Source organism: Homo sapiens, chromosome 7, assembly GCF_000001405.40.
Source record: "Homo sapiens chromosome 7, GRCh38.p14 Primary Assembly".
NCBI lineage: Eukaryota > Metazoa > Chordata > Mammalia > Primates > Hominidae > Homo > Homo sapiens.
Genome location: NC_000007.14, coordinates 137,873,109 through 138,149,137, shown reverse-complemented (window position 1 = coordinate 138,149,137; position 276,029 = coordinate 137,873,109). Strand labels below are relative to the sequence as shown.

Below are 276,029 nucleotides of genomic sequence, written 5' to 3'. Positions count from 1 at the left end.
AGTCCTCTCAAGAGCCTTATGAAGTATTAGACACTGCACCTGGCCTATTCTGTAATTTTTGTAAAAATATGAGACAAATATAAATTAAAATGATGTTTAGTGACCAGTGTTTTATATCTTTATCTTAAAAATTTTCCAGGGGCCGGGGGCAGTGGCTCGTGCCTGTAATCCCAGCACTTTGGGAGGCCAAGGGGGATGGATCGCTTGAGGCCAAGAGTTCAAGACCAGCCTGGCCAACATGGCAAAAACCCATTTCTACTAAAATACAAAAATTAGCTGGGTGTGGTGGTGCGGGTCTATAGTCCTGGCTACTCGGGAGGCTGAGGCAGGAGAATCGCTTGAACCCAGGAGGCAGAGGTTGCAGTGAGCTGAGATCATGCCACTGCACTCCAGTCTGGGCAACAGCGAGACTCTGTATGAAAAAAAAAATTCAGGTATATGAAGATACTTCACAGTTAATTTAATATCAGCTTAAGGTCTAAAAACTAAGGACTTGGAAATTACAATCTATGCTGACACATTAAATCTGTATGATTTAAAGCCTTGTAATAATCCCTTTGATAAAGAATTATGTATTATAATTTAGTTTGACACATAATTTTAATATTTTATAATCTCATCTGAATTAGCTTATTTGACGAGTAAAATCAGTAGAGGAAATTCATAAAACTCAAATTAATTAGGCTTTATATTAGAAAATAAACCCAAGACTTGTTAAAATAAGAAATTATGGTAAATAATTTTATACTGGTAAAATCTGAGAAAAGACAGCTATTTCTAAGCTAAAAGTATTAAGCCAGTTTAATTGAATAACGAATCCTCGATTAGGATTATTATATAAAACTTTTCCCATTATAACTATATATTAGTTATGATAATTTTTAAGTTGTTTAGACAATTTGGCTCATGCCTGTAGTCCCAGCATTTTGGGAGGCTGAGGCAGGAGAATTTCTTGAGGCCAGGAGTTTGAGGCCAGCCTGGGCAACATAGTGACATCTCTATTAAAAAAATTGTTGCTGTTATCGCATTTCCTAGTAATCAAGGCCATTGGTTAAACTTACAGGTAACTTCTTAAAAACATTTTTTTCTGTTACCACCTTAGCAAGATTTTTTTTTTCTGAGATACCTTTAAAGTACAAAAAGAAAGAAAAAAACTCTAGAAATCTTTGAGTTCCTCTTCATATTTATATTAACATTTGATATATTAACACCATGTCTATTGGATAATTGGAATAATAACTTGCTTCATTAAATTTAAAAAAATCTTACAATCTGGTTTATTAATTTTCATAGAGGTAGATAAGGTATATATGTTTGCTTAAAAAACTATAAAATGGAACATTTTACCAACTCTTGTGCAAGCTGGAATTGCAATGGCTATGAAGCAGAGACTAACGTGGAAGCAGAGGTGTCAGGATCTATGAGGAATATCGATCAGTTAAAGTAGGGGTCCCCAGCCCTGGGGCCACGGACCGGTATTGGTTAGGAACTGGGCTGCACAGGAGTGAAGCGTCATCTGTATTTACAGTTGTTCCCTATGGCTCCCACTACCGCCTGAACTCCGCCTCTTGTCAGATCAGCAGTAGCATTAGATTCTCATAGGAGCACGAACCCTGTTGTGAACTGCACATTCAAGAGATCTCTGTTGCATGCTCCTTATGAGAATCTAATGCCTGAGGATCTGTCACTGCCTCCCATTGTGTCGGGAGTTGGTGGGTTCTTGGTCTCACTGACTTCAAGAATGAAGCCGCGGACCCTCGCGGTGAGTGTTACAGTTCTTAAAGGCAGTGTATCCGGAGTTTGTTCCTTTTGATGTTCGGATGTGTTCGGAGTTTATTCCTTCTGGTGGGTTCGTGGTTTCGCTGGCTCAGGAGTGAAGCTGCCGACCTTCGTGGTGAGTGTTACACCTCTTAAGGCGGCGCATCTGGAGTTGTTTGTTCCTCCCGGTGGGTTTGTGGTCTCGCTGGCTTCAGGAGTGAAGCTGCAGATCTTCGCGGTGAGTGTTACAGCTCATAAAGGCAGTGTGGACCCAAAGAGTGAGCAGCAGCAAGATTTATTGCAAAGAGCGAAAGAACAAAGTTTCCACAGTGTGGAAGGGGACCCGAGCCGGTTGCCACTCCTGGCTCCGGCAGCCTGCTTTTATTCTCTTATCTGGCCCTATCCACACCCTGCTGATTGGTAGAGCCGAGTGGTCTGTTTTGACAGGGCGCTGGTTGGTGTGTTTACAATCCCTGAGCTAGACACAAAGGTTCTCCACGTCCCCACCAGATTAGCTAGATACAGAGTGTTGAATGGTGCATTCACAAACCCTGAGCTAGACACAGGGTGCTGATTGGTGTGTTTACAAACCTTGAGCTAGATACAGAGTGCCAATTGGTGTATTTACAATCCCTGAGCTAGACATAAAGGTTCTCCAAGTCCCCACCAGAGTAGCCAGATACAGAGTGTGGATTGGTGCATTCACAAACCCTGAGCTAGACACAGGGTGCTGATTGGTGTGTTTACAATCCCTTAGCTAGACATGAAGGTTCTCCAAGTTCCCATTATATTCAGGAGCCCAGCTGGCTTCACCCAGTGGATCTCGCACTGGGGCTGCAGGTGGAGCTGCCTGCCAGTCCCGTGCTGTGCGCCCACACTCCTCAGCCCTTGGGTGGTCGATGGCACTGGGCACCGTGGAGCAGGGGGTGGCGCTCGCCGGGGAGGCTCAGGCAGCACAGGAGCCCACAGAGTTGGGGGGAGGCTCAGGCAGGGCGGGCTGCAGGTCCCGAGCCCTGCCCCGCGGGAAGGCAGCTAAGGCCCAGCGAGAAATTGAGCACAGCAGCTGCTGGCCCAGGTGCTAAGCCCCTCACTGCCCGGGGCTGGTGGGGCCAGCTGGCCGCTCCGAGTGAGGGGTCCGCCCAGCCCACGCCCACCCGGAACTCGCGCTGGCCCGCAAGCACCGCGCGCAGCCCCAGTTCCCGCCCGCGCCTCTCCCTCCACACCTCCCAGCAAGCTGAGGGAGCCGGCTCCGGCCTTGGCCAGCCCGGAAAGGGGCTCCCACAGTGCAGCGGCGGGCTGAAGGGCCTCCTCGAGTGCCACCGAAGTGGGAGCCCAGGCAGAGGAGGCGCCTAGAGCGAGCAAGGGCTGTGAGGACTGCCAGCACGCTGTCACCTCTCACCATCACCCCCCCCCGGATGAAACTGTCTAGTTGCAGGAACACAAGCTCAGGGCTCCCACTGATTCTACATTATGGTGAGTTGTGTAATTATTTAATTATATAGTACAATGTAATAATAGAGATAAAGTGCACAATCAATGTAATGTGCTTGAATCATCCCGAAACCATCCTCCACGCCCCCCTCCACCAGCCCCCGCTTCACCCCCGTGCATGGAAACATTGTCTTCTAATAAACCAGTCCCTGGTGCCAAAAAGGTTGCGGACCACTGAATTAAAGAAACAAAGATGGCCGGCGCGGTGGCTCACACCTGTAATGCCAGCACTTCGGAAGACTGACGCGGGCGGATTCACCTGAGTTCAAGACCAGCCTGGCCAACATGGCGAAACCTCGTCTCTACTAAAAATACAAAAATTAGCTGGGCCTGGTGGTGGGCGCCTGTAATTCCAGCTACTCGGGAGGCTGAGGCAGGACAATCGCTTGAACCCGGAAGGCAGAGATTGCAAGGAGCCGAGATCTCGCCACTGCACTCCAGCCTGGGAGACAGACTGAGACTCTATCTCCAAAAAAATAAAAAGAAAAAAAGACATAATTATGAACCACTAGGACCCTTGGGGGAATCATTATTAAAATCTAAGTAATTTTATTATTTCCTTCCAAATATAGCAGCATAATCTCTGTTTCTCTCTGTTTTTCAATTTCCATGTCTCTTATAATAAGACAGTCTCCTGTGTTTACTCCCTTGGGTAGGGCAACACTAAAAGAAAACGGCCCAGATGATTGCAATGTGAATAATGGTATGCTCTGTTGCTGGGGTAGCTACTGCTATGCTACTGCTTAGCTATGTTACAGCTCCGCAGCTGTTACCCCATTAGGTAACAGAAAGACTCAAACCTCATGAGACACTGGAAGGAGATGAGGAATTGCCTCATTACAGCCTCCTTGACAGATAGAAAAGTGAGTGAGAATGGCCCCAAGCATCTCCTCAAAAGCCTCCCATGTGCTCAAGGTTCAGAAGGATGCAGGATGTTTGGCCGAGGCTCAGATTAGCTGCAGTTCAAACTTGGCTCATGTGGTCTATGGATATATGCAAGGTCACCATGAGCCAACAAGGGGCCATTATTTTACATTACGTAAAATCTGTCTTCAGGAGCTTACTCCAAAGGATGTATGTGTGAGGCATTCCAAAGGTGTCTAACACCAGTCTCCAGTTCAAAGAGCATAGAAATAGAGGTGGAAATTGATGGTGCTAATTATCAGGTACAGCTTTGACTGATGACACCTGTGCATAAGGGTCATCCGTTCATGCCACACATCTGTGAAGAATGATCCTAGAATTTTTTGGTTGTGATCAGTGATTTTTTTTTGAAATGGAGTCTTGCTTTGTTGCCCAGGCTGGGGTACAGTGGTGTGTTCTTGGCTCACTGCAACCTCTGCCTCCCAGGTTCAAGTGATTCTCCTGCCTCAGCCTCCCAAGTAGCTAGGATTACGGGCATGCACCACCACACCTGGCTAATTTTTGTATTTTTAGTAGAGACGGGGTTTCACCATGTTGGCCAGGCTGGTCTTGAACTCCTGACCTCAGGTGATCCACACCCCCATCCACCTCCCAGAGTGCTGGGATTACAGGCATGAGCCACTGCGCCTGGCCATGATCAGTGTATTTGGAGCCTTGTTATTTTCTGTTCTGCCTTTTGAACTCTTAGTTGCCCAAGGCCATTTTGGACAAAACTCTGTTGTGATCTTCTTTGCAGTTGGCTGGTGTAATCTATGTGCTGCAATTGTTTCTCAGCTTTCCACAGTTGACTCTGGTGTTTAACATTTCCTTTCAGAGTCTCCTTTCCCAGAAGGCAGGTGGACTTAGCAAGAGGAGATAACTAGTTTTAGGGTTTCCAGGACAATTGTTGGGCTGTTCATGTCATTGGCTTCTTTGCCTTCCTCAGGGAGATGTTAGGAGGTAATATTTATACATAACACAATCATAGTGTATCTGACCTTACATAACCCAAGAGATCCTTTTAATACTGATATGCCTTCCTGTTTCCTCCTTCCATTGTCTCATCTCTCCCCCATCCCCAGCTTCATCCTGGAAGTAAATGCCAGAATCAGCTTCACTCTTTCCTTTTTATCTCCTGCCTTTTGTGTGATTCTTATTTATTTATTTGTTTGTTTGTTTGTTTGTTTTTTTATTTACTGGAGACAGAGTCTGACTCTGTCACCCAGGCTGGAAGTGCAGCAATGATCGTAGCTCCCTGAAGCCTCAAACTCCTCTGCTCAAGAGATCCTCCTGCCTCGGCCTTCCAAAGCGCTGGGATTATAGGTGTGCGCCATTGAGCCTGGCTTGTGTGGTTCTTTGAAGTCACCCCAGGCAGTGTTTTGCTTCTCTCTCTAGTCTCAATACTTGTGTTACCTGCCCTTTTCAGGTACAGTATTCACTTTGATTAGAAAGAAGTGGATTCCAACCAGAAGAACAAATGTGGCTATTAGTAGATCCTTGGAACTCTGTGTGTATAGCAAGGAATAGCGCTGGTGGAGTGCGAGGTCATTGGTGTAACTTTTTGAAGTGCAGGTCTTTAATGAATTATCTGCTGATTCCCTAAAAGCTTCTGCTTTTTAAATTTTTAATTGACTCCAAGGTTGGAACATGTCTAAAATTGCTCTTGTCTTTGCAGAAGCTGTTCACTGCAAGTGCTTTGGATTGCAGTTTACTCTTATTTTGTTGTCAATCCAATCTCTTGTGCTTTCTGTTTTTGAGAGTTTTAAGTTCACCGATAGTATGCTTTCTTTATTCTAAAGGTGATATGAATTTGGTCTTTAAATTGACTTTCTGCATAGTTATTTTTAAAAATTGGGAACAGGAAGGAAAGTAGATAACCAGCTTAATCTGATGTCTTATTGCTTCCATCTTAATAGCAGTCTGTTATTTATCAGAGCAATTTTCTCTTGGCTTATACTGAAGACATAATTTATAATTTGTAATTTCTGTTTCCTGCATGAACTCATTTTCACTGGGACTCATTTGTCCATGTGCTTCAAATGCAAACATTGAAAGCATGAAATCCATTATCAGTTTAATAATCTGAGAACAGATAAAATACATAAAAATAGGTGAATTATAATGGATGGGCTGTTTACTTTAAGTGCTATAGAAATAAACCTAAAAGGATTAGTTTTCAGTTGTATGCAATGAGCTGAAAGCATGGCATTAGGAACCAGTACCCTTTAGCATCTATCAAGAAAGAGTCTTGTGTTAACAGGCTTCCTCAGCCCCAGTTCTATTGACATTTGAGGCCAGATAATTATTTGCTGTGGGAAGTTATCCTGTGCATTGTAGGATGTTTAACAGTATCCCTATCCTCTACCTATTAGATGCTAATGCCACCTCTGTGTCCCCCACCCTAGTTGTGACAACCAAAAATATGTGTAGACATTGCCAAACGTCCCCTGAGGGAGCGTGGGACAAAATTAACCACAGTTAAAAATCTGGCCAGGCGCAGTGGCTCACGCCTGTAATCCCAGCACTTTGGGAGGCCGAGGCGGGCGGATCACCTGAGGTCAGGAGTTTGAGACCAGCCTGGCCAACATAGTGAAACTCCATCTCTACTAGAAATACAAAAATTAGCCAGGCGTGGTGGTGCATGCCAGTAATCCCAGCTACTCGGGAGGCTGAGGCAGGAGAATCTCTTGAACCAGGGAGGTGGAGGTTGCAGTGGGTTAAGATCGTGCCACTGCACTCCAGCCTGGGTGATGGAGCAAGACTCTGTCTCAAAAAATAATAATAATAATAATAAAACAAAAAAAAAATCGCTACGGTAAAGGAATGAAACCACTCACTCAAAACAACTTTTCCAATATTAGATGATAAAAATCTATAACACATGACTGTATGTCCATTACATCTAACCCAGTACTTTAGAATAATCTTGTCACAATCTCATGAAATATTAAAAACATTGATTGATGATATTATCTGAGCTCAGCATGATGAAAAATAAAATATCCAAGATAGAAGATAAAGCTCTACATCAGAAATTAAAATAAATAAGAACTCTCATGAACAACTGTTAATCAAAGAAGAAACCAAAATCAAATTTCAGAATGTCTAGAAAATAACAAAATTGAAAACATTACATTTATAAGATCTTAACCAAAACAGTACGTAGAGAAACATTTATTGTATTCAATGTTTATATTACTAAATGAGAAGAAAAACCAAAAAAAGAATGAAATAGGTATTCAACCTAAGAAGTTAGAAATTTATCGACAAGCTAAGAAAAACCAACAAAAGATATCAGTAAAAGAAGACAGAAAACAAACAAACAAAAAACAGTAGAACAAATCAATACATTTTCTTTTCCTTTGGGAAATTTGCTCTAAGTAAAATCCAGAAAAGAAGCAAAAATAACTCGATACACCACTAATTGATTAGTAGAAAAAGGAATAAAACCATAAATACGTATATCACTCATCTGTCACTTATATCTTCAACACAAAGGTTAAAAGAAATGAACATTAAAAATAACTATAATGCTGAGCATGGTGGCTCACACCTGTGATCCCAGAGCTTTGGGAGGCTGAGGCAGGAGGATCTCTTGAGGCCAGGAGTTCAAGGTTATAGTGAGCTATGATTGAGCCACTGCAGTCCAGCCTGAATGACAGCAAGACCCTGTCTCTAAAAAAAAAAAAAAAAAAAAAAAAAAAAACACAAAACAAAAAAACTGTAACTACAATAATTTGTTAATGGATTCACAATATAAAAAGATGTATCAAGGCTGGGTGCAGGGGCTCACGCCAGTAATCTCAGCACTTTGGGAGGCCAAGGTGGGCAGATTGCTTGAGCTCAGGAGTTTGAGACCAGCCTGGGAAACATGGCGAAACCCCGTCTCTACAAAAAATAACAAAAATTAGCTGGGCGTGGTGGTGGGTGCCAGTAGTCCCAGCTACTCAGGAGACTGAGGTAGGAGGATGGCTTAAGCTCAGTAGGCAAAGGTTGTAGTGAGCCGAGGTTGCACCACTGCACTCCAGACTGGGTGACAGAGCCAGATCCTGTCTCAAAAAAAAAAAAAAAAAAAAAAAAAAGATGTATCAAAACATCATGTCATACACTATAAATATGTATAATTTTTATTTGTCAATTAAAAATAAATTTAAAAAATTACAGACATATGTATTTATTTTTCATTTGTTCAGGCATTCCACAACCAAGTATTACATTTCTACTGTGTTTATGTAAGTGTTGCTGAAAAAAAACACAGAGTCTCCATTTTTACAAGTGAAAAATTGGTGTATTACTTGCCCTTCCTATTGTGTAATGTGATCAAAAGTGCTCTGTAAAACCTGGCCAAACATAATGTGGATTTTTTTAAATGGATAAATAGGTATGTTCTGGGTATAGTGGCTCATCCGTGTAATCTCAGCACTTTGAGAGGCCAAAACAGGAGGATCCCTTGAGACCGGGAGTTTGAGACTACCCTGGTCAATAGAGTGAGACTCTATCTTTACAAAAAATTTAAAAATTAGCCAGATATTGACTGGGCACGGTGGCTTACACCTATAATCCCAGCACTTTGGGAGCCCGAGGCGGGCAGATCGCCTGAGGTCAGGAGTTCGAGACCAGCCTGGCCAACATGGTGAAACCCTGTCTCTACTAAAAAATACAAAAATTAGCTGGACGTGGTAGCAGGCACCTGTAATCCCAGCTATTTGGGAGGCTGAGGCAGGAGAATCGCTTGAACCTGGGAGGCGGAGGTTGCAGTGAGCCGAGATCATGCCATTGCACTCCAGCCTGGGCAACAAGAGTGAGACTTTGTTACCGCCTCCCGCCCTCAAAAAAAAAATTAGCCAGATATTGTGGTGTGTAACTGAAGTCCTGCTATTTGGGATGCTGAGGTAGGAGGACTGCGTAAGCCCAGGAGTTCTGCAGTGAGCTGTAATCGTGCCACTGCACTCCAGCCTGGATGACACTGTGAGACTCCTTCTCTAAAATAAATAACCATAATTTTATATGGATTATTTTAGTTGAGAAGATGAAAAGTGTTGCAAATTGTGTTGTGTATCTGCACCTCTGTGTTCCATATCTTGAATTTATTAGAATGATTAAGGTTGATTATTAGTGTCTTGATATCTAGACACAGATTACATAAATTGAAGAAAACCATCTTCTGTCTCTTATTTTAATACTTCCCTTGTTTATTGTAAATGGCAGATGTTTATGTAATAGAAGAAAGCTCTGTTAGTATGTACTTTTGATGACTTTGCACCAAGAAAAATGCATTTAACATATATATAAACCTGTGCAAAATGTGTTCCTTAGAGTTAGAACTCAAAATGAATTTGAGATGTTGTATTGCCTGTTCTAGTATTACTTCCTCGTCTAAATTGCTTCAGTGATTTTCTATATCCTTCTAGGAAAAACAAGACTAAAGTTCTGTCATGTCCTATTTACCTATCTAGGCTTATCTCAAACCATCACTTATCTGAGTCAGTTCTTAGCATAGATGAATATGCAAATTGTGACATCAAAAATACAGAATGTGGCCAGACGTGGTGGTTCACACCTGTAATCTCGGCACACTGGGAGGCCAATGCAGTCAGATCACTTGAGGCCAGGAGTTCGAGAGCAGCCTGGCCAACATGGTGAAACCCCATCTCTACTAAAAATACAAAAATTACCAGGGCATGGTTGCATGCACCCGTAATCCCAGCTACTCAAGAGGCTGAGGTTGGAGAACTGCTTGAACCCAGGAGGTGGACGTTGTAGTGAGTCAAGATCATGCCATTGCACTCCAGCCTGGGTAACAGAGTAAGACTTTGTGTGTGTGTGTGTGTGTGTGTGTGTGTGTGTGTGTGTGTGGTGTATAAAATATTTATTTTTTTCAAGTTTCTTCAAATGTCATAATTAAAATATATATAGAGAATGTTGGGGAGGGGATCAAATTTAAATTACTATAAGCTTAAAATAGCATGTTATAACTATAAGGTGTTATATGTAAGCCTCATGGTAATCACAAAGAAAAGACCTATCAAAGATACGTAAAAGATAAAGAGAAATGAATGAAAGCGTATCTAGTTATAGTTTAAATATGGTTTGTCTACTTTAAACCTCATGTTGAATTTTTAAAAAACTTTTAAATTTCAGTAGCTTCAGAGGCACTAGTGTTTTTTGGTTACATGGATGAATTGGATAGTGGTGAAGTCTAGGATTTTAGTGCATCTGTCACCTGAGTAGTGTACATTGTACCCAATAGGTAGTTTTTCATCCCTCAGCCCCCTCTCACCCTCTTCCCTTCTGAGTCTCTAATGCCCATTATACCATTCTGTATGCCTTTGTGTGCCCATAGCTTAGCTCCCACTTATAAATGAGAACATGTGGTATTTTGGACTCATGTTGAAATTTGATTTTCTATGTTGGAGGTGGGGCGTAATGTGAGATGTTTGGATTGTGGGGGCAGATCTCTCATGAGTAAGTTAATGCCCTCCATTGGGGGTGACTGTGTTCTCACTCTGTTAGTTCCCATGAGAGGTAATTGTTAAACAGAGCCTTGCACCTCCGCCTCTGGCTTCCTCTCTTGCCATGAGATCTCTGCATATTCCAGCTCCCCTTCACCTCCTACCATAAATGGAAGCCCTCACCAGATGCCCAATCTTGAACTTTTCCAAACATCAGAATTGTAGCCAAAGAAACCTTTTTTCTTTAAAAATTACTCAGCCTCGGATATCCCTTCATAGCAATACAAAACAGAATAAGACAATACCATTACAGAAAATCATCATATCACAAAGAAAGACAGCAAGAGAGGAAGAAAGAAACAAAGGATCTGCCAAACAGCCAGACAACAATGAACAAAATGGAAATAGTCCTTACTTTCAGTAATTATTTTACATTAAATAAATTAAACTCACTGATCAAAAGACATGGAATGGCTGAAAGGATAGAAAAAAGACTCAACTCTATGCTGCTTACAAAACACTCACTTCAGCTTCAAGAATAAACGTGAACTGAAAGTAAAGAGATATAAAAAGACATCCCATACAAAAGGAAACCAGAAGAGAGGAGGAGTAGCCACACTTATGTCAGACAAATACATTTTAAGTCAAAAACTGTGAAAAGAGACATACAGTGCCATTATATCGTGATAAAGAGATCAATTCATCAAGATGATAGAACAATAGGTAATATGGAACAATATATAATACACACACACACACACACACACACACACTATTATGTACCCAACATTGGAGAACATAAATACATAAAGAAAATATTAATAGGTCTGAAGGGAGAAGTAGACAGCAAGACAATAATAGTAGGAGACTTCAACATTGCACTTTCAACAATGGATAGATTTTCCAGACAGAAAATCAATAAGAAAACATTGGACTTGAACTATACTTTAGACTAAATGGACCTAACAGACACATACAGAATATTCCATCCAACAGCAGCAGGATACACATTCTTCTGAAGCACACATAAAACATTCTCTAAGATCATATATTAGGCCACAAAACAAGTCTTAACAAATTTCAAAAATTGAAACAATGTGGTCAGGAGTGGTGGCTCCTGTCTGTAATTCTAGCACTTTGGGAGGCTGAGATGGGAGGATCGCATGAAGCCAGGAATTTGAGACCAGCCTGGTCAACGTATCAAGACTCTATTTATGTATATTTTAATGTATTTATTATAAAAATCTATTATATGTATCTATGTATATTTTTGTATATTTTATAAAAATTAAAAAAAATGAAACTATGTCAACTATCTTTTCCAACAACAGTGGTATGAAATTAGAAATAAATAACAGAAGGAAAACTGGAAACTCAGAAATATATGGAAATTAAACATCATACTCCTGAACAACCAATGGGTCAAAGAAGAAATTGAAGGAGAAATTAAAAAAAATATATTGAGACAAACAAAAATGGAAACCCTACATAACAAAATGTATGGAATGCAGTAAAAACAGTTCCAACAAGGAAGTTTATAGCAATAAATACCTACATTAAAAAAGAAGAAGGATCTCAAATAAGTAATCTAACATTATTCCTTAAGGAACTCAAAAAAGAAGAACAAACTAAGCCCAATGTTAGTAGAAGAAACGAAATAATACAGATCAGAGCAGGAAAAAAAAAAGAGAATAGGAAAAGAATAGAAAAGATCAACAAAACTTTTTTGAAGACATAAACAAAATTGACAAACCTTTAGCTAGCCTAAGAACAAAAGAGAGATGACTCAAATAAAATTAGAAACCAAAGAGGAGCCATTACAGCAGATAACACAGAAATACAAAGGATTGGCTGGGCACAGTGGCCCAGGCCAAGGTGGGTGGATCACTTAAGGTCAGGAGTTCGAGATCAGCCTGGCCAACATGGCAAAACCCCGTCTCTGCTAAAAATACAAAAATTATCTGGGCATAGTCGTGTGCGCCTGTTGTCCCAGCTACTCAGGAGGCTAAGGCACAAGAATAATCTGAACCTAAGAGGCAGAGGGTGCAGTGAGCTGAGATCGCGCCACTGCATTCCAGCCTGGGCAATAGGGTGAGACTCTGTCAAAAAAAAAAAAAAAAAAAAAAAAAAAGAAGGAAATACAAGGATCATAGGAGACTACTATGAATAATTATATAACAACAAATTGGATAACCTAGAATAAACAGATAAATTCCTAGAAATATACAACCTGACAAGACTGAATCATGAAGAAATAGAAAATTCGGACAGATCAGTAAGGAGATTAAATATTAAATCACTAATAAGCCAATGTGGTGGCTTATGCCTGTAATCCCAGCACTTGGGAGGCCGAGGTGGGCCGATTACGAGGTCAGGAGTTTGAGACCAGCCGGACCAACATGGTGAAACCCTGTCTCCACTAAAAACATGAAAATTAGCTGGGTGTGGTGGTGGGCACCTGTAATCCTAGCTACTTGGGATGCTGAGGCAGGAGAATTGCTTGAAACTGGAAGGCGGAGGTTGGAGTGAGCAGAGCTTGCACCACTGCACTCCAGCCTGGGCGAAAGAGCGAAACTCCATCTCAAAAAAAAAAAAAAAAAAAAGAAAAAGAAAAAAGAAAAAAAAGCCTTAGACCTGATGGCTTCACTGCTGAATTCTACCAACATTTAAGGAAGCATGAGTACTAGTACTTCTCAAACTCCTCAAAAAATTAAAGAGGAAGAAACACTTTCCAACTGGATTTGTGAGGCCAATATTATCCTGACATGAAAGCCAGACAAGAACACTCCAAAAAAAAAAAAAAAAAAAATTACAGCCCAATATTCCTGAGGAACGTAGACGCAAAAATCTTCAACAATAGACTTGCAAACCAAATTCAATTGCATATTAAAAGGATCACTCACCATGATCAACTTGGATTTATGCCTGGGATGCAAAGATGGCTCAACATATGCAAATCAGTAAATGTTATACATTGTATTAACAAAGTGAAGGACAAAAATCATGTCAATAGATGCATAAAAAGCATTTGACAAAATTCAGCATCCTTTAATGATTAAAACTCTGAACAAATTAGTTATAAAAGGAATGTTCCTTAGCACAATAAAGTCCATATATTACCAGCCCACAGCTAACATCATACGCAATGGTGAAAAGATGAATATCTTTTATCTAAGATTGGGAACAAGACAAGGATGTCCACTATTAAGAAATGGGAAACACCAAGTGTTTTTCCTAATCCCACATACCCCTCAGCACAACACTTCTAATGCAAAATGTGTAGGGGCTCTTCACCAGACTTCCAAGCCATTCTCCAGCAGACACCAACTGGGTGTCCTACAACTTAACTCAATTCTGATACCATCTACCTAGAGATAGAGTCAGATCCCACAGGTTAAGGACTCAGCTCCTTGAGACTGCCCCCATTTCAGATGTCAATGGTAAGCCTCAGGTTGTGACCTGTGCTTCTGACCGGTCAGCTCTAAATTGGGGTTCTCAAGACCCCCTCCTTGGGTTCTATTAATTTGCTAGAGTGGCTCACAAAACTCAGGGAAATACTTTACTTACATCTACCTATTTATTACAAAGGATATTTTAAAGAATACAAATGAACAGCCAGATGAAGAGATACATAGGGTGGAGTCTGGAAGGGTCCGGAGCATAGGAGCTTTCATCCCTATGGAGTTGGGGTACACTACCCTTCCAGTATGTAAATGTGTTCACCAACCAGAAAGCTCTCCAAAACCTGTCTCTTTAGGTTTTTGTTGTTGTTGTTATTGTTGTTGTTGTTTTTAGACAGAGTTCCTTCTCTGTTGCCCAGGCTGGAGTGCTGCAGTGTGATCTCAGCTCACTGCAACCTCTGCCTCTTGGGTACAAGCAATTCTGCTGCCTCAGCCTCCCAAGTAGCTGGGACTACAGGCACGCACCACAATGCCCAGCTAATTTTTGTATTTTTAGTAGAGATGGGGTTTCACCATGTTGGCCAGGCTGGTCTTAAACTCCTGACCTTAGGTGATCTGCCTGCCTCAGCCTCCCAAAGTGCTGGGATTACAGGCATGAACCACTGCACCCAGCCATCTTTAGGTTTTTAATGGAGACTTCATTAGGTAGGTATGATTGGCCTTTGATGACCAAATCAGCCTTCAACCCCTCTCCCCTCCCTAGAGGTGGGGGGTGTGGCTGAAAGTTTCAACCCTCCAATCACATGGTTGGCACCCCTGGCAACTATCCTGTGGTTATCTAGGAGTACTCAGTGATCAGCCATCTCATTAGCATACAAAAATACATATCGCTTTGCAGATTTCAAGGATTTTAGCAGCTTTGTGCCTGGAACCAGGGACAGAGACCAAGTATATATATATTTTATTATATCACAATATTACACTCACTCTCACCACTTTTTTTTTCAACATAGTACTGAAGTCCTAGCCAAAGGAATTGGGCAACATAAAGAAATAAAAGTCATCCAAATCAGAAAAGAAGTCAAAATGTCTCTGTTTGCTGATTACAAGATTTTATGTATAGAACAACCTAAAGATTCTACCCAAAAGTGTTAGAATTAATAAATGAATTCAGTTAAGTTTTAGGATACAGCATCTACATATAAAAATCACTTGTGTTTCTATACTTTGGCAATAAACTATCTGAACAAGAAATTTTTTAAAAAGTCACATTTATAATAGCATCAACGGGAATAAAATAATTAGAAATAAATTTAACCAAAAAGGTGAAATATCTGTATACTGAAAACTATGAAACATAATGAATTAATGAATAAAATTGAAGAAGACACAAATAAATAGGTATTTCATGTTTATGGATCAGAAGAATCAATATTGGAAACTTGTCTATATTACTGAAAGTGATCTATAGATTTAATGCAATTCCTATGAAAATGCCAATGTCATTTTTCATGGAAATAGAAAAAAAATCATAACATTTATATGGCACCTCAAGAGACCCTGAATAGTTAAAGCAATCTTGATCAAGAAGAACAAAGCTGGAGGCTTTGTGTTCTGATTTCAAATTTCATTACAAAGTGATAGTAACTAAAGCAATATGATACAAGCATAAAAACAAACACACATAAACCAATGGGATGTAACAGGAAACCAATAAATAAACCAATACATATATGATCAAGTAATCTTCAATAAAGATGCCAAGAATATACAATGCAGAGAGAATAGTCTCTTCAGTGAATGATGTTGGGAAAATTGGATATCCACATTCAAAAAGAAACAAAAAAATGAAATTGGATTCTTATCTTACACCATGCACAAAAATCAACTCAAACTTGATTAAAGATTTAAATGCAAGATCTGAAACCATAAAATTCCTAAAAGAAAATATAGGGGAAAAGCTCTATGACAGAGGTCTTGTCAATGACACCAAAAGCACAAGCAACAAAAGCAAAAATAAGCAGGCAGGATTATATCAAAGTAAAAAGTTTCTGCAAAGCAAAGGAAACAATCAGCAAAACGAAAAGTCAGCCCACAGAATGAGAGAGAATATGCACAAACCATAGATCCTATAAGGAGTTTATATCCAAAATATATAAGGAACTCTTACAACTCAGTAGTAGAAAAACAACCTGATTTTAAAATGAGCAAAGAACCTGAACAGATATTTTTCCAAGGAAGACATACAAATACTCAACAGAAAAAGGCAATAAATGGCAATTATCAAAACCATGAAAGATATCAAGTATTGGCAAGAATGTGGAGAAACTGGAACTCTTGTACGCTATTGGTGGGAATGTGAAATGGTGCAGCCACTGTGGGAAACAGTATAAAGGGTGCTCAAAAAATTAAAAATAAAACTACCACATGACGCAGCAATCCCACTTTTGGGTATATCCAAAAGAACCACAATCAGGATCTTGAAAAAGGTGGATATCTGGACTCCCATGTTCATTGCAGCAGCATTTTTCATGATAGCGAAGATACAGAAACAATCTAAATGTCTGTCAGTGGGTGAATGGACAAGGAAATTATACATATATATGTGTAATACACACATACTTCATTAGGTAGGTATGATTGGTCTTTGATGACCAAATCAACCTTTAACCCCTCTCCGCTTCCTAGAGGTGGGGGTGGGGCTGAAAGTTTTAACCCTCCAATCACATAGTTGGCAGCCCTGGCAACTATCCTGTGGTTATTTGGAGTACTCAGTGATCAGCCATCTCATTAGCATACAAAAAGACATATCACTTTGTAGATTCCAAGGATTTTAGCAGCTGTGTGCCAGGAACCAGGGACAGAGACCAAATATATATTTATACTTGATATATATATCAAGTATACATACACACACTTATTATAACAAACTATTATTCAGCCTGAACAAAGAAAGAAATCCTACCTTTTGCAACAACATGGATGAATCTGGAGGAGATTTTGCTAATTAAATGTCAGATATAAGAAGATGAATACTTACATGTGGAATCTAAAATAGCTGAACCCATAGAAACAAAGAATAGAAGGGTAGTAACAGGGTTGAGGTAGGGGAGAAATGAGGAGATGTTGGTCAAAGGATACAACCTTGCAGTTAGAAGATGAATAAGTTCTGGAGACCTAAGGTATGGCATGGTGACTATGGTCAATAATACTATATTGTATACTTGAAATTTGCTAAGATAGAGCTTGAGTATTCTCAACACACACACACACACACACACACACACACACACACAAGAAAAATCAAAGGAAAAGGTAACTGTGAGATAATGGATACGTTAATTAGCTTAATTGTGCAAATCATTTCACAATGTATAGGTATATCAAAATATCACATTATATACCTTGAACATATACAATTTTTATATGTCAGTTATACCTGAAGAAAGCTAAAAATATAGGGGAAAAAGCCACCTATGGATTCTTAGCCACACATGAATAATGTTAGGCAGAGATTTCTGAAACAGAAAATCTCCAGTAAGAACAACTGAAGAAAAAAAAAGAAAATATTTAAAAAATTATTTGAGATATAGCCAAGTTTAGTGATGAAATCAAGGTTAGATTAACCAAAAGATTACATAACTATACCTAGGGGATTGTATGTCCATAGTTTCTAGTCTTAGATTATTATTTATAAACATAGTAATTATGAATTTTGGTCTAAATCTTTAGTAAATAAGTTTTTAGACAAAAGGCAACAAAGAAACAAAACATCCCAACAAAGTCTCAGATTCTTCTTCTTCTTTTGTGTAGGTGAGATCTCACAATGTTGTGCTGGTCTTGAACTCCTGGCCTTAAGTGGTTCTCCTGCCTCGGCCTCCCAAAGTGTTGGGATTACAGGCATGAACATCATGTCTGTCCCTTTTCTTCTGATATATATTATAAAAATAAAACAAAAATACATTACTTGTATAAAAGCATGACTAAGCTCAAATTATTTTTGCATAAAAAAGTCTACAAATAACAGAATCTAGCCCTCATGTCGTTTTCCAATAATCTTCAGGATATACCACTTTGCAATCACTGGGAACTAAACAAAGCTGAAGTTTCTTTGCTAAGAAAGTTAGTAAATGCCACAAATAAGAGAAGTCATAATATCCTGGTTTCTCTGGAAGGAGGACATGAATTGAGAAGCAGGTGAGAACCTCCTGGAGTGCTGGAAATATTTTATCTCTTGATCTGGGTGTCAGTGACATGGGTGTTGGTATGGTTTGGATCTGTGTCCCCCCGCAAATCTCATGTCTAATTGTAATCCCCAATGTTAAAAGGGAGACCTGGTAGGAGGTAATTGGATCATGAAGGGGTGGATCCTTCATGAATGGCTTGGTACCACCCCCGTGGTGCTGTTCTAGTGATAGAGTTCTCATGAAATCTTGCTGTTTAAAAGTATGTAGCACTTCTCTCCTGCCCTCTCTTGTTCCTGCTCTGGCTGTATAAGATGAGCCTGTTTCTCCTTTGTGTTTTGCCGTGATTGTAAGTCTCCTGAAGCCTCCCTAGAAGCTGAGCAGATAGCCTGCATCATGTTTCCTGTACAGCCTCTGGAACCATGAGCCAATTAAACCTCTTTTCTTTATAAATTACCAGTCTCAGGTATTTCTTTATAACAGTGCAGGAATGAACTAATACAAAAATTGGTACTGAAGAGTGGAGCATTGCTATAAAGATACCTGAAAATGTGGAAGTGACTTTGGAACTGGGTAATGGGCAGAGGTTGGAAGAGTGTGGAGGGCTCAGAAGAAGACAGGAAGATGAGGAAAAATTTGGCACTTCCTAGAGACTTGTTAAATTCTTGTGACCAAAAGGCTGACAGTGATATGAACAATGAAGTCCAGGCTGAGGAGGTCTCATATGGAACTGAAGAATGTATTGGGAACTGGGGTAATGGTCACTTTTGCTATGCTTTAGCAAAAAATCTGGCTGCATTGTGCCCCTGCTCTAGGGATCTGTGGAACTTTGAACTTGAGAGTGATGATTTAGGGTATCTGGTGGAAGAAATTTCTAAGCAGCAAAGTATTCAAGATGTGGTTTGGCTGCTTCTCACCACTTATGCTTATATGCATGAGCAAAGAAATGATCTGAAACTGGAACTTATATTTAAAACGCAAGCACAGCATAAAAGTTTGGAAAACCTGCAGACTGGCCATGTGGCAGAAAAGAAAAACCCATTTTTCAGGGGAAGAATTCAAGCAGGCTGCAGAAGTTTGCATAAGTAAAGAGGAGCCAAGTACTAACAGCCAAGACAATGGGCAAGAGGTCTTGAAGGCATTTCAGAGACTTTCGCAGCCACTTCCATCACAGGCCCAGAGGCATAGCAGGACTGAATGGTTTTGTGGGCCAGGCCCTGGGCCCCACTACCCTGTACAACCTTGGGACCCTGCTCCCTCCATCCCAGTCACTCCAGCTCCAGCCGTGGATCAAAGGGGACCAGGAACAGCTTGGGCCTCTGCTTCAGAGGGTGCAATCTGTAAGCCTTGGTGACTTCCATGTGGTGTTAAGCCTTCAGGTGCACAGAATATAAGAGTTGAGTCTTGGGAGCTTTTGCCTAGACTTCAGAAGATGTATAGAAAAGCCTTGATGTCCAGACAGAAGCCCATTGCAGAGGCATAGCCCTCATGGAGAACGTCTACTAGGGCAGTGCAGAGGAGAAATGTGGGGTTGGAGCCCCCACAGAGTCCCCACTGGGGCATTGCCTAGTGGAGCTGTGAGAAGAAGGCCACCATTCTCCAGACCTCTGAATAGTAGAGCTACTGACAGCTCACACCCTGAGCCTGGAAAAGCTTCAGGCACTCAATGCCAGCCCTTGAGAGCAGCTGAAAGGGATGAACTCTGCAAAGCCACAGGGGTGGAGCTGCACAAGGCTTTGGGGGAACCCTTCCACCAGTGTGTCTTGGATGTGACACATGGAGTCAAAGGAGATTATTTTGGGGCTTTAAGATTTAATGACTGCCCTGCTGGGTTTTGGACTTACATGGGGCCTGTGGTCCCTTTATTTTGGCCAATTTCTCCCTTATGGAACAGGAGTATTTACCCAATGCCTATATTAGGAGTGACTAACTTGTTTTTTATTTTACAGGCTCGTAGGTGGAAGGGACTTGCTTTGTCTCGGATGAGACTGTGGACTTTTGAGTTAATGCTGGAATGAGTTAAGACTTTGAAGGACTGTTGGGAGGGCATGATTGTATTTTGAAATGTGAGAAGGACATGAGATTTGGGAGGGGCCAGGGGCAGAATGATACGGTTTGGATCTGTGTTCCACCCAAATCTCATGTCAAATTGTAATCCCCAGTGTTGGAGGTGGGGCGTGGTGGGAGGTGATTGGGGCATGGGGGTGGATCCTTCATGAATGGTTTAACATCATTCCCTTGGTGCTATTCTCTTGATAAGAGTTCTAATGAAATCTGGTTGTTGAGAAGTGTGTGGCACCTCCCCAACCCCCACTGCACTCCCTTGCTCCTGCCTGGGCCATGTGAGATGAGCCTGCTTCTCCTTCACCTCCCGCCATGATTGCAAGTTTCCTGAGGCCTCCCCAGAAGCTGAGCAGATGGCCAGCATCATTCTTCCTGTACAGCCTGTGGAACTGTGAGCCAGTTAAACCTCTTTTCTTTATAAATTACCCCATCTCAGGTATTTCTTTATAGCAATGCAAGAATGGAATAATACAGGTGTGTATATATGTAAAAAATATCACTGAGCTGTACATTTCAGATTAGTGTACTTTATGTACTTTACTGTGAGTGTGTGTATTTATATATACTCATATATATGTATAACAACATAAATTACAAATAGTTTAATATGAAGGCAAAATTCTTTATCAAGGGATGTGAATTCAGTAGTGCTCAGTGTGCACAGTCATCTATTTTCTGTGGGCATCAGGGTGATTCATACAGTTTTCAATATACTTTGTTACCACAAATTTGTAGAGTAGGTAAGGGCCTGTCATGACATTAAAGGTATTATTGTATTCCTGCCACAGCTCATTAAAGTCTCACACTTCGTATTTTCTCTAAGATACATTAAGAAAAATTATCTAAAATTTGAAAGTGGATGAAAAAAAAATGTGTCGACTTTCAGTGTTGTGGGGATTGTCTAGCAGGCTTCCTCAAGGACTGATTCCCCTCAGGGGAAACTTTGTAACTTTTTTTGATTTGCTGTTAATTATTTGTGGTATAGGGTTCCTAAGACCACCCTCGGGTTCAATAATTTGCTGGAAGGAACCACAGAACTCAGAAAAGCTGTTCTACTCATAGTTATGGTTTATTATAGAAAAAGAATTTAGATTTATTATCCAAGGTAAAAGGACAATATGGCAGAGTCCAAGAGAGAGACCAGGCACAAATTTCTACTTGTTCTCTCTCAGTGGAGTTGTATAGATAGTGCTTAACTTTTCCAGCAGTGATGTGTGACAACACGTAAGTAGTATTGTCAACCAGGGAAACTTATCTAAACGTTGAGATCCAGCGTTTTTTGTTTTTTTTTGTTTTTGAGACGGAGTCTCGCTCTGTCACCCAGGCTGGAAGCAGTGGCACGATCTCGGCTCACTGCAAGCTCTGCCTCCCGGGTTCATACCATTCTCCTGCCTCAGCCTCCCGAGTAGCTGGGACCACCAGCACCCGCCACCATGCCCGGCTAAGTTTTTGTATTTTTAGTAGAGACAGCGTTTCACCATGTTAGCCCGGATGGTCTCGATCTCCTGACCTTGTGATTCGCCCGCCTCGGCCTCCCAAAGTGCTGGGATTACAGGTGTGAGCCACCACGCCCGGCCCTAGATCCAGGGTTTTTATTGGGGGTCAGTCATATAGGCTTGGAGTGCCCACATAGCTGACCTTAGTTACTCAGTCTCCAGCCCTTTGGAGTCAAACTGACATCATGTAGCCACCTGCCTCCCCACCCCCCTTCATAAATCACATTGTTAGCATAAACTGTCTAGTGTGGCCCAAAGCCCCAGATAAGCAAAGACATTCTTCTCAGGAATGACATTCCAAGGGCTTAGAGGTTATCTCCCAATAAGTGGTTAATGGCCAGACCTTTCTTTGGAAGGTGCAGGGTTTGGATTTCCCAGGTCAGCTGAGTGAACTGTTTAATAGGGTAATTTACAATTTTGTAAGAGTAGTTATTAACTAATAGAAACCTGGTAGTGATGAAAATGATTCTTGTCCAATAACAATGCAAATGGATCTTTTATTGTAGAGATATAAATTATTAAATCTGGTAGAAAAGATAAACTCAAAAGTTATATAGTTGTATTGCCTTTCAGAAGGCTAAACTGGTTTGGAGCTAAATGAGCAATTTGATCCAAGCATCCTTTCTTTCAGCTGCTGAAACATTTTACTTTCTCCAATTCTCTTGGTATTTCTCTTACCGTTTTTCTGTTTCCATCATTAATGAGATAATTAAATCACTGGTATGTACTCATTTTGTATTTACATAAAAATCATATTTTTGATTTTTTTTTTTTTTGAGATGGAGCTTCGCGCTTGTTGCCCAGGTTAGAGTGCAATGGCGCAATCTCAGCTCACCACAACCTCTGCCTCCAAGGTTCAAGTAATTCTTCTGCCTCAGCCTTCCCGAGTAGCTGGGATTACAGGCATGCGCCTCCACGCCTGGATAATTTTGTATTTTTAGTAGAAACGGGGTTTCTCCATGTTGGTCAGGCTGGTCTCGAACTCCCAACCTCAGGTGATCTGCCTGCCTTGGCCTCCCAAAGTGCTGGGATTACAGGTGTGAGCCACCATGCCCGGCCTGATTTGTAAAAAATTATACTTTGACAGTTTCTTCTCATTTACACCCTCTGATAGGCAGCAACCTTCTTAATTTTCAGTGCTGATGGAGATTTCTACTATATCATTTTTTTGGGAATCTGAAGTGAGGGAAGCAGGAAGCTAAAACCTAGTACTCCAAAACTCCTGTCAACCTAAAATAATCAAAAGGTTCAGAATCTAATTTAAAGAGAGTTTATTCAAGCTCAAACAGTGAGGACGGACCACCCAGAAACACCAACTCCAAAGGAATGGAGTCAGCATTTTGAAGTAGGGAAGTTAAGATTTCATTTATTTAGACAGAGACAGAGATTTTAGTGGGATTACAACACTATTTACACAAGGTTGGTGCATAGTTACAGCAATTTGATTGGTTATAGGCAGTGTTTCCTTTTGGGAAGGGGACATTTAACACTTTTCACAGAGGGTGTAATAGTCATGCGTTTTTTGTCATCTGGTCTAAGCAAAGTGAGGCAGCAAAGGGGAAGTGAATCTATGACCAGGGCCATTAATGAAGAAGGCAGGAGGCATTTATCTGTGGTGTAGTTGAATTCACTCTAGTCATTGTGCAGAACAAGAAAAATAAGAAAGTGAGTTAATCTATCTGAGAACAGAAGTTGTAACCATGTGTGACTCAGATCATAGTCACATCTCACTCAGGGCTTAATGTGTTCTGGGGGGGGTTCCAATAGCTTTTAAATTTTATTTATCTCCACGCCCTGAAAGTCCCTGTTGCAGACATCTCTTATTTTGCCTGCTTCTTGGGGCAACGTATTTCTGGTGATTGAGGCAGGATTGTAGTTCCTTATGATTCCTTTCTCCTTAGTGCTGCTCTTGTTCCACTCGCTCCTACCCTCTTGCCTTTCCATCCCCCTCCCACTGTCTCTCTCATTCCTCTCTTGCTTCTTCTCTGCACAGGGATGAGTTTATGTCTCAGGCCCTTCCATTCAGTCTGCCCCAGGCCATCACCATTGGTTCCAGCATGATGCATGTTGGCCAGTCAGAGTTCTTCCCAGGATTACTTCCTTGACAGAGCTATTACCAAAGACTCTCACTCTCTTCTGGGTTCCTAATCTGAGTGAAGGAGAGTGTTGCTGAGAGCTATCTTGCCTGCTTTCATGCCTGCTGTCTGGAGACAGCTAGTCCAACGGGGTGAAAACAGTCACAAGTTGTAAACACACTGCTTGAGCCCTAGTTCTAGCTGCTTACAGCCACTTTACCCCTGCACTTCTTTGTTTCCAGTTCTGTGACAAAGTGAATTCACTATTTCTGCTTAAACTAGTCTGAATTGCATTTCTATTACTAGGAACTAATAACATCCTGATGGAAAAATCGCTATGTGGAAGTGGGGCATAACAAGTGAATACTCCTGAAAGTTAGAATTGACTGAGTTAATTTGGGTGAAGCATAATGGGAAACACAGTCCTCACTGGGAGTCTGGATATCTTTTCCACTATTTTATAACAATTCATATTTTTTCCAAATATGAGCAAATATTTTAATTAAACATGAAGAGAAAAAAACAGACTTTTAAAAGTATGCAGAAAAGGATAATTAACATTGGATCCCTTGTAAAAATGGAACCTCAGGGAGTCTAACAAAAATGCAACTTTGGCTAACTTTTGCTTTTTAAAATTCCTTGTTTGACTTCACCTCCCACTGCACAGGAAATGACAGCTTCTGGGAGACGGGTGGAGTTGCAGGAGTCCCCAGGAGCATCAAAGGGTTCAGGGGTTGTATTCTAGCAGTTTCTTTCTTTTCTTTTTTCTTTTTTTTGAGTTGGAGTTTCACTCTTGTTGCCCAAACTGGAGTGCAATGGCGTGATCTCGGCTCACTGCAACCTCCACCTCCTGGGTTCAAGCGATTCTCCTGCCTCAGCCTCCCGATTAGCTGGGATTACAGGCATGTGCCACCATGCCCAGCTATTTGTTTGTATTTTTAGTAGAAACGGGGTTTCACCATGTTAGCCAGGCTGGTCTCGAACCCCTGACCTCAGATGATCCGCCTGCCTCGGCCTCCCAAAGTGTTGGGATTACAAGTGAGCCACCGCAACCGGCTCTAGCAGTTTCTTGATCTTCTCTTTCCTGGTCTCACTTTCATCTCGCACTATCACCAAGGAGTGTGAGTAGCCTATGGAGACCTGCTTTGAAAAGATGCCATTCAGAGTCTTCACCTCTTGGGCTGCAGTGGAAGACTTGGGCTCATGGTCCCTGTATCCCAATTACCTAAAGGTTGGTTATGGCCCTCAGCTGATGGTGTTCTCATTGGCGGCCACAATGTTGCTGCTCTTCCCACAAGCCAGGCTCTGGATTCTGCAGCCGCAGAGGTCCTGCACTGCTTTCAGGTACATGGAAGATTCATGGGAGATATTGGGCTCCCCCAGAAAAAGAGACTACCAACTTCACAGACAGCAAAGGACCAGGTGTAACCAACATGGATCTGGGATGCCCCACACCCAAGGAAGTCAGACTCCAACCTCACCAAGCGGGGACCATCTCATCCTTCTGCTCTGAGTGGCCCAGTCAACCATAGCCACCAAAGCCCCAGGAGAAGACTCATTTCTTGGAGTCCAGAATCAATGTGTGGTTAGCATTACAGGTCACGTCTTACACAACCGTTATTGGCTGGTGGGTTCTTGACCCTTAGTAAATAGAAATAGACCAAGAATCTGAGATGGGCTTGAGCAAGGCAGTTTATTGGAGCTCTCAGCTTGAGCAGAAGGGGAGGTAGCAGCAGGAAGAGACCTGCAGCTAGCTCCCTGACTGCAGGTTAGTTTGGGGTTTCATTTGCTTTGGAGCTCCTCCATGTGACATCATTGCATGTTTGGGGTGGTTTGGCAGTTGCACCTATGCAGTCTCTGGACATGCTTCTTCATGTGATGCATGTCTCATTAGCATCTTAAATCTCCACCCAGGGGTGTGCTTTTTACTACTGAAATGAAGCAAAGGCCAGGTTAGGACAGGCTAGGACATTACTGGGCAAGTGCATTGGGGAGCATCTTTTGCAAAGTGCCCACTGTTAGCCAAGATGCTTGTGCTCAGAATACTCTGTCTCAGATTTGATTGGTCTATTTTGTGAAAGGAAACGTTTGTGGTTGTGTGGCTGCAAGGTTGAATGTAGCTTCAGTCAGCACAGCATGTAAGGGAAATGGGGAGGGGTCCCTGCCTTGCTCTGGGGGTCTCACAACCACCTTTGGTACAGGCAGAATCTACCCATCTTTCATTCTCAGTGAAGGTGGGCCACTCATCGTGGCACCAGCACCAGCTCACAGCCTTAACTATTCACTGTGCCTGGGTCCCAGCTGACCACATTGAGGGCACACGAAGGAACAGAGGTCTCCTTTGTCGCCCATTATACGGAATTCATTTCCACTGGCCATTCTAGTAATTGGCTGCCCGTTGTCCATGATCTGTGCGGTGCTGGGGATGCTCCTGCGTGGTTGCTGAGGCTCAGCTGCCCCATCTTGTTCTCCCCAAAGGCAAACGCAGAGCCCGTTTCCGTCAAGGCCAAGGTGAGGTTCCGCCCACAGGCTGCCTACATACTCACTTCCCGGCAGAGACCCGCAATGAGTCTGGGGGCTTCCATTCTCTTGGTGTCACCAGGTCCCAGCTGCGCCTTCTTATTTTGACCCCAGCTCCGCAGCTTCCATCGTGTCGTGATGAGGATACTGTGCGCAGTGCGCAAACCCGAGACCGCTGTCCGCACCAGGACCCCGCCAGGCACCCACATCTATGGGGCCCCCACAAATTCTGACCGAGATTGAGGTAAGCAGCTTGCTGTTTAGGCACTTCTTTTCCACCCATCGAGTCCTAGTTGGTTGACCCCGAAATCAAAAACTGCCCCTTTGCACTTCGACCCTTGAAGTCTGATGCGCTCCTTGGTGTGCTCAGACTCCGCGACGACCGCGGCCCCGCCGCTCACCTTGTTCACATATGCAGCCAGCCACGCTGTGCCCTTGCCTCCGCCAGGGCCCCATGGAGCTGCCACAGCGCTCGGCCTCTTGGGCTTTCTGCCCGCACGCTGGGACCTCCACGCTTCCCGGGCCGCCTGGGGCCCCTGTGGTTACCGAAGCCCGGTTCTTCCCAGGCTACTGCCCAGTCTTCATCCTGGGCTTGTCTCTGCTGGTTGGAGTTATGAGAAACCAGACAGAAAAAGGAAGAGAAGTAACTGTTAAAAAAAGACGGATAGAAGGGCTTCCCCCTACACCCCTGTCCCTTCCTCTCCTCCCCAGCACCCCCCAGCACTCCCCACCAGACCAAGGCTCCAGCCCATTCACCAGATTCACTTAAAGTGTAACTTATATTTTGGAACTTGGACCATGTGTCTGCCAAGGCTCAGGCTTTGGTGCTGGGTTAGAAGATTGTGCTGGATGCTTCCTGTGGCCTTCGGTGAAGTCCTTCATAAAGGAACCAAGTTTTGGTTCAAGCCTGGAGTGCAGAAGGCAACGAGGGAAGAGAATGTGGCCTTATTAAGAAAGTCTGATCTGCTTTGAGCTGAATCAGGCAAGCACGTGCTGTGCAAAAGGAGAATTTTGCCCCAAGCTAGGCAGTTAGTACATCTAGGGAGGGCAGCCGGAGCTCAAGCCGAGATTCTGAAGAATCCAAATAGGAAGCCAGGGGGATATAGCTCCTGCCAGAGGAGATATGACCCAACAGAAAAAGCCTTTTACCAAAATGCCCTTTAGATGAGAGAGTAAGCCTATTAGTTGGGCATCACCCTCTCATCCTGTTTCTCATGAATGGGAGGCAGAGACTAGGGTGGAAGAAGCTAAAGTGAGAATTTGGGGATTTCATGTGTAGAGACAGAAACATTAAGGCTACTATTTGGATTCAGGGAGGATTCTGATTCAAGAAGAAGACATTGAAGTTAGCAGAAGCCTGAAATTTTGAGAGTTCTGAGAAATATCAAGTCTTAGAAATATGAGTTTGTTTATCTTTGTTAATCCCTATGACTGTGGCTTCAGAATGCACACACCTCAAAGTGTTGAAGGCTGAAGACAGGATCATTGCCTATGCCCCTCTAATGGCCTCTCCTGGTGCTGTGTTGTTACTGTGGACGGAATGACAATGCCTGAAGGAGGCCCTCTTGGAGAACTGTCAGGGATAAGAAACATTTTTTTTCGTGTCATGTGGGTAATGTGCTGATGTTATAACAAGGTTTAAGGGTGGCACGCCTCACACATGCACATGAACACTCAGTCATCACGCTCATGAACTACAAAAAGATCAAGAAACATTCCTTTTTTTTTTTGAGTGGAGTTTCACTGTGTTGCCCAGGCTGGAGTGCAGTGGCACAATCTCGGCTCACTGCAACCTCCGCTTCCCAGGTTCAAGTGATTCCCCTGCCTCAGCCTTCCAAGTAGCTGGGATTACAGGGATATGCCACCATGCCCATCTTATTATTTTTTTTTTTTTTTGTACTTAGCAGAGACAGGGTTTCCCCATGTTGGTCAGGCTTGTCTCGAACTCCTGACCTCATATCATCCACCAGCTTCGGCCTCCCAAAGTGCTGGGATTAAAGGCGTGAGCCATTGTACCCAGCAAAGAAACAGTCTTATCAAGAAACACTGCAGGTCCAGAAACATTCTGTGCACTGGGCCAGGATGTCCTTGCCGCTCCAGCCCGGTATGTTTCTGTGGACCAGTGAGCATGGCATGCCGTGGGTCTCCTCTCCTTTTTCAGGCAGGTTGCATCACTATTGACGGATCTTTCTACATAGCTGATCAGAGGCCATTGATAAGAAAAATTGATTTGGGTTAACAAACATCTTTTTGGGGTTGCGTAAGTCCCCAAAAGATCAAGATTATTGGTTGTCAATACTTGGGCTCAGTAAAGCATTGATTTGGCAAGGCCATTTTTACAGCCGATGTTAACTGGAGAGACAGGAAATCCTTACTGAGGGATGGTGTTTTCTTTTGTAAAACTGCTATAACTAAGTACCACAAACTGGGTGGCTTAAAGAACAGAACTGTAGTGTTTCACAGTCCTGAAGGCTAGACGTCTGAGATAGAGGTGTTGGCAATGTTGATTCCCTCTGAGGGCTGAGGTGTAACTGTTCCATGCTTTTTGCCTGGTTTCTTGTAGTTGTTGGCAATCTTTGTCATTTCTTACCTTGTAGAAGCATCACCCTGATCTCTGTTTTCGTCTTCACATGACATTCACCCTGTGTGTTGTCTGTGTCCAAATTTCCCTTTTTTATGAGGACACAGTCTCATTGGTTTAGGGTTCACCTTACTCCACCCTACCCCAGTATGATCTCATCTTAATTAATTACATATGCAGTGACCCTATTTTATTTATGTTTAAGAGATGAGGTCTTGCTTTGTCATCCAAGCTAGAGTGCAGTGGCATGATCATAGCTCACTTCAGCCTCAAACTCCTAGGCTCACACAGTCCTCCTGCCTCAGCCACCCAAATAGCTGGGTGCTATGTGTGTGCACAACCAGCCATGTGTACACAACCATATCCAGCTAATTTTAAAATTTTTGTAGAGATAAGGTATCACTCTGTTGACCAGGGTGGTCTCAAACTCCTGGCCTCAAGTGATCCTTCCACCTTAGCCTCTCAAATAGCTGAGATAACAGGCAAGAGCCACCACACCTGGCCCTATTTTTATATAAGATCACATTCTGAGGTACTGGGGTCTGGGCTTTTTAACATATGAATTTTGAGAGGACACAGTTCAACCCATAACAGATGGGAAGCTTGAGAGGGGTGACAGTGGAGGGAGAAGGAACATGCAGAAGCTTCCATCAGACTGTTGTTCTTTCCTGACCTTCCTACTTTCTGTCTCCAGATCTTTTTCCTCCATCTCTGTTATGACTAAGAGAGGATTTCGCTCCCCCAATTTTTAGAAATACCTTTTCGCTGACAAATGATGGGACTCTTTTCCAATGTCTGTCTTTTAAAAATGCTTCGATAGGTGTTGTTTCCATTCTCACCTCTACACTAATACCCTCAAAGTATTTTTAAGGACTTTCACAACAGGGACCAGGACTCAAGTTTCTGCTCTTTCATAATGGTACCACCTTTTTCTTCTTCCTTCCTCCCTCCGTCACTCCTTCCATACCTCCCTCTCTGCCTGCCTCCCTCCCTCCCTCCCTTCCTTCCTTCCTTCCCTCCTTCCTTCCTTCCTTCCTTCTTTCTTTCCTTCCTTCTTTTTCTCTTTTTTTGAGACGGAATCTTGCTCTGTCGCCCAGGCTGGAGTGTAGTGGCATGATCTCGGCTCACTGCAATCTCCGCCTCCTGAGTTCGCGCCATTCTCCTGCCTCAGCCTCCCGAGTGGCTGGGACTACAGGCGCCCGCTACCATGCCCGGCTAATTTTTTGTATTTTTAGTAGAGACAGGGTTTCAACATGTTAGCCAGGATGGCCTCGATCTCCTGACCTCTTGATCCGCCCGCCTCGGCCTCTCAAAGTGCTGGGATTACAGGCGTGAGCCACCGCGCCCGGCTCCCTCCTTCTTTTTCTTTCCCCTCCCTCCCTCCCTCCCTCCCTTCCTTCCTTCCTTTTTCTTTCCCCTCCCTCCCTTCCTTCCTTTCTTTTTTCCTTCCTTCCTTCCTTTTTCCCCTTCCTTCCTTCAATCTTTCCTTTTTTTTGAGACAGAATCTCACTCTGTCACCCAGGCTCGAGTGCAGTGGCACAATCTTGGCTCACTGCAACCTCTGCCTCCCCAACCCAAGTGATCCTCCCATAGCAGCCTCCTGAGTAGCTGGGACTACAGGTGTGTGCCACCATTCCTGGCTAATTTTTGTATTTTTTTTTTTTTTTTTTTGGTAGAGATGGGGTTTTGCCATGTTGTTCCAGGCTGGTCTTGAACTCCTGGGTTCATGCCATCCACCTGCCTTGGCCTCTCAAATTGCTGGTATTATAGGCATGAGCCACCACATCCCCTTTTCTTTCCTCTCTTCCCAGTGCTAAATGTACAGCAGGATTAAATCAAAGGCCTTTTAACTGGCTTCAGATGATTCTTCCCCTGCCCCAACCTTAGAAACAGAATGGAGATTCATGTGATGCAACAAATCATTATACTTTATTATTTCTTGTGAACAAAATATTTTCCAGAGGTCAGTGTTATAAGTAATAATATTGGAATCAGTGAAAACAATCAGTATAGACCAAATTTTTTAAAATGATAATTTCTCAAAAATATATGTCTTGAGGTCATTGAACATTATCTATAAGCAACTGATCTTGGGAAAACATAATTTTTGAAGAACTCTCTCATCCTATGACAGTATGACAGTGACCTAATGTGAATGAATAAAATATATTTCTTTTCTTTTTTTTTTGTTTTTGAGACGGAGTCTCGCTCTTTCACCCAGGCCGGACTGCAGTGGCGCTATCTCGGCTCACTGCAAGCTCCTCCTCCCGGGTTCATGCCATTCTTCTGCCTCAGCCTCCTGAGTAGCTGGGATTACAGGCCCCCGCCACCGCGCCTGGCTAATTTTTTGTATTTTTAGTAGAGACGGGGTTTCACCTTGTTAGCCAAGATGGTCTCGATCTCCTGACCTCCTGATCTGCCCACCTTGGCCTCCCAAAGTGCTGGGATTATAGGCATGAGCCACCGCACCCGGCCAATAAAATATATTTCTGTAGTTGAATTGAAAATAGATATATCTCTATTGCTGAATTCTAATAATCTTATTCACTCTTTAAATTGTACATACAGGAAAATTACCAGAGTTCTTTTGAACTTGCTTTCTCAAAATTCATATAAAATTCTCAAAATTCATATAAGCTATCCAAGTAACACTATTAAAGTCTTAAGTACAATAATCTTATAAAGCACCTTGTTTCAATATATCTCCCAAGTTAAGAAGAAAAGCCAATATATGGCTTCTCTTTTACTATTTTACAAGGCAGGGTTTTATTTGTATATGTTGGTTGTTTCAAGCCTTTTCACGTAATAGTGGTTCTATAATCAATGTAGGCAAGATTGACAGTAAGATGTGTAAGTATGGATCAGCAGCCATGTTGAGACTCAGGCCCTTTAAGGATGCAAGAGAGATCCAGTTAAGTTTTCATTCCTCAGGTTGGATAAAAACTAAACATACATACATTGGAGGGAAACAAACACCAACATTATGATGGCTTTGTTGACCACTGTGGTGTTTAGCTCTATTTTAAGACTTTTCTACATGTAGCCCTCTCAACTCAAGGTGCAGCAAATCACTTCCTTGTTAATAATGTGTGTGTGGATCTTATCTTGGCTGTGTCTGTTTTGTAACCAATGGTCCAAAGCCTCAAGGCCACTGCCAGCACACTGCCACATGCACTTCGTTGTCCTGTTAACCCTTAAAGAACTCAGATTACCAACGCTACTACCCAGATTCATAAATTACTTGTTGTCATATGTTGCCTTTGATGTCTTTTCTGAAGTGTAATTTTTTTCTGTCTGGAATCTAGAAGATACTGATCTGAAAAAATTAGTTGATAATTTCCTAAGAGTTATTTCAACAGATTTTAATATTTTTACTTCAATGTGACTGAGTCAAAGTCATTTACACTGCACAAACATTAAACATGTTTCCATCATTATTTCTTCTCAGGATGGTAAAACCCTCTCTCTTCATTTTCACATCTAGGGGACTACCCATTGCACCGTCTTGGCACTCGTGGGAGTGAAAAATCTGTTCAGGAACTCCCTGCAGTCAGTATTCATCATGAAATGGGTATTCAGGATGATCGCGCCACCTGCCAAAACAATTCCCCCACAGAAAAAAGTTCACTCAAAAATTGCACAGCTGTATGTTTCAATAGCATCCTTTGAGAATTTCACTGACCACTACCCCTCTCTCCTATTCATTCCTCTGCTGTTTCTTACCTACTTTCCTCTTCTGTTTTCCCTCAAGCCAGCACCTTTTCCTGAAGCTCTGGACAGCCTCCTGAATGTGAGTGTGTTGAGGGAAGGTTGGTGGCCACCTTATCAACATTTTACTCAGAACAGAATCCCCAGTGGTGAATCATGTCTTAGGCATGTCATGTGCACATGCCTCTTCCCTACTCCTTCCCCCTTTCTGTTCCCTTGACGCTGGCTGCCTCCTTCTCCAATCCACTACATGGGCATTTCTCTTCAAAACTCTTATTACCAGTGTCACCCTCTGCTGATTAGCATTTTTTTCTTCTTTTTTTTACAGATGGAATCTCACTCTGTCACTCAGGTTGGAGTGCAGTGGCATGATCATAGCTCACTGCAGCCTCAAACTCCTGGGCTCCCAAGCAAGCCTCCTGCCTCAGCCTCCCAAGTAGCAGGGATTATAGGTATGTGCCACCACGGTTGCCCAAGCTGAACTCCTGGGCTGAAGCAGTCGCCCTGTCTCGGCCTCCCAAAGTGCTGGGACTATAGGTGTGAGCCACCACACCCAGTCTCATTAGCATTTTTACTTGCCCCTCTCACTAGACCTCCTGCGTGTTGAGAGTTTGAGATCTAGAAAGGTGATGAGTAGCAAAATAAGTTTGCTGGATGATTATGACGATGATGATGGCAGTGAATTTAGCTCTTAAATAACAATGATGAAATGGTCTGTAAAATGTCTGGAATGTGTGTGTTCCTGATTTAGTTTTCTGCATGTACTGTAAATTAAAATGGAAAATATTAAGATTTTCAAATGTTAAAAATCAACTTGATAAAAGCTGAAAAAAATCATGGTCCAATATCTCTAAATGATACAGTATTTGTGATTAATGGGGCCTAATTCTTGTTCCACCTTGCTGATTTTTCTAGTTATTTCCTGGTAAGAGTTATTTTTTTTTCCCCGAAGTTGCTAGAATTGCTTTTAAATATGTCAGATGTCAAACTGAATAATGTCACCAACTGTCTGTAAAACAATTAGTACATTGGTGGATTGATTATACTGTTTTTGTTTGTTTGTTTTTTGTTTTGTTTTGAGACAGGGCCTTGCTCTGTCTACCAGGCTGGAGCGTAGCCTTAGCTCACTCAAAGTCTGGGGTCCAAGTGATCCTCCCACCTCAGCGTCCTAAGTAGCTAGTACTACAGGTGCATGCCACCATGATGGCTTATTTTTAAATTTTTTGTAGAGATAGGGTCTTGCTATGTTGTCCAGGCTGGTGTCGAACTCCTAGCATCAAGTGATTCTCCTATCTTAGCCTCCCAGAGTGCTGGAATTACAGATGTGAGACACTGCACCTGGTTTCTCTTCTTAACTTAATGATATATTATTGATTCAATAGAAGTCATTTATCTTCAAGAGCTATTAATTAACCTATAACTGTTAGTTCTAGGAAAGTGTTATTTATGTGTTTATGTTTACTCTTTTGTTCTTGAGGTTGGGTGGTGGTGCCTTTTGATGTCAAACAATTTTCCCCCTGAAAAATTTCCATTAGGAAGTTGTTTTATTAATTCAGAAATTCAATATTAATCCAGTCACTGTACTTTCTGACCCATGAAAAACAGTAGGATCAGTAAAGTAAGTGTCCAAACTATATGAATCATCTTAGCATTTTCTGAATGTTCACTTAAAGATTCAAGATGAAGATGAATATTCAGGTGATTTGAAGAACTGGAAACATTAATAGAGAATGATTAAGAAGAAAAAAATGCATGTGTGTGTATATGAGTATATATATGTATATGTGTGTGTATATCTATACACACATATATAGCAAATATATTCTTTTTTTTTTTTTTTTTTTGAGATGGAGTTTTGCTCTTGTTGCCCAGGCTGGAGTGCAATGGCATGATCTCGGCTCACTGCAACCTCTGCCTCCTGGGTTCAGGCAATTCTCCTGCCTCAGCCTCCTGAGTAGCTGGAATTACAGGCAACTGCCACTACACCCAGCTAATTTTTGTATTTTTAGTAGAGACGGGGTTTCTCCATGTTGGCCAGGCTGATCTCTAACTCCCGACCTAAGGTGATCCGCCCACCTTAGCCTCCCAAAGTATTGGCGTGAGCCACCACGCCTGGCCAAAACTATATTCTTTTTTAAAGGGCCTGTAATATTTAGAGAATAAAGAGCTACTTCAGTTGGTTAGCTGAACTTGACATTTTGAAGGAGTATATGGAATTTTGCTTGTAGGAAGTCAGCTAATAGGTAGAGCTGGAAACTAAAATCTTAAGTATTTGTCTAAAAGTCTAAGTTCTTGGTTTCAATCTAGTGCTCTTTCTACAACATCATCATGCCTCTCCCTTAGAAATTTTTTTTTATAACTTTGCTCTAATTTGTGCATCACTTTCATTTTTAGGAATAAATAAATAAGTTGTTTCAACATTTGTGCTGCTGTTGTTTTAGCATATGTACATGATGAATTAATTCTCCTCAGGTTCCTTAGCCTGCATGCCTTCACCGAAGTCACAAAATGTCACAGATGCCAGGACTCTTCTTTTCAGTGAGAGTGTAGGGTTGTGGAAGGCCCTGTAGTGGATGTATTTCCCTCAGGCATGTTAACATTCAGAATATGCGGCCCACCATGCTTTGCCCTGGTGCTATGGACATAGGTCAGGGTTCTTATGAGCCTTGTTGCTTGACACATGACCATTCAATACCACTGGTCAATACCCATTAATGATCCCCGGAACTTACATGAGCAATTCTACAAAGCGGACATTTTTATTCAAGGCTTCAATGTCCTTCATTTCTTCTTCAGTGAGAGAAAAGTCAAAGATCTGAAATAACGGAAATAATAGAACATTTTTGAAGGTCAAGCTTGGGATCAGAAAGTGGGGCCACCGGTGGGAGCCTTCCAAAGATGTATGAATATCTCTGCAAATGTCTAAGAGGAGTCAGGCTGGTGTTGGGGGGCTACCCACTGAGGTGGAGCTGGATACTCTGTTCTGCCCTTTGTTTTTGAGACGGTCTTTCTGGGGACATCTTACAAGAAATTCCAAATGCTCTGAAACCACAAATGTTAATGAAATCCCCTAAAATTTCAAATGTGAAGAATTCTTATTTCTGTATGAAATGCTGGTCTTTTGATTCTGAACTACTGTCTTACACTTAAAAAATTCTGAGTCTCTAAATATGATTTTTTTTTTTTTTTGAGACAGGGTCTTACTCTGTCACCCAGGCTGGAGTGCTGTGGTATCATCTTGGCTCACTGCAACCTCCACCTCCTGGGTTCAAGCTAGTCTCATGCCTCAGTTTCCCAAGTAGCTGGGACTACAGACATGTTTTGCCATGCCTGGCTAATTTTTCAATTTTTGTAGAGATGGGGTTTCACCATGCTGCCCAGGCTGGTCTCAAACTCCTGAACTCAAGCGATCCTCCCACCTCAGCCTCCCAAAGTGCTGCAATTACAGGCATGAGCCTCACCACGCCTGGCCTAAATTTGCTTTTTAAAAAAACTTTTAATTTGCTTTGTTTTTAACTTTTAATTTGCTATGTTGAAATCCTTTCTCTCATTTTTTATGTCTCTTCTACCTTTTTATTCTAATTACATTTCCATTGTTTTATTTTTCTTAGATTTTATACTTTATTTATATTCTGGTTTTATGATTGTCCCTTATTAACATTTATATATATTTTTTCACTTCCTTTTATTTTTAACATTTGGATTATCTGTATATAACCTATCTTCTCTTTATTATTTTATCTTTCTATCCTTTAACTTTTAATATATTTAATTATTAATAGATTTTAATTATATAAGTAGTACATAAATATACGCTCTTTGCAAAGAAATGAAACACTGTAGAAGTACATAGACCCATATGGAATAAATAATGAAAATCTTGTCACTCATCACCCCATTCTTATTTCCCTTCCCAGATATTCCTCCCAAATACTACACACATTAAGAGGAAAATGCAGTAATTGGACCATATCTTTATGATTCTACAACTTTCCTTTATTCACATAATATCTTAGTGACCCCAGTGATAGTTCTATCACAATATGCAACCTGACTTTATTCATTTAGCCATGGTATTCATTGTGTAGATGGAACACGATTTACTTAATTATCCCTCCATGGATTCTTTCCAAGTACTCTTTTCAGGGAACCATTTTCTTTTATGATTTATTATCCAATTATTGGCATTTATGAGATTACATAAGGAATCAAAAATGTGCACAATATAAAAATGAATGAATCGCCTATAAAATGAATCCTTACTCAGACTTCTTTTTTGCTAAACACTAGTCCTCTCCTTTAAGTCTTGGAGGATCAGCCTCTTATCCAGTAAATATATGGAATAATCTAATGGCAAAGTGAGGTTGCAAACCTTGCAAAGATGCAGGATTTTATGAAATCAAAGAAAATGATCTTGGAGATTTGTTCTAATTATAGGTATGATCTTTTTCAAAGAAGAATCCTGCACAGTTAAAAATCTACTTTGATAGATATGTCAAAAGAGTGTGACTTGAAAAAAAAATTAAAGAATTAAAAATCTCCTTCAGATAAAGCCCTCCAAAATTTTTGTGATAATTATTCTCTTTATGAACATTCTGCAAAACTTTTGTGAAATAGAGGATGTCATGTTGTGGTATGTAATTTTGTCAAGCATATTTAAAAAAAATCAACACTGATTCACTGTTTCTTCTGAGTTAATAAACTTGCAATTGTAACCTACATTTTGTTGAGAATAGAAGTGAACTTACTTTCATAAACTTTGGTTTCGATCTTAATATAAGCTTTCAAATTCACCCTCTCTACATTATTTCTGTGTCATGTTTTTTCTTGTCGTATGTGGATTAATTTTCAGTGGTCTTTTTTTTCTCCCATGGCACAAATTATCCTAAGTGAATGAGGATCTCATATTACAAAACTGAGCTCCTGATAGTTCTTCTCAAACTGCTTCCCCTACAGTTTTCCCTTTCAGTAAATGTTTGAAGAAGGAGATATTGTTAACTGTATCAGATGTGGTTGAAAGACCAAGTGGGACAAGGACTGAGAATTACTGGATCTAGCAATGTGGAGGTCACTGGTAACTTTGACAAGGGCTGTTCCAGTGGGATGGTCAGGGTAAAAGTTTGGTTTGAATGGCTTCAAGAGATAGTGGGGGAAGGGAATGGGAAGCAGCGAGAACAACTTCTCTTTCCAGATGTTTGAAACAGAAGAGAGAAGTGGATAATACTTGGAGAGGAAAGTGAGTCTAGGTTGGATTTTATTTTTTAAGATAGGAGGTTACTACATATGTGAATGTTGGTGGGAGTTACACAGTAGAGAGGAACAATTGCTAGTGTAGGAAAGAGAGGGGGATGTTTGAAATTGAGGCTATGGAGGATTTATTAGGAAGTTGTTATTGCAATTTCCAAGGGCTAGGCATGGGAATTAGTGGCTGAAATATATAGGACAAGATTCTTATGGGAGAGGAAGTCAAAGAGCTGTCGGATAAGGGTGGAGAACGACTGGTGTGGATGTTGAATTCACTAAGAATTATGAGAGGAAGAGTGTTGGAGAAAGTGAAAGTGAGCCCAGAGATAACATCTTCAAAGAATGGAGGCCAGTGGATGATGGCAACAAAGCTGGACCACACCTGGTATAATTTCTTTTTTTTAAAATTTTAACTTTTAAAATATCCTGGCTCCGTATTAGCTTTCTTCATGTTTACCTTTAATTTTATCTAGTTTTTAAACTCATGGTTTTTTGTTTATTTGTTTTGAGACAAAGTTTCACTCTTGTCATCCAGGCTGGAGTGCTATGGTATGATCTCAGCTCACTGCAAACTCCGCATCCCTAGTTCAAGCGATTCTCCTGCCTCAGCCTCCTGAGCAGCTGGGATTACAGGCGCCCATGACCATGCCCGGCTAATTTTTGTATTTTTAGTAGAGATGGGGTTTTGCCATGTTGGCCAAGATGGTCTCAAACTCCAGACCTCAGGTGATCCACCTGCCTCAGCCTCCCAAGGTGCTGGGATTAGAGGAGTGAGCCACCGCACCCAGCCTAAACTGATGATTTAACTTAACTTTTTTTAATTTTAAAGCAATGGGATCTCGCTTTGTTGCCCAGGCTGCTCTCAAACTCCTGGTCTCAAGCAATCTTCCTGCCTCGGCCTCCCAAAGTGCTGGGATTACAGGTGTGAACCACTGTGCCCAGTCTTAACTTTTTACTACATAGTTTTTATTTTCTTTTGCTTTTCTTTTTTCATCAAAATATTTATTTTTCCCTTTATTCTTTATGCTTTATTGATCTTTGCCATTCTTTTAAAATATTTCTAACAGTTTATTTTACCTTCATTCTAAGAGAGCATAATTTATTATTTTGTTGCTCCTTGCTTTCATACCCAGCAAAATTCATGGTTATTGGGTGAGTCTATTCCCTAAAGAGTGAGAATTGGCTGTGATTTTCATTCTCATTTTCCTTCTAAATCTGTATCCGTTTTTTTCTTGGAATATGTGACCTCTGAGTTCCATTCTTTTATTATCAAGGCTATGGAAACATATGGAATATAACATAATTAGTTACAATGAAAATTTCAAGGAGAGTGGCATTTTCTCTGGTACAAAATTGCGATTTGCTAGATGCTATAAAGTCCAAATGCTTTCCATCGCAAAGGTCACTTGTAACACTCCTATAATTTTTGAACAGCAAAATTTTCAGTCCTCAAAAAGTCCATCAAAATGTGTTTTAATCTTCAATGAGCCTACACATTAGTAATGCAGTTGATCTCTTTCTAAGATTGTGGAAAAGAGTGTCAACCACTTTTTAGGATGAGGCATTTTGGCAAATGTTATTGTCAGGAGTTGATGTAACTATTCAGCATCTTTTCGCCTTTTTTCTTTTTACGAACTTTCCTTCCCCCTTCTAGTGGAGCTGTCTGTTAACTTCTTCAGCACAGGAATAGGGATATAGCCCTGGGGTCAGGGTATCCTACTCAGTGGCCACAGTGGGTAATATGAGGGTGACCTTCAGGAGCTAATCAGGGATTGATAGAGACCCTGATAGAAGACTTTGTTTCTGATCATCTTCACTCTTCACTGAGTATGAGTAATTGATTATCCTGGAGCTGTTAGGAATTGTCTGTGCCACCATGTGGGTGGAGAGAAAGGAGGGAGAGAGAGAGAGGACTAAATCTCTTTATAAATCATTTGAGTACCTGTGTCTAGCCATTTCTGATCTACTCATGGACTTTCCAGTTATGCAAGCCAATAAATTATCTTTTATTTTTTGCTAAAGTTTGAGTTGCATTCTATCATGTAGCAAAAAAGCTCTGAAGATGTAATTGTCTAATATTGTGGCTATCTTCCTATGTCAGTACTTGTATTTTTTAAATGGCTATATGATATTTCAGTGTACAAATATGTCATAGCTTGTTTTATAAAATCCTGTTGAAGATTGTTTTGAGTTTTTAAAAAATTACAAAGAATTCTATAATAAACATCTGTCTGTGTGTGTGCACCCATGTATATATGTGCAAATACATCTATAGGGTAAGACTGCTGAGTCAATGGATAAGTGTATTTGAATTTATTTAATTTGACAGATAACATTGTATGTTTTTATCATATACAACATGATGTTTTGACATACATATAAATTGTGGAGTGGTTAAATCTAGCTAATTAACAAATGCATTACCTCATATAGTTATCATTTTTGTGGTAAGAGCACATAAGATGCACTCTCTTTATGTTTTTCAAGAATACACTATATCATCATCAACTATAGACACCTTTTTGTACAATAGATCTCTTGACATTTGTTCCTTCTAACTGTAATCACAACTTTTTTGACCAACATCTCCTCATAGCACCCTCCCTTCAATAATCTCAGCCTCCGGTAACCACTATTCTACTCCTTACTTTTATGTGATTAACTTTTTTAGGTTCCACATATAAATAAATCATGTAACATGTACATTTGAATTTTGATGGACATGAAATAATTTAACCTACTCTTCCATATCTCATACAAATTAATGTTTCTAACAATAGTGTGTCAAAGCGCCTGTTTCCCCAAATATTACCAAGTATTTTGATTATTTTCTGATATGAAGGGACAACTAGTATCTTACTTTTTATTTATCTTTAATTATGAGTAGGGCTAAACAGGCAATTTACTTTTGAAATGTAAATTAGCTAATGGGTAATTAATTAATTTTGTATGGCACTTTTCTATGGTTGTGTTTACCTAGCAGTTTAGTCTTTAGTAGTAGCGGAATAAATGAATTACCCCTTTGTCTAGTTCTTTCTTCACTTGGAAGTTACAACGTAAGTCATAGATTACTTATAGAGGGAAGTAAAGGCAATTAGCATTCATGAAGTCTAAATGGTCCTCTTCAATAATTTTCAAATTTGTCCTCAACTTTTACCAGAGCCATTAAGAAGGTGGAAAGTTGACTATTATGAATTCCAAATTTTATTCACTCAATTTCTGTTGTGCTGGTAGAGAAGTGAGTAGGTAGTGTCAAGGGTCAATAGATAAGGGAAGAGGCTGGGTACAGTGGCTCACGCCTGTAATCCCAGAACTTTGGGAGGTCAAGGTGGAAGGATCGCTTGAAGACAGGAGTTCCAGACTAGCCTGGGCAATATAGCAAGACCCTATCTCTAAACAAACAAAAAAAAAATTTAAAACAAAAAATAAAAAGTAGATAAGGAAAGAGAAAATATAAGAGATCTGGATAGTGTACAAGTAGCAAAGCAATCTCTGAAGTACTAGCAATTGTCTCAAATTGAATGAAAATTAAACCTAGATATGGGCTACATGGGTCAAGGGGCTGGTATAAAATAAAATATGAGAGTGTTACAGGTTTCCTATTAAGCTGAACACATTCTATAAAAGCAAAAATAGCAAACATACCCATCTTTTCACATCTCCAAAAGCAATTCTCTTACCTGAAAATTTTCTTTGATCCTTTCAAGATTAAAGCTTTTAGGAATGACAACCACCCCTCGCTGGATGTTGAAACGCAAAACAATTTGAGCTGCTGTCTTATTGTACCTTTTCCCCAATGAGTTTAGAAGTGCATCCTTTAACAAAGGTGGAGAAGAAACATTCACCCTTAAAAATATCAAAACATGCATCATAATTAGTTTGCATAATGAGAACCAAAGGTTAATAAACCATCCTCCTCCTCTGTCTTCCCATTCACCCAGTCACCTACCAGGACACTGCAGGTCACCTGTAACCAGTTTCTCTGAGTGCAGAGTATGCACTGAATGGAGAGTTACTCGTAGTATGGGAAGATCAAGCAAGGCAAGTTTATGGAGCTGCCTCCTTCAGAGGGTAAATAATATTTTTTGATGAGTCTTATAGAGAGAGCTGGCATACAGGGAAAGGTAGGAAGACTGAAGTGGAAGAAATAGAGACACAACTTTTGGAATCATCTTAAAGTAGAAAAATTTCTACTTAAGTTTATGGAGCACATCATAGTAGAAGTATCACTATTGAATACAGAGATCAAAAGATTGAAAATTTGCAAAACATGGCCATAGAAACTCCTTTGTCAAATAATAATTAAACTAACTTTTACTGAGCATTCCTATATATCAGGCACTGATAGGCAATTTCATACCTATAATGTAATCAATTTTACAACAGCTCAGTCAGGAAAGTATGAAAAGTTCTAATTCATATATACAGATAATGACTTGAAGAGGTTGCACAGGCAAACCAAAAGGCATTCCAATCAAATACAGTAGTTCACATGAGCCTCACACTCTACACCAAAGGAAATGCTTCCTAAAGTTTTACTTACCAGATTGGATTCCTACTGGTCCCCAAAGGGCTATATGCAGTAATGACAATGTCATGTTGTTGGCAAAATTTCAAGAGTTTTGGCTGGGTGAAATACGGATGGCACTCAACCTATGTGGTTGCATTGGAGAGCAGAGCACAAAATCAAGGCCACGTTGTTGAATGCAATTGTACTGTTAAAAAAAATTCTTCAATAAAATCCATTTTATTAATAGAATCTCCTTCATACTATATACATTTCGTGTCCTAGTCTGTCCCTTCATATCTTGTTCATTTTGCTTCCTTAAAATGGATTCAAGAACATCTTTTGTTAAGATTTCACATAATATGAATGTCTTGTAACTTATTTAATCATCCCCTTAATTTTTTGTATTATGTTGTTTCCATTTTTTTCCATTATGAACAATGTTGTAGTAAACACACATCAGTCTATCTAGGCATTCTGATATTTTTTTATTAGCATAGATTGCAGAAATAAAGGACTGTGAACATTTTTTAAGGCCCTTGATACATATTGACAAATTGTTTTTTTAGTAAGGCTGAACCAATTTGCACTCACTAGCATTTAATCACTTGCCTACACGGGGGCATTATATTTAAAAATATTAATAAGACAAAAACTTTGCTAATTTGATGTGCAATAGAAAAATCACACTTCAATTTAAGTTTCTCTAATTAATAGTGAGTTTTTTTTCATGTGTACCAGTCTTGCAATTTGTCTTTCGTGAATTTCTGTTCATTCCTTTTACTCCTTTTTCTGTTGAGCCTTAGTGTTTTTTCTCATTTTTTTTCATTGATTTTCATTAGATTTTTTTTTGTTGTTGTTGTTGTTGTTAGACGAAGTCACACTCTGTCGCCCAGGCTGGAGTGCAGTGGCGCAATCTCGGCTCACTGCAACCTCCACCTCCCGGGTTTAAGCAATTCCCCTGCCTCAGCCCTGAGTAGCTAGGATTACAGGCATGTGCCACCAAGCCCAGCTAATTTTTGTATTTTTAGTACAGACGGGGTTTCACCATGTTGGTCAGGCTGGTCTCAAACTCCCGACCTCGTGATCGCCTGCCTCGGCCTCCCAAAGTGCTGGGATTACAGGCGTGAGCCACCGCACCAGGCCCCAAGTCCGTTTTTTAAAGTGACACCAATAGAAAGAAGTCTAAAGACTTGCACAGGGTCCCATGATGAGATTTAGGTGGAGCAATCATGAGCCTTCCTGACTCCCAGCTGAGGCTTCTTTGTGTCATGTAAATCCTGCCCCCACTCCCCACACCCTAGTGGAAGCTATTAGGCTGTACCTGGTTGCTGACTGGCTTGTGTTTGAGTCCTGGCTTGTTCAGGATGAGCTCCAGCTGCCTGCGGTTAAAATTGGACACTCCCAGGGATTTCACCAAGCCAGCGTCTTTGCAAGCTTCCATCGCCTGTAGAGTAAATGTCCACAGGTCAACAAACAAGCCTCACAAGAAGCAAGAATGAATGTTTATAAGGGTGACTGTGAATTCTTTAAAAAGGAAAGTTCCTGGGTATGTTAATAAGCATCTTGCGAAAAAAAGTAAAAGAAGGATGGTGGGAAAAGGCAGTAATTCTATGATTGAATTTGGAAAACATGTGTATGCCATATCTTCCCCTTGTATTTTCTCAAGGTATTTACCACACTTTAGTGATCCCAGGTAGGGCGCGATGGCTCACACCTGTAATCCCAGCACTTTGGCAGGCCAAGGCAGGAGGATCACTTGAGGTCAGGAGTTCAAGACCAGCCTGGGCAACAGAGTGAGACTTCATCTCTAATAAAAATCAAGAATTAACTAGGCATGGTGGTGCATGCCTGTAGTCCCAGTTACTTAGGAGGCTGAAGTAGGAGGATCCACTTGAGCTGGGGAAATTGAGGCTGCAGTGAGTTATAACTGTGTCACTGCACTCCAGCCTGAGCAACAGAGTGAGACCCTATCTCAATTAAAAACAATTTTTTAAAATGATCCTACTTCTTGAAATTTTTGGGTACTTTTTTTATGGCATAGTACCTGGGCACTTTTTTTTTTTTTTTTCCGAGATGGAGTTTTGCTCTTGTTGCCCAGGCTAGAGTGCGATGGCACGATCTCGGCTCACTGCAAACTCTGTCTCGCAGGTTCAAGCCTCCCAAGTAGCTGGGATTACAGGCATGCACCACCACGCCCGGCTAGTTTTATATTTTTAGTAGAGATGGAGTTTCACCATGTTGGTTAGGCTGGTCTCGAACTCCTGACCTCAGGTGATCCACCTGCCTCAGTGTCCCAAAGTGCTGGTATTATAGGCATGAGCCACTGCGCCTGGCTGGCAATTTTTATAAACATTCTGGTATATGTGAAATAGATACATTCTCCCATTTTTGGATGTAACACTCTGTCTCTCCTCTCTCTCTCATACATATATGTATGTAAATATACATACACACATGTTATATATAAAATTAGGTCTAGCTCTTCTTGGCTTCTCAGTAACTGAAATTAATATGTCAAAATTAACAGAAGGAATATGTCAAAAACTGAAAGGAATATGTCAAAAATCTCTTACTATACTGGTGATTTATTAATGTTCTTCTGTGTTTTTTTTTGAAACAGTATCTTGCTCTGTCACCCAGGCTGGAGTGCTGTGGTGGGATCTTTGCTCACTGCAGCCTTGACTTCTGGGCTCAAGAGATCCTCCCTCTTTAGCCTCTTGAGTAGCTGGACTACAAGCATCTGCAACCACACTGGCTAAATTTTGTTTTTAAAATATTTTTTGGAGATGAGGGGGGTCTCATTATGTTGCCCAGGTTGATTTCAAACTCCTGGCCTCAAGTGATCCTCCTACCTTGGCCTCCCAAAGTGCTGGGATTATAGGCATGAGCCAATGTCCTCCTGTATTCTGTCAATTTTTTGTTTTATATATTTTGAAGATACTTTATTTGATATATATGTGCTTAAAATTAGTATATCTTTTTGGTAAATTCAATCTTTCATCTTCACGCACAACTCTTTTTATCCCTAATAATGCTTTTAATTTTTAAGTCTGTGTTATATGATATTAATATAGTAATACCAACTTTTTCCGGTATTTGGTGAGTGTGTGTTTTTTTTTACCTGTAAAGTTTTAACTTTCACATGTCTTTTTGCTTAGGTGCCTCCTTTTAAATTGTCAATCTCTGTCTAGGTGAGTTTATTTTATCTACATTTATTGCAACCATACATATATTTGAACTGTTTCTACCATCTTGATTTATTTCAATTTATCCCACTTATCCTGTTTCTTCTTAACTCTTTATTACTTTTAAGAAGTTTTCTAATAAAGACAATAACTTAGCATGTTCACACGGTATTTATCTACCCTCAACATCTGTGATGCTAATAGTATATATATAAACTTTAATTGTAGCGTATTATGGGTTCATTTTCCTTTTATTATTTGATCTTAATATTTTTATAGATAATACACACTTTAAGTTTAATTTGATCACTTTTGCTTTATGCATTTTTTTTGGAGCATCTGTTAGATTTTTGTTCCTTTCACTTAGTACATCAATCGGACCTAATGATTTCCAGTGTGAGTCTTTATGTGGCAAAATTTCTGAGCATGTGTAGATGTGCAACTTTTTATCATGCATTATTTTTGCCTTCTAGTTTGGTGAGTTATAACTGATGTACAATAAACTACACATTTTTGAAGTGTACATTTTGAGGAATTTTAATGTGTGCATACACCTGTAAAATCATCATTACAATCAAGATCATGAACACCTCCAGTGGAATACTGATAAATGTTTAACAACCAGCTATCCAGGAAGAAAAAAGCTCCCCAGTTTGTAGTATTTGAGAATGTCTGTGATGTAACTATTCACACCGGGCTATTCAAGCTAACAACCCGACATCACTGAATGTGGAGTTAGGAAGAGGTTTGCACAACGGGTTCTTGCAAGCTGGTATGGGCCAGTTGTAGTACAAGATTACCCTTCCCCATTGAATTGCGTTGGCATTTCTGTTGAAAATCAACTGACCATATATGTGTATGGGTCTATTTTAACATTCTCTATTATGTTTTATTGATCTATATGTTCCTCTTTATGCTAATATGGCACTGTCATGATTCTAATAGTTGTATAATAATTCTTGAAATTAGTATAAGCCCTCCAAACTTATTGCTTTTTATTTTTGAGATGGAGTCTTGCTCTGTCACTGAGGCTGGGTTGCAGTGGTATAGCTCACTGCAGCCTCAACCTACCAGGTCAAGTGATCCTCCTACCTCAGCCTCCTGAGTAGCTGGGACCACAGGCACATGCAACTCCCATGCACGACTAATTGTTTGATGTTTTTGTAGAGACGGGGTCTCAGTGTTCCCCATGCTGGTCTTGAACTCCTAGGCTCAAGTAATTCTCCCCACTCAGCCTCTCAAAGTGCTGGGTTATAGGTATGAGCCACTGTGCTTGGCTATTGCTCTTTTTCAAAAAGTTGTTGTGGCTATTATAGGTTATTTGTACTTCCATATAAATTTTATTTTATTTTTTTGAGACAGAATCTCACTCTGTCACCCAGGCTGGAGTGCAGTGGTGGGATCTCGGCTCACTGCAACCTCCGCCTCTCAGGTTCAAGTGATTCTCATGCTGCAGCCTTTCAAGTAGCTGGGATTATAGATGGGCGCCACTATGCCTGGCTAATTTTTGTGTTTTTAGTAGAGACAGGGTTTTGCCATGTTGCCCAGGCTGGTCTCGAACTCCTGGCCTCATGTGATCCACCTGCCATGGCCTCCCAAAGTGCTGGGATTTATAGGCATAATCCACTGCTCCAGGCCCCATATAAATTTTAGAAGTAGGTTTTCCATTTCTATTGGGATTTTGACTGGGATTACATTGAATCTACAGATGAATTTGGGGAAAATTAACATCTTGATATTCTGATCAAGGAACATGGTATATCTCTCCATTGAATTTTGGATCATCTTTTATTTCTTTCAGTAATAAGTTGTTTTTACTGTATAGCTCTTGCACAGATTCTTTTAGATTTATCTTTAAATATTTAATGTTTAGCATTGTTTTTAAAAATAATTTCCAATTGTGTGTTGCTAATATATAAATTACATCTAGATAAAGATTTTAATTTTTTTAGGTCTTATGGGTTATTTACATGTGTGCCTCCTGTTTGATCAGACAACATACCTTGCATAATTAAAATACTTGAAGAATTATTGAGATTTATGTTATGGCTCGAAAAATGGCCTATGTTGCCGGGCGCGGTGGCTCACATCTGTAATCCCAGCACTTTGAAAGGCCAAGGCATGTTGATCACGAGGTCAGGAGTTCGAGACCAGCCTGACCAACATGGTGAAACCCCATGTCTACTAAAAATACAAAAATTAGCTGGGCATGGTGGCGTGAGCCTCTAATCCCAGCTACTCAGGAGGCTGAGGCAGGAGAATCGATTGAACCCGAGAGGCGGAGGTTGCAGTGAGCTGAGATTGCGCCACTGCACTCCAGCCTGGGCTACAGAGCGAGACTCGTGGAAGGAAGGAAGGAAGGAAGGAAGGAAGGGAGGGAGGGAGGGAGGGAGGGAGGGAGGGAGGGAGGGAGGGAAAGAAAACACTCTTATATTTTGGTGAAGTGTTCTATAAATGTCAGGTTAAGAAGGTTGATAATGTTTAAATCTCCTATATCCTATAGCTCTTTCTGTATACTTATCATTTTAGTATGATATCATTTTAATAGAATCTCTGACTATAGGCCGGGCGCGTTGGCTCATGCCTATAATCTCAGCACTTTGAGAGGCGGAGGAGGGTGGATCACAAGGTCAGGAGATCAAGACCATCCTGGCTAACACAGTGAAACCCCGTCTCTACTAAAAGTACAAAAAATTAGCCAGGCGTGGTGGCGGGCACCTATAGTCCCAGCTACTCGGGAGGCTGAGGCAAGAGAATGGCGTGAACCTGGGAGGTGGAGCTTGCAGTGAGCTGAGATCGCGCCACTGCACTCCAGCCTGGGCGGCAGAGCGAGACTCCGCCTCAAAAAAAAAAAAAAAAAAAAAAAGAATCTCTGACTATAAATGTGGATTTTTCTCTTTCTCTGTTCGGTTCTCTTAGATGATGCTTCATGTATTTTGAAGCTCTGTTATTAGGGGCATAGATGTTTAGGATTGACTCCTTTATCATTATATAATAATCTTCTTTATCCCATGTAATACTCATTGCTCTGAAGTATTTGTTGATATTAAAATAGCGACTGCAGCTTTATTTTTACTAGTGTTAGCCTAATATATCTTTTTCTATCCTTTTGCTTTTTGAAAGACTTTTGCTTTTAACCTGTTGGTGACTTTTTATTTAAGATGGATTTCTTGTGTATAATGTATAGTGGGACTTGGTTTATATCCATTCTGATAATCTATGCCTTTTAATTGGGGTGCTTAGACCATTTATATATACTGCAATTATTGATATTAGTGAGTTTAAATCTCCCATCTTGCCCTTTATTTGCTACTTTTCTCATCTGTTTATTGCCCCTTTTCTTTTTTTTTCTGCTTTGTCTTGGATTGATTATTTTTGTTATTCCATTTTGCCTTCTTTATTGGATTATTTATTATGCTCTGGAAGTTTTAACATTTTCTCTTTATGTTTTTTTTTTTTTTTTTTTTTTTTTTTTTTGAGATGAAATCTCGCTATATTGCCCAGGTTAGAGTTCAGTGGCTGTTCAAAGGCATGACTATAGCACACTGTGGCCTTGAACTCTTGGCCTCAAGTGGTCCTCCCACCTCAGAATTCCAAGTAGCTGGGACTACAGGTCACCTCACCCGTGATATTCCTCATCTTTCCTCTTTTGTGCTCCATGGTCCCTTTAAGATCTTCGTGTTTTTTTTTTTCTTTAACTATTACCCCCCTTTTTTTTTCTTTTTTGTAGAGATGGGTGTCTCACTATGTTTCCCAGGATGGTCTTGAACTCCTGTGCTCAAGTGATCCTCCAGCCTCAGCCTCCCAAAGCATTGGGATTACAGGCATGAGCCACTATGCCCACCTTCTTGTTTCCTTTTATTTTTTCTTCTTTCTTTTTTCTTAGAGTCCAGTTGTGTGGATATTGGAATTTCTAATTTTATTCTTTGAATTTCTTAGCTTTTCTTTCATATTTTAAAAAATTCTTGTCCTTTTCTTCTTCATATTGAGAGATTTCCTCATTCTGATATCTCAATTTGACCATTTTCTTCTATTTATCCCAACCAATTGCATTGTGTTTTTATTTTTTAATTTTTATTTTAGCTTGTTTTTTAAAATGTTGTTTGTTCACGTTTTATATTGCTAATATCTTTTCTTATGTTCTCTAATATATTAATTGGTTAATTTAGAAGTTCCTGGTTCTCTGTTCTGTTTACATTGGATCAGTAATTGAGATGTATTGTCTTCTTGTGAAACAAATGCCTTATTACTTTGGGCTGTGAAATCATTTTTTCCTGGGGATACTGGCTATCCTGTTAGGCAGTCCCTTAGAACAGAATGTTCAAAATGTCCAACTGTCCAAACCTGATTCCCTCCAATGAGGTCGGGAGTGACTGCGTGTTCTTTTGGACAGAGCCCCGGGCACTGGGAAATAAATCATTCCTCCTCGCCCCTCGAAACAACTCCACAGCTCAGACCTTCAGCTGTTGCCTCACAGGCAAGTATATAGAAAGAGGTACTTACCAGAGTGTAATTTCCAAACTTTTGGAGTTTGGAATCACATCGGTGGGAAAAAAAAACTGCCAGAGGTCAGTGGGTAACTTATGTTTTTCCTCAGTTTTTCACAAGTTCAGAATCTCAAGGCTGCTCTACAACTGAGTCCTGAGTTTCCACCTGTGCGGCAACATTTGTTCCCAGGCTATGGCAGGGGTGAAGGAAGTGCAAAAGGACCAACCGATCCTCTCCTGTATTATCTTCTTCCTGCTTGTTGGGTTGACTTCTACTCTAGGTCGGAGCTGCCACACCACCTCTAAGCAAACAAGTTCAAAATATCCCTCCCCACCACGAATCCATAAGGGTTTATTTATTATTTTCCTATAGTTGTCTACTCTTGTGATCTTGGGAAAAGAGCCAGCAGCTTTCCCAGAAATAAAAAACAGAATTGCTTTTCAGGTTTTTGTTGTTGTTCCTGTTTTTGAGACGGCATCTTGCTCTGTCGCCCAGGCTGGAGTGCAGTGGCATGATCTCGGCTCACTGCAACCTCTGCCTCCCAGGTTCAAGCAATTCTCCTGCCTCAGCCTCCTGAGTAGCCGGGATTATAGGCGCCCACCACCACGCCTGGCTAATTTTTTTATTTTTAGTAGAGACAGAGTTTCACCACATTGGCCAGGCTGGTTTCGAACTCCTGACCTCAGATGATCCGCCCACCTTGGCCTTCCAAAGTGCTGGGATTACAAGTGTGAGCCACTGCGACTGGCCTGTTTTTCAGTTTTTTTATGTATCATTTTAAGTTTGTTTCTTGTAGGCATCATATTAACAACTTGATATATATTTTTTGATTTGTGAATTTATCTTATTCATATATTTTAATTACTTTTATATTAGAACATATTTTGTTTACACTGTTTTTCCTTCCACCCCTCTCTCTTTTCTTTGGCATTCCAGCAAAACAAAAGTAAGAATTATTTAGTACCCAGAAGTGGAGATTTCATATACCTGTACTTATGGTTAGGAATGCCTGTTCTGACTGTTACTTTTCATTGAAAGTAAAGGGTGCATCTCTCTCCATAAATATGACAGGAATAATCAGATCACAGTTTTAAAAATATCGTCTTTTAAAATAAGAAGCACATTTGAACTTACCTCCCAAGTGGCACACAGATTTGACTTGTGATATAACCATTTGCCATTCTCATCTCTAGGGTATATTTCATCTCCTGGCTGAAAAAAAAAAAAAAAGAATAAATGTAATTCATTTTATTTATATCTGGGAATTAAATAATAGAATTTAGACTTCCCAGTCTTCATAATTGTGAGCAATCAATGTCTATTGTTTCTAAATCACCCAGTCTAAAGTATTTTGTCATAGCGGCCCAGCTGGATTAAGACACCTGCCCATGCTTCCTGGGATGCCAGTACCTGTCTTGTGTGCACTGTCCTCTCACTCTGTACAGCTGACACCTGCATCTGTTAGAGGACAGACCTCAGGCTACTGGGACTTGTGTATCTACTCAATTAGATGTGCCCAGGAATTTACACCCTGCTCCCCCTGCTGGGACAGCCTTTGAACTAAAGTTACAAGTATCAATATTTGTTTCTTTGCCTTGTGACTGTGTAATTCTGAGATGTGAACAACTTTGTCTCCAGAGCTTTCTGTGACATTTAGCCTAAGTTGCTCTCTGTAGGACTCTGATTTCTACCTCACATCTGCTTAACCTCTTATTTTTCAGCCACATTTCCCCACTCCCTTAACAGTACTTCGAAATAAATCACTCTTGTATGCATTCTCTTCATCTCAGGGTCTGCTTCTGGGGAAATCAACCTAACGGGCTGTATGCAATAGGGGAGAGCTGATGGTGTCTGGGACTGGGGCAACTGCAGTAGAGAGGAAAAGAAGGGAACAGATTAGCACATGAATGAGTAGTAGAGCCAGCATGCCTTAATGTTGGCTTGGAAATGAGGTGGGGTGGTGGGAATGAGGGAGAGGGAGAAATCAAAGATGATCCCAGATGCCTTGGGTGGTTGGTGGTAACCATTTCTTGAGGTTGGGGCTAGGAATCCAGAATATCATTTTGGATATTTTGACTTTGAAATGGTCACTAGACATTCAAGTGGATATTGAGGGAGGCAGTTGAACAGAGAAGTCAAGAGCTCAGAGAGAGGTCATGGCTACAGATAAAATTTGGAGTCATTAGCATGTAAAATGGTATTAAATCCACATGATTGGATTAAGTCACCTATAGAGAGAGTGTAGCTAGTAAGACAAGAATATTGAGGGTAGAGGACTGGGCATAACAACATTTGGAAGCTGGCAGAGAAGAAGCTGCCAAAGACCATGAGAGGGTCATGAGATGTCACGAACACCATGAGAAGAAAATGTTTACAGAAGAAGGTGGTAGTCAACTGTATTGAAAGAGATCAAATAATAGGAAGACAAAATGTCTATTGAATTTGGCAGGATGAAAGTCTTTGTTGACTTTGGTAATAGGGATTTTCTTATTGGGAATTGCTGTGGTTTAAATGTGTCCCCCCTAATTCATGTGTTGGAAACTTAATCCCCAGTGCAACTGTGTTGGGAGGTGGGGCCTAATGGGAGTTGTTCAGTCGTGGATTAATGCCATTGTAAAAAGGGCTCAGACGAGGAGGGGTGCTTTCTTGTGCTCTTTGCCCTTCCTCGTTCCAGCATGTGATGACATAGCAAGAAGGCTCTAGTGAGGTGCTGGTACTTTGGTCTTGAACTCTCCAGCTTCTAGAACTTTGAGCCAATACATTTCTGTTTATTATCTATTACCCAGTGTCAGGCATTCTTTTTTTTTTCTTTTAAAGGAAATGTTTCTGAATGATAGCATTCTTTTTCCGTTGTTGTTGTTTGTTTGTTTTTGAGACAAGGTCTTACTCTGCTGTCCAGGCTGGAGTGCGGTGGCATGATTATGGCTCACTGTAGCCTCGATGTCCCCAGGCTCAGGTGATCCTCCCATCTCAACCTCCTGAGCAGCTGGGACTACAGGTGTGCACCACCACACCTAGCTAATTTTTTTGTATTTTTTTTGTAGAGACCAGGTTTCACCATGCTGTCCAGGCTGGTCTCGAACTCCTAGGCTCAAGTGATCCACCTGCCTTGGCCTCCCAAATTGCTGGGAATACAGGTGTGAGCCACTGCACCAGGCCTCAGGCATGCTTTTATAGCAGCACAAAACAGACTGAGAAGGGAATCAAGCAATTGGACAAAATCCATTATGCTCTTAAATTTGTTCCTAATTTGGCCAGGCGCAGTGGCTCACACCTATAATCCCAGTATTTTGGGAGGCCAAGGTGGGCCGATCAGCTGAGGTCAGGAGTTCGAGACCAGCCTGGCCAACATGGCAAAACCCTGTCTCTACTAAAAATACAAAAATTAGCCGGGCATGATGGCGGGCGCCTGTAATCCCAGCTACTCAGCAGGCTGAGGCAAGAGAATCGCTTGAACCCGGGAGGCGGAGATTGCAGTGAGCCGAGATCATGCCACTGCACTCCAGTCTGGGCAACAAGAGCAAGACTCCATCTCAAAACAAAACAAAACAAAACAAAACAAAAATTTTAATTTTTTCCTCTAGCATTTCACCTTTGTGAAACTCAGTTTTCCTTTATGGAAAACATTTTCCCCATTGTCTGCTTTAGGGAAAGACAATGTCTTTTCAACTTCCTCCCATCTCCCTGAGAGCAGGGAACAGTCCCTTTTCTCCTTGATGCCACATTATTATTCATGTTAATTATCCATTCTGTCTCTGATTTCTAAGCACTTTGAATTTCTCAACACTTATGACCCACATTTCTGCTCCATATTTCTTACCTTGTGTTTCCTAATTTTACTTACCTTCTGAATGGCCTTATGCCTCCATCATGAATTCTGTTACGTGATTTTTACTTTCCCAGATTCTAATCAGGTGGTTATCAAGCCTGAACCCACATTAGATACCTCTAGGTGTTTCCCTTGACCTTCCATTGTGCCTATTTTACTCATCCTTTCATCCCGATAAGCCTCTTTGTCTCTTTCCTTCATTCCTCTTCCTCACAGTCAGGTATTATTGGAAGAATAACCCAACCCTTTAAAAATCTATGCTATTGACTCTCATTCTTGTTCATTTATCTTTTAAACATGTCATAATTTTTAATATTTTGTTGGCTAAAATTCTGTCTGCTTGACACTTAAAAAATAATAAAGTGCTAAAAATATTTTAGCAAAAAAGATTTTTTGTTTAAAAAAACTTAAGATTCAAAAAGCATGTGAAGTCAGGTATGGTGGCTCATGCCTGTAATCCCAGCACTTTGGGAGGCTGAAGTGGGAGAATGGCTTGAGGCCAGGAGTTCCAGACCAGCATGGTCAACATAGCGAGACCCTGTCTCTACAAAAGAAAAATTGAAAAATTAGGTGAGTGTGGTGGCACACACCTGTAGTCTCAGCTACTTGGGAGGCTGAGGCAGGAGGATTGCTTGAGCCTAGGATCTCAAGGCTACAGTGAGCCACACACCACTGCAGTCCAGCCTGGGTGACAGAGCAAGACTGCCCCCCCACTCTTTTTTCTTTTTTTTTCCAAGACAGGGTCTTGCTCTGTCACCCAGGCTGGAGTGCAGTGGCGCAATCTTGGCTCACTGCACCCTCCACCTCCCCAGCTCAAGTGATCCTCCCACCTTAGTCTCCCAAGTAGCTGAGACCACAGGCACATGCCACCAAGCCTGGCTAATTTTTGTATTTTTTGTAGAGATGGGGTTTTGCCATGTTGCCCAGGCTTGTCTCAAACTCCTGGACTCAAGTGATCTGCCAGCCTTAGCCTCCCAAAGTACTGGGACTACAGATGTGAGCCACTGTCCCCGGCTGACCCTACCTTAAGCAAACAAACAAACAAACACCAAAAAACATGTCGTACTTAAGCTTCAAATATTGATTTCCCAATTATAGGTTCAGTTGGAAGGTAATGTCACTATATTGTGTCATTTCTCACTGTTAAAATTTTACCTTTTGTGCCTTTGAACCCATCAAAAATAAGAATAGAAATTATCTATCAAGTCCAAAAAGATGTAAATGTCATTAGTTAGTCACAGAGAAGTAAATTTTATTTTCTCACTTTTAAGTAGAGTCATGTGCTGCATAATGACATTTTGGTCAATGGTGGACTGCATGTATGATGGTGGCCCATAAGATTATAATAGAGTTTAAAATTCCTATCACCTAGTGACATCATGTTTGTGGTGTTGCTGGTGTAAACAAACCAACTGTGCTGCCAGGTATATAAAAGTAGAACACACATAATCATGTATAGTATATAATACTTGATAATGATAGTAAACAATTTCTGTTTTTACTATGGATACAACTTATATATTTGTTCTACTACACTTTATCATAATTTTAGAATGTTCTCCTTCTACTTTTAAAAAATGTTAAGTGTAAAAAAACGCCAGGCAGGTCTTTCAGGAGGGATTCCAGAAGAAGACACTGTTGTCACAGGAGATGGCAGCTCCATGCGTGTTATTGCTCCGGAAGAACCTCCAGTGGGACGAGATGTGGACGTGGAAGACACTGATATTGATGATGCTGACCCTGTGTAGGCCTAGACTAATGTGTGTGCTTGTGTCTTAGTTTTTAACAAAAGAGTTTAAAAAAAAATTTAATAGACAAGAGCTTATACAATAAGAATACAAAGAAAGAATATTTTTATACAGCTGTACAACATGTTTGTGTTTTATTCATGTTATTAAAAAAGTAATTAATCCCAACACTTTGGGAGGCCGAGGTGGGCGGATCATGAGGTCAGGAGATCGAGACCATCCTGGCCAACATGGTGAAACCCTGTCTCTACTAAAAATACAAAACTTAGCCGGGTGTGATGGTGCTTGCCTGTAGTCCCGGCTACTTGGGAGGCTGAGGCAGGAGAATCGCTTGAACCCGGGAGGCGGAAGTTGCAGTGAGCCGAGATGGCACCACTGCACTTCAGCCTGGCAACAGAGCGAGACTCTGTCTCAAAAAAAAAAAAAAAAGTAATTAGTATTAGTGTTACTACTAAGTATTATTACAAAGAATCAAAAAGTTAAAAAATTAAAACATTTATAAGCTGAAAACAGTTACAATAAGCTAATGTTAATTTATTATTGAAGAAAAAATATTATGTGATTCATTGTGTACCCTAAGTGTGCAGTGTTTATAAAGTCTCCAGTCATGTACAGTAATGACCTAGGCCTTCACATTCACTCACCACTTACTCCGTGACTCATCCAATTTTTATCCTGCAAGCTCCATTCATGGTAAGTGCCAGGTATAGGTGTATCTTATCTTTTATGCCATATTTTTACTGTACCTTTTCTATGTTATGTTTATATACACAAATATTTACCATTGTGTTACCATCGTCTACAGTATTCAGAATAGTAACATGCTGTGCAGGTTTATAGCCTAGGAGCAATCGGCTGGGCTATCTAGCCTAAGTCTGTAATAGGCTATACCATTTAGGCACAACGTGTTTGCGTTTTATTCATGTTATTACAAAAGTAATGCAGTCTACCATGGTAAATAAAACCTTACCACCTCGGTTTGTGTAAGTACACTCTATATGATGTTTGCAGAACAACAAAGTCACCTCATGACACATTTCTCAGAATGTATCCCATTGCTAAGCAACACATAATTGTACACTGGGTCTTTCTAAATTTTTAAGACTTAGGTTAGAAATCTGACATTTGAACAAGAGTCAGCATTAACAAAGTGAGGATGAGGGCGGAGATTGTGACTGTGTGAGTGGGAAGAAGGGTGTGTGTCTCAATGGTGGGCTACAGTTAGAGGACTACATGTTGGTTTGATGCAGAGAGCTTAAACTATAGTTGTAAAAACATGGTATAATAGAAATTGCATTGAATTAAAAAATCAAGAAACTTGGAAACCAAGCCTGAGTCTGCTAACATAATCTTCTCGGGTATTTGTCAGACTAGGTCAGTACTCTCTGATCTGTGGTAACAAAACACCACAATATTCTGTGGTGCCAAGTAATACGCTAGCTTCATGCACATAGCTATTGGCTCATGGTGCAGAGCTTCATGCACATAGCTATTGGCTCATGGTGCAGAGCTTCATGCACATAGCTATTGGCTCATGGTGCAGAGCTTCATGCACATAGCTATTGGCTCATGGTTGCCAGGGTGCAGAGACCTGACCTTTGGGCATCTGAACTCACCTTAAAGGCCATGGGTACTTCAATGATGTAAAGATCCACATAATCTAGCTGGAGGACCCTGAGTGTCCTCTCCAGGGTTGGGCGGACCATCTCTGGGACATGATTTGTAGCCCATAGCTGAAAGAATCAAAGAGGGAGAATTAACTAATGTCTACACGCTTTTTACGATAAGGCAGCCCCTTTTTCTTTGTAAAACACTCGTACACATTTTTTTTTTTTGAGATGGGGGGTCTCACTATGTTGCCCAGGCTGGTCTTTAACTCCTGGGCTCAAGCGATCTGCCCACTTCAGCCTCCCAAAGTGCTGGGATTATAAGCATCAGCCACCGTGCCTAGCCGCTTGTACACATTTTATTCACACATTTCATTTCACAAAAATATGTTTATGATGCAGTGTCATCTGAGTATAGGATGAGCTGATAAAACTCTTGACACTCAGAGCCTAGCTTGAGAGCTTGTTTGGAGGTTCTAGTAGGGGAGTGCAGCTACTCACATACACTTGACCTAAAAACCCTCCTCCTTCATCAGGGAAAGCCGTCCTCTTCCACTGAGAGTGCAGCTTCAAGAGGTACAATTGCCTAGACAGCCAGATCAGCTGAATTAGCCCTGGTGACTAATGGGGTGACATATGTTACAGCCAGATCACCCTCACATCTCCAGACATAATTTTATGCAAATCTACCACAAGAGACTTACAGATCCTCCTTGACCACAGAGTACCTAATTTGATGGCAGTCTTCCCCATTTCCGGGTGAATTTCCTGATGCTTAGTGCTTGCATTTTTCCTCATTGTATAACTAGGGTTACACAATGTTCTAGATGTCCTGACCTAGCGTGATACTTTATTGTCATGCCACTCTGATAAAATGAGCAAGGAATATGGTTATGCGTGTGGCTTCACTGGGTCCTTCACATTGTGACAGGTGGTGTGAAAGCCTGGTGAAATTTTAAATTAGTGCATAGATTTAGATTTGCTTTCACTGATCTTTTGTTCTTATTTGGTCCTACTTAGACCCCAGAGCAATTAAATTACTCTTTCGCTAAGGCATTACATAATGAAGGATCAAGGTTTGGTTGATCCTACTGGAGCATGTGTACCCTTAAGTGTCTGAGACATACGGTGCCAAGGTTGCTTATACCCACAGGACAAATTAGTACATCTTTTGGAATATCAGTTTTGCTCACAGATTTTTTTGGGGGGATATAAGTTTAGAATCATACTTTTCTTTTTTCTTTTTTTTTTTTTTTTGAGACGGGGTCTTGCTGTGTTGCTGAGGCTGGAGCGCAGTGGCTTGATCTTGGCTTAGTGCAACCTCTGCCTCCCGGGTTCAAGCGATTCTGCTGCCTCAGCCTCCCAAGTAGCTGGGATTACAGGCACCTGCTACCACGCCTGGCTAATTTTTGTATTTTTAGTAGAGATGGGGTTTCACCATGTTGGCCAGTCTGGTCTCGAACTTCTGACCTCAAGTGATCCTTCCTCCTCTGCCTTCCAAAGTGCTGGGATTACAGGCTTGAGCCACTGCACCCGGCCTGAATCATACTTTTTTTGGTCACAAGAAAGGGTAAGCAAAATTGGTAATATCTGATTTTTTCCTCTGTTGGACAATGATTTTTTTCTTGCCTTAAAAACACAGAGAAAATTTAACATGAAGAGAGTAGTGGAAAAATGTGTTACGTGTGTTTTGATTGCTACTCTGGGTCTCTTTGGTGTTCCTATTGCAATCCCATCTAAGTGGAAATTCTGTTTGATATTTATTTTACTTTCTTTTTCATTCCTGGGCATAGGCTGATGATATTTTAATTTACTTTTATTCAACAAACATACATAGTATTAGCTTTGTGCCAGGTTCGGTGTGAGTGCTTTGTAAATGTGAACTCATAACAACTTTATGAAATAGTTGACATTATTATCCCCATTTTACAGAGAAAAAAAATTGAGGTCCAGAAATGCTAGGCAACTCAGCCAATAGTGACAGATCTGGGCCTCTGACCTGGGCAACCTTGCACCAGTCTAGGCTCTTAATCACCCCCACATTGCCTCTCAGGTGCTGCTGAGCTGCAGTGAAGACAGTCCTGATGAGGCAATAGCAATGGCACATTACATGAACTCAGCTGCACACACTGTTTCTGTTTACGTAAGTAAACACCAATATTTCGCCCAAGTATGCTTTATTACATACAGCCCATATTGACATTGTATACGTATAAATATTGCTTTCTATTCACAACTGTACTTTTTGGACAATTTAAAGGATTAAAGTTAAAGGACAATTTAAAGCATGTTTTGACCACCTTTTCCTTGTATGCTAACTTTAGCCTCTATCATAGTAAGAAATGACTCCTATAATATGAGTCATTAAGCAAAAGGCTTGCATAATGTGCCTGCCCAGGAAGCCTACATAGCTGGCTTTTGGATTGGTGACCTTATGAGCTTGTTTTTTTTTTTTTTTAATTTACGTTTGTTTGCTTTTATTAAACAAAATCTGAATACCATGTCTGAGTTAATTACATTTGCTCAAATGCTTTTTTTTTTTTGAGAGAGGGTCTCGCTGTGTCACTCAGGTTGGAGTGCAGTGATATGAACATGACTCATTGCAGCTTTGACCTCCCTGGCTCAAGCCATCCTCCTGCCTCAGCCTCCCAAGTATCTGGGACTACAGGTGCAAGTTACCATGCCTGGCTAATTTTTGTATTTTTTTTTGTAGAGACAAGGTTTTGCCATGTTACCCAGGTTGGTCTTGAACTCCTGAGCTCAAGCAAAACACCTGCCTCGGCCTCCCGAAGTGCGGATTAGAGGCGTGAGACACCGCACCCAGCCAAATACATTTTTAAAACCCTCTTTCTCTCCCCTAAATGCTACTCTGCTTACTTCTCCCAAACTAATAAATAATTCGTTAATATGATACAAGAATGTTGAAAATCCTATTTTGCATGATTTTGGTCTCATTTGAACACTTATCTTTCAAACAAACAAACAAACAAACAAACCCAAACTGTTATTAAGTACTGCCTACTCATGAGTGCAATTACACACACACACACACGGAAGATGAATAATAAAATGAACAACTGAAACCTTCTCACTGTCCCCAGTGGAGGCTGAAGGCAAGATCTCACCTTTCCACAGTAGAAGATATCTTCCCTCCGCACCTTTCCTTCTGCTATCTTCTCCCTGATGGCCTCCCCAACTTCGTGTTCATTTTGGTAGATGTAGGCCCCATCAATATGTCGGTACCCTGTGTCAATAGCAACCTTCACCGATGTTGCACAGGCTCCCTTAGGGGTCTGAAGTGACAAAGAGGTTGGGTTTGGGGAAAAGAGAAATGGTCTTTCCTTTAATAATCATTAATCAGGACATTTTGCATGTACATTCCTTTACAGCTAAAATGACACATTCCCAATTCCTTGCTGTTGTGATTGGAAGATGGTGTTCAGCAGCAGGAGAAACTGACCTCCCAGGGGCCTCCGCTCCCTCAGTGGGAGACACCATCTGTCCCAGGTCTGCCCTCAGCTTCGTGGCATCAAAAATGTGATTTGATCAATATTTCCTGTGACAAGAGAATTCATGGAAGCCTTTTTACAGGAGGGCACAAGCTGATTGAAGAAGGCTAAATTATAAATCAAAAGGTTGGGTAAACAAATTGAGATGTATCCACAGAATGGAATACTCCTCAGTAATAAAAAGGAATGAAGTGGGCCTGGTGTGGTGGCTCACACCTGTAATCCCAGGACTTTGGGAGGCTGAGGCAGGAGGATTGCTTGAGGCCAGGAGTTTGAGACCAGCCTGGGCAACATAGGGAGACCCCATCTGTACAAAAAGTAAAGTAATTAGCTGGATGTGGTGGCATGCGCCTGTGGTCCCAGTTACTTGGGAGGGTAAGGTAGGGGGATTGCTTGAGCCTGGGAGTTGAAGGCTGCAGTGAGTCATGATCATGCCACTGTACTCCAGACTGGGCAACATAGACAGACCCTGTCTCAAAAAAAAAAAAAAAGAAAAGAAATGTAGCATTGATGACAACACATAGTATGGATGAATCTCAAAATAATTATACTGAGTGAAAGAAGCCGGACCAAAAAGAATAAATACTTTAGTTTTTCTCTTCTAGCATTTTATATAAATGGAATCATAGTCTGTGGTGACAGACATAGATCAGTGATTGCCTGGGGTCAGGAGTTGGGGGAAGTATGGGTGGAAGGAGGGATTACAAAGTGGCATGAGGAAGCTTATAGAGTTGATAGATATGTTCATTATTTTGATTGTGGTGATGGCCTCACAGATGTATATATGTCATACTCTTCAAATTGTATACTTTAAATATGGACAGTTTATTATATGTCAGTTATATCTCAATGAAACTGAGGAAAAAATATTGTTGAGGAACATTTTATGTTTTAGGATATATTTTAATAACATTTGGTAGCTACAGGTTTGTTCATTTTATTAACTCACGTTAAACATAAGAATGAGCATATCCTGTTCCCTGAACACTGATTTTTCATTTGCTATGGTTTGATTATTTTTGTCCCCTCCAAAACTCATGTTGAAACCTAATCTCCAATTTGACAAACAGTGTTGGGAGGTAGGGCCTAATGGGAGGTGTTTAGGATTAATGTCACCATAAAAAGGGCTTGTGAGAGTGGGTGCTCCCTCTTCTGTCATGTGAGTAATAGTGTTTCTCCTCTCCAGAGAATGCAGCAATCAAGGTACACCCTTGGAAGTGAGAGACTGGGCCCTAACCTGCCGGCATCTTGATCTTGGACTTTGCGGCCTCCAGAACTGTAAGAGAATAAACCTCTGTTCTTTATCAGTTATCCAGTCTCAGGCATTCTGTTACAGCAGCACAAAATAGAGTAAGACACCATTTTTCAGATTCCACATAATTCCCTATGCCTCAGTTATGATGGCATTTAAATATACGAATGTGTTTCTTTTAGTTACATTTTTTCTTAATGAGAAACAGCAATGAGATTTCTCTGAAGACAAACATCTAGTCTCATCAAATATAATTTTCAAAGCATCTTTTAGAGCGTGTGTGTGTGAGAGGGTTGATTCTATTTTCTGATTTGTGCTGACTTCATATCAAAGGGTGATTGTTCTGATCTTGCTCAACAAATGTTGGTTAACTACTTGTGCTTTCTTTAGTGTTCTAACCAAATGCTGGACAAATCACATCAGACATGTGAACTCTGGTCCACACCTATTGATTTGTTGTAGGCTGAGCGAGAGAATAAATCTGAAATGTATTTCTAGTGATTTTATAGTCCTGGGCAGGATATAGAAAGCCTTGGGGACATATATTGTATTTTTTCCCCCTGCTACAGTTGGAAGTCATCACTATAGAGAAGATAAGAGGATACGAAAAATGAACAAACTGGCTACATAGATGATATTATAAGATTCATAGTCACAAATATCAAATAGCTGGGAAAAGGAGACACACATTTCAGCAACATTAGAAATATTTGTTTGGTTAATTAAATAACAACATGATTAATAGGACTTGGACAGTAATTGAGTCAAAAGGCCAGAAAAAAGCCTGTAAAATGAGATGTTATGAATGACAAGTGTGACAACCAAAGTACAGTGGGAAGGGGAGGTGAGGCGTGGTGTCCAGAAATTTACAGGGAAGAAAATAAACATCTACTTTCATTCTCAAGTATCTACATTATTATCATTATTATTATTAGAGACAGGGTCTCCGTCACCCAGGCTGGAGTGCAATGGCACGATTATGGCTCACTGCAGCCTCGGCTTCCCAGATTCAAGTGATTCTTCCACCTCAGCCTCCCGAGTAAGTGGGACTACAGGCGTGTGCCACCATGCCTGGCATACATTTTTGTAGAGATGGGGTTTTGCCATGTTGCCCATGCTGGTCTCAAACTCTTGGGCTCAAGTGATCCTCCTGCCTTGGCCTCCCTCTACATATTATTAATATATGAAGCTTAATACTAGATGGTAAATAGAATCTCAGAAACATCACTGAGATTTTATGGGCTGGAACTGATCATTTAAATGAAGAGCTAAAGTACACAATGAAGGGAGCCCCAGACAAATGCGTATTAAAGTAGGTGCTTGTATTTTTGAAGATTAACCCAAAAAATGAAGTACAGAGGAGAGCATTTAGGATAAAGAAAGTACAGCTGGGGATGGTGGCTCACACCTGTAATCCCAGCACTTTCGGAGGCCCAGGCGGGGCAGATCACCTGAGGTCAGGAGTTCAAGACCAGCCTGGCCAACATGGTGAAACCCCATTTCTACTAAAAAATACAAAATGTAGCCAGGCGTGGTGGTAGACACCTGTAATCCCAGCTACTTGGGAGGCTGAGGCAGGGGAATCTCTTGAACCTGGGAGGCAGAGGTTGCAGTGAGCTGAGATCATGCCACTGCACTCCAGCCTGAGTGACAGAGCAAGACTCTGTCTCAAAAAAAAAAAAAAAAGGAAAGAAAAGAAAAAGAAAGAAAGTGGCAAAGGCAAGGGCTAAGGTAGGAGTGTAGTCCACCATGGTGCTGTATATTTGGATGATGACTCATTTAATAAGGATTATGGCACAGAAGCAAGTTATAGTAGTGAAAATCTTCAATTATTCAGCTATCACCAGGGAGTCTCTTCTAAAAGCTGGATATTTACTTACTGGATATCTACTATTTACTTATTTATTTATATGTTTATATTTATATACTTGCTGAAAAATATTGTCCCTCAGAAGGCAGAAGCAGCAGTGAGATGTATTACTATTTTGTACTTAATTCTCATCAGTATGGAGGAACTAGTTGGGACTGTGGACATGAGGACCACACTTTGTAATTCTTTTTTTTTTTTTTTTTTTTTTGAGACGGAGTCTCACTCTGTCACCAGGCTGGAGTGCAGTGGCATGATCTCAGCTCACTGCTACCTCTGCCTCCCGGGTTCAAGCGATTCTCCTACCTCAGCCTTCCGAGCAGCTGGGACTGCAGGTGTGTGCCACCAAGCCCAGCTAATTTTTGTATTTTCAGTAGAGACGGGGTTTCACCATGTTGGCCAGGATGGTCTCGATCTCTTGACCTTGTGATCTGCCCGCCTCAGCCTCCCAAAGTGTTGGGATTACAGGCGTGAGCCACTGCACCCGGCCCACACTTTGTAATTCTTAAATGTGGCACAAAAAAATTCTACATAAATTGTGACACATTTTTTAGGAAAACCAGTTTTGAAAAAAATCGGAAAGATCAAATAGGATACCACATAAATGATATGATAGGAGAATCTAAAATATAAAAATTTGATTCCACAATTAAAGACAATCTCACTGAACAGTAAAACAAAAAATCTGGTTTCCTAAAATGGCTGACAGCATCTCCTTCTACTTAAGAAAATTAAAAATGCTGGATTATGCTGGCGCAGTGGCACACACCTGTAATCCCAGCGCTTTGGGAGGCTGAGGTAGGAGGATCGCTTGAGCCCAGGAGTTTGAGAACAGCCTGGGCAACATGGCAAAACCCCATCTCTATAAAAAATACAGAAATTAGCCGGGTCTGGTGACTCGCTTGAGCCTGGGAGGCAGAATTTGCAGGGAGCCGTAATCATGCCACTGCGCTTCAGCCTGGGTGTTGGAGCAAGACCCTGTCTCAAAAAAAGAAAAAAAAAAAAAAAAGCTAGATTAAAACTTTTGAAAAGATTACCATAAAAGTACTGAAAAGACAGTAGGCATTTATTAATTCAAACTACATTTTATGGGAAAGTCTGAATGCAGAAATGAGAGGTGTAGGAGATGAAAAAGGAAAGTAAAAAAACTCCCTAACAGGCTATGGCCACCTCCAGTCCCTGGGAGAATTCATAACCTATGTAGCCGGAGTCTGCTGACCAGTTTCACATCGTCACTGGGTAGCAATGCCTCCAGGGAACCTGGAGCAAACACACACAAATGTTGTCTGAAAGAAAATACTTGTTTTTCACCCTTGATGCTCGCTCACAAATACTTTTTTAAAAGTAGTATTAACCTGCACACAGCTGAAGAATTCAGGTACCCCAGAAAACAAAGTTCCATAAAGGAAGACTGGTAGAAACAACTGAGAGCCTAAACAGAACCATAGATCCTAATATTGGAACTGTCATCAGAGTGAAATTGGACCTGTATCTTACACCATACACAAAAAGTCAACTCAAAATGGATTAAAGATTTTTAAGACCAGAAACTGTAAAGCTCCTAGAAGGAAACATAAGGGAAAAAGCATCATGACATTGGGATAGGTGATGATTTCTTGGATATGACACCAAAAGCATAAGAAACAAAAGCAAAAATAGGTTGTTGGTACTACATCAAGCTAAAAAGCCTCTGCACAGAAAAGGAAACACTCAACAGAGTTAAAAGGCAACTTATGGAATAGAAGAAAATATTTGCAAACCGTATATCTCACAAGGGGTTAATATCCAAGATATAATTAAAAGGAACTTCTACAACTCAATAGCAAAGAAGCAAAAACAAACAAAACAAAACAAAACAAAAAACCCCAAAGAAAAACCTAACCTGATTAAAAAGTTGACAAAGGACTTGAGTAGACATTTCTCCAAAGAAGACATACAAATGGCCAATAGGTATATAAATATCAATATCACTATTCATCTGGGAAATGCAAATCAAAACTACAATGAAATAACACCTCACACCCATTAGGATGACTATTATCAAAAAACTGAAAGGTAACAATTATTGGTGAGGATGTAGAGAAATTAGAACTCTTGTACACTGTTGGTGAAAATGTAAAATGGTGCAGCTACTGTGGAAAACAGTATGGAGGTTCCTAAAAAAATTAAAGATATATTAGAACATGTTGGTCAAGAAAAACAATTAAAAATAGAACTACCATATGATCCAGCAATCCTACTTCAGGGTATATATCCAAAGGAAATAAAATCACTATCTTGAGGAAATATTTGCACTTCCATGTTCACTGTAGCATTATTCACAATAGCTAAGATATGGAAACAACCTAAATGTTCACTGACAGATGAGCAGGTAAAGAAAATGTGGTACATAGACAATGTAATATTATTCAGCCTCAAAAAAGAAGGAAATTCTGCAGTACACAACATGGATGAACCTGGAGAACATTATACTAAGTGAAATAATTCAGTCACAGAGTAATACCACAATGAAAAATTGGAATTATTAGTCAAAAGTTAAAATAACTATGATTGTTTTGATTAAAGAAATAAGCTTGAGGCTGGGCATGGTGGCTCATGCCTATAATCTCAGCACTTTGGAAGGCTGATGCAGAATTGCTTGATGCTAGGGGTTTGAGACTGGCCTGGGCAATATAGTAAGACCCTGTCTTACAATAAAATAGTAAAATAAAAACAAAAATTAAAAAATTATCCAGGCATGGTGATGTACACCTGTCTGTAGTCCTGGCTACTCGAGAGGCAGAGGCAGGAGGATTGCTTGAGCCCAGGAGGTGAGATCTTCAGTGAGCTACGATTGCACCACTGCAGTCCAGCCTGGGTGACAGAAGAAGACCCCCATCTCTATTAAAATAAAAAAAAAAGAAAATTAAATTTAAAAACAAAGAAATAAACTTGAAAATCTCTGTAGAGGACAGGAAACTATGAAAAGTGCCCTAGAAGATTTAGGAAAGAACCAAACACAGCAATTCTATAAACAAAACAAACAAGCAAACAAAAATCTGATAAGATATCTAAAATTAAATGGACGCATCAGTAGCATATCGGACATAGCAAGAAGGAATTAGGTAGAAGGAAGAAGGTAAATCAGCAGAAATGATCCAGCACTGCTCCTCCAGGTTAATGTCCAGCATTCCCTGTGTCCTTTGAAAATGACGCAGAAGCTGCTGCCTTGGAACACGTGCTCCAGGCAGGATCTACCTGCATATTGCCTCCTAGTCACCAGACCAATAATTAGTTGTTCCAAGAGAAGGCTTCCAGTGAATATCACTTGGTAGGGAGACTAATTTCACAGCCATGGAGTCATGTTAGAATATATCCTTCTAAATATAAAAGGTAGGAGTTCTTGGCTGGGCTTGTTGTCTCATGCCTGTAATCCCAGCACTTTGGGAGGCCGAGGCAGGTGAATCACCTGAGGTCGGCAGTTCGAGACCAGCCTGATCAACAGGGAGAAACCCCGTCTCTACTAAAAATACAGAATTAGCTGGGCATGGCCATCTTGGTGAAACTCTATTTCTACTAAAAATACAAAAATTAGCTGGGTGTTGTGGTGCACACCTGTAGTCCCAGCTACTCAGGAGGCTGAGGCAGGAGAATTGGTGAACCCGGGAGGTGGAGGTTTTGGTGAGCCGAGATCGATCGTGCCATTGCACTCCAGCCGGGGCAACAAGAGCGAAAGTCTGTCTCAAAAAAAAAAAAAAAAAAAAAAAAAAAAAAAAAAAAGGTAGGAGTTCCTTTTATATTTTGGATATTATCCCTTATGAGATCTCCTGGCTGGATAAAGGAAGAAAGAGGGTGATACACTGAGGGAGCTGCACACCAAGACACCATGCAATGGAGGTGGAGAGTGTGTGTGAGAGTGGATCTTGGGGTGCAGCATCAAGAGGAAGGTGGAATTTCAAGTTGGATAAAGGAGAGTTTATTGATATGGAAACACCATCTTCTGATACGTGACTTAACACCTCAGGAAACAGTGCTAACACACTGCCAGCATAACTCTTGAAATCTTGGAAAAAGTGACATCCACATACATGAAGTAGACATTCCAGAAATACCATGGCAGATGGTCAAAAGAGGGCTCAGGAAGCTCAGAGAAGGGAGCCCACTATAGTAGATATACTATGTAAGGCTGGAAATCCACGGATGATCTATGTTTTGCAGCAGGGCCCAGAGAACACTCCTTTTATCAAAGAGACAGCAGTGCTTTAGCAACAAAAACACCAGAGTTGTTGAGCTCAATTACGGCTGTCCTCTGTAGACAAGGCAGACTGTGGGAGATGTTGAAAAACTAGGTTTACTAAAAAATTAGGGGCCAGGTGTGGTGGCTCAGACCTCTAACATCAGCACTTCAGGAGACCAAGACAGGAGGATTGCTTGAGCCTAGGAGTTCAAGACCAGCCTGGGCAACATAGTGAGATCCTGTCCTTATTTTAAAAACTAGGAATGATGGAATTTTAAAATAATAGAGGCTACATGGTAGTACTAACTTCAGAAGTGAAGTGGGCACTGTTATCAAAATGAGTGGTATCCAAAGAGCATAACCCACAGCGATGCTTTGCAGAGATGGTTAATTAGACAGGAAATCCCTAGAGTTTTCAGGCAACATACAGGATGCTCAGTTACATTTGAAATTCAAATGGGCAAGACTTTTTTGTATATGCATATTCCAAATATTAAATGGGATGGAACATACTTATATTTAAAAATTATTCATTGTTCATCTGAAGTTCAAATTTACCTGGACATCTTATATTTTTACTTGCTAAATCTGGCACCCCCACCCTAAAGGCAAGTTACATAGGCAGCCAACAAGTGCATTGCATAATTTAAAGAAACCAAAGCAGTCAGCATGGATCATTGGGCTGGGCATAGTGGCTCATGCCTATAATCCCAGCAATTTTGAAGGCCAAGGTGGGAGAGTTGCTTGAGTTCAGGAGTTTCAGACCATCCTGGGCAACATAGAGATACCTCGTCTCTATTAAGAATTTTAAAAAATGGATTATTGGAAGGCTGATGGAAGTTCTTTCAAGATAAAGTCATAGGTATGGCTGTATACTAGGAAAAGCATTAAGAAGGAAGCACAGTACCCAAAAGGCGCCCTCAGGCTCCAGAGGCAGCATATTCCATACTTGCAGTACTATTCCTACCCATTTACTGTGTGACATGAATACACCAGCTTTCATTAGGCCCAGAATGGGGAGGGGCTCAGCAGAACTCCAGACTTTACCACAAGCATCCCTGCCACTTGGGCCATATGACCCAGCAGGCCCTATTGTTTACATGTGGCATGGAGTTTATGGCAAGCCCCAGTTGGAGAATTACAAGGTAAGCCTGTAGGGTTCTGGAGCAAGTCACGCCATCTACATTGTTGACATTGCTGCTGAGTCCTGTAGAGATAGTACATCTGACCATGGGACATGATGTGACTGTGTGGCCAGAGCTGCCCATTATGAGCTGGGTTATATAAGATCCACTACAACGTAAGTTTGGGTGGGTCAGTGGAAATCCATTGTAAGATGTAATTGGCACATTTGTGATTGGACACAAGTTGGACAAGACAGCATGCCATCCAGATGTCATCCAAAATCTGAATGAGTTGCTGTTGCTTACAAATTAATAATTACTTTACAGCATTCTCCAAAAAGTGTTAGAAGACTGGCCAACAACTGGATTATTATTCATGATGATTGGCTGTACTGGAGGACAAGCTGCCACCCTCTTGTAGTGTGATGTCTATTATATTCTCAATAATAGTCCCCCGAGTGTTAGTTGCTTGTGTTTTTTCTTTTTTCTTGTAGAAATAAAGAGGAAAATAAGGCATTGCTTGCCCTCATGTCTAGTATCAGAATGGGGAAGTAGGACAAAATGGAGAAAAGACTTAACTCTCTGAAACTACTCATTTATGCTTTCTGCCTGGCCCCTGGTCCCCTTAGGTAGAGCTTATGAGACCTTCACCCTGTCCTCAGCTTAAAACCAGATCTGAAAAAATTACTTGGTATAAGAGCAAGGCTTTGTTTTCCCCAGGTGAAACAAAGTTCCCTGGGTGATCAGAAAAGGGGAATTCTATGGGCATTGGAGAGAAAGTAAGGAATGTTTAGGGCCGGGTGTCATGGCTCACGCCTGTAATCCGAGCATTTTGGGAGGCTGGGGCAGGTGGATCACTTGAGCCCAGGAGTTTGAGACCAGCCTGGGCAACATAGCAAAAACCTGCCTCTAATAAAAATAAAATAAATAAAATAAAAGGAATGTTTAAAGGATGGCACATTCCTGAGAAATGGGTTCTGAGCCCTGCACCCCCACCTCCCTTTGCTCAGGGGCAAAATGTAGTGGGTGTTTTAGGCTTCTCCTAGGTACTCACCAAGAGCTTGGACTACACTTCTCCTTTGCCCCATGGCTCATTCAGATTCTGAAAACTTGCTGCAACTACAGCAGTCTCAACCAGAGCCACTCAGGAAGGAATATTCCCCCACCTAACTTTCTAGGCCATGCCTTCTCCATAGCTTGTACCCCATAATTAGACTTCCTCATCATTTCTTTCATCTTTGAACAATAGTTATCTCCTGTAAGGGACTTACATGGGGGAGAGATAACAAACAATAGAGAATATAGCTTTGAGAATCTCTGCATATATGTGGTTGGAGCCAAGATTATGAATGAGATCATAAAGAGACATTGTGCAAAGAAAGAAGAGAAAGGGGCCAAGGATCAAACTCATATAATTGTTCCAAGAGTAATTTTCCATTGCATTACCAAAAACAAGGGAGGTGTGCAATTGAAGTGGAATGTGGGATTGTGATCCAAGTTTTAACTACTCTTGCTATGGGTAGTTTATTTCTCCTCATCTGCCTTCCATTCTCCATGCTACAACCTGAGTTTTATCTTTCAAAAACACAGATCTAGTGATGCTCTTTCTTTGCTTCTAAACTTTAGATGATGTCTCATTACTATAGAACGAAGTTCCAACTCCTGGCTGAGCATAGTGTCTCACGCCTATAATTCCAGCACTTTGGGAGGCTGAGGCGGGCGGATCGCTTGAACCCAGGAGTTCAAGACCAACCTGGGCAATATGATGAAACCCCTTCTCTACAAAAAATACAAAAATTAGCTGGGCATGGTGGCACCTGCCTGTGGTCCCAGCTACTCAGGAGGTTGAGTCAGAATGATTGCTTGAGTCTGGGAGTCAGAGGTTGCAGTGAGCCAAGATTGCATCATTGCACTCCAGCCTGGGTGACAGAGTAAGACCCTGCCTTAAACAAACAAACAGAGTTCCAACTCCTTAGCATGGTGTTCAAGGTCCTTGGTAATCCCTGTCTTAATCTGCATTTTCAGATTCAGCTGCCATCACCATTAACTCCCTGTGCCAGGCACTATGGGCTTGGCATTCACTGGATATATCATATATCCTTCTCTGTCTAACTAAAATGTCTCTATACTTCGTATTGCCAAAATGTCCTGCTTTAGCTGTGCTTCTCTGTCTGGTACATTCATGCTCAGCTTCAAATAGTTCATTCATACATGACCACTCAAATTTCAGTAGCATTTCTACACATGTCACTATTTATTCTCGTAATCAGCATTTAATGTTGAACTGCAACAAGGAACAGATATTCTCATAAGCTGAAACTTTACTATGTTTTAAAGGAAGCCCATTTCAATCTTCATGGTCAAATTTAATTATTTCCATTTCTATGCTGATATGGTTTGGCTGTGTCCCCTCCCAAATCTTATCTTGAATTGTAGTTCCCATTATCCCCACATGTTGTGGGAGGGACCGAGGGAGAGGTAATTGAATCATGGGGAAGGTTACTTCCATGCTGTTCTCAGGATAGTGAGTGAGTTCTCATGACATTTGATGGTTTTATAAGGGGCTTTTCCCCTTTGGCTCAGCACTTCTCCTTGCTGCCATCTTATGAAGAAGGACGTGTTTTCTTTCCCTTCTGCCATGATTGTAAGTTTCTTGAGGCATCACCAGCCATGCTGAACTCTGAGTCAATTAAACCTCTTTCCTTTATAAATTACCCAGTCTCTAGGGTATGTCTTTAATAGCAGCATGAGAATGGACCAATACATATGCTTTCAGAGACTGTTTACAGAGAGTTCTAGAATAGCATTGATCCTTATCTTGGTCATTCTACAATTAGTTGTCAAGAATCTGCCCCCTCTATTTGATTTTTAATCCCTAGATAACAGAGACATTGTTTTCCTCATATATGACACTTCTATCGCCTAGTGCTTAGTGCATGGCAAGTATTCACTAGGTGTTTGTTAGACTGAACTAAAAATTATCTCATATAAAAAAAACACAAGTCATAAACACACGAATTTCATGTGGCTCAGTTCACTCTAGTAATCAGCATTTAGCTAAATTTCAGTAAAGGAAGCAGAAAATTCTCCTTCTCTAATCCAAACTAATTTTTAATCATGAATTGATTTAGTTTAACCTTTGGCTCAATACCTATTCAGTAAATAGTAGTCCTTTCATTATTACAAATTGAGGTTGCTTCCATTACTACAAAAAGTAAGTCAATGAGATCTGCTTAAAATAAATTGCAGATTATGCTATAGGCAAATGTTAAAAGAAACAAACAAGCAAGCAAAGAGAGAAAAAATAAGCTTACCGATTTAGGTTCTGAGTAGGTACCAAGTCCGATGATGGGAATGCTGTTTCCATCACTTAGAGGTATGCGGTGACTTGCAGCACTGAGATCCATTGTGGAGAACCTGACTGTAGGAGTGATTCTGAACACCACAGGGAGTCTTTTTAGAAAGGTGTCCTAGGGCCTATTCCATCAAAGAAAGGAAGGCCAGAGGGAGGAGCAGAGGGAAGGGAGATTAACACACCTATTTCTCAACCTGTTTTTTTTTCCAGGTTGTCCTGGAAATCCTAAGCATGGTTGTCCTTTGAACTTCATCAGAGGCTTGTAAAACGTAACCTATTGAGAGTTTATGCTTACTTCTTCACAACAAAAGATTGAAAAAACAAAAAGAAACAAATCTGTCTGGCCTCTATCAGTTAGGATGCTTTTGTTGGCAAATAAGAGACTGACATAGTTTGGCTGCGTCCTCAACCAAATCTCATCTTGAATTGTAGCTCCCACAATCCCCAATGTCATGGGAGGGACTCAGTGGGAGGTAATTGAATCATGGGGGTGTTTTTTTCCCATGCTGCTCTTGTGATAGTGAATAAGTCTCACAAGATCTGATGGTTTTATGAAGGACAGTTCCCCTGCACATGCTCTCTTGCCTCCTGCCATGTAAGACATGCCTTTGCTCCTCTTTCACCTTCTGCCATGATTGTGAGGCCTCCCCAGCCATGTGGAACTGTGAGCCCATTAAATCTCTTTTTCTTTGTTAATTACCCAGTCTTGGTTGTCTTTATTAGCAGTGTGAGAATGAACTAATACACACATCTATCTTAAATTCTCTTAAACTATAATGGAAATTTATTGGTTCATATTCCTCAAATTCTGGCAGTAGGGCTAGCTTCAGGGGAGACTAGACATTTTCTAGGACTTCCTGGGAGATTTGGATGCAGCAGGACTGGAAAGGGATCTAGGATCTTTATCACAAGTTAAGCTTATCACCAGTTAAACTGGACTAGAGGAACAATAACATGGCCAGGACCAATTTCTCACTTCTCATTCGTCTCTCTGCCTTCCTGTTCTCTCAGGAAACTCTCTCTCTCAGTTCCCTTAACATTGAAAAGTGTTTACTGACTGTCCTTGGAGTGACAAGGTTTCCAGCTCAAACAACGAAAAAGAGATTTTACTTTCTCAGTAGCTCAAACAGTAGTCCTGAAATTGAAACTTGTTAGCCTTGATTGCCTTTCTTGGTTCATGGATCCATCGTGAAATCAATCACAGTGGCCAAAGGAAATAAAAGACATTTCCTTAAAAAAATTAGAAGCCATTTCCAAATTTGGAGCTGGGGGTTGAAGGAGGCAGGAAATTCCACCCCAACATATGGCTCCCTGGTATAATGAAGATTTTGAAGTAAAGACCCTTAGAGATCAACGGGCTCTGGAAGAGACTTTCCCCTGTCTACATAAAGATAGGATGGACCCACCAAGGAGGACAATTGTTCTTTTTCCCCTACCTGTTATCTCATGATCCATTACAAAAAAAGAAGACAAAGAATGTGTTGGGAGTCAGAAACTGATACCCCAAAATATGGCACTTTGACATACTGAACTGGAAAAGCCTCAAGGTCCCTCTGACCTCTACTCCCTACCACCTCTCCCAAAGTGAAGTTCCTTTATCTGCCTAAGATCCAGACCCACCAAAAGGAACAATTCGTTTTTCTTCCTCTCCCTGTAAGACTAAGAATGTAACCTTTCCTGAACAAACCCTTTCACAAGGTAATGTACAAGTTAATCTCTACTCCCTGATCCATTCATTCTCCCTAGTGATCTCCTCAACAGAATTCCTCTTTTCCCCTCTCCCATAACCTGATTTACCAGTAAATAAGCTTCTAAACCCTGTTGTGGGTGGGTAATCACTCTGTGGTTCTCCCTGTGTAAACATATAGTTAAATAAAATTGAATACCTTTTCTCCAATTAATCTGCCTTTTGTGAGTTGATTTTTCAGTGAAACTTCAGAAGGCAAAGAGGAAGTTTCCCTGGCCTGTACACTTCACAGGTCACTGAGTCCACAATGGTTAAAATGTCCTGAAGTTGAAACTGGCCAAATTGTCCCATATTTATGGATTTTTGAATAAACATAGAAATGTGCCCTCTGTCTTAAAACTTGAAACTTATGTCTTAACTGAGTTTTTTCCTCAGGAAACTGACCCTCAGGCAAGGGACTGAAACTCACTAGATCACCACATCCTGATACTGAGATACCAAATACCTGATTCATCAGGATTTCTTCTTTATCCCTCCCTAATTTCTTTTCGCACCTTCCCTGCTATGTAAACAGATCAATTTTGGTCAGTCAGGGAGACAGATTTGAGACTGAACTCCCACTTTCCTTGACTGCAGGACTAGATTAAAGCCTTCTTCTCTGGCAATCCTTGTTGACTTAGTGATTGGCATTCCGTGCAGGGAGCATCACAATCTTGACTGAACTCCAGGTATTTCAGCAATAAAGTTTGTCTATAATTGACTTGCCCTCCCTCCAACAGTCATTCTTGCTTATGTACACATTAACACATAACGTATATATAACATGTTCAGTATTCAGCTAGACACAGTAATTTAAACTAGGCTGTGGCAATGTGGAACATAGCAGTAATGGTCTTTAATATCATTTTTAAATTGATACAACAAATGCTTACTGTGCACCTTTGTGTGCTAAAATGTTGATTAGCATGTGTTTGTTATTTTTATTATTACTGAGTTTTTGCTATTTAGTTCTATGCATTTTAACACATATATAGATTTTTGTAACCACCACTACAATTGGGATACTGAAAAGTGCTATAAGCCAAAGAACTCTATCCTATCACACCCTCCCCTAACCCTTAATCCATAGAAATCACTGTTTTCAACCACCATAGTTTTATTTTTTGAAATTATCATAAAAATTGAATTACACAATATAAACTTTTTTGAGATTGGCTTCTTTCACTCAGCATAATGCCTTTGAAATTCATCCAGATTGTTGCTTATGTCAACAGTTTATTATTTTTTTTAGTGCTGAGTAGTAATCAGTTATATATCTGCACCGTAGTTTGTTTCTCTATTCTCCAACTGAAGGATGTTTAGTTTGTTTTCAGTTTTTGGTGATTTTGAATAGGGCTGCTCTAAACACTTATGTACAGGGTTTTGTATGAACATTAAATGTTCATTTCTCTATAGTAAATACCCAGGAGTGAGATTATCGGGTAATGTGGCAAATGTATGTTTTGCTTTATAAGAAACCACCAAACGGCCATTCCGAATGACTACCATTTTGCCTCCCCAGTAGCAATGCACATGAGTTGCAGTTGTTCTGTATCCTGACAGCACTTAGTATTTTTTATTTTAGCCTTCTAGTACATTTGTTGTGTTATTTCATTGTTATTTTAATTTGCATTTCCCATGTGGCTGATGATGTTGAACACATTTTTCTTTTTTCCTTTTTTTTGGTTTTTAGAGAGAAAGGGTTTCACTCCATCCCCCAGGCTAGGGTACAGTGGCATGATTATAGCTAGCTCACTGTAGCCTCTACCTCCTGGGCTCAAGTGATTCCTCCTGCTTTACCCACTTGAGCAGCTGGGACTATCAGTGTGTGCCACCATGCATGGCTGGTTTTTAAAAATTTTTTTGTAGAGACAGGGGTCTTACTATGTTGCTCAGGCTGGTCTTGAATTCCTGGGCTCAAATGATCCTCTTCCCATCTCAGCTTCCCAAATTGCTGGGATTACAAACATGAGTCACCACGCCTGGCCCACCTTTTCTTATGCTTATTTGCCGTCTGTATATCCTCTTGGTGAAGTGCCTATTTAAATCTCCTGCTCATTTTTAAAATTGAATTGTCTTCTTAGTGTTGAATTTTTAGATTTCTTGGTAAATTCCTGATGTGTGTTTTTTACTGGATATGTAGTTTGCAAATATTTTTTCTCAGTCTGTAGCTTGTCTTTTCATTCTCTTAACTGTATCTTTCATAGAACAAAATATTTTAATTTTGGTAATGTTTATTTGTCATTTTCTTTGTATTGTGCTTTAAGTATCTAACCCCAGGTCACAAAAATTTAATTCTGTGTTTTTTTTCTGAAAGTTATATAGTTTAATATTTTCTGTTTAGACCTATGGCTCATCGTGAATAAATTTTTGTATAATTGAAGAGATTTAGTTGTTTTGTTTTGAATAAGGATGGCTTATTGTTTCAATTACATCTGTTGAAAAATCTGTGCTTTCTTCACTGAATTTCTTTTGCACCATTGTTAAAAATAAAAGGCAAGCGAGCAGCCATATACTCTAGTAAATCATAAGACCAGCCCTGATTTTATTGATAATTGTCCAAGTTTCTAAAAACTATAATATGATAAATATTTCAACATTAAAACCATATATTTAAAAAAATAAAATAAATAAATAAAAGGCCATATATTGGTGGGTCTATGACTTTCTACTTTGTTTCATTGATTTTTTTTTTGCTTTATTTCTGTGAACTCCACATAGAAATAGGCTTCACTGATCTATTTGTCTCTTCTTTCATTGATACCACACTGTCTTGATTTTTGTAGCTTTATCATAAACCTTAAAACCATATAGTATAATTTTCAGACTTTATTTTTCTTGCCCAAAAGTATTTTAGCTATTCTTTCTCTTTTACTTTCGATATATGTTTTAGAATCAGTTTGTGTGTTTAAAATTCCTGCAGGATTATTTTGTATATTTAAATTGTTTTCTGGGTGTCTTATTTTGGGCTGCCATAATAAAATATGATAGACCGGGTGGTTTAAACAACAGCCATTTATTTTGCACAGTTCTGGAAGCTGTGAAGTCCAAGATCAAGGTGCCAGCCAATTCAGTTTCTGTTAAGAGCCAGGAAGAGAGCTTCCTGGCTTGTTGATGGCTGTCTTGCTGTGTTCTCACAGTGTGTTGGGGACTGGGGAGGTGGGGAAGAGGAGAAACAGAGAGTAAGCAAGCTCTGTGGTCTCTTTTTAAAAGGACACCAAGCCCGTCATGAGGAACCCACCCTCATGACCTGATATAAACCTAGTTACCTCTCAAAGGCCCCATCTCAAGATACCATCACACTGGGAATTCAAGTTTCAGCCTGTGAAATCTAGGGGGACACTATTCAGTCCATAGCGCTGGAGTTACCCTGGGGATTACGATTAGCATCTTAACTTTGTAACAATCAAGTTTGAATTAATACTAACCCAGTTTTAATAGTATTCAAACATTTTGATCCTTTAAAAACTCCATCAGCCTACTCCTTTATGATATTATTGTTACATAGATTTTGTCTTCAGGTTTTGACAATTTGACAGTAATGTGTCTTTCTGTGGATCTCTGGCTGTGTCCTTCTTGGAGTTCACTGAGCTTCTTGGATGTGTAGTGTCATGATTTGCACCTAATTTGGAAAGTTTCTTGGCCATTATTTCTTCAAAAAATAGTGTTTTATTTTTTTCTCTCCTCTCTTTCTTGTACTGCTATTATGTATACGTTTGTATGGCTGATGGTGTCCTACAGGTCTCTTAGGCTTAGTCATCTTTCCACTCCAGTGAGTTTTAAATGTCAGATATATTTTTCATTTCTGAAATTTCCATTTAGTTATTTTAAGTATGCTTTATTTCTTTCCTTAGACTCTCTACTTTTGCACTGGCTTCATGAGTGTTCTTGATTGTTTCCTGGGAAACTTTTGTAATCGCTGCCTTAAAGTTTTCACCATATAAGTATGTACAACATCTATGACATCTTGGCTTTGCTGTCTTTTGGTTATTGAGAACTTTTTGAATGTTAGGTTATGAGATCCTGGGTCCTGGTTTTGTTTGTTTGTTTGTTGTTATTGTTTGTTTGCTTTTGAGACAGGGTCTTGCTCTGTTTTCCAGGATGGAGTGCAGTAGTGCAGTCACAGCTCACTGCAGCCTCAATCTCCTTGGGTCCTGTTTAAATGGCATAGAATGTTAATGTTCTCATTGTAGAAGGCAGGCTTTAGAGTTGTATTCAGTGGGGGACTCCATCTTATTTGGAACTAGAACCCTCACATGTTTCTTAATTTTTAATGTATTATATACATCCTTACTAAATTGATGGAATCTAAATATTACATTGCTTTTCTCATCAGAAATGTTTCAAGTTACTCTTTATATATTAATATTTTCAAAATAAATTGACCTAAAACAGCTCCTATTTTCATTCAACAAAAAAATTGCTTGTGAATTATACTTTCTTTGTGGCCATAAATCCATAAAAATTATATTGACAGAAATAATAAGATTAAGTTTGGTATTTACTATGTACTTTACATGGCTTCTTTAATTTTCACAACAATCTTATGTGGTGAATATACTGGATCATTTAGTGTCCCCCCAAAGTCAGGTCTATCTGAAACCTCAGAATGTGACCTTATATTTAGAAATAGGATCTTTGCAGATATAATTAGATAAGTTACTATTGGATTTCAGTAAGCCCAAATCCAATGACTGGTGTTCTTATAAGATGAGAAAACAGAGACATAGAGGCTTAGGGAAGAATGACATGTGATGACAGAGACAGAAATTGAAGTAATGCATCTACAAGCCGAAGAATGCCAATGATCGCTGGCAACCACTAGAAGAAAGGAAGAGGCAAAGAAGCATTCTTCCTTAGAAACTTCAGAGGGAGCATGGCCTTGCTGATGTCTTCATTTCAAACTTCTAGCATCGAGAAATGTGCTAGAATAATTTTTGTTTGTTTGTTTTAAGCCACCTAGTTTGTGGTAATTTGTTATGGCAGCCCTTAGAAAGGAATGCAGTGGGTAATATTATTATTCCTGTTTTATAGGAAGAGTCTTGAGGTCCAAAACAGTTTTTGTCAAAAATTGCTTAGTAACTGGAAGAACTGCCAGGCTGTCTGACTCCAGAGCCTATGCTTTTAGTCACTACACTCTACTCCCTCCAATAAAGTGATAACAGGGTAGATACATTGATCAATGACAACATATTTAAAGGGACTACAAAAATGACTAATCCAAACTAGTCATAATTAAATGAAAATAAATTGAAACCTTCGTATATAATATGCTCACAGTATTAGATACTCTTCTCTCTGTAGATCTGATGGTAGAAAAATGTTTGCTTGTTACTGTATCAGAGATGAAAATTGATTTGACCTGTTTACTGGAGAGCTATTATCAATAATAAATTTTACTAAATTATTAGTATTATTTATTATTACTATTAGCATAATTAATTATTACCATTAATAAAAAGGTTAATAAAAATGTCTAGAGTATATCTTAAGTCAGATACTTTAGATGACATTTTAGCGCCATTTAGTCAATCACTTGTTGAATACATCAGTCCAGGACCATTAGAAAAATACATGTAACCAATGAAGTTAGTTTTATAAACTCCCTGCAGCAAGGAAGACTGCACTCTACATAGAAGCATGGAGTCTTAGTAAGAGGGAGATGGGAAGAGCTCATTGTAGAAACTGGGCTTATCTTAGGTGATTTGGGGAAAGATTCCAGGACACAGCTATATTTTGTGGGTGTATGTGTGCCCTCTTAACACTGGGCCAATACAGTGATTGGATATCTTAATAATTTATTTCTAGAAGGTTGAATAAATAGAGCATAGCTAGCATTGCCATTGGAGAAAAAGTAGCAGTCACCCATGTTGGCTGAAGATGGGATATTTGGTTATTCTTGTGGTTGCATAGTACCTCTGCTCAGGTATAATTACAGAATGGACTTATTTTTTTCTTATTCCATCATGGTCATGAAGAGTCCTCATGTAATATTGATATTCTATGAAATTATTTATGTTTAGCAGGGAAGAAACATCATAGCCTAGTGGTAGAAACTAGGCCACTGTCTGCTGATAGATATCAGGAAAGACAAAGTCAGACTGTGGGACAATAATCTTTGATGTTCAAGACCTTTGCATTGTCAGGATCCTGCTGATTAGATTATCTAGGAAAGGTTGCCTCTAGACTGGACAAGTGTCAGTTCCTTCTGAGCCTTCTAAGGTTGGTGCAAAAGCAACTGTGGTTTTTGCCATTACTTTTATATGGGAAAAACCACAACTACTTTTGCAGCAACCAAATATTATAGAATGAGTGTTTGCATCATGTAATGTAAAAGTGGTTACACAGTAGCACTTAAGAATCTAGACAGGATGCATTGAACAACTGTGATACAGGCACTTGCCAGAAAAAGAAATTATTATGACTTTTGTAGAAGACTGTTCATCCACTGGACTAGATAACCAAACCCAGATCTCAAAAATGCGCTAAAAAATCCAGCAGAGTCTATTCTTGTACATATGTATTTGCACCAAGGTATGCAAATACATATGTAGATATGTATGTTTGTTCTGGCATAAACTCCCTCTTGGTTAGTGAAGAGGAAATCAAGATGAAATATGTTGTTATCCATTCAGACCCTGCGTAATGAATTTAAACTGTTTGATGCGTTTCCAGTGGTAGTGTACACATAAGGAATAGTATTTTGGTAGGGCATGGACTCAAAGGACAGTATAAACATTATGTATCTTCAAAACAGAGAACTAATCATTGGACCCTAATGCTGGACATATTTTCTGAGTGAAGTTAAATAATTCCTGCAGGATACAGTGACTCTGAAGAGAGCAACTGACCATTGCAGAGAGCGGAGCGGAGTTCCTGGGTTTAGTTAATGATCTAATAAGATGTATTTTGTAATGTGGAGGTAAAGTCCAATTTTTACAAGGTTGAAGGTTGGGACTCATAATGTGAGAGACATTTCAGTACTAGAAGAAATTTGTATAAGAACATCTATCTTGACAATATTTAAAGAAACATCTATGACATATGTTTCCCCCAGCGGGGTCAAATGGATATTGATCCACCAATCAGATTTACAGCAGTAACTAAGGTCTGAGAAAAATGTATAAGAATGTTTTCTTTCTCTTGAAATGCCACAAGAAAAGACCACAGAGGCTTAGAAGTTTAAAAAAAAATGTATAGGAGAACAGACTGAGAACTCTTGACCCAGTCACTGGAGAGCTTCAACATATGCTATTAGGCAAGATCCATAGTAAAAAAAATCAAAAGGAAAAGTGTATTAAATTATCTTAAAATTAATCTTGTTCCAGAGATTTTAGTAAAAGCTATCTAGTTTACATAATCATTAGCTTCAATGGAGGGTTTTGAATCAATTGTTACTTTAGAGGATTGTCTGCTTCTGGTAGAGTTCAAAGAATTCTCAGCTTGAGGTCTACCAGTGAAATGGAAGTCCCCTGATCTAGGAAAAAGGATGTATGTCTTTTGAACTGAAAATATGAATGCAGGGATTACTATCTTAGAGTCTCACCACAGTGTTAATTAGTAACAGTACCTGATACAGTCCTGTTAGTCAAAGCTCAAGGCAAATCTTCCTTTGCTTTCTCTTCCAGAAGACAAAATCTCCAGGTTTCAGGCTCAAAGATTGTGTAAATGGTTACTTTGAAAAGGCAGCTTGTATCCGTTTAATGATAAGATGTAGTATTTAGTTATGTCAACTTGCAGTGGGGCAAAGACTAGGATCAGAGCAAAATTCTGAAATGCATGGCATGGTCTGTTATTAACTCTTAAGGGGAGAGCCTATGTCATGAAGGTAAATGGAATACTGTAGGAACTTACATGTAAGTTCCAGTGACTCTTAGAACTTTGACAATTTTTAGTTTTAGTAATCCTTTATTTTCTCTACATTTTCCTGAAGATTGGGTATAAGAACAATACAGTTTTTGAGTAAAAGGAAAAGCATTCAAAGTCTTTAATGATGGTCTGGCAAGAAAAAGTCTCAATCCATCCTAAAAATAAGTAAAGAATGACCAAAGCTTGCTGGGAAATATTGATTGGACCAATAATTGCTCTTTCATTTTATGCTAACTGGCAGATCCACTTGAGGTTAGTTAACTCAGTTATCTGAAGTCAACTGACTTTTGAGAAAGGCTTATATGCCAAGAGTGAATTCGAATCAGTAATAGCATAGCTTGCCTGACAATCTCCAGCTTTTATGTTTAAGTATGAACTACCAATGAACATCATTCAATTAGGGTTATCAAAAGGTACATTAATTATTTTTATCAAGTGTTTGATTCCTGAAGGGATCCATAGGACCCAGTTTATACTTTATTACAGGCAACAAATAAAGCAATAGCAGGAGAAGAAAATGCATTGGGAGTGTCTAGAGATCTCAGGTGAAGACTTCCTTACTTTCACACCACATGGTTGTTCTGATTATGCTTTGTCTTCAGGTATTAAAACACCAGTGACCTGTGTGAGCACCTTGGTACCAGAAAGCCCAGAGCCTGCTCAAGGAGGGTGTGTCTTACAGTGAGCTAGTTGCATAGACATATTCCAATATGTGACCAGACTTAGTCCCTCAAGCTCCACCGAAACCAGTGGAAATTATAAATGCAATTATTAATACTAAATATTGCTGACAGGCTGGTACATGCTACCCTGAAAACAACTCACAGATCCATGGTTATGTAATATCATTTACCTTTAATTAATACATATTTAGTTAATACATTCCCTAGTATTGACAAGAGTCGATGTCATTCTCTAGGCAGTTCTGGAGATAAGCATTTGTCCTTATCTCCAAATAAGAAGGTCAATAGAGGTTAACCCCTGCCATACAAAGGGAATATACAAAGGTCTGTATAGGGCACTGACAATTTCCTAATACAGGTTAAATAATCAAGGCATTTTTCTTGCTTGAGTAGGGAAGGAGAGTTGTTGGGTCCAAGGTACTAAAGCTGTGGATAGTTATATATGAAGGAGAGACAAACAATGATGCCATAGTCTATCTCCAAGGCATTTAATTTATCCCATAAAGTGCATTGTAATTGTTTACAATTGACAAGAATATTTACATCTAAAATACTGGGAAAAAAGTCTTTTAATAGTTATTTTGGCAGTTGTTATTATTATATAACTATGATTAATAACTATTATTATATAACTATTATATACCTATTTAAACATAGGTATATTTCTTTTAACCTGAAAAGTACAAAACTGATGGGTACATATTTGTATTAATGTATTTTACTTATACATAATTAATCTGGAAAGGTGAACTTTTGCTGTGATTTATCAAGCTACCCGTCTTTCATCTTAAATTTTGCACAATAGTTTCAAATTGGTGAAAATTTGGAGAATGACAAATCTGATTATTTTTACTTATTTTTAAAATAAATCTTTGTGGTACCTAGGGAACCCTTCGAGAAATTTAATGATAGCTTAGTCATAAAAAGACATCTTCACTGAAAAGATTTTCCAAGCTGAGACATCTGTGAGTACTCACCAGACTCCAGCGTATAGTGATGCAATGCTGTGATTTACAGAGGAAAGACCGAGTGCAGCAGAAGAGTTCAGCCAAGCATTAGGGGTCAGAGAGATGGCATCCCAGGCTAAGCTTCCCAGCATCTGTATTCACACGCAGCACACCAAGTTTCCAGATTGAACCGCCAAGATCTGTGTGAGGAATACATTAGCTTAGGCTACAACTCAAAACCAAGCTTCCCAGCAGGAATTTTTCTCTCTTGAGCCACATAATCAAGCCTAGCTAACTCAGCTGGTTTGACCTGTTGCACATCATCAGTAAAGAAACTGACCTTGGGGGTGCGGGATCACCAGGGGGAGCTTTACCCTTTAACCAGCATATCATAAAACTGCCCTTATCTTGTCTGAGTGTCAAAATGTCATCCAGGAGACCTAGAGACAAAGAGTTTACAGGTGGAAAGTCCAGCTGTAAATTAACTGCATTGTCCATATCCTCTTATTTTTCTGAATTTGGGGCTTAAATTTGGGGAATGCAAAATGAAGAGTTTTCAGAGAAGAGGAGGTATAAAAACATGAGACAGTCTCTAGAGGCAGGTAATAGTTACCCAAATGTTTGTTCTCTCCAGGCAATATTTGAAAACACACCATAACAAGAAACAATAATTAGTAGAAACTTTTAATTCTTTTAAGCTGTGAGGGTTTTTTTGTTTTGTTTTGTTAAAATAATTTAAAAGCATGTCCAAAGGAATGAGGGCTAATAGAATATTATAGTGCTAAAAAAGGTACATCTGTGAGAAAAAATGACTGAGTCATTTTACAGAAAAACACAAATTATAATTTTCTCCTTTTGGTTCACTATTCACGTAACAAATTGTAGTAAATAATTTACTAATACTGCTCTATGTGCAAGAATTTAGACATAGAGAGATAAATACACAAACAGATGATAAACATAAAGATTTTAACTTTAGTCTTAATATATAATTTTATAAATATATTAAACAAAATAATGCTTATTATATTGAATTTACCATTTTAATTTTCTGCAACAATTTCCTGAATAGAGAAATCATTTTTTGTACCACCTATATATTTATATATTTTACATATTTTTGTATCTATTATACCATTTACATTAATTGCCATATTTAACAAAAATAATTCTATTGCCTTTAGATAGAAAAGAAAATTAAAGAACATGAAGCCAAGAATTGCCTTTTTTTTCAGTGAATACGCATGTTAGATTATTAACTCAAATATAAAGTGGCAAAAATAAATATATGACATTATTCTAAAAGCATTTACACAAACTTTTAATTTAGCCATTTTAAGAAGTAATGGCAAATTAAAACTATGTTTAGTGACTAAATTTCTGTATCTTTTTCTTACTAATATACTTTTTGGGCATTCAGTGATAACTTATTAATGAGCTAAATTTAACTTTTATCTAAGGTACCAAGCTAATTAAGGATCTGGAAATTACAATTTTAGCCAGCACATTAAGCCTTTATAATTTGTAGCAGTATAAAAATGTCACAATATTAAACCCTTTAAAAAGACATCTGCTATGACCATTTCAATTAATTGAATACGATTTTGTATTTTTGTCATATTTACTTGACCAACGAAAGGAATTTTGGAAATTTTAATCTTGAGAAACTTCAGTCTTGCACAAATGAAAATATTGTGCTAACAAAATTCTCATATGACAAAACCTGGGGAAAGACAGTGTTATCTCTCAATCAATATTATTTGTCTCTAAACCAATATTAACTCTAGTTTGTTGGAGTTAATATTGACTCAATCTGAGATTTACCTTTTTAACCAAGAATATTACATAAACCTTTAAAATATAATTTATAAACATCTGCATTAATAACTAAATTTGACTCTAAATTATGCCAAAAGCTCTGTATAGTCAACTTTTTAAATCTTGTAACCCTAACCAATGACATTAGCTTAACTCACAATTAAATCTCTCATTATTTCCTTTAAACTCCAAGCTTTTAGCAAGATGAAATTGTAAAAGACAACACATTTTACAAGTTTAATGTTTTTGCTTTTCCTTTTAATTAGGATAGGACTGTTAATTTTCCCGTAATGTCTTTGTTTAAAATATTGACAGGTCTCTTTGTTGAAAAAAATTATTAAATTTCCCTTAAAAATTCATTAATTTGTAAATCCTTCTCATGATTAAGCTAATTATTTTTTTCACCAAGTTTTTGTATCTTCTGATCTTATCAAAATATAATTGCTAGTGGTCATGACAGATCTGAATTCTTCAATATACCTTTTCCTGTCCATTCTGGGGTTTGAGAAGTCTTCTATTAATATTAATATATGGCATAGGGATATGAATATGATCAAGGTTTAAAATGCACACACCAGTCAAAATCTGGAGAGGAAAAGGAAAGATACAAACAAGAAGGAGGGGAATAGGAGTCAGACGGAGACACACGTGAACCTGCTTTAAGTTCTCAAACTTATCAGTGGACTTAAAGGGTATTTTAGAGAGGTAGTTTTAAAGGGCAAATTGCACTTGGAAGCCTCCTCATCTTAATTAAAGAAAGCAGACCAGGTGGGGCTGGGAGCAAAAAAGAAAAAAGAAAAAGTAGACCATTGGACAGTTAAAATTGTGTTTTGCTTTCCTAAAGGGCATCTCAAATGAACAATCTTATTTATACCAAAGATTTCTAAAAGTGGCCACTATAATCCCGGGTTGTCTTTGTAAACTGTGCCAGTTGGAAGGATAGGTCCATGAACATCATGCTGTATACTATAAATAATACCATTTTTATTTGTCACTTAAAATCGATAAAGATCCATTTTACCCTTGACCTAAAAAAAAGAAAGAAAAGAAAAAGAAGGAATGATAGTTGCATGAATTGACTCTGAAACAAGACAGCATGAAGAAAGGTAGGTATTTGGCCTAAAGGAGGCAGAATTTTAGAGTCAGGAGACTTCCGAGACTGATTAGAGTGGGGCTGGTGAAACTACATGTCTCCCAAACCTGGCCAAAGACAAGTCATCACCAGTGAAGCCTCTGGGGAAATAAAACAAAATAAAGACATTTTCAGAGATACAAAGACAAGATTGAGGAAACAATCCTTGAAGAGTTTTGGAAAAGAGATCTGAGGCAAAGTTTATATAAAGGGCACTAGTCTAATGAGACCCTTGGAACTCTTCAGCCCTGGGCCACCTGGAGGATGGACTCACTGGGCCTATGCTCATCCTCTCTCCATAGACTTTTCCTGTTACAGAAAAATGAGACTCAAGATACTGGATAATCACCCAGAAAAACAGAAGCAAGTTTTAGAAGACTGGACATCTTTATCTCAAACAACAATAAACTTATGACCAGACAACCCAAAAAGTTCTGGAGATGTTATTTCTAGGAACACAAGATAAATCTTACATTGAATGGCTTCAATCAAATAATCTGAGGTCAGATTCAGATTCAACTCAACATACACATTGCAATGTCAGGCAGGTGGTGGGGGGTACTAGCAGATAAAGACAAAAAGGATCTCAGATAATGCATGTACATTCTTACTGGGTTAAAGATCTGTTTATAGCAGAGAGAGTCTCAGGTTTATCTTGATAAGGTCCTCCACATCTATTAACACTCACACACTATCAAAGACTACCATAAATACATCTTGTAGTTAAGGTTACGTTTATTGAGCTTGGTGCAGCAAGGGAGACCGTACTCTGGGGAAACAGGGAGTGTCTTGGCAACAGGGAGTGAAAAGATGCTCCTTGTAGAATTTAGCCTTTACATTAAGGTTATTTTTATTTTATATTTTTTAAAAATTTGAGACAGGGTCTCACTCTGTCACCCAGGCTGGAGTGCTCACTGCAGCCTTGACTTCTCTGGGTTCGGGTGATCCTCCCACCTCAGCCTCCTGAGTAGCCGGTACTACAGGCGCATGCCACCACACCTGGCTAATATTTGAGGTCTTTTTTATAGAGATGAGATCACACTATGTTGTCCGGGCTAGTCTCAAACTCCTGGGCTCAAGCGATCTTCCTGCCTCGGCTTCCCAAAGTGCTGGGATTACAGACATGAGCCACCAGGCCTGGCCTAAGGTTATTTCTGAGAGAGTTCAAGAATCAGAGGTTTGATCAGGATTGAGCACTGGCAGAAAGTGGGGACAATCCAATGATTTAGTATCATAATTTTTATCGATGAAACAAGAGGAATGAAAAGGCTTAAAACTGTCAGTGGAGACGCAGCAGCAACTCATTTATACCAGGTGAGGGGTATGTTTTGATTGTGTGTGTGTGTGTGTGTGTGTGTGTGTGTGTGTGTGTATGTGGTTGCATAGTGCCTTAGTTTCTTTTTTCCTTTTTTCCAACTGAATTAGTCTCTTTTTATTCTCTTGGCAATCTCTTCCAGAGTCATTACTTCCGTTTTAGGCGATAAAATGGATAAGGCTCCACTTCCAATGCTGTCACTGCTATGAGCGTGGTCTTTCTCTTTACTGCAACTAGGAATTAAAACTTTCTATTCTTGTTTTTTAGACCAGGCATGGTGGCTCATGCCTGTAATCCCAACACTTTGGGAAGCCAAAGCAGGAGGATTGCTTGAGTCCAAGAGTTCGAGTCCAGACTTGGCAACATAGGGAGACCCCTGTCTCTACAATAAATAAAAAAAGATTCTTGTTTTTTATATTCTAGCCCCAGAAGTAGTTTCCACTGTAGAAGTTATCTGATGACAGTATTATGCTTTCTTGTAGTGGCCTACAGCCAGGTGTCTTCAGGAAGAAGCAGCTGCAGGATGGATTTAGTTTAAATATTAACATGTGTTAAACTAAGAGGTATTCTCTCAAATGAGTTTAAATGCATTTTATTTTTAGACAACCTACATAACGTGTAATTTCCTTAAAAACAATACCTGTGCTTCAAATACATCAAAATAAATGAAAAGCTCAAGATGACTTCAGTTCCATTTGTCTTAAGTCCTGGTGCTGTGTGGATGACAAGCACCAACCAATTATGATGACAGGTGATAGATCCAAAGTAATTGCCAAATTAGTTAACATTTTTCCATTTCTAAACCATCCCTAAAGAAAATCATATATGGGGGTCACACCACCCTCAGGGTAATCCAGTAGAGCAACCATGTCATCTGGAATCATGTGTCACCAGTAAAGAACTGGTAGTTTTTGAAATTAGCAAGGATACGTTTGATTTGTTCTGCAGCCCCTGCCATAAAAGTTTTACTTTATCTGGCCTCTGTTCAAGTTTGCCTTTGATTAATTTCATGTACTTTTTTTTTTTTTGTCTTGAGATGGAATCTCACTTTGTCACCCAGGCTGGAATGCAGTGGAACCATCTCAGCTCACTGTAACCTCTGCCTCCCGGGTTCAAGCAATTCTCCTGCCTCAGCCTCCCAAGTAGCTGGGACTACAGGCCCCACCACCACATCTGGCTAATTTTTGTATTTTTAGTAAAGATGGGGTTTCACCATATTGGCCAGGCTGGTCTCGAACTCCTGACCTTGTGATCCGCCCACCTTAGCCTCCCAAAGTGCTGGGATTACAGGCATGAGCCACTGTGCCCAGCCTATAGTTTCTTTCTTTTTTTTTTTTTCTTTTTAGAGATAGGGTCTCGCTCTGTCACCCAGGCTAGAGTGCAGTGGTGCAATCATAGCTCACTACAACCTTGGACTCCTGGGCTCAAGTGAGCCTCCTGCCTCGGCTAGGACCACAGGCACACACCACCATGCTGGATAACATTTTAAAGGGTCTTGCTTGTTGCCCAGGGTGGTCTTGAACTCCTGGGCTTGAGCAATCCTCCTGCCTCAGTCTCCCAAATTGTGAGGATTATAGGAGCGAGCCGCTGTGTCTGGCCCAGGATTCTTTAATTCTTTAGTACCCTTTACTAGTTGATAAAAATCTTCTTTTTGAATTTACATGTTGACTTGTAGATTTTGTCTAGTAGCAAAGATAACCCCAAAATGATATTGTATTACCCTATGGGGCAATAATCAGTTTTATATCCAACCCAGCAATTTTTTTTCTAAATTTTTGAAAGGCCATTCCTGATGGATTACTTAAACCCTTGTTACTAGAATCCTCTTGGAACTAGCTTTACCCTCTCTTCTTTTCTCTTCTTATTGATAAGTTAAACAGACTTTTGGCATCTTTTCATATTATATATATACTTTTGGAGACAGGATCTTGCTCTGTTGCCCAGGCTGGTGTGCAGTGGCACAATCATGGCTCACTGCAGCCTTGACCTTCTGGACTCAAGTGATCATCCCACCTCGACCTTCTGAGTAGCTGAGAGTAGTATAGGTCTGCACCACTATATCTGGCTAATTTTTGTATTTTTTTTTTTTTTTTTTTTTGTAGAGATGAGGTTTTATCATGTTGCCCAGGTCTCAAATTCCTGGGCTGAAGAGATCCTCCTGCCTTGGTTTCCCAAAATACTTGGATTGAACGCGTGAGCCACTGGGCCTGGCTTCTTTGACCAGTCATATTTTCAATGCTTTGAAAATTATAGCTTGACAGAGGAGGGGTGTCAAGGCATAAGTTCCCCTTGGTCCTCCGAAGGTTTGCTGAAAAAAAATCACTGGCAATATGCATATTCATAGGAGAAAAGGCACACGAATTTATTTAATGCACATACATGGGAAGAATCACAGAGTGATTACCCATCTCCCAATGGGGTGCAGAAGCTTATACACCATCCTGGCAAAACAAATTACAGGAGGGCAGAGAAGAGGAATTCTGTTGATAAAATTACCAGGGAGAATGAATGGATCAGGGAGCAGAGATTAACTTGTACAGTATCTTGTGAAAGTGTCTGTTCAGGTGGGGTTACCCTATTGGTTTTATGCGGAGAAGAGGAAAAAGTGGTGGGTCTGGATGTCAGACAGATAAAGGCTTTGGGAGAGACGGCAGGGGCCGTAGTGGGTAGGGGGGCAGGTCAGAGAGATCTTGAGGCTTCTCCAGTTCAGCATGTCAAAGAACCGTATCTTGGGTTACTGGTTTCTGAGCCCCAGCAACAGGATAATTGTGGAGAGTAGCCTTGTCCTTAAATAAGGTACCAAACTTTCAGGGTGAGGATAAATTCATTGTCAGCAATGCAGCCCAGGTGGTGACTCATTATGTAACTCAGGTCTCTGAACATTGGAAGGACTCCCTTAGCCACTTTGCTTAAGATTTTATAAGAGATCGCTGGAAACAGCAAGATTATGATGGCAGAAGAGTTTCTGAATTTCCCCAAATGTCTTTATATAAGAGAGAGGGGAACTAGGAAGGCAGAAGAAAAAAGACGACAGACATCTTCAATACAACTGGGAACAAAGAAACCTCCATGAAACCCTAAACACCAACAGGTAGGGTTAAATGGCCTCAAAAAAAGCAGGCTCCTATAGAACTCACTTAGATTTAAAGTCTATATAAATCTATGCAGAAGTAGTGGATGGAAGGGACAGAGGAATTCTGATCTCCAGAGAAACCTGGAACACAGATATTCCCCACAAACTCTTTTTTTCTTTCTTTCTTTTTTTTATTTGGAGACAGAGTCTAGCTCTGTTGACCAGGCTGGAGTGTAGTGGTGCAATCTTCGCTCACTGCAACCTCCACCTCCTGGTTTCAAGCGATTCTCCTGATTCAGCCTCCCGAGTAGCTGGGATTACAGGTGCACGCCATGATGCCTGGCTAATTTTTGTGTTATTGTTTTGTTTTTATATATATATAGAGAGATGGGATTTGGCCATGTTGGCCAAGCTGGTCTCGAACTCCTGGCCTCGTGTGATTTGCCTGCCTCTGTGAGCTGGGATTACATGCGTGAGCCACTGTACCTGCCCCCACCCCCCACCCCAAACTCTTGAGTCATCAAAGAGAAGAAATATGTCTGAGTGGAATCCTCGGACAGCAGATGTGAATGAAAGTATCAGTGAGCAAAATCAGTGTGCAAAAATCACAAGCATTCCTATACACCAATAACAGACAAACAGAGCCAAATCATGAGTGAACTCCCATTCACAATTGCTACAAAGAGAATAAAATACCCAGGAACCAAACTTACAAGAGATGTGAAGGACCTCTTCAAGGAGAACTACAAACCACTGCTCAACAAAATAAAAGAGGACACAAACAAATGGAAGAACATTCCGTGCTCATGGTTAGGAAGAATGAACATCGTGAAAATGGCCATACTGCCCAAGGTAATTTATAGATTCAATGCCATCCCCATCAAGCTACCAATGACTCTCTTCACAGAATTGGAAAAAACTACTTTAAAGTTCATATGGAATCAAAAAAGAGCCCGCATTGCCAAGTCAATCCTAAGCCAAAAGAACAAAGCTGGAGGCATCACGCTACCTGACTTCAAGCTATACTACAAGGCTACAGTAACCAAAACAGCATGGTACTGGTACCAAAACAGAGAGATAGACCAATGGAACAGAACAGAGCCCTCAGAAATAATACCACACATCTACAACCATCTGATCTTTGACAAACCTGACAAAAACAAGAAATGAGGAAATTTAATTTAATTTAATAAATGGTGCTGGGAAAACTGACTAGCCATATGTAGAAAGCTGAAACTGGATCCCTTCCCTATACCTTATACAAAAATTAATTCAAGATGGATTAAAGACTTAAATGTTAGACCTAAAATCATAAAAATCCTAGAAGAAAACCTAGGCAATACCATTCAGGACATAGGTATGGGCAAGGACTTCATGACTAAAACACCAAAAGCAATGGCAACAAAAGCCAAAATAGACAAATGGGATCTAATTAAACTAAAGAGCTTCTGCACAGCAAAAGAAACTACCATCAGAGTGAATAGGCAACCTACAGAATGGGAGAAAATTTTTACCATCTACCCATCTGACAAAGGGCTAATATCCAGAATCTACAAAGAACTTAAACAAATTTACAAGAAAAAATCAAACAACCCCATCAAAAAGTGGGCGAAGGATAGGAACAGACACTTCTCAAAAGAAGACATTTATGCAGCCAACAGACACATGAAAAAATGCTCATCATCACTGGCCATCAGAGAAATGCAAATCAAAACCACAATGAGATACCAGCTCACACCAGTTAGAATGGCGATCATTAAAAAGTCAGGAAACAACAGGTGCTGGAGAGGATGTGGAGAAATAGGAACACTTTTACACTGTTGGTGGGGCTGTAAACTAGTTCAACCATTGTGGAAGACAGTGTGGCCATTCCTCAAGGATCTAGAACTAGAAATACCATTTGACCCAGCCATCCCATTACTGGGTATATACCCAAAGGATTATAAATCATGCTGCTATAAAGACATATGCACACGTATATTTATTGCGGCACTATTCACAATAGCAAAGACTTGGAACCAACCCAAATGTCCATCAATGATAGACTGGATTAAGAAAATGTGGCACATATACACCATGGAATACTATGCAGCCATGAAAAAGGATGAGTTCGCATCCTTTGTAGGGACATGGATGAAGCTGGAAACCATCATTCTGAGCAAACTATCGCAAGGACAGAAAACCAAACACTGCATGTTCTCACTCATTGGTGGGAATTGAGCAATGAGAACACTTGGACACAGGGCAGTGAACATCACACACCAGGGCCTGTCATGGGGTGGGGGGAGGGGGGAGGGATAGCATTAGGAGATATAGCTAATGTAAATGACAAGTTAATGGGTGCAGCACACCAACATGGCTCATGTATACATATGTAACAAACCCGCACGTTGTGCACATGTACCCTAGAAATTAAAGTATAATTTTAAAAAGTCAGCAAATAATAACAGGCAATTTATAGAAAGTAACTGCAAATGGCTCCTTAAACCTATTTAAACATGACCAAGTTCACTCATAAGAGAAAAGCAAATTAAACTAAATGAGTTACTGTTTTTCTACCTCTCAGCTAACGAGAACACATTGTACTAGTGGAATTGTGAAATGGCAGAACTGTCTAGGGAGTACAGTTTGGCAATATGTAACCAAAATTTAAAGTGCATATACCCTTTGATCTAATGATTCTAATTTCAGAAAGTTATCCTATAAAAATATTCACGTTCGAAATGACACAATTGCATGGTTATTTATTGGACATTGCTTACAATCCCAAAATATGGAAAATAATTAAAATGTCCATCAATAGGTGAAATAAATTAATGTGCTGCCTGCAAGATACCATGCATCTCTAGAAAAGAAAGAGGCAGCTTTTCATGTATAGATATGGAAGGATCTCCAACATATGTCAAGTATGAAAAAGTAGAATAAGCATAGAATACATGCTCACTTTGTTGCCCAGGCTGCCTTGCTCCTTCAACAAAGATCATTTGACTATATATTGTGGGTCTATTTTTGGGCTGTGCTTTTTGTTTCATTGAATTATTGAACTATTTGCCTGTTATTTTCACCAATATCACATTGTGACTGTACTGATTACCCATGGACTTTTTTTTTTTTTTTTTGAGACAGAGTCTCACTCTGCTGCCCAGCCTGCAGTGCGGTGGTGCAATCTCAGCTCACTGCAACCTCCACCTCCCAGGTTCAAGTGATTCTCATGACTCAGCCTCACAAGTAGCTGGGATTACGAGTGTGTGCCACCACACCCACCTAATTTTTGTATTTTTTTAGTAGAGATGGGGTTTCACGATGTTGGCCAGGCTGGTCTCGAACTCCTAACCTCAAATAATACCATTAAAAAAAAAAGATTTATATGGAGTTCTTTACATAGACTATCTTTAGAAAAAATACAGAAGAAACTGGTAGTAGTGGTTGCCTTTGAGAAGGGTAACTTTCACAAATATAATTAATATTGAAATATGAATTTATGAATTCAATTTAGAGAAAAATGAGTATACATAGAAAAATCTGGAAGAATATAAACAAATAACATTACAGGGAATTTTCACTTTTAAGTTACATATTCCTGTAATGTTTAATAGTAGATAGATGGTAATTTTTTAAAAATATGATGGAGATAAAAGAGAGCAAAAATTGGCTGGGTGCAGTGGCTCACACCTGTAATCCCAGCATTTTGGGAGGCTGAAGCATGTGGATCACCTGAGGTCAGGAGTTCAAGACCAGCCTGGACAACATGGTGAAACCCTGTCTCTACTAAAAATACAAAAATTAGGTGGATATGGTGGCAGGCACCTGTAATCCCAGCTACTCAGGAGGCTGAGGCAAGGAGAATCACTTGAACCCAGGAGGCGCAGGTTGCAGTGAGCACAATTGCACTCCAACCTGGGTGACAGAGCAAGACTCCATCTCAAAAAAAAAAAAAAAAACACACAAAAAACAAAAAGTTAGCATGAGCTTTCATTCAGAGATATGGGTAATAGGACTTACTGTGACAGATACTAAAACTACAAATCATCTAACAAATGTAATCTGGCTTCATGTGTGACATTATTCTATGCAAATGGTACTCTCTGATGTACTCTGTTTCACCTTATAGGAATTCAAAAGCACTTGGCCATACATAAGTTCCATTAAAGTGGGTAAAAGTTTATTTCATCTGATGCTGCTATTATCTAAATCTTTAGCACAACAAAAATGCAATGAGGTCCTAATGAGTTATTTCAGCTATCGTTTTGATTACAGATATTAACAGGTGTTTTAGGAAATTTAAAAATATCCTTTCTGTTTAAGAAAAGTTGTCCAACTTCTTTCTCTGTCTATCAAAATACAAAAGTGGCTCCTAAGGACGCTAGAGGAAGACCATGACACTCTCAGTAATGGTAGCTGTTTTCTTAAGCACAGGACAGCCACCCAGCTTCCCTGTAAATGAATGCCAGGCATTTCTTGATTTTGAGTTGGGTCTGTTGTTTTGCATCCTCAAGTTAACATCAGTCCACAGATCAAAACATAAATCCTATATAGTGGCCTGTCTTTGTATTTTCCAGAATCCAATTGGGTTTGGTGCCATCCCAGAAGGTTTTGTGTATTTGAAGTCATTTCTCATATGAAAGACCAGGGTTCTGAGGCAATATTGGGATTGGAGTGAGGGCTTTGAGGGCTCATCAAGTGTGCTGGCAATACCCGGAACAGATATTTCTTGGCGTGGATCCATCTATGTTATCCAATACAGTAGCCACTGGCCATGAAATTTGGCAAGACAAATTGAGATGTGCTGCAAGAATAAAATACAGACTGGATTTTGAAGATTGGGGGAATAGAAGGTAAAATATCTCACTAACAATGTTTTATGTTGACTACATGTTGAAAATAATTTTGTGATGTATTGGGCTAAACAAAATATATTAATAAAATTAATTTCATCTGTTTCAAAAAAAAAAAGTATCAGTGAGTTGGAAGGAGGATCCAATATGTAGGTGGGCACCAAAAGTCCATGAGTACTCTCTAAGAGGCTGTAGGAGATCAGCAAGTCCTGAGGCAGCCTCATTCAAGGAACTCGGAAATACCCAGGAAAAACTCATTTAAATTGCACAGAAGCATATTTTATGGAAAAGGCTGCCTAGAGCACAACAGAAAATAAGAGCGTACTTAGGAGCGGAAAGGGAGAGTGAGAGAGAAAAATGTTTCAACTGCTGGTGGAATGGGTCCAGAGGAAGCAGATCTCAAAATTGTGGAAATGGCTTTATGGGGAGCCCACAAGAATGAATGTCTTGTCATTCTTTAAATGAGAAGACACATCTCATTTAAAGATGAACAACAGAAAAGAATTACATTCAAGCCCCATATAAATATGCTGAAAGGAAAACAAGGCAAGATGAAAAGGAAGTGAATCACATACAACAAATGGAAAAGTCACATTAGAAAAAAATTTAGAAAATTAGCACAGAGCCGAGCACGGTGGCTCATGCCTGTAATCTCAGCACTTTTGGGAGGCAACCCAGGGGTTCGAGACCAGCCTGGGCAACATGGTGAAACTTGGTCTCTACAAAAGATACAGAAATTAGCCAGGTGTGGTGATGGGCACCTGTAGTTCCAGCTATTTGGGAGGCTGAGGTGGGAGAATTGCTTGAGCCCAGTAGGTCGAGGTTGTAGTGAGCTGTGATTGTGCCACTGCCCTCATCCTAGGCAACAGAGTGAGAAACTGTCTCTAAGTAAATAAATAAATAAACTAAAAGATTGTGTTTCAAATTTTATGTCTTTTAAAACTTGTTTTTGATTATTTATAGTTTCTCTCTGTGAACCACCTGCTCACCAAAACGTGTTGAGAGGTGAAGCCAGCCAGACTTCCTGGGTCGAGTGGGGACTTGGAGAACTTTTCTGTCTAGCTAGAGGATTGTAAATGCACCAATCAGCACTCTGTAAAAATGCACCAGTCAGCACTCTGTGTCTAGCTAGAGGATTGTAAATGAACCAATCAGCACTCTGTAAAAATGCACCAATCAGTGCTCTGTGTCTAGCTAAAGGATTGTAAACGCACCAATCAGTACTCTGTAAAAACGCACCAATCAGCACTCTGTGTCTAGTTAAAGGCTTGTAAACGCACCAATCAGCACTCTGTAAAATGGACCAATCAGCACTCTGTAAAATGGACCAATCAGCAGGACGTGGGCAGGGCCAAATAAGGGAATAAAAGCTGGCCACCCGAGCCAGCAACAGCAATCCACCTGGGTCCCCTTCCACACTGTGGAAGCTTTGTTCTTTTGCTCCTCACAATAAATCTTGCTGCTGCTCACTCTTTGGGTCTGCACTACCTTTATGAGCTGTAACACTCACCATGAGGGTCTGTGGCTTCATTCCTGAAGTCAGCGAGACCACGAACCCACTGGAAGGAAGAAATTCTGGACACATCTGAACATCTGAAGGAACAAACTCTGGACACACCATCTTTAAGAACTGTAACACTCACCACGAGGGTCCGTGGCTTCATTCTTGAAGTCAGCGAGAACAAGAACCCACCAGAAGGAACCAATTCTGGACACAGTATGTCTACACAAAGACTTGTACACTGATGTTCGTAACAGATTTCTTTGTGAGTCCCAAACTGGAAGCAGCACAAAAGTCCATCAACAGGTCAATGGAGAAACAAACTGTGGCATATACAAGCAAGCAAATGCTACCAGGGAGTAAGAAGGAATATAAACTACTTGTATGTGCCACAACGTGGAGGAATCTCAAAATCATTAGGCTGAGTGATAAAGACAGGCACAAAACATACATAAATTGAAATTCTATTTATTTATTTATTTAAAGTAGAGGTCTCACTTTGTTGCCCAGGCTGCCTTGCTTCTTCAACAAAGACCACTATATTTGTGGGTCTATTTTTGGGCTACGCATTTTGTTTTATTGAACTATTTGCCTGTTATTTTCACCAATATCACATTGTCACTGTACTGATTACCCATGGCTTTTTTTTTTTTTTTTTTTTTTTTGAGACAGAGTCACACTCTGTTGCCCTGGCTGCAGTGCGGTGGTGCAGTCTCAGCTCACTGCAACCTCCACCTCCCAGGTTCAAGTGATTCTCATGCCTCAGCCTCACAAGTAGCTGGGATTACGAGCATGTGGCACCACACCCACCTAATTTTTGTATTTTTTTAGTAGAGATGGGGTTTCACCATGTTGGCCAGGCTGGTCTCGAACTCCTGACCTCAAGTGATCCGCCCACCTCGGCCTCCCAAAGTGCTGGGAGTACAGGCGTGAGCCACCAAGCCCAGCCTCCACGGACTTTTGATATGTAGCAATCTCTTTGGTTTTGGCTTACAAAAGGATTGCTACAATCCTTACAAAAGAGGATTGAATTAACCCTCTGCCTTTGATTTTTGTAAGGTACAGGTAGTTTAGAGATCAGACAAAAATTGTTAGATTTTATATCATATATCACATGAATTAGTGATTTTAGTAGGTATGTAGTGGTATCTCAATGTTTAAATTTGAAATTCTTTAATGACATACGATGTTGAGCATCTTTTCATATGCTTATTTACCATCTGTGTATCTTTTTTGGTGAGGTGTCTATTCAGATCTTTTGCCCATTTTAAAACTGGGTTGTTTTCTTATTGTTTAGTTTAAGAGTTCTTCATATATTTTAGATACCAGTCCTTTATCAGATATGTTTTGCAAATATTTTCTGCCAGTTTGTGTTTTTTCAGTCTCTTAACAGTATCTTTCTTGAAGCAGAAGTTTTAAATTTTACTGAAGTTCTACTTATTAATTTTTTCCTTTCATGGGCCATGCTTTTGGTGTTGTATCAAAAAATTCACTGCCAAACCCAAGGTCACCTAGATTTTCTCTTATTTTATAATCTAGAAGTTTTATAATTTTGTGTTTTACATTTATAGTTCTATGATCCATTTTGAGTTAATTTTTATGAAAGGTGTAAAGTCCATGTTCAGATCCAGTTTTGTTTTGTTTTGTTTTGTTTGTTTTGTTTTAAGAGATAAGGTTTCACCCTGTTACCCAGGCTAGAGTTCAGTGGCATGAACTTAGCTCACTGCAGCTTCCAACTCCTGGGCTCAAGTGATCCTTCCACCTCAGGCTCTTGAGTAACTAGGGCTATAGTACTTTTTGTTTGTTTGTTTTTGGATTAGTACTTTTGGTTTGTTTGTTTGTTTGTTTTTGGATGTCTGGTTGTTCTAGCACCAATAATTGAAAAGACTATCTTTTCCCCATTGAAATGCCTTTGCTCCCTTATAAAAGATCAGTTGACTGTATTTATATAGATCTGTTTCTGGTCTGTTGATTCTGTTCTATTGATCTATTTGTTTTTTCACCAATACCACACTGTCTTCATTACAATAGCTTTATAGTAAATCCTGAAGTTAGATAATGTCAGTTGGCTATTCTAGGTCTTCAGCTTTTTATATAAACTTGAGGATTAGTTTGTCGATTTTCACAAAATGAGTTGAGATTTTGATTGAGATTGTGTTGAATATATAAAGTTGGGAGGAACTTACATTTTGACATTATTGAGTCTTCCTATTCATGTGCATGGAATATATCTCCATTTATTTAAATCTCCTTCAATTTTTCTTTATTGAGTTTAGGAAATTTTGAAACTGACCCAATTGTCCCACAGAACTGATGTTCATGCTTTCTTTTGAATAAACGCAGAAACTGATCCTCTCAGTTTTGAAATTTGAGAAAGTTATATTTGTCTTATCTGAGCTCCCTTCTCAGGAAATTAATCATCAGACCTCCCATATAATATCAAAGAACTGAAACTCACCAGGTCACTGCATTTGGACAATGAATTGTCAGACCCCTAACCCATCATGATTGTCTAACCAGCCACCAGCTTCCCACTGACTAACTTCTCTTCCTTACCCCTCCCTAATTCTTGTTTTCCTGCATGTAGTTACATTTCTACTATATAAACCTCTAAGTTTCATTGGTCAGGAAGACAGATTTGAGACTGATCCCCCATCTCCTTGGCTGCAGAGCCCAAATAAAGGCTTCATTTCTCACAATACTTGTTTCAGTGATTGACTTTCTGTGCAGCAAGCAGCAGGAGTACACCAAACCTCTAGGTCATTTTGGTAACAGTTTTCCCTATTCCTAGTTTTCTAGATTGTTTTTGTTGTTCTTACCATGAGTGGGTGTCATAGTTTGTTTGTCAAATGCTTTTTCTGCATCTATTGATATGACTGACCATATGTCTTTTCTTCTTTAGCCTGTTGATGTGATGAATTACATTAAATGATTTTCAAACATTGAATCAGCCTTGCATACCTGGAATAAATCTCAATTATTTGTGGTGTATTTTTTTAATACATTGTTGGATTTGTTTTGCTAATGTTTTACTGAGGATATTTGCATTTATGTTCACGAGACATACTGGTCTGTAGTTCTTACTTGTAGTGTCACTCTCTGGTATTAGGGTAATGTGACCTCATAGAATGAATTAGGAAGTTTTCTCTCTGGTTCTATTTACTGCAAGAAACTGTAAATAACCAATATAATTTTTTTTTAATATTTGGTAGAATCCACCAGTGAAATCATCTTGGTCTGTATTTCCTGTTTTGGAAGGTTAATTACTGATTCAGTTTTTAAAATAAATATAGGCCTTTTCAGATTATCTACTTTATGTATGTTAGTTTGGGTTGTGTCCTTTTTTTTCTTTCTTTCTTTTTTTTTTTTTTTTTTTGCAGTGAGAGAAAAGTGGAATTCAGTTTTATTTTGTCCTCTCTGAAACTTCCATTTATACCATGTCCTCATCTATCAAAGAAGAGGAAGAAAAAGCCCTGCTTTATGCCGTAGAATGCAAGTACTGGTATACTTGTTAGAGGTGGCAGGATGTTTGTTGCTCCAGTTTTTTGGCTTCGAGAGATTACACTTTCGGTACCAGTGTAGTGAGAAATCACTGGCAAACTGCTAGAAATGTCTTCTGGATTTGTCAGTGTATCATTTCATAAAGTGCTCCTGGAATTAAAATCTGCCAGGCTGTCAAAAGTGTCCACACTTTTGCAACAAAGGATAAAAGAATCCCAATGGGTATCACTGGGTCCTGCTCAGCTGGGTCTCATTATTGGCACTGCTGCTTTAACCTTTGAGGCGCTGGCCCTCACCCCAGGTGAAACCTTCTGGCCGTTCTTCAGGTGTGGATTGTAATTTGGATCCTCATCTGGTGTATCAAAAATCACTTTCAAAATAGATGGTGTTTTCAGAATTCTTATTCCACCAGACTGACCAGGAAACAGATCTTCCAAGAAAAAATATATGTATCCAATTGCAATGCCTGGTTAAAAGTTCCTCTGACATGCTCATCCTGTTCGACCTCTAGGCTTGGAAAGTTGTCACAGAAAATGTGCTGTGAAATAAATGACAATGCCCTGAAGTGAAAATCTGGAGGTCTACTTTTATCTGTTCAGAATATCTAGTGAATCGTGGGAGACAGATGAACAGCTTTAGGAAGAAGACGGGGTGTTCTTTAACATTTTCCTGTGTGTGTTTTATTTGTTGAAGGAAACGGTCATTAATAATCCACCAGAAAGGACAGTCTGCTGTCCAGCCTTGGAAACAGCCTTCTAGCATTTGACAGTAACGATAGAAAAATTATGTTAAATAAAAAACGGAATCCAACTGCCCCTCAAAATAAGAACTTTGTTATTAATCTCCATATTTGAAAGTGTTTAAAGATTAATTAAGGAATTGAAGTATAACTGAAAAGGTGTGATCACTTCCAACTGCTGACCCCTCTTGAAACAGCACTCCCTTCTTGGGTCACTGGAGAAGCATTCTCGATGCCAACTTGAACCCTGGAGTAATTTATTTATTTATTTATTTATTTATTTATTTAATTTATTTTTGAGATGGAGTTCCGCTCTTGTTGCTCAGGCTGGGGTGCAATGGCATGATCTTGGCTCACCGCAACCTCCACCTCCCGGGTTCAAGCAATTCTCCTGCCTCAGCCTCCCGAGTAGCTGGGATTACAGGTATGTGCCACCACGCCTGGCTAATTTTGTATATTTAGTAGAGATGGAGTTTCTCCACGTTGGTCAGGCTGGTCTTGAACTCTCATCCTCAGGTGATCCACCCACCTCAACCTCCCAAAGTGCTGGTATTACAGGCGTGAGCCACTGCACCCGGCCACCCCAGAGTAATCTTCGTATGCCCCCACCAACCCTGTGACCAGGGCCTCTGGGCATCCCCAAGGCTCAATCCCCAGTTTCCTGAAGACTCAGTTATATCCAGCCAGGATAATGAGAAGGTGGCACTGCAGCTGCTCACCACGGCAGTGGTGGTGAGAACTCAGGCAGTTGTGTAGGCACGGCTGACTGGCAGGATCTAGGCTGTGCCATTCAAGGAACTGGTCTATTTTATCTAGGTTTTCAAATAGGTGGACATAGATTATTCATTGCATTTTTTTTTAATGTCTGTGGAATTAGTAGTGATGGCCCCTCTTTAATTTCTGATATTGGTAACTGCGGTGAGAAAGCTGGTTGACCACCTCAATCTCACTTTTTCTAGTGTAGAAACTGTTGGTTGAGGAAAGATTTTTCACATGCAGGTTGCTGGGCAGAATGAGGAGATGCGGTATCAGGTATATGAAAGTCTGATTCTCCTACTATCAGTTTGGAATTTTTTACTTTTTTGTGGATCTGGTATCTCTCTTCATGTTTGAGTTCTGAATTGTTGCTGGTAAAAATCTCAATGCTCTCTATATATTTTTTGGTTTTCTGTAGGAGGGCAATGAAGCCAGCTTGCTTCTATGCTGCCATTTTAAAATCAGAAGTCTTCCTTCTTTCCTGGTGTACACATTCAATGCTATCAATGCTATACATTCCTGTAAAAGTATTGCTTTCACTGTATCCTACGCATTTTGATAAGTTGTATTTTCATTTTAATTTATTTCAAAATATTTTAAAATTTATCTAGAGACTTCTTTAACCTATGTTTATTTAAAATTGGATTGTTTAAGCTGAAGTATTTCGGGGGTTTTGGGGGTTTTCCAGCTATCTTTCTGATTTGATTTCTGGTTTAATTCCATTGTAATCTGAGAGGATACTTTGTATAATTTCTGATTGCTAAGGTGTGTTTTATGGCCCAGAATGTGGTCTTATATCATAGTCAATGTTGTGTGTGAACTTGAAAAGAATATGGATTCCTCTGTCGCTAGATGACATATTCTATAGATGTCAATTAGATCCCGTTGTTTGGTGCTGCTGTTCAGCTCGACTATGTCCTTACTGATTTTCAGCCCACAGGATCCATTAGTTACTCCAAAGGGGCATGGAAGTATTCACATGTAATAGTGGATTCATCTGTTTCTCTTTGCAGTTTATCAGTTTTTGCCTTGTATATTTTGATGCTTTGTTGCTAGGTGCACACACGTTAGAAATTATGTCTTCTTGAATAACTGACTCCTCTATTATTATGTAATGTCCTTCTTTATTCTGGGTCATTTTCCTTGTTCTGAAGTTGGCTTTGTCTGAAATTAATAACTACTTGGCACATCTCATTGAAAGATGAACAACAGAAAAGAATCACATCAATCCCCGTGTAAAGATGTTGAAAGGAAAACAAGGCAAGATGAAAAGGAAGCGAATCACATACAACATATGCAAAAGTCACATTAGAAAAAAATTTAGAAAATTAGCCAAGCACGGTGGCTCACGCCTGTAATCCCAGCACTTTTGGGAGGCCACTCAGGAGTTCGAGACCAGCCAGTACAAAAAATAAAGTAATTAGCTGGGTGTGGTGTTGCATACCTATAACCCAGCTACTTGGGAGACTGAGGTGGGAGGATTGCTTGAGACCAGGAGTTTGAGTTTACAGTGGGCTATGATCATGACACTGCACTCTAGCCTGGGTGACAGAGGAAGATAAGTGACTTGTAGTATATTTACACAATGGAATAGTACACCTCATTGAAAATGAGTAAACAACAGTTTCACAAAACAACATGCACAAATCTCAGGAATGCAATATAGAGTTTAAAAAATGGAGTCCAGAAAAGAACAAATAGTAAGATATCCTTTCTCTGAAGTTCAAAGCCATTAGAACTAAAAGGTTTGAGAGGCTGAAGTGGGAGGATTGCTTGCGGCCAGGCTGGGTAACATAGCAAGATCTCATCTTTACAAAAAGTAAAACAATTAGCCTGGTGTGGTGGTTCAGTGCCTATAGTGATATTGGTACTGTAATTTTGAAACTTTTTTTTTCTCAACCTAAGATCATCAGGGCAGAATTTTGAAAATGTTTTTATCTTTGTTGTAAGATAAAGCAAGTAAATAAATACATAAATATCTTAAAGTTATTAGGAATCAAGATTTAAAGTGTCAAAGAGCTATAAACATAAAATCATGCCATGTCATATCAAATTTGAGTTGGATATATCAATATAAAATCAAGTTAAGAAGGTATTCATATATTCTTCACACTGAAGCCACCTAAAAGCAATGATAGCTTAGTAGTGAGCCCTCCTAGAGCTCAGATCTCAGTGTCTAAATACCTTTCTATATTCCAGGAAATTAAGGCTCTTTAGAGCTATGACTGGATATGGACTGGGGCAGAGAAAGGACGGGTGAACTTGCCTTTCTGGATGTGCCAAAGGGAAGAAAGTGCTCAAAAAGAACTGAAATGAATCAAAAGGACACAGAGGTCAGTTTGCTGGAGCTCTTGCTAGTCCAATTTGGGACAATTTGATTATTTTAAAAATAGTGATTATAAAACTTCGAGTAAATAAAATTCATGAGTCTAGAATTATTGTTTATTTATTTATAGACAGGTTCTCGTTCTGTTGCCCAGGCTGGAGTGCAGTGGTGTGATCATAGCTCAGTGTAGCTTCGAACTCCTAGGCTCAAGTGATCCTCCTGCCTCAGCCTCTTCAGTAGCTAGGTCTGCAGGTGCATGCCCACCACGCCCAGCTAATACAATTATTTTTAAAAAATTAAGAACTGAAAGAAAAAAGAATAAAAGCCCTTCACAGACTACCACTGCAGGCAATTATTATGTCTACTCCCATTCCAAAAACTGACAGTTAAGTACGAATGATTACATTTTCATCCTGAGTTTTGTAACACAGTTTATTTACACTTGGTGAGGAAAAACTCTTATTTTCTGAAGAATGCAACTGATAAATGTAAGAATTATGATATTACCATTTTGCAATTACCAATAGATAAATTAAGGTGAGTATCATAGTCGTTGTGAAAACGTCTATTTTCAAGTATATTGGGCAACAAGATTTGCACTCTGCTAGAATATCACTGAAATGAGAAAAACACACCTGGAAATGAAAATATCTACGTTAAAAAAAATTTAAATTCAGGTCAACAACAAGAAAACTGATATAATTCTAATATTTTTACAAATCAGTTTTTATTCAAAAGAGAAATACAGTATTTCATGCTATTCTCTCTGGGATCACTGTCTTTCATTGTCTAATATTCAGCATCTTAAAAAAATGTTTTTATATATTTTGTCTGGTTTGTTAGATTGTTCCAGGGAGAAGGTTAACTATAGTCCCTGTTATTCTATCTTGGCCAGAAGCGGAAGTCCAAGCATTAGTTCAGTAGGACTAACTTATTTGTAAAGTAAGTTTTAGTCCTATTACATTTGGCTTAATTATTTGCATAAAGTGCAGCAAGAATAAGCATTTGCCCTATAGGCCCTCTGTCTCTCTTTTTTACATTTCTTTTTTTTAACCTTAAATACTTTTATCCCTAATCCTTTTTAAACAATTTGCTTTGCTAGAACCTTTTTCATAAGGAATCTAAGATTAGACCTTTTTAAAAGCCTGGAGCCTAGCCAAGGATTTACCTGTGCCTGCAAATGCCTGTGTGAATTGGGTGAATTCCTCTTTTTAAGGTCCCAAGAAAACTTAGGGTTCCTGGGCCTGCCAGAAAGTGTCATTCTTTTTTTTTCTTTAACCTGCTTCAGAAAAGGAAGAAAGTGACGTTCTTTGCATATCCACAGGTCAGGACCCTGTAAAGGACAAAATATTAGGCCAATTTTTCCGAGGGTGTTTTATTGGCTCTATAGATCAGCCTCATTTTCTCAAGGCAATCTGAAAATGTCATCCCAGTCAAAGCCTTGGTAAAATAATCAGTGACTCAAATTATGCTCTGTTATAAAAGAAAACAGACTGTTACTAAAATTATGCAAATAACTATATTATCATATATTAAGAATATTCACTTAATAGTTCCAAAATTTGTAGAAATTCAGTGAGAGAAAGGAATTATGTTTTAAATTTTGCTCATAAGAGTATACTTTACTCAATTGTTAAGAGCTGTAAATAGCTTAAAAGAAGAAAAAGTTCTCTTAACTGAAAAATAAGAGAATAAGCAAACGTTTTACACAAAAAGTCATAAAACATTATTTCAGTCTTCTATTAGTTCAGCCCATGCAATTAACTCCTGTTCTTCCTGGTATTGGATTAGCAAACCTCATGAATTCATCAGCTCTCCATGAAAGTCCTGTAAGTTTTCCTCTTTATTTCAATGGAACAATCTCTAAAGTTATCAGAAATGTATATTTAAGAGTACTCCTCAGAGTTCTATAGCTGATTATAAACTGCCTTATAAAAGTAGCAGAGTAAAACAACAATTATGAATGACAAAAATCTTAGAACAGCTATGGTTAAAGATACAATTGACAAAGAAATTTGGTTACTTCTGTGGCATACAACAATTTTACATAATAATCATAATTAGTACTAATACACTAAGACATATCAGAATCACAGGAATATCACACAAAAGTATATGTTTTGGAACACATACTTTTTTTTAAAATTATACTTTAAGTTCTAGGGTACATGTGCACAACGTGCAGGTTTGTTACATAGGTAGACATGTGCCATGTTGGTTTGCTGCACCCATTAACTTGTCATTTACATTAGGTATTTCTCCTAATGCTATCCCTCCCCCTGCCCCCCACCCCACGAAAGGCCCTGGTGTGTGATGTTCCCTGCCCTGTGTCCAAGTGTTCTCATTGTTCAATTCCCACCTATAAGTGAGAACATGCGGTGTTTGGTTTTCTGTCCTTGTGATAGTTTGCTCAGAATGATGGTTTCCAGCTTCATCCATGTCCCTACAGAGGACATGAACTCATCCTTTTTTATGGCTGCATAGTATTCCATGGTGTATATGTGCCACATTTTCTTAATCCAGTCTATCATTGATGGACATTTGGTTGGTTCCAAGTCTTTGCTGTTGTGAATAGTGCTGCAATAAACATACGTGTGCATGTGTCTTTATAGCAGCATGATTTATAATCCTTTGGGTATATACCCAGTAATGGGATGGCTGGGTCAAATGGTATTTCTAGTTCTAGATCCTTGAGGAATGGCCACACTGTCTTCCACAATGGTTGAACTAGGTTACAGTCCCACCAGCAGTGTAAAAGCTTTCCTATTTCTCCACATCCTCTCCAGCATCTGTTGTTTCCTGACTTTTTAATGATCACATTCTAACTGGTGTGAGCTGGTATCTCATTGTGGTTTTGATTTGCATTTCTCTGATGGCCAGTGATGATGAGCATTTTTTCATGTGTCTGTTGGCTGCATAAATGTCTTCTTTTGAGAAACATCTGTTCATATCCTTTGCCCAGTTCTTGATGGGCTGTTTGTTTTCTCTTGTAAATTTGTTTAAGTTCTTTGTAGATTCTGGGTATTAGCCCTGTGTCAGATGGGTAGATTGTAAAAATTTTCTCCCATTCTGTAGGTTGCCTATTCACTCTGATGGCCGTTTCTTTTGCTGTGCAGAAGCTCTTTAGTTTAATTAGATCCCATTTGTCTATTTTGGCTTTTGTTGCCATTGCTTTTGGTGTTTTAGTCATGAAGTCCTTGCCCAAGCCTATGTCCCGAATGGTATTGCCTAGGTGTCCTGCTAGAGTTTTTATGGTTTTAGGTCTAACATTTAAGTCTTTAATCCATCTTGAATTAATTTTTGTATAAGGTGTAAGGAAGGGATCTAGTTTCAGCTTTCTACATATGGCTAGCCAGTGTTCCCAGCACCATTTATTAAATAGGGAATCCTTTCCCCATTTCTTGTTTTTGTCAGGTTTGTCAAAGATCAGATGGTTGTAGATGTGTGGTATTATTTCTGAGGGCTCTGTTCTGTTCCATTGGTCTATCTCTCTGTTTTGGTACCAGTACCATGCTGTTTTGGTTACTGTAGCCTTGTAGTATAGTTTGAAGTCAGGTAGCATGATGCCTCCAGCTTTGTTGTTTTTGCTTAGGATTGTCTTGGCAATGTGGGCTCCTTTTTGTTTCCATACGAACTTTAAAGTAGTTTTTTCCAATTCTGTGAGGAAAGTCATTGATAGCTTGATGGGGATGGCATTGAATCTATAAATTACCTTGGGCAGTATGGCCATTTTCACGATGTTCATTCTTCCTAACCATGAGCACGGAATGTTCTTCCATTTGTTTGTGTCCTCTTTTATTTCGTTGAGCACTGGTTTGTAATTCTCCTGGAAGAGGTCCTTCACATCCCTTGTAAGTTGGATTCCTTGGTATTTTATTCTCTTTGTAGCAATTGTGAATGGGAGTTCACTCATGATTTGGCTCTCTGTTTGTCTGTTATTGGTGTATAGGAATGCTTGTGATTTTTGCACATTGATTTTGTATCCTGAGACTTTTCTGAAGTTGCTTATCAGCTTAAGGAGATTTGGGGCTGAGACGATGGGGTTTTCTAAATATACAATGATGTCATCTGCAAACAGAGACAATTTCACTTCCTCTTTTCCTAATTGAATACCCTTTATTTCTTTCTCTTGCCTGATTGCCTTGGCCAGAACTTCCAACACTGTGTTGAATAGGAGTAGTGGGAGAGGGCATCACTGTCTTGTGCCAGTTTTCAAAGGGAATGCTTCCAGTTTTTGCCCATTCAGTATGATATTGGCTATGGGTTTGTCATAAATAGCTCTTATTATTTTGAGATATGTTCCATCAATACCCAGTTTATTGAGAGTTTTTAGCATGAAGGGCTGTTGAATTTTGTTGAAGGCCTTTTCTGCATCTATTGAGATAATCATGTGGTTTTTGTCATTGGTTCTGTTTATGCAATGGATTATGTTTATTGATTTGCATATGTTGAACCAGCCTTGCATCCCAAGGATGAAGCCGACTTGATCGTGATGGATAAGCTTTTTGATGTGCTGCAGGATTCGGTTTGCCAGTATTTTATTGAGGATTTTTGCATTGATGCTCATCAGGGATATTGGTCTAAAATTCTCTTTTTTTGTTGTGTCTCTGCCAGGCTTTGGTATCAAGATGATGCCGGCCTCATAAAATGAGTTAAGGAGGATTCCCTCTTTTTCTGTTGATTGGAATAGTTTCAGAAGGAATGGTACCAGCTCCTCTTTGTACCTCTGGCAGAATTTGTCTGTGAATCCATCTGGTCCTGGACTCTTTTTGGTTGGTAGGCTATTAATTATTGCCTCAATTTCAGAGCCTGTTACTTGTCTATTCAGAGATTCATCTTCTTCCTGGTTTAGTCTTGGAAGGGTGGATTTGTCCAAGAATTTATCCATTTCTTCTAGATTTTCTAGTTTGTTTGCATAGAGGTGTTTATAGTATTCTCTGATGGTAGTTTATATTTCTGTGGGATCGGTGGTGATATTCCCTGTATCATTTTTTATTGCATCTATTTGATTCTTCTCTCTTTTCTTCTTTATTAGTCTTGCTAGTGATCTATCAATTTTGTTGATCTTTTCAAAAAACCAGCTCCTGGATTCACTGATTTTTTTGAAGGGTTTTTTATGTCTCTATCTCCTTCAGTTCTGCTCTGATATTAGTTATTTCTTGCCTTCTGCTAGCTTTTGAATGTATTTGCTCTTGCTTCTCTAGTTCTTTTAATTGTGATGTTAGGGTGTCAATTTTAGATCTTTCCTGCTTCCTCTTGTGGGCATTTAGTGCTATAAATTTCCTTCTACACACTGCTTTGAATGCGTCCCAGAGATTCTGGTACGTTGTGTTCTTGTTCTCATTGGTTTCAAAGAACATCTTTATTTTTGCCTTTGTTTCATTATTTACCCAGTAGTCATTCAGGAGCAGGTTGTTCAGCTTCCATGTAGTTGTGTGGTTTTGAGTAAGTTTCTTAATCCTGAGTTCTAATTTGATTGTACTGTCATCTGAGAGACACTTTGTTGTGATTTCTGTTCTTTTACATTTGCTGAGGAGTGCTTTACTTCCAACTATGTGGTCAATTTTGGAATAAGTGCGATGTGGTGCTGAGAAGAATGTATATTCTATTGATTTGGAGTGGAGAGTTCTGTAGATGTCTTTTAGGTCTGCTTGGTGTAGAGTTGAGTTCAAGTCCTGGATATCCCTATTAATCTTGTGTCTCATTGATCTGGCTAATATTGACAGTGGGGGGAACACATACTTTTAACACATTTATATAAATATAATCCAAAGAAGGTTAAACATCAATTCATATTTGACAATGCTTCCTGTATGATTTTATTATACCAAGTAAGCCAAATATGTCTCTTTTGGACTTTGGGGGACTTAATATCAAACAAATTAAATGATGTCAAAAGGACTGAATTTAGAATATGATTTTGGAAACTTTGACGAATATTAAAAGTTTAAACTCTTGATATCACTAAATAGGATCACAGGTCATTGTAAAATAAGTCATTCATTTGACCAAAGTGATAACTCAAATATTTTTTTAAAGCAAAAACCTTTATTCTTTCAGAGAGGAGACTTAATTTCCCAAACAGTAAGCAAGTCCTAATAAAGATGGCATGAGGCCAGTCAAGTCTGTCTTTCATATGTTTTAAACAAATCTATTAAATTATAATTATCTTGATCATAAAATCTAAATTCCATAAACTTTTTTTTTTTTTTTTTTTTTTTAGACAGAGTATTGCTCTGTTGCCCAGCCTGGAGTTCAGTGGCACAATCTTGGCTCACTGTAAGCTCTGCCTCCCAGGTTCATACCATTCTCCTGCCTCAGCCTCCCAAGTAGCTGGGACTATAGGCGCCCGCCACCACGCCAGGCTAATTTTTTATATTTTTAGTAGAGACGGGGTTTCACCGTGTTAGCCATGATGGTCTTGATCTCCTGACCTCGTGATCTGCCCACCTCGGCCTCCCAAAGTGCTGGGATTGCAGGCATGAGCCACCACGCCTGGCCTCCATAAACCTTTTTTTTATAACATTTTATAGTTTATTTAAATTAAGAAGTGGTTTAATGCTCCAAGAAAACCTTGTTAATTTGACAAGGTCTAGTAGCATCAATGTGCCTTTGATATTAATGTTTAATTTACAGAGAAAATCTGAATTAATTTTATCTCTCAGAAAGTGTCTCCCCTTTACAATCTCATGCATCCACCTCTTCCATGATAGTCCCTGGGCTTAGAGGGTTTGAATAGTTTTAATTTCTGGCCCTGGGTCTTATGAACACAGTTTATTTTGATTGTCCTCTTTTCCCAGGTTTGAAGATGAGGCTTTAACTGCCATCAGTGTTTAAGATTTGGCAGGACTTGGTGTCCTTTTTAGACCCAAGAGAAGCAGCCCTGTAACTTAATGGCATAAGGACTATAAAAGCAATACAGAAAGTTACATGGGTGTAATAACCTTAAATTTTAAAAGTTTAATTTCAGTTTTCCTAAGCAAATCAAAACTTAATAACAATGTCATAGGAATTATTTTGAGAAAACAAAAATCTGTTTGTGAGACCAGTTACCAAACAGCAAAAAAAAAAAAAAAAAAAAAAAAAAAAAGAATGCATCTGCACTGTGACTGTTTTTCCCTATGGGGAGTCCATTTAGATAACCTGGAAGTCAAAACTCACGAAAAGTGTACTTGAATTAGTTAGACATAGGAATAGTGTGTCCTGGGTCATAAGTGAACATTTTAAGTTTCATAGAAGAATTTAAAGCAAAGAGCACAGAATGTTATCTTAGAAGACAACATTTCCTTTAAACTGTTAAAGAAAAACATTTTTAGCATCAGACCACAACAGCAGTTAGAACCTGAGGAAAAAAGTTACAAGAACTGATGAAAAACTTGGAGGAGAGAGAGTAATTATCTAAATCCTTCTCAAAATGAAGAGAAAGCTAAAAACAGTGAGATGCAGTAAAAGTTGAACTTTTGAGTTAAAGAAATAAAAATCTCAGCTGGGCGTGGTGGCTCACGCCTGTAATCCCAGTACTTTGGGAGGCTGAGGCGGGCAGATCACGGGGTCAGGAGTTCGAGACCAGGCTGGCCAACATGATGAAACCCCGTCTCTATCAAAAATACAAAAAATTAGCTGGGTGTGGTGGCACGCACCTGTAATCCCAGCTTCTTGGGAGGCTGAGGCAGGCAAATTGCCTGAACTCAGGAGGCGGAGGTTGCAGTGAGCAGAGATCGCACCACTGCACTCTAGCCTGGGCAGCAGAGCGAGACTCTGTCTCAAAAAAATAAATAAAAATAAAAATAAAAATTCTTTTGTAACTTTATTAGGAGAAAATTAATACTTTAAGAAAATGTTGTTCTAACTAATTCTTTAGTGTATTCGTGGGTTTTTTTCATATGAAAGCCCAATTTTTAGAAAGACTATCATAAATAATTTTCTTTTAATTCTAGCCAACTCGATTACATAAAGTTTTTTTCTCATAAATCCTCTTTTTACAAACCTTATTACCACTTACATAAAACATTTATGACATGCTTGGGCTTCCTGTTTTTTCCTAAACATCCCTCTTTCTTAAATAACTAGTCATTGTAGGACAGAAAATTTACCATACAAGATTCTTTCTCATATAAAATTATTTTCCTTTTAAGCTTTCTTACCAAAAAGTGTCTCTTTATAACTATAACCATCTTTACATCTCTCTTATTTACTGGTTCCTTTTACCTTGTTTCATAAATAACCTTTTAATTAGACAAAAATTATTTTCCTTTAAATAAGAACACATTTGGTGTGTGTGTGTGTGTGTGTGTGTGTGTGTGTGTGTGTGTGTATGACAGCCAGACCCTGTCTTGCCTCCACAGGCTGGAGTGCAGTAGTACCATCTCAGATCACTGCAACCTCCACCTCCCAGGCTCAACTGGTCCTCCCACCTAGGCCTCCTGAATAGCTGGGACTACAGGTGCATGCCACCACGCCTGGCTAATTTTTGTATTTTTCGTAGAGACAGGGTTTCACCAATTTGGCCAGACTGGTCTTGAACTCCTAAGCATAAGTGATCCCCCTATCTTGGTTTCCCAAAATGCTGGGATTGTAGGCATGAGCCACCAAACCCAGGCAAGAGCACAATTCTTTAGAAAAATATTTTCCTATAATTTTTCTAAAAAAAATTGGAAATGACTCAGACATATGAGTATTATTTAATCCAATGTAATTTTAGATTCTAAATTATATGACAAGTTTATTTATAAGAATTTACTCCATTTGCCTAATTATTATTATTATTATTTTTTGAGATGGAGTTTTGCTCTTGTTGCCCAGGCTGGAGTGCAGTGGCGCAATCTCGGCTCACTGCAACTTCCGCCTGCTGTGTTCAAGTGATTCTCCTGTCTCAGCCTCCTCCATTTTGGAGCTTTAGAATTTGACTTCCCCACTGGATTTTGGACCTGCATGGGTCCTGTAACCCCTATGTTTTGGCCAATTTCTCCCATTTGGAATGGCTGTATTTACCAAATACCTGTACCCCCATTGTATGTAGAAAGTAACTAGCTTGCTTTTGATCTTACAGACTCATAGGTAGGAGGGACTTGCCTTGTCTCAGATGAGACTTTGGACTGTGGACTTTTGGGTTAATGTTGAAATGAGTCAAGACATTGGGGGACTGTTGGGAAGGTATGATTGGTTTTGAAATGTGAGGACAAGAGATTTGGAGGGCCCGGGGGTGGAATGACATAGTTTGGCTCTGTGTCCCCACCCAAATCTCATCTTGAAGTGTACTCCTATAATTCCTACACGTTATGGGAGGCACCCAGTGGGAGATAATTTGAATCATGGGGGTGGTTTCCCCCATACTGTTTTCATGGTAGTGAATAAGCCTCACAAAATCTGATGGTTTTATCAGGGATTTCCGCTTTTGCATCTTCCTCATTTTCTCTTGCCGCCACCATGTAAGAAGGGCCTTTCGCCTCCTGCCATGTTTCGGAGGCCTCCCCAACCATATGGAACTGTAAGTCCAATTAAACTTCTTTTTCTTCCCCGTCTCTGGTATGTCTTTATAAGCATCATGAAAACGGACTAACACACCCTTTCTTATGTTAAACACCCAAGAGTATCCCTGTTGTAATAACTATTTTAGAAAAAAAAAAAAAAATCAGGTAAGGCTGGGTACAGTGGCTCATGCTTGCAATCCCAGCATTTTGGGAGACCAAGGCAGGAGGATCATATGGGGTCAGGAGTTCAAGAGAAATCTGGCCAACATGGTGAAACCCTGTCTCTATTTAAAAAACAAAAAAATTAGCTGGGTGTGGCAGTGCATGCCTGTAATCCCTGCTATTCAGGAGCGTGAGGTGGGAGAATTGCTTGAACCCAGAAGGCAGAGGTTGCAGTGAGCCAAGATCGTGCCATTGCACTCCAGCCTAAGTGCCATTGCACTAAGCAACAGAGTGACTCTGTCTCAAAAAAAAAAAAAAAAAAAAAAATCAGGTAACACAATACAAAAGCAAGCAGATTATGATATGAGAGGACTTTGTCTGTTTAAACTCTTGGGGGTCATAAAAAAAACAGAGGTTTTGCCCCAAAAAGGAGTCTAGCACCTTCTGTTTTCTTCAAGGAAGCCCAGGCTGTTAGAAATTATTTTAGTTTGGCTGGGCATGGTGGCTCACACCTGTAATCCCAACACTGTGGGAGGCCAAGGCAGTCAGGAGTTCGAGACCAGTCTGGCCAACGTGGTGAAACCCTATTTCTACTAAAAATACAAAAAAATTGGCCAGGTGTGGTGGCAGGCACTTGTAATCCCAGCTACTTGGGAGGCTGAGGCAGGAGAACTGCTTGAACCCAGGAGGCAGAGGTTGCAGTGAGCTGAGATCACACCATTGCACTCCAGCCTGGGCAACTACAGCAAGACTCCATCTCGAAAAAAAAAAGAAATTATTTTAGTTCCCTCATGCAGCAGAGGGTGGCAAGAGGAAGGAGAGACAGGTAGAAGTAAATGGAGAAAACATAATTCAGTCAACTGCGAAGAAAAAAACCTTTTTCTCAAAAAACAAGACCCTAGAGAGAAAGAAAACATAAAGGCCTTTTAAATATATATATATACATTATACATATTATATTATGAATTTTATATTATAGATAATATATAAATATGAATTACATATTATATAGGTAATATATAAATATGAAAATGCACACAGAGACACATTTACATCTTGGATATTAGCTTTTAATTAAGCAGACTTTTAACCTTTGAGCTCTTAAAAAATCCTTTTAAATCTCAATACCATTTTTTAGCTGGGACAAACTACTGATATTTCAAAAGTAACAGAAATGTCAAGCCAGAGATAACCTGATTTAGGAACCAACCCAGGCTGTCATGGTGAAAAACAGGGTGGAATCTTAGCTACTGATTACAATGTGAAGTCATTGCTCTATCAGTTTGGCTTGGCTAGCAAAAGGTGGCCTAGTTATGCAAATGCAGTCCCTCAAGTAGTAAAACTCTTTCTTTTTTTGCTGGCCGTTTTTTTTCCCCCCCGGCTATGGGAATTTAGCTAATTCAGAGGCTTTGTTCCGCATAATTTGGAACTTTTTTTCAGACTTGATCAAGTTGGGTAGAGTTGGTCAAACCCGAAGGAAAAAGATCAAAACAACAACAAAAACAGAAACAAAAAACAGTTAGCAAAACAAACAATTGCATAATTTATACAATAACTGAATACTCTAATGGTAAGGAAAAATTAAGATCAGCTGGTTGTTAATGTTAACTTTAGTCATTAAGGAGAATTTCCAAGACAAAACCCAAATTCAGCTACTTATCTAGGAATGGGGCCCAGGCTGAAGACTGCGCTCTACCATCTTAGAAGCAGGAAAAATCTCAAACATTCCTTCCCTGTTGGAAGTGAGCTGAAGCTCCAGGAATGAGTTGGCTGCTCTCCATCGTCATGGAAGCAAAAAAGCTGGCCTTCTTGTTGGAAGTGAATAAAACTCCAGAAAAAGGAGTTGTACAGCAAAATAAACCTTAAATCGCAACCAAATTTGGGGAGATCAAGGATTCTGTGGAGGGGAGTAGCTCCCAGACCTCAGCAAAATGTCCTGTTGGTTTGAGCAATAAAGATATTCGTTCACGCTGGTACCAAGCACCAATAGGAGATTTGTCAAAGGTAAGGGACACCTCCACTCAGAGTCCCTTACCTGGGTTGCCAATTTATAAACCAAAAAGTATTCAAGAGAGGTCTCAATTGATTAGAACTTTATTTTGCCAAAGTGAAGGATGTGTGCCTGGGAGACAGGCCTGTTTCTTTCTCCAAAGATGATTTTGAGGGCTTCAGTACTTAAAGGGGAAAAGCAGGCTGGAGGAGACAGAGGGAGGATATGGTCACATTACTGAATCCACATGTTGTAAGAGAAAAAAAGTAGGTAGGGGAATAGTCAATTATGTATTCATCCTGTGCTCACTATACCATAAGGTGACCACAGAATAGCTACTTGTGGAGATTTTTAACTTATCTGTAGCTTGCTGCTTAGTAACAAAATGGAAAGTAGCTTCTTGCATGACTCAGTTTTCAGGTTAATTTTTTTTTCTTTTGGCAGAGTGAGTTGGGATCCCAACTTTCTACTTTCCTTTCACAGATCATATATTTAAATGTGAAAAGTAAAAATATAAAGCTGTTTGGGGCTCAGAAACCAATACCTCCAAGTATGGCATTTTGACTTGCTGAACTGAAAAAGCCTCAAGGTCTCTTTGACCTTCCCCTGTCCTCCACTGCCTCTCCCAAAGAAGCTGACGTTCCTTTATCTGCCTAGGATCCGGATCCAGCAAGGAGGACAGTTCTTTCTTCCGCTCCGTTATCTCATTATCTATTGCAGAAAAGACCCAGATGTGACCATACCTGAGAAGACGGTATAAAGACTGTCTCCAAGGATCATTTAAATTCCAAAGAAAATGATTTGCAAGTTGATCTCTGCTCCCCAATCCAATCATTCTCCCTATCAATTATTTATCGCCCCTCAGTGGAATTCCTCTTCTACCTGCTCCCATAATCTATGTTACCAGGGTACAAGCCCCCATTCTTTGTATAACTTCAAGACAGTATATAAGTTTCTATAACTCAAAAAGTTTCTATTACTCACTGGGAAGTTGGGTCTTCATTCTGAAGGCTCCTATGTAGACACATTGAATTAATTTTTATGTCTTTTCTCCTCTTAATCAGTCTGCTTCATGCCAGTGATTTTTCAATGAACCTTTAGTGGGTGAATGGCCATAGCCCCCACAACATGGCAGTGTGAGCAGGATGGTCAAAGCTATGCTTCTGTCCTGGAAGCTGCATTGAAGAGAAACCAGGAACCTGGGCAAAGGATTCCTTTACCCGGAACCCGGAAGCAAAGGGGTAAGAATTTCTTACCAGCCAGGGGGCCTCTCTCCCTCTGTGCACTCCAGCCGATGAGATGGTAAAAATCACTGGTTGTCTCCTCTACATGGTTTTGATCAATGGGAAAAAAGAATTTGTGTGACAAGCCTTGGGTTGTAGTGACTCTGGTGTACATGTGGTATGAATATTCATACTGTTTGACCCACTTCCCTCGCAGAAATAGCTTTTTTTGTTGCTCTTTTCCTTTGTCTTTTTCTTTCTGGGTTGTTCCGTCATAAAGAGGGGTACCGTAGGGGAGAACATGAGCCTAGAACCCCTTTAAACCCACTGTTCAAGAGCCTGCAGACTCATCAGTTTTCACAGTTCTATGTTGTCATCTGTAAAGACAAACTTTGCTGTAGGTCCCAGAAATAAAAATCAGATGAGAGTCCCCTCTCATCTTGTTTTATGGCCTTGAGAGCTTGATCTTGTGACTAGATGGGGGTACCCTCTCTTGGTCTCTGCCATCCGGACTGCATGATTTTTTTTTAAATTTTAACTTTTATTTTTGACACAAGATCTCATTCTGTCATCCAGGCTGGAGTGCAGTGGTGTGATCATGACTCACCAAAGCTTTGACCTCATCGGCTCAAGTGATCCTTCCACCTCAGCTCCCCAAGTAATTTGGATTATGGGCACGTGCCACAATGCCTGGCTAATTTTTTTTGATTTTGTGTAGAGATGGTATCTCATTATGTTGCCCAGGCTGGTCTCGAACTCCTGGGCTCAATGTTGGAGGTGGGGCCTGATGGGAGGTGACTGGATCCTGCCTCAGCCTCCCAAAGTGCTGGGATTACAGGCATTACACTGTGTCCAGGAAGAGGGCATGAATTTTTGGGTTCATATCAGGGGACCAGTCTGAAAGGACAGGGAGTCCAAGATGTAATATTTTAAGCAGCACACTCTTCATCTCAAGGGTGTCAAGCTCTTAGGGGAGTTTTGTCTTAAAAGGTCCCGTCTCTATGGGGCTTCTGTTGTGTAAACCAAAAAGTATCTGAGACAGGTCTCAATCAATTTAGAAGTTTATTTTGCCAAGGTTAAGGACATCCTTGGAAGAAATAAACATGGAATCACAGAAACAGTCTGTGGTCTGTGCCTTTCTCTAGCTGTGATTTTGAGGGCTTCAGTTTTTAAAGGGGAAAAGTGGGCTGGAGGGGAAAGAGGGAGGGTATGGTAATCCACATGTTGCAAGAGAAAAGCAGCAGGCAGGGGAATTTATGCATTCAATTTATGTATACAATTATGTATTTATCTCATGATCAGTAAATCAGCACTTTACATAAGATAAGGTGAACATAGAGTAGCTGCCTGAGGAGATGATTAACCTTTTATCTGCAGCTATCTGCTTAGGAACAAAAGGCAAGGCAACATCTTACATGACTCAGCTTTCAGGATAATTTTTTTCTTTTGGCATAATGAATTAGGGCCCCAAGTATTTATTCTCCTTTCACATTGTCTTTTGTTACTTTAAGTCTATTTCTGAGAGTAAGTTTTTAATGATCATGGGGATTGCTTCCTCGACGCCCTCCCCAGGAATACCTCTTGCTTATGTAGAAAAAAACCTGGAAAGTTACCACCTGGGCTTTCAAGAGGCTTTTGCATTGAGTTACTATTGGAACTAAGTACACCACTGAAAATAAAAAAGATTTTATACATTTCTTATTCTAAATAATTAATGGGAAAATCAAAAATTTTAAAAGGACATAGGCTAGTATCATGGCTAGCCTTAGAAATTCTCTTGATAAAATTAAAAAGAGTGAAAAAAAAAAGTTTTGACCTGAAAGTTAAAATCTTTTGCAAGTTCAAAACTGCCTGCTCTACATTCCCTCCGGGAAGATCAGTGGAGAGCACCTGATGTGGTTTGGATGTTTGTCCTCTCCAAATCTCACGCTGAATGTGATTCTCAAAGTTGGAGGTGGGACCTGGGCGGAGGGAGGGTGATTGGATTATAGGAGCAGATCCCCCATGAAGAGTTGAACACCATTCCCTTGGTGATAAGTGAGTTCTTAGTTCATGCAAGTTCTGGTTGTTTAAAAGAGTCTAGGATCTCTCTTCTTTCTCTCTCTCTCTCTCACTCACTCTTGGCATGTGACATGCTGGCTCCCTATCACCTTCTATCATCATTGTAAGTGTCCTGAGGCCTCACCGGAAGTAGATGCCAGCACCATGCTTCCTTTAAAGCCCGCAGAGCCATGAGCCAATCAAACCTCTTTTCTTTATAAATTACCCAGCCTCAGGTATTTCTTTATAGCAATGCAAATACAGGCTAATGCACCACCCCATGCCGTAGTACAGTAGCTAAGTCTCTCCCATTTGACTAATGCTGCGTGGGTTCAATACCCAGCCAGGGAATTGCCATTTATTGATCCTTTTTCCTTCCATGGACAGTTTCCGATTTCTCGTCCTGTGTTTTCCTTTCTCTGAGCTATCTCTAGGGTGATTCTGGATCGTGTAAAAATTGTTTGCCACCTCTTTGGAGATAACTCGTGCACCCATGATTAAGTCATAATTTTGATTGAGACCCTTAGAAAGATACCTTTGGTAAAGAAACTCAAAAGCCAAAAATATCGGCTGTTGTCCTGGGTAAAATCTGGTAACAGGAGACTTGAAAGAATTGTTTTTTTAAAGAGCTCTGTGGCTAAAAATCAGCTTAATTAAAAGCTGATATTCAAGTGTTCTCTCTCTGTCTCTCTCTCTCTCTATAAATATATACACATATATATATACGTGTGTGTGTGTGTGTGTGTGTGTGTGTGTGTGTGTGTATTTAAAAGGCCTTATACTTTTCTTCCCTTTTTTTTTATTCTATTTTTGGGAATTTTTTTTTTTCAGATGACTGAAACCTTTTTAAAGAACTCATGTGTTTGGTTTCTATGTTCACTTCCTTTTCTTAAAAATTGTTCTTCAAGTTAGTTTTATTTCACCCTATTCTTCATATATTGTAAATTCTAACAGCCCGAGAACCCTTAAGAAAAACAGAAAAAGGTGCCACAGACTCCTTTTTGGGAGCACCTGCTTTTTTTTCCTCTGGGAATCCCAAGTTGTAAATGGACATAGTCCTCTCAGATCTAAAACTGTTCTTTCTGTATTGTGTTATGTGGTCTTTTTGGCTTTTTGGGGTACCAGAAATTACTTTGCATTGCGCAAAAATAACCTTGGTGTATGTAATAGTTAAGTAAGAGATACACTCTTAGAGATGGCTAGTGGTAGTTACTTATAGTGAATGGTTATTACTCCAAGGTGCTACTTATTTTGTGGCACATTTGGAGGGGGAAAATGTGCTTTTGGGTATTTAAAAGCTACGTAAATACCCCCACTCCCCAATAAGGGATAAGACTCCCATGGGGGATGGCCTGATCACACAGTGGGCTGATCAGTGTTGAGCTGTCCACCAATCTTGGGAGAATGTCCCTGCAGTGGAGTGTATTGTAAAAGCATTGCACTGTCACATTCCACTGTATCCCCCTCTTTTTGGGGACCCAAGATTCAATGTAAAATGGGATCCTTGATTTTGGGGCATCTGTGTTCTGCCTTCCAGCTTTGCCTACTTGTTGCATATTTAAATATTAAAGCTGCATGCTTTCCTGGCCCTTTCCTTACCGAAAACCAGTTATCTACATAGGAAATAAGTTAAGTTAAAAAGCCAAAATACAGGCAGAGCCCAGTGGCTCACATCTGTAATCCCAGCACTTTGGAAAGTCAAGGTGGGAGAATCACATGAAGCCAGGTGTTTGAGACCACCCTGGGCAACATAGTGAGACCCCACCTCTACCAAAAGAATTTAAAAATTAGCTGGGCATGGTGGCATGCCCTGTAGTCTTATAACCAAAGTGGAGGCTCAGCTGCTCACTGCCAACAGAGTCCATTGAATAAGAGTGAGGTCTGGTATAAAGAAAGTGATATTTTATTCTGAAGCTAGCTTAGGGGAAGAAGTTATAACGCTTCCTGCCTGAGGGTACCACTTTTCTTTTGGATCAGAAAGCAAGCACTATTAAAGGGGGCTTAGCATTAATGGCACAAGGGGTGGGAGGAAGTGAGCAGGTGAGGGGTTGGCATGTTAGCTTAGTGCCATATCTACCAGGTGATCGAGCTGGTGACTGCTGGTGTCTCCATGGGCAGGCATAGTTTGGGTTGTAAATTGACTGTTATCTCTCGAGGCAACCTCCTGGTGGGTGAGATTTCCTTCCTGGAGCTCCTAAGCATATAGTTAGGTGAATTTGCCCTGTAGGGAATGTCTGGTGAAGGGGAGGTAAAAGGCTATTAAAATTTAGAAATCTGCATTTCTAAAGGACTAAGTAAAAAGTGGGGAAAGGAGGAAAAAGAAAAGGAGAGAAAGAAAACAAATAAACTATTTCTTAGGAAAATGGGAGTACTTGGTTACAATTCCCCACTACCAAGTTCCCTTCCATCTCTGTGAAATTGGGGTACTGTATTTATTCTGGCTACTTCCTGCTGAAAGACAGTGTAGTTATTGGGTATTGGTATGGAATTGATCTGTTTGGATTTGGAAATATTCATGAATACCTGGACTTTACAGATGATATTCGTTGGACCATTATGGTGCAAGTTCCGGAAAGTCTCTGGGGAAAGCCCGTCTCGCATTCCCATATGGAGGGTGCAGCAGCAGTAAACTCCACAACAGAGGGATATGCCTATCCTTGAAATCAGGGCGAATGTTACAGCCAGCTTTTGCTACCAGGATGGTACTGACCTGAGTCAGGACAGTAATCACTGGTCTAGTGACAATGTGGAGTCAGACAAAGCTTTGATTTGTTGGTATGTATCTTGCAGGGCTATCTGAGACATTTCCCAAATTTACTGGGATGTATACACAGCAGTTAGTCTTAATTATCATACAGGTTGTCCACTGCCCATCATAACTGGATATAATGACAGGTTGGCTAAATATGTATTTAACAGGTTACAGGAAGAGCTATGAATACTCATGAACATTGTCATAAGCACTGTCTAGTTCTTGAGAATGGATCAGTTTAGTTAAATATCTGTGTCCCATCCAGGAGGTGGCATTGCAGGTGGGCTAGGCCTCTACATGTGATAAAGGCAAACAGATTATTAATAAGAGTCATTTCTATGGAGACAGAAGAAAAACAAAGGTTAACACTGAGCACAATTTATTCAGATGTTAGACTCAAAGCATCTTTAGTTACAGAAGAGGAAGGCTGTGGTAGTCTGACATGTCTTTCTCATCTATATTACAAGGAATAATGTAGTAGTAATTTCATTGATTCCAAGTCAGAAAAATTTTCAAGCAATAATTTGGGACTTGAAGCCTGGATGGAATTCAGGATTCAGTCCAAATTGCAGAAAATAAAAACTCACAAACAAACAGTGAACACAACTAGACTCTAACAACAGGTGTGCTATGTTTTTTTTCTAAAACATATTTTTTTCTCTCTAGTTATTTTTACTAAAGACAAGTCATTGTAGAACCAATTTATTTGCATAATAAATTTCAGTCTTATCATCTGTGGCCTGAATATTTGCATAAAGTATAGCAAGAATTATTACTTGCCACATAGACTCTTTCTAAAATTGACTTTGCTGGTAGTGTTTGATTCCTTTATTCCATAAGGAATCTCAGATTAGATTTTTAAAGACTTGAGCCCAGTCATGGATTTATCTGTACCTGCAAATACTTATATGAGTTGGGGGAATTCCTCTCCTTAAGGCCCCAAGGTAATTTGGGGCTCCTGGACCTGTCAGGTGACATTCTTTACTTACCACAGGTGAGGAACTCTATACAAGGACTGTGTAGACAAGGTATGAGGCCAGTTTTCCCAAGGGGCTTTTATTGGCTCTATAAGTCAACTGTGATTACTTAAAGCAGTCTGTTTATACCTGAAAGTATGCCACTCTAGTCAAAGCCTTGGTAAAATCACCAGGGTCTCCAATGGTGTCTTGTTACAAAAGAAAAAAGATTCTTATTGAACTTGTGCAAACAACTATACTGCCATAAATTAAGTACACTTACAAATAGTTTTCAAATTCTGAGGAAACCAGGTAGACAGAAAGAAATACGCTCTAAATTTTACTCTCAAGAATGTAATTTACCCAGTTGCTAAAAGCTGCAAACAGTACAAAAGACAAAAGGTTTTCTGAACTCTGTGAAACAAAAGAATTAGCAATGTTTCAAACAAAAAGTTGTAAAAAGACTATTTTGGTCTTCCATTAGTTCAGTCTATGTAATTAACTCCTGTCCTGCTTGACATTTATGAACACATTAACTCTCTATGGCAGTCTTGGAAGTTTTTCCCTCTATTCTAATGTCACAATTTTCAAAGTTATCAGAAACTTAAATTCCAGGGCAACTCTCAGAGTCCTATAGCTGATTATAAAACTGCCTATGAAAAGAATCAGAGTGAAATAACAATTGGCAACTGCATACAGAGGGGTTTGAGGCTCCCTTTCCTTTGGGGATTGCCACCTCTCTCCCCTAGCCTAACAAATAACTCTGCTCACCGCCACTCAGGCCTGCAAAATGAACACCAGGCCACCGGGGCCTGAAGAGTACTGGAGCAAGGGGGTTGCTCGTGGCAGGGTCAGGGGAGGGGCTGCCCAGGCCGAGTGAGGGGCTAAAGTCTCAGAACAGCTGTGGTTAAAGTCTGATCACCTTATGGCACAAAACAATTTAACATAACAATTATAATTGTTACTGATAATATATAGACATATCAGAATTATAGGACATATCAGAATTATGGGAATCCTATACAATTTTGGAACACATGCTAATAATATATTTATATGAATATGACCCAAAGAAAGTTTAAACACCATTTTATATTTGGCAATATTTTTTGTATGGTTTTAGTATGCCAAATAAGCCAAATATGTCTCTTTTGGACTTTAGGGTACCTAATATCTAAAAGAGTTAGCCAGATCAAAGAAAAAGCTTAATTTAGAAGTTGACTTTGGAAAGTTTGTCAAATATCAAAGGTTTAAACACTTACTATTACAAAATAGAATCCCAGGTCACTATATGTCATTTATTTAGCCAATGATATCCCTCCTTCTCAGGATGAAGATATATTCCTATCTTATGAAAACATTCAAGTAACACCCTGGACATTTTCATGTTACTCTCTTTTTTAGTACCTGGTGATTGGCTTTGGTTAGATTTTCTATTTTAACCAATGCTTCTTCCTGTTCTTTCATTTTTAGCTTCTCTTTCAGTTTCTCTGCTTTGAACAGTTAGGTACAGTCATTAAATAGCTTTTGGTTCATCTGCATGAAGAGCTTCAGTGTGTTGGATATCAAGCCATGTATTGTCTTGTTCCAATGGGTCTTTGAATTGCAGTACAAGCATGGAAACATGATCAGCAGAATCTTTGCTGCGCTGTTACTGATTAAGCTCATAATGTATTCATTATTCCGGTAATAGAGCGCTTGCTCTGCCACCTGGAAGTGTGAGCTGGAGACACATTTGGCTAGCTGCCAGAAGAGAGGTTCCATGATCTTCCAAATTCCAATGGTTCAATTATATCTAAAATTTCTTCTAATTTGTTTAAGAAAATTACTTCTTTTGGACTGTAAGTCTTTGGCCCATATTTGAGAAGTGCCATCACCATTGATGCAGTGAGGGTGCTATCCTTTTCTAAAAACTGTACTACACAATATGCCAGCTGGGGATGGTAGACTCTCAGAGATTTCACTTTGTGCAAAGGTATAGCACCTTGACTAAGAAAATCTGTGCTCTTCTTTTAGTGGTAAAACAAATCCATTAATCATATTTCCCAATATATCTAGTAACTCTGCTATGTCATCATGATGCTCTGTTTCATAAATAAACCTATAAAATATATTATGTATCTGTTTTCTGATATAAGCTCTCAAGCCCAAGAATTTCCCATAGATTCTGCAAAGGCTGATTTTAGAAAAAGCTCTCTCCCAGGCCAGGCACGTGGCTTACACCTGTAATCTCAGCACTTTGGGAGAGTGAGGTGGGTAGATCACTTGAGGCCAAGTGTTCAAGACCAGCCTGAGCAACATGGTGAAACCCTGTCTCTGTAAAAAAAATACTAAAATTAGCCAGGTGTGGTGGCACGTGCCTGTAGTCCCAGTTACTCAGGAGGCTGAGGTGGGAGAATTGCTTGAACCTGGGAAGCGGAGGTTGCAGTCAGTGAACTATAATTGTGCCACTGCACTCCAGCCTGGGTGAGAGAGCAAAACTCGGTCTCAAAACAAACAAACAAAAAACTAAACAACAACAAAAAACTTCCCTGAGGATCTTCACTGTCAAAGCACTCTAAAAGCTGCAATACAAACTTCTGATCAATATATTTCTTTGCTGTATTAGGTTGGAAATCTGGAAACTCTAAAAATCTTTTTTTTTTTTTTTTTGAGATGGAGTCTCGCTCTGTCACCCAGGCTGGAGTGCAGTGGTGTGATCTCGGCTCACTGCAAGCTCCGCCACCCGGGTTCACGCCGTTCTCCTGCCTCAGCCTCCTGAGTAGCTGGGACTACAGGTGCCCGCCACCACGCCCGGCTAATTTTTTGTATTTTTAGTAGAGACGGGGTTTCACCGTGTTAGCCAGGATGGTCTCAATCTCCTGACCTTGTGATCCACCCGCGTTGGCCTCCCAAAGTGCTGGGATTACAGGTGTGAGCCACCGTGCCCGGCCTCTAAAAATCTGAAGAAAAATTCATAAACGAGCTGTAAATGGGGCCAAGTTGCTTCTAACATTGGTTTGTTTTTCTCTGGGCCAGATTCAGCTCCTGGACGATAGAAGGTGGTAATGTTTGAAACATGTCAACTTCAAACATATGGACTACTTCTGGGTAAACAGGCTCTGTGATCCTATTCCAATGATGGGTGATAAATTCTTCCATTTCACTTAAAGTAGCTCATTGTTCTTCCTTCCACTTTAAGTCATTTCATGGATCAGAAACAAAGTGGAAGAGGACACAACACTGATGTAACTTCCAAATAAAAAGTGTCTCTTGATCAGCAGGAGGAACATCATTTAAAGATGGTAGTGTTTGAAGTTCTTTATTATTGCTTGTGCTAAACCTTGACGAATTTTGCTGTTTGTCTTTCTTGGCTATGGGCTGAGAGATTGGTACATTAATTTTAGCAGATACTGTAGATGGGACAGCAACAAGGCTATTTTTCCTGAAGGAAGTTTGCTCTGATCTTACTGTGTCTTGTCCTTTTAAACTTTTTCCACTTTTCCCTGTTTTTGGTGATTCTTTTTCTTTTTATTCCTGTGCCACCCCCCAACACCCCGCCCCGGCCCCACCCCCACCCCCACCACATCATTGCCTGCTCCTCGCAGCAGCAGCGCCCCCACCTCATCATCATGTCTCCCTGGCCACAACCACCACCACTGCCATCAGGGGACTGAGTCATTCACTGTTCTCATTCCCCTTTTCTAGGCTCCCAGAGGCTGCGGTAGCTGTGGTGGCAGCTCAGAAATTTTTAAAAAGCAAAAATGTTGCTTGTTGACAGAGGGTAAAACTCAACTTTCCACACAAGACCCAATAAAGACAGCATGAGGCCAACCCGAATCTGACTTTTCTCTCTCTCCCTTCTCTTTTTTTTTTTGATTGTTTATTTAAAAGGCAAAACCAAAAACAAACAAACAAACAAACAAAAAAAACCTTTCATTATCTTTTAGTAATTACATGAAAATCTTGTTCAAAAGAGAAAGCCAAATTGCATCTTTGCATTAGTGTACTATTCTTAATAAAAGGCCCAGGGGTGGTGGCTCACACCTGTAATCCCAGCACTTTGGGAGGCTGAGGTGCGGATTGCTTGAGCCCAGGAGTTTGAGACCAGCCTGGGCAACATGATGAAACACAAAAAATACAAAAAAACTAGCCAAGGATAGTGGTGCATGCCTGTGGTCCCAGCTACCTGGGAGGCTGAGGTGGGAGGATCACCTAAGCCTGGGTGGTTGAAGTTGCAGTGAGCTGTGATTTCACCATTTCACTTAGCCTAGGCAACATAGGGAGACCCTGTCTCAAAGCCAAAAAAAAGGAGGCCCAGTGTGGTGGCTCATGTCTGTAATCCCAGCAGTTTGGGAGATTGAGGTGGGTGGATTTCTTGAGCTCAGGAGTTTGAGACCAGCCTGGGCAAACATGGTGAAGTCCCATCTCCACCAAAAAATACGAAAATTAGGTGGGCATGGTGTTTTGTGCCTTTAGTTCCAGGTACTCGGGAGGCTGAGGTGGGAGGATTGCTTGAGCTCAGGAGGTGGAGATTGCAGTGATCCAAGATTGTACCATTGCACTGCAGCCTGGGTGACAGAGGGAGACCCTGTCAAAAAAAAAAAAAAAAAGCTTCATTAAACCTTATAAAGAAATCTATCCAATTTTAATTAGTTGACCATAAGGTAAAATTCCCATAAACCTTTTATAAGCCTTTACAATATTTTGTTAAAGAAAAAATCAATGCTCCAAGAATACCCTGTTATCCAGACACATGGGCCCAGATTCTGGCTCTGAATTAGGTGTGGCTTTATTTTAATACTGAATTTACAGACGAATTGAAAAATATCCTTCAAATTTTAGCCAACTTGCTCATACTCACAGAACTTCCTTTACAAGATCAATCTTTCACAATTTACAGCTTGTTTAAACCTTCAGTTTTCTCCCGTTATTCTTTTAGGTTAGGACAATCCTTAAAACCTTCTGAATTAGACAAAATTACATTGGCCGGGTACAGTGGCTCACAACTGTAATCCCAGCAATTTGGGAGGCCAAGGTGGGAGGATTGCTTGAGGCTAGGAGTTCGAGACAAGCCTGGGCAACATAGGGAGACCTCATCTCTACAAAAAAATTTTAAAAAATTAGCCAGATGTGGTGGCACACGTCTGTAGTCCTAGTTGCACATGGAGCTGAAGTTGGAGGATGGCTTGAGCCAGGGAGGTCGAGACTGCAGTGAGCCATGATCATGCCACTGCACTCCAGCCTGGGTAACAAAGCGAGATCCTGTCTCAAGAAAAATAAAACCGAAAAAACCCCTAAATATTCCCTTTAACAAAGGCCATACTTCCATGCCTTCTTATAACCTCTTACCAAAAGTACGCTCTACTTTCCTTATAGACCTTGTGTGTTAAACTGTTTCTCTAGTAGTTTCAAGTACATGTCACAGTGTTAACTCTTTGCAACTTTTATTTTTGGCAAAAGACCTGGTAAGTAAGTAAGTAAGTAACTGCGTACGGGATTGTAGAGCTCAGGAGTAAGACAGAGCTGCAGACAGTGTCTGACTCTTCCCAGCCTAAATCCTATCTAAAATCTGTTAGCTGTAAAGCGGACAAGTCAAATGATTATCAAAAATGTCGGCCGGGCGTGGTGGCTCACGCCTGTAATCCCAGCACTTTGGGAGACTGAGGCAAGCAGATCACCTGAGGTCAGAGTTCGAGACCAGCGTGACCAAGATGGAGAAACCCTGTCTCCACTAAAACTACAAAATTAGCCGAGCGTGGTGGTGCATGCCTGTAATCCCAGCTACTTGGGAGGCTGAGGCAGGAGATTCACTTGAAGCCGGGAGGTGGAGGCTGTGGTGAGCCAAGATCACACCATTGCACTCTATCCTGGGCAACAAGAGTGAAACTCTGTCACAAAAGAAAAAAAAATTGTCATAGAAGCAGTTTATGACATTAAAGCATCTAGCAGACAGTATCTGACCTGCCTAATTTAGACCAAATGTATAAATTTTGAAGACATCTTTTATTTTACCAATAATCTTGAAAACTATATTTATTTACCAAAGATTACTAAAGTCATGTGAACTAAAAGGCATTAAATTGCCTATTCTACTGACAAAATATTTGATTTAAGCACTTGTTTTTCTTTAAGTCAAATAATTAGAGCTCTTTTATATAAACTTCACATACACAATACATATAAATACACAGACAGACAGAAGATGATCTGGTAGTTTGAAGACTTTTCATTTGCCAGATTTTAAGTTTCTTCATTGGATTACTGGCTTCAGGGTGGAGCCCTTTGAGGAACAGGGCCGAGAAAGCGTGGAGTTTCTAGGGCCTAACATTTAATCGTGTGAAAAACAGGCATCACTGGAAAGCAGAACAGATTTCCAAAAACCAAGGATTCCATTTTCACACCGAATCCTGAGTCCCCCAAAATTGAAGGAAATGATACAGGAAAAGACAGTACAATGGTTTCACTGGTGCATTTCACTCCAAGGACATTCTCCCGAGGCTGACGGGCAAACCAAAGCCAATCAGGCCATTTTATAATCGGCACATCCCCCATTCCATGCCTTCTAGGTGCCAATAGAGCATGTTTTTCTTCTTGTTTAAATGCGAGAAGAAAGAAATACCAGCCTGTAGTAACGCCCACTCACTGTAAGCAAGTGCCATTAGCCATCCCTAAAAATATATTTGTTACCTAGCTATTACACACCAAGGCTGAAAGTTCTACTGTAATGCAGAGTAATTTCTGATGCCCCTAAAAGTCAAAAAGCTCAGGTAACACAATGCAAAACGGAACAGAGCCTTAGATTTTGATAGGGATCTTTCTACTCACAATTCTTGGAGTTCCATGAGGAAAACAGAGGCTTCTCCTGAAACGGTGTCCGCAGTGCCTCCTCTGTTTCTCCCAAGGAGTCCCAGCCTATCAGAAATTACCTTAGGCCCTCTCATGTGAGCATTGAGGGTAGCATGAAGACAGACAGAGTTCAGTTGACTGAATATATGTATATATCTATCATATATAAATTATTATATAAAAATATATAAAAATTATATATGTTATATTATATGATTGTATATTATATATACTTATATAATATGTATATAATACATATCAGCATTTAGTTAGGCTGACTTTTAATGATAGAGCTTTTTTTTCTAAAAAAAAACAAAAAACAAAAATCTTTTAAAATCCCTTATTACCAGATTCTAGGTGGGAAAAACAGCTGACACCTCTGGCCTTTAGGCTTTTGTTTTTTGTTTTTTGTTTTCCAAAGATATTCTCCCAAGTGAAACCAATAAGCTTTAATTAAGGTTACAGCTTAAGCATGGATGTATGAGGTATCTCCAAAGAGATGGCAAACAGTTTTCACAAGATCTAGAATTCTCTGTAGGGTAGCTCAGAGAAAAGAAAATTCAAGACAGGAAACCAGAAGCTGTCCATGGAGGTGGAAAAGAATCAACAAATGGTAAGTCCCGTAACTATCAACCAGAAAGGACTTACTTCCAAAGGCAGGAGTTGAACCTAGGCTGTCAATGTGAAAGAGCAAAGCCTTAGCTACTGAGTTAGCACAAGGTGATTGCTATTGCTTTTTCCAGGAGTCTAGAGCAGTCACTGTTGAGCTTGCAAAGGATTTTAACCATTCAAGAGAATTAAGGCTAGACATGACATTATGTTGTGTCCTTTTTAGGGCTAAGGAGTCAAAGCCCTATAACTTAACAGCAGAAGTACTTTAAAGGTAATACAGAAAGTTACATGGATGCAATAACCTTGTCAAATCCAGAATTTGAATTAACTTTTAGATAACTTTCGAATTAGATGAAAGTATTCTTTTTCTCAATAAGAACACATCTTCTTTGGCACATTTTATGTAAACCTGGGAAGCAATAAATCCTGAACTGCCTATCAGATATTAGCATTTTATAGATGCAATATTAGCATTTTATAGATGCAATATTAGCATTTTATAGTTCACAATTTTGGAACATATTTCCCATATAATAAAACTTTCTTGAGTGGAAATGATCCAAATATTCAATAAGCATTCAAAATGGGCTAGGCGCGGTAGCTCACGCCTGTCATCCCAGCACTTTGGGAGGCCAAGGCAGACAGATTGCTTGAGCTCAGGAGTTCGAGACCAGACTGGGCAACATGGCAAGACCTTGTCTCTTCCAAAAATACAAAAAAAAGCGGGGTATGGTGGTATGTGCCTGTGGTCTCAGCTACTCGGGAGGCTGAGGCAGAAGAATCACTTGAGCTTGGGAAACAGATGTTGCAGTGAACAGAGATCACACCACTGCACCCCAGCCTGGGTGAAAGAGCAAGGCCGTGTCTCAAAAAAAAAAAAAAAAAAAAAAAAAAGATTTCAGATTTCAAATTATACAAAATTTTTATTTTTTCTAAGCATTTGTCTCATTTATAGGTACTCCATTTTCTCATTTTTAACCATTTATTTAGATTACTTCTGAAAACTAGGTTATGACACAAAGGTGGTCATTATTTAAAGTTATTTCTCTATTAACCACTTTTAAAGCTTGTGAACATCAGGCGTTTATTTAAGAACCTTATAGTCAAACACGTGGACATTTTGTTGATAACTTAGAACAGGGGTCCCCAACCCTCAGGCCATGGACCAGTCCATAGCCTGTTAGGAGCCAGACTGCACACCAGGAGCTAAGCAGCAGGCAAGCGAGTGAAACTTCATCTGTATTTACAGCCACTCGCCATTGCTTGCATTACTGCCTGAGCTCCGCCTCCTGTCAGATCAGCAGTGGCATTAGATTCTCATAGGAGTATGTACCCTATTGTGAACTGTGCATGCGAGGGATCTAGGGTGTGTGCTTCTTATAAGACTCTAATGCCTAATGATCTGTCACTATCTTCCATCATCCCCAGATGGGACAGTCTAGTTACAGGAAAACAAGCTCAGGGCTCCCACTGATTCTATATTGTGGTGAGTTGTAGAATTATTTCATTATATATACAATGTAATAATAATAGAAATAAAGTGCACAATATATGTAATGTGCTTGAATCATCCCCAAACCATTACCCTCTTCCCGGGCTCCATGGAAAAATTGTCTTCCACGAAACCAGTCCCTGGTGCCAAAAATGTTGGGGACTGCCGACTTAGAAGATTTAGCTGTTTCTATTAAACAACATTAAATGTCCTATTTATCAAAAATTACACAAGCAAAGATCATTCTTTTTGGGGCTAGGTTTATAGTTTTTTAACTTTTATGCCAAATTTTGATGCCTTATAATATCTGGCAGAGATAAGTATGAAACCACTTGATCAATAAATCTGAACAAAAATGTATATTGACAATTCATAAGACATTTCTAATATTATTTTACCAATAATTTTAAAGCCAGCTTATTTATTCAAGATTTTCCTTAAGTCTCATGAGTACTCCTTAACTTCAAGTCAATTTGGTACCTTGTAGCAGCAACATATAACAAAATACATGTGTGTACACATAAACACACATATACACACTCATATAAACAAAGATCTTATAGCTTTCATTTTTGAACTCTAGCTAAGAGATATCAATGCAAACTCATCTGTTTATTAAAAAACAGTTGAATCCAAATGGTGGTTTTTGTCTTAACACCGGTAAAGTAACAGCAGATTTAAAGCAGGCAGAAAAGAAAATAGAGGAATATATAGTCTGGCCAGCCTCTGCATAGGAGCCAGGTTTTACAAGCAGGGCATGAGAAAGAGGAAAAGGAAATAAGAAGAAACAGTAAAGCGATAGAAAGGGAGCTCGTGAGCTTCCAGCCACTACACGGCACAGGGTTGATACTCCCATCACCCCTGTTTATCTCCCATTCAGGAGAGCCTCAGCACCCCAGGTCCACATGATATGGGATGGGACCCTCCCACCTTCACAAGTCACTGGTCAAGATGAGCTGTTTCCAGTCATAGGGAGCTAGGGAAGCCTGCAGTTGAGAGGACTAAGGCTGTAGGTGGCTCTCTGAAGATAGTTAGAAGAGTGAGATTGGAGGTAGAGAGGAAAGAAAGAAATCAGGGCCCATTCACAAAGTACATGCAAACAAACAGCATACTTCCAAATGAGTCTCCAATCAAGGAGGCTGAGTGAGATGCTGAATGCCCCTCCCCAGGTCCAAATGGTTCCATAGGCCCAGCAAAGCTCCCATGGTGCCACACTTACAAACAGAAACACCTAAAATGCTCAAATGGTGTCACTAGCAGCCAAGTCTTAGGTAGAACCGGGCCCCAGTGACACCCCAAAAGAAGCAGAGGGTGATCAGGTGCACTTCCAGCTAACTCAGCCACTTCCAAAGTTTGCCGGGTCTTACAGAGGTCACTTTCTTTATACCAGCAGAGAGTTGAAGGCAGCAAATGTGCTGTGAGGCGAAAGGGAGGCTCCCCCAAACCAAAAGCATTTTTGGCAGCTGCTGAGAAGTTCCTGAATGTTCCTGTCATGAGATCTGCTAGCCATGAGCAGCTGGTGCTCACAGGTGACCCCAACAAAACCTTGCCCGGTAGCAAAAGCCGGCTGTCAGGCACAGATTCACCCAGAGCATGCAGCACTTTCCCTATATGGGCCACCAAAATTGTAACCGAAATGCAGGTTCAGCTATTTGCTGCTTGCAGAGTCCAGTTAATAAAAGTGAGTTCTGGTATAAAGAAAGTGATTTTTTTTTTTTAAATTATTCCAAAGCTAGCTGAGGGGAACAAGTACAGGCTTCCTGCCTAGGGGTATCACTTTGCTTTTGGAGCAGGAAGTAAGCACTTTTAAAGGGGGCTTAACATGAATGGCACATGGGGTCGGGGGAAGTAAGCAAGTGCAGCATCTACATGTTAGTTTGGTACCTTATCTACTAGGTAGTCAAGGTGGTGACTGCCTGTGTCTTTGTGGGCATGTGTACTTTGGGTTGTAAATTGACTGTTATCTCTCAAGGCAACCTCCTGGTGGGTGAGATTTCCTTTCTGGAGCTCCTAAGCAGATAGTTAGATGAACTTACCCTGTAGGGAATGTCTGGTGAAGGGGAGGTAAAAGGCTATATTTGCATTTCTAAAGGACTAACTAGAAAGTGGGAAAAGGAGGAAAGAGAAAAGAAGATAGAAAAAATAAATTATCTCTTAGAAAAATGGGGATGGTTGGTTACAGTTCCAGCTACTTGGGAAGCTGAAGCAGGAGGGTTGCTTGAGCCTGGGAGGTCAAGGCTGCAGTGAACCATGATCACACCACTGCATTCCAGCCTGGGTGACAGAGTGAGACCCTGTCTCAAAAATGAAAAGTGATACGGTTTTGCTCTGTGTCCCCACCCAAATCTCATCTCGAATTGTAATTCCCATGTGCTGAGGAAGGGACCTGTAGTCCCCATGTGTCGAGAAAGGGAGATGATTGGATGATGGGGGCAGTTTCCTCCATGCTGTTCTCGTGATAGTGAGTGAGTTCTCATGAGATCTGATGGTTTTCTAAGTGTTTGGAAGTTCTTCCTTCTCTTTTTTCTGGCCCTCTCACCTGCTGCCATGTGAGACCTGCCTGCTTCCCCTTCCACCATAATTGTAAGTTTCCTGAGGCCTGCCAACCATGGACAACTGTGAGTCGATTAAACTTCTTTCCTTTATACATTACCCAGTCTCAGGTATTTCTTTACAGCAGTGTGAAAACAGACTAATACAAAAAGAAAGAGAGAGAGAGAGACAGAGAAGCAGAGAGAAAGAAAGAGCAAGCAAGCAAGCAAGCTTTTTCTGGCCATCTTAACTGAACTTTTACTTATACCATTTTTTCCTTGGTTTGAGCAAATGATGGTACAATATATAGGACTAATGTCTTAGCTCTGTGCTTTTGAAATATACATTTTCTATCTCATTTCACCTAAGAATGTTCCTTTATAAAGACAGGTATAGGGTTACCTAGATAATAATTGCCTAGGGCAATAAAATAGGCAATTGGAAGAGTGTATGGGGAAAAAAAACTATTTAAAAACTGGCTAATGAGACTTGTATAAACCTTTAAGATCTGCTTCTATCTGTGTATCTGTGTCATGTGTATGATGTTTCACTACCAAAATATATAATAGAGCTCCAATTAATTGACTTAAAGAAAAAAAGTAAGTGCTTAAATCAAATACTTTATCAAAAAACCAGAAACTTTAACTCAAATGTCTTTTCGTTCACATGACCTTAATAATCTTTAGTAAATAAAGATAATTTTATAATTATTGGCGAAATAAAATAGAAACATCTTCAGGATTTAATATAGACATTTGATCTGAATTAGGTAGGTCAGATGCTATCTTTGCTAGAGATTTTAAGGTTATAAACTGTTTCTGGAATATTTTTGATGCTTGTTTGACTTGCCAGTCTTAGCAGCACCTTTAGATTCTAGGCTCTAAAAAATGACATGGTAAGGCCTGGGGACATGTGGAGTTCTCTCTCGCCTAACTATGCCTCCTCGCTGCGGTGGGAAGGGTCATGTATTATCTGCAGCTCTCTCCTTTTGTCCTGGGCTACACATCTGATACATAACTTAAATTGCTTACCTCCTAGGTTTTTCGTTTAAAAATTATGAAGAGTTAACATTGTAATTAATATATGTAATTAAAACCACTAGATAGAAGAGAAAAATTCTATATGTAAAGTATATAAGGAAAGTAGGATGTGTTTTTGGTAAAAGGTCAGAGAAATGTAGTGTTTTTTTTTAAGGGAAAGTGATTTTTCCTAGCTTAGACGTTTTTAAGTTGTTTTAAATGGAAGGAAAAATGATAGATAAAATGAAATGGATATAGAAAATTGGGAAAGTAAATTTTTGTCCTAAGATAAAATGATAGGATAAAACTGAAGCTTTCAGTAAGATTGTGGTGAATTGATCTTATGAAAGGAATTTTTTGTGTGATCAAGTTGGCTACAATTTAAAGGGTATCATTTAGTTTTTCTGCAAATTAAACATTAATATCAAGAGCACACGATGCAGGGCCAGAGTCAGAAACCCTGTGTTGGAATAAAAGGGTTTTCTTAGAGCACTGATCTGTTCTTTACTAGAAAATTCTAAATGGTCAAAGTGATTGAGATTGAATGGATTTGTTTATAAGATTTTATTAAAAATTAATTTCAGTGTTAATATACTATGCAAAAGCAAAATTTGGTTTTCTCTTTTAAACAAGATTTTCATGTAATAATTAAGAGACAATAAAATATGTTTGCTTACTTTTTGAGTAAACTGCCAAAAAAAAAAAAAAAAAAGAGGAAAGAAAAGAGACAGATTCAGTTGGCTGCACGCTGTTTTTATTAGGTCTTTTTGTTTGGGAAACTCAGTCTCCTCTCTATCAAAGAGTAAAGGTTTTTTTTTTTTCTTTTTGGAAATATTTGAGTTATCACTTTTGGCTAAATGAATAACCTGTGATCCTATTTTGTGATCTCAAATGTTTTAAACTTTTGATATTTGACAAACTTTCCAAAATCAAAATTTCAGGTTTGAAATCTATTCTTTTTGACCTTATTAACTTTTTTAGATATTAGGTCCCCTGAAGTCCAAAAGAGATTTTGGACTTATTTGCCTTATTTGGTGTGTTAAAATCATAAAGGAAGCATTGTCAAATATCAAATGTTTATTTAACTTTGAGTTAAATAAATATTAGTATGTGTTCCAAAATCATATGAGATTCCTGTAATCCTGATATGTCTTAGTATATATTATATTATCAGTAATAATTATGATTCTGATGTAAATTGCATGTCACAGAAATAAGCAAATTTTCTTGTCAATTGTATCTTTAACCATGACTGTTTTTTTGTTTTTGTTTTTGTTTTTGTTTTTAAGATAGGAGTCTGACTCTGTCACCCAGGCTGAAGTGCAGTGGCATGGTCTCGGCTCACTGAGCAACCTCTGCTTCCCAGGCTCGAGTGATCCACCCATCTCAGCACCCTCGTAGTTGGGACTACAGGCTCATGCCACCACACCCAGCTAATTACTTTATTTTTTGTACAGATAGGGTCTCCCTGTGTCGTCCAGGCTGGTCTTGAGCTCCTGGACTCAAGTGATCCACCTCCTCAGCCTCCTAAAATGCTGCGATTACAGGTATGAGCCACTGCACCTGGCCTGTCCTAAGACTTCTATCATCCATGGACAGTCCTTGTTTTACTTTGATTCTTCTCAAAAAGTAGTTTATGATCAGCTACAGTTCAAAAGTTACTTCTTCTTTAGGGAAGTTCATGGAGAGGACTCTGATGGGTGCTCTTGAATGCAGGTTTCTAAGTTTGGAGGCTGTGTCATTGGACTAGAGAGAAAATTGCCAGATCTTTCATTGAAGAGCTGATATGTTCATGAAGATTGCTGGCCCAGTCTTGGACAGAACAAAGGTTAATTACTAATTTATAACTGAACTAATTTATAACTGAAATAATTTTTTATGCCTTTTTTGTTTGAAACATTGCTGATACTTTTTTGTTTTGTTTTTCAGAGTCAAGAAAACTTTTTTTCTTTTCCTTTTTTGGGAGATGGGTTCTTGCTCTGTTGCCCATGCTGGAGTGCAGTGGCATGATCTCAGCTCACAGAAACTTCGACTGCCCAGGTTCAGGCAATCCTCCCACCTCAGCCTCTCGAGTAGCTGGGACTACAGGTGTGCACCACCACACTGAGATAATTTTTTGTATTATTATTTGTAGAGATGAGGTCTCACTATGTTTCCCTGGCTGGTCTTGAATTCCTAGGCTCAAGCTACTCTCTCACCTTAACCTCCCAAAGTACTAGGATTACAGGCATGAGCGACTGTGCCCAGCTGAAAACTTGAGTTATTTATAGCTTTTTTTTTTTGAGACGGAGTCTCGCTGTCTCCCAGGCTGGAGTGGCGCGATCTTGGCTCACTCCCGAGGTTCCGCTTGCCAGGGTTCCGCCCCCCAGGGTTCACACCATTCTCCTGCCTCAGCCTCCTGCGTAGCTGGGATTACAGGCGCCCGCCACCTCACCCGGCTAATTTTTTGTATTTTTAGTAGAGACGGGGTTTCACCGTGTTAGCCAAGATGGTCTCGATCTCCTGACCTCGTGATCCACCCGCCTCGGCCTCCCAAAGTGCTGGGATTACAGGCGTGAGCCACCGCGCCTGGCCTATTTATAGCTTTTAACAATTGAGTATACTCTCGTGAGTAAAATTTCTCTCTACCTGATTTCTCCAGGACTTGGAAACTATTTGAGTATTCTTAATTTATGTCAGTACAGCTATTTGCTTAGGTTCAATAAGAATCTGTTTTTGTTTTTGTTTAGTAACAGGTCACAAGTGGAGACACTGGGTATTTTACCAAGGCTTTGACTGGAATGGCATATTTTCAGATATGAGAAGACTGCTTTGAGGAATTGAGATTGACTTTATAGAGCTTATAGCCCATCAGAAAAACTGGCATGGTGGTGTGTGCCTGTAGTCCCACCTACTCGGGAGGCTGAAGTGGGAGGATTGCTTGAGCCAGGGAGGTCGAGGCTGCAGTGAGCCATGATCCCACCACTGCACTCCAGTCTCAGTGACACGGTGACAGCCTGTCTCAAAAACAACAACAACAAACTCCACAGACCAAAGTACAGATACAGTTGATCTTTATTCATGGATTCTGTATTTGAGAATTTGGCTACTTGCTGATATTTATTTGTCACCCTAAAATACTCATGGTATTCTTATGGTCCATTTTTTGGACCTGCACAGAACAGTGAGAAATTTGAATCTCCTGGTGTGCCCCACTGCAGCCAAAATTTGTTATCCTGGTGAGGTCAAACAAGACCAAGTTCTGTCTTCTCGTTCTGGCTGTCATATGGTAAAACAAGTATCATTTTTGTGGTCAATTTAGTGCTACACATAGCATTAAATTCATTTTTGTGGTGCTTTGTTGGTGATTTTGCTGTTTAAAATGGCCCCAAGCATAAGGGTAAAGTGCTGTCTAATGTTCCTAAGTGCAAGAAGGCTGTGATGTGTTTTTTGGGGAAAATAGGCATGGATAAGTTTCGTTCAGTCGTGAATTACAGTGCTGTTGGCCATGAGTTCAACGTTAATGAATCACCAATATATATTTAACAAGGTGTCTTTAAACAGAAACACACATAAAACCAGGTTATCTGCTTTTATTTTGTTTCTGCATGTTTATCAGTTGATACACGTTAAACATAGATTGATACATTTGTTTCTTTATATGTACTGATTGCTTGATGAAATTGTCATGAGCAGAGTCTCCCAGGAACCTAACCCCTATTTTCCCTATGAGCAATGGTTCAGTGTCTGTGATGATTTTGTAGAACAGAGCTACTGCAAATAATGAGAATAGGCTGTACAAGCAGCAGCATGGACCCATCTCACAGATGCGTGAGTCAGACAAGGAGTATAGGCAGTAAAATTCTGTTTGCATCATGCTCAAGACCAGGCAAATCTGATCTATGGAAGCCAGAAAGGCAATGACCTCTGGAGAAGCACTGACTAGCAAACAGCACGAAGGCACTCTTTAGGTTGATGAAAATGTTCTCTCTCTCCACCTGAGGGTTGCAAATTAATCTGGAATGTGAGATGTGGTTTTATTTTACCACTGCTGGGGCCAGGAGTGGCGGCTCACACCTGTAATCCCAGTACTTTGGGAGTCTGAGGCAGGAGGTTCGCTTCAGTCCAGGAGCTCGAAACCAGCCTGGGCAACATAATGAGATTCTGTCTCTATTAAAAATAAAAAAAATTAGCCAGCCATGGTGGTTTTATTTTATGACTGCCCAGCTCTTGCAATCTTTCCCTTTGGGTTTGCTAGTTGCATTGTTCCTCTTTAGCCACTTGGTGGCAGTGTTGGAGAAGTGACCAAAACGGCTGAAATTGAAATTCCGGTCTTTTCTAGTTCAATTAAAGGGCTGTTTGTTTCTGGCTGTGTCCTCCGTCCTCCTTTAAGGAACCTCTTGCCTCCACCAACCTCTCTTGTGACACGGTGCCAACAATCTCCTAAGGGGAGCGCCCTACAGAGGTTGGAGGAAAAATTGTGGCAAAGCAGTGTCAATCCTTGAACCTCTCTATCCCTGCGTCTTGCCTAACCCTCCCGCAGGCCCTTCACACCATTTCATGCCTGATCCCTTTCTCTGTTCCTCTCCTGCCCTGCTAGCCCCGCTCCTTGGGCACTGGGTGTGCCCTTAGGCTGTCAAATTCAACACACCGAGGCCGTGTGCGGTGGCTCACGCATGTAATCCCAGCACTTTGGGAGACCGAGGCAGGTGGATCACGAGGTCAGGAGTTCTAGACCAGCCTGACCAACATGGTGAAACCTCGTCTCTACTAAAAATACAAAAATTAGCCGGGCCTGGTGGTGTACGCCTGTAATCCCAGCTACTCAGGAGGCTGAGGCAGGAGAATTGCTTGAATCCAGTAGGTGGAGGCTGCAGTGAGCTGAAATGGCGACACTGCACTCCAGCCTGGACAACACAGCCAGACTCTATCTCAAAAAAAAAAAAAAAAAAAAAAATATTCAACACCCTGAGCCTGATCTTCTATCACCGGGAGAAGGTCACATACCGGGAAATTGGGACATGCAAAGCATATGATCCTGGTGTCATACAATTGATGTTTCTAGAAGTAAAACCTGTTTATCAACATGAAGAATGCTTCATCCTTTTCCAGTCAGCTGCTAACAAGAATGCATTAAATCCACACTGGAGGATGGGGGATTTTCAAGATCTCTTATTAAGTGGTAAGAGCAAACTGCAGAGAAATGTGCATAATAAAACAGTGACTGAACTTCTCTCTGTCTCTGTGTATTTGTATATGATTATATGAGCATAAAGGAAGTATGGAATGATACGTACCAGGCTGTCACCACTGTGTTCTTGGGATGGGATGGCCATGAGCAGATAAACAATGGAAAAAAAAAATCTTCACTGCAAAATGACTCATGCGAACGGTAACATGTATAACATTTTAATCTCATTTATTTAATTACAGGTTAAGATGTATATCTCTGTATAGCTATGTGTGTGCATACATAGACACACAGACACATATACTTATGTATAAATTAAAGCTATTTTTTCCTATATATTTTCTGCCTTTTACATTAGGCCTAGACCTTGTTCACACCAAAATTATAAAAGTATTTTATCTCTGGTTTCTCTGGATGGCTTTGTTTTATTTTACACTAATATCCTTAGTCCATCTGAAGCTTTTTTTCATATAAGTTGTAAGGTAGGGGTTTAATATAATAAAGTTTTATTTTCAAATTTTCTACAGTCTTTAAACAAGCTGTAGTGTATTAGCAGCCTCCACACAGTGACAGGTTAGTACGAGTATAAATTCAGCATGTAATTGTGAAGCCGAGGGGTGGCCCTGGGAGGGTGGAGTTCAAGATCTCCTGAGGTCAGCAGAGGTGGAGAAGGACCAACGTATGTGACTCTGGCTGCTCGTACCTGTAGCTCTTCCTGTTGTCCTGGGGCCTTTGGCCATTTCTGAATTTGCCAAGATGGGAAGAGGTCTGTTTCCAAGGGCAGGCTGCTTTCTAGGTTTTCAGAGTCCACCCCCCCAAACCCCTTTGAGAAACCGAGAGGCAGAGAGACGTGTTTCCTTGGCTTCAGGCAGAACGGTTCTATCCAGCACCCCCATCAGGGGCTATTCTCTATCAATAAGCAATCTACAGCCAATTGAAGCCAAGGCACCTGTGCCGTCTCTTTCCAGCTCATTTTCTACACCAGGTGGACTTCTCAGCGGTGGGGAGCAGCTCTCCTTCTCCCCTCCTTCTGTCTGACTCTTTATCCCAGTACTCAGAGTTCTCATTACCAAGTTATTTCACATTCCTGAGGCCTATCCTGATTTCCTGGATTTCCTAGGAAGGTATTAGATTCTTGCAGACATCTTCTCTCCTGTTTGTTCTATATACACTGCATATTACAGGTGCAATGGCTCATGCCTGTAATCCCAGCACTTTGGGACGCTGAGGTGGGAGGATAGCTTGAGCCCAGGAGTTTGATACCAGCCTGGGCAACAAAGCAGAAAACCCGTCTCTATACAAAATTAAAAAATTAGCTGGACATGGTGGCGTACACCTGTAGTCCCAGCTACTCAGGAGGCTGAGGTGGGAGGTTCACTTGAGCCTGGGAGGTTGAGGCTGCAGTGAGCCATGATCACACCACTGCACTCCAGCCTGGGTTATAGAGCGAGACCCTGTCTCCAAATAAATAAATAAATAAGAAATAGACATTGAAAGAAAATCCTCAAAGCTGGGAAATTTCTATTATACTGAACACTGTTAGAACAGGAAGAATTAAACAAAAGAAGGCCAGAGGGTAGTAAAAGTTTGCTCCCATTCCACACTGCAATAGAATGATAGAACATGTTAAAATAAAAAGAAAAATCTCAACAGATAGTAGAAAGTCAAGAGCATGGAGGAGTAAAATAAATACATCTTCAGAATTTATTAAAACAATGTCAGAGATGAAATGGGCAGGATTCCATGGTTTGTTGTATTATTTAAAAAAAAAAAAAAAACCGCCCAAGAGGAATGAGATGATCTGAAAAAATGCAACTCTGATTGAGTAATCCCAAATGGTTTCAGTAAGGATGGCAAGGGGGCTGTACTCGGAGAACTCAGTGTGTTGGTTGGGGAAGGGCTGAGATGAGCTCTTGAGTAGACAGGTACAAAGGAAAGAGAGGAGGCAGAGAACATTAGAGGGTGACATACACCTTGGAGAGTCATTGCTGTTGTTTGGAGCCTCCCAGGCTGTTGTACTTTGTGATGGTAGCCTTGGGAAACCAATAGAGTATGCCTTCCTCTCCCCTTCACATAATCCTCACCATTTGGTGAGGGAGACCTTGATAAGCCAACTGTAACCCCACACACATTCTTTGGCCAACAATATCACTTGAGAAGACCAAGTCTTCACAGCTGTGTCATGTGCCGGTGTCAGGATGTGGCACCAGGGATGCCTTTGCACAGCCTTTTCACGTTGGCTTAGGCAGACTTTCCCAGGCTGGAGTGCAGTGGGGTAATTATAGCTTGCTGCAACTTTGACCTCCTCGGCTCAAGCCATCCTCCTGCTTCAGCCTCCCAAATAACTGGGACTACAAGCGTGTGCTACCACGTCCAGCTAAGTTTTAAAATTTTTTGTAGAGATAGCTTGCTATATTGTCCAGGCTGGTCTCAAACTCCTGGCTTCAAACAGTCCTCCCAACTCGGCCTCCCAAAGTGCTGGGATTACAGGAATGAGACACCATGCCCGGCCCCATGTCTTTTTTTAACAGAGTTTTAAACCTGGAAAAATGTATACACAATGGTGTCTGGAATTAAGCAGGTACTTAACAGTTATCCCTGTGGATAAACTGAAAAAGTACAGGACGTGAAAAAGGAAAATTCAATAGATTAATTTTTATCGAGTAGTCAAATAAAAAGCATGCCGATGAATGGGACCATGAGAACTTGGAAGGCGGATTCTATTTTCATGATGTGGGGGATCTGTCAAGTGCCCAATTCTAGATACAATTTATCTTAATAATTGAGATGAAGGTATAGAAAGCACATAGAACAAATTTGTAAATAGACTGACACATGGAAAGATAGCAAATAATATCAGAAAAAAATCAGAGAAATGTCTTGTTGGCTAATGCATCTGATTTTCATTTTGGGAGAGTATGACTTCCAGTCGTGCAAGTGCCATGAATCTATTAATAACAGACAGCAGAACAAGGATGCCAGCGAAGCTGGAAGGAGAGTCAACTACATTGCTAAGTTCTAAGGAGATGAAAAGGGAAAGAATTTCATTTTCAAAATGCAAAACAGGAAGACAGGCTGGTAAGAAGTTGTGTGTACATTTAACAGAGAAGTATACGTGAAACAAAGGAGGCTGGAGAAACCCACCACGAGGGATTGTGATGCTATTATTAGAGTACAGGTAAGTTTAACCAAACCATTTAGGGTGCCAATGATCATAATACATATTTTACAAAGGAAAAACCTAGTGGCTTAAAACAACATACATTTATTACCTGACAGGTCAGGAAGTTGAACGTGGCTTAGCTGGGTCCTCTGGCTTAGGGGCTCTCACAAGGCTGCAGTCAAAGTCTTGACTGGGTCTGTGGACTTATGAAGGCTCGCCTGGGGAAGGATCCACTTCTGTGTTCACTTACATGGTTATTAGCAAAATTCAGTTGCTCATGGGCTGCTGGTCTGAGGGCCTCAGATCCTCACTGGCTGTTGGCTGGACATATCCTTGCTACATTGGCCTTTTCACATTGCAGTTCATGGCATGGCAGCTGGCTTCTCTTAAAGCAGGCAAGCAAGAGAGGAAGAGGAAACAAGCAAGTCAGGAGCCATAATCTTTTTGACATCTTCTCGTTTTTGGCATATTCTGTTAGAAGAAAGTCCTCAGGTCTAGCCCAGACTCAAGAGGAGGGAATTACACAAGAGCGTGAGCACCAGGAAGTGGGATCACTAGATGCCATCTTGGAAACTGGCTACTACATGGGGTATAAGCAGGATTAGACTTTGTCAAAAGCAGAAATGCTTCACGGATAAATGTTTGTATTCCTACATTAAGGAAGAGGTACAGATGGTTCCTGACTTATGACTTATGATTTCCTGACTTTATGATGGTGTGAAAGAGATATGCATTCAGTAGAAGCTGTACTTTGAGTTTTGAATTTTGATCTTTTCCCGGGCTAGCAATACGCAATATGGTATTCTCTCCTGGTGCAAGGGAGCCATAGCTCCCAGTCAGCCACACAATCATGACAGTAAATAACTAGTACTGTGTTGCCAGATGATTTGGTCCAACTGTAGGCTAATATAAGTGTTCTGAGCACATCTTAGGGTAGGCTAGGCTAAGCTATAATGTTTGATAGGTTAGGTATAGTAGATGCATTTTTGACTTACGATATTTTCAATTTATGATGGGTTTATGTGGATGTAATCCCATTGTACATTGAGTGACAGATTAAAAAAATAAGAAAGGTCTTTAAAAATGGAAAGAGCAATCTATGGAAAGAATGTGATGAAGGGGATACCAGGCTGGAAAAGAAAAACCAAGAACCTAAGAGAAAAATGAGAAAACTATTATATAAGGAAGGTGTGTGCCCATAAACTAGAGCTTCTATTTAAGCATTAAAATAATCTCAAAAGCTGGGCGTGGTGGCTCATGCCTTAAATCTCAGCACTTTGAGAGACTCAGGAGAGAGGATTGCTTGAGCCCAGGAGTTTGAGGCCAGCCCAGGCAACAAAGTGAGATCTTGCCTCTACAAAAAATTTAAAAATTAGCCGGGTGTGGTGGTGCACATCTGTGGTCCAAGCTACACAGGAGGCTGAGGCAGGAGAACTGTTTGAGCCCAGGAGGTGGAGGCTGCAGTGAACTGAGATCGTGCCACTGCACTCTAGCCTGGGTAACTGAGTGAGACTGTCTCAAAAAAAAAAAAAAAAAAAAAAAAATCTCAAAAGACCCCAGAAGATAGGACCAGACAAATGCAATAGTTTATATGATAAACTGCTGCTTTAAAGACAACATAGAGTTCAAAGACATTTGTCTCCACCCGCCAAAAAATACTTGCCAAGGAAACAACACAATAGCTAATACCTGAATGTGCCATTGTAAGAAACTTCTAGAGCTAACTGGCAAAGACCTGCTTTTATATTTAAGATAGGTAAACTATATTTTTGGAATTAAAAAGGAGGAAGAAGAATCACAGTGTTCGGGGGAATTCCTTTAGAACAGGCCATCTCTTCCCTATTCTAGGAGGCAGGCCTGGTGCTCTGGCCCTGGCTCACCTTTCTGGCCTTTCCCACCCCTCCCTGCCAAGCACCTCTGCTGCAGCCACACTGGCCTCCCCAGCAATCACGTGAATACCAGCTTCCCCCGAAATCTCATTTCCTTTAGGAAGAACTTCCCTGATCAGCACGTAAAATAGCATCGATCTTGACGCATCCTGTTTTCCTGCTTTTATTTTTCTTTATAGCAATTTCCACTTTCTGAATTTAAATGTTTATTTCTTTGTTTATTGCCTGACTCCTCTGAGATAAAAGCTCTATGAATTCAAGGACTGGGCTCACTTCTGTAGGACCTGGAAAAGCATGCCATTGACTCTTATCAAGCAGATGAAAGAAAAACATACAATAAGTGAAGTCCATAAAAAATAGAAGAACCCAACAGAAAATGGGCGAAAAAGGTGAAGAACAATGACAATTTCCTAGAGCTGCACTAATATAAATGTATGTGCATGAGGAATATTTGTATTTTTGTATAATATGTAATCCATTAAAAAAATTCCGAGAGATTCAAATGAACTAAAGTACTCGAAAATGTTTAAGCCCCCCGCGCAACAACTCTCGCGCCCCCTGTCGGCGCGCTGGTAAATTTCTGAGGATTCTCAGCAAGAGGACTGAACTCACCCTCCCTCTTTTACAAAATGTATTCTTGTCGCTATTTCATTGGCTGTACCTTTCAGACGCCCCTTTCACATTAGTCAAGCCTCCAGTCCATCACTTCCGGACCCAAGCCCTCTATTGGTCAGCTGTAGGCGACAGCAGACAGCGGGCCGCGCTCAAGCAGGAGGAGTTCCTCGGTGACGTCACAGACACTCCCCGGCTACATTCCAAGGCGTGGGCGGAGACTTCCCGCGGCCTCTGCCTTTGGGGGCGGGACAAAGCCGAGAATGAGACTTCTGATTGGGTCTGCTAGGCAAGGCGGATATCCAATTGGTCAAGCCTTGGAGGGAGGTGGGGCCGCAGCTGGGTCCTGGAGCAGAGCCGAGGAGCCCTGGGGTCCCTCAAAGTTTGTGTCTGGAGCCGTAGCGGCAAGTGGGCTTGCGGCTAAGGGATTTTCCTGGGATGAGAGCGGGTCTTCTGCCTTCATTTTGGATGCACATCCCGCTTTAGCCCCGGCAGCCTTTGGTCCGGCTCGTGTCCCTGGGGATTCTCGGATCTCCGAGGACACCGGACGGGAGCGCTTGGCCATCCTCTCTCCGGCAGAGGAGCAGACGTTTGCTTTCCAAGTGCAAAACTACAGACACGCGCGCGCACACACGCAAGCACACGCGGAGAGAGAGGAACCTTGCCGGTCCGAGGCAGCTCTGCGCGTCCCCTCCTGCGCTTAGCATCCTCGGCCCAGCGCGGCCCGCACCGCCATGGAGGTGCTGGAGAGCGGGGAGCAGGGCGTGCTGCAGTGGGACCGCAAGCTGAGCGAGCTGTCAGAGCCCGGGGACGGCGAGGCCCTCATGTACCACACGGTGAGGACCCGGCGGGCGGGGCAGGAGGGCTTTCAAAGCGGGCAAGTGTTGTCACGCGAGGAGCAGCTGGAGTCCTGGGACCCGGGAAGGCAGGGTTTGGGGCAGGGCATGGTCAGAATCAAGAGGTCCTGGGCGAGGTGTACTTTAATGTCTGAGCAGATGAAGGCGGGCAGCTGGCCCCTTTACATTTCTCATGAGAGTAATGCCACTTTGTATTCCTTTAACAATTCATGCTTTTTTCCCTGAGGCTTTTTCCATCTGTAATATCATTTGCTGTTGTTAACAGTACTGTAATGCGGGAGAGGGAGTGTGTGTTTTGAGAATAACATGCCTCCGCCTAGTTTGCTATTGATTTTTTTTTGAGGTTTTCAAAAACTGGACAAGATTAAGTAGCATTTCCTTTTCATCTGTCTCGTATTCTCTCTCCCTCTCTCCCTCCCTTCCTCTTCTTTCATATTTATATTTTAAAAAGTACACGTGTGTGTGTGTGTGTGTGTGTGTGTGTGTGTGTGTGTGTGTGTTGAAAGGGCTCCTCTACGTTAGGGAGAAAGGCGGCTTTATTTGCTTTCTTAAACTGTACGACCAAGAAGTCTCCTTCCTCCCTCTTCGGAGGAAAAACCAGCAGAGGAGTATGGAAAATCTGAGACAGTTGCATATTTAAGAAAGGCTCTGGGGAAGGTGGGACAGCTCACCAGTTGCTTGTTCAGTCTTATACTAATGCCTCAGAGATCTCTTGGGGGATTAAGCTGTCCCAGAGCACGCACATTTCTTTTAAAGTTTTTAATGTCAAGTTTTTGGTATTAAGTTTGCAAAATGAAATTTTGTTTTCAATAGCCAGCACTGATCATAGGACTTTATGCAAGATCTCTTTGTTTGATTCTTATCCATGCAGACGTTTGTAATGGGGGTGGGGCTGGGGTGAGGGGGGACACTAATGAGAAAACCACTGGAGGCTTGGCTGCTTCCCCTTCACGCTTTTTTAATGGGGTCAGTACCAAGATATTTGAAACTTTCGCAAAATGGCCTGCAGGCTCCACCTCTTTGGCCTTTGACTCTGGCTGACGTTATTTTGAGACAAGGAATGAGGGCCTCCCTGCTGATTCCCACCGAAGTATTTGTGGTGGCTGAGAGTGGCTTGTTTAAAAAAAATGCAGAGTGCAGGGCTGAGAGGGAGTGGTAGTTCATGCTGGGGCAAAAGCCAGATGTTCAGTGTGATCTTCTGGGCTTTGCTTGCTGAGCTTGTCATGGGGACACTATGTGGGCAGCACGGAGGTTGGGGTACCAGATGTGCTTCCTGTCCTCAGTAAAGAACTTGGAGTATGTTGTTCCTCAAATATCTTTTGATGAATGGGTGCTCCAGGAGTTTCTACTGACAGGCTACATTTTATCCATATGCAGAGGGGCAGCCCTTCTCTTTTGTTCTTGAAGTATTCTTTCGCTGTGACAGTGTCTCATCCAGCAGCTGCAATGCCACAGCTAGGGGGTTGTCTTTCAGCTGGTGGGATGAATTACGCACAGGCATCTACCTTGCTGTTCTTTGGCCCTGTAGCTTGCATTTGTGAGTTCACAGGGAAAGGTGCGAGATGCTACCCGTGACTGTGGCATTCACTCTGGGAAGAACTGCTTGGACTGGCTCTAACTAACACCTTATGCACACTTTCAGGGAGTAGAGGCCTTACATTTGCTTTGATATTAACAGCCCAGTTTTTCTGTCATTGTGATAAAGCAGGAATGTGTGATTATTTTTCTTTTATTTCTATTTTTAAAAAATGCTTATTATGTCCTCCACTTAGGTACATGTCTGTTGTGAACAGCTCATTCCTGTAAAATGCTGCTCATCATTGCTGCAAGTCAGTGCAACAAACTGTGCATATGAATTACTGTTGAAAGAGGTATTGGTTTAGCAGCACAAATGATTGGGTTATATTTCTCTCAAACTAAGGGACGTTTGGGAGAGGTGGGGAGATAATTTTCCCATCTGTTTCCTGAACTCTGTTAGATATCCAGGGGCAGAGCTGTTTGTTACTCTAGCTGAATCTTTATGTAGAAAAAGGATGGCCTGATTATTCATTCAGTCAGAGAGATATTTGTTCTTTCGATTAATATTTGTGGAATATATAAAGCACTTGGAAACATGAGTGAACAGAAGCAGACAAAATCCCTGACTTCTAGAAGCTTATATTCGTGTGTGTGTGTGTGTGTGTGTGTGTGTGTGTGTGTGTGTAGGGGAACATAAACAATAAACATTATAAAGAAGTGATTATGTTGGATGAAATAAGTGTTATGGAAAACGTATAAGTAGAACAAGGTGAGGGGGATAGAGAATACAAGGTGGAAGAAGAGCAAACTATGGGATTGAACTGAGTGATCAGAGCAAGCTTCCCATAGAAAATGGATCTGAACAAAAATTGGAAGGAGGTAAGAGTGTTAGCTCAGCAGGATGAAGAACTAGAGCAAAGGCCTAAGGTAGGTGTGCATTTTCATGAGACTGTGTTAATATCATGTATTTCAGATTACTCATTTTGGTGAGTTATTTGTCTTATAAACTCTGGGTGCTTCTGAGACACCAGTGCCTGTTTTTGGAATGATTTCATAAAACTTTCCAAGTTGAAGAGAGCCTGAGGGGAGGGTGAGGTTCAAATACGAGTTGTGAGGGTGGTAAGAGATGATGACAGCTACCATCTATTGAGTGTTTATCATCCGAAAGGCAGGGCTGACCACATGGCCTGCCACCCATGCAGTGCCACGGGGTCCACACTTGGTTTGATGCTGTGCTGTCACCATCTTGAAAATCTTAATTCTTTTTGAACTGGGGACCTTACATTTTCATTTTGCACTGGGTTTCACAAATTACGTAGCTGGTCCTGCTGAAAGACATTGTGTCTAGTGCTTTACAAATATTATGCCATTTAACCCTTGTAATGACCCAGTGAAATGAGCCATTTTTATTACTTTTATTTTACATATAAGAAAAATGAGGCTTCGTGAGTTTAAGCCACTTGGCTCAGTTCCCACAGCTATTTAGTGATAGAACCAGGATTCAAACCCATGTTTGCCTGCCTGCAAGTACTTGCCTATCAGGCTGTCTGAGTGAAGAATCCTGACTTAAAGAGAAGGAACTGAATAAGAGGTTGGGAGAGAGTGATTGGAATATAGGAACTGCTGAGCCTGAAAGCAGCTAATGTTTAAATGAGGCTGACAGTGGCAGCCACCAAACCTTCCTAGTGAGATCACTTTTGTTGCTCTTACTAGGGATTTAGTTACTACATGCATGATTGCTAATGCTCTGTTTTAGCAAACCTGTCACATACTTGATTTAAACAATTTAGAATGTTCAAGTTACCCAAGGCTGAGATTATGATGTTTCTCAGGAGCCTTCTGTTAACCGTTAGGAGCAATGTTTTTTTTCATTTGGTTAGTTATGAAGACATCTTGGTCTACAAGGACAAAGGCAGACAGGTTCAGAGTCTACAAAATAATGAAGCATATGGATAGGGCAAAGATGGACTGATCATTAGATCCTGAATTGCTAAAGCTCTGGGCTTCCTCTTGAAGCTTAAAAAATTGTTTCCATACAGATGATGAAATGTTATTTTAATTCAGTGAGTACTGATTTTAGGAAAGCTGTTGCTTCAAGATGGAATACAGGCTAAAATTGGTTCAGAAAAGATGGCAAATCTAGAAATCAGGAGAATATCTCTTGGGGTTCGGTACCACCGTGAGAAGAAACCTTGCCTCTTTCCCCAGACCTGCCTGTATGTTGGACATTTCTGCCATTTGTATTGTATTCCTATAAAATTCTCTGAAAATTACTTTCTGGGAATTGTCTGTGCTTTTGTAATTTCTATTTTATTTTATTTTATTTTATTTTATTTTTGAGATGGGTCTTGTTCTGACACCCAGACTAGAGTGCAGTTGCTCAATCATGGCTCACTGCAGGCTTAACCTTCCAGGCTCAAGTGATCCTCCCACCTCAGCCTCCAGAGTAGCTGGGAGTATCAGTGTGTGCCACCATGCCTGGCTAATTTTTTTCTTCTTTTTTTTTGGTAGAAACGGGATCTCAGTATGTTGCCCAGGCTGGTCTCCAACTCCTGGGTTTAAGGGACCCTCTTGCCTTGGCCTCCCAAAGTGCTGGGATTACAGGTGTGAGCCACTGTGCTCAGCCCCCTTTTGCAATTTAAAGAGCAAAATAATCTATAAATTTTAAAATGTATTTTATATATGTATAAACTGTATCTGGAAGGATGCTCAAGAAGTGGATAATTTTTGGGAAAGCAGCTTGGGGAAGTGGAAGTCAAGAGATGAAGGGAAGCATGTCTACACACTATACCTGTTGGTACTATTCAGATTTTTACCTCGTCACTATGTCTAGAAAATGGAAGAAATACAACTTGTAGGCACCATGTAAAACTGGACTAGAGGTAATTTTCAACCAAGTGTTCTTGGGGGAAAAAGGGAGCTTCAGTACTATATAGAAACTCAACACCACTCAAGGTCAGTGGAGGCGTTGGATGAAGAACAGGGGAAGTGGGAAGGCCCCATGGAAAGAGGCTTTAGGGGGAGAGGTTGGCAGGTGGTTTGCCCATGATAAACATCAAGATCTTGATAATGTTCTCCTTTCTTCTATCTCAGTTTAGCCATCTGGAAAATAAAACAATTTTTGCAATTTTCGCCATGATTATATCCTTTTAAAAAAGTGTATCATAAAAACTAAGTCTTTGTGAAAGTAACAACAGAAGTTCTGCTTGTTTAAAATGCAGAATTCCTATAAAGCCAAGTTATTTGTAAAATCATTTGGTGGTTATGCTAATACAGTTTTATATCTGGTTGGTTCTTCAAGTGAAACCACTGGTCCCAGACAGTGGTAGGTAGGGAGTTGGGGGAATATTCGACCTGCCTGGTGTCCAGATGGAAAGGCCATCTGGCTTCCATGTCTTACTGAGTGCTGAAAAGGAGTTGGCTGATCTCACAGACTGTGTGGTTTCCTGTTCCTCCCGCCTGGCCCGGAGAGTGATATGATTTCAATGCGATATTGAAGCTTTTGGTTTGATGTTCCACTTTGGAGTTAACTCCTAGGGTTGGCCCCAGGCCAGGTTCTGAAGGGGCACCCGGGTCCTCATTGGCTGAGAATGTTATTACTTATGGTCACATGACCTCCACAAGCTGAATAAATGTAGTGAGTTCTAACGGGAGACAGAATTGGGAAGTAAGTATAATTTTTCCAGACCCTTGTGGCACCTTTCAACATTCTCGCCCCTTTTGTGTTCCCCTCCTTTCTTAGACATCAAGTGTTCACTGTAATGTTCTCTTTCCAATTTCATCCCTTCAAATTTTGCTGTCAGGAAAGATTTGATAAGCTTTCACTAGAAATTTTAGTGTTAGTAAGATTTAACATGTTAACCCTAAATGGGCATTTATATTTAACAATAATTACTTCAGGTCAAAAGGGTGAATCTCCACTTGGAGAACCTAGGGCGATAGCCAGGTAGTAGTGGGCGAATATTTGGGGAATGGGAGAGGAACCCTCACTGCCCTCCATTATTTCATAATGTGGCTCTTATTCATAAGGCAGCCTTGTTTATGTGTTGCTAATTTGTCTATGATCTAGAGGATTTCCCTTGGCTTAGCAAAAAATCTTTGACGGATTATTTTACTGTCTCTGAAATTGTTCTCATGATAGTAACATTGGTTGGGAGGTGGTAGACATAGGCACAGTCCTGAAAGATGAGAGGGCAGTACAGAGTTTTATATTTGCCCTCCTTCTCGAATGATCCCTGAGTTACAGTGTTCATGGGAAACAGGGGTCTCTGATGTGACATTGCTTTTGCAGGAGTTATAAGATATAGCATCTAGATTAATAATTGAATTAATTACAGTGCTTGCAGCTAGAAGTAACTGAAAATGGATTCAGATCGGCTCATACAGTAAGTAAATTATCTCATGTTGCAAGAGGTTGTGAAATAGAGCCCCTGGCCGGGCGCGGTGGCTGACGCCTGTAATCCCAGCACTTTGGGGGGCCAAGGCAGGTGGATCACAAGGTCAGGAGTTCAAGAGCAGCCTGGCCGAGATGGTGAAACCCTGTCTCTACTAAAAATACAAAAATTAGCTGGGCGTGGTGGCGGGCGCCTGTAATCCCAGCTACTCGGGAGGCTGAGGCAGGAGAATCCCTTGAACCTGGGGGGTGGAGGTTGCAGTGAGCCAAGATCATGCCACTGCACTCCAGCCTTGGTGACAGAGTGAGATTCTGTCTCAAAAAAAAAAAAAAAAAAAGAAAGAAAAGAAAAAAAAAGAAATAGAGCTCCTTGTTGGCTGATTCAGCAGTTCCTCAATGGACCTTGGTTCTGCCCATGTGCAGCTTTCATCCTCAGGTTGGATGTGTGATGGACATAGGAGTTACAGGGGTTACATTCAAAATGACAACATCCAGAGGAAGAAGAGAAGTTGTCTCTTTCTTGTGTCCCTTTTTTAGAATGGAAGAAACTTTTCTTACTAGCCCACTAGCTGATTTTTCTTAAAGCTTTATTGGTAAGGATTCGGTCATATGACCATTCTTAAGCCAATGGCTGGAAAGGAGAATGGGATTTATATTATCAGCTTAGATTAATCATATGGGGATGGAGACTCAACCAGCATGACCATTGGGATCATTAGTAAAATAGTCTGAGTTAACAATTCTTTCCTTAGTCAAAAGGTATGTTTCTTTTCTCATGAACATGGGCTAGCAACTAGAAAATTTAAAATTCACAGTAATTTGCCCTGGGCGCAAAACAGTAAACCCAAGTACTGTGCCACTCGCAGAGTTCTTTTGTTTTTTGTTTTTAAATAGAGACAGGGTCTCCTTATGTTGCCTAGGCTGGTCTTGAACCCCTGGGCTCAAGGGATCCTCTGCCTCGGCCTCCCACAGTGCTAGGATTACAGGCATGAGCTATCACGTCCGGCCCAGCAAAGTTCTAAGAATATTATTTAGCTGTGCTACCAATGCCCAGTGAAAGAAGACTATAGATGTAGAAATAGCCTCTTGAAAGTGCAGGGAAAGGCTAGGGAGGGGTGGGAGCCAGGAGGAGATTATGGCTATGTCTTGACTCACTAACTAGGAGATGTAGAATTAACTGTATTATCTGGACTCTTGGCGTCAGAGTAGAATACCAGGGCTGGAGGTAGCTAGCTGAGCCTGTAATCATGCTTACCATGCAGGACAAGAATGATTTGTTCTGTTTGGGATCGACAGCAGGTGGCAAGCTAAATGCCATTTTTCAAAGAAGCAATTTTTCCAGTTGCATATGGCTGTTCAAATATTGATGAGGGCACATGTGCCTGTCTGCAGCTAAAACTGCCGGCCTCAGCCTGACATGGCTCTACGCTGTCTGGTGACTCTCTTGGGGTAAATAGCCTTAAGCCTTAGCTGGGCATTTGGTAGGATTGAGGCCTATGGTTGCAGGGCATCTGAATTGTCCAAATGAGTGATCTTATGAGTGAGGGAGTGCTGCCCTTGTTTTCTGCCCCTGTGGAATCAGGATGGAAAGGAAATAATGAGACCCACTGTCTCTGGATCAACCTTGAGCCTATTTCTCTTTTTCCCTGCTCAGTGGATGCACCCTGGCCTTTCTAAATGAAGTGCTAAGGGATCTTGATTTTTCCTTGAATCAAATTGTATAGGTTATTCATGAGGCACATGGGAGAAGATGGGCCATTTTATCTATGGGGAATGTAAGACATAGAGCAGTAGAGATTTGCTCAGCACAAGTTCCTTGAGGACAGGAGACATGACTGTCTCTTCTATACCCTCATGGTCCTTAGTCAAGTGCAGGATGCCCAGAGAATCGTAAGTGCTTGATGCATAGTTAAGTAGAGTGAGGCAGTCCTGGAAAATGGATAAGCTGGGTGGCTTTGGCCTGTTTTTATATATTTTTAAAACTCTGGGCAAGACGTGGTAGCCCATGCTTGTAATCCCAGCGCTTTCAGAGGCTGAGGCAGGAGGATCGCTTGAGCCCAGGAGGTTGAGTTTACAGTGAGCTGTGATCACGCCTCTATACTCCGGACTGGGCAACAGAGTGAGACCCTGTCTCAAAATAAATAAATAAATGAGCAAACAAACAAATAAACTCTGGATTCTTGTAAACGGTTTTGCAAATGTGAAAATTCAGTATAATAGTGACTTGGGTAATTCAGTGTTGATATCTTTTCTTGTTTTGATTAGAGAACAAGGTGGGCGTGGGGTGATTGAAACAGTCCCTGTTTCCAGTGGGAGTGGAGTTGATGGCATGGTGGAAAGGGTGGGCTTTCAAGGCAGGCCATTTTGATGTTGAGGGACACAGGCTCTCTGGTGACCTTGGGTACATTACTTCACCTATTTGGATTTCAGTTTCTTTGCATGTCACTGCCTGATCCATAATAGAAGTACTTTTCCAACCTATCCCCTAAGTCAAATGTCTTCTCTTTGAGAACAAGGTGTCCCAACCTTAGGAGTCTGACATCATTCAGAAAGTGGAGAGAGCCTGTCATTATTCTCTCTCATGCATCTTTATTTCCTCTCCTCTCCAGCTCCTACATTGTGCTGTAAACACAGGCCTCTGCCTTGAACACATGTTTGCCAGATGCTCCCTCTTACTCATTTCTTTTCTCTTGTTTACTGCCAGGTTTTCTCAAGTGCGTGGTCACCAGCCATGGCCTCCATTTCCTTAGTCTCTACCCTGTATCCTCTGCCCGCTGGGTCCTACTGCTCAACCTCTCCCTGGCTGCTAAATCCAATAGTCTTTTCTCTGTCCTTACCTGCAGGGCCTCATGGGACTATTTGGCAATACTGACCACAGGATTGTCTCATAACTCGTTTTTGCTTTGGCTTCCATGACACTCTGGCAAGCTTAGTTCTTCCTCCTTTTCTGGCTTCCATACCAGCTGTTAAATGTGAGTGTTTTGGTACTTGGCCTTCTCTTCTCTCTGTATGTTCCCCTGGGCTCTGCTATAAACTTCAGTGCATCTGGTTCTCAGTTTTTTATACTTGTTATTTGTCTTTTGACGAAAAGCAGATCTTTGGAGTTTGACTCAAGCCTGCTAGGTCCACCTGAGCAGCAGAACAGCTCTGGCTGGGTAACCCTTGAATTTTCATGTGTTTCTTGATGTGTTTCAAAGAAGAGCTGGGATGTTGATCCTTCTTATCGCTGCACCCATTTATCTCAGGGCATGTTGAGTGACTCAGCTCTCTTGCAGTGTAAACCCAAGAGGAGCTCATGGGTCATTCCTGGGATTCAGCTGCTTCTACAGTCCGTGTCACTCATTAGAGGCAAGCTGTGTTTTGCCTAGACTTTTGCTTGTACTTTGGCTTGGGAAACCCTCTGTGGCATCCTGTGGGGGTAGGTCTAATCTTTTCGACTGTGTGGAAGGTCAATTCAAAAGTGAGACGTAACTTCTTAGATCACGTACCATATTTTCCTCTTGTGTGTACAGCTGCTCTGGGGCTCAGCTACAGTTACCTCATGTTGAATTGCCTGCTTTTGAGTTGCTGTATTCTGGTGTAGGTGTAATCTGTTTATTTGAACTTTACTGATATTACGAAGAGCTTTGGGGATTTTTTTTTAAAGAATTGAGATGGGTTATTCTGAACCATCCATATTTTAATGCCCGATTCTTGTTAGAATTATTAACAGTAGTTCTTGGAAGAGAGTTTTTCTTTGGAGGATAAAGCTTTTTTTTTTTTTTGAGGCAGAGTCTTGCTCTGTTGCCCAGGCTGGAGTGCAATGGCGTGATCTTGGCTCACTGCAACCTCCATGTCCCAGGATCAAGTGATTCTTGTGCCTCAGTCTCCCGAGTAGCTGGGATTACAGGTGCCCACCACCATGCCTGGCTAATTTTTTGTATTTTTAGTAGAGACAGAGTTTCGCTGTGTTGGCCAGGCTGGTCTCAAACTCCTAGCCTCAAGTGATCCACCTGCCTTGGCCTCCCAAAATGCTGGGATTACAGGCATGAGCCACTGTGCTCGGCCGTGCCTTTTGATCTATGAACTCATCACAGTACAATTTACTTCACGTCTTTGGTGATCACTTTGTAAATTCTACATTTTTATTACATGATCTCAAAATCCCAATGGTATTACATGTGTTATGCCCCTACCACTGAAGAATCTTTAAAAAATAAGCTATTTAAGGCCAGGCGCGGTGGCTCACGCCTGTAATCCCAGCACTTTGGGAGGCTGAGGTGGGTGGATCACGAGGTCAGGAGATCGAGACCATCCTGGCTAACACGGTGAAATCCCGTCTCTACTAAAAATACAAAAAAATTAGCCAGGTGTGGTGGTGGGTGCCTGTAGTCCCAGCTACTCGGGAGGCTGAGGCAGGAGAATAGCATGAACCCGGGAGGTGGAGCTTGCATTGAGCCGAGATCATGCCACTGCACTCCAGCCTGGGTGACGGAGCAAGACTCCGTCCCCAAAAAGAAAAAAAAAAAAGCTATGTAAAACAATGACAGCCACGACGACAGCAGCACCAGCAGCATTCAGTCGATTGTGTATTTCATTTGGGCAATTCAATTGGCAGGTGTAGTTTTGCGTTTTGTAGTCTCTGTTTTCTGACTTAAAACTTTGTTTAAGTGAAACCCAGACAAAATAAAGAATGGAAAAACAGAGACACAGAGGTAGGAAACATTTTTTTAACATTGGAAAAAAAAGTCCCTTCAGACTCCTTGGCAAATAAGAGGAGTCTGGGGAAAAAAAAATCTGCAAACAGTTTCCTAGTTGTCTGAGTGGAAAATCCTGGTTTTTCACATTTCATATCTTGGAAATGTCTGAATAGTTTTTGTTTAAAGGGAAATTCCTTTTGGCTGAGAAAGAGCTTGCAGGATTCAAACTGATAGGGTGATGTTTTTAGAAAACCTGGAGGAAATAGGATTTGTGATGAAAATGCTTTCTCAGTGGCCAATTGTGTTAAACCGAAATTTAAATCCAAGGTTACCAATCATAGAGTTTTAAAGGTTCAGCCATTAACTCCTTCCTTCCCCTCGCATCCTGTCTGTTTGCATCCTGGGGAAACCTCTCACATAGCTGGTCCTTCCTCCAATTCGAGGAACTTAACAAGCTGCTTGTCTAAGCATGTGCCTGTTCTAGGCAGGGGATAAACATTCTTGACCTGTGGCTTTCCAAGTAGAGTAGGAAGGAAGATGCGTCATTAAATTATAAGTCATTAAATGCCTGATACATGTTTTGCATGAGAGCTGTGTTTGAAGTATTTCTGTAGCAAAGCGGATGGAATGACAAATCTGAAGGGGGTGAAGAGTTGGGGAACACTTCATGGAGGAGCAAGTGATATTTGCAATGGGTGCTGAAGTATACATAGGAGTTCACCAGGCAGTGGGAACAGCAGCTACAGAATAGGAACGTGGAAAAAGTCATGACTGATCCTGGGAATCCCAAGTCATTTTATGTAGTTTGAGAGTAGGGTGCTCTATGGGGAGTCTTGGGAGATACCACAAGATCATGAGAGGTTTGTGTGCTTGGCAAATGACTTGGACATTCTTTTGTAAGCGGGAAGGTGGGAGGCTTTTAACAAGAGAGACCAGACAGGAGCAGAAATGTATTTTAGAAAGGATGGACTGGACGGCAGAATTGATAGTGACAAGTTGATCTTCTGGCTGGCTATTTCATCCATGGAGTAGAATAAGATGCCATGAGGGCCTGAACCCAACAGGGAGGAGTAGATGAATTCAAGAGAGGATAGGGGAGGTTAGACTGGAGATGTGATTACAGGGCATGAGGGCTATGGGAGATTTCTTGTTTTCTGGCTTGGAAGGCTGAGTTGACGGTGTTGCCGTTGACCTTGAATGGGAGTATTTGGAGGGAGGATGAGTTTGGCAGGGAAGATAATGAGTTCACTTTCAGGCACAGTAATTCTGGTGTACTTGCAGAACATTCACAGGAGCGACACGTAAAGGGCATTTGGAGACTTGGGTCTGGAGTTCTGGAGAAAGGTCTGGACTGGAGATGTAGATTTGGGTGTTAGGATCCTGGTGAGGGATTAGTGAAGCCAATAATCCATATAAGATAGTCCAGAAAGGTTAGAGTGAGAGGGAGGAGTTTGAGAGAAGGGCTGAGTGTGGAGCCCTGGGGGCACCAGAAGGATTGGCCAGGGAGAAGACCCTACAGATAGAACCCAGAAAGAATCATCAAAAAAAAAAAAAAAAAAACTGGAGAAAAGCCAGGAAAATTCCATCATAGGCTCCAAAATAGGGGAGAGTCGCTACAGAGTGGTCAGTACAAATAAGGGTTGAGTGTGCTATTCAGCTGACCGCCGAGTCCCCTGAGGACTTACTAGCATGTTAGCTCAGGGCGGTGTCTGTGTCTCTGTAGCCACAGGTCTTCTCTGTAGCAGACCTGTGTGCATGGGATGTGGCATTCTGCTGGGAAGGAGAGGCCTGGTTTCCAGGCGAGAGCACGAACTGCAGAAGGCCAGGAACTCAGAGTAAATGGACAAAGTGTAGAACACAGCGCTGCCTCTTTTGATTTTTTTGGAACAAGATTAATATCAGTCCTCAAAATTGGCATTGGAGACCATCACTGGTTCATTGGTGCTTGTGTAGTTTTATGAGGGTTCTTTCTTTCTCTCTTTCTTTTCTTTTTTCTTTCTTTTCCTTCCCTCCCTCCCTCCCTTCCTTCCTTTTTTTCCTTCCTTCCTTCCTTCTGTCTCTCTTTCTCTTCCTTTCTTGCTATGTTGCCCAGGCTGATCTTGAACTCCTGAGCTCAAGCCATCCTGCCCCCTCCACCTCTCAAAGTGCTGGGATTGCAGGCGTGAGCCACTGAGCCTGGCCTCTGAGGGTCCTTTCATCATTCTTCTCTCCAGATAAGTCCATCTATCTCTGGATGTCCTTCCCATCGGCTGGATGGAGTTTGTGCATGTGTCTGTTTTGTGACTGTGTCATTTGCAGTTCTTAGTTTTGGGGCTTTGCAAAAGGATAGCCTTTGTACTCATTAACCTGTTCAAGAGTGTTGGGATTCACCACATGACTCCAAGGTGTGAGTCTTTTCCTCTCTTTATTCTTCTGACTCTTCCACTAAGGAAGTATCAGGTGGATCCACTGAATGCCGAAAATGAGTTTGATCACAGAGGCATCAACAATATTCAAGTGGTAGAAACATAGAAACAAGCCCTAATTGGTTCCATTTTTGTATGACATAATAATAAGGACAGGTGAGGACAAATGGCTTTGTAATAAGAATATGAGCCTGCAGAAGGAACATTAAGTAAATAATTGTAGCTTCAAAGAAAATGAGCAGCTGCTGGCAATGCCCAGGTTTCAGGACCCGCAAAGGCACTCTGGCCAGACACATCCCTGCTCCCCTCTTGTGCCTCCCACGTGCCGTGGCTGGATTCTGGGTTCTGCCCTTGCTCTCTGTTTCACTGAATCTCTGTTCCTGTCATGGCCCTCAGGCCTGTCAGGGACATGAGGAACAGGTGTGGGAGGAGGAAGCCCTTCAGCTGGGCCTGAGGTCGGGCATGTGAGTACTGAGGACAGAGGTGGGTGCAGAGGAAGGAGAATTCTGCCTCAGACTGCACAGGGAGGAAAGGGCCACCCTTCACAGCCCAGAGCAGAGCAGGCTCTTTGAAGGAGACACAGAGTTTAGGATTCACTCCACAGTTTAGCTGTGTGGTGAATTAAATGGGTTTCTGAGGCCTGACTGGGAAACAGATGACTTTTTATCACATTATGTCAGTAAGAAAATGTCTTGTGAGTTTGAACCACCCGTGTTACAAACTTTTAAAAAAGGTAGAGAAAGGTGTGGTGGCTTATGTCTATAGTCCCAGCTACTTGCAGGAGGCCGGGGTGGGAGGATCGCCTGAGCCCAGGAGGTTGAGGCTGCAGTGAGCCATGATTGTGCCACTGTGCGCCACTCTGGGCAACAGAGCCAGATCCTGTCTCTCCAAAAACAGAAAGCATTTTAGAGCAGTTTTATGTTCACAGCAAAATTGAGCAGAAATACAAAAAGCTCCCGTGTATCTCTTGTCTCCCCAACACACAAAACCTGTCCCACCATCAGCATCCTGCTATTACAGACTTTTGGCATATGGAGTCATAAGCTGGGGTCACCTGTGGCAGCTTTTGATTTAAACTTAATTTTTAGAGATTAGTCACAGATAAGCCTCCCTTTGTAGTCCAGCAAGAAGCCAGATTGGCCACAAAAGCCTTGAACACCGAAGACTGTATCCTGTTTTTTGTTTTTTGTTTTTTTTTGCTACTGAAAACTTATTCAAACGACTAGGCACAGACCTATAGATTTCAGTACCATTAAAAAGTCAAACTGTGGTGCGGCATTTCCCTCCCTCTTTCCAGTTACAGATGACTTAGGCAGTAGATGTTATCCTTTGGAAAGAGATGGGATCTAGTGAGGAAACAGTATATATTTTTTGTAACCAAAGAACCTGACTCCGATCTTTGTAGTTTTGACTTTTTACTTCCTACCCCTGAATGGTATTCATTTCTGAGGCACTGCCAGGAATTGTTTTTCTGGTTCCACTCTGGGTTTGCAAGCTTTCTCTCCAGGCTCTCCTGCAGCCCAAGACCCATGTTGGAGCCGCTGGGAGAGCTGGGGCAGTGGGCTGAGGAGGCCAAGGCCCAAACCAGCTCCAGGCGAACAGCTGCAGCACAGCTGTGATGTTACCTGCATGGTGCAGTGGGGTCGCCCTTGGGCTCGAGGCATCATGTTCTAAGGCAGTCTTCACAGACACGTTTTCTTGTGTGCTAAGAGAGGGGCAGAAACGTAGCTGCCAAAAAACCATTTGGTTTCTCAGCTGTGTTTACAAGCTGAGGAACATGAGGCACGTCGAAATCCAGTGTTTCCTTTTGACTGAAATACAGACTTCTAGGAGGACACTGAAATGAGGGTGGGATGGCTGGGTAGATGGAGCATGAGGAAGTTTCAGCTTCTTATTCCCACCCTCCCAGTTTCGGTGTGGGATTCTGACTGTCCTCTTGTCTGCAGATTGCTCAACCACTGGAAAAGGCAGTTGGTAGGAGGAGCAGGGATTTTGCGGTCAGCACAACTTCATAGCCCTTATCACCACTGGCAAATGATTTCTTTAGTATCCCCGAGCCCTGCTGTCATGGCAGTCATGGAAAATGATGATATCTGCATGGTGCTTTGTGTCAAAGTAATGGATGAGCCTAATCATAGTGGGTGGAATCCATCTCAGGGGTGCAGTCGCTCCAGCCTCTGCTGCCAACTTGCCCTCCTTCCCAGTCCCATGGAGCTGGGGCACTCCCCGGCATACCTGTTGGGAAGCCCTGATAAGTGTGCTTGTCTGTTTTCTCGTCTAACAAAATGGAAACACCGTGAAAGCAGAGACTTTCTTTTATTCACTGCTGTTTATCTCCAGCTAACAGAACAGTGCTGTGCGCATGGTAGGTGTCCAGTAAAATGTTTGGTGAATGAATGGATGAACAAATGAATGAGTCTAGGCTTACAATCTGGTTCTGGCTCTCCCTACTGTGAGCACCTTTCTGAGACTGTTTCACAAGGCCATGGTGGAGGAAGATAAATGACATAAGTAAAGTGTCACTATGTCTGGTTTGTGGCCGCTAGATGGGGGATATTCGGTTCCTTTCTTCTATTTTTTTTTCTCCAATAGTTTCTGAGAGGCCTAGGAAGAAAATTTTTGCTGCATTCTGAACTCATGGATAAAATGAGTAAATAGAATAAGACCTCTGAATTGTGGCCTAATTGTGAAAGGCATTTAGGGAAAAAGACCTGAAATATTTCTTCAGTTCTTACCTGAATCCTCTTAGGTTCAACGCCTGGTATTGATTTGCATGACTGAATTAACACTTCAAATTTTCAGGCACCTGCTTCTGAGGAACTGAAATGTTTTTGTCAGTTTTGAGGGGGTGGGTTGGCAGCAGGTGTTAGCACTCTTTAAGTTACAAGAGGGAAGACAAGAAGGGGACGGCTTGTTCCATGTCCCTGTCATTTCCTGAAACACCATCTATCACTGGACACTGAGGTCACTTACATTATTTTTTCCTAATGAAAATAGTCTTTCTGGGGCTGATTGTGACCTGTTTAGGGGTCTGTTAACAGCAGGAAGGTGAGTAGGGGACAGCAGGATGGCACTGAGCAGTCCTGGTAGGGCTACTGCCTGCAGTGTCAGGGACAAGCTGAAGCGCTCTCCATCCACGAGGCCTGGGGCTTCCTGGCAGAGCACCTTTGGAATGCTGTCCATACACTGCAGCAAAGGCATTTAAGCCACGTTCTTCCTCCGACCCCTGGCCTGAACTGCGTCTAGCCTTGGCTGTTCCCAAGCAGTTGATGTACATATTGTTGAGCGAGAGAACCTCTCTGAGTCCTGCTTTCTTGGGAATCAGGTTCTAAGTTGCTCTCCTGTGCCTTCCATTTATCTGGACCAACTAGCATTTTATCAAACAGAGGTTATATGGAGATTCTGGCGTGTGAATGGGCCCCCTTCCCCCTTTCCATAATGTCTTATTATTGCTTTGGCAATTGCAGTAGGTCTTTGAAGAGGGAGCTGACTGAAAACTGTGCCCAAATCTCAATGTCTCTTGGAAGTTAAGTTACACATTTTTATTTTAAGTAAAAGCAAAAGAAAACAAACAAAACCCCCAGCTCCCCGCAAAACTCATTGCTGATAATGGAGTTCAATGAGAAAGGAAGAAAATGTTAGCTATTGAGGCTGACAAGCTTTAATGAGCTGCCTGATGGCTCTTCTCTACTGGGCTACGTTACTGTAGAAGAGTTTGCAATTTGGGAGACTTTGAGACCTTTGATCTTTCATGAAACGCAGACTCCTTTCATGGAGAAGTTTGTTCTTTGGTATTTGCCAACCGAAAGAAAAATATCCTGGTAGGTAGATTTTTTATTCCCCCATAGCTTTTTTGAGGAACTATTACTCGACCCAAGTTTGCTTTTAGAAAAACCAAACAAAAAGCTGCAGGAGCAACAAAATAAGAAGAATAAAAGTATGAAGATGACAAGCTTATCTGTCACTTGGCTTGAGCATTTGGTAATTTAAACATGTAAGGGCCTATTTATCTCATGAACCAAGCAGTCCTGAGCTAGGCCCTCCAGGGCTAGTGTAGTGCTTGATCAGGGCCAACGGGGCCCTTCCCGTGAGGCTGTTTGTCACCTTTGTCCTCATGACTACAAGATGACTGCTTCACTTCCAGCGTAACATCAGCCTCACTGGTGGAAGAAAGTGACGGGGCAAAGCAGAAAGGGTAGTACCTATATTAGGACAAGCCAGGGCTTTCTCTGAGGCCTCCAGCAGATTTCCCGTTAGGTTTCACTGGCCATCCCTAGCTGCAAAAGAGGCCAGGAAGGTGTGAGTGTGTTAGCTTAATACTTGCCACCCTGAATAAAATTGGTGTCTGATAGTAAGGAAGACGGGTAGGATGGATATTGAGTGGTCAAGCAGCAGTGTCCACCACATCCCAAAATAACATTTTCCCAAATTTGTAGAATCCAAGGTCTGGTCGGGACCTGTGAGATGGCTGAGAATGACGCCTGCATCTCACAGATAAGGGAGCTACTTTATTTCCTTCTACTTCTGTTCAGCCAAAAACCTCAGTGGCACTTTTTGGCACTTCTGGGTGTGGCTGCTCATCCCCTGATCCCCAAACTGTGCCTGGAATGTGAGTGGGCCGAGAAGTTCCTTCACTGGAGAGCAGAGTGGCAGGGAGCGGGCAGTGTGCGGATGGGAATCAAAAGGCCCGATTGTGCTTTCTCAGGAAAAGCAGCCGGCCAACAATAATGACTGGGCCGCCCCTGAGTGCAGAACCTGGAATCCAGCCTTCTGGAATGAAAAAGCCATGCAAGACTCAGTCCCTGCCCCTGAGGAGTGAAGGCCTAGTAGGGCGGACAGAACAACCACAGGGGAGAGGTAAAGCAGAGAGGTATGCGAACAATGAAGAAAGGCCATAGCAAACGGAGTGGCCAGGCCGGGAAGGTGGCTTGGAGGAGTTGACTTTGACCAGGGATTTATAAAGGTCTGTTATTTGGCGGCTCACAATGGTGTGTAAAAATACTAAGTGAGAGTCAGCAGCTTTGCCTGGTTGGAGCAATTTAACAACACCTGCCTGAAGCCTGCTGTGTTTTCTTTAGAAGAACAGCCTGAGTCAACAGTGCTTATGGATTCCTTGATGGATGCAGAGGGAGTATTAAGTTAGCCAGATTTATTGGAACATGTCTAAAAGACCACTAGCTCTGTACCAGCGTTTCCTCTGAAGTTTCAGTCTCTGTCCTCTCTTCCCTTCCCCACTGCCTGGTAGCTCTGATGTTGCATTTCTGCCCTTGCTTCTCTTGTTTAAGATTCCTTCTTCGAGGGCCCAGCCAGCCTCCTCAGTCCTGGGGCTGTGTGGTAGATAGTCCTCTGGAAGGCATTCACCACCTTGTCATAGGGCCGTGTGGTTGGTGGAGGGGGCAGAAATAAGGAGACTAGTGTTTCAGAGGCTCTTATGGCACACATGGGAACAGGTAGACTGTATTTTGGCATTGAGAGTATCTGGGTGTATTAGTCTGCTCAGGCTGCTATAATAAAATGCTACAGATGGGTGACTTAAACAACAGGTATTTATTTCTTACAGTTCTGGAGACTGGGAAGTCCAGGATCAAGGTGCTGGCTAATTCTGTTCCTGGTTAGGGCTCTCTTCCTGGCTTGCAGATGGCCATCTTCTCACTATGTCCTCCTGTGGTAGAGACAGCATCTTCTTTCTTCCTTTTTGCTATGTCCTCTTCCAATGAAGATGCTAATCCCATCATGAGGGCACCATCCTTTCAGCCCATTTAACCCTCAGGCCCAGTCTCCAGATACTGTCACATTGGAGGTTAGGGCTTCAGCATATGAATTTGCAGGTGTATTAGTCCGTTCTCATGCTGCTGATAAAGACATACCCAGGACTGGGTAATTTATAAAGGAAAGAGGTTTAATTGACTCACAGTTCCACGTGGCTGGGGAGGCCTCACAATCTTGGTGGAAGGTGAAAGGCACATCTTACATGGTGGCAAGCAAGAGAGAGCTTGTGCAAGGGAACTTCTCTTTATAAAACCATCAGATCTTGTGAGACTTATTCACTATCACGAGAACGATACAGGAAAGACCCACCCCCATGATTCAATGACTTCCCACTGCGTCCCTCCCATGACACATGGGAACTGCGGGAGCTAAATTCAAGATGAGATTTGGGTGGGGACACAGCCAAATCACATCAGCAGGGAACACAATTCAACCCCATAGCACTGGGGGTTCACTAGAGTTTCATAAGGTTCCCAAGGACTCATGGCGGTGACCAGAGCAGTGTGTTTTCTACTGAAAGAAACCTGTGGGAGTTGAAAACCTACAGACTGAAGGTTCTTAAGCTGAGTTTATGGCCTCAAGAGGGTCTGGGAACTTCTGGAAATGCTCTTTAGGGCATTGTATGTGCAGTGCATATGTGTGTCTTTCATCACATTTTCAAAAGGTTTGCTGACCTAACAGTGGTAAAAGCTAATGTCCCAGAGACTGTACCTCTAAAGTAGAAGCTGAGAAGGAACAGGTCTGTGCACACTGGTGTCCACCACCAGCATACCCCCCACCTCATTGTGCAGCCCCATCCCCCTGGAGCATTCCAGAGAAGCTCTGCTCCCTCTTGCTGCTGGGCACTAATTAGACCCTGACTGCTGGCAGGTGAGCTTACTGCCCAAGAACTAAAGAGAGAGAGCTCTTCCCCCAAAAGCTGCCCTGTGCCTCTGTACTCGAAACCTAACCCTTTGTTGACTTCTTTTACTTTTTATTTTTGGAGCAAACTCTATTTTTGGAGAATACATGAAACGAGTGGCTGTCTTACATCATAAACCAGAAAAACCACTGTGCTTATTAAAGGCATTTCGGAGTATTCTCAAGATTCGGACTCAAAGCAGACAATAGTAGAAGCTGGCTTTTCTGCCTCTAAATGGAGGGCTCTGGCCCCCACATTCATTCATCCCTCCTTGAGCTAAACCACTGCCTGCCTGGCTAACTGATCTCAAGAGCAAGGCTGGGACTCATGGGTATATATTTTTGGTCTGTGACTTTTTTCCTAGTTAATTTCTGTGGGGTCTGGACTGTTTTCTAGCCCCATACTTATTATTTTTTCTTGTTCTCTACTTCCTGGTTCTCCCACATGACTAATCCTTCTCTACACCCATGTTGAATTTTATTTGACCTCATTTGATATGTTTTCTCTAAGTCACTTCAGTCCTTTTTAAAACTTGGTAAACATGAATCCATTTTAAAAGCACAGGCCCTCATAGAATCTGGGTTTATCCTCAGGCTAGGTCACTGCTACCCCTGACCAGTCCCCAAAGAATGCTGGAGGCCTTTGCCATGCTCCACCTTCCTATTCTCCACCCAGGCTCCCTTTTCCTCCTCTCCTTTCTCTCCTTCTCTTTCCCTTTTTGTCTCCTTTGCTCTCCTCTTTCTTTCATTCACGCAGGCCTTCCCCTCCTCCTCTGGGCTTTAACTCTGCCGGTTTTCCTAGAGCTTTGCTCAGTCCTGACAGGTGTGAGGACCTGAACTCAGGGCTTGGGATCTTATCTCAGGTTCTCCTGCTTTATTGCAAGGACTCGGGGTCCTCAGCAGATCTTGGCATTCTGGAGGGTGTCACATTATTGGTGTGCATCATCGTTAAGGGTCTTTGGAGGGGATTTCTGTCTGGCATTTGGAAATTGCAGAATTGACTTTCTAAATGTATGGAGTAGCTGGCGACAAAGGGGGGTCACATTGTGGAGGAACAGGGGCCAGTGCATCAGTAAAGAGCAGGAGAGGCAAAGAGAGGAGCTGGTCACTCTTAGAAATTAATGAGGAATTTTATTGATGGCCAGTGGAAAATTGTTTCCTAGTTTGCCTTTCCCAACTCCTCCCTCTCAGTTGAAATCCTGAGGACCTTCAGCCTATAGCTCTAGCAGCTTTGGAGCCTGTATGGAGAAATCCCATGTCATGTATTTTAGGAGCCTGGGCCACTGGTTGGGGAAGTCTGAAAGTAGGCCTGATTTTTACAGGTGTCTGCAATGCTTGGGGTAAGCCCTGGGCACCAGCAAGTCTTCTCTTCCCCTTTCTCTGGTTGTGTTTGTCTAGGCCTGGGGTTGCCCCCCACCAGTTTGGAACCTTTTTAACTGAGCCTGTGGTCACTTGCATAACTCAGCCTGGGTGACCACTCTCCTGAGCTGCCCCAGGCCAGGCGAACCCACTGGAACAATGAAGCTCCTGCTCTGCCCATCCCCACGGTCTAGAGCAAAGAGTCTCAGTCTTGGCTGCACATCACACTTACCTGGGAGCTTAAACAACTTTGATGCCTGGGTCCCAGCCCAAGAGATTCTGATTTAATTGGTTCTGGGATGAGGCCTGGGCATCAGGCATTTTAAAAGCTCTCCCAGTGCTTCCAAAGTGAAACCGAGGTGAGAACTACTGGCTTGGAGTATGACTACTCAAAGCATGGTCCATGGTCTGGCAACATTCATCTCCTGGGAGTTTGTCACAAATTCAGAATCTCAGGCCCTACTCTAGACTTTCTGAATTATAATCTGAAGATCCCCAGATGATCCATGTGCATGTAAAATTTGAGAACTGCTGGCTAGAATATTCTGCTGCCTCCTGTGAGGCTGATTGGACTCACCCATCATCCGCATGCACCAGGTACTGATGCCAGATCAAGCTAGATGGAGCCCAAGAAACTGATGTGGCCTCCCCTGGATCCCTTCTTGGGGATCTGTTCTACATCTGAGTCAGGCTCCCTGCTGTCTCCATTTCTGACTGATCCCTTTTATACCTGTCCACTCAGAAGTCCCAGCATGTCTCAAGGCCAGAGATTGAAAGAGCCAGGCAGTGTTCTTTGTTGTTGTTGTTGTTGTTGTTGTTGTTGTTGTTGTTTTTGAGACGGAGTCTCGATCTGTTGCCCAGGCTGGAGTGCAGTGGCACGATCTCGGCTCACTGCAAGCTCCGCCTCTCGGGTTCACGCCATTCTCCTGCCTCAGCCTCCCGAGTAGCTGGGACTACAGGCGCCCACCACCACGCCCGGCTAATTTTTTTGTATTTTTAGTAGAGGTGGGGTTTCACCATGTTAGCCAGGATGGTCTCGATCTCCTGACCTCGTGATCCGCCCGCCTCAGCCTCCCAAAGTGCTGGGATTAAGGTGTGAGCCACCGCGCCCGGCCGGCAGCATTCTTATATTAAACTAAGGACTGGTAGGACCAGTTGCAGCCTGTGCTTTTTGATGTCTTGGCCTGATGACCCGCCCTTGCTGTGCTTTATTTGGTCAGCCTGGCAGAGCCTGCCATCCTGACCCTGGAGGGTAGGAACAGGAAAATCAGGCTAAAAGGAAAAGTTTCATGAAAGAAAATGGGTACAATATGCTAGAGCTGTGATCAATTAGAACAGAGATGACAGGCACAAAGCACTCGTATTCTTCCCTCACTGTGTGTCCTGAACATGCTTGTTTTTCAACACAGATCTTTCCCCTACTGAGCTCAGACTTGGTGCTAGTTCCTCTGTCAGCAGGGCACACCAGGCAGATATGGTCAATTACTTAAGATGCAACTATTTTGAAATTTCTTTTTCCCAGAGTAGCATCATTTACTGCTCTCGTTGTGAGTCTTGAGTTTTGTCCCACAGCTTCCAAGTTCTCAGATCACATCTCTGAGATGCCATCAGACCTTCGCCTCATCCCACCATGCATGGGGCCACTCTCTAGGCCCTCACAGGCAGTTGGTGAAATGAGTGTGTGTTTCTCCTTGAGGTTTTCATCCACGGCTCTCTTCCATAGATGTTTCCTGAGCCGCACTCTGTGCCCAGTGCTGCAGTGGGCTAGGAGTTGGAAGAACACAAACTTTGTGGGGACTCAGCTGCCTGCCTCAGCTGCGTCACTACTGCCCTAGTCAGGATAGCCCCCCTTCCTCTCATTCACCCAGGGGGAATGACAGCACACTGAGTCACTCAGCTTCTTGACCCCTGTGTCACTGCCTGACCAGTGTCTTACGTTCTTTTCCCACTCACCATTATTTGAAAACGATATGACATGACTTCCTAACCTTTACATCGTACCGGGCCTGCCATTGCCAACTTCCAGAACCACCTGCCATCTTGGTTGATTTGAGCTCAGGAGTCAGGCACAGGAAGGAGTGAAGCTGGTCAGAGACATCATAGGGAGGAGGAGGGACGGAGGGGATAGGAAAGTTCAGGACCTGCTTAAAGGAAGCAGCTGCCACTTAGCTCCAACAGACCCTTACCATATAGGAATTTGGACCCAGTGTTTTCAGCTGTTCTGACTTCAAAAGATGTTAGAAATACAGATTTTATATGTGTGTAAAATCTCTTGCTTTATATATAGACAGATAATCTCTAGAGAGATATATAGAGAGTTATCTCTGTATAGAGAGTATATCTCTGTAAAGTCGTCCAGAAGTCAGGATAGTTGCATTTTTGGGCTCCTTGTGCTCCATGGTCTCTGATTTGTTTTTATTTATCTTGGTCTCTCTGCTTCATTTGTAAGGTGAAATGATAATACCTATTGATTTCACAAAGCTGATATGATGACTAAGATTGTGAGGAATCTCTTCAGAAAAGGCTAATTGTAAGGCATCAAGTTTGAATTGTAAGGCACTTTTGGAAACTGCTTCTACCTTCCTCCCCTCCCCTCCCCTCCCCTCCTTTTCCTTTCCTTTCCTTTTTTCCTTTCTTTTCTTTCTTAGTCTCACTTTCTTGCCCAGGCTGGAGTGCAGTGGCATGATCTCGGTTCACTGCAACCTCCACCTCCCAGGTTCAAGCAGTTCTCATGCCTCAGCCTCCCCAGTAACTGGAACTACAGGTGTGCGCCACCACACTCAGCTAATATTTCTGTTTTTAGTAGAATCAGGGTTTCATCATATTGACCAGGCTGGCCTCGAACTCCTGACTTCAAGTGATCCGCCCACCTCAGCCTCCCAAAGTGCTGGGCGTACAGGCATGAGCCACCACGCCCAGCCCTACATTTCTTTTTAAACAAAACAAGATTTGTGGTTACATATGGTTATCTATCTGTCTAGATAGATAATCTATCTGTCATTTATTGCCTTCAAAATGAAATTAATTTTCAAGGTTTTTTGGAAATGGCTACTAATGATGTAGTTAGATGCCCAGTGGGTTATACCAAGATTCTTTCCTGAGTCACTATTTGTCATTCCTTTTTCCCAACCCTTGTAAGTATTAACTGTCCCCACAGTCTTATTTTATAATCGTTGTGTTGTTGCATAACCATTTCACTTGTGTGCTTTGGGTCTCTTAGAGGACAGACGTGGAGATGCTGCTTACCGGTAGCTTCTGCCACCTCGGCACTTTGGTTTTGGACTGTCTGGACTAGAAAATCTAGGCAGGGTTTATTGCTAATCCCACTTTCTTCCTTTTGCTGGATTTTGAGAAGCCCTGCAACCCCATTTCCATGCAGACTTCCACTGTGGTTGGGAGTCAGAATAACGGGGGAGGAACCTGGGAAGGATGGTGGGAGGTGCAGGGGCAGGGGCCGTGTTTAAGTGTGGAAGCTCAGGGGGTGTCTGTCTTTAGACCTGAATTTCCCCTTCTGCAGCCTCATTTCTAAAGGAATAAAGGGAATTTTCTCTTTCCACCTCCCAACCCATTCCTTGGCCTTTGCTTCATTTGTCGATGGTTGATGTTGTGTGTGGGTGTGTACGTGCAAGAAGATGGCAGGCTGCCGTCTGCGTAGCCTATATAGCTTATGATGTTCCACAGGCTCCACCCACTGGCCTCTCCCACTGTCTCTGGGCGGGGCTCATGGGAGGCAGAAGCATTCTCCCCTATCCCTTTGGTTGCACATTTGAATTACTTGGGGAGATTTTTAAAAAATACTAATGCCTGAGCCCCACTCAAAACTGACTAAATTAAAATGTCTGGAGGTGGGGCATAAGATTTTTTAAAATAGTCTCCAGATTGGATTTGTGTTTATATATACTGAGGTCTGCAACTTACTCTGTAATGCATAAAAAATAAAGTGGGGTGATGGATGAATATGTCAATGGGTAGGTTTGTGATAAGCAGGAACAATGAAATATTAATGGTGTTATTTAGGCAGTAGGCATATGGTATTCATTATAAAATTCTTTCAACTTTGCTCTGATTTGCATATTTTAAATTAGAATGCTGGGAAAAAAACAAACATAACCACTTCTCCAGATGATTGTAATATGCAGCCAGGTTTGAGGATCACTGGACGAAAGGATAAATTAACGAGTGGCCACTGCATTGAGGTGCTTAGGGCAGGAAATTTGGGGCCGATGCCACCCAAGGCTTGAGTGTGGAGGTAAGTGGAGAGAGACTACATTAGTTCTCTGGGTAAAGGGTGTTAAATAAGCAGATTTTGGCACATGCCTGGTGGCTGGGTGGCCATATATTTAGGAAAGGGACCCCAAGGAGGTCCAACTGAGAAAGTAGGTAAGAGCAGACTCCTGGCTGATAAAATATCCATATTGAACCCAATACTTGGCTAATCAGAGTTCTGAGGGCCATTGGGCCACATTATTAGCAAAAAGAAAGAGATGTTTTTGAAAGATGCTGATTCCCTAATTGGAGATGATGTCTGTGGAACATCTGGTTCTTACTTATGGGATCAGACTCTTGGAGCAGAGAAACATTGAGGGTCATCTGGCTCGGCCTCCCACTCAGTGTCTTTCCCAGTGGCCTGAGCTGAATTGTATTGGATTTATGCAGCTGGGTGGAATGATTCTAAGGTCAGCCTTTTAAGGGCAAAACTACTTTGAATTCCAGAGAATGAATATAGTTTAAAACCGTTTTCCTAAAAGAAGAATAAAAGCTGTTTCATGCAAAGCTTGATTGTCTCTCTCTTTCCTGCTGTTTAATTAATTTATTTACTTCTTTTTTAATTTTTAAATTTAGTTTCGGGCTCTAACTGAATCTTTCCTGCTATTTTACAATTGGATGTTGAGGTGCTGGAAGACGCAGAGAGCATCTAGGAGAAGTATGCCGTGTGCTACTTGTGTTTTACTTCCCATGCAGTCATGGGTCCTGGTCCTCCCCGAAGTGTGCAGAATGAAGTCCCTTTCTAAAGCTTTTAAGAAGTACAGAAGCAAAGGCTCTTCTGTCTTGCCTGTGAGGCTGGGGAACAAAGGACAAAGGCCCTTTAAAAAAGAGAGAAGGGGCGAGAGTCCTGCAGATGTGAGGTTGCAGTGTGTGTCAGCCCGCCTGGGAGCTGCAGCCAACTGATTGCAGAGGCCCAAATATGGGACTCATTTGTGGGTTCTGCAAGAAGAAATAGCCTGCTGGTTATGAGTAACCCTAAGTCCCCTTCTGAGAGCCTCTTGGGCTCACAGCAAATTCAATCTGTTCTCCTGGACTTTTGGAGCTTTGATATGGATTAAACTCCTCCTGAGTTCTGTACAACTGATGGCCTTGTTGAGTTTGATCTATAGCTTTTAATGTCAGAGAAATATTAATTTCCATGCCCTTTCATCTTTTAAAGTAACTAATATTTTTATAATGCTTTACGGTTTATAAAAGATATTCATATACCTTATCTTTCTTGATTCATGCAACTTTCTAAAAGGTCTGAGTATTTCAAGGCTTGATGCTGAAATGTCATTTCTTCTCATTCTGTAACTGTCTCTTGGGCAACACTCCAGTTGGCATCTCTATCATGATGGGCCCATAATTTATATCTTTAGCCTGGATCTGTCTCTAAGACCTGATTATCCAGTTGCCAGCTTGTCTCTCCACTGGACTATCTCAAAGGTTCCTCACCTTTCACAGGCTCTACCCCAAACCTGTTCCCTATCTCCAGCAAATGGTGCAGTCAAACATTCACTGGGGCAGGCCAGGCACCTAGGAGCCGTTCTTGATGTCATTCTCTCCTAACTTGTATCCCATCTGTCACTCAGTCCTGTGGCTCTTCCCTCTTGAATAGCTTGACTCCATTCACTTCTTTCCATCTCCTTGGTCACCTCATTAGAACTGAGCTATCCCTGTCTTTTGCCAGGACTATTGCAGTAGCCTATTAACAACTTTTCTCATATCTGTTCTCCCTTCTCTCTCTTTCGTGTCATCCCCAAGTTTAAGAGAAATCTTTTCAAAGATTTCTTCCCTGACATCTGATCTCTTCCCTGACAATCTGCGCTCCATCCATGAGTCCCCTTCCCCTTTTTAAGATCTTTAAATACATTTCTTCCTGCCATGGGGCCTTTGTACATGCCGGTTGGTCCTGGTTGGAACACTCTTTTCACCCTTTTCCCTTTGCCTGGTGCTTAGCCTTCAGATTGTGCTCAAGCCTTAAGGAAACTCTTCCTGCTTTTAGAGATCTGTATTCCTTTATTTCAGAGGGGTTATAATATTTCATGTTTTTGATTCATTATTTTGATTGTTTCACCTTTTCTCTCCCATTATTGTAAGTTCCAATAGAGCAAGGGTCTCTTTGCTTTTCATCACCGTTGTACCTCAGTACCCAGCTCTCAGGAATATTTGTTCAATGAATGAAACCAATGGGGTAGGTAGGACAAGTATTTTTATTCATTTTCTTTTTACACAAGGAGGTTGATTTTTTTTTTTTAAAGAGCAGATGCTTGGCATTATTTTATTTCTAACTTTATAATATGGATATTTCTGCCTCTGATAGGTTCCCTGTGCCATCATTTCTCGGTCTTGGCTCGTTCCAGATTCACTTCAGCAGAGACAATGATGAGCAGTTATTGGTTTGGAAATACTCCCCAGAACATGCAATGCCAGCTCATAAAATGTTTTCAGGTTGTTGGAAATCTTGTGAAAACGTGCATAGTTAACTATTGGAGAATTTAACTGTGAATATGAATGGGGGAGCCATTCATCAGAAGCCCTGTCTGAATAATTGATTAAACAATGCCAGGAGGTGTGTAAGAGAAGGATTTGAAGACTGAGTTGTAAAACTATGGCTGACTAGTAGGGTCCCTCTTGGCAGTCTCACTTTTTTGCCTCGTGGCATTAGGCATTAGTGTCTCAGATCCATCATAATAAGTCTCTGGGCTTACTAACTGTGATCTTGTGTCGGATGGGCCCTGTGCTGCTACCTTCTTGACTTTAGGATATCTCTTGTTACCTTTTTGCTACTTGCTCCCACCAAGGAGCACAGCAGACTCCAACTCACTCTAGGTGAGCTTTCCTCTAGCTCCCGAGGGTCATGTGCCTCTCCATTGTGTTCAAAGAGAATAGGCGCCGGTGGGCCGCTGTCTGGGAAACTCTGTGTTCCTTGGTGCGGTACTGAACCTATTTAGTTAAACTTGATCAACTTTAGCACACCCTCACCAGGAGTGTGTGGATTCTCCTTGGGACCCAAGTCTTCCGTACAAGGCAAACAAGTTGGAATGGGGACTTCTATGATTAAGGTCATCGTTAGTTGAAGAATTTCAAACCATTTTAGTTTTTCATGATATGCTATTTCTTTTTTTTTTTTTTTCATTATTATTACACTTTAAGTTTTAGGGTACATGTGCACAATGTGCAGGTTAGTTACATATACATGTGCCGTGCTGGTGCGCTGCACCCACTAGATATGCTATTTCTTCAATTTCTCATGTGGATTTGGGGTGTGTGTGTCTGTGTTCTCTCATGTGTAAATATTTTCATAGAGGCCCTGAAGCTTCTTTCCTATATAGGGATTTGGGGACATTCCCCCAAACAAGAGGACTTTGTTACCAGGGTGTCCATTCTGGGGCCTTGCTGGTATGAAAATGCTCCCTGGGTTGATCCACAGTGTATTTATTCATGAATGTTACAGGTGCCTTAGAGTTTAGTTCCCTTAGGTGACTGTGGAATTTAAAATAAGAAATCAACCTTTATCCTAGGTTTTTCTTTTTCTTTTCTCTCTCTCTCTCTCTCTCTCTCTCTCTCTCTCTATATATATATATATATATATATATTTTTTTTTTTTTTTTTTTTTTTTTTTTTGTAGAGACGGGGATCTCACTGTGTTGCTCAGACTGGTCTCAAACTCCTGGCCTCAAACTATCCTCCCACTTCAGCCTCCCAAGTAGCTGGGATTACAGATGTGAGCCACCAAACCTGGCTTCCTTTTATTTATCAAGAAAAAAATACTGTTCTTATTGTTCATTACAAAAAGAGTATTACCTCATTAAAGAAACTAAAAAACAAGCAAAAAAGACATCTCTCTGTTTTGTTTTGTTTTGTTTTGTTTGAGATGGAGTCTTGCTCTGTCGCCCAGGCTGGAATGCAGTGGCATGATCTTGGCTCGCTGCAACCTCTGCCTCCTGAGTTCAAGCAATTCTCCTGCCTCAGCCTCCCAAGTAGCTGGGATTATAGGTGTGCACCCTACTCCCGGCTAATTTTTGTATTTTTAGTAGAGACGGGGTTTCACCATGTTGGCCAGGCTGGTCTCGAACTCCTGACATTGTGATCCGCCCGCCTCAGCTTCCTAAAGTGCTGGGATTACAGGCCTCCCAAAGTGTTGGGATTACAGGCATGAGCCACTGCGCCCAGCCAAGACATCTGTCAAAAGCTCATTATGCACTCCCGAAACTGCTGTTAATTTCTCTTGTGTTAGAGTTCAGATTTTTTTTATGAATACTTCTTTTACATAGCTATTAATAAAACATATTCATATAACTATTGTGCCATGCCCTTTTGTATTTAATAATGGACATTTTCCTATTTTAATACTTAGCCATTATTTTTTTTTTTTTAAGGAAGTGAACAAATGAAAGAATGGCTACTCCATAGACAGAGCAGCCTATCTATCACTTTTTAATGGCCGTGTATTGTTCATTGAGTGTATGTTTTGTAGGTTCTTAAGTGACATCCAATTATTAGGATTTTAGGTTATTTCCCATTTTTCCCTCTTTTAAATAAGTTGGCTTAATGTTTAATTAATAGTTTTAGAAAAATGGAAAGAGCAAGAATATACATTAGAAAACAGACCCTGGCCTTTTTTTTTTTTGTACCATCCAGAGAAGTTAATGATTAAGGTAAGAACTTATGATAAGGTTATTTACAATGGGGAAAGAGATCCAGGGGATTCGGGTTGCAGAGAGTAAGGACCGGTGTTTTGTGTGCACTCACACATCACAGCCTAGCCGCAAAAAGATCAAGTTCTGCGGTGTCTGCAGTGTTGCCTTAGTGTCCTTCATACAATGTCTCCCCCCATCCAAAATTTTTTTTTTTTTTTTGAGACGGAGTCTCGCTCTGATGCCCAGGCTGGAGTGCAATGGCGCGATCTCGGCTCACTGCAAGCTCCGCCTCCCAGGTTCACGCCATTCTCCTGCCTCACCCTCCCGAGTAGCTGGGACTACAGGCGCCCGCCACCACACCCGGCTAATTTTTTGTATTTTTAGTAGAGATGGGGTTTCACCGTGTTAGCCAGGATGGTCTCCATCTCCTGAACTCGTGATCCGCCCTTCTTGGCCTCCCAAAGTGCTGGGATTACAGGCGTGAGCCACCACGCCTGGCCCCAGTTTTTTTTTTAAACATAATTCTGACTCTGGAAATAAGTAGGCACCTTTAAACTCTGTGTAGACTTGATTTTGTTTTTTCTTGAAGTTTGTGTGTATCTCTTAATATGTGTGCTAACTTAATTTAGGGTCTAGGTTCATGCTGATGTTGGAAGCATGCCATTCTCCAAGCTTTTTAAAAATATGGATATTCTTAAGTATCTCACACTGAGGCACCCAGCTATAAAGTAACCGTAGTGTAGGTAGGTGCACACTGCATAAACACTTCTTCTGTAAGCTGGAGAAATAGCTGGAGGAGAAATCTGTTCTTAGAACAAGGCACATGCTGTTGGTTCCAGACATTCTTTTTAGTGGAGGATACAAAAGTGTGTTTAACGGTTGCTGGCCCCACGCCTGCTGTCCAGCCCTATGGAATGTGCTCTGTCTGGGCCACACTGCCAGTCATCAAGGCAGTTACTGTGAGGAAGGAAGAAGCCAGCTCTTCAGTTCCTTGACCTGAGCTTTTCTGGCCAAAAGAAGGAATCTGTTTTGAAGATTAGGTTTCCCACCTGGATCCTGCCCACCCCACCCACCCCCTTCTGTGAACTGTCCGGCTTATCGAAGAAGACCCATTTTTCCTTCTTACAGTTGCTGTTTCTTCATTGCAAGTGATTCACCCTGAACGTAAAGTTAGGAAACTTAGTTTATAAGGAACTTTATTTGGTGGAGAAATGTCACCCCATTCTCTCGTTAAAAGATACGATGTCTGGATTGATTCCAATATCTGTGGTTTTTGGCACATGCCATCTTTCTGAAATTGCTTCTCTGTGTTTTATGTAAGAGGAAGAAAGAAAAAGAAAGTTCTAAAACAAAATGGTCAGCTTATTCTTTGGAATTCTATTTGGGCAGTTTAAGTGAGGATAGTACTATACATCCTGTCTTTTCTTATATCAATAATAATAATAACTCCTGTGACTTATTACATTTAACTCTCATAATCAACCCTTTGTATTCAATACTGTTTTGGGCACCATTTTACAGATGAGGAGACTGCGGCTTGAAGAGGTTAAGAAACTTGCTCTTTAGATGGTATTCCAGTGTAGGCAGCCTGACTCCAGAGCTGGATGATCTTCTAACCCCCCCATAACAGTGCTTTCAAGTCATCTGGAAGAACTTATTATGCAAATTAAAATACCCTGGGCATCTGGAAAACATTTGTTTCTTAGGTTGTGCCTATTTCATAATTTCTTTTCTTTTTTATTTTGAAAAAGTTCAAACCTGAGAAAGGTTGTAAAAATAATACAGTCAAGACATATATCATTTGACTAAATCCATCAGTTGCTAATATTTTACCATATTAACTTATTTTTCTGTCTTTCTGCGTATGTGTATGTTGTGTGTGTGTGTGTGTGTGTGTGTGTGTGTGTTTGATGACCCTTGAAAGTTAGTTGAGACATTATGACATTTCATCTCTAAATACTTTAGCTGGTATCTTTGAAAAAAAAAAATTCTGCTAAACAACCTCAATGAAAATCATAGGCCGGACGCGGTGGCTCACGCCTGTAATCCCAGCACTTTGGGAGGCTGAGGCAGGTGGATCATGAGGTCAGGAGATTGAGACCATCCCGGTTAACATGGTGAAATCCCGTCTCTACTAAAAAATACAAAAAAAAAATTAGCCGGGTGTGATGGCGGGCGCCTGTAGTCCCAGCTACTTGGGAGGCTGAGGCAGGAGAATGGCATGAACCCGGGAGGCGAAGCTTGCAGTGAGCCGAGTTCGTGCCATTGCACTCCAGCCTGGGCGACGGCATGAGACTCTGTCTCAAAAAAAAAAAAAAAAAAAAAAAAGAAGATCATAATGCTCAAAAAAATTTTACATTAATACACTGCTATTATCTAAGGCATTCATGTTCAAATTGCCCTAGTTGTCCCCAAAATGTCCTTTATAGCCACCTCTTTTTCTGATCCAATTTATCAAAAAGGAAACTTAGCTTTTATGATTTGTAATCTTGATATCATCATGCACATTCTCTTCTCAGACTGGGAACAGTTTTCTTTGGCTTAACTAGGAGACCAGGGATCTTGCTGGAGTTCCAGATTTGAGCTCTCTGCCCTTCCTGACTAAGCAGCCCCACAGTGTCCTCACTTGACACATGCTGTTTTATGGGGCGCCACGTCTTCTTCGTTCCTTCTCTCTCCTCTGATCCACTTTTTTCCTTGACCCTATTCTTCTCCTTCGTTTCTTTCTTCCTCATTTTCTTTTTGCCCCTTCTCACTTTCTTCCTTCTTTTCTCCAACCCCCTAGGACACACACAAGACTTGTTCTTATGTGCTGTAATTGGAAGTTGTAAATCAATGGGGTTGAAGGTGGGAGCCACCAAATTGGATTCATTTATGAGTTGGGATAGAGAGTTGGTGGCGGGCCTGAGCTGATGGTATACTGGGGACTGATCCAGCTGTACCCCCCATTGGAGGAGGTTCAGCTGGCTTGAAACAGTGTGAGGCTGAGAGGATACAAGAGTGGCCAGCTCCACTATTCACAGTAGCAAAGACTTGGAACCAACCCAAATGTCCATCAATGATAGACTGGATTAAGAAAATGTGGCACATATACACCATGGAATACTATGCAGCCTTAAAGAAGGATGGGTTCATGTCCTTTGCAGGGACATGCATGAAGCTAGAAACCATCATTCTCAGTAAAATATCACAAGGACAGAAAACCACACGCTGCATGTTCTCACTCGTAAGTGGGAGTTGAACGTTGAGAACACATGGACAAAGGGAGGGGAACATCACATACTGGGGCCTGTTGGGGAGTCTGGGGCTGGGGGATGGATAGCGTTGGGAGAAATACCTAATGTAAATGACAACTTAATGGGTGCAGCAAACCCACATGGCACATGTATACCTATGTAACAAACCTGCACGTTGTGCACATGTACCCTAGGACTTAAAGTATAATTAAAAAAAAAAAAAAGAGTAGCTAGCTCCAGTCCAGGGCAACATCAGCTGTGGAGGACAAGGAAGGGATGGGGTGTGCCAAAATGGGGTAGAAACGACGCTGTGTTGTATTGGAAAGAAAATAGACTTTAAAGTCAGAAAGAAAGGTGAAAATAGCAAGCTTTTACTGACTGGCTGTGTGATCTTGGGAAGGTTATTTAACTCCCTAAGTCTTGTGTGCTTCAACCACAAATGGGAAGAGTATAACCTACCTTGCAGCATTGTGTTGAGGATTAGGGATAATGCGTATTAAAGCAGAGATCCTGGCACACGGTGGTGCTCAGTCAACAGTGGCTGTTAGGTATTTACATGGTGTCCCAGGAAGTGGATGGGGCATCACAGTGAGGGGAGGTGATGGTTGGAAGTTCATGCAGGTGGCCAACATGAGGCTGAGCTGCCAGTGGTTAGAAGGATCTTAGGAATGCAGTGCAGGGCAGGCTTCCTGTTCCTGGGAGGGAAACTTGTGAGTCAGTTTCCAGCGATCGGGAGCAGGGGCCACAGGAACACTCCAGTTCAGAGACATGGGGCTTGGTGTCTGGGAGAGAATCGAAGAGCCAGAACCAAACTGTCTGATCAGGTTCAAATCAATAGCAAGGGCACTTGCGGCTGAGTCATCCGGAGTATCTCTTGTTTTGGGTTAGCATTAGGGAGAAGCTAGGGTTGGGGGAGTGACTGTGGGAGGAGGGCTGGGACTCAAGCTAAGCCTAGTGTTTGTTCTCCTTTTACATCCGCTAGTAGTGTGGTGACCATGATAACATTCCAGAGGCTCTTTTCTTCCTGAGTCCTTGGCCCAAAGTTAGGTAAATTGTCTCTAGGTAGATAATGATGTCCCGATAATGAGCTCAGAGTCCAAACTGCTAGGCTGATGGAGATTCACTCACCTTTTGCCTTGGTCTGCTCAGGCCACCTTAACAAAGTACCATAGACTGGGTGGCTTAAACAGCAGACGTTTATTTCTTACAGCTCTGGAGACTGAAAGTCTGAGATCAGTGTGCCAGCATAGTTGAGCTCTGGTGAGCGCCCGCTTCCTGACTTGCAGACAGCTGCCTTCTTTCTGTGTCCTCACAGGGCAAAGAGGAGTGGGAAGGAGAGGAAGGGAGAAAGAGAGAAGACTGAGAGAGAGAGAAGAAGGGGAGAGAGAGCAAGCTTTCTGGGCTGTTCTTATAAGGGCACTAATCCCATCATGGGAACCCCACCTCATGACGTCATGTAAACCTCCCAGAGGCCCCATCTCCAAATACTATCACATTGGGGGTTAGGGATTCAATATATGAATTTTAGGGGGACACACTTTCAGTTCATAACACCCTCCTTCCATGCCCTCATTCCCAGACACTTGAGAATCCATGTGTAATGAGAGTGTTACCTTGAGGAGTATGCGGCTCCTGCGTATTATATGGAGGCAGAGACAAGGATTCAGAAGCACAGTTCTAGCAGCTTGTCAGTAAGCCACTGCAGGGGAGCTTTGATGAACTCTCATATGGCATAGGTCCTTCCTTTCTACCTACGATTTTTCTTTTTAAAATTTCCTTATTATTTTTATTTGAGAGGCATGAACATGAGGCAAAATATGTTATTTCCTGTTCTTTGTAAAATCTCCAAATTGAGCTGTCTGTAGTCAAAAGTGAGGTAATCTTCTTCTTTTATCCAAAAGATTAACTTATTCTGAGCTTTCCTTCTATCTGAGTCGTGGCTAGGATCAACATACACTTCTTAAATATTCCAATTCCATATCAAGGATAGTGCTCCTCCTTCTCCCTGAGCCACTGGAGGGAGCACCAATGTATTAACAGTTTTCTTTGTTGACTGAATTTGCTTTTTTTAACCTGCTTTCTGAAAGTGCATCACATTACCATCCAAACTTATTGGACATAATTTTTTAAAGTATGTAAGCAAGTAACATATAATCTATTTTACAAATTATGCAGTAAGACATAGTGGGATATAATTTAAGAAGATGCAACTAGCCCTTATTTTTCCACTCTCTGGAGGAATTTCATAACTTTTCACATGTTTGCACTTCCTGTCTCTGATCTGTATCTTCTTTGGCTCCTCTGTCTTGATGCCCCTCCCAACTTCTGTTCACCTAAGTCCTTGATGCCATCAGTGAACATCAGATTCCTTCTTTGGAAGACCAGTGGTTCTCAGAGTGTGCTTTATGGACCAGCAAAGCATACGAGAACTTGGTAGAAAGACATATTCTTGGGCCCCACTGCAGACCTACTGAATTAGAAACTCTAGGGTGAGATGCACCCATTGTGTTTTAATAAACTCTCCAGGTGATTGTGATACACCCTCAGGTTTAAGCATTCCTGCCCTAGAGGAGGAGGCTAGATTCAGTAGGTGTTTCTCCCAGTTGCCCATTTTGACATAAATAATAGCACTTTGTTTTGCTCCTCCTCAGGCATAGAATCCCATAGTTTTAAGTGGAGTGGGATTTTGAGTGGACGTTACCCTGGTCAACTCTCTTTACCGTAGAAGAGAGAGCTTTGCAGATAGTTGCAGTGTTTGGCTGGAGAACCTAGGGCTTTCTATGTCCTTGCTTATAACATGGGCTGTGTCACTTCCTTGAAACTTTAATCAGTGCTTCCTGAGACCAGGGTTCTTTGTAAAATAACTTAAGGAAGTATTCCAGAAGAACCAATAGCATTGGTCTACTCACCTGTGTGTTCTATTAACATTTTAATATTAACAATATTCTGATATTTCAGATGTAGATTGCAAAGCCTCACAATCAAGGGGCTTTTGTCATTGATTCGATTTAATTATCCTAAGGGAAAAAATGGAATGCTTAAACTAGCAAAAGTTCACGTTTCTGTCTTTTTGGCCATGTTTTCCTCAACGAGTGTAAATATATTTGTGCGCATGTGTGTTGATACTGCGTGTTGGAAAGACAGAAGGAGACAGACTAAATTTCTGTTTATAGAAAAATCGTAAGTAATCTGAGGAAGCAGTAATTACTGGAGTTGGCAACAGTTTGAGCACTATCCTGTCCCTTGATCTAACTCTGGCTTTAGAGATAGTTGAATTTAGAATGTTACCTTATGGGCAGTTTCTTTATCTATTTTGTTTCCCCGGTTGGACAATCTCTGTAGTAGAACTAGAGTTTGGTCACTACTTGTATTAGTCTGTTCTTACGCTGCTGATAAAGACATACCTGAGTCTGGGTAATTTATAAAGAAAAAGAGGTTTCATGGACTCACAATTCCACGTGGTTGGCGGAAGGCAAAAGGCACGTCTTACGTGGTGGCAGACGAGATAATTGAGAGCCAAGCAAAAGAGGTTTCCCCTTATAAAACCATCAGATCTCATGAGATGTATTCACTACCATGAGAACAGTATGGGTGAAACCGCCTCCATCATTCAATTATCTCCTTCCAGGTCCCTCCCACAACATGTGGGAATTATGGGAGCTCAATTCAAGGTGAGATTTGGGTGGGAACAAAGCCAAACCATATCACTACTGGATTATGACTCTCTATAATTTGAAAAGAATGGTAGAATTTAAAGAATTTGAAAGCAGTCCGTTTGTTTTCAATATTGGATTGTTCAATATTGATTACCTTGCATATCATGCTTGTTCCCTCCCCATCTTTGTGGGAGTGCAGGAGGCACAAAGAAAGCCTTTAACTGAATGATCTGGTTTTTCTAGATGGCTTAACATTTTTGTATTTGATGGGTCAATAGCCTTGGGTGCTTTAGTCTAGATGCTGAGTGCTCAAAAGGCTAAACACGGAGGAAAACATTCCCCTGTCGAAACACATGATTGATTTGGTAGTGACAAGTGTTTTGGGAGCCAGAGACATGCTAGTGGGTTAAGCAAGGGTTTGTTTGTTTGTTTGTTTGTTTTGCTTTGTTTTGTTTGTTTTGAGAGGAAGTCTCGCTCGTGTCCCCTAGGCTGGAGTGCGATGACATGATCTTGGCTCATTGCAACCTCCATCTCCTGGGTTCAAGTGATTCTCCTGCCTCAGCCTCCCAAGTAGCTGGGATTGCAGGTGCCTGCCACCACGCCTGGCTAATTTTTGTATTTTTAGTAGAGACAGGGTTTCACCATGTTGGCCAGGCTGGTCTACGAACTCCTGACCTCAGGTGATCCGCCCGCCACGACCTCCCAAAGTGCTGGGATTACAGGCGTGAGCCACCGCGCCTGGCCGCAAGTGTTTCTTTAACATGGCCATCTTAAAAGGGATAAAGGATCTTCTAGGAATTTATTTCAGCTGAAAACAGATTGTGATACATTCTTACTTTGGTGTTGTCATCATTTGTTCATTTCTATTTTTTCTTTCTTTCTTCAACAGATATGTCAAATACTATCCTAACATTGAACAAAATAAGTTGTTTAAAAAAAAACACCAAAATAAAAAAGGCAATAACTATTTTTAAACTTATAAAAACAAATCAAGTTTGGCTTGACATAATTATCCCTGGACATAATTATCCCTGCTTCGGCAATTTAGGGAAGAGGATTTCAAGATTTCAAAAGATCCTGGGGGAAAATTAGGTAAGCTCCATGGCCAGAGACTCTAATATAAATACAGTTCGTGAAGGAGGAAGTTAGAAAAACATTTAAATTTAATCCAGTAAAAATGAACAATAAAAACAAAGATGGGAGGGGTGGATCATGATACCAGAGAGTGACTAGAGACATTTTGCTCAGAATTTAAAATAATGTATCCAGAAGCTAGAAAGATTGATGTTTACCTTAGGATAAATACAAAATGGCGTGAATTAGAAATCAGTTTAAGGACTAACAAAGTCAAGTACGAGGTGCCTGAAAACTAGAAAGAAGTGAATACCGTACTGGTTTTTGAAAAGGGAAAAGCTTGACATTAATACCTGGAAAACTGGTGGAGCTGGTTATTAAAGAGATCCTTTGTGAATAGGAAGAAAGCAGTGCTGACTAAGTGGGAACAGGGACTTGCTAAGAGGTCCTGAAGAGCAGGTAAATTCTGGCTTAGAGCCTCCGGAGAGGGGGATCTTTAAATGAGCTCTGTTTGCTCAGCCTTTTTATCAGCATATCTGAGGATGACATAGACCATAACCCTTATCTAGACTTTCCAGGCGTTGCAGGCTTGGGATCCAGAAGGAACGTGAAGGAGGGGGGCTGGTTGAGTGAGATGAAGAAGGAGGGAGACATCTTCATGAAGATCCAAGGGCCCCAAAGCTGAGAGGGACTGCTGGGATGTCAGATGTCAGATCAGTATCCAAAATCACCTTGCTGTTTAGGAAAGCTGGATATGCAGACCAGTGAATGCAGAGAGAAAGCAAAGAGGTTTGTGTGTGCTGGGGGATGAGTGCGAGGATGGAAGGGAGTGGGAATTCATTTATTGATATATACATACAGAGCACTGCACCCACTTTGTGCCAGGTACTGTGTTCTGGGTGCTGTTGTAGCAGTGAATCAAGTAGACAAACGTTCGGCCCCCATGGAACTCATGTGTAGTGCAGGAGATCGGAAGCAAACATACATGTAATTTCTTAGGGGGCGATTCATGTTATGGAGAACAATAAACCACGATGGGGTAAGAGAATGCTGGTGGGGGGTGGGAGGCTCTGACTGGCTTACACAGGGTGGTGGGGAGTCCTGCCTGATGTTGTGATATTTGAGTCTGGGGGCAGTGAAGGTGCAATCAGCCCAGATGGCTGGCAAAAGTGGTTCCCCAGGGTGTATGCTGGAGCTGGGAGAGGCAAGTGTGCCTGTAGCAGAGATCCCTCAGGGAAGGGGAAGGAGGATGGTGCGGGAAGAAGCTCAAGGTGAGAAGGCAGAGAAAGGGGGCCTAGAAACCCTTTGTTCATCCTGATGAGATTCAGGATTTGAGTAGAGGAGGGACAAGATCTGGGAATACACACTCAGGATCCTTCTTGATGACAGCCTTCCAATGCTTTAAGGGAACAGTTCCAAAGTCAGAGCCATGGCCATCTAGTGAAAGGTACCAAGAGACAGCTTTTAGTTCAGTGTATGGCAGCTTTAGAATTCAAGTCGCCCAAGCAATGGTCTGTGCTGCTTCATGAGTTTAGTGTCCCTGGATTTGCGCTTAAAAACCACCAGGGTCCATTTCAACGTGAACATTCAGTGAGTCTTCCCCCTTGTTCTACAAGTGTTTCCTGACATTGGTCCTGACTTCGGTGGGGTCGCAGATGGGGAAGAGCAGAGCAGGCGCGTGGAGGTGCAGGGGATGCTAGGAGAGGAAGTGGAGGCTGGGTTCATGGAGACACAGGGGAGCAGTGTGAGTTCCTAGAAGAACTTCCTAGAAGTTCCCATGGTTCAGAAAAGTGAGGGGGCCTGCCACGGAGAGACTGAGCATTGGGCATGAAGAGGGCATGGGTCATGAGATCATGGAGGAAAGGCCTGGGGTAGGCTAGAGATCTTTCAAGAAGCAGCAAAGGATGAATGGAAGAATTGCCAAGGGCAGAGCTTAGAGCGGAGTGACCAAGGTGACCATCAGAGTCTTGTGAGGTGTGCCCCCCGGGTGGGAAAAGGAAAGCTTTTGTTTCCTAGGGACCACAGGTACCTGAGAGAAAGATAGAGGACTGTCTGGCATAGAAATGGGGAGGGGAGGACAAGAGATGCCACAGGGGAGGGACCCCCAAAATGACAGGAAGAGTTGAGGCCTAGAGGTTGGATCCACAGAAGACGCATTCTGTCTGTATCCTGTGATGGCAAAGGTGGGATAAAGGGCCTCTGCCTGAGAGGCTGAAGTAGGAGAAAGCCTGAGATTCTTCCAGGTTTGGGTTGCCTGGGTGTGGGGAGCAACAACTGACTCAAGGAGAGAAAGCCTGACTCAGCCTGTGCTTTGACTGTGCAGGGGGAGGGCCCCCATGATGTTCCTTCCCCAATTTCAATTCAGAGACATACGTACTTTCCTCCAAACTGCCACTTAATTATATGCTGGCTTGACTGCAAGGACACTGAGCAAATTCATTTACATTGAGAAAATTGAGGACAAATGAAAAATTTTAATGTTCTCATGTCCCCCACCCCCCACCCCCCAGTTTATAATTTGGAGGAAGGAAGTAAATTTAATGCAGAATATAAACATTTAACAATGTAGGCTTCTTCCTAAAATAATAGATTGGTTTTTTAAGCCCACATTTCTTTCTGAGTGAAAGAAATAATTCTTGGGAGGCCAAGGTGGCTGGATCGCCTGAGGTCAGGAGTTTGAGACCAGCCTGGCCAACATAGTGAAACCCCGTCTCTGCTAAAATTAGCCGGGTGTGGTGGCACACACCTCTAATCTCAGCTACTCGGGAGGCTGAGGTAGGAGAATCACTTGAACCTGGGAGGTGGAGGTTGCAGTGAGCTGAGATCGTGCCATTGCACTCCAGCCTGGGCAACAAGAGTGAAACTCTGTCTCAAAAAAAAAAAAAAAAAAAAAGAAATAATTTAGTTTTAAGTTTAAAATAATTGGTAAATAAGATTATGTTTATTTGTTAATTTAAATGAAATAAAACACGTGCTTCTGTAGTAGTTGTACTATGGCAAAACTGTTCAAAATATGCACAGTTAATTAATTGAATTTCAGATGGTTCCCCTGTGGATGTCTTTCCAGGTATGTGCTTTAGAGCCAGAGGTAATTGATCCAATGTTGTCTTTTATTAGATACTTCCAGGCTAATATCCCACTGACCCTAACTGTTATATATTCCTGATTCTCTCTCTAAGCCTTGGAAAGGCTTTGGACAAAATCACTAATATTCTCTTTTGACGGAATTTGAGTTTTCACAATTACTTCTTTCTTTTATTTTCTCTCTCCCCACCCCCCTGTGTGTGTGTGCATGTGTGTATGTATAAACACACACATATGTATTTATTCTGCATTTACTTATAGTCACTGTATTTTAAGCTTGCATTCTTATGGAAAGTCTATGTTACGAACTTAGCACTTACTCCTCAGAGGCAGTGTTAGATAATGGAAAATTCATGAGCTATGTAACCAGACAGATGGTGGTTTAAATTCTAGCTCCAGCACATGCAAACCACATGTTCTTGGCAAGTTACTTAACCTCTCTGAGCCTTGGTTTACTGCCCTATAAAATGGGTCTAATTATTACTTATCTAATGGGTTGGTTATGATAATTCACTATATAATGAGAATTATATATTTTTTACTAGATGTTAAAAGCACCTAGTAAAGTGCCTCCATTAGTGGAAGCTACTGCTGCTTCTGTTTTTGCTAGAGGAGTACAATGGAGACATGAAGCCATGAGAATTCTAAAAACTAGGGAATGGGAACATGGAAAGTAGACCTCTGAAAAATAAAGGGAAGAGAGTGAAAGTGAAAAGTTACTGAGGTAAATAAGTATTTTATCACTCAACTTTCTGTTGTACTGGTGAACCAGTAATTACATTACCTTACATTTTCTAAATATTGCACGTACTTTCCTCGCCGGATGGCAAAGGATGCAGTTTACTTCGGATAATTTAATTCGGTTATTATACTTTGATTCTCATCATGCTTTCTTTTACCCTGGTTTGTAGAATGTTTGAGAAATCATTGATTGGGCTCCCTGTCTTCACAGAGTTGAATGTCTTTTCAACATATGGTCATGTCTTCTCTCCCAAAACGTTTTTGGGAATGGTGTTTAAGGTTTTGCTACATAACAAATCACCATACAACTTAGTGGCTTAAAACCACCATCATTTATTTAGCCTGCAATTCTGTGAACCAGCAATTTGGACTGGGCTCAGATGGACTTTTCTTCTGCTGGTTTCAGCTGGGTTCACCTATGAGTCTGTGCTCAGGTGCTGGTCAGCCAGCTCTGCTTCTAGGGAATGGGTGGCGATCAGCTGGGGTGATAGAGAAAGGGAATGGTGGGGAATATGGACCTTGGGGGTCACTCATTACCCAGAGACTAGTCCTGTCTTGTTCAGATGGCAGCTGAAGGTTCCAGGAGGGAGACTGGAAGTGCCAAAGACTCTTGGGGCCCAGTTTCAGAACTTGGACAGTTATACTTTACTTCATTGTGTTGGCCAAAGCAACTCGAAATGCCATTGCAGAATCAAAGAGCAGAGAAATAGACATCACCTCTTCATGGGAGGACCTGCCAAGCATTGAGGCCATTTTCACAATCCTCCTTAGGTGGGGACTCTACAGTCCTCATTAACAAGTCAATTCTGGTCTCTTGGAGTCAATAGGTTCCTTCTCAGACATGAGACAGACATACACACATACTGTAGTAACTTCTGCTTTAATGTTAGTCTCTTTAAAAATGACTCGGCATTTTGAAGACTGAAAAGAATTACTTAAGTTTTTACATCCCTTGTGTTGCAGACAGATCTCAAGTGTGTGAAGTGTTGGCGCCAGAGGATTGATCCTGACTGCACTGGACCTTCCTTGGATTTAATCCTGACCAGATCCACTCACCTGTGTCTAAGCAGTGGTCAGGCAGAATGAGGAAGTGTTAGCTGGTGACCTCACTAGAGGCTCTTCAGGTGGCCCTGGATCAAGAGCAGCTTATTTGTTGTCTTTGATGCAGAAAGTGAGACATGGGAGAAAGGGCCTGCCCTTAACTCACTGGATTTCTTAAAACATTTAAACATTGCATTGTACCAAATGCCAAGCAGATAAGTGAGTTCCTCAAATACAGCTTTTTAAAACTCTTATCACTCATCAGATATCTCAAGCTGTTTGGCTTGTTTGAAGCAGCCAAGGATTTCTTTTCTTTCTTTCTTTCTTTTTTTTTGAACAGGCAGGGTCTCCACTATGTTGCCCAGTCTGGTCTCAAACTCCTGAGCTCAAGCGATCCTCCTGCCCTGGCCTCCCAGAGTGTTGGGATTATAGGTGTGAACCACTGTGCCTGGCCAAAGGTTTATTTTCTGATCATTTTGAGGGAAAATAAATTCCAATATTTCTCCCAAGACAGTAGACTTAGGATCTCAGTGGTTTGTCTCCAAGTCGCAAACTTAAGGGGTTCTTTTTTTACATGAATTTTACCTGAGTTCTAACTTGTGTTGGGCCATCAAGTTTGTTACGCATAGCCTTGGGCTTGTGTGCCTTGGGTAGTGTGAACTGTTCAAATTGACTTCTGGCCTGTAAACTCTACTCTCTTCCCACTGAGGACTGACCCCAGGGAATTGCATGAGTCAGGGAGCTGCCTGTTTCCCTTGGTGACCATGGAAATTAGGAACAGTGATGACCTGGATTTAGGGGAAAACTAGAAAGTGACTGATTCAGTTGAACAGCTCCTGGGACTTCAGTGGGCCAGGCCTAGGACGGAACACGCCAGACACAATGTTCCTGCCTTCTGGGAGGAGGTCCTAGATTGTAGCCATTATTCCCTTGGGACCAAACAGTCTTCCACCCTGTGATACAGCAAAAATTAGTAGGAATGCATCTGAAGTGTTTTTGCTTATTGATGAATTAATACCTTAGCAGAGGAAAGAGATAAATGTCATTGCATTTACCACTCTTCTTGTACAGCCAGTCTTCTTTCTTACAGGTGCGTTCTTTGAAGAAAACTTGTGAAGCCTGTAAATTGAGTGGAAGGAGTAGGAATTATTTGGGTTATTAATATATTCTTCACTTTCTAAAAATGAAGAAAAAATATCCATCTTCTCAAGTTTAAGAGTTCTTTACTAGTTGAGGGGCTGGGCCTAGTTGTTGAGTTTGGAGTTACTGTATTTTTTTCTGATGCGAAGTAGTCTGGGCCCAGTGGAGATTCTAGGGTGAAGGAGGACTTGGGGTTGTATAATTAGGCACCCCTGTGGACAGTCAGGATGCTGTACAGACGGTGGGGAAAGGAATGAGGTTGTGATGTTAATGGATTTCTCAAGTGTTTATTTGCCTTCTGTTATGTCTAGGCATTGTAGATTCCTGTAGTCACATCTTTGAAGAGAGAGAAATAGGTTTAAAAAAAATGCAGAAAGTAAGTGGTAAATGTGTTAAGAGAAGGAAATGTGTGAGTCCTTGAGTGCACTTTGGGTGCCTAGTGACATGATTTCCTGGGTGAGTGGAAAAAGGCTAGATTGTGGAAGTAGCAGTTTTCCAGGTGGAGAAGGGAGGGAAGTGGAATTCCAGGCTGTAGGAACCTGTGTTCAAGATGGGGAGGAGTGATGAGCGCTGTGTTCAGGGAACTCCACGTCATCATTACATCTGACTAGACCAGAGTGGGAACCCAGTGGAGTGGAGAGGCCGAAGAAGAAAAGACAAAACATTTTATGAGTTTTAATGTACACTGGGGGGTGGGGGGCATTGGATTAAATCCACACACACTGCTTTTCTAAAAGGCCTCTGTTTGACAAAAGGAAATGCTGTTCAGCTCTAAAAGTAGCTCTTCACTACTGGGTTAATTGAATTTGCCTACTTTCCTGTAAGTGACAAATCCCTTTTTCTAGAAAAAGGTGAACAGATTCACCTAGCTCTGTGCGGAATGTTGTTTCACCTGTCTGAATGGTCTAACTCTTTTAGGTGGGGCCTTATGCTGTATGCTAGCAATCGCAAATGTTTGCCCAACTCAAAGAATTCAGAACCTGGATTGTGAAATTCAAGTTAAAGTAAAATAACTATCATTGTTAAATTGTGCTGTTTCAATATGGCTTACCTGGGCTGCTGGCTTCTCGAGAAATATTCGGCATGGCTGTCCGTGTGAAGGATTGCCAGGACCTGAAAGATGGAAGGTAGAGAGTGCAATGGCAGTTTGAAAGCAGCTCAGGTGGGCTTAGGAGCTTTTGTGAATAAGAGAGAGCTCAGATTTGATTTAGAAGAAATTGACTTCAAATTAATTCTATTACTGGAAACTTGCACTGGGGAGGAAACCCGGGTATTACTGTCCACTGCTAACACTGCGAAACGATTTTCTTCTGGCAAGAGTGGTAGTTGGAATTTAAACCAGACACTGACCTGAGATGCTCTCTAAAGTAAATTGACTAAACACTTATTTGAAAATGCTCTATAATGAAAATGTTCAATTAGATTGAAATTGTATTCTACTCCTTATAGCTTATTCGTCTCACTCGGTTTGTGCTTTTTAATTTTATTTCCACTTGTAAGTGGGAAACAACTGTTTATAAATAATTAGAAGGCCTTTGGGTCTTCTCTGATTCAAAGTCTTACATTCCTGAGGCAAACTGATGGTTCTGTCTTGCCACCAAATACCTGGTGCCTAGTAACACAAGTGGCAGCAAAATCTGAGACCTGAAATTAAGTGCCTTAGCTAGTGTTTTAAACATCAAAGTATGAGTGATTTCAAGTGATTGAAAGGTACCCACTGAGAGAAATTTTACTTGCAGCAAGGAAGACTAGGACTTGAATGTGTCCAGTGACTGTCCCCATACATCCTGGGGTAAGTTATTTAACCCCTTTATGCCTTAGGTTGTAATTTTTTGAATTTTTGCATGAATGAAACATCAGACCTTGGCGATGACCTTGAGCAGTAGGATATAAATAACTCCCGCATGCTTAGTGTTCCAGTAATGGAACACGAGGCATATTAATCTTTCCGAGCTTCAGTTTCTGCCTTTATAAAAAGGAGAGGATGGTGCTCAGATCTGCCTCTTTGAGGTGGGTTTTAGTTTTATTGGTAATATTTCAGTTCTTTTTCAAAAATTTGAGGCCAAGATTGCAGATTTACATTTGAAAAGTCGAGGTGGTGGATTTCAGGGGTGCCTGTTAAATTATTTTCTGAGTTATGTTTGTTTCAGATTATCTTCCAATTAGAACAATAATTGAATCACAAATTAGAAGTGAAAATGCCAAGTGCCCTCACACATATTTCTAGACTCCATGAGTATTTCTGAACCGGACGTGTAAGTTTGGCGTGTGGGGATTAAGGGGAGAGGAGTGAGGTGGCCGTGCTGAAGAACTAATCATAAGACTGCCATCTTCGCCCTCCCCCATCCTGTGGTGCTTACCAAACCAGGATGCGACCAGCTTCAATCCACCAGGGCTTTGCTGCTTGCTCCTTAGAGAAACTGTCTGTGAACACGTGCTTTTTCTATACCTGTTGGATGGATTCTTACTGTACTCATTGAAGATGGAAATGGGCAAGGATTTCAGGGGGTTTCTAATGATGAAGTAGTAGCGTATCTGTAACCACTTATAAAAAGGTCAGCCTGGTGAGAATTAGGGGTCAAGAGAGTGATTGGTTTATCATGGTCATTCATTATTTACTTTTAAATGTAGGTTAACGTGGTGGGAGAATGGTGTCTCTACCAGTGGCTCTGTCCAGGGAACTTTAGAGTTTTATGTTAAATAAGAACCCAGACTCTGGCAGTTACAGGACCTGGTTTCTTGGGTCTGGGTTCTCAGTCACTGGGAGTCTTGAGTGACTAATTACACTTGTGCTTAGGCAACGTTTGTAGTCTTCTTTCTATTCCTTTGTAGGTTGGGCAGTTGTTCCGACTTCTGTGGGACTGAGAGATATCCCAGGATGTGGAACTTTACAACCAGAAAAGTCTGAGGCAACTGGGGCAGCTGGTCTTCCTACTTTCTAGCCTCCATGCCTTCCTCTTCTCCTCTTACCTCCTCTCTCATGGCCAGACAATACCATGAGCATTCCAAACTCTTTAGGCTGCTGTTACAGATAAACTTTACATGTGGTGGACCTGGGGAGTTTGGCAACACAAAGTTATTCATTTTAAAAAATAGGAGTGCTCCTAGGGTAGTTTGGACGCAAGCATAAGCTGCCTTTATAGAGCTTAAATGTGTGCTGCCTGCAGTGCTCCTGATGATTTCTTTGTGGTTCTTTCCTTTTTGCTAAAAGTTTTCTGAAAATAGAAAGCCGTGGCCATTATAGTTAGAACAGGGAGCAAACAGGAACCTCTGAGAGGATCCCTAGCCCCCTGCCCCCTGCCTGGGTCCACCCCTACTTCTGGGTAGCTATCTGCTGTCACCACCTGCAAGAGCAAGAGTATTTGTAAGCTGTGGATTATGTCCCTAGGATTACTAGTCTTTCTTTTTCAGGAAAAATAATACACAATTCAAGCCAAATGTAAACAAGCACTAAGATCCTACACTTTTGTTCTCGGTGATCATTAAATGCTGTGGGTCATTTCACAATTTCAGTTGTCATTTTAGTTATCCCTCATGCGTAGACAGGACAGGTACAACCTGTATCTCAAGGTCAAAGGGCAGGACTCTACTTATGTTTGTGGAACTTCAGAATACCAGACAGAAACCCATGCAGAGAGGTAGCCTCTCAAGATTTTGATCTTGTCTCCTCCGTGAAGAATGACATGAAGAATTTCTCTTTCCCTGTGATTCATCAGGAGAGTGCTGTTTATTCTTCCAGGTTTACAGCTCACACACCCCTGCTGCTTTTCCCTCCTGGAGAGGTTACAGGACCTTGTGATCTTACTGGGCTGTGTGAAAAACCCATGATGATGCCTTTCCCTTCTGCAGATCTTTGTTTGACCGTCTGTTTTAAGTGCCCCTTTTTCTCTTGGTTATCTAGCTGCCAGCTGTTTACAAACTAGTTTGCATCAAGCGGTTGCCTAGAAACCATCATGAAAACAGGATTAGGCAAAGCATTTTTTCTATATTACAGCTGCTTTCTGATGAAGGCTTGGCATTAGAAAGAGCTCAGTGTCTACCCCTTCCCAGCCTTAAAACACAATGCAAGTGAAACAAGGACTTTCCAACAGAGATGAAATGATTTCTCTAGAGTCACATTCTGAGACCGTCATCACCCACCCAACTCTCCCCTCCTCTGCAAACCCGCATACCTTTCCCTTTCAGGAGAGTCGTGTGTTGGGGATGGTTGACGCTTTTTAAAGAACATTTAACATACACCAACAGCAGGTCTCAGATACTGTTATTTATCCATCTATTCCTCAGGCCTCAGCTAGACTGGAGTGGGTGCAGAGAAGTTAGAAGGCTCTGGCAGTAATTTGGTCATAAGGAAGGAATGTGTTATGTGGAGTAGCAGTTAATCAACTAAGCGGTAAGCAGGTTTTCAGTGAAACACCACCGGGAGCTAATCCCACTTAACATAAACTACAGTGACTTAGAGGGAACAAACTGTCTAACCCTGAGCTCTCTTGTTTCCCAGGAAATAAATCAGGATGAAGTCAAGAGACATCAAGGAGTTTACATTAAAAGGTCTTACTAAGTGATTGAAATATTCTTAAACTGGCTGGGCACAGCGGCTCATGCCTTTCATCCCAATACTTTGGGAGGCCGAGGCAGGCAGATCACTTGAGGTCAGGAGTTCGAGACCAGCCTGGCCAACATGGTGAAACCCTGTCTCTACGAAAAATACAAAAATTATCCAGGCGTGGTGGCAGGCGCCTGTAATCCAGCTACGTTAGAGGCTGAGGCAGGAGAATCGCTGGAACCCGGGAGGCGGAGGTTGTAGTGAGCCAAGATCACGCCACTGCACTCCAGCCTAGTTGACAAGAGTGAGAGAGAGAGACCCCGTCTAAAAAAAACAAAAACAAAAACAATTATTCTTAAACTCCTCCTGGAGTAGGATAGATAGGTAAATAAGTGATTATATCTGGATTTGGGGTCAAAGGAGAAAGAGGAATCAGGAAAAACTTAAGAGTTAGTAAGTCAGCAAATACTTACTGAGCACTTCCTTCTAGGTGTGGTAGAGTTGGGGTGGGGTAGGTAGGGTGGCTGTCAAACACTGAGCAAGACAGACAGTCCCTGTATATTCTAGTGCAAAGGCGGGAAAGCAGGGGCCAGATCATAAAAACTGGAACAGATAAATCAGTAAGCTAATTTCACAGACTGGCAAATGCAGTGAAGATGACAAAATGGGACCTGTGGCTACCGTAGGGGTCATGGACACTGTTTCTCTAAGGTGACATTTGAGTTGAAAGGCTGAGAGCCTGAGGGCTGGGCGGGGATATCCTCTCAGCCATGGGGAAGTTGGGAAGGAGGCTGAGTATGTGGAAGAGATGGTTAATAGAAATCAAACACAAGGAGAACCTTCAAAGTCAGATGATAAATCAGGTCCATACTAGGAAGATCTTTTCCAAGTTTCCCAGAAAAGTAAATCAAACCTCACCAGGCCTCTAGATGGTTTTAATTACCTTTTTGTAGGGCTGCTGAACAGGGTATTAGTCATATACTTGACAATAAGGACTTGTGGATTTTTCTCAGAGATATTAATGGATGGGAGTAAATTTGCATTTGAAATTTTATTTTTAAATTACGAAAATAACATATTACCAAAGTTAGAGAAATAAGAAAAGAAAAACTCTTATGTTCCCACTATCCTACCAGCCCTATTGTCTATTTTGTATATTTCTTGAAGACTAGGTCTCACTCTGTCACCCAGGTTATAGTGCAGTGGCGTGATCCTGACTCACTAGAGCCTCCACCTCCTGGGCTTAAGCGATCCTCCCACCTCAGCCTCCTAAGTAGCTGGGACTGCAGCTGTGCACCACCACGCCCAGCTAATTAAAACATTTTTTTTGGTAGAGACAGAGTCTCCCTATGTTGCCCAGACTGGTCTCGTCTCGAACTCCTGGGTTCAAGCAGTCCTTCTGCCTCACCTCCCAGAGTGCAGGGGTTACAGGCATGAGCCACCATGTCTGGCCTGTTTTGTGTGTTTCTTACAGTCTTTTTCATGTATATGATTTTAGATAGTTAATACATTGCCCTTTGAATGCATGACAGACATTTCGCCAATAATTCCTTGAGCTTATATACCATACTTATACATTTCAATAAGTACAATCAATTCTTGTTATTTGCAGTGGTTATGGTCTCTTAAGTCACTGTGAACACTGAACTAGCAAATACTAACCCTTTGCTGCTAAGGGAAATAGAGGATTAGGTTCTTGCGGGTGTCTGATTACATTTTTATCACTAATCAGTATATAACCTTGTTTTATGTGTGCTTCTGTTTAAAGACACCATACTTAATGTATCAATATATTGTTGGTTTATTAACATTGAGCTACAGCCAAGAGTGCTATCACCCATACCTGAACAAAGCTTATCGAACACGTGGATTTTTTTCTGTGAGGCATATCACAGCCGTCTTGTACTTAGGACACTAGATAGCACTTCAGCACTGTGCTTGGGAGGTGTTTTAGACAGCAACGTCACCAACAAAAAGCACAAAGATATGAAAAACATGGCACTAAATAGACCATGAAAAGGAACCTGCGTAATAGCCTGAGAGCTACAGCAAGAAGGCAGAGTGTGCCCTTTTTCAGCCTTAGCTGGGCACGTGCATGTCAGTGACTCAAATTTTTTGCCACTCTATGCGGATTCTCAAATGACCATGAAAGTGCCACAAGTATTGATTTTTGAGGTTACAAATACATTTTATCAATTAGACACAATTCAGAAATATGGAATCTGTGAATAGTGAGGATCAGTGTATTATTCTTCAGACTGTACCATGGCTGTACCATGAAACTAGGGATCTTGAAACTAGGGAAAGCCTCCCCAGGCCTTTGAATTACTGGAGTGGAGAAATGAAAAGGTTCCCTTTCTCCTGTAATATTGCAATTAAATGAGAATATGTGAGTCCTTTATAAAGTGTGTTTTGAGATCTAGCTTACACCTTACAACGACACAGTTTCTGATATGTCCTTTTGTTTGTTTGTTTGTTTTACTCTGAAACTAAATCATAAATGGCTCACCTTCGGATGCATACACAGACACTGCTACTCTGGTGTTTGTGGAGCCTTCGTAATACCTCCTCACTCCCCACCCCAAACAAACCAAATCCTGAAAAAAAGCACTACTACGGAGTAGCTCAGAAGCATGGGGTAGAGGAGAAACAGCCCTTTGTGTCTCAGTAGGGAACAGTGGTGATAATATCACCTTACATTTATGAGAGGCGTTAGCATTTGTGAGCTTCTTTGATGTGGTCCAGTTTCCCCAGAAAAAGACAAGTGTGGACTGATGGTAATCATACCTGACCTTACCTGAAATGACTATCAGACGTTTTGCCCTCTGGAGAAATCCAGGGTGTGAGTCTTGATCCTTTCTTTGACCAGTGCCTGTTTGGTGAGAATAGCTATCCCATTGGAAAACACAGTACCCCTCATATGACCCACAAATCCATGACAAAACCACCCACATTTTCACCATCGAAGATCAAGAAGCATATGGTGTATTGGAAAGAGTGTGGCTTTTGCAGTCAGAGGAACTGATTTTGATTTCCTAGTTCTACCCCTTCCTCAGCTGTGCAACTTTGGGTAAGTTGTAAAGCCTCTCTGAGCTTGCATTTTCTCATTGGTCTAATGGGGATAATTATGACCCCACTCATATGTCTGTTGTGAAGATTAAATAAAATAATATACTTAGCCACTTCCCTTATTATACTTCTGACAGTACCTCCGTTGACAAGGAGCTTATCAATAGATCCTTAGAGAAAATCAGTGAGTCATCTTGACAGTGACCTTTGTTTCCCAGCAACTCGGCCTGGAGTTGATCACTCTCAATAACACCATTATCAAATAACCAGTGCGGATTGGGTTTTGCATCCATGAGTGTCTAAGCAAATGTCACTATTTAATTTTATTCTTCCAAAACATGTTATTTTTCCCTGGTGTGAGAAACACAAATGTTCCAAAGTAAACATTCATGAAATATCCCTTAGATTTTTTTTCTAATCTTGATTGGGGTGTTGACAAGCTTTACGTCTGTGTTAGCTGTTGAATAAAGTCATAGAAGAGACTTGGTGAATATAACATACCCAGGTCAAAGGGGTGTGGGAAGAGGCTAGTGCAACACTGGTGTCCATTTGATCCATGGGAAAAGCGAAATATAAGGAAGTAACTTGCACAGAAGGATCTTGAAACTAGGGAAATCCTCCCCAAGCCTTTGAATTACTGGAGAAACAAAACCTAGATTCCCTCTCTCCTGATAATTTTGCAATTAAAATGAGAATACGTGAGTCCTTTATAAAGTGTGTTTTGAGATCTGGCTTACACCTTACAACGACACAGTTTCTGACATGTTCTTTTTTAAACGTCTGTGGGAAGTTAGCAAGTGAATCCCAACTGCTGGATTGCCCATCACGGGTCCGTATCAGCCTCACTGTGGCAGAGATAATGGGGTCAGCAGTTTGAATGCCGAACTCCAGGTCCAAGTGGCTATTTCCGTTTGCACTTTGATAGCTGGCATTTGCCTAAGAGAAAATGATATTTCTTTGGGCTGACTTGGCCTTTGAGATTGCCATGAGACGAGTGATCTCTGTACCCTGATGTTAGGTGTAGACTTATTTCTCAACTAGGAAGAGGGACAACTTCATGTAAACATGTTTGGAACTTTGTTCCATTCTTGTGTGAATGTCCTTTATATTTCTGATGACTCCTATGGTGTAAGTTGGTAACAGACAGCCATCCTTAAGCCTGGGATAGTCACAAAACTGATGATCCTGCTGGTTTTCATCATCATCACTGAAACTCATTTGAATGGCCAGTTGTTCATTATGTTGTGCAGGTCACAGAACAAGGACAACAAAATGCATCTGATATACCTTCTTGGAGCTTGCAGTCTATAACAGATAACTGGATAGGAATGGTCAATTCGTTTTCATGAGGCTATTCTTCAGTTACGTGCTAATACTCATGCTGTGGATTCAGTAGGAAAATTGAAACTAGAGAAGTCTTATGGTGAGCCCAGCACGCTTTTGAATAGCCAAGATGATCCTCTTAAATGCTAATATTTACCTTGGCCAAGGTAAATCAATATCCTGTTTCCTTCTGTTAACTTGCAGTGGCTTTCTGCAAGTAAGTAAACAGTCTAATAGTGAGAAATTTAGTAGGGACATGGAACTGAGACACCAAAATTCCAATACATTTGTTTTATTCCAACTTTGTAGAGTTGGAGAGTTGGAGGAGATGGAGAAGCTATGGGTAAGTTTTGGTTCCTACCATAATGTCCCCCTGGCTACTAGCAAGATGAAGCTTAGGCACTAGTTGAGAAAAACAGTTTAATCGTGAATTGAGTTTCAGCATGATGTAATACCAGCTTCAGTAATGAACTAGTGAGCATGTTTTAGGTAGTCCTAGTAGGCTTTGAGCTGCAAGACAGCATCTATGCATCTCCAGAATTTAGCACAATTGACTGACACATTATGAATTTTGAATATATCTTAGCTGAATTGAAGCCAAGGTGGTAGACACAAGAGCAGAGAGGCCTGGAGACAGGGAATCATGGGAAAGCACTGTCTTGTGAGGTCCTCGATATTAGATCCAGGTGAGGAATTGTTGAGGTCAGGTATGGAAGTACCTTGTTCATCCAGGGAGCCAGAAACAGAGCAGGAGGACTTGGTGGGGTAGCTGCAGAGTGGCAGAGCCCGAGGCTCCAGGCTAGTGAGGGAGCCAACTCAAATGAAGGTCGGGCCGGAGGAGGCCTGGCACAGTTATAAACCTCCTGTAAAGACAGGGCAGGGGAAGGAAGTGGATGTGGAGGTGGATATTCTAGACGTGACACCAGCCAAGCCAGGCTGTGACTGGTCTTCAGTTAAGAAATGTGTCTTATATAAATGTGTCTACTTTGAGCATTTCAAAAATTCTTCTTCCTCCCTCCCCTCAGTTTTCCTGTAAAAGTTTCTTTAAAAAACTCAACTTGGTCTTGGCTAGACCATCAGGAATAAAGAGATTTATCTAAACTTAGGCCAGGGCAGAACAACTAACCTGTGATCTGGGAGCCCAGGTATGAAGTCACAGGCGCCATCTTAGTCTGACTTCCTTTTCTAAAGGAGTGAGCCAAGGGGGGCAAATGGCGGGATCAAGACACAGGTGTGGAGAGGCTCAGGGGAGCCCCGGAGGGCACAGGCCAGGACTACACCCCCAGTTTGAGGCTGACTGAAAGTGTCACAGGTTCTCCAGCTCTCCTGTTTCTCTTCAGGATTCATTTTTCCTCCTCAAGAATGTCTTCAGATAGTAGACCCAGAGAAGCGAGGGTGTAGGTGAGGGAGTGGACAGAGATGTAGCCAGTTAGTGGGTATATTAGTTTTCTCTTGCTACGGGTGTTGAGCGGGTGTGGCTGCCATAACAAAATACCACAGCTGGGTGCAGAAATGTATGTCTCGTGATTCTGGAGGTTGGGAAGTCTGAGATCAGGGTGCCAGCATGGTTGGTTTCTGGTGAGGGCTCTCTTCCTGGCTTGTAAACAGCCACCTTCTTGCTGTGTCCTTAGTGGGTAGAGTGGAGGGAAGAGAGAGAGCGAGAGAGAGAGAGAGCGCTAGGGCTTCAACATTTGGATTTCGGTGGGACTCAGTTCAGTCTATGGATTGAACTATATATATATATATAACTATATATATATAACTATATATATAACTATATATATATAACTATATATATAACTATATATATATAACTATATATATAACTATATATATAACTATATATATAACTATATATATAACTATATATATAACTATATAGATAACTATATATATAACTATATAGATAACTATATAGATAACTATATATAGATAACTATATAGATAACTATATATAACTATATATAACTATATAGATAACTATATAGATAACTAAACTATATAGATAACTATAAAAAACTATATATAAAACTATATATATATAACTATATATAAAAATGTATGGACAGCCTTATAGCTTATATATATAGCTTATATATATAGCACTACACCTAACAAATTACCATAAACATAGTGGCTTAAAACAACCACATTTATTATCTCACATTTTCCATGGGTCAGGAGTCTGGGCATGGCTTAGCTGGGTCCTGTCCTCAGTGGCTCACCAACCTGCAGTTAGGTGTCAGCTGGAGCTGCAGTCTCATTTGAGGCTCAAGGTCCTCTTTCAGGAGCATATGGTTGTAGACAGAATTCAGGGTTGTTTTTTTTTTTTTTTCTGCATTTGTACATCTTCTAGTGGTTTGCCTCTTCCAGGCCAGCAGGAGGAAAATTTTTCTCATTTCTAGACCTTCTTTTAAAGGGATCACCTTATTAGATCAGACCCGCTCAGGATAATCTCCGTTTTGATGAACTCAGAGTCAACTGAATTGAGACCTTCAAGACACCTGCAAAATTGCCTTCACCATTGTAACCCAGCACTCACAGGACTGCCATCTGTCATAATCACATGTTGCACAGGCCACACTCAAGGGAAGGGGGTTATACCGAGCATGTTACAGCAGGGAGCAGGAGTCTTGGGAGTCATCTTAGAATTTCAGCCTATTACAGTGGGCAGGAGGGAGTGTGTGGCCAGTGCCTGTTTATTCTTTGCATAAAAGCAGAGGGATTTAACAGACTATAATTTGGGGGAGGGTGCATTTGGAGAGCAGGATCAAAAATATTATTTTAAGTATTTGTGGCTGGTGGCTCAAGTCATGAGAGAACAGAAACGGCCACTAAATACAATCTAAAGATAAAAGCTTAATTGTAGCGGCTCAAGGTGGAAATTTGGATTTATGAAAGAAAAAGTGTTTCGATAGGGCAATTTGTTAGGAGTCATTTCAGAGCCCACCCTCATGAGGAGGCGGGTGAATAAAGAGGAGCTCCTTTCCAGCATTTGAGGTTCTAATACAAAACCTGCGTGTTCACCTGTAGGTAACCATACTTGTTGGTGAAAGGCCCAGTTCTTCTTAGTCCAGATTGCTGTCTACATGGAGGGCAAAATTAGAGAGCAGATTTCTGCCTATGTAACATTTAAAGTGTCAGAGGAAAAAGGATCTGTGATTTGGGGTATTATTGCCCTGCAGAAAAGTCTGTCTTTTAGGCCTGTGCCTACCAATGGGTTAGTTTGTTTATTTGTTAACATGCATAAAATATAGAATATCTATCTTTTGGGCAGAAAATATTGTCTCTAGTCAGTTGTCCTCCCTGGTTTTTGTTCCCTGAGGACTATTTAAACCAGGTCTCACGCAATTCAGTTAAACAGAGGCTGTTTTGAAAAAGCAAATGCTTTTTTCCTCCCATTGTAAATTAGAGGTCTTCATTGTTAGAAATATAGATAAGAAGAATTAAAAAACCGTATTAACACTACACAGGAGTGCATCAACATTTTGCTATAAGGCTGTCCATACATTTTTATATTCTAGCACTTATAGATAATTTCTACTTTCAATTAAAAGTTATAAATTTGGCTGGGCGTGGTGGCTCACGCCTGTAATCCCAGCACTTTGGGAAGCCAAGGCGGGCAGATTACCTGAGGTCAGAAGCTGGAGACCAGCCTGGCCAACATGGTGAAACCCCCAGTCTCTACTAAAAATACAAAAATTAGCTGGGCGTGGTGGCACATGCCCGTAAGCCCAGCTACTTGGGAGGCTGAGGCAGGAGAATCGCTTGAGCCCGAGAGACAGAGGTTGCAGTGAGTCGAGATCATGCCACTGCACTCCAGCCTGGTCTACAGAGCAAGACTCTGTCTCAAAAAAAATAAAAAATAAAAAATAAAATAAAAGTTATAAATTCTAAAACTATAAATTTGATTATTCATTTATGAAATAGATAAAAAGACATTGATATATAAAGTATGTAACAACATATATAAATATATAAAGACAATTATAAATTAGGGAATTCAGTTTTCACAATATATTTTTCATTTAGATATATGACGTGGACATTTCTGTATATTAACAGATAGTTTTCTACAGTAGCAGTTTGTTTTCATAGCCACTTAGATATACCTTAATTTATTTAAATACTCATATGTGGGCTATTTTAAATTTCACAGATTGATGGATCACAATTCAGGGATATCTACCTTTGATCAGTAAGCTGTTCTTTCTGATTGTGATCTTGTTGCCTTCACTCAAATGGTCTAATGTTCATTGATTCAGTGCTTGCTGCTTGCAAAGGCAAAACTTGTGCTTTAGGTTTACTTTTTCCGTGGTCGGTTCCCAAGGCTACATGCAGAGTTTTTAAATACCTCTTTTGTGAGCCAGAAGACCTAATAAACAAACCACTTTGTTGAGACTGGGAATATTAGCATTGGCACAATTTCTTAATTTTACTGTGCGTTTGCAGACATCATGAGGCAGAGAGGTGGTCCAGCTGCACCTTCGTTCCACACACGGACTCTGTGTACAGCTTTGTGAATTGCTATTTTTCTTTCCCTTTCCCTTCTAAATGGGCTCCCGGTGGCAAAAATCTGTTTAAACAAAGGTAAGCAAAAGATCAGTTTAAAGCCCAAACTTCAAAAGTTAAGAGGTTTAACCTATTAGACACCCAGACTTTGCAAATGTGAAGAGTATTCAGATCAATGGGGAAAGGGGCATTTGGATATTGGTGGGTCTTTAGACAGTGAAGAGAATACAATTTCATGCCAGAGACAGTCACGAAGAGAAGTTTTTGACACAGTGCTGCATTTTGCATGAATGCTGAAAACAGACCCATGGAAAGAACCTAAATCAACGTTATGGATCCCTCTTAGTTGAATCTACATTTTGAAAGCTCCTTTTTTGGCTTTTGGAAATACATGGCGGCATTTTTGGTTGTTGTCATAATGGGAAAGGGGGATGTTACCAGCACTGAGTGCCCAGGGGCCCTGGAATGTACAGGAAAATCCTCATTAATGAAGAATCATCTCATCGACAATATCAACATGGCCTGGTTGAACATCTCTAACCACTTCAGAAATTGTTAGTTTCTTATGAGGAATAGGGCAGAAAACATGAAACTATGGCCCTGAATTTTTTTCTAGGCTTCCTAGAAATGGTCTAGTGCCATTTCCCTCCCCCATTTCTCATGGAGGTTCTGCATAACTGAGGCTAGAAGATACTGGTAGATGAAAGGAGGTTTGGTTGAGGAGAAAGTAGTACAGTAGTTTTAAGTCTGATACTGCTCTCCATCTATGCTTGGCCTCCACAAGTTGAGTCATTTTTTCTGATAAAGCCTGTCTGGTTGTTTGTCTCAGAGACCAGCTGTTGAAAGGGCAGAGATCACCCAGTACTGCCCAGCTGTTAGCTCAGCCATCCTCAAGGGAAGCCATTCTTTGCCAATAGAATCTCAGAAAAGGCCAGAGAAGGGGAGTTGCAGGGAACATTGACTCAGGCTTAAGATTTATTTTCAGGCTGTTTTACTCTTTTAGGTGTGAGTGGAAGCAGAAGCTACCTACGTCATAGTTGGTCTCAGAATACCAGAGCCGCAGGGGGCCTGGGAGACTGCCTGGTCCCACCTCTTATTTTATTTCCTAACAAAAGAGACCCAGAGGGGTTCAGTGACTTGTCCAAGGTCACAGAACCAAGTAGTGACAGGGCTAGGTCTAAAACCCAAGCGTTTTGGTTCCAAACAAGGCATTCTTTCTGCTATGCCAGCAACTACCCCTTTGACTTCTTACTTCTTAATGAAGCTGTGCTGACTTTCTTTCTAGAATATCTCCCCCACCCCCGAGGCATTGCATCATTATTGCATTCAAACCTTGTGTACTTTCTGATGCCATTGGCTTTATAGGTAACAGAAAATAATCTTTTGTGACTAGAAGGCAAATGTGTCCTATTCATGATCCAATAAGCAGCTATCCACCATTGTTCAATCATGAACAAACATTCAGAAGCATTGCTCTACCTCGTCTTTTGGGAGAAAAATACTCAAACTGTTTGGGAATAACTTTTAACATATGGTGATTGCATGTGTTTTCCAGCAGGACTGCAGAATATCTCTGTTTGCTTGTTCTTATAATAACCTGCTGAGATCACTAGATTCTATTTATGGTCTTTCTTAGAAAGAGAATATTATGGCCTCGTGTTTTATTTTGTTTTGTTTTGTTTTTCCTTCTTAGAAATTCTTCAACTCTACCAAGTTGAAGAATTGAAGCTCCATTGTTTTCAATAAAGAATCTGAAGCTAAGGTACACTGAACCACTACCACTATCCCAAAAGAAGCAGAGTTTGATGTTTCCCTATTCATTTAGAATGGTTCCTTTCTGTTCCAAAAGGGATGACAGGACTGTGGCTCAATGACAGGGGAGATCCGCCTGAGGGCAGAAGGATTTAGAGGGATACTTTAAGGAGAACCTGGACCCCACTTCCAGAGAAAGATTTGAGAACCTGAAAATATTCGTCTGGTTTTCAGCAGTGCCACCAAAGTAGGAACTTGATAGTGCAGTTCAGCTTTAAACAGTTCCTTCATAAAAGTTTGAATGAGAAGTTTGCCTAAAAATTATAATTGCTGGTTAAGATGAAAGGACACTAAAGAAGCTTATGGATGTGAGCACAGTGTGGCTGGTGAACTGTGGAGAAATTGCAGGGAATGAGAGAGATGGTTTGAGACTGGAGATATGGGCCTAGTTTTCAAAAAGGGGAAAGGAAGATCAATCAATCAATTATGAATTGATGAACTGAAAATGAGCCCCCTGGTAAGCAAATGGGAAAACTAGAATCGACCGAGTTCACTAAAGAAAAATGATGTTTTATGACCTTCATCATTTTTTATGGTATTAAGAGACTGATAAGTCAGAGAAATACTTAATAATTTTGTCCCAGTTTTAGCGAGGCATGTAATACAAACAACAATAAAACAGCTAACATTTATTAAGCTCTTATTATGCCAAAGTAATTCTTCTAAATGAATAGAGAAACATCAAACTCTGCTTCTTTAGGGTAGTGGTGTAGTGTACCTTAACTTCAGGTTCTTCATTTAAAATACTGGAGCTTGCCTTTCTGATCTCTCTTGTTTCTAGAAATGTGATTGGAATGAATAACCTGGCTGGGGCTAGCAATGTGGGATAACAGAAAGCCAACCGGGGCCCTTTACTCCCCACTGCTCCAAGATAGTCTGTCCTGAGCAGGCCTCAAAGCTCTTGGATTCTGGTAGCACTTAGAGATAGAAGAGGGTTCATTGCCTCAGCTGGTTGAGGTTTATGAGAGGAAGGAACATGCAGGAGCGGACAGCCAATGGCTACTGCGCTCCCAATAACTGCGGTTGCTAACTGGCTGGCCACGATGGAGATAAGAACTCTGTGGATGTCTGGGAAGTCACTTCCGTGTTCATAGCCTGCACATGGTTTTCTTAGCCAGTTTTCATTTACCATAGCACCATCTTGTATCTGGATTAGACTTGTATCGATGAATTCATTTTTATCTTCACTACAGTTTTGAAAGGCAGATTGGATTTCTCATTTTCTAGTGGTGTGGAGAGAACAAGTGATTTGACCCAAGGTTGCTGCTAGGATCTACAGAGCTGATGTAGACTATATGCCTTCTGTCCCATGAGTCCGGTGCATAACACAAGGGTTTCAAAGGCTAAGATCCCCTGGTATGTCTCAACACATGTCATTCCAGAGAGGTGGGGCATACATGTGAGGTCTCACAGAGCAGGAGCCAAAGTGGCTAGAAGCCAGAACCTTCCTGGTCTCCCATTTGCTGACCTGCGGGATTCCCTTAGCTCTTATCTTGGGGTGGAGGGGTACCTCCTGGCAGAGTCATGCCTGAGCATTTAAACAACACAAACAGTACTTTGTACCTCTCAAGCACTTTCCCTTTTCCCCAGTGTGGCCCTCTAGGGATGAGATTATCTCAGTAATGCTTAAGACATATTTGGCTCATAAATAAAGCATAGGTTTCTAGGAAGCATGCATGCCGTTCATTTTTTCCCACAAACTTCATCGCCCGTTAGTGTTTCATACCTGATGTTTTTGGCATTAGATCTTGACTTGGAGGCAGAATTGTTCCATTGCAACATGCACGTTCTGTTCAGAGAATTCTGTGGGGGTCGTCTGTGGAACACTTTTCAGTCACCCATTTGGTGATCTTTATGTCTGGTCACCGTTTCTCTTGTTAGAGAGTCTGTAGTGTAGATTTCAGTTCTCAACTCTTTGATTTCATGTGCCATTTTGGACCTCAGTTTTCTCAAATTAGAGTGACCAGGTCAGGCCAGATGATATCCAGTGTTTCCTCAAGCTTCACTAGTCTGTGATTTGGAGCCTGCTGTAATCCAAAATTTTTCTGGAATGAATGGCAGAGTACCAGATTGTATTCTTTTAGGGTAGGATGCAAGAGTGTAGGAATAGTAAATACCTTAGCTTGTGCCTTCACTGAAAGATATGAGGGAATGTCCTGGGTGTCCCCTGGTGAGGTAAAGACTGAAATGGAGATGGAGAGTGTATACTGTGGGAGAGGGAATGGGGATGCCTTCTGTTTAAGAGAGTGGAAGATACCAGAGAGGAGAAGCTTATGACTGCAGAGAGGGCAAGAGACCTCATTACAGCAGTCTGACCAAAAAACCCTCCAAATTTCCTTATATAATGAGCATGTAAAAGGGTTGAAAACTGCAAATTGAAGGATAAGGGACAGAAGGAGGGATATCAACAACACCAATTAGGAAGAGTATCTAGAGAATTTAACTGGGTAGTAAGAAATTTAAATCTACTTTAACTCTCACTGTGGGGAATTTGGACATAGGCTGAGTTATGTAGGAGGCTCTTAAGTGTGGGAGGGTTAAAAGCAAACATTTTTTGGCCTTGGCTTGTGGGATAGATCAGGCAAAAAGCCCCGCTGGGCCTCCAGCACTCCCATCCAAGATTGCGGGGGTAGAGTCTAGACTCGGGGATAGAAGTGGAGAAAAGGGAGAGGGAAGAATTGGTGGTCCTGATGGCAGCTGCTTTCAGCATCCCAGTCTCTGTGGCTTCCCCACTATGGATGACAAGAACAGAATCACAGGTTCTGTACTGCCTCAGCCTTGAACGGTTGACTTGATCATGGCTTTGATGGTCTTTCACTTGTTGGTGAGATTCAGCTGTCTGTTGTGGCAGAAGGAAGGGGCAAGAGGACTCGGGGATGGTTTGAGTTTCTTGAAGCATATCAGAGGACTTCTCTACCTGATACGGGTATTTCTGGAACAGCTCTGTCTGCTCTAAAAGGATCCTGAGGATTTCCTTCATTGACATGAGGAGATTGCCCTTCTCTCAGGCCCAAGTTACAATTCAAAAAGCATTTTTGGGGAACAATTAGAAATCTGAGCTCCAAGTCCTCTGTGTTAGTGATTGAGAGGCAGCAGGGACTATGCCGAACGTGCCTGGGAAGGGGTCCTGCCCTACTCCAGGCTGCCCCACTGTCTCTACCCTCGGGATAATTCTCCGTCTTGTGAGGATCAGATACAGTCATGGTGTGCAAGTGTTTTGTCATATGTAAATACTATGCATTGAATATGGAAGGTGCTATTATTATTAAATTTTCTTCGCATTATTTTTATTCCTGTTGGTACTTGTTGGATACTCTTGGGCCATGGAAGGACAGGCCCTACTAGGCTAGAGGCTAATTTGGGTTCAGAAAGAATGAAGAAGTGCATTTTGGGGGTATTTGCAGCTATATGTGTAAATAAGCCAAGAAGTAGGCAGATTGAATTTTTATGTGCTAGCTAATTCTGAATCTTGCAGCTCTCCTTTGTTATCAGGAGCCACTTGTGGGGTGTTTCTCCCTTCATCTCATTAACTGATTTATTTGTATTGTGGGCAGATGCTCTTAAAATGAAACAGTGGATTTTTTTTCCACATCAAATTCTAATAACTGCTATAGGCCATTCAGGATTGGCATGCATTTGGGAAAGTGGATCATTACTTGTTTTAATGATGAAAAATTATGTAGTTTAAAAGGAATTAGTATGGTGCATGACCCTTGAAGCAAATATCATATGTAAAAATTCATTTTTACTTAATATATACATTAGGAATTAGTTTTTAAAAATAAACCATTTCTGGCCAGGGGCAGTGGCTCACACCTGTAATCCCAGCACTTTGGGAAGCCGAGGCGGGTGGATCACAAGATCAGGAGTTCGAGACCAGCCTGACCAACATGGTGAAACCCCGTCTCTACTAAAAATACAAAAATTAGCTGGGCGTGGTGGCGGGAACCTGTAATCCCAGCTACTCAGGAGACTGAGGCAAGAGAATCGCTTGAACCCAGGAGGTGGAGGTTGCAGTGAGCCGAGATCGCACCACTGTACCCCAGCCTGGGCGACAGAGTGAGACTCTGTCTCAAAAAACAAACAAACAAACAAAAAACCCATTTCTGAAAGCAGTTTGAGGTTCAGAGCAAAATCGAACAGAAGGTAGAAAGATTTCCCATATGTCCTCTGCCCCACACATTCATAGCCTCCGCCACTGTCAACATCTACCATCATATTGGTAGACATGATGGTAGATACATTGACACATTGTTATCACTCAAAGTCCATAGTTCACATTAGGGTTCACTCTTGTGTCGTACATTCTATAGATTTGGACAAATGTATAAAGACGTGTCTCCACCATTATAGTATCCGTGTCAGAGTTCCACTGCCCTAAAAATCATCTGTGGTCCACCTATTTATTCCTCCTTCTCCCAGGGTGACTCCTTTTACAAAATATTGAATATACCCTACCAATGGATTTATAATAGGTTTCCTTTAAATATCATCTCTCAATGCCTTTATTGCTTAATCTATTTCACATACTTCATTTACAAAAAAAAAAGGTTCATCTGGATACTACCAAGCAAGGTGTACATATATTTATTTATTTAATTTTTTTTTTTTTTTGGTAATAAGCCTCTTTAAAACACAGCTTTTGTTACTGCTAGTGAAATTTCAGTAAAGCAAATATCACTTCAGAACAAAACACCCTCCCCAAAATAACCCCCACCACAAATCTCCAAAACTCTGGTGTAATAAAGAGTTCGAAGCTCAGCCCCCATTTTTTAAAAATTAAAGAAATATGTAATGGGCCTACATTTTTGTACTAGAAAAGAATTGGGTATCCTTGAAATTTCACTGTAATGGAGTTTGACTTGTGAGCCATTTTTTTTTCTTGGGACTTTGACAAGGTCACCTTTTTCCTCATGGTTGGCATCTGGCCCTTTTCTGTGTGTTGTGTGCAGGGTACTTGTGTGAGAGCCACTCAGGTCTAAGGTGCACTGGTTTTGAAGGCAGGTCCCTTCTCTCCCTGCAAGGGGAGGAGGGAGGGTGGCCTAGGGGATGCCAGGAGCCCAGGGCAGCTCCTCCCTGCCTGAGCAATACAGTCAAACTATGTTTTGCTGGAAGGAGGCCTTGGTTTCTAATGTGAATTTGAGCTGTGTCCTCTGAATCATTTATGGAGAGGATCAGCTTGCTCTTGCCACACTCCCTTCTTCTATGGCTCCAGTCTTTGGGAGGCATTCTGTGCTCTAGGTAAGGCTCCTAGCCACGATTTTTAAGTACAGAGGCTTCTTCTCCTGCCTGCCGGAGAACTATCTTTTCAGCCAGAGACTGGCTGCAAAGCTTCCCTGTTTCCCAGAGGGCAGGGCTGGGAATTGAATGCTTGGGGAGCTCAGAAGGAGCCCCGGCAGGCCTTGGGCCTCTTGTTGCCAGCCCAGGTTCTGCTTTCTGAATCCTATTACCTGCCGTGGCCACCTGCTTCACTGCCCATGGGCTGGCATTACAGGGGCAAATCTAAACAAACCCGGGAGGCAGAAAGAGGGTGTTCTCTGTCCTCCTTTTCCCAAGTTGAAAAACCTTCGTAGCTCCATTTTATGTTGCCTGCAACATTTTAGAAAATGATAGGGTAGTAGAGCTGAATAGGTTGTTAGCAATGACTTATAAATATCCCTGTGTTATTACTACTTTCTCTGCTGGCAGGGTTTAGCCCGGGATCCATGGAATCCCCCTGCCGTCTGCAGACAGACTTCAGGGGCGGGTCAGCCTCCTGAAATGCTGGGCTGTGTTTGTGTGTTTGTGGCTGTGAGCATTTCTCAGGCAGGACTGTCATTAGATTCCCAAAAGGAGCATTAGGTTGTCAGGCAGGAGCATTCATTAGATTCCCAAAAGGGTCTAAGAATTTAAAAAAGGTGAAAAAAGGTGACAAACTACTGATCAGGTTTAAAGCCTACCCTCATCCCCAGTACACATAGCACTCACACACTCACATGCACACACGCACACACACAGAGGTTTACAGGTAAGGAAACTGAGTCTAGAAGAGGCAGACTGACCACCACTGAAGTGCAAGGCTGGGACTAGAGAACTCCTGTCCCTAACTGGTCTGGTGCAGCACTCTTCTGTTAGCCTGTGCACAAAAGAGGCCTGTTGGGCTGACTATGGGATGGCACAACTGCTTTAGAACACGCTCTGCAAGTTCTCTGGATGATGGGGCACAGGACATACATTCTGGCTAACTCATTTTGCACCTTGGGATAACTCTGTCTTTATAAGACTGACCTTTATTCATCTTTCTGCCCATGCTCCCACTGTATTTGTTGAGTGGGCGAACCTTAGTGGAGAGTACTGTACGGAAGACAGGTCGGTAGCTTTATGCAGCCAGTTATTTGAACTAAAGAATTATGAATCCTTCCTTTTCCTCCCACTTTGTTCCCCTTTCCTCACCCTCGTGACCTCTGATCTTAGGGCAGTTGTTAGCAGCAGGAAGTGGCCCAGATCATAAACCACTCCTTCCTTGCAAGCTACTTTGGCAGTTCATTAGTGACCTGAAAACTCAAAGCGTAAATGCTTCAGAGCCGAGGTAATTTTTTATAAAATAAGTAATTCTTATAAGGATAAAAATTTCTCCTAATTTATCTGATTTGTAAATTTGGATATACATTTTAAATGTTTGAAGGCACTTATTTATAACTGTTGGGAGATCTAGCCCTAATTTGGATTTATCTTCTATTTCGTTAGGATGTTATAGAATGATAATAGATGCAAATGAGATAGTTGTTGAATGCAGCAACTATCTACGATCTATGATCTCTGATCTGGGCTAGGTCCAGAGAGAGGGGTGGGTAAACGGTTTACATCTGGGCCATAGAGTTTGGAAGGCCTAGTGATAAGATATTTAAGTAACTTGGCAATGAAAGGAACATCAAAGAAAAGGAAAAATGTGTCAAATTAAGAGATACTTAAAGGGCTTTACTTGTTTAGGGAAATGAGAGATCAATTCAAGGTGTATCTGTCTAGGGATGACTTTCTAAAAGAAGTACATTTGTTCTGTCTTAGGTAGTTTCCTGTTTGGTAAAGATGAAAATGAAAGCATATTCTAGGAAGAACAATGCGAGAAGCTGGTGTGCAAGTAGAAAATGCCAACATTTTATTGTTTTAATTATGTTAGTTTTTTAAAAGAGCTTTTTAAAAGATTGCTATGCAGTGAAGTGTTAGGTGTATTACGTGCATTATTTAGTTTAATTCTCATGACACAAGGCCGGAACTATTGTTAACTTCACTTTGCCGGCATTATTGTTAACCTCATAAACCAAGGTTTGGAGTATGGACATATCTTCCTCAGGCTTGCACAGCCAGGATTCAAATTTAGGGCTGACTGACTCCAAAGCTACATTGCCACAATGCCATACTGTGACCATTAGGATTGCAATGAAGGTGTTGTGTTTATAAGAATAAAGGGAGACAAAACTTTATGGGATAGTTGCAGGATGTTTAATTCAGAATCTTAAGATAATGGGGAGATAAAACTTGACACAAATTTTTAAGGGAAGTTGCCATGTGTATTCTCTGAACTGGGTGAAGAACATTTATGTTGTGAGGCAGGGGTTCAATCCTATTAGGAGGTTTCTTCCAACTGAGAGATTCTGTGATGTTGCTTGAATCCTTTGGCAGAAACATGCATTAAGGCCGAATAAGTATCTCCATCCTTATTGCTGATGTATCACAGCAAGTGATACCAGGAGCCTCTCCTTCTAACAAACTCTTGGCATGTTTCTACAGGTTTAGTGCAGGAGACCATGTGTTCATAGCGGATGACCGTCTGTGAGCCTATCTTTATCTAGCTTTAGAGGCTGACACAAATGAGGGAGCATGCTGTAGAAAGTGCCTGTGATTTGGAACTGGCTGAACATGGGCTAGAATATCAGTTTCACCTTTCATCAGCTGTGCATCTCAGGGCAAAATAGCTAATTATCCTGAGCCCCAGTTTTCTGATCTGTAAATGGGGACATGTTTTCATTTTCTGAAAATCGAGTATGTCAAGTACTTAGTCCATCACACAAGTCTAGCACCTAATCCTGACAACATCATTATCCATGATCATCACCATCATGGTTTTACACTTGTTAGAACCTCTCCATACAGTTGTATTGTGAGGCTTAAATATCTCTTTCCTAGGAGAAACAATAAGGAAAAAAAATTCAGTCAATTTGACATGAGTACCCTAGCTCAAGGTCTCTCAGTAGGGGACAGAGATCTTGGACAATGGACTAAAAGCCAATTTACAGGATTGTCGTGAGTATTGAGTGAGAAAAAGGTTATGAAATTATTTTGTAAACTCATAAAGTTTGATTCAAATATTAGAATGCTAAAATGTTATTATGCCATTGCCTTTGAAGGAATTAAACTAAAATCCCATAACCCTTGGGTTCACATGAGCAGTACTTCGCTAAAGCGTTTGCAGTATCCAGAAAGGCTTCCTCCTCGAGGCTCACTTTGCTCCTTTCTCTGGTTTTTGGCCTTCAGGACCATAAGGCCCCTTTCCAACTGGCTGGCATTAAAGATGGGCCCACTCTGGCCCGATCCTGGCACCAGCAATGGGATGTTGACCTGTCTGCTGAGTCTTGGAGCCCACCACTGCCAAGGACACCCAGCTGGAGCTAATTTGCTGGGCTGAGTCATAGCATCTGGTTGGAACCGGTTTCTTTTCCATCACAAGGATCTCCCTGAACCTACTGAGAGCTCACCACCTTGCTAAATTCTTGGGTGTGGGTGGGTGTTTAGGCACAGTTAGACTTCTGAGGAGGATCCTTTTCCAGAGGGGAGGTTATGATAATAAACTTGATAACAACTGTGAATGCTTCAAAACTGTCTATCGTTAGTGCTGAATGGTTTGTAACATGAGAATTACTGCATAATCCAAAGTAGGGGGAGTTCAGGGAAAGTTAGCAGAGTTAGAGAACGTTTATTATTGGTTATCCAGGGGATGTTCATGAAAACATTCATTAGTGCTGCTCAGAAGAAAGAAAACAGAGTGTCAGCAGAGTGCGCCAACCTGGGCAACTTCCATAGGAAAGCCTGGCCAATCAAAGAGAGCGTTGCCTCGGGATAGAATGGGATTCCAGAGCTTTAGTGGCCAGCACAGCAGATCGGGACTTGACCTTGTAGTTCAGGGAACAAAACTGTGGCTTGGAAATGCAGGGACTGTGGGTTTACCTCTTGCATTTGCGTGTTACATTCTGTTATTTATTTCTCTTTTTGTTAACTTAGTTTTGTCTTCAAAGGATCTCTGTCAAACAGTTGTAGAATAGTCACCATCAGGCAACCAGGAAATTTGTCCTTGGGGAGCTACTTAAGCAATCAGATGCTGACTTAGATTGTTGTATAATCAGGAAGTCTGGTTCTAATCTTAGCCTTGCCACTGTTCTGCTCCTTGCTGCCCAGAGTGTGGTCTGTGGAGTCACAGCGTTACCTGGGAGCTGATGAAAAATGCAGAATCTCGGGCCTGCTTAGACCTGTGAGTCAGAAGCGACGGCTTAGGAGCCCCAGGTAATTTATCTGCACATAAAACTTTGAGCACTGACCTAAGTGGTAAACTCTGGCAGGGCATGGGCATTTTCTAGTTTCTTATTTATTATTTTGTATCCCCAGCGTCTGTCTGAAGTTTAACACACAGTAGCTGCAAAATCCTTGAATCTTCCTCTTACCTTGGGCATATTTGAACTTGTAGGAACTTTGTAAGCTTCTAGGGACTTAACTGTAAAGTGGCGTAGGGAGAGGACTGTTGAGTGGAAATGGAGCCAGTGATTGAGAAACTGAGGTGAGCATAGAAGGACTGGTGGTGTGAGTTTTTTGTTGTTGTTGTTGTTGTTGTTTATTTTTTGTAGAGATGGGGTCTTGCCATGTTGCCCAGGCTGGCCTTGAACTCCTAGGCTCAAGCCATTTGCCTACCTCTGCCTCCCAAAGTGTGGGGATTACAGGTGTGAGCCACTGCGCCCGGCCTAGGTGGTAGTTTTAATATAGACGTCTTTAACTTCCTAAGTCAAAGTCTCTGAGGGTGGATCATCAAATTTGTATGTTTTTATTTATTTATGCCTTTAAACCACATTCTGAAAACAAAACTTTTGTGTTTTTTAAAGTTCTCTTTATGTTAAGGAATTTTTTTTACAATGTTACATACAATAAAAATGTGAGGGTTCCTCAAGAGGAAATGGATAAATACAATGGAATAGAATTCAGATGTTTAAATCAATGAAACAGGGCTACGTGTATAAACATGAATAAATCTAAAAAAATGTTTTTGATAAAAGAAAATTGCAGAGGAAATATGAGATATGGTACCATTTACTTAACGTTTTAAAGAATCCTATGTGTAATGGATACATGCATATGTAGTAAAAGGATAAAGACCTGGATGGGAAAGATAAACACCAAGTCTGGCTAATGGTTAACTTTGAGAGGGATGAAGGGAATGGATGGGAGCTTTAACAGTCCTTCATGTTTTATTTCTTGAGAAAAAGAAAGAAAAAGCAACAAAAGAAAGATTACAGCAGCAACCATGTAAAAATAAGATTTTTAAATTTTGTATTCAAATTTTTTTAAATTGTATTTATTTATTTTTAAGACAGAGTCTCACTCTGTTACCCAGGCTGGAGTGCAGTAGTGTGATCTCGGCTCACTGCAACCTCTGCCTTCTAGGTTCAAGTGATTCTCCTGCCTCAGCCTCCTGAGTAGCTCGGACTATAGGTGTGCACCACCACCCCCAGCTAAGTTTTGTATTTTTAGTAGAGATGGAGTTTCACCATGTTGGCCAGGCCAGCCTCGAACTCCTGACCTCAAGCGATCCACCTTCCTCGGCCTCCCAGAGTTCTGGGATTACAGACATGAGCCACCAAGCAAGCCTGGCCAGTTTTTTTTTTTTTTTTTTTTTTGAGACGGAGTCTCGCTCAGTCACCCAGACTGAAGTACAGTGGAGTGATCCTGGCTCACTGCAAGCTCCGCCTCCTGGGTTCACCCCATTCTGCTGCCTCAGCCTCCTGAGTAGCTGGGACTACAGGTGCCCACCACCATGCCTGGCTAATTTTTTGTATTTTTAGCAGAGATAGAGTTTCACCATGTTAGCCAGGATGGTCTCGATCTCCTGACCTCATGATCCGCCCATCTCAGCCTCCCAAAGTGCTGGGATTACAGGCGTGAACCACCGTGCTTGGCCTTTTCTTTAAAGACAGGTTCTCACTCCATCACCTGGGCTGGAGTGCAATGGTACAATCATGGTTCACTATAGTCTTGACCTACTGGGCTCAAGGAATCCTCCTTCCTCACCCTCCTGAGTAGCTAGGACTACAGGCGTGCACCACCATGCCTGGCTAATTTTTGTATTTTTTGTAGAGACTGTGTCTCACTATGTTGCCCAGGCTGGTTTAGAATTCCTGGGCTCAACTGATCCTCTTGCCTCAGCCTCCCAAAGTACTGAGATTACAGGCATGAGCCACCTTGCCCAGCCCAGTTTCTTTTTTTTTTTTTTTAAAAGGAATGACTACATAATTGTTCATGATATGTATAATCTTTCTGAATGCTTACAATATTTCATTATGAAATGACTAACCCAAACTTCCCTGGTAATTGTGATGCAGGCAGTTGGCATGTGGCCTTAAATACTCCTAAGGACCTTCCAGTTTGAAATGTATTTGTACTCAGAGAGCTCTCTCCCTGACCCTGTCTCTTGTTCTCATAGACAATCATGCCTATAGGACATGCCCAAGTCCTGTAGCTTCCCTGCATTCTGTCCTGATGAAATGCCATGTCCCGTGTTTGTGATGTCAGTGAATTTCACCGTTCTAACTCTTTAGGGACTGAGCCTGCAGAAGCTTCCTCTCTGCTGTTCGCTTTTCTTCTTTATTAAAGGAAGCATCCTGTTCTACAACTACCCTGATCTTAGAGCGCCAGCTCTAGGGACATCTCCCATCTTCCCTTCTGGTGTTCATTTTCATAACGCCTTCATTGACACTTCAGTTTGGTGGTGGGACTTAGGTGTCCAAGTGAATCCCAAGAATTGTATTGCTTACCCCAAGCCTCATTATTTGCCATCGTTCTCTTATTGCTGTGTCTGCTTTCTTAACTTCCTTTCTATACTAGAAGTGTCCCTAAAGTTTAATCAGTAAGGATGACACCCATTGGTCTGTGATTCAGAGAATGTTAAGAAGGCAGAAATCTCTAATAGCTAGTGCCAAAGTGGGCTTTAAAATTTCATTTTATTGGCCGGGCACAGTGGCTCACGCCTGTAATCCCAGCACTTTGGGAGGCCAAGACGGGCGGATCACGAGGTCAGGAGATTGAGACCATCCTGGCTAACATGGTGAAACCCTGTCTCTACTACAAATACAAAACAAAAATTAGCCAGACGTGGTGGCGGGTGCCTGTAGTCCCAGCTACTCAGGAGGCTGAGACAGGAGAATGGCGGGAACCTGGGAGGCGGAGCTTGCAGTGGAGATCGCGCCATTGCACTCCAGCCTGGGCGACAGAGCAAGACTCCGTCTCAAAAAAAAAATTATTTTAATTAATTAATTAATTTATTTATTTATTTTGAGATGGAGTCTTGCACTGTTGCCCGGGCTGGAGTGCAGTGGCTCGATCTTGGCTCACTGCAAGCTCTGCCTCCTAGGTTCAAGCGATTCTCCTGCCTCAGCCTCCCGAGTAGCTGGGATTACAGGTGCCTGCCACCACACCCAGCTAATTTTTTTTTTTTTGTATATTTAGTAAAGACAGGGTTTCACTATGTTGGCCAGGCTGGTCTCAAACTCCTGACCTTGTGATCCGCCCACCTTGGCCTCCCAAAGTCCTGGGATTACAAGCATGAGCCACCGTGCCTGGCCCTATTTTATATTATTATTATTATTTCTAATATAGTCAATAGCAGTGATTCTAAACCAGGGGTGACTTTTTCACCTACAGACATTTGGGCAGTGTCTGGAAATATTTTTGGTTTCACAACTGGGGGAGTGCTACCGGCATCTAGTGGGTGGAGGCCGGGAATGCTGCTAAATATCCTACAATGCACAAAACAATGCCCCACCCCTGCCCTTCACAACGAATTATCCAGTCCAAAATGTTATTAGTGCCAGGTTGAGAAACCCTGCTCTGAAGATCCTCATACCATGAATATAGACCTATCAAGGAGGGAGAGTGGATGGGGCTGCAGCTCCTTTAGAGTGGTACAGTGTCACAGGGGATATGGGAATCCCGGGGAATTTATATGGGCTAGTCCTATATTATGTCCAAAGCATGGTGGGGGCTGGAAAGTTCATGGTATTAGAGATGAAGGATGGGAGCATATTAAGGAAAAACCAGAGAGGAACAAAGTCTAGCCCATGGGGAGACTAGAGAGAAGCCACCTCTAATGTTTTTGAGCATGGCACCTTAGTGTAAACTGCACCTTTGTGCTATAGAAACAGAGGATTGCTTATTTAAACATATTATCAGTGCAAAATGTGGTAGGTCATGATAGCAAGGACCCCCAGTGAATCATGCCCCCCGCACTGTCCACACTCGTCTGCATTGTGACTCTGCCATTCCTCTCATCAAGCAGTGGAGTCTGTTTTCCCGCCCCATGGGTGTGAGCTGGTCTTGTCCCTTGCCTTGACCAAAAGAATGTGGAGGGTGTAATGATGCGTGATGTCTGGGGCCACTCAGCTTTGGTTTTTCTCCCTCATGGAAGATTTCTGCCATCATGGGAGGAAGCCCGGCCTGATCTTTCCTTTTGAGAAAGAGGCCCAAGTGTCCAGGGGTCCCAGCCCAGCACACTCCCAGCCAGCCTTCCCACTAATGTGCTGTGTCAGGGAACACAGATGAAATCAGCTCACCCACCCAGCCCAACCCACGGAGGAGGGAGAAGTAATATATTAATATTATGGTTACCTTCAGCCACTAAACATTGGGGTGGTTTGCTACACAGCACGAGCTAACTGGACATTGTGTGTGTAGAAGGGACTTCATATCGAGCAGTGGATGAGGTATTTGGTATGTGCGTAGGGTATCTGTCACATTATGGTTAAGAGAAACTGAGTTCTTCCTCCTTTGTTTCTTGTAGCACTTCTCAGAACTTCTGGATGAGTTTTCCCAGAACGTCTTGGGTCAGCTCCTGAATGATCCTTTCCTCTCAGAGAAGAGTGTGTCAATGGAGGTGGAACCTTCCCCGACGTCCCCGGCGCCTCTCATCCAGGCTGAGCACAGCTACTCCCTGTGCGAGGAGCCTCGGGCCCAGTCGCCCTTCACCCACATTACCACCAGTGACAGCTTCAATGACGGTAAACTCAGAGGAGGAGGAAGACCTGGACCTTAGCGCCTTTGGTTCTGAGCTCTTGAGGGTGTGGAGTGTGTATTATATTAAAGAGGGTGTCAGCACCCTTATTAGTGAGATACCTACAGTGTGTACGGCCTTGTGCTTGGGCTGTGGGGAAAAGCAAAGAGGCCCAGGACCCATTTCTCTACACTGCCCAGGTTCCCTTGGAACTTGCTATAACTGAAGGATGGTCATTACTCTCTTTCACCCTATGGCTTCAGCAGCAGAGCAGCCTTTTGCAAATCAGGCCGGCCTATCTGGCTGGTCATTCCTACCAGTACAGTAAGTCTCTTGTTTCAAGGGGTCATGCCATTTTTTTTTTTTTTTCTGAGAAAGAACTATTCCTCTATAGAAGCTTCTTGGGCATCCTCTCAACCCAATTCCATCATGTTCTATTGACCCCATGTCCCCCACCCCAGATCTTAGTGGACATTCCTAGACTTTCTTGTTGATTACCCTTTCATGCCCATCATCAATGCCATGAGTGTGGTATTTGTTGAAGGTCTAGTTTTTCTGGCCTTAGAGATGTTAAGATGTTTTGACCATTACTCTACAGCCCTTAATTGGTAAAAGCTGTATCTTGTTCCAAACTCTCCAAGGCATATATATCTTTTAAGTGTAATTTTCTTTTCTTTTCTTTTCTTCTTTTCTTTTTCTCTCTCCCTTCCTCCTTCCTTTCCCCTCCCTCCCTTGCTTCCCTTCCCTTCCCTTCCTTCCCTCCTTCCCTCCCTTCCTTCTCTCTTTTCTTTCTTCTTTTTCTCTCTCCCTTCCTCTTTCCCTCCCTCTCGCTCCCTCCCTGCCTCCCTTCCCCTCCCACCCTTCCTTCCTTCCTTCCTCCTTTCCTTTCCTTTCCGTTCTGTTCCGTTCCGTTCCCTCCCTTCCTTCCTTCTTTCTTTATTTTCTTTCCTTCCTCCCTTTCCTTCCTTCCTCACTCCCTTCTTTCCTTCTTTCTTTTTTAGACAGGGTCTTGCTCTGTCATCCAGGCTACAGTTCAGTGGTATGATCTCAGCTCACTGTAGCCTTGACCTCCTGGGCTCTCATGTAGTCATTCAGCCTCAGCCTCCCAAGTTGCTGGGACTACAGGCATGTGCCACTACACCTGGCTAATTTTTTTATTTTTATTTTTTTGTAGAAATGGGGGTCTCACTATGTTGCCCAGGCTGGTTTTGAACTCCTGGGCTGAAGTGGTCTTTCCTCCACAGCGTCCCCAAGTGCTAGGATTATAGGCATGAGCCACCATGCCCAGGTTTAAATTTAATTTTCTATGTTTTGTTTTCCTAGAGGGATAGCCAGCTATTTTAGTACTTTAAATTTTAAAAACTCTATTTCCTATTCCCAGTCCAGCATATGCCTTCTTCTTTACAGGAGGATGACATGGTGAGGAATACTCACTAACTTGACCTTCTTGGTGTTGGTGTTCACCTCTTGTTCTTATACCACTGTACATATGGCAGCATCTTTTGAAGGTGGCTGCACCTATCAACCCATCATGTAGGGATTTGTCCTAATGCTGTCCCTCCCCTTGCCCGCTACCCACCGACAGGCCCTGGTGTGTGATGTTCCCCTCCCTGTGTCTATGTGTTCTCATTGTTCAACTCCCACTTAGGAGTGAGAACATGCGGGTCCTGTTCTGTTCCTGTGTTAGTTTGCTGAGGATGATGGTTTCCAGCGTCATCCATGCCCCTGCAAAGGACATGCACTCATTCTTTTTTATGGCTGTATAGTATTCCATGGTGTATATGTGTTACATTTTCTTTATCCAGTCTATCATTGGTGGGCATTTGGGTTGGTTCCAAGTCTTTTCTATTGTAAATAGTGCTGCAATAAACATACGCGTGCATGTGTCTTTATAGCAGCATGATTTATAATCCTTTGGGTATATACCCAGTAATGGGATTGCTGGGTCAAATGGTATTTCTGGTTCTAGATCCTTAAGGAATCGCCACACTGTCTTCCACAATGGTTGAACTAATTTACACTCCCACCAACAGTGTAAAAGTGTTCCTGTTTCTCCGCATCCTCGCCAGCATCTGTTGTTTCCAGACTTTTTAATGATCACCATTCTAAATGGCATGAGATGCCCTTTAATTGTGAGGCCAAAGCATTCACCATTCAGTTCCCCCAGCTGGGGCTTTGTTCTATTTATAGCTCTTAGGCTGTGACAGGCCGTGCTGGTAATTTGCTGAGAACAGGTACAGTGGGTCAGATATATTTTACAAAGGGTTTCTGATCCACAGTTCAGCTTTTTTGAAGTACCAGTGTCTTATCTGAGTAAAAGTCACTTTCCTAGGCCAGCAAAAGCAAGACAACAAACACGGGATACTACTCATTTAAGATGTGTGAAATCAGAGTGAGGCAGTGTGGATGAGTGGATGGGGAACTTGTTCAGCAAAGCTTTGTCTGGATCTATTTTTCTGAGTTGTGTGGATGGGCAGATGTTTGGGAACAGAATTATTTTATTCATGTGAACCCCAGTTTGCATCCCCCTTAAGGTGGCGATCTGTAGGGTGGGGGAATCAATCCACAAGTATTCCTTCCAAACCCAAGTGCTCTGTTAGAGCAGATAACCACCCTGATGGAGAAGGATGGTTATTTTTAGGCAACACATAAATATGTAGCATGTATAGACAGCTATATACATTACATTTTATATTCTTTATCTGCTGCATGGTGATAATAGCTTAAGCAAAACTAGGAGTCCTTGTGTTCAGTGATAGATGGGGAATTAATATTTCATTATACCTGGGAAAGCCAGTGATTCAGCTCTCACTGTCCAATTGTACTTAGATTAAATACAGTTCTTCTGCAATTGCTTCTAAGCCTGGAAAAAGAGTGATGACACACAGTTAAGTGGAAACTCCCTCCTAATTTATTAGAGTTTTTCTCCTTTTTTCTCCCTCTGCCTCCTGCTTCCCCTCTCTCCTTCTCCTTCCCACTAGAACTCTTCTCTTTCCCTCTTCCTCCTTTGCCCTTTTCCTCCTAACTTTCCCTTCCTCCCTCCATCCTCCACCTGAACCCCAGGACAACTGAAAAGGGCACACACAGATGTTCTTATCCTATCATTCTATCACAGACTTCAGATGAACTGTGGACCCCTAAAACTGTATACAAAAATGTGGGCTATCTACATTTGTTAATTTTTTGAGAGTTATTATATCATTTCTTAGATTCTCAAAAGAGTTTGTGACCAAAAAAAGTTAAAAATAACTGTTCTAAGATTCCACAGGAATCATCTGTCTCAGGGGGACTTTGTAGACTTCTGAAACACTAGAGCTAAGGAACTTCATGTGGCCCAGCCACCACAGGAGCCAACCCTAGAAATGTAGGTGCAGCCTTCAAAACCCCCAGAAAGACATCCTGCATCCAGCTCAGCCATTTCTCCCTGTGATTAAGGCTGTGAACCAGATGCTAAGCAAGGTTTTCTGTTCTACAAAAAAGGCAACAACAACAAGAAAACACCAAAAAAAAAGGAAGAAGGAAGAAGAAAAAAAACATGTCATGAGGTTAAGAGAGAAACGCAGAAGCATCCCAGCAAAATATTTATGATACTTTTATGCTTTGAGAAACAAAAGCTTGTATTTGAATGACCAAGTCTTGTACCTCACCACATGGAGGTTGTCTTTATGAGTTACTATATTTCAGTCATGTTCCTTTGTGTAATTCAGTTGGGATGCTAGGTATGCATTTGCATTGTCCTTTAATTTTGGTGTTCTTCCTAAAGAAGAAACTAGTGCTGGATGAGGGCTGTTCAGAGAGAACCAGACATGGCCCCTATCCTCTAAGATGATACAAGAACAGAGCTAAAGATTATATAGACTATCAACAGACCTTAGCATAAAATAGGCTAATACAGAAGTGGTCTAATACTACCTTTGCATCACAAATGTAGTCAAGGGTGGAACAAAGGACCGTGACTATGGCTGTCCCAGGTCTACACAGGGTGGGCCAGGAACATGGATAAGAATCATCTTCCTCCTGATGAATTTAGTAGGGCTTTCAGTGGCAAGGGATGGCTGGGTAGGCTGGTTCACTACAGATACCTTAAATTTATGGAGCTGTGTTCTCAGGTGGGAATGAACACAGTAGTCTGTGAGGTAAAGGTGAGCGGATATTGCTGGAGCAAAGTCACATGGGGTAAGTGGGACAGGCTGGAGAAGGGCAAGGACTAGGGTTTTATCTCTGCCTGATGGGAAGCAGGGACTGAGAAACATAGGATCACATTTTTTGGAGCTTAGATGAAACACAGAAGATCTTATGGCTGCCATGCGAGAACAGGGAAGGTGTGCACTGATATAGTTATCCAGGGAGAAGTGGAAAGGTATATAACATGATGGCAAAGAAAAAATGGGTTTTGAAATGATTTGATGAAACCTGCAGCAGGAAAAGCACAGGATCGAATATGCTGAGGAAGGGGCAGAGATGAGTCAGAGATGACTTAGGTTTTTGCTTTGCAGTGTTGAAGAGATCTTGATGTTGACATGGTCCATAGAAGTGAGACTTGAAAATCACAGAAATGAGGTGCATAACGGTGTCTTCATCACATATAGCGTGAGCTGATGACAAGAACATCACTCTGAATCATCGTAGAGTAGCCAGACTCAGGGGTAGAAGAGAAAAGTATGTGTATCTACTGAGTCACTGGGTCCTCTGTCATGCACGGCCAAAGAGAGAACCTGACAGTGATTGGGGAGGACAGGCAGAGGAACAGTTGACCTCTTCCATCTGAAGCTTGGGTTTGTAATACACGCTATTTTGCTATTCCTCCGCTTTTTTGGTGTTACCTTTTACTTTTTTCCAAACAGATAAAAACAATAGTGATGTTTCCCCTTTTTATTTTTTGAAAAAAGTAAAATAATGACTTCTCTGCGTAGCCATTGCAGTGCTAGATTAGTATAAGAAAGCAATGTTCACATTAATCCAGCGATTACAGTTACTTTGGATATTCATACATGAGAGTCATAACTTCTCCATTGAAGAAAAAAGGATGTAGTAAATATTTTCTGTTTCTACTACTATCACCACCTCTTCATGCCATTCAATACTGAAAGTTATTTCAGGGTTAAGATACTCAGGAACGGGCCAGGGGGAGATAGGCCTGTAACTTCCATTGGAGCATGTAGTGGGCTGTAGTTTAATATGATTCTGACACATTTAACTGAATTCTTGCCCCTTTCCCCAGCTTCCAGAGCCTAGCCATTATATTTTTCCTTTAAGAGATTTTTACATAAAAAAATTGTTCAAGATTTGCCAACTCCTTTGAAAATTCTCAAAGGGCAAACAAATGAAATGCTAAAGGATTTAGATGAGGCATATTTATTTAATTTATAAAATTTTCTTTTCACTTTAGATATGTTACATAAATAGTAAATGGATGTACGGTCCGCCCTCCCTGTGCTTGGGTTTTGCATCCTATGAATACTGTATTTTCAATCCACGTTTATTTGAAAAAAATCTGCTTGTGAGTGGACCCGCATGGTTCAAAACCCGTGTTGTTCAAGGACCAACTGCGTATGTGTTTTTCTCATGTAAGTGGTAGTACGTCATCTGATTTCCCTTTTTAAGAATAAATGCCCATTCTCTCTATGTTCACATGTATATATATATATTGTGTGTGTGTGTGTGTGTGTGTATATATATATGTGTGTATATATATATGTGTGTATATATATATATATACGTATATATATATATATATATACATATATATATATATATATATATATATATATACATATATATATATAGTAAACCAGAAAGTATCTGATACAGGTCCCAATCAATTTAGGAGTTTATTTTGCCAAGGTTAAAGACATACCCAGAACAAATAAACACAGAATCACAGAAAAAATCTGTGGTCTGTGCCTTTCTCCAAAGATGACTTTGAGGACTTGAGTATTTAAAGGAAAAGTGGCTGAATGGAAAAGAGGGAGGGTACGGTAATCCATATGTTGCAAGAGAGAAAAGGAGCAGGTAGGGGAATAGTCCATTACACATTCATCTTGTGCTCAGTAAATCAACACTTTTCATAAGATAAGATGTATGTTGAGCTGGGTGCTCATGACTGTGATCCCAGCACTTTGGGTGGCTGAGGCAGGAGGATTACTGGAGCCCAGGAGTTTGAGACCAGCCTGGGCAGCAACACAGTGAGACCTCATCTCTATCAAAAAAAAAAAAAAAATAGCTGGGTGAGGTGACGCACGCCTGTAGTCCCAACTTCTTGGGAGGCTGAGGCGGCAGGATCGCTTGGGCCTGGGAGGTCAAGGCTGCAGTGACAGAGCAAGAAAAGAAAAAGGTGGACATAGAGTGTCTACCTGTGGAGATCTTTAACCTTTCATATATAACTGTGCTTAGGAATAAAAGGAAAGGCAGTTTCTTGGATGACTCAGCTTTCAGCTTGATTTTTCCCTTTGGCATAGTGGATTGGGGTCATGAATTTTTATTTTCCTTTCATAATATATCAAGATAATGCCAACTCCCAATTTAGGGTTTTTTTTTCTTTCTTAGCAATCAGTATCCATTCAATGCGCTTAGCTACGTGGCACCTATGGAAATGATGGAAGATCTGCATTTTGATGTTGCTATTACCTTGGCTTTGAGTTCATGTCTTTTTCAGTCTCTTTGATGATTTGCCTATCTTGATGATTTGATAACTTGGCATCTAGCCCCATTGCTCATGGCTGCACCATTTTGTCTTTGGATGTAAAGGACTTGCTTCTCACCACGATCAGTGGCTTGTTTTTATTTTCTTGCTGACAGTTAAGTGGTGAAGCTGAGGAAATGTGCCAGTCGAGTTTGACCTTTGACAGGAAGCTGTTTAAATCAGCTGATATGGGGGTTGTTCTTCTTACTCTCCAAACTGTGGACTGCTAAACTTTACCAGGGATGTTTTTCGTCTGAAATGACATTTAAAAGACTTATAAACACAATGCGGAAAGAACATTTTTATTTTTTCCACTCGGTATCTCAGCTTCAAGTTTTAGAAATTAGAGGGTGTGGAGTGTCTACTGACTCTTATGTTTGTGGTTTAGCCAATAACTAAGACATCCAAGGATAATTCCAGTTCTAAGCCAGGGTGGCCCTACTGATCTTTTTGCCAATAAAGTAAAACTACAAAAGTAAGGACATGGAGAAACATTGTGATACATATTCTGCTCCTTCTCCTCTACTCTGTCCTTCCTTAACCCTCACTTCATAGATTACATTTGTCATTTTGTTTTCTGTGATTTGATATTTATTTCCATTGAGTAAGAGAGTACAAGCCAACCTCCAGTAGTTCAGAATGAAAGCTGTTTTCTTTCATTTCAGCTACCACTGGAATGCTGTTCTCACCAAACTACTTACTGGCTGACTTTCTTCATATGAAGTCATTTCGTATTTTGTGATGTAACTAGTAGGTCTGATCAGCCAATCTACAAACATTTATTGATATGATCCATAGTTGATGGTTTAGAGAATTATTTTGGAAATGAATGTAGTCATTTCATTGTAATAGATTCTAATGTAATGGGTTTAATTTATTTTTCATACATTCGGCTATATTGTATCAGCTAGCTCTGTTGCGGCATAACAAACCACCCCCAAACTCAGTCACTCAGTCATTTATTATCGTAATCTACCTGTCTGTTTCTGTGTGGGGGTCAGCAGAGTGGTTCTGCTAGTTTCAGCTAGATTCACTGGCATCTCTAAGGTCAGCTAATAGTTGGCTGGTCTTGACTAAGCTCCTCTGGAGGTGACTGTTCTATGTGGCTGTCATCCTTCTCCTGAGATCACTAGATTATCCTAGCTCATTCTTCTCATGCTGATGGCAAAACTACAGCAACATTAGTTCCATCCTGCAAGCACATTCCAAAACTCCGCTTGTATTAAAAAGCTCACATACCAATGGTACATCAAGCCACAGGACCAAGCTGTGGGTGGGGATCAGCCCAAGGTGGGAGGTCACTGCAAAATTCTAAGGCAAAAGACATGGATGGAGGGAGGAGGAAGACCTGGAGCCAGGAATGCAACTTATTTACATAATAAGGGTCTCATTGACTCTTACTGAGTCAAGGGCTTCTAAACACCCCCATGGGCAATTACAACCTCTACCCAATAATTACCATCCTAAGCCATGAAGTGGAGCAGGCCATGTCCCTGTGTGTTCATCCAAAGACAATAGTGTCCCAAGGTTGGAAATCTAGAAGTACCATAAAATTTAAAGAAAAAGTCATTCATGTTCTGAACGATTATCCAGAGATGCTTACTATTTGGCATATTTCTTTTGATGCTTTTCTATCACTTTCTTCTTTAATAGTTATAGATTTTTATCTAGAGTTTTTGTCTTAATATTTCATTATAAGTCTTTTCTTTGTAATTAAAAAGGCTGTATACATGTAATATTAATGTCTGCATAAATATTCCATTGTATGGATGCACCATAATTGACTTAACCTTTCTCTTGCTTTTTAATGTTTTGGTTATTTTCAGTGTTTTGTCATCATAAACAATGCCCTAGTGAGCATTATTTATGCATAATCTTTATCCACATAGAAAGTTTTCTTGTTAATGGGAAGATTACTGGCCAGAGTGCAGAGATCTGGGTTCTGCCACTAATTTGCCATGTGACCTAGGCCCAGGTGTCATTTTCCTCATCTAGAAATGATAGGCTGGGTGTGGTGGCTCACACCTGTAATCCCAGCACTTTGGGAGGCTGAGGCGGGTGGGTCACCTGAGGTCAGGAGTTTGAGACCAGCCTAGCCAACATGGTGAAACCCCGTCTCTACTAAAAATACAAAACTTAGCCAGGTTTGGTGGCACACGCCTGTAATCTCAGCTACTTGGGAGGCTGAGGCAGGAGAATCGCTTGAACCCAGGAGGTGGAGGTTGCAGTGAGCCGAGATCACACCACTGCACTCCAGCCTGGGTGATAGAACAAGACTGTCTCAAAAAAAAAAAAAAAAGATATCTTTGAGCTCAATGGCCTTAAATCTCTTTATAACTCTAAAGCATCTTTCAGGATCAAGGACTAAATTGCTGTATTGGAATGGAAGCATGAAAGCAGCGCCTGTTGTTTGCCCTCAAAAAAGCTCAGGGGAGGAGAGGCCGCTTCCTTGGGCTTCTCTCTTGGAAATGTACAGTTGTCCTTGAGAGAGAAGGTTTCCTTTTATAGTTCAAGTACCATCACTTGCCCTGTGGTTTCCATTCCCTGAGGCAGCACTGATGATATTTGTATGTTTGTAAAGAGGGCTATAGGACACTGGGCATTAAGAATATTAAATGGTCTTGACTTGTTTTACGAATGTGCACACTTTGAGAATGGCCTCACTAGATTGGAATAACTGATTCTATCTATCACCCATCTTCATTTTGTTTTTTGTATTCACTTTTTTTTTTAACTTTTGCCTCTTCTTTTGTTTGCCTTGTGAATTAAGTTTCATCACAGTTGCCTTCACTGCACAGTCAAGGGATCTGGCCTTATCTCACAATTTCCTGGTAATTGTGTGCGACCTTTTTCTCAGGGATGCTTCCTTACCGTCCATTTCAGCCTGTACTGAGGCTATATTTCATCCTACCGTCTTTCTTCCAGCCTTTGCCAGGGATAAATATTACTCAGTGTGGGCAGGCTTTAAGTGTTGACTTCAAAAAGCAAAAGCATGGCTGTTCACGGTGGCTCACACCTGTAATCCCAGCACTTTGGGAGGCCGATCACCTGAGGTCAGGAGTTCAAGACCAGCCTGGTCAACATGACAAAACCCCGTCTCTACTAAAAATATAAAAATTAGCTGGGCGTCGTGGCGTGTACCTGTAATTCCAGCTACTCAGGAGGCTGAGGCAGGAGAATCGCTTGAATCCGGGAGGCGGAGTTTGCAGCGAGCCGAGATGGTGCCACTGCACTCCAGCCTGGGTGACAGAGCAAGAATGTCTCAAAACAAAACAAAAAGCAAAAGCATCACCATGTCATTGCCGAATGGAAAAAATGGGATCTATGCGGTCTCTGTCTCTCCAGCCCTTCCCTAACTGTCCTAAGCGGGTGTTCTTTGCAGCGGACATTGTCTTCTAGCTCCTAAGCTCCTTTGGGGAGAGTCAACGGAATCTTTTGGCTCGTGGTCCAGTTGCTCCATCTCTGGGCTGAGCTGGGGCACGGTCTGAGTCCAGTACAGAGTGGTCTCCCTCCTCTGGCCGCCATCAGAGAGCCCTTTGTTCCCCCGCCCTCCCCTTCCACCAGGATGTGGCGCACACCCCATGAAGGATGGAAATCCCCGTCACACCATAGCACTCAGCAGCCCCACTCTAAAAGCAAAACATCTTCCACCACCTGCCCATCCTGTCTTTATTTCACCTTGGGAAATAAATTGAGGCTGGGATAATTCATCAATTATAAACTGGATTTAAGGGGGAAATCATTCCTCAAATATGAACCTAACATTTTTGTGCTTTAAAGAAGTCACTTATGAAACATAATTTTAATAATCGTAGATTTTAGTTCTTAGTTTCTGTGTCTACCCTTCCCTTCTTCTTAGCGGTTCTAAATGATTGTACCTTTTCATAAGAAAACTGGAGTCACATTCTTGAATGTAAAATAAATTTATAATGTGAACGACTTTGCTCTCCTGACAGTCATGGGTCACTAAGTATGTGAAATGTGGTGTATGTGTGTAAGCATTTTGAGAAAGCAAAGGAGCGTGTCTTTGCTTTATTTTAGCCTCATTTTAGTAAAACTGGTATCAGCTAAGGAACGTTGCCTTTGGCTTGCTTTGTCTTGTTCTGTGGCTGTTTCCAACCCTCTGGTCGTTTCCTTTCCTTCCCTCCTCCCGGCTTTTCCAGGCAGTGCTGAGCGCTAGCTCCAAAGTAACTTGTTAAGAAATACAAATTCTTATTCTTTTAGACTCTGAGAAGAATGTGCATTAAGTGGCAGAGGCACTCTGTCTGTTCCGTCTTGTCTCTCGGTTGTTAGCTATCTCCAGGCCTGGTGATAATCAGGAAAGACAAGACCCAGACTCACCAAGATGCAGCTGTTTTCTCAGGAAGAGTATTTTGTCCATTTCAGCAAAGGGCAGATGGTTATTACAAACCAAAGTCTCCCAAAGGGCTAAGCAGAGTCTCTGAAAGTCTAAGTTAGGTTTAAGGCTAGGTGGGATCACAGTGAAAACAGAAGAGGACAAAAACAAACAAAAAAATGGAGTGAGAAGAAAAAATATCAAAAAACCAAATAACTTTCCTTTGGAGAGAAGGAGAGAGAGACCTACTCACCATGTTCTCTCATCTTCTCCCGTTGGTTACCAACCATTTGCTTGCTTCTCTCTCTCTCTCTGTCGCTCTCGCTGTCACTCGCTCTCGCTCTCGCTCTCACTCTCACTCTCACTCTTGCTTTCTCTCGCTCCCCCTCCCCCTCCCTTCCCTTTCTCTCTCTTTCTTTCTTGACAGGGTCTCACTCTGTTGCCCAGGCTCTGGAGTACAATGATGTGATCACAGCTCACTGAAGCCTCGACTTCCTGGTTTAAGCAATCCTCCTGCCTCAGCCTCCCAAGTAGCTGGGACCACAGATGCTCACCACTGCACCTAGCTAGTTAAAAATTTTTTTTTGTAGAGACAGAGTCTTGCATTGTAGCCCAGGTTGGTGTTGAACTCATGGGCTCAAGCAATTCTCTTGCCTTGGCATCCCAAAGTGCTGGGATTACTTGCGTGAGCCACTGTGCCCGGCTGCTTCTTTCTTTCATGTTTTTAAATGTGCTTATTTATCTATTTTTGAATAGATAATACATTTACATGATTTGACAACCAAAAAGAGTAGCTCATTACATATTCAAAATCCTCCCTCCTATTCTATTCCCCATCAACCCAGGTTTCTTCCTGCCTTTCTCAGGAAGCCAAGTTTCTTTCTTTTCTATGGATTCCTTCCAGAGTTTCTTTAGGCATACTCACATGCAAGCGAATACAAGTATAGATTCTTTCTTTGCTGTTCATATCTATCAATCTTTTCCCTCACATATTTCATTTTCTTTTATTCTACTTTCAATCATCCTTCACTGAGCTTTTTTGGGGAGAAAGACTAGTGGTCGCTTGTTTTGCTTATGCCTGATGCCCTGAACAAGTTCACATGTGTGCTTGTCTTTTTTCCTGCAGATGAGGTGGAAAGTGAGAAATGGTACCTGTCTACAGACTTCCCTTCAACATCCATCAAGACAGAGCCAGTTACAGACGAACCACCCCCAGGACTCGTTCCGTCTGTCACTCTGACCATCACAGCCATCTCCACCCCGTTGGAAAAGGAGGAACCTCCTCTGGAAATGAACACTGGGGTATGCTCAATTTTCGTCTGTTTAAACAGGTTGGATTAAAAGATACAGATAGATCCTCATTCTCCAATAAGGTGTTTAATCTTTTTGGAGTTAGTGGCTGTGTACATTTAAGGACATGCAACTTCATATGTGTGTATATACATATGTATACATTTAATAAGGGTATGTTGATTTGGTGCCAACTTCCTTTAAAGCCATTGTTCGGAAAAAATTAGTAGCTAAGCTGATTTCATTCTCTTTTTGATTACTGTTACAAAATAAAAAACACAGAAAATATCTATGGTAAAAAAAATTTCTCTATGGCACTGATTTTTAAGCAGTGGAAAGGGAGTGATTGAAGTGGTGATGTAATCCATGGCTTACAGTGCATGGCTACTGGGAATGTGAGCTCCTGTGTAATATTTTACTTTCCTAGTGAGATGCTGAGTTGTCCTTACTCAAGTCAGGAATGTCCCACGTATTGATTCATATAATAATATGAATAATATTAACAATATTAATAACATTATAATAATAGTAATAGTAATAATAACACCTATTATTGTGTTACCCGTGGAAAGCATAAGAAATCAGGATTTTTTCCTTACTAGATTCCATGCCTACCGCAAGTAGAATTTAATTCTACTCTACCTTCTTTCTGGATATTTCCAGTGTCTGGCCATGGACCAGCATTGTATTTGTACATCTTCTTGCAAGTGTTGGAAGCCTGTCTTAGCTTCCCTTAAGTTCAAAGCTTCAGGTTATAAACAACAACTTCATTAACATTCCTTAAGTCAGATTTCTTGTGAGCAAGATAGAATGTCTATCTGCAGCCGGGCACGGTGGCTCATGCCTATAATCCCAGCACTTTGGGAGGCGGAAGCTGCAGTGAGCCGAGATCGAGGCACTGCACTCCAGCTTGGGCAACAGAGCAAGACTCTGTCTCAAGAAATAAAAAAAAAGAAAGAAAGAAAAAAAGATGTAGTGTCTACCTGTTCAGAATATGGTAACACAGAATCAGTAGACTCATTAAAGTGTCACTGCTTACTCCCTTGTCAGTCCATCTGTGTAGATGATGAAGGGTTGTAGACAGAGGCCTCTGCAAGTGTGCTAGGATTCCTTTCTCAGTAGCTACCTGAGTCTCTTTATTAGGCTGGGCTCTCTGGTCTATATTAGTCTCCTTGCTCCACAGAATTTTAGTTACTTTATTTATTACTTTTTTTTTTGAAACAGAAGTCTCATTCTGTCACCCAAGCTGGAGTGCAGTGGCATGATGTCAGCCCACTGCAACCTCCGCCTCCCGGGTTCAGTGATTCTTGTGCCTCAGCCTCCCAGGTAGCTGGGATTACAGGCACCAGCCACCACGCCTGGCTAATTTTTGTATTTTTAGTAGAGATGGGGTTTTACCATGTTGGCCACGCTGGTCTCGAACTCCTGACCTCAAGTGACCCGCCCACCTCAGCGTCCCAAAGTGTTGGGATTACAGGCGTGAGCCACATGCCCGGCCTAGTTGAATTATTGTAAAGTATGTAACTAGCAAAGCTCAGAGGCATGGCCTTGCTCCTGTGTATGGGCCAGATAACTTTTCTCCTTTCCCTACCAGGATTTTCGTGATTAGATACCATCAGTCATTAGGAAGCCTTAATAATAACATCATTAATATTAATTATTAATAATTATATTAATTGTATTATAACATTATTAATTATTAATATTAATAAAGTTATATATAAGAGAAAGGATGTGGCTTGGTGCACAGTCCCTACCCCAGGGCAAGCTGGTGGAGGCCTTTGACTCTTTAAAATTTAGTTCCCATTTTCCATGGTGATTGACTCGATTTAAGTGCATTGTGGCTATATGTAATTTACAGGCTGCTTTACGTTGCAGGCAGGGAAAACTCCCAGGCTGGTGTGAGGCTGAACTGGGATAAGAGACCCCCTGGCCCCTCCTTATTCTGCTAAGGTCACCACCTCTTAGAAGGTCTCTTATTTTCTTTCAGTGATCAAATGCACAGTTACGCTCTACAACTAAATTCTGTAGTCTTGGGAATCCTCACCAGTATCAACTATAAGTTGCTTTTTAAAGCCCCCAAAGTGGAGTGAGGATAGGGGGAGTGGAAGCAGTGTTTGGTTCTTACTTTACCCAAACTATGTATAAAGAATAAAGTTAGCAGAATGATGCCACAAAAAAAAAAGTACCAGAATATTTTGTAATAAAATGCCTTTATAGTACTATAAAAACATAGAAAAGAATATTGATATAGTTTTGGGCTTGAGCATTTGGCTTTCAACTTTAGAGTTCTGAGTGTTTTTCTTTTTCTTTTTTTTTCTTTTTTCTTTTTTTTTTTTTTTGAGATAGGGTCTCACTCTGTTACCTAGGCTGGAGTGCAATGGTATGATCACAGCTCGCTGCAGCCTCAAATTCCTGGGTTCAAGTGATTCTCCTGCCTCAGCCTCCCAAGTAGCTGGGACTGCAGGTGCACGCCATCACAACTGGCTAATTTTTGTATTTTTTTGGGGAGACGTTGTCTCACTATGTTACCCAGGGTGGTCTCAAGGAAGTTCTGAAGGTCCTGTCAGCTGTAATGCCAAGTTTGGCAATGAGAAAAAGGTTAAGAACTAAAATGACTCCCTGTCAGGGAAGTTGCCTACACTCAGCTATTCTCCAGGATAGGCAGGGCTGTCCCGAGAGGAAGACACAGGTGACAAATAGCTCTCCTGCATGTGTCTTCAAGGCTGTGATTGGTTTTTAAAAATTGTGTTTGAAATTCTTCCTCCAGGTTGATTCCTCGTGCCAGACCATTATTCCTAAAATTAAGCTGGAGCCTCATGAAGTGGATCAGTTTCTAAACTTCTCTCCTAAAGAAGGTCTGTCTGCCCTCCCTGTGTCCCTTTGGGTTATGGATATGGTCTCTGGGTCTACAGAGAGGGAATATGGCGAGAGAGCTGGGATGAGTTTGTACCACAGATGTTGTAGCTGGCTTTATGAAATAGCTCTGTTCTTAAAAAATAAAAATTTTGCTTCCAAATAAAAATTTTGCAAGCTAACTATTATTTTCCCATATATGCACGTGATTAAATTTCAGCTAAGTGTTACCATACTTTTACTTCTAACCAGGGTGATATTTTTCAAAACTTTTATGGACTGCTACTACAAACACTATCGAACAAGAGAACTGCAGCCCTTATTCATCCAGGCGTGAACCCTACGTAGCCCCACAAATCAACAACCATCTACAAAAGCACCTTGCTTATTTCAAACAACTCTAGTTTCAACTCTTTGTGAAGTAAATTCACAATTAATTATGTGGCCAATTCATTGTTTGTAAACATTGACTTTGAATGACAACTATTGCAAGGAGCCCCCTCTCTATTTGGTCATGTTCATGGTTCACAATTGTGCATCTTTTTGGGCTTCTTGACATCCATCCATTTAGAATTAACACATCCTTGAGGTGATCATACTTTTTTTTTTTTTTTTTTGAGACAGAGTCTCACTCTGTTACCAGGCTGGAGTGCAATGGCACCATCTCGGCTCACTGCAACCTCTGCCTCCCAGGTTCAAGCGATTCTTGTGCCTCAGCCTCCTGAGAAGCTGCAATTACAGGCGTGCACCACCACACCCAGCTAATTTTGGTATTTTTAGTAGAGACGAGGTTTTGCCACATTGGTCAGGCTGGTCTTGAACTCTCAGCCTTAGGCAATCCGCCTGCTTCGGCCTCCTGAAGTCCTGGGATTACAGGCATAAGCCACCACGCCTGGCCAAGGTTGTTATATTTCTATATTTATCTTTCTCTATGTCAGTTTCTTTCTGAGTTTCTCCCTCTTTGTTCTCCTATGAAGCCCATAGTTAGGAATCCTGGATGCAGACCCCTGAGCCTCATGAGGTCTAATGAAGCTCTCTCTGCCTTGCGTATGCAGATTCTCCGGCATACATCCTGCTCTTCTCACTTCTGTGCCTTCACTCATGCCATCACTTCCCTTTTCATTCATACTTTTTATTTATTTATTTTTTGTGTGTGAAACAGGGTCTTACTCTGTTGCTCAGGCTGGAGTGTAGTAGTGCCATCATGGCTCATGGCAACCTCAACCTCATGGGTTCAAGCGATTCTCCCACCTCAGCCTCCCAAGTAGCGGGGACTGCAGACATGCACCACCACGCCCAGCTAAATTTTGTATTTTTTGTAGAGATAGGGTTTCACCATGTTGCCCAGGCTGGTCTGAAACTCCTGAGCTCAAGTGATCCTCCCATCTTGGCCTCCCAAAGTGTTAGGATTAAAGGCATGTGCCACCTCACCCGGTCCCATTCATACTTTCAGTACAAATTTCAAAGTACAGTTCACTACTGTGGTCAACAAATAAGAAATTGGCTTATACAGTTGTCACCGAAAAGGTATATTTGCTACGGTATATAAATGTGAGGATGTTTACATATGAGCACTTCTCATGAAAATATCGTCTGTCTTCATTCCATTAGAAACTAACTCAGGATTTGGTTTGTAACAATGTAATCAGGGCTGGCCCTTTATTTGCCTTTATTATCAATAAAGAAAGGATTAAATTTTAAAAGTTAATAATACTTAGTGAAATAATACTTAGTAAATAATACTTATTTACTTAGTAAAAGTTAATACTTAGAATCCATATTGAGACACTATGTCTTTGCACTGAGTGACAGACAGTAGTGCCTTTCAGCTTTATGTACTGCTTCAAAGTAATTGCTTTCGTTTGTATAACACCAGTTATTACTATCAAATGCATCTTACTCTTTTAATTTATGCTGTGATGTGGTTCAGAAGTGTCATCACCATAACAATGAATCCCATAGTGGCTTCTGAATCCAGGGTTATTGGAGGAGAAATGTTTCAAGAATGAAGTTAAGGACAGCCCTTCCTCATTATCCTGGATAAACTGAGATAAGGAAATTCAATATCCTTGACTGCATCAGTTTCTAGGCACAGTAGCTTGTTGTCCCCAGACCTTGCAGTAACCCAAAAGCAGCATTTCAAATGATATTTAGAAATCTGATCCTGAGGTGCCTCTGGCCAGCTCTGTAGCTCTTAATAGATAGGAAAGACAAGATTTTACTTGCTTCACTTGCTTCAAATTCTCTTTCTGTCTTTTGTGGGGTGCCCTCTGCTTGGACGGGAGAACGGTATTAGAATAATTTGGCCCCTACCAAGTGAAAGGGACAGGGTGGCTCTAGGTACTCCTGGCTAGTTCTTGGGAATGTAACAGCACAAAGCCCCTATTAGGTTCGTCTGCTTCCCGTTTTTTTGTTTGTTTGTTTTTTTGTTTTTAAACCATGAAGTGCCATAATATTCATGGCATTCGAGAAACCTTGATTAACACGCTTAGGACTCCTCACTCTTAGCCAAGCACCTGCATATTTTCCCTTCCTGGGCTGCCTGCACCTGTGGCAGTAGTGGGAATAGCGCGATTAGGATTATTTTAGCATATTCTTTAGCTTTAAGAGTGCCCACAGAGACTAAAAAGCCCAGGGACCTCTTTGGCAAGACTGGCAGAGAAAAAGGGAAAGAGGAAACATCTAGAGAAAAGCTGTATGTGGCAGAAAGAGAAAGAAAGGGTGGGAGAGAGACAGGGAATCGCAATGAGAGAGAGAAGAAAAAAAGCATGCCAGGGCCGGGGGGACCAGGGTTGGCTGACGGGGCATTGCCTGTTGTGGCCTCGGCTATTCAGGTATTCCTGCAGGAGAGAGATGCTGATTGCTGCTCATCCTCTCTGAGGGCAGTGTATTAGTCTGTTTTCATGCTGCTGATAAAGTACCCAAGACTGGGCAATTTATGCAGAAAAAGAGGTTTAATGGCCTCACAGTTCCACGTGGATAAGGAGGACTCACAATCATGGTGGAAAGCGAAAGGCACATTTTACAAGGCGTCAGGCAATAGAGAAAATGAGAACCAAGCAAAAGGGGTTTCATCAGATCTCATGAGGCTTATTTACTACCACAAAAACAGTATGGGGGAAACTGCCCCCATGATTCAATGATCTCCCGCTGGGTCCCTCCCACCACATGTGGGAATTATGGGAGCTACAATTCAAGATGAGATTTGGGTGGGGACACAGCCAAACCATATCAGGCAGCTATGGGTAAGGTCATCTTTTTTGGGTCAGTTGTTGTGTCTCAGGAGAGCCCTTCCCATCCATAGTATGCTGGGTGGTCTCCATTGGAAGAAGGGACAAGGAGGTGATGTGCTGAGGCTTCCCGTGGCCTTCAGCAGTTAGTTCTCTGGCCGAGCAGAACCAGCTGTGTGGGCCATGCCCACCACGGGGCTGCTGTACAGGGGAATCCATTGTCCTGGGGGCTCCAGGAGTGAAGCGTTTACCTGCAGTTATCTCCCTTGGCTCAGTAGCAGTGGCTGGTACAACAGAAATGTGCACTGTTCAGAAAGAACAGTGAGACCCAAGAGTGCTTTCATTCACGTGGAAGCCTGGTTGGATTCCTCCTTCAGAAGCCCATCTCTGCTGCCCTGGAGATGCCTGATGGACGCTGACCAAGGCTCCATAGGCCCTGGCAGAGAGGGTGTTGTGCCTCCTTGAGGAAAGACGCGGGAGACTTTAGAGGAGAAAGTCCCCCCACTGCACTCTCACTTATTTTTCCTGTGCTCACTCCCGTATCTGAAGATGGATTTCATGTTTTCTGAATGAAGAATGCCTGGCGTCTTGCCTGCGGGCATGACCACGCACATTGCTCCAGAAACAAACCGGCTTTTTTCAAAGCAGCCACTCCGGCTTTTTGAGATGGATTCTCGCTCTGTCACCCAGGCTGGAGGGCAGTGGTGTGATCTTGGCTCACTGCAACCCCTAACTCCTGGGTTCAAGCAATTCTCCTGCCTCAGCCTCCCAAGTAGCTGGGACTATAGGTGTGTGCCACCACACCTGGCTAATTTTTTTTGTATTTTAGCATGATCTCGGCTCACTGCAATCTCTGCCTCCTGGGTTCAAGCGATTCTCCTGCCTCAGCCTCCTGAGTAGCAGCTGGGATTATAGGCACGTGCCACCACGCCAGGCTAATTTTGTATTTTTAGTAGAGATGGGGTTTCGCCATGTTGGTCAGGCTGGTCACAAACTCCTGACCTCAGGTGATCTGCCCACCTCAGCCTCCCAAAGTGCTGGGATTACAGCCATGAGCCACCTTGCCTGGCCCCTGGTCGCACGTTTATTGGTTTCTTGTATTCACTTCCAGTGTTTCTTTCTGCCAGTATAAGCAAATGTGGGTCTATATCCTCTTTCTCTCCTTTTTCATACAAAAGGAGGACTCCCATATCCACGCTCTGCACCTTGGAGATCTGTCCAGGTCAGCTCATGGAGGCCCCTCACACTTTAGTTTGCTATGCCACAAATCAGTTGTGTCCTGCTTTGTGGCTCTGGGATGGATGAGATGTGCTTCCTTTTTTGCAGCCCCAGTGGACCACCTGCATTTGCCGCCCACCCCTCCGAGCAGTCACGGCAGTGACTCAGAGGGCAGCCTGAGTCCCAACCCACGCCTGCACCCCTTCAGCCTGCCTCAGACCCACAGCCCCTCCAGAGCTGCACCCCGGGCCCCCTCCGCCCTCTCCAGCTCCCCTCTCCTCACGGCTCCTCATGTAAGTATGCAGCGGGCATTCCTGGACCAAAGGGAACCCTCTCCATTCATTCCCCTGGGGCTGTATCCAGAGCAGGACCACTCAAGGCTGTTTGGTTTTTACTTTTGTCAAGAAGTTTCTGCTTAATGGCGAAAGCAGAGTGATGTCAACCCTAAAGAACACTTTCTAGGAACTGCCCGCACATCTCACCTTTTACTACCACAATTCTCTTCCTTTTCACATGCACACTTCCAGTTTTTATTCATATGTTTATTTTACAGAGCTATAGACATGAGGAATAAAAATTTGGGGTTTTTCTCCTCAAAGTTCTATCATAAATATTTGCATTAATTTAATGGTCCTTGTGACCTATGTCATAGGAAATACCTTTTATATTTTAAAGAAGCAATTTTTGGTGAACTTAAAAATTACTCTGAGATTAATTTCTTTGATGCCTAAAGGTCAAAAACAGTTTAAGCCTTTTCTGTGTGTCATATGACTCTTAACCCAGAAACTCAGATCAGACATCAAGACCCCTCGTTCATCCCTCCCATACATGAGGACACCATAATAAAGAAGAATAGATCGTTAACTCCTTATTGTTCTAGGAGTGAATTGATTTCTATGAAATTTTAAAAATTATAATCAGCTATTTTGAATTCACAATCTCACAACTAGAAAATTTAAATGAAATGAGATGTTTTAAAATTCTGTAAGTACCATCCGTCCATTAATTAACATAACTTTGAAAATTTGTATTGATTCTGTCCCTGAAAGTTCTAGATCTGCAACCACATTCTTAAATTTCATCGTTACTGAGGACAAGGGAATTCACCCTTCCACTCTTTCTTCACCTTTTCACCTTGAACCTGACTTCACTCCTTGGATTACTAGAATAGCTTGTATCCTATATACCTGTGTGTACTACTATGATCTGTCCATTCTACATGTTTATGGAGGAACTCTTCCCCATGTCGGATGCTTGCCCAACAACTATGTTGTATTTCCCTGTTACTTGTTGGTACCAAGCCCTGACACCTTTACTCATTATCAGGTATCCAACCCTCCGCTGCTTCAAGAACTCCTTACCCACACTAGGCAGTGGCTTCTTCAGTGACTTTTCAAAATACTGCCTTTTGCTTAGAATGCACTCCTCTCTCTTATGTAAATCATCCCCTTTCTTTCAGGAGGCCCAATTCAAATCTCATCTCCTGCCCTAAACGTTTCCTGATCACACAACTCATAGTAGTGTTCTCTTACTTCAAATTTTTAGTACACCTTTAGCTAATGTATTAGTCCATTTTCATGCTGCTGATAAAGACATACCCGAGATTGGGCAATTTACAAGAGAAAGAGGTTTAATTGGACTTACAGTTCCACGTGGCTAGGGAAACCTCACAATCATGGTGGAAGGCGAGGAGGAGCAAGTCATGTCTTACATGGATGGCAGCAGGCAAAGAGAGAGCTTGTGCAGTGCAACTCCTGTTTTTTAAAACCATCAGATCTTGTGAGATTCATTCACTCTCACAAAAGCAGCATGGGAAAGACTCACCCCATAATTCAGTCATCTCCCACTGGGTCCCTCCCACAACACGTGGGAATTATGGGAGCTATAAAATGAGATTTGGGTGGGGACACAGAGCCAAACCATATCAGCTAAGATTACAGTTTAGCATTTAATTACTCTTATCCTTTCATGGGTATCAGTTCAGTCTCACAGTCTTGATCACAAGCTGCTTGAGAGGTAGGGTTTGTTTTGAGTCCTCCATGGCATTTAGTATGGAGCTAAAATGCAATAGGGACTCTGTTTGATTAATTATAAACATGCCATTCTACTGTGGGTTCCATGAGATGTGCTACTGTTCTTGTCTTCATTGTTGATGGACATTCTGAGACTGCTGAAGCCAGAGGCTTCTGTGGAAAGAGTCTGCAGATGTGTCCCTGGGTGCTCTGCACTCTTAGCTAAAAGTGGAGGAGAGAATTGACTCCTGTTGTGTAGAGAGCACCTTATAAAACTGCATTTTCAGAAGGAGAACAACAAAATTCTTGCACAAAGCAGGGCTGCAAATGAATCCTTCATCACTCCAAGGCCAGGAAATCTCTAGGGATGTGGGAAATGACTTCTCTGCTTTTTCTTTTCATGTTTTAGCGAGTAGGGTGCTTCCCGGGAAATAATGGGTGGAGGCTTCTTTATTCTTTCCCTTGAATTATAATCCCTAGGTTATAACACTCACATGGGGGTGTCTTCCCCATCTTCCCATGCCCTTCAAAATACCCATCTGTCACCCAAAGCAGATGGGGCATCCTTGTCTCAGAGCCTTCTGTAAGACATTGTAACAGATTCTCATCATCCCATTGGGAGGTGATTCTTCAGTGGTCCCAGTTCTTTTTCTTTGACCCTTTTCTGCTCCTTGGTCTGCACAGAAACTGCAGGGATCAGGCCCTCTGGTCCTGACAGAGGAGGAGAAGAGGACCCTGATCGCTGAGGGCTATCCCATCCCCACCAAATTGCCCCTGTCAAAATCAGAGGAGAAGGCCCTGAAGAAAATTCGGAGGAAGATCAAGAATAAGGTGAGCTCTTCAAATCTAGGCACTTCTAGAGCAGAGACGAGCAGAATCGAGTCAGCATCCCTTTCCCTGCCTTCCCAACGGCCAGCACTACCCCATCCCATGGTGGAGACCAAGGCCCAGCCCTTCCCTTCCCTAAGCCCTGGGAGGAGCACCCTCACCACGTGCCCCTCTCTTCCTCCAGCCCATCCCATCCCTCTTGAGGCCAGCAGACTCCCAGATCAGTATCTACCTCTTTGGTGCCCACGATGATACATTTACGGGTGGGAGGAAGCTATTAGAATTTCCATCTAGTTTTTTTTTTTTTTTTTTAACTCAGCCTTTTAAATTTTGGGTGTATGATATATACAATAGTTTCCTCTAGTAGACATATATATGTACTCTATGTATCTATATAAAATACAGCATATATATATATTATATATATATAAGATACAAATACATTGCAAGTGCTTGGTTAATTTTTTTTTTTCTTGGTAGGGTTTTGTGATCACAAAACTTCTGCAGTTTGCTGGTCTATATTTGGACTCAGTAGTCTCCTACCCCTGGGCCCCTCAGTGCTGAGCAGGCCTGATGAAAACCAGGGGGATGGCTGAGGCACAGGCCTACCAGGAGGGAGGGGGCAAAGAGGGAAGGAAGACAAGAGCTTAGTGTCACTCTATCCATGTGCGGAACCAGCAGCAAGTTGATGTATGACCAAGCCAGCTGTCTTATTTTATATATGTACTTCAGCCAGCAGAGGTCCAGGAGTTAAACTCATTTATCTGAGACCACACTGATGGTTTGTGAGCCACATGTTCTGGCCTGGCTCTTCACTCAGTGTCCATTGTTTTCTTTTCTTTTCTTTCTTTCTTTTTTTTTTTTTTCATACAGAGTCTCACTCTGTCACCCAGGCTGGAGTGTAGTGGCATGATCTCGGCTCACTGCAACCTCTGCCTCCCAGGTTCAAGTGATTCTCCTACCTCAGCCTCCCAAGCATCTGGAACCACAGACGTGTGCCACCATGCCCGGCTAATTTTTTTGTTTTTTGTTTTTTGTTTTGAGATGGAGTCTCTCTCTGTCACCTAGGCTGGAGTGCAGTGGCACAATGTCAGCTCACTGCAACCTCTGCCTCCCGGACTCAAGCGATTCTCTTGCCTCAGCCTCCCAATTAGCTGGGATTACAAGCATGCACCACCGCGCCCAGCTAATTTTTGTATTTTTAGTAGACGGGGTTTTACCATGTTGCCCAGGCTGGTCTTGAACTCCTGACCTCAGGTGATCTACCCGCCTTGGCCTCCCAAAGTGCTGGGATTACAGGCTAGAGCCACTGCGCCTGCCATTTTTTTGTATTTTTAATGGAGACAGGGTTTCACCATGTTGGCCAGGCTGGTCTCGAACTCCTGACCTCAAGTGATCCGCCCACCTCAGCCTCCCAAAGTGTTGGGATTACAGGTGTAAGCCACTGCTCCTGGCCACTCAGTGTCCATTTTACTGGTGGCCTGGTTTGTAGGAAAGTAGGTGTGAGTTTGGCAGCTAGAAACCCGGGAGGACAGACTAGTCAATGAACCAGCAGCTTAAACAAATGGCAAGCAGCTTGCAGAAGTAAGCAGGGCTTTGGTGACTTCTACGCTAACCACCTCCCATCTTAACTGGTTTACTTACAGAGCTGGAAATTAATCATTCTCCTCCCACTCCTCTCTCTCAGATTTCTGCTCAGGAAAGTAGGAGAAAGAAGAAAGAATACATGGACAGCCTGGAGAAAAAGTAAGCCTGCTGGCAAACTGTTGCGTTCATCGGGCAGTATGCACAGGGAAATATGGGTGTGCGGAGAATCGGGGAGAAGCAGTTCAATTCCTCTTTCTGGCCACCTTGGAAACCCGGTGGTTTATCAGCTGTGGTTTGCCTGCCACCTAGTGGTTATTTGGAGGAGACGTCTATAATAAAGCAAGAAAGAAGTGAAAGTACCTTAGTAGGTGTTTGAATCATACCACTGCCAGCCAAGGACCCCGGAGTCCTCACAGACTTCTTTTCAAACACATACAAATATTAACATTCCTGCACATTCCTGGAACTTCTAGCAGGAGAAGCCCTGTTTTAGCTGAAAGGAGCAGTGCTACTTAATCAGCCCCCATTGGCCACACTCCTTCATGCTCTAGAGAGGGCACATAGGGAAAGAAAGATGTCAGGTTGGCAGCCTTTATTTTCCAGCCACTACAATTCATGTTTTTTTTTTTTTGCAAAAACACTTGAAGGCAATCTTTGTTCTTTTGAAAAGTCTGTAATATCAGGCGGGCTGTTAGAAAAAGATGAATTAAATACAGTTTTGTCTTAGCCCTGGAAGTTAGTTCTTTAGCTAACAAACCAAGATATTTTTAAGATGGGCATGAGGCCCCAGACCCAGAAATGAACTTCATGTGGATCTGGGGAAAGGAGTGGCTGGTGGTTCCTGGCTGTTTCTCAAAGCTACTATTGAAAGTTTAGTGCTTCTATCACCTGACTTAAGTACTGGTAATGCAGCATTAAGTATAGTTGGCTCTCCATATCTGGGGGTTCAGCGTCCTCAGATTCAACCAACCATGGGTCTAAAATATTCAGAAAAAAACTTCAATAGGCTGGGTGTGATGGCTCACTCTTATAATCCCCGTGCTTTGGGAGGCCAAGGTGAGAGGATTGCTTGAGCTCAGGAGTTCAAGACCAGCCTGGGCAACATAGCCAGACCCCCTAAAAAATAAAAAAAAATTAGCCAGGCATGGTGGTGCACATCTGTGGTCCCAGCTACTCAGGAGGCTGAGAGGGGAGAATCACTTGAGCCCAGGAAGTTGAGGCTGCAGTGAGCTGTGATTGTGCCACTGCACTATAGCCTTGATGATAGAGTGAGACTCTGTCTCAAAAAACCAAAGCCAAAACCAAACAACTCAATAAAAAAAAACTACAACAATAAAAAATAATACAACTATAAATACAAGATAACACATATTTACATAGTATTTACATTGTGTTTGGTATTATAAATAACCTAGAGATGATTAACATATACTGGAGGATATGTAAAGGTTATATACAAATACTACACCATTTTTTAATCAGGGACTCGAGCATCTGGAGATTTTGGTATCTGTGGGGAGTTCTGGAACTAATCCCCCCTGAATACCGTGGGAAGACTGTAGTCCCATGCTGTCCCACCATTTTCTATGGGCATCCAGGGTCAAGATGTTCCTATGAAAGTCTCTTTACTGTCTCTTTTGGGCATGCGTGCCCCAGCACCAGGATTCCTAGTCCTGGGCTCTCGTCCTGCCCTTTGCTTAAGTCTCTTCACTTCTTATCAGTCCTGGTAAGAGTGTAGCTGGGAGTATCCAGATTACTGTAGTATAGAGGGAGAAGTATGATGGGCATTGAGAACACTAGGGAGGAGGTGAGAGGAAAGAGGTTGTAACACCCTAAAAGAGGGTCATATTTTGTACTGTCACTATTCATCTTTCATTATTCAGGCACTCATCACTCAGCTCCCTCTTTTTTTTTTTTTTTTTTGGAGACAGAGTCTCGCTCTGTGGCCCAGGCTGGAGTGCTGTGGCATGATCTTGGCTCACTGCAACCTCTGCCTCCCAGGTTCAAGTGACTCTTCTGTCTCAGCCTCCCAAGTAGCTCGGATTACAGGCACACACCACCATGCTCAGCTAATTTTTGCATTTTTAGTAGAGATGGGGTTTCACCATGTTGGCCAGGCTATTCTTGAGCTCCTGACCTCAAGTGATCTGCCTGCCTCAGCCTCCCAAATTACTGGGATTATAGACATGAGCCACTACGCCCGGCCCCAGCTCCTTCTATTTTTCTTTTTTTTTTTTTTTTTTGAGACAGATCTTGCTCTGTCACAAGGCTGGGGTGCAGTGGCGATCTTGGCTCACTGCAACATCTGACTCCTGGGTTCAAGCGATTCTCCTGCCTCAGCCTCCCGAGTAGCTGGGATTACAGGCACGTGCCACCACGCCCAGCTAATTTTTGTATTTTTAGTAGAGACAGGGTTTCACCATGTCGGCCAGGATGGTCTCTATCTCCTGACCTTGTGATCCGCCTGCTTCGGCCTCCCAAAGTGCTGGGATTACAGGCGTGAGCCACCGTGCCCGGCCTATTTTTTTTTTTTTCTTAAGTCTCTTCATCCTTCTTTCAATACTTTCCCACACTTCCATGGGGTGGCAGATCCCCCCAACCCTCCTTTTCCTCATCCCCACCTACCTCCACCCTAGCTCCTAGCTTAGTGTTTGCTCTATGGATAATAATTTTCTTCTTTCTCCCTCCTTTGTAGAGTGGAGTCTTGTTCAACTGAGAACTTGGAGCTTCGGAAGAAGGTAGAGGTTCTAGAGAACACTAATAGGTAAGTGTCACTGGACTGAGAGCTGATTGCGCTACCAATGGAAGATGGGGAAGGAAGAGGATAGAATCCAGAACCAGGGATGGCAGAAAAGTGGAGGAGGTCACAGTGAAAGTGCAGTTGTGCTGAGATGCTCAGCATGGCCAAACTCCACCCACCCACTCCTGCTACACACACACGCATGCACACGTGCTACTCTTGCACATATACAAACACATATGCACACATGCTCTCATGTTCACATCCACAATACACATATGTACACACTCTCATATGCACATACATGTACACATACATGCATATTCTTTACTTTTCCTAAATGATACAGGATTGAAGAAGAAGCTGATCATGACAAGGACTATGACTAGGGGGTTAAAAAAGAGGCTTGGAGGAGAATAAGATCAACAAGCCTGATTCTCCTGAAAATGACATCAAAATTTAGAGGTGACCAAGGAGGCACTGGCCACTTCATTATAATCTAATTTTAGTAGCAAATGATACTTATTAGTTTAAAAAAAGAGAAAATCATTGGTATTTTTTTTTTCTTTTTTTTGAGACGGAGTCTTGCTCTGTCGCCCAGGCTGGAATGCAGTGGCATGATATCGGCTCACTGCAAGCTCTGCCTCCCGGGTTCAAGTGATTCTCCTGCCTCAGCCTCCTGAGCAGCTGGGACTACAGGCACGCGCCACCACGTCCGGCTAATTTTTGTATTTTTTTTTTTTTTAGTAGAGATGGGGTTTCACCATGTTGGCCAGGATGGTCTCAATCTCCTGACCTCATGATCCGCCCCCACCTTGGCCTCCCAAAATGCTGGAATTACAGGTCTGAGCCACTGCTCCGGCTGCAAATCATTGTTTTTTAAATTAGTTTTTTAAAATTAGCTAGTTTATTAATTGCATTTCAAACCCATTTTACAAAAATTGTAACGGTACCAAGTTGATAAATTCCTCTAGCACTTGCTGTGCCCAGTGCTATTTTAAGCACTTTACAGCTATGAACTCATTTAGCCCTATGAGATGCCATTATTATCATCCTCACTATATAGAGGAGGTAACTGAAACTCGGAAAGTCTAGGTGATTTGTCCAAGGTCACACAGTAACCGCTAAAGCTGCATTTGAACCCAGGCAGTCTGGCTCTGGAGCCTGGATGTGGGAGGAGTATATGGAGGTTTATGCCTGGCTCATATGCAAGAGAAAGGGGTGAAAGTGCAGGGTTAAGAAACTGGCTTTTGGGGAGTTTCATCCAGAATGTATGTGTTCATGTGCACACATGATACATACCTGTGCTGTGACAATTATTTCTTAGAGACTCCTGTCACCCTGAGTGTTAGAGATCCAACAAATTAAGCAGAGAAAAATGGACTTACTGGGTAAACAAAAATTTAATCAGATTAAGGGTCAGTGTTAATGCCCAGTAACAATTGTGCAAATATTAAGGGATCAGTTTAAATCTCTTTGCATGTTATTTGATAATAACAAATGAATTTAATTCCCGTTTCCTGATGCTTCATGGTTTGTTGCTCAAAAAGCCAGCTAATATAGACATAAGCTAAAACTACCGCCAGTGGGATCCCCCTGAAATTTTCTCTGCATTTCTGGGAATGTGTGCTCAGATAGCAGTCAGGGGCAGTTCACCCCAAGTGCTCTGTAAGACAGACTGCCCAAAGGGAGGAAGTGCCACCAACTTAGTGTGGCATTACCTTGATCTCATGAGGCAAGGGAGCTGGTTTCACTGCTTGCCTTTGGCCGTTAGTCTGCTGGGGCTTCCTCTGTTTTTATCTCCACTTCCTCTCCCTGGGGGGATTGCCTGAGGCGGCTCTGTTTCTCTGGATCCTGCTCCCCGAGCCAGCATATGTATGCATGTTTTTAGCATCCTGAGCCGATAGGCGTTCCCGGCACCCATCCTGGCACTTGCTTCCGCAGCAGCCCCATGTTCATGGGTGGGTGGGACAAATCCTGGCCAAGAATTGGCGAAAAGGGGAAGAGCAAAGACCTCCTTGGAGTTTGTGTTCAGGTTTCGTCCTCTACAGGCTCCGTGTCAGGCCTTCCCTGGGCCACATGGGGGCAGCAGAGGCACAGCAGGGATGTGCTGGGGCGAAGTCCGGGTGTGTGAGGGAGAAGGACCGACCCCACTACCTTGCCTGGGAAGTCTCTCCTCTCCTCTGCAGGTGGACTGTGCTGCGTGTTCCTTCCTTCCTTCCTTCCTTCCTTCCTTCCTTCCTTCCTTCCTTCCTTCCTTCCTTCCTTCCTTCCTTCCTTCTCTTTCCTTTTTCTTCCTTTTCTTTCTTTCTCTTTCTTTTTCTTTCTTTCTTTTTTCTTCCTTTCTTCCTTCCCTTCCTTCCTTTCCCCTTCTCCTTCCTTTCTCCCTCCTTCCTTCCTTCCTTCCTTCCTTCCTTTCCTTCTTTCCTTTGTTCCTCCCTCCCTCCCTCCCTCCTTCCACATTTTTATTTTTGTTTGCTTGTTTGAATCAGATATCCAAATAAGGTCCATGTGTTCAAACTGTTTGATATGTCCATTACATATCTTTTTGTCTGTAAGTTCTCTTGCATGTCTTTGCTGTTATTTAGTAAAGGCCGAGTCAGTTGTCCTGTAGAGTCTTCCTGGTCTTAGTTTACCTGTAATGTCCTTGTGGTGTCCGTTAGCACAGTCCTTCGTCCACTACAGACTCTACTTTGTTTGGTTTTGGTTTTTGGTAAGAATTCTTCATAGGTTCCACTACATGCCTCCATCAGAAGGAACATAAAAATTGGTTATTCGGTTCTCCACAATGTATACTTATTGGCTAGAGAGATCAATACATTAGGGGTTTGAAAGTAGCCTTATAGAATTCTATCATTTCTCCTCCAGTTATTAGCAGAATATTTTTCTAAAGCAAGACTCTTCATCGTTAATGAACATGGGTACACAAGTAACCATGAGATGCTGATTTCATTGTCTTTGGGTATATACCAGCAGAGGGATTGCTGGGTTATATGCTAGTTCTATTTTTAATATTTTGAGGAACCTCTACACTGTTTTTCATAATGGTTTTACTAATTTACATTCCCACTAACAGTGTGGAAGGGTTCCCTTTTCTCCACACCATTGCCAACACTTTTCGCGCCTTGTCTTTTTTATAATGATAGTACTAACAGATGTGAAGTGATATCATGTAGGGTTTTGATTTACGTTTCTCTGATGACTAGTGTCAGTGAGCACCTATTCATATACCAGTTGACCATTTTTATGTTTTCTTTAGAGACATGTCTATTCAGATTCTTTGCCCATTTTTTAAAATTGGTTGTTTTTGATATTGAGTTGTATGAGTTCCTCATATGTTTTTAATATTAACCCCTCATGATGGTTTATATGGTTTGCAAACATTTTCTCCCAATCCGTGGGCTGCCTTTTCATTTTGTTAATTTTTGTTGTTGTTGTGCAGAAGCTTTTTAGTTTGATATAGTTTTACTTGTTTATCATACGTTTCGACTTAAGGAAGATGCATACATAATATGTGCTCCTTGTAAAAATAATTTAGGAAAAAAAAAGAATCCTTTCACTCAGAGGTATCTTTATGTTTTGGAATATCTTATGTGTATGTATTTATATTGTACATACTTCTTTGTTAAGAACTATTTCCACATAACAAAACACTGGACATATTCTCATACATTTCTACAGGATCTTTGACTCACCATTAAAAATAATCTACCTTGATCAGGCGCAGTGGCTCATGACTGTAATCCTAGCACTTTGGGAGGCCGAGGCAGGTGGGTCACCTGTTGGTCAGAGATCACCTGACCAACATGGTGAAACCCCATCTCTACTAAAAATACACAAATTATCTGGGCGTAGTGGCAGACACCTGTAATCCCAGCTACTCGAGAGGCTGAGGCAGGAGAATCGCTTGAACCTAGGAGGCAGAGGCTGCAGTGAGCCGAGATTGTGCCATTGCACTCCAGCCTGGGCGACAGAGCGAGACTCTGTCTCAAATAATAATAATAATAATCTACTTCATGCTATTGGGATCTGAGCCTTCCCTGACAGTCTGCTGTTACTGAATGTGACCAGGGCTAGCTTAGCCACCTGTTAAAGCAGGGAAAGTTTTTTGTTTATGTGTTTTGTTGTCAGCATTATTAAGGCATAATTGACAAAATTGCATATTTTTACAGTATACAATGTAACGATTTGATGTATGCATATATTATGAAATGATTATCACAATCAGGCTGATTAACACATCCATCACTCCACATAATTACCTTTTTTTTCTTTTTCTTTTTGGTGCCAATGCTTAGCACACTTCTAGTATATAATATGGCATTTTTAATTACAGTCACCATGCTGTACAGTAGATCCTCAGAATGTATTTACCTTATAACTGAAAGTTTGTATTCTTTGACCAGTTCTCCCACTTCCAGTGCCCAGTGACCACCTTTCTATTCTCTTGTTTCTGTGAGTTTGACTTAAATTTTTCTTTAGATGTAAGTGATACCATACAGTATTTGTCTTTGTCTGGCTTATTTTACTTACAAAGCAGAACAAGTTTGTCGATGTTCCTCTTCCCCTTGGCCTCCTTCCCTGTACTCTGTGCCTTCCCTTGAGTCTCAGGAGCGCAGTGGCTCTGTGTGTCTTCTTCTCCCATTTCTTCTCCCTCTTCAAGACTCACCTCTCCTCGTGGATAACGCTTTTATGGTAGTAATGGCTGGCAATGGATTCATCTGTGATCTTCCCACAGATAATTGTAGCGGGGACCTCCTAAGATCATAATATTTAAGACCTGGCGCGGTGGCTCACACCTGTAATCCCAGTATTTTGGGAGGCCGTGGCTGGTGAATCACCTGAGGTTGGGAGTTCGAGACCAGCCTGATCAACATGGAGAAACCCCATATCTACTAAAAATACAAAATTAGCTGGGCGTGGTGGCGTGTGCCTGTAATCCCAGCTACTCAGGAGGCTGAGGCGGGAGAATCACTTGAACCTGGGAGACGGAGGTTACGGTGAGCCGAGATCACGCCATTGCACTCTAACCTGGGCAACAAGAGGAAAACTCCATCTCAAAACAAACAAACAAAACCAGTAGCTTTTAATGTATTTTGGCTTGAGAGGGAAATAGATAAAAGCAGGGCTGCTTCGCTCAAATGGGGAATAGACCTAGAGTTCCTCTAACTGCTCTTCCCCCTTTCTCTTTGTTTTCTGCCGAGGGCGTCTGTGGCGCTCAGAGAATACCACAGTAACCAAAATGACTGATGTAAGCATTGGCAATGCCCTGCCCTAGAGCCAGCCATGGGGAGCTGGTGATTGGGGTACTGGGCAAGGGAAGACGTTGGGACCCTTTACTCACATCACCCCATGCAGGTGACCAGTGTTTGGGCAGTGTGCAGGGCTGGGCTGGGGAATGCACACCTGTGTGTGTGTTCCTGTTGATGCTTCTCATATTATCATTCTTCAGAGGCAGCTGGATGGAAGTAGAACAACTTTGATAAGTGAAGAGGATCCTGGGTCACCAGAAATGGGGGGTGGAGAGGCCTTGGGGGCCATTGTTTCATATGCATGGCATGGCAGGGAAGGTGAGTGGCTGTTTCATCATTGACCAAATGAAAGAAAATGATACCTCTTTACTTTTTTCCACCCCTATACAATACCCCACAGGGGACTTTCGCATCTACCCAGATGAAAATTTGTGCTCAGATTATGAGTCAATCCTGAGTATGGTTTTCTTTCTTTTTTTTTTTGTACTGGACTCAGCAGCAGCCACCTAGCCTATTATTGATTTCTAGATGAAAAGATCTTTTATCTGAGCTATGGAGAGTGGAAGAGGACAGGGCCGGGAGAGTAGATGAGGAAGTCTTTTTCATCTTTCTTCAGTTTTTCTCTGGGAGACTCTGGGAACAGAGCTGAAGTGGTGCGAAAGCACCTTCACACTTCCTTTGCTGAGGTGATCCGCTAATTGCATGCTATCAGGAAATGTGTAAGATGGGAGTGAGATGGTTTCCCAGGGGGCCCTTCTTCCTGTGCTCCATCAAGAAATACATTTTCACTTGCTGGTGTCTGAGCAGTGCCTGTGTGGCTGCTAGAGAATCCTTCTGGCTTTTCTAAGTGAATGCACCTCTCTAAGCTGCAAGCTTTCTGGATGGCCCCACCCTGGTCTCATCCCTGAGAAATCTTGTCATTTTTTCCCACTGGTATAGTTTTCTTCTGCATGAGTGATGCACATACACTGCCCGGCCCATTAGTTGTAGGCGTTTGTGGCTCAGTTTGCTCCATTTATTTCTTATTTTGTTCTCAGGCATCTTTAGGGCTGTGAGCTACAGCTTTTCTCCTTGAGCATGGATTTGTAGAATCATAGGAGCTTAGACTTGAGATACACCTTAGATATCATTGTATTGAACTGCTAATCACCTTATTTTACAGAAGGAGAAACTGAGGCCTGGTGGGGTTAAAGTCATCTTAACATTTAGAGGTAGAATGGGGACGAGAACTTGGTCACTTAACTTTTGAACTGGTCCTTACTTTGGTTTCTCTTGCTGCTATACCTCTTGCTCCTTCAAGGACCTTGCCCCAGCAAGAGCCAACTTTAGACTTGGACACAAGGGCCCTTGATTTGGACTCAGTGTTTTAGAGGGCCCTGTGCTGGCTCTCCTTCAGCCATGTCCCCCTCCATGGGATGTGTAGTTGGCAGGACCAAGGGGATGCATCCATCTGGAGCTCTCACCCTAGCCCTCTAGAACTTACTCCAGTACCTAGGATCCTGGAATTCCCTGTCCAAAGGTCTTAGCTCATTTCCAGGGCCTATGTGGACTTCTACCCCAAATCTGTTCTCCGAAGGGCAAACCTGGTGACCAGTGGGCACCCCTGAAGCCAATGGGGTAGACAGAGACAGCTCTTTGTGAGGGCTGCATATGGAGTTTGAACCAGGCCTGGTGTGTGCACGACATCCTTCACAATATGTCAGGTCTGGATTCAATTTAGCCTTATTTATAGAAGATATGAGATTCCTGGGTCAAAGACAAAGGATTCTATTGCTCAGTAGACAGAGTGAGCAGCAGCATATATGTATCAGTTCTCCTTGCCCCCAGGTGCCAGGACAGATCCGGGTGGATGCTGTGCTCTCAGTGGGGATTGTGTCACAGCTAAGGAAGCCTGAGCTTGGAGAATCCACTGCTTTTATAGCAAGCAATCAGTAAACCTGCTTCTTGCCCAGGGAGAGACATTACCTCATCTGTCCAGGTTACCAGCTTCATAACAACCTTGAGAGGTGGCCCATCATAAAAGAGCAGTGAGAGCCTTTCCATCTTGGCATCCACAGCAGAATGTGTAGGAACACAAGAAGACCCAAGAGACTGTCTCTCTCCAACGGTGTGGAGCAGGCTGAGGCCTGGAGTAATTCTGCTTATACTACCACATTTTGGCAAGCAGCCCTGGGAAGTCCAAGAATTCTGTTCAAACCTGGCCATAGAGGGAGCCGGAAGGAGCAGGTGTTGGGCTGCTTGACTTGTAGAAACCTTAAGATGTGTGGCATGTGGACTTCATTTGTACACTTTCCTCAGACCTCACAGAATTAAGGGACATGCTTGCCTGACATTTATCTCTATTGTTATCAGAAATAAAATTCCTTAATCTTTTTCTTTGATCTTCCTCTTAGCTATAGTCTTTCTAACTCTACTTTTCTTGTTCTTGACAATCTCTATATGATTCCTATTAAAGGTCTTTCCAGCCAAGTCTACTGGGTTTTGACTGGATTCTGGCTCTCCTGGTCTGTTTGTTTAGCCCACACAGCTGTGTCTGTTTGCACTAATTTTGTGTATTTGTTCCCTACACACTATTATGGTTTTCTGTGTGTGGGTTCATCTCTTCTCTCTTAGACTGACAATAACTGGCTGAACCCACCCCCAGCTGCACACAAAGAAGCTATTTGAGGACTGATAAATGACCCAAGTTACTCTACTGTACACTTTTACCTTGGTTTTAATTCACTTTTCATTTCTGCATTATCTCTAACTTCTGGTTGTGTGAAGAGTGTGAACTTTCTTTCCACATGGAAATATTTCAAACTTCAAAGGATTATTGGGTACTAAACTAAGTTCCCCAGAGGGATTTAAAAGGCATTTTAGTGTAATTTAGTGTAAAGTTCAAAATTCCACAGCCTCAGTTTTTGTTCCTTGGCCAGTGTTTGTTCCTGGGCCAGTAGGTAATATAGCATTTCAGAAATGCCCTCTGGTTCCTACAAAATAAAGAAGCCTCTTGTAATGTAGCAATTAACACAGGAAGAAAAAGGAGAAAATTTATACGCTTTTTTTTTTCATTTAGGCCAGAGCCCCATGAACAACCTTCAAAACTTAAGTAAAAGGCCATAAACATATAGGTATTTACTCAAGGTTTAGGAGTTTGAGCTGATATGGTTGTCTTTTGTGTATGACACACTTTAGTATTTAAATGTCTTTGAGATTGTTCATGATTTTCCTTAAATATCCTTATGAAATGTGTAGAACTTATAATTATTAACATTGTATCCCGCCACCTCCCTGCCCTCCATCCCAGGATTTTGAGGTAGAGGTTTCAGCTGTTGGACACCCCCTTCTCACCTCAGAACCTCCCAGGCACTAACTCTAGATGTGACTCGGGTGGGGTGGGAAGGGATTCAGGGGGGATTTTGCCTCAGAAGGACATGGATGCTCATCTCTTCCATCATGAGGTCACCTGATCATCACCTGAGTTTTGTTTTTTTGAGATGGAGTCTTGCTCTGTCACCCAGGCTGGAGTGCAGTGGCGTGATCTCGGCCCACTGCAACCTCTGCCTTCCGGGTTCAAGCGATTCTTGTTCCTCAGACTCCTAGGTAGCTGGGATTACAGGCACACACCACCACCCCTGGCTAATTTTTATATTTTAGTAGAGACAGGGTTTTGCCATGTTGGCCAGGCTGGTCTCGAACTCCTGACCTCAAGTGATCCGCTCACCTCAGCCTCCCAAAGTAGTGGGATTATAGGCATGAGCTACCGTGCCTGACCAAGTTGTTTTTTTTTTTTTTTAATTGTGTGCATTAGATAAGTAACACTCAGGCTTTTTTGATTGTACAATTATTTTACATTTTATGTAGTGTAAATGGCACACCAGACTACCACATGAACATGTACATATACATCATACACCTCACTAATATGAATGCTTCACAAATCGATAGTTCTTTACAGCATACAATGCCCTCTGATATTGTGTATTCTATTTGACTCCATTTCATTAAAAACATATATCAGTCACAACCCAATTGATTTCACAAACCCACAAATGGTTCATGATTTGGAATTTGGAAATGACTGCTCTAGGTGCTTCCATAAGGCTGTGAAAAAGTTCCTTCATCTCTGAAGGAGGCTGATTTACCCAGGGAATAGTTTACACACATACATATGGGCACACACACACATATGTGCACCCGCACACACCACTCCCCAGAGAGTTCCATTTCTAAGATGTGTTGTAAGATTTGATGGAAGTATGTGTGGCTGGGTGTGGTGGCTCACACCTGTAATCCCAGCACTTTGGGAGGCCGAGGTGGGCGGATCACCTGAGGTCAGGAGTTCAAGACCAGCCTGACCAACATGGTGAAACCCCATCTCTACTAAAAATACAAAAAAAATTAGCCGGGCGTGGTGGCATATGCCTGTAATCCCAGCTACTCAGGAGGCTGACACAGGAGAATTGCTTGAACCTGGGAGGCGGAGGTTGCAGTGAGCCTGGATCACGCCACTGCACTCCAGCCTGGGCAACAAGAGTGAAACTCCGTCTCAAAAAAAAAAAAGAAAGTATGTCTACAGAGAGGGCCTAAGTTGAAGCTCCCAACACAGCAAATAATTGGGAACCACCACTTTTTTTTTTCCTGCTCCTGGTTTCTGACTCCAGTGGGAAATTAGGTTCCTGAATGTTCAAAGTCCAACATTCAATAACTGTATGACTGTTCTCATTCTTTCTTTTGTAAATAAGGAAACACACACAAAAAGCAAAATTAAACCAAAGACAAAGAAAACATGAGACTGTTGATGCATTTCCCAGTTATTGTAAGATTGTGTCTCCCACTCTTGGATTCTTTTGAATGTTTTGCCCAATTTCCTTTGATATGCCTCCCAAGATACAGGGTGATGGTTTATTTTGGGCAAGGCTGACAGCTGCTTTCCACTGCTCTTTTGCAAGGAACTGCATGAGGATAGCCACTGAGTTTATTTTTACATCTCACCACAGGACAAAATCCACATTTTCAATCAAGTGTTGGACACTCCAATTTAACAAATTGTGAAAAATCTGTTGGCCCAGATAAACGTATGCTAAGAGTATTCCTTTCTCTAAATTAAGATTTTGTTCCCGGAAGCCCAAGAATTCATTAAGGCCATAATTAGCCATGATCACTGATGATTTAAAATACAATAATAAAGAGGAAGTTTATACTGAGCTTCATAGGCACCATTGGATCTGTCCTGCGGTTGACTTTTTATAGCTGTAGTTTAAAAATAACTTTTCCATTTCATCTGCTGGCTGTCTTTTCTCCACCCAGCCCTTCATGCAAGTAGGGTGGGGGCTGTCATCCAAGCTCCCATTGCTGCAGGCAGTGACATCTGTCTCAGTGACATCAGAGAAAGTGCCACATCATCTCAAACCAACATATCAGTTACGAGGTCACAGGCTTTCCCATAAAAAGGACTGGCCTCATCTGTCATCAGTGAAAAGAGACAGCAAGCACTCTTCAAAGATGTATTTGCTTCAGCAAACGCAGAGTTACCCTGGGAGGGGGCATTTTCTCATTATTCCATGAGCTGATGTGGTCAAGGGAATTCATCTGAGTAGCTGCCTAAACTCAGAACTTAACTTGATTAAAGGCACATAGCAGTCATCCTCTGATTGAAACTCAGGTGTCTTTGCCTTTAGAGCCAATCCTCCTGATATATATATGCATCAGCTTAGCAATTCTAAAGCCATCTCATCAGCTTTTTTGGTGTTTCACAGAGAGACAGGTTTTATATTTTCCATTTTTCTAAATAAAGCCCAGGCTTGACTTCCTGAACCTTAACTAGGCAAGAAGTACCCTTGATTCTTTTATCTATTATCTGCATTTTATCTTTGATGTATCCAGAGAAAATACCACACAATATTTATTTGCCCTGATGGTTTTTGTGTCATTGTTACTGAAATTTTGTTAGTATGCATCTCCTTGCCGTCAGAATGGGTTTTATTGTGGCTCTTCCGTCTATGGCTTAGTCTCTTTTAATAGTAATATTTTCATATTTAATGGTGGACATATCTCAGTTGGGCTGGTGTCAACATAATATTAATGTTACTGGAGTTAAGAAAAATCTACTTAACTAAGACATGCTTTATTATTAATTTTAGTAGGTTATTGATTAGGGTACCATGCTGTACCATGTTGGAATGTACACAAGCTATGGGGTCAGATAGGTTTTGGTTTACATCTTAGGTCCTCTACTTATTAGCTACGTGACTTTGAGATGCTTGCTTAGTATTTTAGCGTATGTAGTTCTTGGAACTCAAGTAGTAGGCACTCAGTACTCTGTCATTGTTCATTTTCTCTTTTTATGATGAAAAGGAGTGTTTCTGTTGTATGGATGTGTGTGAATTTCCCAAACTCTATTGGATCATAGAAGTCTGTTTGGATTCTGGGGATGACTGAGCGAAATGCCTCAGTGTTGCTGATTGATGGGGCCTTGCACATGTTGTCATTTCCACCATCAGTTCCGTTTACTTTCTCCAGCACCAGTAGGAGAAGCAATGGCAAACAGCATATTATTAGTCACTGTTGCGCTTTCCACCAACATTTCGAACTAAAAATGTGTATTTTAAAACACATGTTTGCTCATCTTAAAGAGTTAGATTATAAACTGTTAGAAATCAGGGACTATTAAACAACCATTTTCATTTGCAGTGGATTCAGAATATAGTCATCTTGAGTTGGGAAAGGATGTGTCCGTGAATGCCAAGCAAAGTGCTGTGCAGTCAGGAAACACCAGCCCTCTCTGCTCTCTCCAGCCCTTCTTGAAGGGTCCTTCTTCCCAACTTGTAGCACTTTACACCTGTGACTGGGGAATGGGGGATTCCAATTTGAGCCTAAGATATTCTTTCAGTGGGCTTCAGGTGTAGCTGGCCTGCTGAAAGTCTGTTTTCAGGAGGCACTGGGGAGCCTCCTAGGAGACTGTTCATCCTAGGGGAAGGGGTACAGGGCCCAGAGATATCAACCAGAAATTGGAAGGGAGGACTGATTCCTTGTGTGGATTTTTTTTTTAAAGCTATTCATGCTCTAAGGACTAGGCAAGGGGTAGGGGATGGGCAGGGAGGAAGTACGGGCTGGCTGCTGGTCAATAGGGATTGTTGGTAAAAAATGGAAGTGGTCATTCCCCTTTCAAAACAGCTTAAGACTTTGGAGCAAAAGTAACATGCTTTGGTACCATCTGGAAAGGTACTAACTGAAGCCTGGATGGAGAAACCTTACCCCCTCATGCCCAGAGCATAGCTAAACTTCAGCACCTTGCGGCCACCAGCTTACAGGCAGCAGGAGCGCCCAGTGGAAAACTGAGGTGCCCAGGAAAAGTGGCAGCTGTCACTTACAGAAGTAGCTCTTGAGCAGGCCAGGGGAACAGGAGACCGCTTTTCATAGCTTAGCAGGAAGGAGAGACCCATTCCTACCATAGAGAGTGGTTGGCAATAAGAGGAAAGGGTTTGAGCCATGTGGTCTTTTCTGTGGGCTTACCTGGAAATTTGCCCAAGGACTTGAAGAAATATCAGCAGGGAGAACCCAGCAAGGGCTTTGGGGCTGGCATTACAGGTGATAGAGAGTCAAATATATGCTTCGGCCAGTGAAATCTCGCTGTGAGAATGAATGCACACTCAGGAAGTGGCAGTGCAGAAGGAAAAGGCAGCTGTGCTGTTGGGTAGGAAGGGAATTTTCTGGGGAAGTCCTGGGAGAACAGAGAAAAAGTTTCATGAGGAAGGAAAGGTGCTGCATCATAGAACCATTTAGTTGCAAACTTTCTTTAAGTAGAATTTAGAGTAATTATGCTGTTGAGTATTTCTCAGCATTAAGTAAACATACAAAATGCTTTTAAAGAAAATGGTGCTGGGTGCAAGTGGCTCATGCCTGTAATTCCAGCACTTTGGGAGGCAGAGGTGAGAGGATCGTTTGAGCTCAGAAGTTCCAGACGAGCTGGGCAACAAAGTGAGAGATGCTGTCTCTACAAAAAATAAAGAAAAGAAACTTAGCTGGGCATGATGACTCACACCTGTATTCCCTCCCAGCTACTCAGGAGGCTGAGGCAGGAGGATTGCTCGAGTTCAGGAGGTTGAGGCTGCAGTGAGCTGTGGTCACACCACTGCACTCCAGCCTGTGCGACAGAGCAAGACTTTATCTCCAGGAAAAAAAAGAAAAATAAAAATTGTACCTGAATACATTTAAATACAAACCAGGTCTAAACTACATTCAATCATACTTCTATATAAACAGAAACAAAAATGTACGATTAAGTACAAAAAAAGATCTTCACATTAAATAGAACTTAAATTAGTGATATTAACTAACAGAATGAATGATTCTGTGTTGCTTAAATTAAAATCACTATACCTGGGGAAAATGTCATGTAGATAGAAACGCATAGAAATTTTTTTTTTTTCTTTGAGACGGAATCTCGCACTGTTGCCTGGGCTGGAGTGCAATGGTGCAATCCCAGCTTACTACAACCTCTGCCTCCTGGGTTCAAGCGATTCTCCTGCCTCAGCCTCCCGAGTAACTGGGATTACAGACGCCCGCCACCGTGCCCAGCTAATTTTTTGTATTTTTAGTAGAGATGAGGGTTTTACTATGTTGGCCAGGCTGGTCTCGAACTCCTGACCTCGTGATCTGGCCACCTTGGCCTCCCAAAGTGTTGGGATTACAGGCGTGAGCCACCGCGCCTGGCCCAGAAAGGAGTTTTGAGTCCAGAAAGCATCTACTCTGTGTGCTGAGGGCTGCTCCAATTCACCCACCACTCCTATCCATTTAAACTGCTGAAAGCAAAATCATTCTTGTGGCCAACCTGTCCTTAATTTGCTCAAATTGGGAGAACTTGTTTCATTGGTACTAGCTGGGGGTGAAGATGTAAGCCCAGGAAAAATCTGCTTGTCCTTCTAGCACCTGAATGCTATTCGGGGGTAGACTGTGGTGAGAAGCAAGTTATCTGCGAAAGCCCACAGCATTCTGTGAACAAATGATTTGATGATGTTTTCCAGTGAACTTATGTGGCTGTCTAACATTGTTACATCACAGCACACATTTTCCGAGAATCCTTGAGACCCAAGAGAAAGCATCTGCTCATAAAATCTTTCCACTTTGCCATATGCACTGGGTTTGGGGGTGGGGGATGAGGATGAGGAGGAGCTTCAACTCTTTACACCACTCACAGGGAACTCTTCCCGGGTGCTCTAACTCAGGAGGGTGTGTTGTCAGATCCTTTTCTATGCCTTGCAGTGTTCAGAATTTGCAAAGAATTTTACCATCTGCTCTGTGTGCTGATGTCACACAGAGCAGAGTATATAAGACTGTTCTTATCCCTCAAACTTTGCCTTTTAAGGAGAGGCACAGTTGTCCAATTTTAGGGATAAAACGTCTCCTTTTTTTTTTTCTGCTCTTGCTCTCTTGTCTTTTTCCTGGAGAAAGGCTAGAATCTGTTTCAAAGGATGGTTTTAAAGACCCTTGACTCTGGGCTTGAGGGTCCAGTTGAGCAGGCATCTTTGTTCTTTCATATGTTGGCTTCGTTTCCTGACTCTGGAGGTGCTGTGAGCGTTTAAGAACCACAGGCTTGAGCTGCAGGTGGCTGTTTGCCTCTCTGCCTTAAACAGAGCCGTTCTTGTTTTTCCTCTCCTTTCTCTCTCTCTCTTCTAACCTGCCTGTGAATGCCTGTTACTCTGTGTTGGCATTTCCAGTCACAGCCCCCACCTCTGGCCTTTCTCTCTCTCTTCTAACCTGCCTGTGAATGCCTGTTACTCTCTGTTGGCATTTCCAGTCACAGCCCCCACCTCTGGCCACTCCTTCTGTTGTTCTCTGCTGGTCATTTTTTATTTTTCCTTCTCTTTGCCTTTGTCCCTTTTTTATGTTTTTGTCAATGTTTCTCATCTCTTGCTTAAATGAGTTCTTCTTTTAATCGACATTTTCTTAGTCTGTTCAGGTTGCTATAACAAAATGTAATAAACGAGGTCACTTACAAACAACAGAAATTGATCTCTTACAGTTCTGGAGGCTGGGAAGTCCAAGATAAAAGTGTTGGGAGATTCCGTGTTGGGCGAGGGCCTGCTTTCTGGTTCACAAAAAGCAGCTTCTTGCTGTGTCCTCTCATAGTGGAAGGGAAGCACTCTAGTCTTTTCAGCTCCTTATAAGGGCACGAATCCCATCAATGAGGGCTCCATTTATGACTTAATCATCTCCCAAAGGTGCTGCATCCTAATACCGTCACATAGAGGACTGGGTTTTAGCATAGGAATTTAGGAGAGACACAACCATTCTGACTTTAGCCACCATCCAATCAGAGTGTTCCTTTTCCTTTGTTCTCAATCGCTGAGAAACAAGCCACAGCCTGTCAGGGGTAATGTGGAGGCAGTTACCTCTAACTCAGGGCAGTGCAAGAACAGGACTTTCAAGTGTGAAGGCTGATTCTGAGCCCCAGTGAGCTCTGTGACAATGGTGCTAGAAGGTACTGGTGTTCGTATCTTCTTCCAGAGGAAACTGTCCCTTGGGGCTCTGTTGAAATGCAGGCACAAAGGCACGGCGGCCTTCTTGGGTCACATGGAGAGATCAAAAAGCATCTCTTCTCTGTCAGACTCCCCTCACGGCTGTTGTTATCATTGGCAGGACTCTCCTTCAGCAACTCCAGAAGCTTCAGACTTTGGTGATGGGCAAGGTTTCTCGAACCTGCAAGTTAGCTGGCACGCAGACTGGCACCTGCCTCATGGTGAGCTTCCCAGCAGGGTAGCACAGTGACCGCCCCTGGCCTGGCCCCTGTCTCCCCTCTCCCTCCACTTGCCAAGGCCAAGTGCTGTGCTGTAGGAGAAACCACATGGAGGAACTCCACTCTGAGGCTGTTCCTCGGTGAGGCACTCTGGTGATGTGACTGGTGGGTGCAGTCCACTGGCCTGAAGAGGAGAGTCTGTGTCCCTGGGTATAAAGCTGTGCTGTCCAGAGGCTGAAGTCCACAGCCCCTCGTGTTCTCTCTCCCCTCTTTCTCTCCCACAGGTTGTGGTGCTGTGCTTTGCCGTTGCATTCGGCAGCTTCTTTCAAGGCTACGGGCCCTATCCTTCTGCCACCAAGATGGCTCTGCCCAGCCAGCATTCCCTGCAGGAGCCCTACACAGCCTCCGTGGGTAAGACAGCATGTGGCAAGTTGGGCAGGGTCTTGTTTTATTTCCCTAGAGCTGGGTTTCTCAGTCTTCCAAAAGGAATCTTCTGTGAAAGTCCAATGTTTAAAAAGTGGTAAAAGTGGAGCTTCTCCCTTTGAAGAGGCAAGTGGGGGTTCCCCTGGGGCCCCTCATCCACTGGACTGCGGCATCACTGGGAATTCTCCAGAGCTTGACAGAGCACAGTTTGCAAACTGCTGTTCTAGACTGTGTTCCCTGATCCATTCTGACATCTAATTTTTGAGTTCTGATAAGGGAGAGGGAAGCAGATGAGGGAAAGAGTCTGTCGCTTTCTGTGACGTTTTAAGAGAACTGCTGTGTTTCTGCCTCCACTGAGTGGAATTGTATGAGTAATGTAATGCAATGTATATAGTAAGGGCTTGTAAAGTGAAATTAAATAAACAGCAAGGTCAGGGCCGGGCGTGGTGGCTCACGCCTGTAACCCCAGCACTTTGGGAGGCCGAGGCGGGCAGATCACGAGGTCAGGAGATTGAGACTATCCTGGCTAACACTGTGAAACCCCATCGCCACTAAAAAATACAAAAAAATTAGCCGGGCGTGGTGGCAGGTACCTGTAGTCCCAGCTACTGGGGAGGCTGAGGCAGGAGAATATTGTGAACCTGGGAGGCGGAGTTTGCAGTGAGCCGAGATCGCACCACTGCACTCCAGCCTAGACGACAGAGCGAGACTCCATCAAAAAAAAAAAAAAAAAGAATCAGCAAGGTGAGGAGTTCAAGACCAGCCTGGCCAATATGCTGAAACCCCGTCTCTACTAAAAATACAAAAATTAGCTGGGCATGGTGGTGCATGCACCTATAGTCCCAGCTACTTGGGAGGCTGAGGCAGGAGAGTGGCGTGAACCTGGGAGGCGGAGGTTGCAGTGAGCCGAGATCGTGCCACTGCACCCCAGCCTGGGCGGCAGAGCAAGACTCCATCTCAAACAAACAAACAAAAAGAATCAGCCTGCCTTCCAAAACCTTATGCCCAAGATCTAGAGAATATGGGGACTCCGGTGTCAGATAAGAAGCGTATGGTGTTCTCACCTAGAAATAAAGGGATGGTGAGTAAGGAATACACACACAAATTCACACCTACACCTATAGGAATGAGCATGGGGTTAGGCAGTACAGTAGTCCCCCCTTATCTGAGGTTTTGTATTCTAAGCTTTCAGTTACCTGTAGCCAATGAACATACCTGCAGTTACCTTAAAATAGCTGAATACACTATAGTAAGAAACACTACCTGCAGCCAATAAAAATACCTGCAGTTATCTGAAAATAGCTGAGTACACCACCATAAGAAATTTTGAGAGAGAGAGGCCACATTCATGTAACTTTTATTAGAAGATATGGTTAGAATTGTTCTATTTTATTATTATTGTTAATTTCTTACTGGGCCTAATTTCTAAATCAAACTTTATCATAAGTACATATGTATAGGAAAAGGCATATGAACCCTACATGCTATATGCCCATATATAAACCCTGTATGGTTTTTCCCATACATATATACCTTATACCATATATATAGGGTTCAGTTCTATCTTCGGTTTCAGCCGTCCACTGGGGGTCTTGAAATGTATTCCCCATGGATAAGGGAGGACTACTGTACTGGATTTGGGATAGGGAAAATTTTGCCATCTTGAAACGTCTGTGGTCTTCACCAGGCAGGTGTGTCTCTGCCAGGTATGACAGAAGTGCTAGCATTCCAATTAAATAATTTCAGTGGCCTGTTGAGAATTTTTCCCCCCAAGGAACTATCTCTCTAAATTTAATTGGAAGCATAGTTTCTATGTCATGGAAAATTGCTACAGAGCCATCTAGCTGTGTGACTGTCCTACAAAACAAAGGAGATTGTCTCTATCCTTTGATTTATGGCTTTGGCTTTGTGTCTCCTCTTCCCTTTCTAAATGAGATGCCCTGTACCTCATCCCCCTGCCAGACCTACTCACTGGGAATGCTGCTTCTTTTAGCTGGGTCTGGACATCTCCAAGTATTCCACTCCCATTCTCCATGAATCATTTTCCCTAGATGGTTATGGGTGGTAAGGGGGGAGTTTTATATTTTCAAAGCAGTGGGGGTGGTAGTTTGCCTTGTGTTTATTTGCTTTTCTATTGTTCTTCCAGCACTGTATAATTGGTATAATTTTTCAATGCACAAACTCCGAAGCTCTAAAGTCTTTATAGAAAGCCAAATTCTGTTGGCACCCATGGTTCTGGGCAACGAGAACACACACATTGTCATCTGCCACCAGCCCTGAGCACCTGGAGTGAGGGAATGTGTTGGACCCCTGTGGTCTTTTGCTAACACCTTATTATTCTGCTCTGTCCTCAGTGAGATCCAGAAACCTGCTGATCTACGAGGAACATTCTCCCCCAGAGGAGTCATCCAGCCCGGGCTCGGCTGGGGAGCTGGGGGGCTGGGATAGAGGTTCCTCCCTGCTCAGGGTGTCAGGGCTGGAGTCCAGGCCGGATGTGGATCTTCCCCATTTCATTATCTCGAATGAGACCAGCCTGGAGAAGTCAGTGCTTTTGGAGCTGCAGCAGCACCTGTGAGTCATAGAGACACAGAGCCAACTCCTCTAGTGCACTGATGGTGGGTTATGAGTCAGCAACCTGAGATGTGAGGTTGAGACTCTCCATAGGCCTGGTTCAGTCCCTCAGCTCTCTCAGGACCTATTTCCAGGACCTGGGACTGCAGAGAGTCTGTTGCTGGCCAACAGTTGCCCTGAGCAGAGATGAGGAAAAAAACCAGCGTGAGCTCCCCTATGTCTGCTGCATCAGCGGGGAGCTGGCGTGGTGGCACAAAGAAGTGCTTGAATCCCTTCCCCCACTGTCTCCATCCTCCCTTCCAAGCCACACGAGTGAATGCACAGCCCAGGTAACCACAGTGTGTTTGCTGTGCAAATCCAACTTTAAGACATGTTTCATGGCTTCAACTAGGGAGTAGATATATATTGTGCTATATGTCAATATATGTTTATGATTTATATGTAAATACACATGTGTTAATTAAAACTATACATATTATAGTTTTATACTTATAGATGTATGTTGAGGGGTACCATTTAAGAGGCACTGTGCACACATTTCCATATTGAGAACAACCTCTATTTGGCTCCAATTCTACATGAGTTGTTTCTCAGTTTCTGGGAAAAATCCCTTTGTAAACATAAAGGCTTATGCGACTGCAAGGTATTGTTGTTGTAATAGGGGAGGTCCCTGGGCCTGCATGCATGCTCCTGGTTACGTGTGACATGGTTGGTGATTTAGCTGAACTCTGCTCCTATGCCTCCCAGAAATGAGGCCGTTCCGATGTAAATGGGAAAGATTTTGTTTCAGATTCTTCAGCTTTCATCCCCTAATTCTGCAGGGGAAGGTTTATAATGAAGTACTTTTATGTGTGTACATTATACATACATATTTAACATTTACTAGCACTTACTATTTTAAGCACTTTACAGATGTGAGGCAGGTTGACTATCCCTTATCTGAAATGCCTGGGACCAGAAGTGTTATAGATTTCAGATTTTGGAATATTTGCATTATACTTAACAGTTAAGCATCCCTAATCCAAAAATGCAAAATGCTTCAGTGAGCATTTCCTTTGAGCGTCATGTCAATGCTCGGAAATTTCTAGATTTTGGAGCATTTTAGATTTTAGATTTTCGGATGAGGGCTACTGAAACAGTATCATACAAATCCTTTTAAGTATCCCATGTGGTAAGGCATCATTATTATTCCCGTCATAGAGAGACTTGCCAATGTAGCCACCGCTGGGATCTCTAGAAGACCCAGTGCCTTCTTACTTGGCTCTGGACACAGTTTCTCTTCTCTCAGCTAAGCTGTTCAAGGCCCACTTCAAATCCCATTTGTTCTGTGATGTCTCCTAGATAACAAAGCCTCCTAGCCCTCCTCTGAATGCCTAGAAATTTTCCAGGTTGTTACACAATTTAATAATGTATTTATTTTCTGTTATGGATTTATTATTATTTCAAATTAGCTCATTGTTAAAAATCTTTATCTGGATTATTAGCTCTTCTAGGCCAAGGATCAGCTCTTATCATTTTATTTTCTCCTTCCCTGAGTTTAGCATAGGGCTAAACATCCTAAGTAAATAGAATAATTTAATGCATCTCATAGCAGATCAATATCAAGCCACCATGATTATCCTTAGTAGGGTTGGGATGCCTTGGGTGTAGATAAAGGTAGGAATGTGGACTAGTGGAGAGGCTGGTAGCAGGGGACTTTGGAAACAGAGAATTGCTACTAGGAGAGAAAAGGACAAGAAACATGCCCAGGCCGTCTCACCAAGTTGCAACCCCTGAATGATTGCATCACGCTACAAAGCATGAGAATTGTAGCTAACAGCTGGTGACTAATACTTCGTTTTCCTTTTAATGCCTTCACAGGGTCAGCGCCAAACTGGAGGGGAATGAAACACTAAAAGTTGTAGAACTCGACAGAAGAGTGAACACCACTTTCTAAAGAGGCTGCCTGCACCCCCTCCCTTTCCCTTAACTCTACTTTTACATCCCCAAACCACCTTTGTCATCAGCTTTTCCTCTTTGCCACTGGATCTTCATGGAGACATGGGCAAGCATTAGTGGCTTCAGATTGGAGACCAGCCTGGGACTTCCCTGCAGTGAGAGAGCATCTCCCCCTGGTCCATGCCCCTCCTGTGCAGAAGGGAGCCTGCATCCCTCCCTTCCTTTCTCTTACTGCCATAGGAAATTATTTTAGGGGTTGGAGGTGGGACAAGCAGGCTTGTTTCCACCAATAGTGCCAAAAAGATATTGCCTAATGTGCACCTGTGAGGTGTAACCCCCCGCTTTGGAGACGAGATGGCTCTTGTTCAGTCAAGACCCCAGACTCTGGCCACAAAAATGCCATAATGCCTGTTGGTATTTGGCAAAGCACTGACCCGTGTCCTCCGTTGCTCGCACTGGGGTCTCTGGTGTGAACACCCCCGACAGCAGCCCTCCGCCCACTCTGCCCCCTGGGAGCCCTCGCTGGATCGTCTCGTCTCCTGCAGCAGCACTGGCAGGCGAGGGCTCTCGTTCATATTCTCAGGCCGCAAGTGCAATGCCTGAGGGGATCAGGCTTTTCTACTCCAGGCAAACCTGCCCCATCTTGTCGCTTTTAGGACCTCCCACAACCTGGTTCCCCACACATCCATAGTTCTGCCTCCCCAGCTTCTCCTCCCCAGTTGTAAATAGTATTTATTAGCTTGCCGAGGCTTCCTGCTAGCAACCACACTGAAGAGATCGATGCCTCCTTTCAAGCTAGCCAAGTTTTCTGCGAGCCTTCAGAGCTAGGAGGGCACCCTAGGCTCTGGGATCCCGTGTCTTTCCAGACAATGTTTTGTTTCCTTTCCTTTGTTTTTTCTTTTAACTGGAATAATTACCATTGAAAAAGAAGTTCCTTTGAGCATGTATGTGTCTGCCTCTAGGATGAGCTCAGAGCGAGAGATGACACAATGCCTCACTCAGGCCCCGGGCTCCCTGGCCACAAGCTTTTTCTATCCTGTTTTCATGACAGAGAAGGGGAAGCCCTGTTCTGACAACAGACATTTCAGACAACCTTGCTGGCTTTCCACACCTGCCTGGCCCCCTCCTCCCTCCACACTTCCACTTTGTCCTCCTCGTCCCCTACCTCAACAAAGCAGGGTGGGGTAGGTGACATTTGTGTATCCACATTCTTACCTTTGGTAGTCAGGTTTGGCTACTTTGCAGCTCGCCCAAAGAGATACAACCTAATCCCCAACCTACTTTTAGTTTTTTTGTTTTTTTTTTATGGTTAAAAGTAACTTTTGTAGTTTAAAAAAATCTTTCCTCTTTCATATAAATAAGAAGTGGAAATTGCCTTTTTATTGTGTAATGTAGAAAACCCTCAAGTGTTTTTTCCGAGCTTGGGAAAGATTTTGTGTAGGAAATGTGCATAGAGTTTGTATTTTATTTTTATTAGCAGCTGAAATGCCTTTGGTTTTGGCTTCTCTCTCTCCCTCTCTCTCTCTGTCTCTCCTTCTCTCTCTCCCCCCACCACCCACCCCCACACACGTCATCTGCATTGTTATTGGAGCCTGTACTTAGAGGGATTAAGCCCACACCCTGGCTTCCATTCCATATCAGGTACAGGATTTGATGTTATTAACATTTGTCGTCATACCTCATAAGTCGGTCCCTGCCTTGTCTGTCTAGGCCCATTTGGGGCTCCCTGTGAGTGATTCCCCTCTCTCTGCTATGCTGGAGACGGTTCCAGCCTGGAAAGCGGCCAAGTTCATCTTCTCACTGTGAGTGGAAGCTGGATCGGGCCCCCGTAGTCCTGGCAGCCCTGTTGTCTGGAGGGTTCTTGTTGTCCCTCCCATTAGCCAGGGCGGAGACTGTCTGAGCTGTGCAGGAGGAGGGTTGCTAGTAGGTTCTGCTTCTGCTTCTCTCTGCTCCACTGTCTGCAGCCCAGATCCTGTTGGGCCTGGCTGGTGTCTGGTAACCATGGGCCTCCACTGACCCATCCCTCTCTTTTAAACTGTCAGGTCATTATCAGGCATAGGCAGCCTATAGGGCCCAAAGAAGGCAAAAAGATAAGATTTACTCAAGTAGCATTTGGGCAATGAGGAAGGAAAGGTTTCAAATTTAGGGGCAGAAGTGAGAGAATGAGCCAACCCATGTACCTGCTGCAACTGAACCAGACTGGGTTTTCAAGGCTCCCAGACGTAGAGTAGGAAACGTGCTCTTCTAAATGAGGAGGGAGAAGATAAAGGAAACTTCTAGCCCCTGTCCTTAGTGCTTTGAGGATTTTATTTTCTCCCTTACTACGCTTGCTTGACGTCACTCTCTCTCGACCTCCAAACAGCAGGACTCTTTCTCTGGGAAACCATCCTTCCAAAACGGAATCTATGTAGACAATGGGACGTTAGGCAGAGAGCTCAGATGGCCCTTTTAAGGGGGCTCCAAGAACCAACATCACTGCTCTTTTAGATAAACCTCTGCCCTCCACTCCTTGCTTGAGTGGGTTAAAGGAACTAACAGTTGTCCCTTTAGGAGGACAAAATGGGGTCAAGAGGACACAGAAGAGTTGTATAGCACCAGATTGGTTCCAAATAGTTAATGGATGTGTGCACATTTTCTGTTCAGGGATTAAGACCAGAATATCAGTGGATTTGTTTTCCCCACCAAGTGGCCTCTTAGACTAGTCATTAACTTATGATTAGCTCTAAAGATTTCAAATAGTGGCAGACAGTGTCTTCTGAATGTAAGTTTTGAGAAATACGAGTCTGTCAGAGCGGCCATAAGCCATAAAGAGTCAATCTCTTAATTATATTTTTCATCATGTAAACAAGTTTCCCATTTCCCTTTCTTAGATTGCACCAGTGAAGGAGATGTTTTGCAAAGATTCAGAGAACTAATTTTTCACTGGATAAGACCTGAGTAACCCAGACCCCCCACCGTGGTTCTTTTCACAGCCCTCGACTTTGCACTTAAAAAGGGATATTGTAAATGAAAGGCTGCAGTGCCAGTTTTAAGAAAGAATTTCTGTGAAGTGTGAGGACTCTGGAGTCTAGCTCACATAAAGAGAGTGTTATATAAAAATCCGACAGCTGAACTAGGTTGCTCTTTTTTGGCAGGGAGTGGGGATGAGATTTGACACCAATATGGGCAAAATTAGATAACCTTTTGGTTAATATAAATGATTTTGATTTGGAGGCCTAATTTGTAGATTGTGAAAGCAGCTTTTAGTTTAACTTATTCACAGACCCCTTATAATTACCATGTTTTTTTTTTTCTTCCTAAATCTCTTGGTTCAGCTTGTGAATCTTACGTGCCCGTAAAGTTGGGATGTTGAATTGGCTCTTCTTTGTTCTGGCAGTGAGTCAAGTGTCCAGCATTTTTTCATAAGTGTTTTTTAAAATTGTTCTCCAGCATTTTATGGCTCCTCCCTCCCATGTCCTCAGACCCAGCAAAAGCGTAGAGGCAGAATTAGAGGCCTCTCCAGGCCAGCTCCTCTGCCCACATGTCATACAAGGTGTGAATTTGAGCACAGTCCAGAAATGGAGACATCCCACCCCCAGTTGAATAATGGCCCATTCATGCCAACCTTGCCAACACGGAGAGGGCAGAGATGCACTAGAAGACCTTCATCCTCCCCTTCCTCTGCCCCAAGTCACTACAGTTGGTTCTATTGAAGCCAGTCTTTAAGAAACCTGGGTTAAAGACACCAGCACTTCTGCTTGCTGGGCTGGCTGGACCTGTGAAGCCATGGGCAGGTAGTGCCCTCTTGAGAGTCATTTTATTTGGCCACCTTCAGGTGAGACTATCCATAGACACATGCTAGGATAGGCCCCGCTGGGAGGGCAGTTACAGGAGAGAGTAGGTGGTGGTGACGTGAGGGCTGTGAAGGATCCAGAGACAAGACTTAGATGTTTCGTTCATTCACTCACTCATTCAGTTACTCCTAAGACTTTTCAGTTTCATAAGGAAGAGTGTTGCCTGAGGCCCTAGGGAATATTGGGGAATAGAAGGGATTGAGGAAACATTAATAATAGTTATTCAAAAGACCCAAATGCTTATACTTCTCTCTCCCTTCTTCTCTCTCTGACACACACACACACACACACACACACACACACACACACGTGCACATTCCTCCCTTACATGCTCATTTGTGCCTTAAATGTGCCTTATAGGTAAATCCAGGATGACTGAGGAATCCCTCGTCACTGGGAGATTTTGTATATATTCTTTTATTATTAGATTGAGTTGGGTGTGGGGAAAAATTTTTTTCTGAAGGCTCAAAAGTGGTTTCCTAAAAGTGAGCCACTATCAGATTTGCACATCAGGAGAAAAGAAATAGGGTTACGTCCATTAGGAAAATCCCAGTTTGCAGGAGTGCAATCACATCAAAAAAACAACCAGCCAGGATTAAAGGTATTATAAATCCTCATAGCGGAACATTTCTCAGGGCAAAGGAACCTGGCTCATTTGAAGATTAATGTTCCATGCCTTTGTGGTCAAAGGGTCAGCACTTAACACAGGAAAAAACTAGGTGTTGTTTTGTTTTGTTATTTTGGACAACATAAAATTCAGGAATGTTTTATTTAGCCTTGGTTTCTAGAAGGAAGGGAAATAATATTTCTTGAGCATTTACTAGGGTGTTGCGTGCTGTGCTAAGTAAATTTTAAGTCTTTCAGTTTTATAGATACGGAAAACAAGGGTGACTCTTTACCACAGGATGAATAAAGAACTAAGTAATATGGGAAATGCAGCAATTTCTGGACTAGCTGAGCCGATTCCTTCCTGTGAGCACACTGTAAGCTTTCAAGTTCTCTGGGCAGGAATTACAGCACCTGTCCCCTGCAATGGCCCTGCTGTGTGATGCTCATCGCTTCCCTTCGTGCTGGAGCAGTCCCCCAGGTGTCCATCTCCTATCTTTTTGTTCCAATCTTCTGTGAGTTCCAGCTAGCAGGCTTTACATCTGGGGAAAGGAAAACCAGGGGTTTTAGCTCTGTTCTCTGCTCCCATCCTTCGCTCACCAGCTGAGTGAGAACATGAACTTTTTGCACCATGTACCCATGGCTTACACTACTTAGAAAATCACCTTTTCAGATAAAACAGTTTATGAGTTCATAGAGAACACCAGCACTCTTTGACAAAACTGTGAGTGACCCTTTTTAAACAATGCTGAGCAGGCCCTGAGCTATAATCAACGGTGAGCTTTAATGTCTATGCTGACAGTTAGGTTTTGCTCTCTTTTGTAACAGGTTACGTAGACCAGCAGTGTTTAAATCTAAATACGTTGTGAGTCTGTTATCTGTCCTATCGCGTTTTTTAAATGACTTTTTATTCTTTATCATAGCTAAGTAAATACCAAAAAAAAAAAAAAGCTTTGTAGGACACTTGTACTTAGTTTGGGAAAAAAAAATAAATTGAAATTGTTATGCTTTTGTATTTCCATTTCTTGCAAATAAATATTTTTTCTTAAATAGTAAGATGTTGCCCAGTCTTTATAATCTTGGTACTAATTTGAAAAGCATGTTGTTTTTTTATGAACATGGGTTTGTGTATGTGTGCCGAACCGTTCTTTCCTGGATATCTACTTGGCCTGAAAGAAGAGCCTCAAACCAGCAATTGGTATGTTATATAGGACTGAATCCAAGCCTTAGTTGGAGGAATATTGAGAATGTAATTGTTTTTTCAGGCAGCCACGGGAAGAAAAACAGTATCCTCTAGAGACTTATGCAGCATGACTGTTATTTTTATTGTCTCCTCTAACTATTCCCTAACTAGATTTCAACTGTCTGTGGATTTGATTTTGCTTTCCCCATCTCTGGTTGCTTGAGAAAGATCCTTTGGACTTGAGCCAGAAAGGAATGATCCTTCTTCCTACGAACAGTTGCAGAGGATGTCTAACAGATTCATGCTCCAGAAATTCTGATGAAATGGTTGATAAAGGTCAGTGCACTCAAGCAGAGTAATCTTCGTTCCATTACAATGTCTGAATCCAAATGTAGCTTTCTTCACTCAGAGAGTGGGGGCTTCGTTTAGTCTCAGACTGACTTGGGATGTGAGAGACTAAGGCCAGGGACTGTGCTTACTTGGAAAAAAAAAACAAAACATGGGATTTTTTTGTTTGTTTGTTTTGTGTTTTTTTTTCCTTAGCAGCATGCTCAACCCTGCCCTGGCCTTGAGGGTACATTAATCTGCTCTATCTTGTCCTCTTCAGAGCACCTTGACCTTTTGTTGTTACACAAGGGGGCCTTTCCCTTCAGAGGCTTTCATTATCATGCCCCACTCTTTCTTTTGTGGGGAGCCTATTTCTGAAGCTCCTCCACCCCCCAATATGCTGATATCTTTTCAGTGGTGTGTGGAGAGGGCAAATACTCACTGATTTGAGAATGTTCTGTATTAATCATGCCTTTCCATTTTCTGAATTCCTAATGCTTTGACATCTAGGGCCTTGCCGACCCTGGAGGGACCACCCGTGCGAGGGCTAGCCCATTCCTAGCTTAGGAGCATGCCTTTCATATACAAACCGACCTGGAGCCCATAGCCCAGCCACCTCCTCTGTGGCCTTTCATACTCTGGGCTACTCTCCCCCTGCCCTAGGTACCCTAGGGCCAGGTACCAGACAACTAGAGACAGTCTCTAACCCCGCAGCCTACTGAAATTATTCAAACTAGCCAATCCAAAACCTGTGTACCCTGTGTTGCCTGTTTTTTCCTGCATAAACCACAATAAAAGCCCTTGCTCACATTTTCCCTTCATTCTTCCTGCTTCTTGAGCCACCCTGGTGCTTCCCCAGATGGGCTTGCGTGACATCCCCTCTCCTCTTGGGAACTATGAGTAACAAGCTGTCTTTTCTTTTCAATGACCTCACCATCCCCAAATAATCATACCATAAAAATCTGCTGGCCTCACCATACCCGAATAATCATACCATAAAACCTACATTTTAAAATGAATATCAAATGAGAGGCTGATCCCAGACTCATGGGCATCTGGGGTTTCACAGATGGGCCTGCTGTGATTTAGTTTGAGGGAATACAGATCTATTATCTCTTTGCACACTGGTTGCCACTTAAGTTCTGGAGAGGAAAAGTGAGATCTCTACGGAGCAGTGTGGCTTGTTCATGGCAAGAGAAAGCAGTGTCTAAAACCCTAGTCCTATGCTCAGGTTCCAAGTAAAGTCATACTTGATATCTCTGAGAATGAGTGCCATAGAGGCAAGGGAACACCTGGATACAGTGGGGGGAAGAAACGAGTGGGACTCAGAACATAGAGGTGTATGGGTTCTTGCACTAGTTATACCATTAACTTGCTGGCCTGGAAAAGGAGACACTTATTGAGTGCCTACCATGT

The 276,029-nt window shown here is 41.7% G+C and overlaps 2 protein-coding genes, 3 long non-coding RNA genes, 2 other non-coding genes and 4 pseudogenes across 14 annotated transcripts, besides 33 other annotated features; 1 reads left to right on the top strand and 10 right to left on the bottom strand.

Moving 5' to 3' along the window:
- Positions 10,656-10,765: an enhancer, noted in NCBI's record as "active region_26741". NCBI's record gives its function as "activates an Ori minimal core promoter by ATAC-STARR-seq in GM12878 lymphoblastoid cells {active_cell/tissue: GM12878}" and the evidence as "EXISTENCE:reporter gene assay evidence [ECO:0000049][PMID:35858748]".
- Positions 16,490-17,066: an enhancer, noted in NCBI's record as "OCT4-NANOG hESC enhancer chr7:137816818-137817394 (GRCh37/hg19 assembly coordinates)". NCBI's record gives its function as "activates a minimal SCP1, AML or CMV promoter by ChIP-STARR-seq in naive H9 embryonic stem cells {active_cell/tissue: H9 hESC(naive)}" and the evidence as "EXISTENCE:reporter gene assay evidence [ECO:0000049][PMID:30033119]".
- Positions 24,882-26,810, bottom strand: RCC2P3 (regulator of chromosome condensation 2 pseudogene 3; annotated as a pseudogene).
- On the bottom strand, positions 25,317-25,380 carry MIR4468 (microRNA 4468). The gene has a single exon (NR_039678.1). It is a non-coding gene; the product is annotated as a microRNA 4468 (primary transcript).
- LOC124901828 (small nucleolar RNA U13) lies at positions 27,947-28,050 on the bottom strand. Its single transcript, XR_007060664.1, has one exon. It is a non-coding gene; the product is annotated as a small nucleolar RNA U13 (small nucleolar RNA).
- Positions 30,833-72,679, bottom strand: AKR1D1 (aldo-keto reductase family 1 member D1). 4 transcript variants are annotated; one of them, NM_005989.4, is made up of 9 exons: positions 72,527-72,679; positions 60,370-60,537; positions 57,254-57,370; positions 51,195-51,272; positions 43,709-43,831; positions 42,421-42,530; positions 41,558-41,723; positions 35,366-35,448; positions 30,833-32,518 (listed from the first exon to the last, which is right to left on the bottom strand). In NM_005989.4, the coding sequence occupies exons 1-9, from the start codon at positions 72,617-72,619 to the stop codon at positions 32,476-32,478; spliced, it is 981 nt and encodes a 326-aa protein (NP_005980.1). In that variant the 5' UTR covers positions 72,620-72,679; the 3' UTR covers positions 30,833-32,475. The 4 variants fall into 4 exon arrangements, with proteins under 4 accessions (NP_005980.1, NP_001177836.1, NP_001177835.1 ...); NM_001190907.2 differs by lacking the exon at positions 35,366-35,448; NM_001190906.2 differs by lacking the exon at positions 43,709-43,831.
- RN7SKP223 (RN7SK pseudogene 223) lies at positions 57,823-57,884 on the bottom strand (annotated as a pseudogene).
- Positions 77,291-84,129, bottom strand: LOC124901753 (uncharacterized). Its single transcript, XR_007060553.1, has 2 exons — positions 83,823-84,129; positions 77,291-78,447 (listed from the first exon to the last, which is right to left on the bottom strand). It is a non-coding gene; the product is annotated as an uncharacterized LOC124901753 (long non-coding RNA).
- A 16,911-nt stretch (positions 84,130-101,040) lies between these two features.
- Positions 101,041-101,885, bottom strand: LOC100420648 (Der1-like domain family, member 2 pseudogene; annotated as a pseudogene).
- Positions 116,699-117,898: an enhancer, noted in NCBI's record as "MED14-independent group 3 enhancer chr7:137715986-137717185 (GRCh37/hg19 assembly coordinates)". NCBI's record gives its function as "activates an origin of replication core promoter dependent on BRD2, BRD4, P300/CBP and CDK7 cofactors, and independent of MED14, by STARR-seq in HCT116 cells {active_cell/tissue: HCT116}" and the evidence as "EXISTENCE:reporter gene assay evidence [ECO:0000049][PMID:35650434]".
- LOC100128052 (protein phosphatase 2 regulatory subunit B'gamma pseudogene) lies at positions 124,692-126,666 on the bottom strand (annotated as a pseudogene).
- On the bottom strand, positions 127,225-146,831 carry LOC124901752 (uncharacterized). 3 transcript variants are annotated; one of them, XR_007060551.1, is made up of 3 exons: positions 146,748-146,831; positions 144,307-144,582; positions 127,225-127,951 (listed from the first exon to the last, which is right to left on the bottom strand). It is a non-coding gene; the product is annotated as an uncharacterized LOC124901752 (long non-coding RNA). The 3 variants fall into 3 exon arrangements; XR_007060552.1 differs by lacking the exon at positions 127,225-127,951 and adding an exon at positions 140,963-141,036; XR_007060550.1 differs by lacking the exon at positions 127,225-127,951 and having other exon boundaries at positions 144,280-144,582.
- Positions 146,753-146,802: an enhancer, noted in NCBI's record as "active region_26740". NCBI's record gives its function as "activates an Ori minimal core promoter by ATAC-STARR-seq in GM12878 lymphoblastoid cells {active_cell/tissue: GM12878}" and the evidence as "EXISTENCE:reporter gene assay evidence [ECO:0000049][PMID:35858748]".
- Positions 146,831-147,428: an enhancer, noted in NCBI's record as "H3K27ac hESC enhancer chr7:137686456-137687053 (GRCh37/hg19 assembly coordinates)". NCBI's record gives its function as "activates a minimal SCP1, AML or CMV promoter by ChIP-STARR-seq in primed H9 embryonic stem cells {active_cell/tissue: H9 hESC(primed)}" and the evidence as "EXISTENCE:reporter gene assay evidence [ECO:0000049][PMID:30033119]".
- Positions 147,033-147,102: an enhancer, noted in NCBI's record as "active region_26739". NCBI's record gives its function as "activates an Ori minimal core promoter by ATAC-STARR-seq in GM12878 lymphoblastoid cells {active_cell/tissue: GM12878}" and the evidence as "EXISTENCE:reporter gene assay evidence [ECO:0000049][PMID:35858748]".
- Positions 147,052-274,159, top strand: CREB3L2 (cAMP responsive element binding protein 3 like 2). Of its 3 annotated transcripts, none has more exons than NM_194071.4 (12): positions 147,052-147,534; positions 220,772-220,988; positions 233,126-233,301; positions 236,060-236,147; positions 240,702-240,886; positions 243,290-243,436; positions 245,121-245,179; positions 247,716-247,784; positions 263,636-263,735; positions 264,017-264,143; positions 266,510-266,726; positions 268,587-274,159. In NM_194071.4, exons 1-12 carry the CDS (start codon positions 147,433-147,435, stop codon positions 268,660-268,662), a joined length of 1,563 nt encoding a protein of 520 aa, NP_919047.2. In that variant the 5' UTR covers positions 147,052-147,432; the 3' UTR covers positions 268,663-274,159. The 3 variants fall into 3 exon arrangements, with proteins under 3 accessions (NP_919047.2, NP_001240704.1, NP_001305175.1); NM_001318246.2 differs by lacking the exon at positions 147,052-147,534 and adding an exon at positions 216,150-216,234; NM_001253775.2 differs by lacking the exons at positions 240,702-240,886; positions 243,290-243,436; positions 245,121-245,179; ... (3 more) ...; positions 266,510-266,726; positions 268,587-274,159 and having other exon boundaries at positions 236,060-236,314.
- Positions 147,193-147,282: an enhancer, noted in NCBI's record as "active region_26738". NCBI's record gives its function as "activates an Ori minimal core promoter by ATAC-STARR-seq in GM12878 lymphoblastoid cells {active_cell/tissue: GM12878}" and the evidence as "EXISTENCE:reporter gene assay evidence [ECO:0000049][PMID:35858748]".
- Positions 147,373-147,512: an enhancer, noted in NCBI's record as "active region_26737". NCBI's record gives its function as "activates an Ori minimal core promoter by ATAC-STARR-seq in GM12878 lymphoblastoid cells {active_cell/tissue: GM12878}" and the evidence as "EXISTENCE:reporter gene assay evidence [ECO:0000049][PMID:35858748]".
- Positions 147,373-148,027: a biological region, named in NCBI's record as "H3K27ac hESC enhancer GRCh37_chr7:137685857-137686455".
- Positions 147,429-148,027: an enhancer, noted in NCBI's record as "H3K27ac hESC enhancer chr7:137685857-137686455 (GRCh37/hg19 assembly coordinates)". NCBI's record gives its function as "activates a minimal SCP1, AML or CMV promoter by ChIP-STARR-seq in naive H9 embryonic stem cells {active_cell/tissue: H9 hESC(naive)}" and the evidence as "EXISTENCE:reporter gene assay evidence [ECO:0000049][PMID:30033119]".
- Positions 148,649-148,988: an enhancer, noted in NCBI's record as "active region_26736". NCBI's record gives its function as "activates an Ori minimal core promoter by ATAC-STARR-seq in GM12878 lymphoblastoid cells {active_cell/tissue: GM12878}" and the evidence as "EXISTENCE:reporter gene assay evidence [ECO:0000049][PMID:35858748]".
- Positions 161,106-161,215: an enhancer, noted in NCBI's record as "active region_26735". NCBI's record gives its function as "activates an Ori minimal core promoter by ATAC-STARR-seq in GM12878 lymphoblastoid cells {active_cell/tissue: GM12878}" and the evidence as "EXISTENCE:reporter gene assay evidence [ECO:0000049][PMID:35858748]".
- Positions 162,348-162,417: an enhancer, noted in NCBI's record as "active region_26734". NCBI's record gives its function as "activates an Ori minimal core promoter by ATAC-STARR-seq in GM12878 lymphoblastoid cells {active_cell/tissue: GM12878}" and the evidence as "EXISTENCE:reporter gene assay evidence [ECO:0000049][PMID:35858748]".
- Positions 162,748-162,897: an enhancer, noted in NCBI's record as "active region_26733". NCBI's record gives its function as "activates an Ori minimal core promoter by ATAC-STARR-seq in GM12878 lymphoblastoid cells {active_cell/tissue: GM12878}" and the evidence as "EXISTENCE:reporter gene assay evidence [ECO:0000049][PMID:35858748]".
- Positions 167,516-167,605: an enhancer, noted in NCBI's record as "active region_26732". NCBI's record gives its function as "activates an Ori minimal core promoter by ATAC-STARR-seq in GM12878 lymphoblastoid cells {active_cell/tissue: GM12878}" and the evidence as "EXISTENCE:reporter gene assay evidence [ECO:0000049][PMID:35858748]".
- Positions 167,616-167,665: an enhancer, noted in NCBI's record as "active region_26731". NCBI's record gives its function as "activates an Ori minimal core promoter by ATAC-STARR-seq in GM12878 lymphoblastoid cells {active_cell/tissue: GM12878}" and the evidence as "EXISTENCE:reporter gene assay evidence [ECO:0000049][PMID:35858748]".
- Positions 169,972-170,900: an enhancer, noted in NCBI's record as "H3K27ac-H3K4me1 hESC enhancer chr7:137662984-137663912 (GRCh37/hg19 assembly coordinates)". NCBI's record gives its function as "activates a minimal SCP1, AML or CMV promoter by ChIP-STARR-seq in naive H9 embryonic stem cells {active_cell/tissue: H9 hESC(naive)}" and the evidence as "EXISTENCE:reporter gene assay evidence [ECO:0000049][PMID:30033119]".
- Positions 191,172-195,790, bottom strand: CREB3L2-AS1 (CREB3L2 antisense RNA 1). The gene is made up of 4 exons (NR_161346.1): positions 195,614-195,790; positions 193,802-193,890; positions 192,493-192,554; positions 191,172-191,420 (listed from the first exon to the last, which is right to left on the bottom strand). It is a non-coding gene; the product is annotated as a CREB3L2 antisense RNA 1 (long non-coding RNA).
- Positions 200,441-200,735: a silencer, noted in NCBI's record as "tiled region #2088; HepG2 Repressive DNase matched - State 2:TssF". NCBI's record gives its function as "represses a minimal TATA promoter and a strong SV40 promoter by Sharpr-MPRA in HepG2 cells {active_cell/tissue: HepG2}" and the evidence as "EXISTENCE:reporter gene assay evidence [ECO:0000049][PMID:27701403]".
- Positions 217,402-217,617: a silencer, noted in NCBI's record as "fragment chr7:137616267-137616482 (GRCh37/hg19 assembly coordinates)". NCBI's record gives its function as "represses an EF-1alpha promoter that drives an FKBP-Casp9 reporter gene in an ReSE screen in K562 erythroleukemia cells {active_cell/tissue: K562}" and the evidence as "EXISTENCE:reporter gene assay evidence [ECO:0000049][PMID:32094911]".
- Positions 231,837-231,886: an enhancer, noted in NCBI's record as "active region_26730". NCBI's record gives its function as "activates an Ori minimal core promoter by ATAC-STARR-seq in GM12878 lymphoblastoid cells {active_cell/tissue: GM12878}" and the evidence as "EXISTENCE:reporter gene assay evidence [ECO:0000049][PMID:35858748]".
- Positions 244,602-245,102: an enhancer, noted in NCBI's record as "H3K27ac hESC enhancer chr7:137588782-137589282 (GRCh37/hg19 assembly coordinates)". NCBI's record gives its function as "activates a minimal SCP1, AML or CMV promoter by ChIP-STARR-seq in primed H9 embryonic stem cells {active_cell/tissue: H9 hESC(primed)}" and the evidence as "EXISTENCE:reporter gene assay evidence [ECO:0000049][PMID:30033119]".
- Positions 249,050-249,766: an enhancer, noted in NCBI's record as "OCT4-NANOG-H3K4me1 hESC enhancer chr7:137584118-137584834 (GRCh37/hg19 assembly coordinates)". NCBI's record gives its function as "activates a minimal SCP1, AML or CMV promoter by ChIP-STARR-seq in primed H9 embryonic stem cells {active_cell/tissue: H9 hESC(primed)}" and the evidence as "EXISTENCE:reporter gene assay evidence [ECO:0000049][PMID:30033119]".
- Positions 249,050-249,767: a biological region, named in NCBI's record as "OCT4-NANOG-H3K4me1 hESC enhancer GRCh37_chr7:137584118-137584834".
- Positions 249,698-249,767: an enhancer, noted in NCBI's record as "active region_26729". NCBI's record gives its function as "activates an Ori minimal core promoter by ATAC-STARR-seq in GM12878 lymphoblastoid cells {active_cell/tissue: GM12878}" and the evidence as "EXISTENCE:reporter gene assay evidence [ECO:0000049][PMID:35858748]".
- Positions 253,065-253,234: an enhancer, noted in NCBI's record as "active region_26728". NCBI's record gives its function as "activates an Ori minimal core promoter by ATAC-STARR-seq in GM12878 lymphoblastoid cells {active_cell/tissue: GM12878}" and the evidence as "EXISTENCE:reporter gene assay evidence [ECO:0000049][PMID:35858748]".
- Positions 253,515-253,684: an enhancer, noted in NCBI's record as "active region_26727". NCBI's record gives its function as "activates an Ori minimal core promoter by ATAC-STARR-seq in GM12878 lymphoblastoid cells {active_cell/tissue: GM12878}" and the evidence as "EXISTENCE:reporter gene assay evidence [ECO:0000049][PMID:35858748]".
- Positions 263,824-264,381: an enhancer, noted in NCBI's record as "H3K27ac hESC enhancer chr7:137569503-137570060 (GRCh37/hg19 assembly coordinates)". NCBI's record gives its function as "activates a minimal SCP1, AML or CMV promoter by ChIP-STARR-seq in primed H9 embryonic stem cells {active_cell/tissue: H9 hESC(primed)}" and the evidence as "EXISTENCE:reporter gene assay evidence [ECO:0000049][PMID:30033119]".
- Positions 265,068-265,569: an enhancer, noted in NCBI's record as "H3K4me1 hESC enhancer chr7:137568315-137568816 (GRCh37/hg19 assembly coordinates)". NCBI's record gives its function as "activates a minimal SCP1, AML or CMV promoter by ChIP-STARR-seq in primed H9 embryonic stem cells {active_cell/tissue: H9 hESC(primed)}" and the evidence as "EXISTENCE:reporter gene assay evidence [ECO:0000049][PMID:30033119]".
- Positions 269,040-269,773: an enhancer, noted in NCBI's record as "NANOG-H3K27ac-H3K4me1 hESC enhancer chr7:137564111-137564844 (GRCh37/hg19 assembly coordinates)". NCBI's record gives its function as "activates a minimal SCP1, AML or CMV promoter by ChIP-STARR-seq in primed H9 embryonic stem cells {active_cell/tissue: H9 hESC(primed)}" and the evidence as "EXISTENCE:reporter gene assay evidence [ECO:0000049][PMID:30033119]".
- Positions 269,040-270,505: a biological region, named in NCBI's record as "NANOG-H3K27ac-H3K4me1 hESC enhancers GRCh37_chr7:137563379-137564110 and GRCh37_chr7:137564111-137564844".
- Positions 269,521-269,815: a silencer, noted in NCBI's record as "tiled region #739; K562 Repressive non-DNase unmatched - State 14:Gen5'". NCBI's record gives its function as "represses a minimal TATA promoter and a strong SV40 promoter by Sharpr-MPRA in K562 cells {active_cell/tissue: K562}" and the evidence as "EXISTENCE:reporter gene assay evidence [ECO:0000049][PMID:27701403]".
- Positions 269,774-270,505: an enhancer, noted in NCBI's record as "NANOG-H3K27ac-H3K4me1 hESC enhancer chr7:137563379-137564110 (GRCh37/hg19 assembly coordinates)". NCBI's record gives its function as "activates a minimal SCP1, AML or CMV promoter by ChIP-STARR-seq in primed H9 embryonic stem cells {active_cell/tissue: H9 hESC(primed)}" and the evidence as "EXISTENCE:reporter gene assay evidence [ECO:0000049][PMID:30033119]".
- Positions 274,578-275,777: an enhancer, noted in NCBI's record as "P300/CBP strongly-dependent group 1 enhancer chr7:137558107-137559306 (GRCh37/hg19 assembly coordinates)". NCBI's record gives its function as "activates an origin of replication core promoter dependent on BRD2, BRD4, P300/CBP, MED14 and CDK7 cofactors, with strong dependence on P300/CBP, by STARR-seq in HCT116 cells {active_cell/tissue: HCT116}" and the evidence as "EXISTENCE:reporter gene assay evidence [ECO:0000049][PMID:35650434]".

Bases quoted from the DNA above. Each gene is read 5' to 3' on its own strand.
- AKR1D1 (NM_005989.4), bottom strand. From the start codon at position 72,619: ATGGATCTCAGTGCTGCAAGTCACCGCATACCTCTAAGTGATGGAAAC. The intron at 57,371-60,369 runs GTGAGATCTTGC...TGATTCTTTCAG, and splicing joins ATATCTTCTACTGTGGAAAG to CTATGGGCTACAAATCATGT. The intron at 32,519-35,365 runs GTAAGTTCCGGG...TTGTTTTGGCAG, and splicing joins CGCTTTGTAGAATTGCTCAT to GTGGCGCGATCATCCTGAAT.
- CREB3L2 (NM_194071.4), top strand. From the start codon at position 147,433: ATGGAGGTGCTGGAGAGCGGGGAGCAGGGCGTGCTGCAGTGGGACCGC. The intron at 240,887-243,289 runs GTAAGTATGCAG...TGGTCTGCACAG, and splicing joins CTCTCCTCACGGCTCCTCAT to AAACTGCAGGGATCAGGCCC. The intron at 264,144-266,509 runs GTAAGACAGCAT...CTCTGTCCTCAG, and splicing joins GCCCTACACAGCCTCCGTGG to TGAGATCCAGAAACCTGCTG.